Source organism: Pelodiscus sinensis, chromosome 5 (genome assembly GCF_049634645.1).
Source record: "Pelodiscus sinensis isolate JC-2024 chromosome 5, ASM4963464v1, whole genome shotgun sequence".
Taxonomy (NCBI): Eukaryota; Metazoa; Chordata; order Testudines; family Trionychidae; genus Pelodiscus; species Pelodiscus sinensis.
In genome coordinates this window covers 39,995,132-40,256,011 of record NC_134715.1, presented here as the reverse complement: position 1 = coordinate 40,256,011, position 260,880 = coordinate 39,995,132, and the positions used below count along the sequence as shown (strand labels likewise).

At 41.0% G+C, this 260,880-nt stretch overlaps 1 long non-coding RNA gene across 7 annotated transcripts; it reads left to right on the top strand.

Moving 5' to 3' along the window:
- Nucleotides 1-30,777: 30,777 nt before the first annotated feature.
- On the top strand, nt 30,778-249,519 carry LOC112547230 (uncharacterized). 7 transcript variants are annotated; one of them, XR_012904120.1, is made up of 10 exons: nt 30,778-30,973; nt 142,930-143,426; nt 145,257-145,410; nt 147,061-147,127; nt 151,265-151,365; nt 163,007-163,074; nt 206,182-206,298; nt 226,471-232,932; nt 234,903-234,989; nt 246,729-249,519. It is a non-coding gene; the product is annotated as an uncharacterized LOC112547230 (long non-coding RNA). The 7 variants fall into 7 exon arrangements; XR_012904115.1 differs by having other exon boundaries at nt 226,471-233,095; XR_012904118.1 differs by lacking the exon at nt 246,729-249,519 and adding an exon at nt 236,026-237,312.
- The last annotated feature ends 11,361 nt before the right edge of the window (nt 249,520-260,880 follow it).

Here is a 260,880-nt window from a genome sequence, read left to right as displayed (position 1 = left end):
TTTAAAAGTGTAGTAGGAAACCAGGCACAAAGAGTCTGTTTCAGTGAAACAGAGAAAATAGCTTTAGGGATAACACTCTTTTCTTTATTATAGGAGGCACAGTTATAGCTAAGGTAGCCTGACACTTCCCTTCATAAATCACAGTTTCAGTTGCTTATAATTTGGACAAACTGAAACTGATTGGGTTGACATTTTCCATGCCTGGTGTCTGCCTCAGGCTGACTCGATTTGGAAAATTTCAGCAAAAATGGTTCAGCTGTTTTTCAGAACAAGGGAATAAAAACAATGCATTGTTTTGCTCAGGTTATAACATTTCCACAACCATTATACTGGGGAGCTTTATGTGCCATCATACTTTGTAGCAGGAACTTCAAATTTGGTGAGGAGAGAGACATCCTTGTATCAAGCATATGTCCTTTGTGAAAATCTATCCAAATTTGGCCAAGTTATAAGCCTCTGAGAATCTCAGATCACACATAATCAGGTAGAGACTCTTTAGCTGCCAAACTACAATTCCATCTGTGCTGAACATGCACAATCCCCGCACAGTGATCCTAACCATTCTGTGTCCCAGGGCTGCAGGCCTTGAGCACGACTTTGGCTGTAACTGCTCCTGCTGGCAGTCATGAGCAGTGTTAGCATTGGGCACAGAAACTGAGAGCAGTTTTGTTCCCTCTGAACTCCTGCTGTTGGCACTCAGTGAAGAAGAGGAGGAAACAGCCGGAACTAAATACACAGGGTAAAGAACTGGTCTCCCCTCATGGGCTGTTCTGTGGAACTCATATAACTATAATAATGGGAAGTGTTTCACAGACATTAACAAATCCCTATGGGTATATCTATACTAGCCCCCTAGTTTGAACTAGGGAGGCTAATGTAGGCATTCGAAGTTGCAAATCAAGCCCGGGATTTAAATATCCCACGCTTGATTTGTATCTTCCCGGCCGCTCGCCATTTTTTGAAATTTACAAGTCTGGACTAACTGCCCGTGTCCAGGGCTGGATTAAGGCATGGGCTAGCTGGGCAGCTGCCCAGGGCGCCAACCTATGGGGGGTGCTTGATGGCGGCTGTAAGGAGTGTGCAGCGCCCCTTATAGCTGCCATCAGGCACCCGGATCGTGGGCTGCAGCAGCTTCCAGCAGCTGCCTGGGGCTGGGGGTGCATTAACCCCCTCAGCACTGGCCAACAGCACCCTTTCCCCCACGGCCATGGAGCCCTGCATGGTCAGGCTCGGCCCACCCCTGGCAGCCCCGGGCTGCACACCAGCGGTGGTAGCCGTACTGGGCCGGGCCAGGCACGTGCGTCCTGCTGCCACCACCTCCGCCCGCCCTCCCCCACACACAGGGCGGGGTCAGGGCCGCGCATGTGCCCTCTCCTGCACACCAGCGCGGGGTCGGGGCTGCATATGCGCCCTCCCCCAACCCGGGTCGCAATTAAACTGTTTGCCTGGGGTGCCGGAATGACTCAGTCCGGCCCTGCCCGTGTCTACACGCGGCAGGGACCCGGTAGTTCAAATTAAAGCTGTAGTTCAAACTACCTGTTAAACCTCATTCCACGAGGAATAACAGGTAGTTCGAACTAGAGCTTTAATTCGAACCTCCAGGTCCCTGCTGCGTGTAGACATGGGCAGTTAGTCTGTACTTGTAAATTTCAAAAATGGTGACCGACCGTGAAGATGCAAATCAAGCGCAGGATATATAAATCCTGTGCTTGATTTGCAACTTTGAATGCCTGCATTAGCCTCCCTAGTTCGAACTAGGGGGCTAGTGTAGACATACCCTATGAGAAGAAGAGCTGATTTACAGATGGGGAACTTAGGCACAGTAACATTTTTGTCAAAAATATGCACTAATTTTGGGTGCCTAAGCTGAGATGCCTTTGGTCAGAATTTTGAGAGCTTAGCATTTTCTACCACTTCATTTGGTCAGAGAATGGCTCTTGCTGCCTTTAGCTGCAGTTAGAGCTCTGTGCTCCAGCTAATCAGATTCCATAGGTGTCAGTCTGGGCACGCAGAAAATGAGATAGCAGTTAGTGGCCATCTGTGAAAAGTTTGGCTTCAAGTGACTTGCCTGCCAGCATCACATGTGTTCTTTTTAATCTAGTTTTTTTGTATGCAATTCAAATAAAAATCCTGCAGCATTATAGGGAAATGACTTTGTCTTTTTTTATATGATTGTCACATGACAGCAGATACTTTAGGTTACTAATGTTTTGATCCAACTTGCACTTGCAAAGAAAATAAGTACAAAGCCTTTATATCCAAGTATCAGTTCTTTGAGCTTTTCACTTAGGGTATGTCTACACTACCCTCCTAGTTCGAACTAGGAGGGTAATGTAGGCATACCGCACTTGCAAATGAAGCCCGGGATTTGAATTTCCTGGGCTTCATTTGCATAAGCGGGGAGCCGCCATTTTTAAAACCCCGCTGGTTCGAACCCCGTGCAGCGCGGCTACACAGGGCTCGAACTAGGTAGTTCGGACTAGGCTTCCTATTCCGAACTACCGGTACACCTCGTTCCACGGAATAGGAAGCCTAGTCCGAACTACCTAGTTCGAGCCCTGTGTAGCCGCGCTGCACGGGGTTCGAACCAGTGGGGTTTTAAAAATGGTGGCTCCCCGCTTATGCAAATGAAGCCCGGGAAATTCAAATCCCGGGCTTCATTTGCAAGCGCGGTTTGCCTACATTACCCCGCTAGTTCGAACTAGCGGGGTAGTGTAGACATACCCTCACATATTAAGGTTTTCTCTCAGAAATACTTCGAGCAATGTGCCTGGATGGTTTGATTATGCTTTTTTTGTTTTGCTTTGCTTTGCACAATGTGCAATAAGTTTATACTTACCCTTCAAAATTAGAACACTTAACACAATACATCTTTACTTGTTTGTAGTAACATGTCCAATTTCTATGTGCAATTGCAGTTTTGGGAAACTGAAACCTGTTTGCACTTATAAGGCATGTTGCATGACATCCAACATTAATATACATATATACAGGCTGTTTAAATTAAACTATGATAGTTGTTGATACCTCTAGGCAGGACACAATATAAACAATTGAAAATTATATGGGATGAACAGCTTTGTTTTGTTCTGGCCAAAACAAAAACAACTTGGAGATGGACTATCATTTTGCTGATTAGTAGCTGGCTATATGTTGACTTCGTTGACACATTTTATAGAATGGGTTGTTTAATGAAGGACGGAATTGGGGGATAATTTATTCCGTACCATGAGGTTAACCACAAGGCGCTCAGAAATCACAGAGCTTGCTGCTCCTGCAGATGTGCTGGAACTCTATCCTGTGACTGGATTTTTTTCAGCACTCTATTTTTTCTTTTAATGTGATGCACACACCTATCCTGATGCCAAAACTTTTAATAAAAAATAGATTCAGTTTTGCTGTTTCCAGAATCTTTATCAACCTTCCAGCAGTTTGGATCAGCCAAAGTCAGAGTAATAAACCAGAAAGCATGTAAATGTGTGCTTTGCACCAAACTGAGGGGAGGGCTGCACTTCAATATTACAGTGGTACAGCTATGCTCTCTCACTTCAGTGAAGACACTGCCATGCTGAAAGGAAAGTTTCTCCTCTTGGTTTAGTTAATCCACTTCCATGAGAGCTGGTAGCAGTACTAATGGGAGAAGCCTTCCCATCAATATAGCACTGTCTACTTTGGGAGTTAGGTCACTATGGGTACATCTAGACTACATGCCTATGGAGACAGAGGCATGTAGATTAGACTACCAGGCATAGGAAAATGAAGCAATTATTTAAAACGACGCTTCATTTTCCTATGCCTGGTAGTCTAATCTATATGCCTCCATCGCCAGAGGCATGTAGTCTAGACATACCCTATGGGTGTGTCTAGACTACAGGGTTTTGTTGACAAAAGTGGACTTTTGTTGACAAAACTATACCTGAGTCTACACTGCCGCTGATCTCAGCACTTTTGTCGATGGCTGTAAACCCCATTCTATGAGGAATAACGCCTTTTGTCGACAGAGTTCTGTCTACAGAAGGCGCTATTGCATCTACACTGTCCTTTGAGTCTACACTGCCATGTCGACAAAGCGACAGAACTGGATGTAGTCTAGGCGCTCTTTGTCGACAGAAGCTTTGTCGACAGTATCTGTTGACAAAACTTCTGTCAACAAAAGCCTGTAGTCTAGACGTACCCTATATCTGTGGTACATGGATAGTTATACCAGTGTAAGTTCATGATGACCTGGCCTGAGTTTTAATTTTAGGATGTCATCTAAGGCAATGGCTCCCAACATTTTTACAGCCCTCTGCTAAAGTGCTGCCTTCAAACATCCTAGAATTTTAGGATAATTTTCATTCCTTGAATGGAATTATTGATTACTCTCTAGGATCTTCTCTGCCATTCTTGCTGGAAGTTACATTGCTGTGTTTTGTACAAATAATGAAGAATAAATATTTTGGTCTTTAGAATGACCCAAAGTGCACTAGGCATTGACAAGGATTTGAAAAACAAAATAATACAGGAGGAGATCCCCAAGACACTATTCATTGGCCTCTGCTCCCACCTTTAAATGAGACAGAATGGATATAGTTTTGCTCTATGGATGTGTTCAGGGTTTAAGTTCATTAGAAAGTTGCACTGGTTTACTTGGTTTTAAAACTAATTTTGGTTTTAACAGGTGCAAAACCTTCTGTGAACACTCTTAATTTATCAGAGGGGTAGCCGTGTTAGTCTGAATCTGCAAAAGCGACGAAGAGTCCTGTGGCACCTTATAGACTAACTGAAGTGTAGGAGCATAAGCTTTCGTGGGCAAAGACCCACTTCGTCAGATGCATGTGGCGAACTCTTAATTTAGTTTAACTATGACTTGCTTTAGTTTAACTTAAATCTGTTCCCAATTGAAGTAAGATTGGTTTAAATTAAATATGTTCATCCTCACAGGGATTTGCATTAGTTTAACTAAAGGGATTCAGATTCATACCTTTAGTTTAAACTATTGCAACTTTTTTGTGTGGACAAGACCCAAGTCTAATTTTCAGGAATAAAGTATAAGTATTTCCAGCAAAGGCATAATGTAAACTATTATTTCCCCCTTCCATTATTAGTTATAATAAAATATTTTCCTTTTAAATAGAAAAATAAATGAACATTCTTCCCAGTTCTTCACTCTCCTTCCTGGTGACACTTTCATCACCAATTCTAGGGAAACCTTTATTGGAAACCCATATTAAAATATTGGAGGCACATCACTGCAATTTTGGGCAAAAATACATATTTGCCAGACTGAAGGCCATGGTCCAATAGATGCTGAGCCCACACAATTCACACTGAAGTCCATAGGAACTGAGGATGCTTAGCAACCCACGAGAACAAGCTTTGAATTGTTGTCCAATGCCTGCTGCATCTTATTCAATCTTGACAGGACAAGCCCACAGTTAACCTAGGCCGTTTCAGCCTTCTTTAGGTTAGCAGCCTAACCTCTGGGTTAAAGCTTACCCAGCCCAGTGGGAAGGAGGTGTGAGATCTCGACTGCTACAGTAAGAGCCTATAGAAAGATTAAGTATTTAAAATAGGGAGAGAAACATAAAGCCCCAGTCACAAAAGCTTCATGTACTAGTTCAAGTACACATATCAGTTGTTCAAATCCAATTGTTCTAAGGCTAGCTGATGTTTTGAAAAGTCAACCACCTGAGACCACAGGAGAGATGTGAGTCTATCACTTTCACGTACAGTTGTGAATGCACATGTACACCGTTCAAAGCTGGGAAAGGTATTTTTTTTCTACTTATATCTAATCTACAGGTTGAACCTCTCTATTCTGGCAACATTTGTGACCACTTATCATGGGACAAAAACAGGACTATGTGGCACCATATTGTTGTGACAATTTTCTTCCACTATTTGATCTGAGGAAGTGGGTCTGGCCCACGAAAGCTCATCACCTAATAAACCATCTTCTTAGTCTTTAAAGTGCTACATAGTCCTGTTTTTTGTTTCAGCTACACCAGAATAACACGGCTACATTTTTATCATGGGAGTGACCAAATTTCCTGCTGTTCCATAAAGTTTGTTTACAGCCATTATCCCTGGTTTTCAATGTTCTGTGCTGTTATTTAGCTTTAATTTATTCCTAAATGTCTTCTAGGAGCCCTGTAAGCAGTAGAAGAGTTGGCAATTCTTCTAGAAAATATTGATTTCCTGTGCTTCGGCAAATTCTCTGGTTCAGCCCCGCTGAGGTCTCAAAGGTGCCGGATAAGAGAGGTTTAGCCTGTACATGCATCCTTTTAAATTAATTGTTAATTATATCCATATCAAGGTCAAACACTCTCAGATGTGCAACACTGAACCCCGTTGGGGGATAAAAATATCTCTTACTTTGCAGAGGTTCTGGGAAGCTCAGGTAACTTTTCAGAAGTTCAGGCAACTTATTTAGGAGTCTACTTTTGAACATTGAGGTTTGCAAATATTGGTCTAGATCTCCCTTTGAATGTTCTCTTTGTTTTGGTATTATCTAAGATGGCAAAACTAATTCTATTGCTAGTGATGATTTTAATATGTTTTGAACATTGCCAAGTTTTCACAAAATAAATCATGAGTGGAATAGTTATGGTGGTACTATAAAAATAACAAATACCCATGTATTTCACTCTAAACTACACCCCTCTGTCAGCAGAGGGATGTAAATTAGACATATCGAAAGTACAAATGAAGCAGGGATTTAAATATCCAATGCTTCATTTGCATAATGGAGGCTGTCACTTTTTTTTTGAAAAAGGAGGAGTACAGGATCTTTCAAAACAGGGCATTTCTGTCAAAAATTCCCCGTATAAACTGCCATTTTTTTTCAAAAAGCCCCATTTTGAAAAAAAAAGCAGCAGCCGCCATTATGCAAATGAAGCACGGGATATTTAAGTCCCCGTTTCATTTGCACTTTCATTTCTTCTAATTTACATCCCTCTGCTGACAGATAGGTGTAGTTTAGATGTAGCCTCAGAGACATTGACACAATTACAGTAAGGAAAATAAGGCTCCCAGTCCCTTATAAGGTTTCTGACCTGTATCAAAATGAACAAATTTTTTAAAAACTTTTCATTTAACTTTTAAAAATATTTAATTTTAGAAACTTTTGGTGCTGATTCTGCTGTCACTTATATCAGTGTCAATCCAGAGATGTAATCCAGTAACTCCAGACACAGCAATGGAATTACAGAGGTTTAAAGCCAGTGAAAGATCATAACTGGATTCTGTTTCCACGGAAGGAAACACACAAATGGTGATTCAGGGATGTGCAGAAGGAAGCTTTGAAATTCACAAGGACAACACAGCCATAAGAAATACACTACAAAGAAGGAAGAATCCCTAAGGCTATTTCATTGAGCTACGTTGTGACATTAAAATGGTGGCCATGTAACCAAAAGGTTAAAATGGAGTTGCATGCTGCTAACTACAAAGAATATTAGCTGTCCAGCTGTTGTAAGTAATTGTGCAAGGATGCAAACAAAATAAGGATCATTGTGGTGATCAGTCAGGTTACAGGATGGTAATTGCATCATATACAGCCAGGTAACCTTCTCTATGTCTTTGAATTACTCAGCTTCACATTTCCGCTCTTGGTATGTCTACACAGCAGCGTTATTTCAGAATAATGTCTGTTATTCCAAAATAATTATGCAAGTGTCTACACAGCTTGCCCATATTGTGAAATAATTTCAAAATAATGGGCAGCTTATTTCTGCAATTGTAAACCTCATTCCATGAGGTATAGCTATTTCGGAATAACAGTCATGTGGATGCTCCACTGCTTCTATTTCAAAATAGCTCCTCCCCCAGGACATTCAAAGTAATTAAGTACATAAGAACATAAGAACAGTCATACTGGGTCAGACCAAAGGTCCATCCAGCCCAGTACCCTGTCTTCCGACAGTGGCCAATCCCCGTACCCCAGAAGGAGTGAATCAAACAGGTAATGATCAAGTGATCTCTCTCCTGCCATCCATCTCTACCCTCTGACAAACAGAGGCTGGGGACACCATTCCTTACCCATACTGGCTAATTGCCATTTATGGACTTAACCAGTGCTTTCTGGGGCTCTTAACTGAGGTAGCACGTCCACATTAGGAATTTGCAGGGTTCCCTGTAGGGTGGATGTGCTATTTTGAAATAAGCTATTTCGGAGTTTTTATTCCAGAATAGCATATTCTGAAATAATTGTGCAATGTGGACGTAGACTCTGTTTCATGCTTGTCCTGCTCATTCCCAGCCTAGCAGTTCAGGACATGCTCCCGATCATCACTTCCTATCAGCATGATTCACTAGTTCTTTAGCCCCATCATGGCCCTTCTAAAACTCTCATACTACTTCATATAGTGATCCTGCTACTGTGGCATCTTGAGGAAGTAAATTCAATTAAATAAGCTTTCATGTCAACTCTATTTGCCTTTCACCACCTTGTAACAAAATACTGCTTCTCTGACAATGATCCATATAAGATCTCTTTCAAAGAAGGGATTGTACAATCACAGCTTTCTTATATGACAGTGGTTCACTTTCAAATGTGTCTTTGATAAAATTGGAGTAAAGCCATGTTTTTTCTTGTGTTTGGATGTTTGTCTTGACCTTTAAATCTAATCAGGTGAAATGTATCCAAAAGTTTATCGTATGTTATTATCTGTTATGAAGCGAAGATCAATGGCCAATGATAGACATCCATCTTCTGAAAATCAGTCCCCCTTCAATGTGTTTTGAAAAGGGCACTGAAAATCACTACAGGTTGCACCTCCCTAGTCCAGCACCCTCAGGACCTGACTTGTCCTGAAAGAGGGAATTTGCTGGATCAGGGGAGGTCCCTGCCACCAGCTTCCCAGGATGCTCCCCCTCCATGTGTCTGGCTCTGTTCCAGCCCCACTGCCACTGGAATCCAGTCTGCAGGGCTTGGACTTGGGCTCTGACCTGTGGGGGCTCCTCAGGGACAAAACTCCCCAGCTGTATCAGTCCCGCTTCTCACCTGCTTGCCTGGGAATCCCCGAAGAGAGGCTTACCGGCTGTTCCACTTCTGCTGGGCTCTGCTGGGGATCTCTAGAGATGGGGCTCGCTCATCCTGCTGCTGCTCCACCCCTGGGGAAAGGGATTGCTAGTCCCACTGTTGCCCCCTGGCTAAGTTCCCCGGGGTCGGGGTTCCCACTTCTGGGCATGGGGGTCTCTGATCCAGCAACATCTGTGGTCCTCCCAGACCACAGATATTGCCAAATCAGGGAGACCCAGATTTTGGAGTTCTGAATAGATAAATTGAGATATTTATGGAGTGCTTAAAATACATAGTCCAGTATGAAAGGGAAGTCTTCTAAGATTCTGCCTGTCATCTTCCATAATCCAATATTAGAATACCATGAAAAAAATCAAATTGAATGGTGGGAATCTCTGACCTTGATTATTTTGTTACCCAAATCTAGGACAGACTTTTATATTTCAGATATGAAAGAGAGTTGTCAAAGCATTACTTTTACTTTAGTACAATGTGGACAGCCCTCGATCCAAAGAGGAAAGTTGCTCAAAAGTAAGATTGTCAAGTTTACAGACAAAACAAAAAAACAATTGTTGCGTTACATTCAAATCAAAATTATGTTCCCTGGCACTAATATTATTTCTCCTCTCCCCTGGTAGCCTTTTGAACCTTTGAAGAAGTTCTGATCCAAATTCAAACTTTATGTCTTAGGCCAAAGTCTAATTCTAAAATGATGTGATACTTCTGGGATTTAAAACTGTAGCTCTAAAGTTGGGCGTACCAAATATTTTGCACGATGAGATCTCTTTACAAAATTCTTGCACCTTTATTCCAGAATATTTACATAGGTCAAAGGTATTGACTGTAATTCTAGCCACAATAAAGAGCATGCAAAACTCATACAAGCAGAGGTGCTATAATGGTGAAGTACATCATTCCATGTGAAGCTGAAAACAGAGATGTATGGATGTACATATTTTTATTTTTTGCTTCTCAGTGAAGTGCTTCTCGTTTGAAGAAAAGGCAATGGAATTAGATCTCATTGAGAACTTGAATCTGTTCCCACTGAAGTGAATGGGAGTTTTGCCTTGGCTTCAGTGGGAGGAAGATCAACTTTGGACTCTCCTTAAGAAAATGAATCACATTGACATATGCATGAGACTGTAAAAAGATTATGTCCGTCTGTTCTCTCCATAGAATTTTATTTATTTGTTGATCATCTCAAAGGTTTGTTGAACCTCAGCAAAGGTTGTGTGTAAGTGTCTAAGATATAAACTTTCAATGAACATTAACACGCTTGATTCTTAATTGTTTCTGGCACAGGCCATCCACGATAATTTTAATGTTGGAATTGAATTACCTTGGTGATGTCTCAGCCTTTATCAAAAATCTTTTTTTAACCCTATTTTGAGATTTTCCAAACAAAATGTTTCTTTGTGATTGCTTTTTTGACTGATCTGTTATTTATATGTCCCCTTCAGAATTTCTGTGAAGGAGCAGAGTGTATTTTGTTTATAAAGTCAGCTGGCCATGGCTAGGAAGATAATGAGCTGGGATTGCCCCTCTGATTGTGCCATCTTTCTCCAACCCTTAACTCTTAGTTTCTTTCCATTCTTACCATTTCCCTTACCCTGCCTGTATCTCCAATTTTAAACCCACAAGACACAACTAACAAAACTATGCCAATCTTCATGTAAATTTACCTGCATGTTATATATTCCTCCCACTTTAATCTGTTCCTTGTGTCTTTTGGATTGTTAGTTTTCTGGGGCAGGCACAAACATCTCTTCTGAATTTGTAATCTTTACAGAGTGCAAAGGGGTCCCAATCCTGACTTAGGCCTTTAGACACTACTGTATTTACATTATTGATAATAATTAAAGCTCAGTACAATACTGATTATTATGTATAAAAGAGACCAAACTGCATCAAATGGTCTCCTGACTTACAATATTGTGCACTCCCAATACAATCATTGAGATTATGTGGAGATGTAAAATTTTGACTTAGGACCCTATCTTATTTTTTTCTTATCACTAGGGATGTAAATTGTTAGCCAGTAAGCATCACCCTTACTGGGTGATATTTACCGATTTACCGGTTATAGTTAATTGGTGGGGGTGGGAGCAAGGAGGAATTTGCTCCAGCCCAGTGAGACCCACCACGGGTGGGAGGGTGCTTTAGCCCAGCTGGAGAAGCCACCAGCAGGGTCACTCAATAATGTTTAACCAGTTAACTGATTAAACAGGATTTTACATCCCTACTCATCATCTTATAGTCCAAAACCCCAATTTGTAGCTCTGTTCAGAAATTAGCACCCTTTTTGCAATAGATTTGCTTCCTGTGTACACTCAGTCATCTCTGTTTGCTTTGGGTCTAAAGTAAGTTTTGTCTTCCTTTTATTCCTGTGAGAACAGCTGAGGCACAAGAGCTATGAGAGAGTGACCTGTATTCTGCCCCTCCTTGTGTATTGTTTACAAAATTGTTAAAGTTCTAACATATATGACCTGTAAGCACCATCTGTGCAAAAGCAGGGGGTAATGGAATTACACAGATGTGACCAGGGCATAATTTCTCCTGCAGAACTATTATTACCAGTGTTGAGTCATGAGAAGGAAAGAATCTGCTTAATTTTAGTCTGAAAAAGTATTACAAGACACATTTGAGATGGAAAGATGACAAATGCAGAAATTCACAATCCTCTTATTACAAATCCACTTTTCAGAGTAAAATTACATTTTAAGGCATACCTATGTACATTAATATTAGGGTTTAGCCCACAAAAGCTCATGATACTATATCAAATTAATTTCTATTATCCTCCTTTTCATTTCTGTTTGAGCTATGGCTAGAGACATCTGCTGACATGGCTATATTACTCAGGGATCAGGCACCTTTTCAGACCTCCAACTGAGATAGTTATGCTGGCAAAACCCCTAGGCTACGTCTACACTACATGCTTCTTGCGCAAGAAGCCTTTTGTGCAAGAGTTTTGTGCAAAAACATATTGTGCAAGAGCACGTCCACGCCTCAAAGCACATCGCAAAAGCGATGTGCTTTCGCGCAAGAGAGCCTACACACTGCATGGACGCTCTTGCGCAAGAAAGCTCTGATGGCCATTCTGTGAATCAGAGCACCTGTGCTTTTTCCCATAGGGGTTTCTTGCACAAAGTGTCCACTCCTCCGGAGTGTCCACACTTGCCTTTTTGTGCAATAGCTGTAGCATAAGAAGGAGTTATGCCTCATAGAAGGAGATTTACCTACTCTGGCAAAAGCCCTCTCTTCTGCCAAATAACTGTTGATATATTTGCACAAAAGCGCATTTGAGGTGTGAACGCACCACAGGTTTTTGAGCAAAAACCTTGCAGTGTAGACGTAGCTCCAGTGTAGACACAGCTTATACCAGCAAGACTGTTTTGCGCCAGGCAGCTGGCATATGATCTACTGGCAAAAACAATTTTTTTTCCAGAATTACTTTTGCTACATCAGGAGCACTTGCCCACCAGCGTAAACTGATTAAGTGATCCTAGTGTGAACATGGCTTCCATTTCCTATGTTAGGAACTTTGAAATTTCCTACTGTTGCTAACAATACTGGAAGTTCTAGTATAGCTAGGGTTCCTTTAGCTGCCTCCATTTCAAATACTATAACACTTAGCCCTACTCAGAGCTGTTCTAATTGACAAGATGCTGAACACTGTCACAGTAGCGGAAAGCTTGTTTATCCTAGGTCTCTCACCTTTGATAACACTGATGGAGCTTAACCTTTGTAAACCAAGATTGGATAATTTTTTTGGAAGAAAAAATTCCCTTGTGCAGTCTGGGCTTTTACCTTTATTAGAATTATGTAGCAAATTGTTTAGAGTTCAGTCATGATGGGTGATTATTTTTCATAGTCTTTCACTCTTCTGAAAGCAATCCAGCTATTTTTGCTCTATTTTTCTCTTATTGTACATATAACTTCTTTTTCAACCTCAACTGGAGCTATTTCTGCTGATTGTATTCTCTTTTTCCTTCCCATTCTCCTCCTTGCTTTATGCCAATATATCTTTTAGCATGTGTCTGTGTACTTTTGTTTCACTGACTACACTTCTAACTCCACTTTCTAGCTTTTGCAGTTAAGTGCTTCTTTGACTTTGTGGGTCACGTCACATTTCACAAGAATATCTATAAATTGGAGGTGATTCAAACCCTCTCTGTTTAGGTTAACTCCCTTTTAATTTCATGCTAATGTCTGGAAGATGTTATCTTGGTTAGACATGCCGAAGAGGCTGTTCCTTTTCCTAATCCTTCTTAATGTCTTTTTTTTTTTTTTTACTCTTCCACTGTTTTTTGGCATATTACGTAGGTCTCAGTTTTAGAGACTTATTAGGAGCTGAAGTATGGCTTGGATAGATAAATTATTACCCATTCAACATGGGTTCAAATGCTACCCTGGTCTATCTGAAATGTCAAGTTTCCCAAAGAGGACTTAACTGCCCATTTCATAGTATGGACACGGTAACTAAGGCTATGTAAACGTCTATGAAATTCCTTGACAAGCAAATTTTGAAATTCATGACTAATTCCACATTTTGACTAAGCTAACATTGTCACATTTAACTTTAGGCCTCCATTTCAGTTCCCTCACTGGTATCTAGTACCTGCCTAATAAACTTTTCATTGTTCATAATATTTATGTAATTTAGGGGAAAGAAGGTCAAAAGGAAATCCACAATATATTTCAGTAACCCTGTTTATGGAGTATAACAATATAGTTAAAAAAGCCATGCATAGCCAAATGCGGATGTCATGGATGTCTTCTGAAAGTGCAAAAATCTGTCCATAATAACAGGTTCTTAACATATTTTTAACAATGAATAATAGTGCCACTACTTTTTTATGGCTGCAGCTGTGCAGGGCACAGTAAACTCTCTGATCCCTGATGTATTTTTAAACACGTGTGCAAAGAAATTTAACCTCTGTATGTATCTTTCTATTTCTTTTATCTTTATACTGTGCTCCACTAGATTAACATGATATATAATAAACATATTCATTGTTGCAATTCTGTATACACCAAGTTAAAAGAACAATTAAATAATATTTAAATTATGCATGTGTGTGCATTAAAAATACAGGAATGCTTGACACCTCAAATCAAAGCAGAAACTAAAATAGGTATGCAGCATGACAACCTATTTATTAAGTGGTTCCTTCCTCCATGAAAACAATATTAATTCATTAGGATCTGCTCTCACTGCCAGCTGGAGCAAAGTGATTTTTTTTTTCAGTTTAGAGACTGAACTAAAAAAGACAAGTGCAAAATGCTGCACTTAGGAGTTAAAATGAAATGCACTACTACAATACGGGAAATAAATGCCAAAGTACTGTTGCTGAAAAGGATCTGAGTACTGTAGTGGTTCATAGACTGAGTATGAGTTGTCAATAAGACACGGCCTCAAAGAAAAGCAAATATTCAGCGATGTATTAAGAGGAATGGGGAGGTAATTGTTTCACTTTGCTTGGGGAGAGCTTAGCTAAAGCATTATGTCTCATTCTGGGCACTTCATCTTAAGAAAGATGTGGCTAAATTGGAGAGAATCCAGAGAAGCGCAACAAATTTATAGTAAGGTTTAGAAAACCTGACTGTGATGGGGCTGCACACCCCGCACTGAACAAGGGGGAGTGGAGCACGCTTATTGGGTGGAATATGCCCCTCCCCCCTGGCCCTGCTGGGCATGCTCCCAGTGCAGCCTGGGTATAAAAGCCCGCAAAGCAGCTCTGTTGGGGCTGACAGCTGGAGGGGAAGGAGCTACTGCCCAAGCACTGGAGCCACAGCCGCTGCCACCGGAGCAAGAGCTGGGCCGAGCTCGGCCGCCACACCAGCTATGATGTGCAGCCAACCTAGCCATTGTCACCACACCAGATGCTGATGCACCAATGGCCGACACCGCACCCTACGCCACTGCCACACCCGTCGCCAGACCTGCTGCCACCACCATGCCTGCCAACACCGCAATCACCGCTGGGTCTGCACAGGCAGGTGGGGCCTACATTGTCCAGAGAGACAAGGTAGGAAGCAGCGCAGGACAGGGAACCAGAGATGTCCCGGCAGACTCGGCGTGTTTCGGGGAAAATTCCCTGCTGAGCCAGTGGCGAAAACTGCCCACCACTGATAGGGCCCTGAGCTGGGGCCTGGAGGAGAAGGAGGACACAGGCCTCCCTTCCTCATAGCTCCCGGACTCGGAGCTGACCTACAGTGACTAGGCCTTTGTGCCTGCTGAACAGTGACGAGGCTATTGGGCCTGTGGAACAGGACCCAAGCTCCCAGGCCTGTCAGGTAGTAATGAGACTGGGGAAAGAGAGGACCCACGGTGGGGAAGAGATACGAAGTAAGGCCCCCCGTGACACTGACCTATTTTACTAGGAAAGTGGTAAAGAACGAGAATGGCTACCTACGATGGTAGTGGAATCTCCATCCTTTGAGGTTTTTAAAACCAAGCTTCATAAAGTCCTGGATGGAAGGATTTAGTTGGGGTGGATCCTGCTTTGAGTAGGGGGTTGGACGAGATGAGCTTCTGAGGTGATCAGTTATTCTCAAGGTCCACTGAGGATGGAACGGCAAGTAATGTCTTTAATGTGCAACAAGGAAGATTTTAGGTTTGGTATTAGGAACATTTTTCCAGCTGTAAGGATATTTACATTTTGGGATAGGCCTCCCAAACTCCTCTTTGGGGGTTGGGACGTGTCTAGGTATATATAATTCTGCCTCGGTAGAGCTTCACAGTCACTTCCAGACATTTTTTTTCAAATGTACACATCAGAAGAACTAGTTAGCAAATTGTCAACTATTTTAAATAGGTAGCAATTAAAATATTGTAGTATATCCTCAGCTATGATATTTTTGGGATGAGAAAGTAGCAAAGAATACTGAATTCAACAAGAATACAAGTTCTGCTTATGTGAGTACAAGTTTCTCATTTAAATAACAACTTCTGTGTAAAAAAGTGATCTGCTCCTTTTCTTTCAGTGGAAGCTGGATCAGGTAGAAAATTAGTATTGCATCACTGAAATTGTAAAATTCAAATTCTACTATTAAAAAATTGTGCACCATAAACAGTAAATAACTTCAAACAGGTTGTATTTTTCAGTAATAAATATGTGCTCAAATTCTGAAGATAATGTAAAAGTAATTGAAAAATGTCACGCAGATTGTAATCAATTACAAACCTACCCAACTGTGGGATACCAAAGCAACACATTTTTTATTAAATAAAATTAGCTCAGGTTATAAGTGCATTAACAAAATTTCATCTAGGCATTGAGTCTGAAGAATTTTTGAAGGCTATTTGAAAATAAATCATTTCTCCTTAGAGCTGATATGAATCTCTAACTTTATAGCCAGTGCTAAAACTTTACCGGTAAAATAAAATAAAAAACCCCACTCAGAATGTGAAATGCACTAGGTTTCACATTATAATTGTGAAATAATAAAAATGCCAGGTGATTGCTCAGTAAAATCAATCATCACTCTTCATAATTTTTTCCAAAGCTGTATGTGACACAAGGTATGTTCCTAAATATTGGCATATTTGAATAAAGGTCCCTTTATTTTAAAATGTGTGAGGAGGAGATCTGGCAAACTACAGAACAATTATATAAATGTGCCATGATACACATCCAAGTTTGGTGCTTTTGAAAGTCAGCCTGAAAGTCAATGTGAAATCAGATGTAGTTATTGAACAAGCAGGAGTAGGAAATAATAGAATATCAAAGAAGACACATGCTAGAAGGTTTGATTGAAAAGATGGGGACATTTGAATAGTTGCTATGCACTAGTTCATTAATACAGTGCTTTTAAAGCTTTCTCTCTTATATGAAGTTATATGATGATCCTTATATGTGTGCCTTATATCCTTATATCATTAATAAGATTACTTTATAATCCAAAGATCAAAAGTAAGTAGTTCAAATTGCAAATAGAACCACAGACTGAGGATCAGAAAACACCATCAGAAGGGATGATTGGTTTTTTTGCTGTCTACTTTTAAATATATATTTTTCCCAAGATGATGATGATTCTAGATTTAAATTATCACTGTGCATAATAACTAGTGACAAAGTACCACAACATAGAACAATAGAATTTGAGTAATTCCAAATGAAATATTATTTTGTTCGTATTGATGCACATGTTATCTGAATGGAGAAGCTGGGAGTGCTGTACAGATAGGTAAAGAAAAATCATTCAGCAGGAAGATCAATTCTTTGCTCTCCTGGGCTATAGCTCCATATCCACATCATTGGGAGGCAACTCATAAGTGTTATTCCATCTTTGGAAAAAAAATCTGTCTTCAGAGTGGACAGACATAAAGCGAGTAGCCAAACTGGAAAAAAAGGCAAACAGAGCTTACACTTTTACAAATGTTGACACTCAGTTGGAAAACTGCCAGTCTAGATGTTGGCAACTGTGTTCATATCACTTTGAATGGAGAATAAGGACAATTCCTGCTATCATAAAATAATTCAGTGCTTATTTCATATGTGATTGAGATTGATGTTGGGATGCTGAACAGAAATTATGGACATCTAAAGTTTCTTTCCACAGAGGAACAATCAACAGAGAAAATTCTAGAGATGATGGATACAGAACAAGAAGACAAGTACAAGGATTCCAAACTGACCACAAGAAATTGTTGCAGTTTCTGGACAGGCAGATGACCAATTTGTTACATGGTCAAGTCATGTCATTAAAAAATCAGAGACATTTAACCTATTTATCCATACTGAACTTCAAAGAGTATGTTAGTATAAAGTTTTTTTGTGGATGGTAGGAATGTAGAACTTACTGTTGAGCCATGAGATGGCGCTGCATGTAATACACCTTATTTAAGCCAACCTCTGCTATAGTTGTCAGAATAATTAAAGGATCTTATAGTGAGCATATGTAGCATTTATATCCCTGAGGAGAATGTTCTATGACTAGGCACATCAGGCATTGGAGCCTGCCAGTACATGACAATTGCAAAGGTCCAATACTGAAGCTCGGGGGAAAATCCCATTGAATTCAATATATTATTATAGAACATTAAAAATCTGACGATCTGCATAAAGTGATATCTCCAAGGAATAGACAGAGAGAAGGAACCCTATTTAACAAACTGAGTAATTGCATATTTTGGGAATAATGAAGGCCTGGTTGGTGCCCATGTGCAGCCTGTTCTTCAACATGGGTCATCATCATCTCTATGGCAATCGAGATTACTCAATGTTTTCATGTGACTTCTGTGTTTAGTTAGCATAAATTTTTGAAACAACCTAAGCAGCACAGCTTTAAGAAATGCCATTGTTCAAGAATGAACACATTTAATGTAATCCTTTACTTTCACTCTTTATAAAAACAAAGCTCAGTAGAAAACAAAATGTATCAATTTCCTACACTTCTATTAGCAGCTGACCAAAGGGAACACCCAGCCCACCCAGTCATTTCATCCTGTCACTCATTGGAATGAGAAACAGGGTCCTAGCTCCCATCCAAAACACTGCTGCAGATGTACCAGAGAGGGGATATTTTGGGGAATGCAATCCAGTACTTGGTCCAATGAAAAATGGGAAGAAAAAGTTGCTATTGTCAAAAGAAGCTGGTAGTTAGATGATGTATGAGGAGGTATCTTTAAGAAGAAAGAAATTGTGGATAGTTGTGGGAGATGGAGATCAATAGTTGCATACTGCAGCTTAAATATGAGAAAAATCTCTATGATCATGTTGGTCTTGATCTTTGCTTGAATGGGGGGGGGGGGGGGGGGAGGAAGGAATGTGCATGATGTTTCAGTAGAATTCATTACTTTTGTTGTCAACCTTATAAGGATACTGCCTATTTTCACTGAAATACCATAAACAACAACTGGTGTTTTGGCTTGACATTGAAATTCTGAAGCTCATGATCTGTGGGAGGGCAAAATTAGCAAAATTAATCTCCAGGTAGAAAAGTGCCCTGAGCCCACCGAGGGGTGAGTTTGATGGACTGGTATGGGGAGATGGCAAAAGAGACTGGATAGATGAAGTTCTGTAATATTTCCAGATGTCACAGGACTTTGAAGATAGACAGGAAGTGTTGTGTGATTTGGCATCAAATTTGGAGCTGTATTAGGAGCCCTTGGCGACTTCCTATTTACTAGTTTTCAGCTGCTGCTGTGCAGGTAGACTGGCAGCTGAGCAAGTGAGTGGAGCCATGTCTGGATATCTTTACTTTGGAGCAATTAATGTTCATAATGCCCACATGGAGCTGCACAGGGGTCATGTCCTGGGCCAAGGTAAGTGTTGCCTCCCCTTCCTTATGAACCCTAAGGCAATATCATGGGAGAACTGTGGGGAGGCAGTTTTGCACAGCTTGTAGTCTTGTTTTCTGTAAATAGATGTTGGTGGTCATTCCCCTGAATCCCATATTCGAACTGAGGCCTTAATTGAATGCATTATTGCAGGGGTACCATTTCATATTTTGGCAGGGGAGGACAGCTTTAACCATGATTCCACTCCAGAGGCTATGTAGGCACCTGAAAACTCCTGTGGTTTTTGCAGGTGATAACTTAGAAATTAATTGACAGTAAAGTACTCCTAATTCTTATAAAAAGAAAAAACACAAAAAATACCATTTAAGGCCATATTTTAGGTTTATTTGTAAATTTAGAATGATCAACAGCAAAATATTTCCAGTCTCAAATCCTGAGGTGTTGGCTTTGGATCCTTAACACAAGTCTAATACTTTGTACACTATCTTTAGTAGAGATAGATGAAATCTGCTTAGCCTTGCAATTATTGTTATTTTTAATGTCTTATGGTCTAAATTAAAAAGAGGAGAATGAAATAGTTAATTTCTTCCAGGAGTGGTTTAAAGTAAATAAATTATGGAAAAACAAACAACACTTCTGATATGAGTTAAAGCAGTGAATAAGGCTATGGTTTCATTTGGGTTGGGAAAAATCAGCAAAAATAGAATTGCCAGATTTCTTATGAATCAATAGTACACAGTCACTTAAAAAAAAACAGTAGCCCTATTTATTTAAATAATTTCTTTATTACCACATTGGTCTAAACCTTAAGAAGAACCACTATTAAGAGTATAATTACATGAAGGATGTTAGCAGCATAGATCTATTGCAAACACATTTTGTCAGCCACATCTTGGAGCCCATGAAACACCCATCTTCCTGCAAGAACTCAAGCCCAGACTTGCTGCAGTGTGAACAATGACTGGGATGAACTGAACACTCACTACTAGATTCCTGAATGGAAGAAATGGCTTAACTTTGGAATTACTTCTCTATCTCTTCTTTTGTACCCTCAAGTGGGCAGGGGAAGTGAAGATCAGGTGCTGAGATGAACAGAGCCACCCCAAGGATGGAGTCCTACTTACTTGAGATAGTCCAAGCTTTGTGTAATGTTTGTATTATGATCTGATCTAAGGCTTGTCTATCTCTTCTGTACTTCCTGACAAGAACTGGAATGCATTAACTCCACTCTTGCTGGAACCATGGAAGGGCAGGATGTCAGGACTTTTTCCGTCTCAACAATGGCCCTGTGGAAAACAAAGATATCCTTTCATGAAAAGGAGCAGAGCAGCCCTTCACAGAGAGGGAAAGGAGTTTCTCACTTGCATGGAATCCTTACTATGACTAAGATTATGTTTGTCTAGAGATATTAAACAATTAGTGCTTCCAAACAGAAATGTGTAAGCAATGTTCGTTTCACTGCCAAGCATTTGCCTGAGCTATTCGCTGGCATAGCTGAAGCTCTCTCCACTGCAGATCAGCAGATTCCAAACACTAGGACTGGAAACTTAAGCAATACCTGAGCAGATGCCAGCAGCCCAGTGAAATCTTGATTGCTAGAAGCAGCATCCATAGCCAAGGGCGAACTTTCCACACACATCATTTTAGCTTATGGAATGGCATTTGGGGAAACTGTGGAACTCCCCAGGACTGGACCTATATCAGAACCCCAAATTAGTTTCAGCTATTTGGCTAGCCAGTGGTTGGGGGACACCATAAATGCCACCATTTTTAATTCTTTGGTTTCCTTCCTCATGCCTATTATATAGACTATATTGGACCACATGAATATGTGGGCACAACTTTGTGCATTGGGCTTACAAGAGAGCATGTAATTCAATGAGGGCCTCATTATTGGGCTTAGTGCTGGATGTGATTTTTCACTTGGCACTGCAGAAAGTACATGTCTCTTTTACATGGGCTGGATACCATGGCTTGTCTACACTCACGGCTTCTTGCACGAGAAATATGCAAATGAGGCTACGTGTGGAATATCGCCGAGCCTCATTTGCATACCTAATGAGCCACCATTTTTGCAGAAGAGGCCCTTGTGCCAGAAGGAGCTGTCTACACTGCCCCTTCTTGCACAAGAAAAACCCTCTTGTGCAATGCCGTTATGCCAATTATTTTCAGGAAGAACGGTATTGCGCAAGAGGGTTTTTCTTGTAAAAGAAATTGAGAACCACTCAGAACATGTTCTAGGCTCAAATGGATTTGGAATGATAAGTAGGATGTTGGACACCTAGATTACGTCTATACTGCAGGTATTTGTCAGCAGAGAGTATGCTAATGAAGTGCTCATTAGCATTTGTTGTGCTGTCATTTGAATATCTCTGCTGATGCTTTTTTGCACAAGAGGTTTTTGCGCAAAAACAAGCAGTGTAGATGGGTCCGTTTTGCACAAAAAACCCTTTTGCGCAAGATCCCTTATGCCTCAAAAAAAGAGGTAGACAGGATCTTGCGCAAAAGGTTTTTTTTTCACAAAACAGACTAGTTTACACTGCTTGTTTTTGTGCAAAAAGCATTGGCAGAGATACATGGGATTTTGCACAAAAGGTTTTTTTTGCTCAAAAGGGACCTGTCTACATTGCTTGTTTTTGCGCAAAAACTTCTTGTGCAAAAAGTATCGGCAAAGATATTCAAATGACAGTGTGACAAATGCTAATGAGTGCTTCATTAGCATACTCTCTGCTGGCAAAAAGCTGAAGTGTAGACGTAGCCCTAGGAAACATGCCTCTGATGGTTCTCCCCATGATTTATGAAATTAACTTATGAAGACCAATATGCATAACTTGAAGATCAAAACACTTCATGTAACATCGATTTTAATGTCTCAATCTGCTAGAGCTCTATATCTTATTTTGGTGTATGTATCACTCTTCTATGTAAAGTTAGAGATATGTCATATGGAATGGTTTATGGCTTTAAATGTGCAAATGCAAGCCATCCAGGATGTTTCCCTCAATCTTTGGGTCATGACCTGTAAACAGCCTCTTTTATCCTTTGAGTCTAAGCAGTGGTTGGTCTTAAGTAAGTCACATTACCACCCCAACTGGGAGGGTCTGACTAGGTAATTTTCCATGTAAGGGTGGAAAGGAGAAACAGAATTCCCACCCAAAGTAGAATACATAAAACAATGGGAAGGTAGCAGTTTCTTATCCTCTTGGCTACGCCATGCCAGCCAAAGACAAACTAAAATGGGAAAAAAGGGGACTTCCCTGGTTTGGAGGCTTAGCTGGAATAAGAATAGTTTTAGGGTGAGTTTGTAATAAGTTTGTGATACATCTTAGAGTTAGCTATGCATTTTTTGTTATTTTAAATTTGTAATCTACCTTGCTCTTCCCGCTTTCACTTGCAACCATATAAATCCTACTCCTTGTACTTAATAAAATCACTTTTTATTTACTATCAAGCCCAATGTAAATAATTGTTACCTGGGGGAGAAATCAGCATATACATCTTCCTTTCATTGTTAAAGGGGGCTTACCTAAATAATTTAGTTGGGGTTCTGATCCCATTTGGGGAATGGTTTCCTTGGGAGCTGGGCCCAAACGGCACTTTCTTTGAACCTGAGGTGTTTCAGTGTCTGTATTGCTTCCTGGGGGGCTGTGATCTCAGCTTTGTGCCTTGGCTGGGGGAGACCAGGTGGGCTGGCCCAGCAGCACAGAGTGGTCAGAAGCTCCAGAGAGCAAAGACGCGAGTGTCAGTGACTTTGTCAGCACTCTAGGATACATCTCCAAGGGGTCTTCTGTGACCGTACCTTGTCACAGCCTCCCAGCATGGGGATAGTATCAATGAAAAGGCTGGCCAGCAGGGCTGGGCAAACTGCAGTCCACCCACAAAAAGTGGATAGGGCCTTGAGGAAGGCCAGCTGGAACGTATTGATAATGTCTGCAGTTCTGAGGTGGCTTGGCTAACTAATATGGCTGCATAGCTCAGAGAATGGACTTCTCATCTCTGACACAGGCTTCAGTTTGTTTCTGTATGATTGCAGTTGGCTAAACTCTGAGGTGGTCCTTTTTGGGTGGGTTGTAGGCAGCCAAGCAGACGCTGATGCCTCCTTGAGGCAGGTCTCAATGTAGGAACTTGTTGGGCATTCAAAGGCTATTTCCTTTTGAGATGGGAGCAAATGCAAACTAGAGACTGAGACTCGACCATGGAAGGACCATCCCATTAATGCATTTTATGGTAGAACCTTCTTGTCTCAATTCCCCAAATGGGGAGGAGTGTTAGCAGGCAGTTGGAGATGCCCAACATAGCTTCTTATGTGATAGTTGGCTTTCCCTCTAGTGCTCCAAGAATTGGCAAAGGATCAACGGGATGTGAATGGCATCACTAGGCTTTCTCCCAATGTGAACCGTGGGTGTATTTTAACTAATAATGACATGACCTATTTAAAACCCATACCATGTGTTGTCGTCTTTTTTTTCTATGCAGTGAGCATGCCAAATAACCTAAAACAACTGATACATCTCACTGGGATCATTTATTTTTGTACTTAATAAGAAAATTGACCCCGTTGCTCATAGAATCAATCTGAAAATAATATAGGCATGGGTGATATTAGATTAAAACTCTTTTTTTAAAGTCACGCTAGTTTAATTTGGTAAAAGACAAGGAGAACAGATAGACATGTTGCCACCCACTTGGTTGTGCAAATTGTAAGAAGTGAAAATAACTTGTGACAGAGTGCTTGAAGGTTTTGTTTAGCCCACCACACATGGCCTCAATAACTGTGAAACAGCTTCCCCTCTGCTCTCTCCCTTCCCCTCCCCTCCCGACTTCTCTGTGAAATCTGTGAAGGTTTTTTCAGGTTAAATGTGCACTATTTTTCTTTCAAGTTTCAGGAGCAAGTGGCTGAGGAAAAAGTCACGCTGAGTAATTTGGAAACAATTTGCATCATCAACAAAAGGAGATGCTGCTTTGCAAGCGGCGCAGAAAATATGCCAACCATGCAGAGTTCTCCGTAGCAGAAACATCCAAGGATGCTGACGTTTATTTGTGCTGTACGTTAGTCTTTTTCAGATCATTAAGGGAGGTGGTTGGGTTTAAAAGTGCAGTTGGAAAAGTATAACTGTTTAGGTCATATTTTATTAGAACATTGTCTAGGATTTGGAAATGACATTTGTCTCATGATCCTAGATACTGAGCTTTCAGGAAGCAATGGATGCTTGATCCCCTGCACCAGATATGTGTAAACAAAATAGATACATGTCCCCATCTCCTATGCAAGAGACCCAAACAACAACAACAAACAGGAAAATCCTGCCAAACAATACTTTAGGAGTACCATAACACAAGCATCAAAAATATTAAGGAAGGTTCACATCATCGGAAAAAAACAAAAATGTGGGCTGCACCTTCCTCGGATAAACATTGTATTAACATGAGACATATGATAAGTACCTACACTACCTCAAGCATGCAGGTCTCAAGCACACTGGAACTTGTGTAGTGGGATGTTAGTAGCAACCCACACATAGGTTCTGTGATCCTCTGCATGCTACCGAGTACGCCTGGCCATGTCAGGTGATTAGAGGACCAGAGTAGGTAAGGGTCAAGGAGGATCAGGGGTAATACTAGCAGACACCTTTTTCGGGTCAGGGGCCACTGGCCCACAGTAAAATCAGTTCTGAGGCCACACACAAGTGGGAAGCAAGACAAACAAACAAAAACCCCTCACTGACGTGGACCTCGCCTGAGAAGCAGAAAGACACTCCCTATATTCCCCAAGCACTCCAGAGCCCAGGGGGGGGCTTAGGCTAGTAAATTCTGTGTGCACCAGCCCTGTGGTGGGGTATTGGAGGGGCTCCAGTGCCAGCGTGGGCACCCCAGTGCTGGGGGGGAGGGAATCCCTGAGTCCCAGGGGCTGGTTCCAGGCAAAGCCAGGCCTAAAGTTCCCCACCCATGCTGTAGGGCAACCTGCTGTAGGGCTCTGTGCAATTAGCCTCACTCCGTTACTCCTGTACAGACTTCTGATTTAAAAGGCAGAAAAGTGATCAATTTGTGGGCCATTGGAGAAGGAGAGCACACAAGCTGCTTCTGCAAGGAGTGGGAAGGGAGAGAAGCCTGAGTTGGTCCAAAGATAAAGAAGGACAGTAGTCTGCTTGAGTCCTTGACAGAGAAGTAGACCTGACTCAGATGTCTGATTAGCAAAGAGCTTAGATGGAGCCTGTTGCTAAGCAGGAAGACAAACCATTTAAGCTGGAATCCCAACTGTGCTGGGATTGAATGAGGCTGAAGAATGAGCCTGTCTGGGGTAGGGTTCTTTTATTAGGCAAGTTTATTGGCTTTTGACTAAGTGCCTTTGTTACTTTTTATAATGGTTTACAGCCAAGGTAAGCTGAAGATCATTGTGGGAAATTGAGGTAGAGTCCCTGTGAATATTGCACTCACAACAAGGGAACATTCCAAGGACATGCATATGCACACACACACTTTGATGTGAAAGAAAATTGTGCCCTGGAAGCAGCCAGCAGCAGGTCCAGCTCCTAGGTGGAGGTGTGTAAGACCACTCTGCACACTACTCTCATCCACAGGTACCACACATCCAGCTCACACTGGCTGTGAACCAGTCACTGGATGTGCAGAATTTTCAATATAGCATTTGAGTAGCAACAAAACTAATTGGTGATAATGTATCCTATTGGACTAAAGTTGAATATTTCTGCTCTGGAACAGCTAAATGCTGTTTATGAATTTATTTTATGTTGTTTCATTAGTATTTGGCTTAATATGTACAATCAAAATGTTTTATTGCATGAATGATTTTTGCAATTAAAAAAACATTACAGAAGACTAAGCTTGCATAAAACATCACTCCATTTGCATCAGCAAAAATGAACATGTAGACTTGCTATATAGGTCTGTAGGTGGTAGAATAATGGTTTTCAAACTTTTTTTTCTCATGACCAAGTTGAAGAAAATTGTTGATGCCCATGACCCCACATAATTACACCTTTTGACTAAAATGCAGGTTATGAGACAGGCCTGGAGATGAGGGATTTGGGATTCAGGAGGGAATTGCAGACTAGAGGATGTGGCAGAAGATTCATGGTGTGGGAGGGAGCACTGGGGCAGGGCTAGACAGAGGTGCACAAGTGACTTTGCACACTGCTCCCACCTGCAGGCCCCAGCCACTCTCAGCTCCCATTGTCCAGTTCCCAGCCAATGGGAATGCAGAGCTGGGACAGGGCAACATGTGGATTCCTATGCTTCCCCAGCAGCCAGACCTGCTGCTGGCTGCTTTCAGCATGCAGCATGGTCTGCAGCGCCAGGACAGCAGAAAGGCTGGTTTAGTACCCTTGCTGGTCAACCTACATTCAGCAACCTTGTAGTGGGTTGTGTCCAGTAATTTGAAAACCATTTTTGTAGAAAGACAAACACTATATTTATCTGAATCCTTGAAAAAATCCTGTTCAGAATTTCTATGCTTCTCTGGAAGATTAATCAAGGTCAGGCTGAATCCCCATCACAAACATATTTTGGTAGATGGCCAAAATACCACTTCAAATAGCACATATCTAACCTCAAAAATAGATTTTTTTATAAGTGAGAATATAAAATACTGTGCTGAGTGAATGTCTTTGAAGCAATCATTGAAGGATCACAATTCTGTTTAACAGCAACTTTTGAGATTTCAAAATTATTTTCATTTGGTATTGGGACAAAAAATAAATTATTTAAACAGTTTTCACAAACATGGAATTGTGACTATTCAGCAAGAGGGCTTGTGTGAAAGAATTTCTGGATAAGTGAATTGTGGAACAAATCAAATAAGTTACACATGAACCAATCAGGCTCCATAGCTGGAATGCATTAAATTAGAAACTCCCAAACCCACTCTGTAGATTCATTGCTTGGTACTTTTTGACATATGCCAATGGATATAATGACTGATTGTAAAAGAACTGTGATACAAGCAGGAGCAACTGGTTAGAAAGGATTTGGGGGGAGAGGGAGGAACCAGCCACGTGACTACCCTCTACAACAGGATTCCTCCCTATGCCACCTGGTTAGGGGTGGGACAGTCCCCACTTTGCCCCAGGACCTATCTTGCCACACCTCTTCCCTTCAGCCCTCTGTGCAGAGTGATATGGCTGGAGGACTATTGGGGAGGTGCTGGTGCTCACACTCACTGGCAATAGCAGTGGCAGGAAGTGGAGCAACACAGCTCCTCTCCCACAGCTGCTGGCTGCATCACTCCACTTCCTGCTGGTGAGTGCAAATACAGTCCTGCCCCTACTCCCAAGCAATGCAGCTGGTAGCTGGGGTAGTGGAGCTGCTTTGCTCCGTTTCTCCCCACTATTGCCAGTGAGTGTGGGGAAGGGGAGACTGACCCCTGTCATGGATGCTAGCCTCCCCACTACTTCCCCGGGCCACCCAGAGGCTCTTGCCCTTTGCCCCTCCCATGGTGTTGGGGAGAGCACATGGCCCCATGCACACCCATCACAGAACACCAGTGAATACAAGAGAGGTGATATGTATTTTTCATTTTGTTACGACACAATATTGTCAACCCTAAACATCCTGAAATCATGAGAAGGACTTAAAATAGGATTCAAATGCTTTTTAAGAATTTTTTCTTCTGTTTTATGGTTGATCTTATAGGGTATTGTAATGGGGCAAGCCGCTTCCACCCCTCGGAAGCGGACCTGCCCCGCACTGCACATGCGGTCACGCTCACGCTCATGGGGGCAGCCCGGGAGGAACGAGCAGCGTGCGGACCTTGTACTGCTGCTGCCACCCAGCTGAGTGGCGGGGGCGGGGCTGGAGCAGGACGTCATCTGGCGCCTCAGAGTCGGGGGGGGCCGCGGGATGCATGACGTGCACGGCGGCTGACGTCACGCGTGCGGGATGCTGGCGTGGGCCATTTAATTCCAGGACTGGGGCAGTGGAGAGAGGGGAGAGAGGCAGCAAAGCCTGGGAAGGGGAGAGAGGCAGCAGAGCCTGGGAGGCGGAGAGAGGCAGCGGAGAGAGGAGATCGAGGGCGGAAGTGGGGTAGGAAGTAGCCCAGGGCAGGGCATGGAGCCGGTGAACCGGTGAGTTTCGGGCGCTTGTCCCACCGGTTGGACAGGTCCCCGCGAACCTGTCCTTAGGACCCTGGGCTGGGATCCGGGAGTGAGGGTGGGCCCGGACCCCCCAACCCCACAGGCCAGTGTATCAGGTGTCTCGTGTGTCTGGTAACGGGACTGAGATAGCGGGAATTTGTCAAAGACTTACAACGGGCTCCAAAGTACTGGGGGGGGGGGGGGGGTGGCACCCGAATCCCCACAGGTATATTCAAGTAATACTTTCAGGTTTTTCAATCAATTATCAGGATTGAAAGAAAATATTAATGAACGTTTGGTTTCTCACATAATCAGTTGACTCCCAGAGTGGACCTCTAAGGAAACACCAAATGTTGTGAGACTTGTGATAAAATTATGGGAGTTGGCAACATTATAATTTAATGAATAAATATTAGTATTTAAAAGGCATTAAGGTAGCACAACAGATGAAATCCCAGGGGTTTCTGTTTGAATACTGAAGTGTTCAAAATACATACAAGATATAGTTTTCTGCAGATCTCAAACGCAATCTCACATATGTCAAAAGTCTGGTCTGCCTACTCAAAGCACTCATTAGCAGAGAATGGCCACCCAATCTGAAAATGCAATATGCTGATAATTAGGTTGAGATGGGGGAGGGTTGGTCAGACGTACTGGCCAGAGCAGCAGTTGGGTTGAATTGGGTACCAGAAGGTCAGAGTCCAAGACAAGACAGAGTACAAATGAGGAGTCAGATGAATTAGGCACACAGTGTCAGATTGTCCTTCAGCCTACTTCAGACCTCCTCCCAAAGCAAGTGTCAGGAGGCACATGGGGCCGGAAGCTGGAGTCTGTGATCTCTCTGACACAGGGTCTGAAGCAAGAAAGGTTGGGAGTATGTACTGTTGCTCACATAGCTCTTTGGGATGTCTTCCTGCCTTAAGAACTAGTCCCAGCCAATTAGTGGGATGTGAGGAAATGCCACTCAGTTTCTGCTAGATAGTTCATCTTGCTGAATGGTACTTCCTGCTGAGCCCAGACAAACAGGGTTTGCTACAAGAGTCTAGCCTAAGGGTATGTTTACACTGCAGAGTTTTTCCAAAACAACTTCACTTAGGTCCACTCTGTAATCGCGTTCTTTAGAAAAAATCGAAAGAACAGAGGGGTTTTTCCTGACATTGGTAAACCTCTTTCTATGAGGAAGAAGCCTTTTTCCGAAAGAGCTCTTTTGGAAAAAGCCATGTGTGGACAGGGAAGAGGGAGTTCTTTCGAAAGAAGTGGAAAGAGGAAAAAGCACAGGTGCCCTGGTGGCCTCTCTGTCCATAGTAATGAAAGCTTAAATGTGAGATAGCATCCATTCAGTGTGGATGCTATCTTTCAAAAAAGAAGATCGCTTTTTCAATGCGCTTTGGCAATGTGGGTGCTGTCTTTTGGAAGAAGTATTTTCAGAAGATCTCTTCTGGAAAAACGTCTTCCAAAAGAAGCCTGCAGTCTAGACTTAGCCTAAGCCTCCTGTGGTGACGTAGTGGCATTAGTGGTCCACAATGCCTATGGCTCTGAATTCTAGCCCTGCAGGTTCTAGCCTGGGTTAAATGTTGAATGTTTTAGTGTAGCTTTTATCTGTAAATAACACTATTTCAAGTACTTCACAAAAATGAAGGTTATAGGAAAATAAATACACCAAGAAAGAAGTGATTGCTGGAAGAGCTTGCAAAAAGTTTTTTTTTCCTTTAGAGAAAGTTTGTGCAGCATTTTTGCCTAAATATGTCAGAAAACCAAATGTAGATCAAAACTGATTCAAATACCCTAGAAGATTGAATTCACATGAAGCTAAATTATCCAACATCACACTAAAAATTATATGTAACTACAGCTTAGGCCAATCACGATTGTTTGCATTAAAATAATGTCCTGCTGTTTCATGTTTTTTTCATTAAAACATGGCTGCTCATTGTGCTCTGTATCCATATGTCTCTTTGCAAAATGAATTGTTTCAAAGACAGAATCCAAGGTTCCTTCCCCTTTTTTACCACCGAAGTCCAAAGATTTGAAAGTCTAATCATAGACTTCCTAAATATTTCAAAATGACATAGACAGTGACAGAACTATGGGGGGGAAAAGACCCCTAACCGTGAATGGCTTCTGTGATTTCCATATCAAATGTCAGAAACAATCAGTGTCTTGGATATGACTTTGGAATTTGTAAAGATGTTGATATTGTTCTTACAGAAATAGTTGCTGTGCTAGTTAAATTCCACATCTGGATTGTAATGTCACACGCTGTCTTGCACTAAGCATTTCAAGTTAGAATATATTGTGACTGGGTAAATAATGTGGTTACGGTGACATTCTTCCCTAAAAGATTAATTTAAAACACTATGTACATGCTCCATAGGTCCACTTATTTCATAGATTATAGCAATGATTTATTTGTGATTCTGCTAGCAAGGGGGAAAACTATGCAAAAGTCTCAGAGCTGTAGACTGAAATAAATAATATGTCATACTTGTTAAACATCGGATAATGCAAACCACGGAGATTATATAGAGGAAAGGAACTGGAAGACTGCTGAACATTTAGAAGCAGAAACCAGATATTTTGGAGTGAGAAGGGGGTGGCAGACTTCTCTTCTCTTCTTGTACTTCCACTCAGGTAAACAATTAAATTATTGGTCTACAGTGTCGCTTATCCTATGATTTTCCTTTCTATTTTATGAATAATTCATGTACATAAAATGAAACTCACCTGTAATATCTGCAGAAGATGACCAATGATGCACCTATTGGCTGCATGTGCAGATACTGAAGTATCTGCATATTGACTTTTAGGATGCAGTTTCTATCCCTTTTATGTTGCAGGTATGTATACACAGACTGGTAGGACATAGGGGAGCTCATCAACTGATTGATGAATGATAGGAAGGGACTGAGAATCCCTGATCATGATTTCAACTACAGCTGGTCAAAAATGGTAAAGAAAAAAATCACACACACACAAAAATGAAGTTCTTCCTATTTTATAGAGCTTGAAATGCAATGATTTTCCACATTATTTCACATTTGAAATTTTAATTATGAGGATTTTTACCCATTTAACATCACATGCAGTAAAATGAATAATGTCCAGGTAGGTGGGTTCCCATTCCCCATCTTCTTTTTTTTCCATAGTCTTTTTTGTAACTTATTAAAAATAAAAAAACTAGAGAGTAAGAAGGAATAAGAAAAGTTGGACTCTCCCTTTCCTTCAAAATCTCTTCTTTGTTATTCATTTAACAGTGAAAAAGGGGAAAGCAGGAGAAATGGTGGGAAAACAAACTTATAGTTTTTCTCTTTGAATTTTTGCTTTTAGTGAACAGGCCAAATCTTTTATAAACATTGGTTTTGATTTTGAAATGAAAAGTTTTGCTCAATTCTAAATACAATAGTATCTACTCTTGCCTGTTGGAGATGACGTGCTTTTCGGAATGTAATACTCTGACAACTCTTATTTTAATCTAGCAAAGCATTTAACCATGCGATTATTCTAATAGGACTAAACACCTGATTAAAATTAAGCATGTGTTTAAGTGCTTTCCTGGAACGGGACAAATAACTTTATGTTTTGTAGCTCTTACTCTGCTTGGCCATGATTCAAGTGTCATGAAAAATTGTCCCTTTTTCACTAAGAGAAATTTTCCCTAGACTATTGTAACTTCATTTCCCTAGTTATTCTAAGTTGTTGCTTTTGGTCCCTGAATTGACACTCTTTCCAAACTCATCTCTCCTTGTACTCGCCCTCTAAACAAAACTAACTGCGAAACATACGCTTGTTTCTTTTTGACTGTGCACTGGTGACTGCATTTCTCTCTTCATCTATGTAGAAACCAAATGACTTGATTTTCTTTCAAATTGATATTCCAAAAATGCCTTTTCCATAAGATTCTTCATTTAAAAGGAATAGACTGGAATAATAAAAAAAGCACTCATGTCTTTTCTATTAAGAACATTTTTTTCACACTTGACTACAGTATGTGTGTTACTTTCCTTGAGCTTTGATAGGTTGCCTAGGTGTTTAAAACGTGATAATGCTGGTCTGCATTTACAGGCTCATAAGATGAATCCAGAAATAGATAAACATTGACTGGGGATTTCCATCCCCTTAGCCAGCCTTTCAGAAAGCAGGAGAATTAAACAATAGTTTCAGTGTGTTTTAAGAATAAAAAAATCCTGGACAACTGGACTTCAGCTCTGCTTAACCTGCAGTTAATTTTGGGTATGGAAGATCCAAGCAATTTTGGCTCTCTTGTTTGGTGGAACAGTGCAATCAATTTTTGGTGGAACACTCCAATCAAGTCTTCTGATAGGAAAGCTTGTGATGGAAAAAGTGATTATGTTGTGCTGTTTTTAAAAAGCTCGCAGATTTTGTTTGCAACATTCCATTGGGAAGTCTTTGCTCATCCTTGGCCAATTAGGTAGGGTCTATGTTTTCAGTAAAACTTGCTTGCTGTCTTTTGCCATGTCCTTGCCTCATCATCTGAGAAGGTGCAACTGCAAACCATTATTTTATACTTCCATGACTTCATGATAGATGTTTGGCATGTGATATGAAAACAATAAATTTAAAGCTTTTAAATTTAAAAGCATTTTGCTTTTCTCAGTCTTTGGTAGTTAGAACTACAGCAAAGTTTCTGAGGTTTTGGAAGCTTTCTCCTCCTATGTACTGCTAGCTGAACTTTAAATTTTAACTAAAACATTTCAAATGTGAGTGCTAGTTAGAGGGTATGAGCTGCTTTCCAGTGGGAGAGAAGGGTGCTTATCATCCATCAAAATCATTCACTGTTGGTTTCACAGGACTTTGAATCAGGCCCACACTATAGATTTAGGTGCCCAAATTTAGGCATCCCAGTCTGTGCCTTAAATAATTTGCCCAACACTACTTAGGAAGTCTCAGAATAGATCTGTGGTCTACTGAGTCCCAGTCTTGTGCCTTAGCTACATGATAATCCTTCTCTTTGTTATGTAGAGGAACAAATACAATCTTTATACCCATTGCTCATTGACTTTATGAGTGAGAAAACATAATTTGGCCAAATGATCACTTTGCAATCTGCACTTATAAACTGCCCTTGATTAAAAAGAGAAACTTCTAGGGACATCTCATCAACATGGTTAGGGACAACGCTAGGACTCCACTCACCTAATGTGAAAATGGATGGACCATTCCTGCCTGATCCAAATATCCCCTTGAATTTATTGTGAAACTTGGACAAGCAAGGAGTGGGGCAGCAGCCAGGGACCTCCACCTAACACTCTTGTGAAAGAAAAATTAACTCAAGGCAAAACCAACACTTGATATTCATTATCTGTTGACTAGAACAGTGCCCAAGCATCTCCTCATGATCCCATACACAAAAATTACACAGTCCCAGATGGTTTTTTCCCTCAGTCCTTTGATCATCAGTCCTATCTGCTCTCCTAGAACACAGGCCCAGGTGAGAGCTGAATGTTGACCAGAGAAACTCACCTCACTCTGTTTTACTATAGGAGAGAGCTGTTCTGCTCAGAGTTTGGCTCCCCACTCTGGTCATGTGTTTCAGGGAGGTCAGGGAGTGATTATAGTAAGAGGGATTGATAGAAAGAAGCAGGCCAAGTGATGTGAGGTGTTCCCATGTTGCCAGCAATCAGTGTGGTGGAAGGAGAAAAAAACCAGAGGATACGGGAAGGAAGAATCAAAATGACAGAAAAATAAAGACAGAAGAAGGAGGAAGACAAAAAGAAGGGAGAGCAATACAGCAGAAAGAATAGGCTAAACAGAGAACAAACAGGAAGGAACAGAATTGGGGATGGGTAGGAATCAATTTTGAAGGAAGAATACAAGTTGAACCTCTAGTCTGGCACTCTCTGGTCAGGCAACATCCATGGTCTGGAATGATTTTAGTTACACATGTCCACTTATCATGAGGGTGGCCAACTTTTCTGTGGTCCCTTACAGTTTGTTTACAGCCACCAGTCCTGGCTCTCAATATTCTGTGCTATTATTTAGCTCTAATTTACCCCAAATGTCTTCTAAGAGCCCAGTAAGCCATGGAAGTGATGGTTATGCTAAGAGACAATACTGACCTTCTAGGGTTCTGCAAATTCTCTGGTACTGCACCCATGATAAGTGGACATCCGTCTAACTAAAATCATGCTGGACCAGGGATGTCAGACTAGAGAGTGCTGGCTGAGTTCAACCTGTTTATCTCATCCCTATTTACCTCTGTGAATTCTGTGATTGAACAGTTAGCATTAGCCAATCAGACAATTTTTCACAAGGAGACACTGTCAGGCTTTATACTGAACAGAATGAATGACTAAGAATGATTGTTCAGTGCGTGACATTAATTTAGTCACAACTTTGATAGCAAAGCCACAATCTTTTGTGGCAACACAATTTTTACCTATAGAGCATCTCCATTAGAAAGAATATGGAAATTGTGCACTCTGAGGCTAATAGGGAATACTGTTAACAGTGGTGCACATCATGTAAGGAAATTGAAAATTAACTTTCTGTAGAATGAATGATCTAGTTATTCATAATGATGAAAAAAGATAACCTAGGTTTGATTGGCCTTGAAACAATGGAGCCATCACAACCAATTTCAGACTGGACATGGAATTTGTGCTGCAGCAGAATTTCTCAGGTGTTTTGAGACAGTCCAGTATGTCATTATGCTCAGCCACAACCCATGACATACATTGTTGAGAATTTCAGAGCAATTCATCTTCCTGACGGTCTTTGTGTCTTGAACTTTGTTGACTGGATTACATCTGCCCAATTAATGTAAAGTAGAGTGTAGGCTATCAAACACATGTTCAGATGTGCTAGCCTACATGCATCATTTCAGCCATTTTAGAATAACTGGATGAGCTAACAAGACTAAAAAGTAGACAGAGACATAGGAACAACCACTTAACTGAATACTTGAAAAATGGTAGGTTGTCAAAGATCTTTTCTGTAGTATTATTCGGACTCAGGAGTTACCAGGTGGCATACAGATGAAGTTTGCGGGTTCTGCTTAATTAACGAATAGGGAGTTAGATTTTGAGAAGTGGTCATTGTCAGTTGGTATGCAAATATTTGCAGAAGTTTAGTATTAACTTTCAAGTTTGTTTCACGGCCTGAGTATGCTTGACAAGAATAATTTCTTTTATCTAGCTCCTATGTGGCAAAATGTTTTATTAAAAATGTGGGGGGGTTTTCTGTGCTGAAGTATAGAGGTTAATGTAGCAGAATTGATCATTTTAATCCAGGATGTAAAGCTGCAGTATATACTGAATTATAGTGCATACTGTATGCTAGCACTTCATACTTTGATAGATCATATTAAAAGTTCATTGGTGCACCAGTGACGGGCACTGGTTCCTCTGGAGAATGGTCATTTTAACTACCCCTCAAGCTCTAAGGATTGTCTACACTGTAACTTGACACCTGTGGCTAGCCCTTGACAGATGACTCAGTCTTCAGGAACTGTTTAAGGGTGGTGTGATATTCTAGCTCTGGCTGCAGCCTGATCTCTACAGCCCTCCTACTTGCACAACCCTAGAGTCTGGGCTCCATCCCCAGCCCAAATGTTTACTCTGCAATTAAACAGACCCTTATTTTGAGCCCCGCAAGCCTGAGTTGGCTGACATGTGCCCAGGGCCTGTCGATAGACATCACTGGGCCTTGGGCAGTGCGGGAGGGGCATGACTTTGGGCCTCCAGAAGGGGCAGGATCTGGGGAAGAAGGTGTAGGGCTAGTGGCAGCCAGCCCTCAGCACCCCCCAGACACCATGCTGTTCCTTCTGCAGCTAGCCCTCAATGCCGCCCAGATAGTACCTATTTTTATTTATTGTGAGAGTACCGCATGTTAATAATATAGATTTTTTTAAATGAAATCACTGGTCCTGGTGCATTACTCTGTGAAAATGGGATGCACTTGTCCAAAAACTTGAATAGGTATTTAGTGCCTAGTGGATTTTGATCATTGTTTGGTTTCTGATTATTCTTTTAAAGATGGATTTCTCAGTTCTTTTTCCATAATTTTTTATAAATGCCATGGCCCAGTAGCAGGTTTATATATTTATTTTATTGTTTCTGGTTTTGAGGGAAAGGCTTCAAAATAATTTCCTAAAAATCGAAGGGAAATCAGAAAAGAGGGAAATGAAAAGTGGGCTGTCATTTCTGCCAGCTGGCCACCGGTCAGTCAGAAGTGAGGCAGCTTGTACAACCCATCAGAATGCTGGTAGTCAGCCAGCAAATTACCAAGCAGGCTATCCAGATGCCAGATGGAATAAACTAAAGGAAACAATCATGTTGCTGGTATTTAATATGGGATACATTTGACTATTTTAGATATATTACATTGATATTGCTGTCCATAAATTGAGAACGGCTGTGGCCGGAATCTAAGCTATTTTATAGTCAAATAGTTGATGTTAGCAATTTCTGTGGTAAAATATTTGTTAGGTATTATTTTTACTGATTTCCAGATTTTTCTCCTCGTGGTTGGTAAGTTATGCCACCAACGTTCACTTTGTATGACTGTCACTTGGGCAAGTCTTATACTTTTAACTTTTAAAAGGACGTTGACAAACTGGAAAGGTTCAGAGAAGAGGGGAAATAATGATTTGAAATCTGCAATACCTGATGCACAGTGAGAGATTGATATTCCAATCTATTTTAATAAAGAGAGGTCTATGCAGTAACTTTAATATACCAAATACATACCTACATGGGGAGAATATGTGAAGTACAAACTCAGGGGATCTCCTTTCAAACTTTTTAAAAACATTTTCTTCCAAAATATAGCTTATATTTACTGTTTCCATCTTAGAAATCCCAGCGTATGCCCATAACAATCAACTGCTTTTATATTTTTGCAAAATATGCCCATTTAAAAAAACAAAAAAGCCAGAACAAACAAAAACAAAGAATTCAACCATAGTGAATCACTGCAAACCACAATTATTCCCAGGGCAAGATTTCCCAGACTTTTTACTGATTGCTCATTTCTCTGCACACACGACTGTTGACCTGGTTTATGGTAAAATGTAAATGCATAGATAATAGTTTTCATGAAATCATTTCCCATCTTCTTTTCCTCCACTGTTCTGAAGCATTTCAGTGTACTTGTTAATGACTAGATGAGTATGCTATATGAGCATGAGTGAGGAGAGGTAAAGGTTTGGAGTCTCAAAAATATCTCAGGGTATGTCTACACTACAGAGTTAATTTGAAATAATAGTCGTTATTTCGAATTAACTTTAATAGCTGTTTACACATACAAATCACTATTTTGAAATAAATTCGAAATAGTGGAGCCCTTATTTCAAATTAGGTAAACCTCATTCTACGAGGAATAACACCTAATTCGAAATAGCTAATTCGAAATAAGTGCTGTGTAGACACTTATTTCAAATTAAGGGTCCTCCAGCCCTTCCCAGTTCCCCCTGGTGGCCACTCTGGGCCAAACCAGGAAAACTTTCTTCTCCTCTCCTAGCCCTGGAGCCCTTAAAGGGGCAGACTCTGGCCCCAGTGCCTGTGCCAGTTGCCAGCCTGCCAGCACACAGCCAGGAGACCGTGTACCTGGCACACCATGAGCCAGCCAGCCGCTGCCACCCAGCTCTCCACCACTCCCCAGGACTAGGCTGGTGGCTCCCAGGAGCCTGCCAGGGAACTCAAAAGGTGAGTGCCTTCCTGGTCAAGTACGGAGATTGTGAGCCTCACTGAGATTTAGAGGGAGGACTTCAATGCCCATGATCTCCACACTAGGTACAGGAATGCGGCCGTCTACAGCCGCATGGCTGCCAGCCTGGCCACCAGAGACCACATGCGCAGCCAGGAGCAGGTGCGGACAAAAATTAAAGAACTGCAGCAGGCCTATGCCAGGGCCTCCCAACCAGGGGCTGACCCGGAGGCCTGCCCCTACTATGAGGCCCTGGACAGTCTGTGCCCTCCTGGTCATCATAGACTTTATGCCCTGCTGGAACCGGTTTCAGCTGCCCTTAAATGCAATCCAGTGTCCAAATAGCAGTGTGGACGTGCTATTTCAAAATAGCAAAACACTATTTCAAATTTGTTTTTGGGTCTAGATGTGTTATTTCAAATTAGCTTATTTCGATTTAACTAATTCGAAATAAGTCAATTCGAAAGAGCACTGTAGTGTAGACATACCCTCAGAGATAGGGGGAAAAATTCCCGTCTAAAATTAAATGGAAAAACTCAAAATCTTAAAAGTTTCCATGAATGGGAAATTGAAAACAATCAGGTCAATTAAAATGTGGGTTCAATAATTTCAAATTGATTTTTGAATGTCAACCGTTTTTAATTTTTTTAGTGTAATACTTAAATATCAAAATGAAAAGTCTTGATTCAGAAAACTAGATTTTTTCATTTTGTAATTATATTTAATCATTGTTCGAAGTAGGAGTTTCATTGAAACATAACTGCAAACAGTTTCAGTTCAGAAGAATTCACATTTTTTGATAAAAAATATTTTGTTGGAAAAATTCTGGACCAGTTCTGTATCTTAGAGCCTTGGGATCCCGCACTGCTAGGTGTCAACCTATGTCTTTTATTCTATCATTTCATAAATTCTCACTTTTTATGAACTAGATATAGTCTCATTCTCTTGTGAGAACTAACAGGTGTCTGAGTTATCTGGGAAACTCATCAGTCCCTAGCCTTTACGATGAATGGAGGCACAGGTGAATCTATTTTGTGCTGAATTGTATTAGTCTCAGGTTCCAGTAGAATGTTGAGAAGAAGTTGACTTACCACTTTTTTCTCTCCCCTGAGGGCCAATAGACTTGCCAGGCACCTGGGCAAGGTGGGTAGGTGGTCGTGCAGGCCTCTCCCTTTCCCCTGCCAGCCCTGAGAGCTGCCTGGAGTTGAAGCATTAAGAAAACCATCAAATACCCAAGACATGAAATAATATTTTGGGAGTTGGCAACAGAGTGACATCATAGCATCTCCCTGGCATCACTACCCAGAGGGAAATCATACACCTCAGCTACGCTTTATGGGCACGTCTATGCTAGATTGAACTTAAAGGGTGACCCCCTTGCTGCTGGTACTCCTGCTCCTCACAAGTAGTAAGGGAAGCTGAAGGGAGCATTTGCTCCTGTTGACCTCCCACTGTGTGGAGAGTGCAGAAATTTAATGTAAGGTATGTCGACTCCCACTATGAAATTTACAGTAGCTGTAGTTGTGTATCTTACTTTGAACTCCCCATGTACCATGGACCAGGCCTGTATTCTTTAAGAGTAAAAGACTGCAGGTATGTCTATACTACCCCGCTAGTTCGAACTAGCAGGGTAATGTAGGCATACCGCACTTGCAAATGAAGCCCGGGATTTGAATTTCCCGGGCTTCATTTGCATAAGCGGGGAGCTGCCATTTTTAAATCCCCGCTCGTTCGAACCCCGTGCCGCGCGGCTACACGCGGCATGGAGTAGCTAGTTCGGATTAGGCTTCTAATCCGAACTAGCTGTACTCCTCGTGGAATGCTTGCCCTTTTTTCCTTTCTATTTGTCCCAAGTAATCAATAGGTTTCCTGGGCTCAGTGAATCCTCCCTATAGGGTGACTGCTTCTCAAAATCTATAGAACCACCCTCCTATCACTCTCTGGTCTGATGTATATTTGTGGGATTTCTTATTCCTTCATCACAATTGAGAACACAAGCTTATGTGTGGGATCTCTGTAAATAAGGGACTGAGTTTTCTCAGGATCTCTCTCCTGTACGTCCTGCTGCTTTTCTTTTTTGAAATTCTCACGTGTACTTCCATATTGTGTTACTAGTCCACCTCTTCAATGTGTGGTAAACAATCCTTTCTGGTTTCTCCTGGGCTACTTTCAAGGTCTGAAATGATAGTTAGCACTTTGTATATATAGTTCTTTTCATCTTCAAAATCCCTTCCAGACATTAATTTATCCTCATTACACTCCTGTCAAGTAGGTAAGTTAGTATAATGATGTCTTTTACAGACAGGAAATCAGAGGCAGAAAGGTTAAGTGAGTTGTTCAGGCTCAGACAGTAGGTATCAGAGTTTGGGTTAAAACTCATGGTATCTGATTCCCCCACCTGCATTCAAATCACTAGACAATCCCCCTTCCTCTTCTAATGTTCAAAAGTTATTGTGCACAAGTGCTCCCAAAATTCATTTTTCTCTCACTTAAATTCTCAGTTGGTTTTAAACAAGTATGAATAGGCTCATGAGTAATTTGGCAAAGCTTTAAAAACTTTTCATTAAAGACAACCTTATTCACTCAAAGGGTTTTCTGGAAGTTGTCCCAGCTCTATTGAGACCATTTAAAGAATCTCCTGTACTATAAAAGGATCACGTAATTCCTATGCCTTGCATCTTGCAATAGCACAGATAGTTCATTACATTAACTTTAACACTCCTTCCAGAATTCACATGGGGAATCTCACAGGACAACAGTTACAAAAGACATATACTGAGCCACACTGTGAGTAACTTACATGCATTTTAAGCAAAGCTCAGTAAATAAGGTCTAATAAATGAAAAGGGGGGCTGGATGTCTGAGTAGCTCATAGATTCACTGTAGTCTACTATTTGTACAATTTGCATCCATATGATATAGTCATATACTGTACCAACAGGAGAGACCTTCACTGAGTTTGTAGATAGAATGAAAATTCCTATCAGGGCAATGCACTAGAGGCACTGGTACCCTTGTTTCATTTTGCATTTTCAATCTCACACTTAGTATTGAATGTTTTAAGTGTTGCTCAAGGGGTGCCCAAAGATTGTGATGGGCACACTTTTATGTCCCGTAGATGAATCTAAACAAATAATTTGTGTCAAAACACTTGCAGATCTCAGTAAATCAGCACTGGCCACACACACACACACAAATGCCTACCAAATAATCACATCCTTGTTTCAAGACATCCTTTTTATTCCTTGTCAAGAAGTGCTTATATTAGTAGTACCAATGCAGAGCTTGCCTTACACAATGGAGGGAGAGACCACCATAATGCCAGTAGGATTTTAAAAGATTTATTTTCTTTCTTTGCATGTGTCAGATTTCACATATTTTAAGGTTCTACTGCTTGGAAAGAGTGCTCTGTAAAGCCTTTCCCCTTTTCTCCTCAGAAAACGTTTTTTTTCTGGATTACAAAGTCTCTCTGCAACATCAAACAGCCCTTCATCCCCAGCAGCCCAGCTCCTTACTTTAAATATAGCCTTGAATTCCTGCCAGCTGCATACCCAGACCTCATATAGCAGTCTGCAGAGGAATTATCTTTCTGCCTTCACTTGGAAGCATTGAGGAAGTAATCGTGGGGTAACTGAGGAAATTTCATATTTTGAGTTCTAATGTTTAATTCAATCTCCGTTCTGCTCATTTGGCCCGATAGCTGATCTACCAAGAACTGCTCATGTAAGATATTTTATAACTCTCTGTGGTTACAAGGAATCAAAATTGTATCTCAAGAGGCTCAAGCTGAAGGTGGTTTATTCTATAAACTTCTCTAGGTCTCCAAATCAAACAACAACAAAAAACTCTGGTCTTACATACAGTAGTTTTTCTGGATCAGTAAAAAGGGTTTGGAGTGAGGAAGCTGTTTTCCTTTCAGGATGTGGGGGAGTGGAGTCATGGGGTGTGAGGGCAAAACAATTCCATGAGAGTGGCTATTAAAGAAAAGTTCATCTTATTGGCAGGAGAGAATTATAAACAGAACAAATATGTCAGTAATAATAGTGCTCGGTGAAATAAATGTAGGTCATAATGGCCTTGAAATTGTTTTTTTCTGTTTGGAAATTATTTGTGAATCGACTTAATTTTAGCTTATTGGTTTGTTTGTTTGTTAAACCAATTTGAATAACACTTTATGTTAATTTATTTTTGCCTATGGGCTATTGGGGAATTATTGGTCATGCTCCAAATTCTCTCAAGTTAAATAAATACAAATAAGTATCTGGAGAGTTAGTCTCTGTGTCTTCAACTGTTCAGCTATAGCACATGCTATGATTCCTGTGCTGAAGACAGGACAAGGCAGAAAATCAATGAAAAGTCAAGAGAGCAATGTTAGTCCTTTTGTTTAGAATTTTCCTCTGAACATATTTCCATGAATATTCAGAAACCTTTTGCTTTTCACAAATATTGTGATGGGGGAAGAAAAAAGTTTTCAAACTAGTTTTAGCAAATAGCAAATACTCTTGACATGAATTTGCTTTTCTAAATTATTCACCCACTTCAACTTATCTAATATGTATGTGGAGGTTCAGAAAAGGGAAATCTTAGAATCACAGAAACATAGGGCTAGAAGGGACCTTGAGAGGTCACCAAGTCCAGCCTGCTACACTGAAGTAGTAAACCTAGATCAGCCCTGACATGTGTTTGTCCAACCTGATCTACCAACCCAAATTTCCTTTGCTGCAGATGAAGCCTATTATTTCTTATCTTACAGTCCTCAGGTCTTCCCTAGTCTTTTCTCAAGACTAAACATGCCCAGGTTTTTTTTTTCAACTTTACCTCATAGGTCTTTTTCAACTTTACCTCATACCTAAGTTCCTAACTTTTTTTTTTTTTTGCATTTGTCTGGACTTTCTCAAGTTTGTCCTCATCTTTCCTAAAGAGTGATGCACAGAATTAGATATAGTACTCTTTTTGAGACGTCACCCATGCAGAGGAGAGTGGAAAAATTAGTATATATATATCCCAGCAGAATATTAGCCCTTTTTTTAGAATTGCTTCACATAGTTAATTCACATTCATTTTTTGTTCCACTATGATGTCCTTTCAGTATTACTACCACCTACCCAGTTATTCCCCATTTTGTAGTTGATTTTCCTTCCTAAGTGTAGTACAGTACTTCGCACTTACCGTTACCGAATTTAATCTTGTTGGTAATACAATCTGTTTGTTCTTGTTGATTTCAGACCAGTTCTTGAATTTGTCAAGGCCATTTGAGGTTTCTTTCTATTCAGAGTAGAAATCGCACTCCCATGGAATGGGATAAAATACCACAGCTGATCTTGTGACAGGCCTTTCGTATGGCTGCTCATGTACTCCTGGACAAGAATGCTACTGTCCCTTTACCATTTGTGGATAACCAGTTCCTCCAAGCAGCTGGAAACTATGTGCTTATAGAGTGGAGGCATTGGTTGGAAAGAGTCTAACACACCCAGAAAATTCAGTGTATTAGCCTCTTTGTTGAGCTGAAAGTAGTGTCTCATCTGAGATCAATAGGCTGTCCTTTGGCTTGTCCAGAGTTCCTGCAGCTATGCACTGGCTTGGCTTGGTTTTCTCTCCATGCTATGGTTGTGGGGCAAAGTTGCAAGCAATAACTCATGTGGTGGAAGAGTATTCACTGAACATTTGGTGGGTGGTTCACAGCACCTTCTGTCCCTACAGGCTATTCTCTGTTTATGCAACCTGGAAATTAGGCTCTGCACCTGCACATGAAGGGAACAGTCCTTTGGATATCATGCTTCACTTTCTCGAATCAATAAACTCAACAAGACAGTGTGAAGCGAGAGGGGTGGCATGGCCTTATCATAGTCCTTTCCTGTCCTCTTTGGGACAAAGTGACCCCCAAGGGGGATCAGTTCCTATGCTCCCTGAATCCAAGAGGCAAATTTATCCCTGGATCTTGTGAGAAATATCGAAAGGGTAGGAGGAAGACTACAACAAGGGTCTGGGACAGACTGCCAAATACAACCCCCTCCTATTACTGTTGTGAAAATAGAAAGTAACGAAAAAGCAATTGAATGCTCTTCAGACTATCCATGCAGCTGCAAATACAGAGTTTACTAGAAAGGTCTGTTTTAATAGTCTCATAGAAATTAATGGAAAAGACTTATTAGGTCATCCAGTCCATCTTCCTGCCAGTGCAGGATTGTTCCCTGCAGTGTAATTTCTGGTGCTTTGTTCAGACTGCTTAAAGGACTCGTGAGGTTTATGGCTTTGGCCTTTTGACAGTACTCACTATATTGAGCTTTCTGATTGTTTCAGAAGTATGAGTCAGAAGTAGATGGATTCCACATTCTCTAAGTGCTTGAAATTGGAACAGAAACATTGCAAAATTATTTAGAATTAGGATTGTGTGACATTTTAATTAAAACTGCTAAAATATACAAGGCCAAGGCAGAGCTCTAGTAGATGAACTTTTGCAGCTGACATTTTTTTGAAACACAGACTAATGTTTGGCTTTTGTAGTAAATGGTGCATAATTTCTACACTAATATAATCTTTCATATCTCCCTGGGTCTCTCTCATATTTGTCTGTCTCTCCTCACTTCTCTGCCCTTCAATTATTTCCATTTAGTCTTTATATTATCTCTATTCTTCTTTTTGGTTTGTACTGTTCTTTAATTTTCTTATCAACTGCTTTCTGGCCACCATGTATACACTTTCTCTGAACTCTTGTTGTTCTCTTCCATGTCTTTCTCTGAGCATTTATGCTTTGGGCTCTTTTCCTTTCTTATTTCTCTATCTCGTCACTTCTTTTTTCCCTCAAATTCATCAAGGAATGGGCATCTTTAAACTCTACTGCTTCATGTCCCAGGAGTGATGGGACCTTCAAGACTGCCTAGCTTATCTCTCTAGCCCTTTGCTCTTTGGAACTAGTTCCTAGGGAATACTGAATCCTTCAAAGTTAGCCAACTCACTCACCTGGTCCTCCTCGCTTTCATTTCCCCTTTTCTTGTCTGATATTTTGAAACTGGCTAATTTATCCAATATTCATGTATTTGAGGAGACTCACCCATAGTGATATTAAATGCTTCATACTGCACTGAATTGGGGGATTCTTACATCATTAGGCAGGAAAATCTGTGACTTTTTCAGTTTTAAGTAAAAATTCCATTAATTAATAAGACATTAAAATGCAGTCATTAGATATTGTCCCTCCCCCCATTTAACCTGTTTAGTGTTTGCAAGTTTCTAATTGAAAATGAAATGACTTTATTCCAAATCACCATAAAAAGGTTTCTGGCAGAAAAAAATAGGTGCTAGTTGCTGCCAGGAAAGGGCTACTTCACTTGGTTATTGATACAGAACTTATTTACTTTGCTAAATTAGTCCAAAACCAATCTTTCCTGTGATAGAGAAAGAGTATAACCATATGAAAAGAGGGTTGCAAAAGAACATCAAGATGACTGAGAATTTTGTCTTTAAAAATAACAGTGTAACCAAATACAATGTCCCCTGGCTATAAAAGTCCATTGTAATTACATATATTACAACTTGACATAATTAATATATAAATTCTAAGTTTTTTGTCCTGTAATGTGCAATGTGTGGAGGTACTACTGCACTTGCAAGGCACTTCAATGAAGTAACTACATCACTCTGTCTGCAGGGTGTAAATTGTGGCTCCTAAATTGCTTCCCTAAAGAGGGCCAAATTTACTCCTGTGAAACTCTCCTGAAATTAAACAACATTGTTTATCATAAACCTCTAACACACAATAATCAAAGGCAAAATGTGGTTATTCAGCAATGGAAACCAGATATTACACTGCAGGTAAAATGTGCTCCAGTAGTTGTTTGGTTTTTTTCCCCCCCTGAACACTAATTGGAGAGTCTGAAGTCTTTTTATTTAGCTCAGTTGACATGAAGCCCTAAAACCTTTTAAGGAAGAACAAGCAATCCTAATAAAATCTCAGGCTCTAGAAGTTGGCAAGATGTTAAGGTCCCCAAATACCTATCCACAAACAGTGTATAAATATAGTACTCCCCCTTCCCCTATTCCAAATCCACAGGAAAAAATCACCACTTATGGAATGGGAATGAACAGATTGTGTTACCAACAAAATATTATGCAAACTGGGTGCAAACTGTTGCATCGGTGGAAGGAATTAAAGCAACACTCAGAGCCTGTCTTTGGTAAATGAAAAGATTATACTGGTTAATCCCACCATAAAGCATCACTGGCTAACTCTTCTATAAAGCATCCATGCCTTCAGAGAAAAATTTTGAAAACTGGTTGTAATTAGAGCCATAAGTCATTTTAGTTTTGATGCTTATAGCAAGGAGATAATCATGGTGCTGGAATACTACTTTTGAGAGAAAAAATTAAGTAGGAAAAAGCTTTATGGTTTGGCATGAATACCTCTAATTCCTGAGGAATAGGCAGCATATAGGATTTTATTACCTCACAGATTAATGAAATTTAATGTGACGAATGCCATACTGTGGTGACAGTATAGCGTCTGTGTTCATGAAATGGCAATTTTTCTCAGTAACAACCCTAGTTTGGGCCTTTTGCTTTGTGTTCACTGCAGATTTAAGCCAAAATGGCTTTTAATGGAGGGAAAATATTGTTTTGATTAAAACGAAGCCAGAGATTAAATTTAAAGGCGCGGTTCAAAGGTAGCTATTATATTTTTGGCAAAGGCATTTCCTTCAAATTTTAGCCCTTATTTAGAAACTGCTACAATTTTATTCTTATCTGTAGGGAAAGAAAGAGCCATATTGGAAATACTCCAAAGTAGTGCTTAGGGTCTACTGAAAGAAAAGATATTTCCTTTTAGGAACATGGAAACATAGACGTTACCACAGTGGATCAGACCAAGGTCATTGCAACCCTGTATCCCATTTCTGACAATGGCCAGTATCACCTACTTCAGAGGAAAGTGGAAAAACCCACAAAAGCCAAACCCTGGATGGCAGGTTGAGATAATCTGTCCCTAACTTTAGGTCTCATCCTGGTCACTCATAATTAGAGATTGGCTTAAATCCTGAAGCATGGTGGTTAATACCCCATTTATAATTAATTATAACTACAAATATACTTTAAAGCATATAAAATAAAATTTATCAGGAAGGTAGGACAGGAACTTCTATTTTCCCTGCATCAGAATAGCAGAGCGAAGGGATATTAAATTAAAACATGGGAAAATCAAAAGTGACAGAAAAAAATACCTTTAGATAAGATAGACTGAGAACTAATTGCCAAGATTAGCAAGATTCAGATTGGATATTTATAGGCTATAATCATGTCCCCTCTTATATTTTGTCATATCATCAGTAAAAAAAAAAATCAGCTTTTGATATTTCTTTTGGTTACATATAATTATTTATTGGTTTGGTAAAAAAGATGCTCAACAGGGTATAATTTGAAGGAACTAGTGAGGATATATATAAGTGAAGGGCAGTTATGGTAATAAGACAGCCTTTGCTTTGAAGAATTTGTGGTAGCTTCATGGCTTCCTTAACTTTATGTATATACATTTTATAGTCTCTCTCCATTTCAAGTGAAGCTGTTCAATTCAGGAAAACGACTGGCATTCACAAGTACTATTTATACCTATGTTTCTTCTGTCCCCACTTAGCATTAGCATAGGTCTTTAGCATCTGCTCTGGTACAGGATGACAGCAGGGAAAGTACTGTGCGTCAACAGGGGAATTCAGAGGCACCTGGAGGATTGTATCATCAAGATATTGCTTTGCAGCATAATCCCTCAGGGTATGTCTACACTACCCCCCAGTTCGAACTAGGGGGGGTAATGTAGTCATACGGAGGTGCAAATGAAGCCCGGGATTTGAATTTCCCGGGCTTCATTTGCATAAAGCTGGCCGGCGCCATTTTTAAATGCCGGCTAGTTCGGACCCCATGCCGCACGGCTACACGCGGCACGGGGTCCGAACTAGCCGGCATTTAAAAATGGCGCCGGCCGGCTTTTTGCAAATGAAGCCCGGGAAATTCAAATCCCGGGTTTCATTTGCAACTCCGTATGACTACATTACCGCCCCTAGTTCGAACTGGGGGGTAGTGTAGACATACCCTCACATTTTGCCTTCCTTTTCCAGGGGAAAATTAAGTTTATGCACCTCTTAAAAGGGTGAAGCTCACATTTGGGCCTGCTCAGCCATTCTGAGAGGGAGGCCACGAGCCATTTCAGGACCATATTCTGTTCATCCCTGACCTTCCTTTGAGGTGAATCAGGAATATTTGGTGGTTGATTGTATCAGGTATGAAGTCCAGCAAGATGAATATAGATTTGCTTCTCCTGCCTATGGTCACAAGGATATCCTTCAAAGCAACAAATGCTGTCTCAGTAGAGTGTTCCGTAAAGAAGTCTGCCTGAGAGGGTCTAACAGGGTCTACCATTTGACAGCTAACAAATGACGTCAGTGGATAAACATATCACTTTATTTTCTATTTCTGCCATTCTAGCCTTGTTCACAAACAATTTATATTGATTTTTAAAGGAAATATTTGTAATTTTATTGTTTAATTTTAATTTATAATTTTAATTGCAATTTATAAATCAGTTTTTCTTACAGAAAGCATTTGTAAAGAAGGGGAAAATTCAGACTTTAGTGCAGAATACAAAAAAAAAGTGAACCAAATTTCTCATTTATTTTGTCACTGTCACTTGTTTAGATATCTACATAATAGTTATGGGAGAAAGCATAGAGAACAGTGATCAATGGCATTTAAGGCTAATTTTCTTTATGACTGGTGCTCTCAAAAACTGGCAACAGTAAATTAGAGGGAACTTGTAAACAAAGGAAATGGAAAGTTTGGTTAAAGATATTACTGGGGAAAAAAGCTTACTACCACTCTAAGTTTGTTTTGGGTTCTCAGTCAATTTGGAATAATAACATGGTTTTTTATGCCTGGAAATAAAATAGAAAAACACTGAAAATTTCCTTTACATAGCAACATTGGAATTTGAAAGACTGCAGTATTATTCTGATAAATGTTTGAGTGAGAAATGTTATTAGGAACCACTGGTGGTAGAAAGATATATTTCAAAGACTGTGAAGGTAGGCCCTGTTGATGTATATCTTTCTCTTAGGGTTGCCAGAAAAATACCGAGCATGGCAGGAAAAAAATTGGTTGAGCAAAAAAGAAAAAAAACAAAACCAAAAAACCCCTCCAGAAACACCAGGGAAAAAATTGTCCCCATCGGCCTTCCATCCGAGAAAAACAGAAAATACCGGTATTTTCTGGGTTTTTTTTTAAACAGATAGAAGACACAATTGCCGGACTGTCCAGGCGAAAACCACACACTTGGCAACCTTAACCCAGTGCAGGGAAGGCGTGGGAGGGCTTCCTTTCCCCCCCTCTGCCCCGCAGCCTTTCCCTCAGGTTCCACATGCCTCCTTAACTGCTAAAGAGGCACTGTGGCCAGCATAGGGCTAGCTAGGGCTAGAAGACACTGCTCCTTGCTGCAGCCAGCCTATAGCAGGGAAAGCAAAATGCAGGACAATGTAGCACTTTAAAGACTAACAAGATGGTTTATTAGATGATGAGCTTTCGTGGGCCAGACCCACTTCCTTTGATCTGAGGAAGTGGGTCTGGCCCACGAAAGCTCATCATCTAATAAACCATCTTGTTAGTCTTTAAAGTGCTACATTGTCCTGCATTTTGCTTCAGCTACCCCAGACTAACACGGCTACATCTCTATCACTATAGCAGGGAAGGAGTTCTGGGGCTTGCCCAGATGTGGTCTCCCTTTCCTCCCTAAATGCACCCCATCCCGGGGAAGGGACTGGGGATGATCCTCTTCCTTCTCACACCTGCAAGGTATCTCCCCTCCCACCTTCCCTCAAGTCCTGAATGCCTCCTTAACTGTTAAGGCTCCAGTCTGCCTGAGGCTAGCTAACCTATTCAGGGAAGGTGAGGGTGGGGGGGTGAAGGAGAGAAGCTGGCCCTGCTGTGGCTTCCCCTTAGTTCCAAAAGGTGCCCCATACAGGGAAGGGGCTCAAGGGATTTCCTTCCCTCCCACTCTGGAGTGGATCCCCTCCCTCCCCTCTCCTCTCATCCTGCTCACAGCAAAAGGAGTTTTGCTGCAGCCTCCTTCACTGCCGCCTGGCTGAAATGCAGCAGGGCTTCAGCACATGGAGCTTCTCCCTCCAGCCAGATCTCCTGTGCAACCCAGGTGCAGGAGAGAAACCACAAGCATCTTGCAGTGCGGCCTGGGGGAAGCATTTAAAGTGGCCCCAGGGACACCTTGCTCCCTCTTCTGCCAGATGCGGCAGGGGAAAAATGTTCCCGCCGACCTTCCGTCTGAGTAAAACAGAAAATACTGAACATTTTGCATGTCCAGTATTTTCGGGGGTTTTTTACTGGACAGAAAACTCAATTACCAGACTGTCCGGGTGAAAACTGGTACTTTCTCTTAGCACATGAAGGTTTAAATTCTATAAGCTTCTCTGTATGGGCAGACTCTTAAAGCAAATCAGTCTTCTTGGATGTGTCTAGACTGTATCTGTGGAGTGACTGGAGTATAGACATTGTAGGCTTGAGTGCTTGCACTCCAATCCCATTTGCAGAGTTGGCTGGGCTTGAAAGACTAAGCTCCAACCTGAGCTGCAATCTCCACACGGCTGTTTTTAGCATTCAAGTTTAAACACTGCTAATGTGGATCTGTTCCCCAGGCTGTTAGAGGCTTGCTCTGAGCTGCAATGTAGATATACCTGATAATGTAATATCGAATGGAGATTATAGGATCATTGCCTAATGTTTCATCTTAAAATTATAGCTGAAAGAAACAGTGGACACCTGAAAGTACTTGAAAACTAGAAATATAGAGCACTGGGGAGAAAAATTGGCAACTATCTTTAAAATTAATTGGATTATGGGAGCATTCTGGAGAAACAAAATGGGAAAAATGCACATTTTCCTAAAAAGACTATGGCATGTTCCAATGCTGCAGAATCTAGCAACTCTTCCATTTGCTTTACACAGTCTGCAGATTTCCCATAACTTGGTTCCATAATAGAAAGCAGGACTGGAAAATTTTAGAATACTCCTTGCTTTTTTTTGATCAGGGATGCTCATGTAGGTGGAGAAGTGGGTGTAGACTAAACTGTGATATTTATATTATAACAGTCATTGACATTTCTGGCTGTCCTGTTAAATTTAATTGAGAACTAACTTAAAAGAATATAGGTGTATAATTTTAATTTTAAGTCCTAATATTATCCTATTGGATTTGATTAGGATTAGGCCCTTACCTTTTTATAGAGTCATAGATTCTAAGGCTCATTGTGATCACATGATCTGGCCTCCTGTATAATGCAGGCAGTAGAACTTCCCCAAAATAATTCCTAGTATAGCATATCTTTTAGATAAAACATCCAATTTTGGTTTAAAAATGGACAGTGATGGAGAATCTACAGCCTCTAGTAATATTTTTAATTGCCAATAACTTTCACCATTAAAAATGTATGCCTTATTTCCTGTCTGAATGTGTCCGGCTTCAGCTTCCAGCCACTGGATTCAGTTTTGCCTTTCTCTACTCAATTGAAGACCCCATTATTAAACTTTTGTTCAACATGTAGGTACTTACAGAATGGAATCAAGTCACCTCTTAACCTTCTCTTTGTTCAACTCAGTTGAGTCCTTGAGTTCATCACTATGGCTATGTCTAGACTGTAAGCCTCTTTCGAAAGAGGCTCTTTCGAAAGATACTTTCGAAAGAGCCTCTTTCGAAAGAGAGCGTCTAGACTGCACGCGGAACTTTCGAAAGAGCAAGCCGCTTTTTCGAAAGAAAGCACCCAGTGAGTCTGGATGCTCTCTTTCGAAGAAGCCCTATTTACATTCAAGAACGCCTTCTTTCGAAAGAAGCACTTTCGAAAGAAGGTGTTCTTCCTCGTGAAATGAGGTTTACCGCCGTCGAAAGAAAAGCCGCGTTCTTTCGATTTAATTTCGAAAGAACGCGGCTGCAGTCTAGACGCAGGTGAAGTTTTTTCGGAAAAAGGCTACTTTTCCCGAAAAAACCCCTGAGTCTGGACACAGCCTCTAAGTCATGTGGCTCTTCTCTAAACCCTCTTCTATTACATTCCTCTGGGATTGTAGGCATTAGAACTGGACATACTACTCCAGCAGTTGTCACAACAGTGCCAACTATAGAGATAAAACAGGTGCTCTATTCCTAATTGATATTCCCATTTATATATCCCTGTATCAAATTAGTATTTTTGAGCACATCACCACACTAGGAGTTCTTGTTCAGCTGAATATCCAGCACAACCTCATAGATATTTTTCAGAGTCACTGCTTTCCAGGATAGAGTCCCCTATCCTCTGCCTTCTTTGTTCTGAGATGTATACCTTTACAATTAGTCTATTAGAACACATAGTGTTTGCTTGTGTCAGTTTACCAAGCAATCTAGATCGCCCTGAATCAGTGTCCTGTCCTCTTTATTTATCACTTCCCCAATTTTTGTTTCATCGGCAAACTTTATCTGCGATTTATTATATGTTTTCTTCCAGGCCATTGATAAAAATAGTAAATAGTCTAGGGCCAAGAACTAATTTCCAGCCAGACCTCAGTGGTAACAGGCTAGCTCAATGACCATTTATTGTATCATTAGACATTTTGAGATCCATGAATTAGCCAGTTTTTAATGTAGTTAATATTTGTTATGATTTACTACTGTTAAGTTTTCTTAATCAAAATGTCATGCAGTACAAAATCAAATACCTTATAGAAGTCCAAGTGTATTATATCATCACTATTATCTTTATGAATCAGACTTGTAATCTTATAAAACAGATAGCAAGTTAAGTTGATAGGATATATTTTCCATAAACCCGGCTGAATTTAATTCTTTATTAACTGAGTCCTGTATGAGTCATTCCATTTATCATGCCTCAGATTGGTGTCTGGCTGACAGGCTTATAATTATCAGGGTCATATTGTTTAACTTTTTAAAAAACTGGCACATTTCCTTTTTTTCCAGTGTTTTGGAACTTTCCCTTTGTTCCAAGCCCTATTGACAATCAGAATTAATGGTTCCGTTAACTTCTTAGCCAGCTCTTTTAAAGCTCTTTAATGCAAGTTATCTTGACCTGATGTCTAACTTTACCACCTTTTGTTTAACGTCCCCAAGATATATTTTTGGAAAGGACAGCTTGTTATCACCATTTGTTGAGACTAATCTGTCTTTTCTACAATATAGAACAAAAATATTTTCAGAATTATCAGTGATAATTCTACCAGTTTTATCTAATAATAGACTAGTCCCATTATCGGGATTCTTTTTGTTCCTAATGTAATTAAAAACAAAGTTCCTTACTGATTAGCAACTTCTTCTTTTATCCATTTGTAATATATTGTTGATATTTTGACTTTTTTTGCAGCATTCACTTCCCCTCCAAACTAGGTGGGTTTTCTAACAAGCACAGCTTTCTTCCTCAACTGTGGCTCTTAGGGCATTCAGTAAAATGTTCTTAAATGATTTCCAATTATCATTCCATTTTTTTATTAAATTCTCCTCCTGGATGATTAAGCTTATAATAATTTTAACTTCCTTTTATTGGCCTTAATAAAGCTATATATAAAGCTATATATATAGATAGAAATAGATATATATCACTGGTCTGGACTTTAGTCTGCTTGCACATTAATTATCAGATCTAGTTAGGATCACTTGTAACTATGCTGCCATTAACTTTTAGTTCTGTGCTTAGTTGCTGTTTATTTATTAGGACATGGTCCAACACAGAATTCCCTTGTTGGCAGCAACACTATTTGAGTTAGAAAACTGTCATCTACACAATTTAGCAAAATGCAGGACTTTAAAGACTAACAAGATGGTTTATTAGATGATGAGCTTTCGTGGGCCAGACCCACTTCCTCAGATCAAATAGTGGAAGAAAGTAGTCACAACCATATATACCAAAGGATACAATTAAAAAAAATGAACAAATATTAAAGTGCTACATTGTCCTGCATTTTGCTTCAGCTACCCCAGACTAACACGGCTACATTTCTATCACTATTCTACACAATTTAGAAATTCTTAGTATGTTTTAGTACTGGCTGTATGAGATCTCCAGCATATGCTACTCAAACTGAAGTGCCCTATAAGGACGTAGACTTCCCCCTCTACATATTATAGGTGCTTAAAGATACAGTGATTCTGTTTCCTGGTGTCATTGGGTGCCTGTAGCAGATATTAACTAGTGCTGCATCTTGTGTTTTATCTGTTAGGACCTGGATTTGTAAGCATTCAAGATATTTTTTCTTTATCAGTGACAGGTATTGAAATTTTCAGCAGAGTGCCATTTGCTCTCCCCTTTTCCCCACTTGATCCTGACTAAACAGGTTATCACCATTGATTTCAACATTGCAGTAGTATGACTCATCCCATATTTCAGTAACACCAACATTTCCTCTTTTTCCTTTTCCTTTTTGCTATTAGTTGAATCCCCCCCTGACTACTCTAGCCAGTCTGTCTCAAAGAGATAGGTCCACCTTCGACTGAGATGAAGGCCAGCTAAAATGTTCAGCCTCCTCACTACATAGCAGGTGGACCAGTGTGCTACACAATTGAAGCCCTGCATCTTCTACTACTGACCTAGCCAGCAGTTCACTTTTGGAATCCTCTGCCTTCTATCTTCATTTGCTTGTTGGACAGAGCAATTTCTTGGACATTCTTCTTCTTCAGCACACTTGTGAGATCCTTACTACCTGCAAGATATCCTGCAAAGGAATGTCATTAGTGCCAAAAACAAGCCATGACCAGTGAATCCTTGCCCAAAGACTTCAGAAGCTTATTCCAATTTTAGATTGATTTCTCATGTATTGGTTCTGTGAAGGCAGCATATTGTCCTGTTGTACACCTGTCACTTGCAGCATGTTGTGTTGATTTCTGTGTATTGAATCTCCATCAAGGATCATCTTACTTGCATGGTTAAAGAATGCTTTATGAATAAGCTTGATTTTTCTGACAGGTTGGTCTAAGTTACCATCAAGATGTGTGTCCTCTGTTCCCTTTTACCTGCTGAATCCTGAGAGGTATATTCCATAGCTTTCACGTTAAGGATGTGGTGTCAATTTGAAACTTCTAGCTCTGTGGACCTTCTCCTGCTTCTCTTCTGTCAGATTAACTACCTGTACTTACAATCAAGGTAGCTGTTCAGGTGTTATGATCGTGATGTATCAACTAAATCCCTAAATTACAGATTCCTGGTCTTCTAAATAACAGAAGATTAGTGTTGGCTAATTTCAGCAGCAGACACTGCACTATAAATTGTTGTTCACAATATTTTTAAAATCTTTAATCACTGTGTATATATTTTGATCATTCATCTTATAATAATATTAAATTACAGTCTCAGTTCTTGATCTCAAAGTTTTCTCCTTTCCTTTAATTTCTCCATGAATACAATTAAGCTTATCCAAAGTTGGTGCACTTGGGGAGAGTGTTTAAAAATAAATGGGAGTTACTTGGCATGTTACATGTTTCTTTTTTCCAAAGTTCCTACTGTTCTTGCTGAATTGCATAATAGTTCATATTTAGCCTTTTTGTCATCACTTTTATAGGAAAATAAAAATGAATGCCAAGGAAAAGGTGATGCAGGATGGTACTTTTTCTTTCTGGTGTCGATGCCATATGGCATATTGCCACAAAATGAAAGCCTTTTTCCATACAGAGGTTTCCGCAGTTGGCACACATCATTTCAGGTATATTCTAATAAATATCTCATATTTGAATATGGAAAACATGATAAACAAAATATTCCAGGCTTAGTTATGTATTTATTGACTGATATTTATTTATTTAGGCATTTATTTACTAATAGCTACAGAACAATCAAATGTTGCTGTTTAATTGGCAATATTTGTGTCCAAAGGCAAATTCTTTTCACCCTCATTCCACAGAGTCCAAAATGTTCTTTTTTTCAATATCCTTACTTATTCTCTTATTCTGGTTCTTCTCTCACATTAATTTCACTGGATCCCAGTAAAGGAAATATGATGGTGCTAAGGAAAGATTTTAGTGGTCTCACCTCAGTGTGACTTCTACCTGCTTCTGCAGGAGCAAGTTTGGAAGCGGACTGTTATTGAGACTGAAATTTGTGCATTTCTGTCATAGGGTATGTCTACCCTTGAGCTTGAAGTTTGATTTCTAGCTTGGGTAGATGCACGTGCATTGCTTCTGATTGAGCTTGCATGTTACAAATGACAGGAGCAAGGACAAGCCTGTCTGAAATGCCAGTTGCTACTAATCCTATCTGGAAGTCCTTCCCATCACCTGCACCACTGAAGTTTCATTGCCATTTTTTTGCATGCTAGCTCAATCAAAGCTAGCCCAGGTATCTCCAACTCCAAAGGAATTTACACCTGCAGCTCCAGTGCAGAACATACCATAGGGTGTTTCATTTTATTGTATGGAAATAGTGACCTTCAAAAACAATTGCAAACTATTATTGGGTAGTGAGGCTTCATATTTGATTTGTTTATTCCAACATTAAAGCAGCTTCAGCTACTGTTCTCCAGTTTGAGCCTGATTTTGGCTTTTGATGACATGCAGGGGCTCTGATGCAATAGCAGGTACCAGAGTAGCCAGTGGCCACTGATCTCCTCTTTTAGCATGCACTCTCCCCTTCCGTTGGCTGGTGAAGAAGAGAGCAGAGTCATAGGCTGTGATATTGCTGTGTTACCTGAGTCTGCTGGAAGCACTTTAACTCTTGAACTCTGGGAACACAGAAGCTATAATGTGTTTTCTCTCTGTGCACAGCAGAATGGGCAAAGTTGACTTGTTCCATCCCATCTATCCTCCATAGGTACCAGAACTAGGGCTGTTGCCAGTAAGAGTGCTGGCTTGACGTGATTTCTATCATATACAGGGTTGACAGTTTGGTTCAGTGACTCTCAGTAACCAGACTATACAAATTGTTCCACCACCCCTTCTATCCACTTCTTGTGGGGCAACTGATATCTGTCCTTCAGTCTGATATTTTACTGACTATGTCTGTGATGCTCTCTTAGAAATTGTAAGGCAGAAATGTCAAAATGTAGATTTATTTGAATGTAAATGTTTATTACCATGTAAAATATGTGAACAGTGCAAAAGGACTGTATAATATATTTGTCAATGTGAATTTTATCATAAATGTCTGTATGTTTAGAATATGCCAAGATTTGCCATATTTCAAGATGGAGTCTGAAACTCCATCTTGGATTTAGAAGCTTCTGATACCATCCATATCAGCCATAGGTTCTGTCACGTCCACAGGTGACTGTTGAGATTTAAAACATCATTCACCTGCCAGTTGCAATTTGCATAATCCATGAATATTCAGTAGCATTCCTACCAGCCAATTACTTTGAACCTTGTGTAAAGTGCATCCTTGTAATATCCAATCAGTTTAAACATATCAAGGTGATGAATATGCATGAGATCAGGCTATAAATGTTCTGATCGAACGATGGTTTGTTCTGGTCGTCGGGCTTAACCCGGGATCAGGGCATCGCTTGTCCGTCGGGTCTTAGGAATAGGCTTAGATTGGAGCGAAAGAGAGCGGAAGAGGTCATGTATAGTTTGTAATGGTACTCTAGTTACCTTTTCCTTCAAGGAGTCTGACGGAAGGTCAGTTCTCCTACTTAGGGTTTTTAGTTAGTTAGGTAGTATTAGATAGTTAGATCTCGTCATCGTGTCTGTGCGGCAGGTCGCGTCGGTCCACGCATGTCGGCCGTCGTCGAGTATGTTCGTCGGGTGCGTCGGGATTAGTGTAGGGTTTTATTTTTAGGATAGGGTTAAGAATAGGTAGGGCACAGAGTTGTCCATCGTCTGTTCCGGTCGCTACCGAAGCGCGAGAAGGGAAGCCGGAGAGAAGAGATTCAGCGCAAGGCGAATCGTCGGTCGCCAAACCCAACTCCAGCGTCGAGGGATCGCCTGGCTGTTCCTCGCCCGAGGCTCTAAACCAGCCAGAGGCTAGCAGGTCGCCAGCACCGGACCAGCCGACGAGGGATCGCCTGGCTGTTCCTCGCCCGAGGTTCTAAACCAGCCAGAGGCTAGTAGGTCGCCAGCTCCAACCGTCCATCATCGAAAGACGATGTAGGTATAGGGACCTTAAGGGACTGCCCCTTCTGGTCTATTTGTAGTGTAAATGGGGACTGCCCCCAATGTTAAATGGAGGTATTGCTTGTAAATTTAACTTTGTATAATATAGTCTTGTGGTTATCAGTTTAAAATCCAGACTCAAGCTGTCATTTCAACACGCCACAAACACACTAACGGGTGATTAGATACGGGAAAGAGGGTCCCATCCTCAAATACCATCCCCAAGCAGATTGGTCGGGATATTAAATTATCTCTCTGGGAAATGTCCTTAAACACCCTTGACATTTCCTTATTCTGTTCGACATACAGGTAACAAAATCTAAAAAGGTCCGCTACAGAGTTTGTTCTTTGCTTTTTAGTAAATGCACATTTCTTCCATTTGTTCCGAAATAAATATCCTTTTTAAAAAGAGTGAAAATGCCTGTTTATTGTGGTACAGCTTGTTGGTTGGATTGTACTTTTGTGTTTGTCTGAAAGAAGGAATGTTCAAAGAGATGGAAATCAAAAATGAACAAACAAAAAAACAAAAACAGAAGCACGTGGAACAGAAGAATGGCAGCAAGTAGAGAATGACCACTGTCTAACAGCAAGGTAATTTAACTAGCTACAATGATTTTGAAGGGAAAAGTGCAAGAGGCAGTGGCAGATATGGCATTTGTACACCATTATCTTTCATTTGGCAGATCTTATTACTGATTGGAAAATCATAGAAGTTTAGGGTTAGAAGAGACCCTGGGAGATCATGTAGTCCAACCCCCTGTTCAAATCAGGATGAATCCCAACTAAAACATCCCAGCCAGGGCTTTGTCATGATGGGGCTTAAGTACCTCTAGGGATGGAATTTCCATCACCTCCCTATGTAACCCATTCCAGTGCTTCACCACCCTCATAGTGAAATAATCAAATACTGTTTTGGTTCTTAGCCAAGATATGGGGCTTGGAGGCTACTGAGGCTATGTCTAGACTACACTGATATATTGGAAAAAGGTACAGAAATTGCGTTTTTTTCTGAAAAGGCTTTTCCGAAATTTGCCCATCTACACTGGGCCAAATTTCGAAAAAGCCTCCTCTTTCAGAAGAGCCCTCCTTCCTCATGGAAGGAGGAAGAAAGGGCTTCCAAAAGACCATGTCTGCCATGACACACACACACACACACACACACACAAAGAAGCAGAAGAGCAGACATGTTCCCTGGATGCAGTAGAGTTTTTCCAGGATACTTCCCAGAAAAACCCCACAGTGTAGACAAAGCCTGAGGAAAGGAATGGGCTAAGCAAAATATAATTACTTTTGCTTCAGAATCCTAATTTGTTACACTTACATAAATTGACTTATTCTTGTTTTGTGATTGTTAACATATGCCCTTCCAACTACAGTTACAAAAACAACTGGCATATTGGAAATAATTTTTTGAAAATTTCATCTTCTTATTTATTTATTTGAGTTGGCCAGGAGAGGGCAATTTTGCTAAACAGCAACTTTCAAATTTTGAAATTTGTGTTTTAAATTTTGTAGCAACGAACAATAACCTTTTCAGTCTTTCCACATAAATGGAATTGTTTCAAATGGAAACCGCAGTTTTTCAGTTGGGAAGGTTGTCCCCATATGTGCATAGATGTAACCTAGTGGTTAGGGCCATCATCTGGGCATGACAAACCTAAGCTCAAGTCCCTTGTCTGTTTAATTCAGACTGTGTGTGTATATATATATATACACACACTAAAACAATCCACACTTATTTAATCAGGCAGTGAACAGACTTGATCCTGCATTTCTCATCTCCCTATCCAGGGCCCTATGCAGAGAAGAGTGAGAGTCTCTCTCTCAAAACTCTCCTCACATAAATGTAACCAAAACATCTACATCTCTGCAAAGCATCTCAATTTTGATAAAACAGCATATTTCAGCAAATTATTATTTAATATAAAATGTTCTACCCAGTTGTAGGAGGGACACCCAATACATTTGAGGCAACATGGAAGAATACTTCAGAAATATTAGGAAGAAATTGTGCTTACCATTACTTTAGTTGTGTTTTTCCAACCTCATCCCAATTTTAAAACATTTAGCATTTAGTGTATGATCAGAAGTTCCTTGTGACCTAAAACTTCTGTTGTATTCATTAGTACTTTTCGGAGTGAAATGATAGCATGTTTGGGCTGGTATTAAGCAATTAAGAGTAGGAAATCTGATGCTACAGTATGAAAAAGGGAGTGATATGGTGCATTTTGAAAGGCATTATTTTATTTGTTAATGTGACTGCCATTAACTCAAGCATCACATCAGTTTTTGATCCATATCTGCTGCAGCATGGGTACAAAGTCCTCATTCCACTTCGATTGCTTCTTGCTATTAAATTCACTCACATTGTGTTATCTGATTTGAATTGATTTGCACAAGAATTGGGTCTTAATCACATAAAAAAGTGTTTTTCGGACATTGAAATAATTTGTTAGGCTTTCTAACAAGAGCTCGTGCTGTAACCAGACATTCCCTCCTAGTTTGTTTTATTTGGACTAGAGTTCTTCAAGACTGAATGACATGCTTCATTCCAGTGCCTGAGTTGATGACTGAATTAAGATGTGTTGATGAATATTAATTTCTTCTACAAAAAGCTCTGGCACTTAGACATTTTTGTTGTCTGCTTGTTCCATCATATATGGAAGATTTTGGTGGTTTCCTTCAAAGTGTGTATATTGGCAGTTGTATCTGACAGGCATATTTCACACAGCATGTGGTAAAAACCTTGTTTTATCATTTCTGGACTGCAAAAAAAGGTGCCTTAGCTATTTAGAGTGCACATATTGATACAATAAACTCCTTTTGAGACTATCGCATGGCTTATTTGTAATAAGCTGATGTTACCTTATTGATGTAACTGCAGTTTTCTCCACCGCAACATGAAGTTTGTTGACACTTGTTTTACTGCTGACATTTCTTTCAGTGCCCAGTAAACTGCTATGGAATTTCACTAGTGAAATGTTCTGTCAGCCTGACTTAAAAGTCCTCCTGTCTTCATTTCCCTGAAGATTCTGAGGACTTACCTCAATAAGCTTTTGAAATTTGTCAGATAATGTAATTTCATAATGTTATTACATGCATGTTTCAACAGGCACTTCATGTACCAGACTGTGGGGTTGTTTTTCTTTAGGGGATCATTTTACATTGTAGGTGAAGACTATTAACATAAATACAAATTTATGGGAGGTACAATTAAGTTATTTTTGCTAATTTTGACTGCAGCTGCTTTAGCTTATGAATATTTTTCCCATTTCAGTTTGTTTACTTATGTGAAAAAAATAGTACTTTATGAAAATGCTCTGTTTCTAGGCATTCTGTAGAGAGATCCCCTTTTCACAAGATTTCTTATTAATGATTTTTAAGTAAGACTATATTTTGTGACTAGCATTCAGTTGTTTTCTTTCTTTGGGCATGGTCAGGGCTGGAGTACCCAAAAGACAGACTAAGCATGTGCTTAGGGCACCAGCAAAGCAAGGGCACAAAAAAAAAAAAAGAAAGACTTTACGGTATAGTATTGTTTTTATTTTGAATTACATCTGGGAAGGTACCATAATCTTTTCAGTGCTTAGGACCTCTAAATGTCTTAATCCGGCCCTGGGCATGGTTCTAGTAGAACTCTCTTCTAACTTGAGGGCTTTGCTGTTTTTAAATAACACATGCAAACTAATTCTTAATTGAAAAATACCCGTGAGATCCAAAGCTTAGGAATATTCTATTTCCATCCTTTAATGTTGTGTTTTTATTAATCTTCTCCCTATAAAAATACCTTCAAGACTGTTTATGCTTTACCCCTTAATTACACTGTTTGAAATCAGAGGAAAAAAATGATTCTGCATTCAGACCCTCCCTAAATGATTTTTACTTAAATGGGGACATAAGAATTGATATACTGAGATAAAAAGGAAACAAGGTGGTTTGCATACAGCATGACTGTATAAGAACTAATCTGAAAAAAGATATTGAATGAAATAACAGAAATATGGCCACAAAGTGAAAGCCACTGACTGATGGCAGTATCTCCTGAAGCCAAAAAGAGAAGAGGCCAGCTTAATTTACTAAAAGGGACTAATGCATACTAATGCTCCCTTGATAGCTGCCTCTGTTGAGATCTTTTCCCAGTTTCCCAAGTGCTTCTCTTCCAAGTGGCTGGCCTGTGAACACAGTTCTCTTTGGGTTTAACTCTCCTGGTTGTCAGCCACGTTACTTAGTAGGCTCATTGCGGGTGGCACCTGCAAGAGCTTTCCTCCTGGAACCAGTGAACAGTAAGGGTGTGTCTAGACTACATGGCTCCGTCGATGGAGCCATGTAGATGAGTTTACTGGACATAGCAAAATGAAGCGGCGATTTAAATAATCGCCGCTTCATTTACATCGAAATGGCCACCAAGCTGTGCCGATCAGCTGATTGTCGGCACAGCGCAGTAGTCTAGATGGGGATCAGCTGACCTCAGAGCCCTTTGTCATCAGATCCTTTATGCCTCGTGAAACAAGACTTACAAGATCTGACGACAAAGGGTTCTGGGGTCAGCTGATCCCTGTCTAGACTACCGTGCTGTGCCAACAATCAGCTGATTGGCACAGCGCGGCGGCCATTTGGATGTAAATGAAGTGGCGATTATTTAAATCGCCGCTTCATTTTGCTATGTCTAGTAAACTCATCTACATGGCTCTGTCGACGGAGCCATGTAGTCTAGACAAACCCTAACAGTATGCAGCTCCTTCCAGACAGAGTATGGTTTGTTTTACCCAAAGATATATAGCACTTAGAGAAGTGGATTTCAAATAGCAGCAAGCATTGCAAGTATATCTTCATTCAAGATATGCCTTCTTCAAGACTTTTGGTAGACTTGACTGAGCCCCCCAATGCCTCTCCTTTCACTCAAGGCACCAAATTATCACTTGCCTGCAGCATACCTCTCACTCCCAGTTAATCTCTGTATCAATCTGCAGCTGTTTACAGTTTCCCCTTCCCACTCTGTAGGGCAGAGCCTTTAATAGATTAGTGTCTTATCATCTCCATAGTCTCTGCCTAGTCAAACACTGCTGTCTATAAACTTGGCTGGCTAAGGAGCTGCCGCTTTTGTGGAAAAACTTGCCAGCTGTAAGATTGTCAGTGTTCTTCTGCAAATACTATGCTCCCGTTCAGGAAAAAGCCCTCTTGGGCAAATATATTTGCGCAAGAGGGCCAGTGTAGACAGCTAAAACCTGTTTTGCGCAAAAAATCCCCGATGGCGAAAATGGCGATCGGGGCTTTCTTGCGCAAAACCGCGTCTAGATTGGCACGGACGCTTTTCTGAAAAAAGTGCTTTTGCGCAAAAGTGTCCCTGCCAATCTAGATGCTCTTTTCCGCAAATGCTTTTAACGGAAAAACTTTTCCGTTAAAAGCATTTGCGGAAAATCATGCCAGCCTAGACGTAGCCCTCATGTTTTTAAAGAAACTTTTCCTGCCAGGTTTCTTTAAAAACATCCTCTCATCTACCTAGGTATTTAAGTGGTGGTAATAATACAGATATGGTACGGGGCATAGGATATTTAGAAAAATAAACAAATATTTCACAGTTCTCCACAGTTTTCTCACTACTGTGCCACGTAAAGCGATGTCTATGCTGGCAAAAATGGACCTGTAATTTGCCACTAGTGTAATGCCATTGGCGGTAGCAATGGGGAAAGCTGTTGTATAAATAAGGTTTAGGTGCCAAGTCATCTAATCCTGGGGCAGGGTTCTGTGCCAGCTGTCAATGATGTGGCTGTGCCAGCGGTGAATTACAGGTCTAAATTTCCATCAGGAAATTGAAGACTCAATCAAACACCAAAGTTTAAAAATCATTTACCCTTTCAGGGGCAAATTAAATCTGTAGAGGCAATACAACCTGCATTATCTGCTAGAGATGTGGAAGTCATAGCCCGCGTTAGTCAAAATATTTTTCTTCTCAATTATATTTCTCAGAGTTCAGTTTTTATGTTTTTTTATATTTGAAGTTATATAATCCTTGCTTTTTAACGTCTAGGCTGGTCTATTATAATTAATTTTGTTCTAGATTTACTGTTCATCTCAACAAATGCTATATATTTGGAACCTGAATTTTTCTCTCTCCCCCTTTCTGATCCTCTCCATACTTTTTTATATCCTCCCTGAATCCCTTAAGCAGATGTTCCTATGTGTGTAGGGAAGCAAAACATGCAGGAAACACCTGAAAAAAGCAGTTGGGGGAGAGCAGTGGCCATCAAGAAAGCACTGAGGCCCCCTCACTGCAATTCTCCATAGTAGGTACACTGAGACCCTGGCTGGTGTTGTGTAGAGTCAAGGAACATCTATGCTTTATGGTGTTTCTTGGGTCAAGATGGATTTCTGATTAGAACAGGTTTCCAAGTTACTGATAAAGTTTTAGCAAAGTCATTCCCCATTCCATGTAAGGAGCAAATCATGTTCTATTCCCCTGCCACCTCCCGCCATCCAACCATTATGATAATTAGGAGGCAATTCAGTAAACTAGAACTTCCAGAATTTCCTAGACCCTATAGTTTTTATTTGCACAAAAGAGAAAATTCCAGGCTGCTCACAACTACACTAGAGCTTGTTTCTCAGCTTAACTCTCTTCTTCCTAATGCAAACGCTGCAGCCATATTGACATTATGCCAGAAAGACCCCAAAATAGTAAATATTTGAATGTTCCTGTGGCTGCTACACACAATGTATTTGGGTTTAATCTACTATGACCCCCTAACTTTTTTCAAGTCACTGCTTCCCGAGATAAAGTATGGCCTTCGTTCTTTGTTCCTACAAATATAACTTTGCATTCATCTGCATTAAAATAACATATTTGTTTGGTTGTGCCCAGTTTATGAATTTGTCCAGATCACTCTAACATTCCCCCATCATTGTGTCATCTGTAATCTTTATCAGTGATGATTTTGTTAACACTGATAAAAATATTAAGTGCCATAGGATGAAGAACTGATCTCTGAATGACCTCACTAGAAACAGTAATGATTCCCCATTTATTCTGAGACCTGTCAGTAAGCCAGCTTTTAACCAATATAATGGGTGTCATGTTAATTTTATATTGTTCTACTTTCATGAAAATGTTGTGTGGCAGCAAGTCAAATGCCTTACAGAAATCTAGGTATATTAGATTAGCACTAGTACTTTCATCAGCCAAACTAGTTATCTCATAGAAAATATATGAAGTTGGTTGGACAAGATCTAATTTTTTATTAATCATGTCCCAGATGAGCTGCTCAATTATCTTGTCCCAGAATGATGTCAGGCTAACATAACTATACTAACCTAAGTCAGCCTCAGAAGATTAGCATTTTTACAGTCCTCTGAAATTTACCCAGTATTCAAAGATTTATTGAAAATCAACATCAGCAATCAAGTGAGTCGTTTGGCCCATCTCTTTTCAAACTCTTCGATGCAAATTATCTGGACCTGCTGATTTTAAAATGTCTACCATTAGTAGTTGCTATTTCACATTTTCCTAAATTAGTATAAGAAAGAATAGTGTTTCATCATCATATATGGCTTTTCCAGAACAAAAATATTTATTGAACTACTACATTTTCTACATTATTATGGACAAATCCACTCTTTTTAGTGGCCCTTGCTTTTGTTTCTAATATATGTAAAAATGTTATTTTCATTAACTGCATAGATTTCTTCAGGTGATCTGTTATTTTCATTGTAAATTTTCTATTATTCATAGCTTCTGATTACATTCATTACTATAGATGTCTCCTTTCTTCCACTTGTTCTATTATATTATAGCAGCACTTGCCTCTAAGCCTTGGTTGGTTTGTTTGTTTTTAAACCAGTACAAATTTCTTTCTTGAATATGGGGTTGTGACTATTTGGTCATCTAGTAAAATGTTCTTAAACAATTTCCAATAATATATTTCATGTTTTTCTGTTTAAATTCTTTCTGCCAACCAATTTGAGTCATAATTGTTTTCAGCTTTGTGAAATTGAGCTTTTTAAAGCACCAAGGATTACTACTTTGGACTTGATTCTATTTACATGTAACAAATGTGATAAAGTTGCAATCACTTGTGCCTAAATTCCTACTAATTTTTAGGTCTTTGATCAATTCCTCTTTAGCTGTTAAGATCTAATCTAAAATTCTCCATGTCAGATACAGTAATTTTTGAGTTGGGAAATTATCCTCTGTGGCATTTGGAAATTCTGAGGATGGTTTTAGAACAGAGACCTCCAACATATGTCATCAGATTGAAGTTTCCCATGTACACATCACTTTTTCCCTACACATTTTAGATACCTGATTCAGGAACTTGTTATCCTCATCTTCAGTGATCTGATAAGTAGCCAAATTAATGCCCCATCTTCTGATTTATCTGTTAGGACATCAATGCATATGCATTCAAGATCAGTTTCTTATGAATTATTAATTACTTGGAACAGGTAATGCCATGTTTTACACAGTGCCACTACCCTCCTCCCTCCACCCCTTTCACCCACCTCATTCCTTCCTAAGTTAGAGCCATTGATTTTAACAGTCCAGTCATAGAAGTCATCCCTCCAGGTTTCCAGAATATGAAATATATTGAATTTATGCTCATAAATGAACAGTTCAATTTCTTCGTTACTTTAGCTACTAACATTTGTGTATGGGCAAATCAATAATTTCTTCTTTTCACGTCCTTTAGTTTCATACCTTTTCTTTTTAGGTATTTCAAGTTTGTGCTAAGTGAATGCTCATTTGTTCTCTCTTTTCACCCTCCCATTCTGTTATTAATTTGGTGCCTTCCTGACTGCTCTAGCCAGCCTGTCTCTGAAAAGATTAGTTCTCCTTTTGCTGAAATGGAGGCCATCCAAACTATGCAGACCTCTTGCCCCCTAGAAAATGTCCAATGTTTCATAAAACCAAAGCTCTTTATATTATCCTAGTCAGTTGTTCACTTTAACAGTTTTCTACTTTCTATCTTCCTTTACTTTTGGGGCAGGAAGAATCTCTGAGAAGATCACTTAGACCTGTTGTGGACAATAAAAAAACATCAGCCAGCCAATGTTAGTGTCTGGCGGGCTGCCATTGCTATATTTTCCTGTGACTTCAGAGGTATCAGGCAATTGCAGCTCTCGTTGGCTGCGGATTGGCTTTCATGGCCAATTGGAGTGGCGAGAAACAGTGTGGACCAGGACGCTGCTTCCTGCTGCTCCCATTGGCCATGAATGGTGATCCATGGCCAATGAGAGCTGTGATCGCTTGATACCTGTGGAGGCACAGGTAAATAAAGAAGTGGGGACCTGCCAGTGACTAACTCTGTAGACCAGATCCAGTCTGTGGGCTGGAATTTGCCCACCCTAACTTTGACTCACTTTAGCACCCTTCTAAGTTCCCAGAAATAATATAATATATAATTTCCCCTCTCATCTTTTCCAGCTGTGTGTGGATTTTTTTCCATTTGTGTGTGGAATAATTTGTATGTGTGCCAAGGCATGTGCATGTGCACTACTAGTAGAAACAAAAACCTACCTGTGGGTGCTCTGCTTATCATGTGGGAGGCATTTGAATCTCCCCTGAGTGGCTGCACAAGTGCCCAGTTTACAGGGAAAACTGGTATATAATCTGTTAGATGTTCTCTGTACACATAGCATAAATCAGGGAGTTAATGATTATGGTTACTGAAATGGTATTCAAAAATATGACATTTTCAGATGACCAGCAGTACATAGAAATAGCATTATTTGCTATAGACCGATAATTTTTCAGATACACTCTAATACAGTTCTTGATAATGTATGTTTAAGATTTCTTTTTAGTATCACACTTAGTACCTAAGGAAAAGATGTATGGGGTCTTGCATCATACCATGAGCCCTGCTGGTTATTCAGAAGAAAAGTCAGCAGGGCCTAGGAGAATTAGGTAGGTGTCTTTCATTGTACAGTAGCTTGAGAGTGGAATATTCATTTAAAATACATCTCTTCTTCCCTTACAACTATAATTCCTGATTTGCTGCATTCCAGAAGATATGGTATGTTTTGTGAGAGCTTTGTCTTTATTATTATTAGTTCTAAAATACAGCTCAACACAGAGCTGAATTTACAGAGTCATAACCACTTTAATGTGGTTGTACAAAATTGTATCTTTAGAAGGGAATAACTTTTAATAACAAAAGTGGAAGAATAAACTTTCTGATATGACTACAAGTTGTTAAGCAATCTGCTACAATGGCATGATGCCTGCTCATAAAATAGCATGCCATTTTTAAGATGGCAGAAGCACAATTAAATAAAATCTTTTAAAGCACAGTTTTCAGAATGTCTAATGTGATGTTTTATGGAACAGGAATAAAAATCCCTCCAATTACTCTGAACCAAACTTCTTACAGATTACAAAGGCAGCAGTCATTTTAGCTGCCTCCAATCTGAGTTAACTACCAGAGGATAAGCCAGAACCAAATGTAGATTTAGTGTTTCATTTGTCCGACCAGCTTCCATCTTCCAACCTGTAAGTAGCGATTGGAAGTAAATAAAGCATGCTTAGAACATAGCCTTTTCCCACCCCATCCCTATTTTGTATGTTACCTTTCAGAAGTTAATTGTTTGGGTTGAGACAGAATGTTCAATAGGGCCTGATCCAAAGCTCACTGACTTAGAAAGACTTCTGATCCCTTTTGGGCTTTAAATCAACTCTTTTAAGTTTAACATTTAGGGTGAGTCTAGACTACAAAGTTTTTTGCAGAAAAACAGTAGTTTTTCCAAAAAAACCTTCACTTATATCTACGCTGCTATTGCATTCTTTCGAAAGAAAATCAAAAGAAAGCCGGGGTTTTTCCAACATTCTACGAGGCAGAACGCTTTCAAAAGAGCACTTTCAAAAAGAGGCATGTGTGGACGTGGAAGAAGGAATTTTTTTGAAAGAGGCCTCCAGGAAATAGCACCGGTGCCCTAGTGGCCACTTGGTCTGTAGTAATCACAGCTTAAATGTGAGATAATGTCCATTCAGAGTGGATGCTCTCTTTCAAAAAAGAAGATCACTTTTTCAATCCGCTTTTGCTGTGTGGATGCTCTCTTTTGAAAGAAGTTTTTTTTGGAAGATCTCTTCCAAAAAAGCTTCTTTCAAAAGAAGCCTGCAGTCTAGACATACCCTTAGAGAGCCAGATTTATATCAACAGATGACTGTTAACTTCTGTGGGCAGAATACCTTTGACCTCAGTGCTCTAGTGGGGCCAAAGTACTCAGGTTAAGAACAACAAAAGCATACCTCAGCCTTCCCCCCGCCCATCTTTAAAAAGAAAAAGTATGAGCAGCAAGAGCTTTATAGGACTTACAGCCATGAGATGGCTGGTAAGGACCTCTTGGTGTAAGTGGGGTAAAGAGGGAAAAACTGGTTCCTCTAATCTATTTTTGCACTTTGGTGATGTGGGAGTATAAATTATGGCAGAAATTGTCTCGGTGGCTGAATCCCCAATTATTTATATTATGGGCCATGCAGGAGGTTAATTCTTTGTATTGTGGAATAGTTTAGCTATGAGGATCGACTTCATCTCCAGAAAGGCATCTGTATGTAAAGGGAGTGGCACTCTGCTGATGCTCAATAACGCTCAATTTCAAACTTTCCTATCATTTGAGATTGCAGGATTCTGTAGATATTAGTTTAGATTCCGAGATCTTGACCTGATGCAAGTAACTAGAGAATTTTTGTCGCTAAATGAATCATGGAGAGTTTTTAGATCTACAATCATATTAATACTATTAGATCTTGTTAACCTTGGTATTTTACTTGGGTTTATCTGTATAGAATGCTTGAGACCGAAAACTCAAATCATTGCATTGGTGTACCCACGGAAGTACGTGCATGTGTGTGGAATGCTTCCATAAGCAAAGAAAAACTTATTTGTGTTCATAACTCTTAAAGGCAGAATTTCCTGGGGTGTTAAAAAATGATGACGGCCTTAGGCCTGAGCAGGATGAATATTAAGTTATTTGTTAAAAAGTTACATGAAGATATCTATGGTGGTTAATATGAATCTTATCACTTCTCTGAAGAAGAGAGAAGACATACTCATAAATCAAGAATGCACACGTCTGCTCCCTTTGTGAAACAGCTTTTGTGTGTGTGTGTGTGTGTGTGTGTGTGCGCGCGCGCGTGTGTGTGTGTGCGCGTGCGTGTGTGTTCCATACAGGCCGTGTAAACCCTTTCTTATAAAGGACTGGTCATTCCTAAGGATATGATCCAGGTCCAGATCATCCTTTCCTGTAATAAAACCCTTCTTGGGATGAAGCTCAGGGGAAGAAATCCCCATCAGGATGTCCTTGCCTTCACAGTCACCATTCTTGCATTTTGCACAGATGCTTGTACTTTGAGGAGAGGTCTCTATAGGAGACCACCCCATGTGCAGATCCTGGGGGGCAGGAGGGGAGCAAAATCTATGCACCTCCTGCAACTAGCTGAACACTCTGAAATATCATAGACACCAGGTTCAAGAGTTTTTGTAAAGCCTAGCAGAAGCCAAGAAATAAAACTCTAGGATAATGCTTCTAAGCTTTTACCTCTGTAGACACCTCAAGGTCAAAAGCTGAAAAACTACTGCTATAAGGGAGTCATTGTTTTATTATTTTGACTAGCACACTACAGACTACATACAAAAATAGAAATTGTGAAGTATCTGCCAATGTTTCTTGTTGAAATGACTCCCCTTGAAAGAAAATGTTTGGTTGGCTATAAAAACATTACCTGATTAGGTAGTAATTTGGTGAAAAACATCTGGAAAGTAAATGAGAATCTTTGAGATCGATATCAGTTTGCAAGAAGTGTGGATGCCATCAATTTTACTGAATGGTGGGAGTTGAGAACCTCAAAGAGGAAGAAAGATTAATTATGGTGGAAATAAACCAGCTCAGGAAAAATCATAAAAGTGTCACGAGTTAGGGCTGATCAAAACCATGCTGATGAGAATATTGGCAAAAGAAAAGAAAAAGCAAGATTTATAGTGTCTATCAAGCAACTGGGTTTGTACTCTTTCATTTAGCTTTCCATGGGTTGAGAATTATTGGAATAAAACATTTACTTACTATGCAGAAACAGAGGGAGCCTACAGTCACTAGGCTGATTATGTCATGTACATAGTCAAGAGAAAAGAAACATCAAATGTTTTACCGGACAGCATAGCTTATTGGAATGGATTATATGACTGAGTGCTGTTATCATTGAGCATTGACAGAGAACTACTGTTATGGAACACCAAACATGACATCAGTTGGTGATCAGATTCAAAGAGTAACTATATATCCTAAAGGTATGTCCAACATAAATCCTGGGAAACTAATCTCTCAATGTAGCGTGTAGGCACCAATCTGATTATTATCATATCACGATAGGAAAAAACATTTATAAGTAGCCAATTTCACTAAAAAAGATGAGCTCTCATGACTAAATCTCTCTGAGGCATTGTCATGATTAGTGCTTCAAAGAAGTTCAATTTTAAAAAGGTCAACATCACTGAATATTTCCATTGTAATGCAGTCTCCACCCCATGTAGGACTGGAAGGGGTAAAATGACCAAGTAGGCCTTTTATCCAGAGTCCTGCATGGAAACAAATATCTACCCATGGGAGCAGATATCCACATAGGGACATCCGTATCTACTGATCCTCAGGGCTCTACTACCAAGAGATGCTGGAGCCAATAGAGAGGAGCATAGTCCCATTGCTCCCAAGATCCAATGCCCCATGTGGACAGCTCCTTCTAGAAGTGTGGCTGTACCCACCCAGCCCCGCCGCCAGCAGTGCTGTATGATCTCAGGTAGAAATAGTGCTAAGGGGGATGGTACATTTGCACTGCTTTGAGGAGCTCTACCTGTGGAGTGCTAGCTGCCAAGAGTGATAAGACCATACTCCTTTCCATTGGCTGCAGAATTCTTGGGATTAGAGAGCCCTGTGGGTCAACAGATACCAGTGTCTATCTGTGGATACGTGCATCTGCGGGTAGACATTGGTATCTGCGCAGGGCTCTACATTTAACTACACAGGGTGCATCTGGAAGGCACTCCAAGAAGCAGAAATTGACACCAAGCAGGTTCTGCTGGGAAGGTGAGGCCTATAAAGCCAAGAAGATGAGGCCTATAAAGGTGAGGCCTATAAAGCCAAGAAGCTGGCAACAGACAACTGCCGCTGTTAGGAAACAGCAGTATTTCCTTGAGAAGAGGGATGGGAGTTGGGATCTGGTACACATAGAGAGGAGAAGAACCAGAGTAATAGGAAGCAATCCAGGGAAGGATTGGTGAGGACTGCGAGGAAAAAGCCCAGAACTGCTGAATTAAAGGATTGTGAACTGGCACTTGGAGTAGAGGTTGGGCCCAGGTTCTCCTACTAGCCACTGAAGAAGTGGCCCTAGAGGTACTGCATGGAAACACTGCCTAGGACTCTGAAAGAAAGACTTTGATATATCCCAGAAGGGGCAAACACAAATAGTGACCTAGCTGAAGGTTCCTATCATGAAAAAGACATTGCTGTTCATGGGACAAGAGGAATTGCATACATGGTGTGATGGTGTTGGGGGTATTGTATTTGAGAGCTCATCCCCAAAGGACCAGGAGGAGGCACCAGACTAGAGATAAGTAATGCAGTCTGTGACATTCACTGCTCATTATTTGTAAAGAAACACCCATGTTATGCACTTTATCCAGTAAGGTAGGGTTTATCATTCACAAGAATAAAACTGCATGTTTTAGAGATACAAATAATTTAATATGCTATTCACTATTTTCCTTTAAATATTTTACTCTCAGAGTGAAAATATATGAGAAGACTGGAGGCCTGGAAGATTTCCAAGGCTATGTCTAGACTGGAAGCCTCTTTCAAAAGAGGCTTTTTTCAAAAGAATCTTTCGAAAAAGCCTCTTTCGAAAAAGAGCGTCTAGACTGCAACTACGTCTTTCGAGAAAGTGAGCCGCTTTTTCGAAAGAGAGCACCCAGGCAGTCTGGATGCTCTCTTTCAAAGAAGCCCAGTTTGCATTCAAGAATGCCTTTTTTCGAAAGAGCACTTTCGAAAAAAGGCATTCTTTCTCATAAAATGAGGTTTACCGAGGTCGAAAAAAACTCTGCGTTCTTTCCATTTAATTTCAAAAGAATGCGGTGGCAGTGTAAATCCAGGGAAAGTTTTAAAAAAAAGGCAATTTAAAAAAAACAAACCCTGTAGTCTAGACACACCGCAAGGGAATGGTGAATAATGGAAAAATCTCTATGTAATATAAAAATTGCAATATCTTCTGTGAGGTAAATTTTTACTTAAAGCAGCACCATCAAATATTTTAGGTGTAAAATGATCTTTATAATTGTTTAACATTTTAAAAATCTTATCAATATGTTACCAAAATATTTTAAAAAATCAATGGGATTGTTAAATATGCTCAATCTTACAATATTTTTGCTAGTGTGCTCTACAGACAGTGAGTCATCAGAGGAACTTGTAAGCATAAAATAAACCTGATTTTAAGAACTGCGATACTATAACTGATGGAATCATCGAGGTTACTGCTGATAAGGAAGTAAGGTGTGTGAATTGGCTGGTGCACAAAAAACTGTGTAGAGAGAAGCCAACATCGGTCTTGCAATAACATTACACATATAAAAGAACACAAACCAAAATCCAGATGCTGTTCATGTGGCCTTATGCACAAATGGAGGTATTCAGATGGAGAAAGCTCTGAAGGTTAAAGTTCAGTTTTGATAACCATCCAATCATACCCACTTAAAAAAAAAGCTATCAGTCCTCTAGACACAAACCATCCTATCCAAGCTAGCTCCATTGCTATGTCGTATGGGCTAAAATAAGGTAGCAGCTGTGGTGAAAAGATGCTAGTGAATATAATAAAAACAATCTGTTGTAATCCAAATTTAGTATGATCAGAATCTGGGAAAAATTACGACTGAGAAGCTATTAGGGTAAGAACAAAGTCGGGTGATACAGAGAAAATAACTGATGCCAAGCTAAAAGCATATTTATCTACAGATGATTCAAATCTTAATAATGGTTCAGAAAATGGCTTTCTAAAAATGGAAACTATTACACTATTAAAATTCACATGGAAGTTAGAAAACTGTGGGGTCCCGCAGAGATCTGTTCTTGGCAATATTCTGTTTAACATTTTTATCAATGATCTGGAAGAAAACATGAAATCATCACTGACAAAGTTTGCAGATGACATACAAATTGGGGAAGGTGGTCAATAATGAGGTGGTTCCGTCACTGATGCAGAGCAATCTGGATTGCTTGGTAAGCTAAGCTAGGTGCAAGCAAACACTATGTGGTTTAATATGGCTAAAGTTAAATGTATCCCTCTAGGAACAAAGGATATAGGCCAGACTTCCAGAAGGGGGGTGGAGGGTTCCATGCTGGGAAGCAGTGATGCTGAAGAAAAGATTTGGAGGTGGATAATCAGCTGAACAAGAGCTCCCACTGTGATGCTGTGGCCAAAATAGCTATTGGTGAACCTGAGATATATAACCCAGGGAATCTCAGGTAGGAGCAGAGAGGTGAATTTATCCCTGTATTTTGCACTGGTGAGCTCACAGCTGGAATAGCATATGCAGTTCTTGTGTGTACAATTCAAGAAGGCTCTTGATAAATTGGAGGACATTCAGAGAATAATTAAATGATTAGAGAACACTCTTTAGTCTATACTGCAGTTTGAAAACCTGCAGCTGGCCTGTGTCAGCTGACTACAGGTGGCGGGGCTTGAACAAAATGGCTGTTTAACTGTGTTTAAACATTTGGGTTTGGGCTGAAGCCCAGACTCTTCAGACCCTGAGAGGTGGGAGTGTCCCAGAATTCTGGCTGCAGCCTAAACCCGAGTATCTACAGCATAATTAAACAAGCCCTTAACTTGAGTCCCATGAGCCCAAGCTCAGTGGCACAGGCCAGCCAAAGTGTCTAATTGTAGTGTAGACATACACATAAAGATACCAAGAGCTCAATTGATTTAGCTTAACAAAGAAGGGGTTAAGGTATGACTTGATTATAGTCTTTAAGTACCTACCTAGGGAATGAATATTTGGGCTATTCAGTGTGTCATAGACAGGTATAACATAACCCAATGGCTGGAAGTGGAAATCTAGATATATTCAGCCTGAAGATAAGGCATTCCTTTTTCAGTGTGATGGTAATTAACCACTGGGACAGTTTGGTGGTGGCACTGATGGCTGATTCTCTATTTCCACCTATTTTTATATAGTTTTTATTTTTGATTTTTTTCCAACAAAAAAATGCTATGGGAACAATTTTGGGGAATATTTATCAGCTGTGTAATACAGGAACTCAAACTAGATGATCACAGCGGTCCCTTCTGAACTTGAAATCTACACAAGTACAACTTTTATACTCCATTGATTGATCTGTATGGTGAAATCATTTAACAAAAATCCACCAGAAAAGTTATGCGGGGGGAGGGACCATAGAGGAAAGATAGAAAGTGAGAAAACAAACCCACAAAGAATAATAGATACATATGATTTAAACAATAAAATATAACAAAAAAATAATGGAAAACTCCCATGATCTTAGGAAAAAATATTCTTTTAACACAAAATAGCCTTTTTGTTACAGACTTATTGAAGTTAAACAATGTTTGGCTGAACTAAAGCCCTAAAAACTCATGAACTCTAAGAAGATTTGAAGTTTGAAACTGGATCTGGAGCTAAATTTTATATCTAGCTTTGTTCACTATAATGGGTCAAACCAAAATCCCAGATTCCCATACCTTTAAGATTAATATTGTTCAAAATCCCATTCTGAATTTTACTGCTCAGGCCCATTGGTGATGTACAAGAACATATCTGTCACTTTGAGCTTGCCATGTCAGGGTGAATAATTAGGCTTCAGCATATATTTAACTGAAACCTCTCTATTTTAAATGAAATGCAGCTCTTCAGTGGTTTGGAAATTTCCAGCAATAAATCATTTTAAAAAATAATGAATTATCTTGCAAATATTCAGTACACTGGGATTTTGCTGCACATCACGGTTGTGTAAAATCATTGCCATAAAATAAAACGAAAATTGATGAAAATACAAATAGCAGAAATATCCTGAATAACTGGCTTTTTAATCATCAAATTTGTTTAAAAAACTTCCTGACTTGATTGACTGTGCAGTGTTTAAGATAACAAATTCTATACATCTGAATCTTTACTCCTAACACTTCAGTAGATTTCAATAAGTGTTTTCTCACTCTGATTATAGGACTGGACTTTACAGAAATTAGAGCAAGAGCCATTATCATAATTGCACTGTATTTTGAGAATGTTTGAGTGATTGCAGTTTTCTTTGGATTTGCCCCCATTAGGAATTAGTTCTGGCCTTGATGCACCACTAGGGAACAAATTTGAATTCCTTGCATGCTCAGAATTCTCTTTAATCAGAAATCATGGGCTATATTCAGTCCTGGTGTAACCTTCCAAAGTTATTTGGTTACATTAAAGCTATGTGTGTCTCCCTAAAGCTTATTAATGTTAATGAGAATCACATGCACACAATTATAGAAAACAGAATCTCCCTCATTAAGAATAAAGCCCAGGATTATTCTTGTAAAGATGATTAGAAACCATGCATCTCTCAAACTCCAGTAAAATGAAACTTGCTTTAGAAAAAAACCTCATCTTGAATTTTCATGCCTGATCTTTTTGTGGTTTCTCCTTTATGTGCAGTTTAATAGATTTTCTAGTCAAAACAATATACATTTTCCTTGTTACCCTGCATATTTCTCTACATTTAGAAACTTTAGTTGTCTTTCTCTTTGATATTTTCCTACGGCTCACATGCAAAACAATCATTGGGGATTTGAAACGTTTTCCATTATCTGGCTGTTGTCTGTGATGATGTATGGAAATAGAAAACATATTGAATTTTATAAGCTAAGTTAATCATGATGGACTTATGATAATAAAATCTTATTTTGATTAGCAATGGTATGGCATGAAATTCATCAGAATATTATTATATAATCAGGATTATTCTTTTCTGGGAAGGGATACATTTTCATTTTAGAACTGTATTCTACGTTTTTTTTCACCACAGAATCTGATTTGTCATAAGTAAACTACTTAGAACTGGGAAAAACTATGTCTACTTCTGAATATGGGTCCCTAAACAAAATCCAAGTTTTCTAGTTTGTTTGAAAACCTTTTTATGGAGGACAGACTAATCCTTTCTATTATATTAAAGTCTATTAGTATAGTTCCTAAGGTGTCAGTTGATCCATTTTCTACATTCATTTGGTTGACTTTTAATTGCGTTTGTAACTACTAAAAATTAAGACCTCTTTAGACAGTTAGGACTAGAAGATCCAAGAAATAGGTGAAGGAAGTGGTCTTTCTGGCTCTCATTTGGAGGCTGAAATAGTTCACTTTCCTGAAAGATCTTAGGCTAAATACATAGGTACTTTAGTAACATGATATCAGCTGTCAGCACTGACACAATAATACTGTTATGACAGTAGCACTAGATGGTGCTATTACACATAATCTTGCAAGCTGTTTTCTTTAATATGAAATCAAATTTTTAGTTTATGAAGAAATACTGTATTATTAATTTGTTAGACGTCGTCTTTTGAGAGATAGAGGCTGCGTCTAGACTTCCATGATTTTGTGCAAATATTTTAACGGAAAAGTTTTTCTGTTAAAAGTATTTGCGCAAGAGAGCGTCTATACTAGCATGTGCCTTTGCGCAAAAGATTTGCTTTTGTGCAAAAGCATCCGTGCCAGTGTAGATGCTCTCTTGTGCAAGAAAACTCCGAAGGCCATTTTAGCCATCGGGCTTTCTTGCGCAAGAAATTAACATTGCTGTCTACACTGGTCCTCTTGTGCAAGAATACTTGTGCAAGAGGGATTATCCCTGAGCGGGAGCGTCGGAATATTTGCGCAAGAACCACTGTTTTTGTACATTACAAAGTCAGTGTTCTTGCACAAATACTCGTGGCCAGTGTAGACAGGCGGCAAGGTTTTGTGAAAAAGCAGCCGCTTTTGCGCAAAATCATGCCAGTCTAGATGCAGTCAGAGAGTTTGCTTGCTGCTTAGTTGCAACATTTGGAAGCATATCTCCAGCTCTATAGCATCTTAGGAACCATGACTGGTGTATGGGCTGAGATTTGTGGAATAAGGGCTTGCCTCTATGATGTTTGTCAATGCCTCTGCTCCAGGAGTGGATTATGTGTGCAAATAAAACGAATTACACCTAGATTCTTTTTCACTGATTTTTGTCCCCTGGGAAACTGACCTACTAGGCCAAAAATTTCTGCATCTGCTAAGCAGAGGGTGGCATTAGTGTCTGAAGAAGGGGATAGTTTTAAATACAGCCTTTATAAAACTTGAACAGTAAAAGTTAGCTTTTACATCTTTGCTAGTTAAAAATAGTCAAGCTGATGGCTGAAGCTATTTCTTTTTTTAGTTTTCATTTTGGAGGGCTAGGGATCTCTCTCTCTCTCTGTATTTGTGTTCAGTTTTTTATGCTAATTTTGCTTTTTTAATTTTTGAGGCCTTGTTGGCTTTTAATTTTTTTTCTATGGAGCCCAGAGTTTATACCTCAGAGCAGGGGTTTTCAAACTCTGGGTTGCAGCATGTAAGGGCAAGCTGCTAGCTGGCTGAGAGACTCTGTTTACCTGTGCCTCTTCTGGTAAAGGTCATCGCAGCTCCTGTTGACTGCGGATCACCATTCCCAGCCAGTGGGAACTGCAGGAAGTGATGTCTGGTCCACACCACTTCCTGCAGCTCCCATCGGCCAGGAATAACGATTTGCAGCCAACGGGAGTTGCAATCACCCATACCTGCAGAGGCGCAGGTAAACAAAGGGTCTCACAGCCAACTAGCAACTTGCCCTTATAAGTTGTTACCTTGAGTTTTAAAACCTCTGTATTTTTATAAATAAAAACATATTTTATTCATTTAGATGTCAAGTTTCAGATGAGAATAACTTTCTTCATATGAATGATAAGTTATTTTAAAAGTTTAGCTATTGAAATATATTGACACTAGGCACCCTGTACTAAAAATATACATGTCATTAAAGGACCAGTAGTGCATTTTTAGTTATAGTGAATAATGCCACACTCCTTTTCTACCATCAGATATGTTTTAATATACTGTTCCTACAAATTAAAAATCTTTTCAGTAAAGGACTTTGTTTTAAACCAGATACATGTACTTTAGATTTGTTTTTGCACCTGTAGAGCTAGATAAACTCTGAGTGTGTGTGTGTGTGTGTGGGGGGGGGGGGTTATTGAGAGAGGGCATAAACACAGAGTTTAGCTAGCTCTACAGGTGCAAAAACAAGTCTAAAGTATGTATGTGTGAGAGTGAGAGAAAAAATATGTATTTTTCTTCCATACATTAAATTATAGCTAAAATGTGTATTGGTTACAAACATGGGAACAGATAAAATAGTTACTGAAGACTATTAAGACTGAAATTCAAGTCTTAAATTAAGTCCATAGCAGATGATATTGGCATTCTATTAACAACTGCATGATTCAACACTTTTTTAATCACACGATTAATCACCATTATGTTTTTAATTGTTCGACAGCTCTAGTGCTATGCCAATATATGCACTAATGTCGTGGGGCCAGAATACATTCCAGCACTTATGCAGAAACGAAATGATGCACCCAGAACAGTATGACCTCGCATTATACATGTGATGTCATGCTGGTGGGAGTGGGTCACTGATACTTGTATATGTTTTGTAGGTTTTACATTCATTTTAAACAGATGAGAGAAAAAGATTTAGCTATAACTTGAGCATGCTTTTGGCAAGGTCTAATGCAGAAACGTTCAATGAGTTTTGTAAGCATCCTCTAGAACCTACCTACCTTTATTGCTACACTCTCTGTCCATTCATCCAAAACTCATCTTTAGGATAAGTCTGCCTTGTTCAGACTTCATTAACTTTTTATCAAGAACAACAGAAAGGTGCCAGGCTGACTTTTTTTCAGCAAATGCTTGAAATGGCTTCCAGATACCTTACTCTACATATACAAGGATCTTGTACTATTAGGTTTGATTTGTGCAATATCACTGAGAACAAATAAGCAAGTCCTGAAAATACTCTGATTCAGCCAGTGGCAGCACAGCAGAAGACTCGGTTACTTTGATGTCCGTGGTGGCTCTCTTTCAATACCTCATGATGTTTGCATTCCTGATAATAATCTTCAATGTCTCAATGTTTTTGGGTCTGAGTTATCTAGGAGCACCTGCCTCCCACTTGACCACCAGGATCTTCCACATCTATGTGTTTCCCAGGAGGATTGGTGCTGTCTGTGGCAAGATTCATAGAATCATAGAATACTAGGACTGGAAGGGACCTCGAGAGGTCATTGAGTCCAGTCTCCTGCCTTCAAGGCAGGACCCAGTACTGTCTAGACCATCCCTGATAGACATTTATCTAACTTACTCTTAAATATCTCCAGAGATGGAGATTCCACAACCTCCCTGGGCAATTTATTCCAGTGTTTGACTACCCTGACAGTTAGGAACTATTCAGATATTTGAAAGCTAGGGACTGATCTTTCTGGTAGATGGAACATAGCAATGGGTTCCTCAAGAGATGAGAATGACTTCAAATTGCAGTATCAGCAGGTTTAGCCATAAAGCCCATTTCTTTCTCTCAGCTTTGTAGAAGTGGGATTATAAAGTTTAATCAGTGATTCAAGCTGTCACAGCCTTTCCTCCTCATTTTCCAAATTCCATTCCAGCTGCTACAAACTGTTCATCCTGGTCTAAATTCTCCGCTCAGGAGCAGTGTAACTGAGAGGATAATTTGTCAGTTTGTGTTTGGAGTGACATAGCTGGAACCCATTTCAAGCATCCACAGAAAAACCAAGCTTGGCACCTCTCCATTGTTGTTCTTAGTACAAATGTAATGAAGTCCACACTAGACTCTCTTACCCTGATGGTGGGCTTGGGATGACTGGACAGAGAGGTACAACTAATGGCTGACAGGTTCTGGAGAGCACTTACAAAAAGCCTTGAATGTTTCTGCATTAGCCCTTGCCAAAAGCATGCTAACGGCTTTAGCTAAATTATCTTTCATCTGTTCAAAACTAATGTGAAACCTGTAAAACACATAGCATAAGTCTCTAGCAAGTTTATATCTAATAGAATATTAATTTGTGGGATCAGATGGTGTGCCATAATTTAGAGCTAGCTTGTTGGTTTACCGTCAGCCCCACATAGGGGTGGTATGTGTCTACACTGCCCTTGTAGCATGCCAGGGGACAAACTGTGACACAGAGAATCAGAATTCAGTCTTTGGTTTCCTCCTTGCTCCAGGAACAAAGTGATTTGTTTCTATCATGGACCATGTGATTGCCCTCAAACACCCCATTTATGCCTGCCCCATGCTTTGAGGGGGACATATATTCCTCTCCTCCTGTGTTCTATGACCAGTGTTTAGATGCAATTCACAGAAGATAGTAAGGGTTCATCTCCTTAATCCTTTGCCTGGGCACTGTAATAGAAGCTATGATTTTGCCCTTATTTGTATAACCATTAAGAATACTAGGACATAGTATGAACCAAATATTAAGAATCTCAGTGGAAATTATATATCATCTCTTTTGCAAGACTGACAAGGCATGAATGTAAAGGTGTGACTCACTACTGCAGCACTTCCTGCTGGTCACCCTGAGGCTATGTCTAGACTGCAAGCCTCTTTCGAAAGAGGCTCTTTCGAAAGATACTTTCGAAAGAGCCTCTTTCGAAAGAGAGCGTCTAGACTGCATGTTGAACTTTCGAAAAAGCGGCTTGCTTTTTCAAAAGAAAGCATCCAGTGAGTCTGGATGCTCTCTTTCGAAGAAGCCCTATTTACATTGAAGAACGCCTTCTTTCGAAAGAGGAACTTTCGAAAGAAGGCGTTCTTCCTCGTGAAATGAGGTTTACCGCCATCGAAAGAAAATCCGCGTTCTTTCGATTTAATTTTGAAAGAAAGCGGCTTGAGTCTGGACGCAGGTGAGGTTTTTTCGAAAAAAGGCTACTTTTTTCGAAAAAAACCCTGAGTCTGGACACAGCCTGAGAGTTATCTTTTCAAACAGTGCACCTTTCTCTTGTGTGGTCTCACAGGCCGTCACTTGCACTCCACCTCTGGAACCCACCATGCTTTCCAGTTCGCAGCATCCTCTTTAGGGCATAACCTTCTAGCTGTTCCCCGTTCAGTTCTTTGCTGCCTTCTGGGGGACCAGCAATCCTAGTTCATGCACATGTGTTGGCAGAAAACAGCAGTTTCTAGCCTAGCCACTCTCTTCAGTGGCAGGCTGCAGTTCTTATACTGGCCACTGCCCTCAGTGGCAAATGGGACAAAAAGGAGATGTGGGAGGGAGGGGGGAGAGCTACTTCAGGTCCCGACTCAGGGACCCTGTAGGTGTCAGCTACATACTACAACTCCCTGAACCTTCTGCCATCTGTTTCCCTGGGCTACTTCCTCATAGTCCCAGCATACTCTCTGCCCTAGCATCAGGACCCCAGCATGGCAATTAGGAAGCTGGAGCTCCTCTTGCTCCTCCGACTCTGCCCAGCAGTGCCCTAAGCAGCCAGCCCTCTTCCATTGCCCTCCACCAGCAAGGGCACCATTTAGTGGAACCAGGAGGGTGCAGCCCCCTCCCTCCAAATTTCATACCATAGCAGGACACTTTCTCCTGCCTCCCTTCTAGACAGGAGTGAGAGTGATGCATTTTCTTTGTTTACTCCTCTCCTTCCCTCACCAATACAGAGTGATCAAGCACAACAAAAGGCCCAGCCCATGCAAACTGCTGCATGGCTCCTGGTTGAAATCAGCTGGCTGAGAATCAGAGCTACGGGTTCCATTCTTGGCAAGAACAGAAGTGCAGCTGCTGTTCCCCCTTCCACACACCCCCTCAGCTGATTGAAAAGCTAGTTTCACGCCTCTGGCTATTCTTTGCTCTACCAACAGGACTGTAGAGGTATATGTGGCAGATCCAATAACAGGGCTGGGAGCGTCTACAGCCCTTTTTTGAAATTAATTGAAACAAGCAGGCTCAGGGAGTGGAGGTTAGGGAAGGCAGCTCAGAAGATAATTGTTGCAGATTTCATCATGATCTGCCCTCCTCCTCATAGGTTACTATGTTTCTCCCAGCCAATATAAGCCCCTCCAGGCTCCACCAGGCATGGGGATGTTCAAACAGGGGAGTGGGGTTGCTGCCTCTGCACATTCAAGTTAGCCAACCTTTGGATGTTTTTGTGCTTCACTGCAAGAGCAGCAGAGCCAAAGAATGACCACCTGGGAGCTTTCATGCCACAAACATTGCTTAAATTATACTTAAATGTTCCCATTTTTTCCAACTCTCTAATTCTGGGGTGTAACAGTGCAACTCACTGCCCCAGTGCCTCCTGCTGGTTTCTCAGGAATTAGCTCTTTAGTGCTGGACTACCCTCGTCTGCTCAGTGTCACACCTGGCATTAACTGTTATTCTTCACCACTTCGTGTTAAGAGCCACATCCCTCCCAGACCACGGTGTCCTTCCCTGAGCACTGCCTACCACAGTGCCCCACACTCCGGGGTTCTCCCCCTCAGAGAACCCCCAACTCCCTATGCCCACCTTTCCTCAGTGACCCTACTACCAGTCATCATCTAGCACCTGCTACAGGGGCAAACTGCAGTCTGAAATAGCCACTTATCATTGGCAAGGGGATATGGACCTGCTGCCTTCTGCTGTTCTGGCTACCTTCCCTGCAGCCCTAGCACTCTCAAACCTTGTATCAGGCCCTGCAGCCTGGGAACTTCCTTGCCCTGCCCTGCCCGGCCCGGCCCGGCCCGGCCTGGTCCCTAGCTTCCCTGGCAGCTAGGTCCCTCCTGCTCCACGGCTAGAGCAAGAATGATCTTGTCTCCACCGCTCCAGGAGCCTTTATTTATACAGCCCCTGATGGACCCTAATTGTCATCTCTGCCTCAGCTGCTCGCTCCACCACTGCAGCCCTCTCCCAGGGCTGGGTTTTAACCCTTAAAGGGCCAGTGTGGGGCTGATGCTGTCACTTAGAGGAATGGCAATACCCCCAGATGGCCATGTATTCTTCCAGTTAGTCTTTCTTGGCTGTGAGAGTCTTTCCTTTGATTACAATGGGCTTTGGGTTGGGTTACCTGGTTGGGTCCTTACGGACTGTTACACACAAATGTTGATTCCTCAATCAGTGTTGTAATTGCATTTTTTTAATTCTAGGACTTTTCCCCAGAACACGTTTGAAGGAGATGCTAGTTTTCTTACAGGTGCAGATACAAACAAATGTTGCCCTAAGCAGCCAGCCATTTTATAGCCATGTGTCTGCTGTTCTGAATTTCCTTCTCTTCCAACTGATAAGTCATCTTAGCTCCTTTTACTTATTCTTTAATATTTTTGAGGGTGGCAAAATCTCTCAAGCTTGAGTAATTGTAGGGAAGGTCATGGGGGTGATGTTTACACTCTCAAGTTCTTACAGGAACACACTAGGAACCTCCTTCCACTTTGGAGAGTTTGTTTTTCAGTAATTTATTTACTTTTTGTTAATTTCTTCCAAGAATGTTTCATCTCATTTTCCTCTTCACAATGTGTACCATAAGACATTTAAAAAGAGCAATTGCAAAGCTAAGCAGATTTATCTCTACTAAAGATAGTGTACAAAGTACCAAACTTGTGTTAAGGGTCCAAAACTGACATCTCAAAATTTGTGATTGGAAGTGTCTTGATGTTCATTGTTCTAAATTTACAAACACTTAAAATATGCCTTTAATTGGTACTTTTCACCTGAAAAAAATATCCAGGAGTTTTCTGGTGTCTAAGTAGCTTCTGGGATGGAATCTACAAAAATCTGCCTCCTCCAATAATCTGAAATGGCCCCTTATCCAGCATCTCTTTTTATAGGGTTGTTTCAGCAAGTCTACTTCCCATTGGCTGGCTCTAAAAGCATTCTTTGCATTGGCTAGGGTCCTGCAGAGCCTCTCAAAAAGCTGTTTTAACCCAGTGTCACCTGTGTGGGGCAGTTGCCCACCACAGTGAACCACAAAGCAACATTGAACAGAATTAGCAGAAGCACATAAACAGTATGTTTTTCATAAAAATTACATTCCGGAAATATTTGCATCCTGTTGCTCAAAATTTTCACTGTTACTAAAACATCCACTGTTTTGCTTTAACACCTGACACTGCCTTTCATGCATTGCTTATGTTCCCAGTAGGGATGAAAAACATAGCCTTTTGTCCAAGAATTTTGCTTACTCCTCATTTCCATGTTCAAATTTAATTAGGCCCAAAGAGCCTGAGACTTCAAAAAAGAAAATAGCCATTTGTTTTCAGAAAAAGTAGAATATGTGCCCCCTCCATATCCAATTCTCTTCTGCTACAACGTTTCAGCTGCTGCTGGTTCTTTTGCTCATTTATAACAGATGAACCCAAACAGCACAATCAGTGCTCAATCACTTTGAATTTGCCTGCAGCTATCACTCACATTCCTGTCCTGAAGGACTATTTTATCTAACATGTCTACATACAGACATACTGCACCCAGCTGGCTGCAGCAATTTTGGCACTGGCTTGGAAAGCAATTTCAAATCTTCCTTTTTCAACCACCCACATTTTCCTCCCACTGAGAGAGGTGGGATCCGTTTTTTTAGTTCTGTATGAACTCAATTGAGTTGGAGTGGAAAGATAGATGTATGGCACCTTTGTGTCCTCCTGTATTTTGAGGCAGGCCAGGAGCTGACAAGACTTCTCTTTTAGGTGAGGGCCTACACGAAAAGAATGTCCAGAGCTCAGTGGTGCTTAGCCATACCCCTGTACTGTTGCCATGGTACACAGGAGACAAAGGGCTGGTCTGCTTTTTGCTCCTTTAACCTCAGAAGCAAAATTAAACCTGCCTTGAACATACTCTCCATGTGGAACTATTCTAGCAGGTGCCACTGTGGTGGCCAGGAATCGGATTAAAGAGCATGAGATTGGAATATCTCTGCCCATGTGGAATATCTGCCTTGCAGACTGGTTCCTGTAGACATATGACAGAAGAAGTAATATAGAATAGCCATAGGACTGCTCTGTTTTACTGTGATCATTTCAGCCAGCACAGAATGTCCCTGAGAATGCTGAGCCACAAAGGTACCTAAAAATCACCTTCTAACCCCTGCTACTCCTCAGTTGAGTCTAGCACTGCTCTGGTATAGCACAGGATCTGGCCCAAACAATTTAAGCAGTCTAACTTCTTCACCTCTCAATTGATCAGGTTTAATTTACTTGCTACTCTGAGGCTATGTCTAGACTGCTGCTTTTTGTTGGAAAAAGGTATGCAAATTGCGCCCTGCAATTTGCGTACCTTTTTCCAATTGTTTTTTCAGAAGAGGCTTTTCCAAAATTTAGCCCATTTACACTAGGCCAAAGAGCGTGTGTGCTATTCCGCAAAAAATATTGGAAGAGTAGACATGTTTCCTGGACACAGCAGAGTTTTTAACCTGGAAAAACTCGTTAGTTTAGACATAACCTCACAGTCTCAAGGTAGCCCTTTCTAGCAGAAACCTGTCTGTCATGTGCAACCATTTCAAGTGGCAGGCCCATATTTCATTTCTTTTAGGCTAAGATATTGCAATTCAACCACTCTGTGACTGGGTTGGTGGGCTGCATCCTCCTGGTTGCGAACCATGTTATTTAGCAGACCCAAAGGATATGGCACCTTGAGGAGCCTGTACTAGCATCTATTTTCTGTGATACAGAAATAGCATCTTCAAACCAAATCAGGATGAATTTGACCCAAAATGCAAAATAACAGAGAGCTCTATACACATATGTCCTCCCCTGAACTTAACCTTTCTACCTCTGACTCAAGAACATTTGGTTTATTTCCCACTTCTGAGTTGACTCATTGCTCTCTTATCGTGTGTCGATACAGAAAAGTTATTTCAGACTAATGGCTGTTATTCTGAAACTAGCCAATTAGCCCTTCATAAGACGACATTTTCAGGTCTCTCCTCCACGTCGATCTTCTCTCCTGAGCTTCTGGGCTCTCGCTCCGTCTCTCACTCCATCTCTCGCTCTCTCTCCTCCTCCTCCTGCCTTCCCCCCCTCTCAGCTCTCCTCCTCCTCCTGCCTTTCACTTGGGGGACCGCAGAGCCCAAATGCCAAGTGCCATGGATGGAGGCGAAGGGGGGTGGGGTGGTGACGTTCACGGCCAGGGGGTGGGGCCTGGAGCTGCTGTCACACTGCACGTCACCGCCCCGCCCCCCTTCGCCTCCTGCCATGGTGCTTGGCTGACTTCTGCGCTGCTCAGCCGGGCCGCCGCAGGGGAGCAAGCAGTGCAAGCAGCCGTTTGGGCCCTGCACTCTCCATGCAGCATGGGCCGTCCAGAGGGAACAGCCAGTATTTCAGCAACAGCGCCGCCCAGAGAGAACAGCCATCATTTCAGGCAACAGCGCTGCCCGGACGGACTCAGCATTACAGACTCACAGACATTGGGCTACTATATATATGAGAACTATGAAAGCGTCTACACAGCAATTCCATTACTTCGAAATAATTTCGAAACAACGGATGGCTTATTCCAACTTCTGTAAACCCCATTCTATGAAGAATAACACCTATTATGAAATAGCTATTTCAAAATAAGGCTTGTGTAGATGCTCCACTTCTGCTACTTCGAAATAACCCATCATCATGGCCATTCTAAGTCATTCCTCCTGGGGCGCTAAATTGAGATAGGATGCTTACATTAGGGAAGCCTGCCTCTGACTAATTTTGAGGCTTCCCTGCAGTGTAGATGTGCTATTTCGAAATAAACTATTTCAGAATAACTATTCCAGAATAGCTTATTCCGAAATAACTGTGCAGTGTAGAAATACCTTTAGGGTGCATCTACACAGCACCCTTAAATTGAAATAAGCTATGCAAGTTATGCTACACAAATTGCATAGCTTATTTCAATGCTATTTTGAAATAGCTTATTTTGTCATTTGGAGCTGTCTATACAGTGCCAAATTTCAAAATAACTCGCAATTCCAAAATTCCCCTTAACCCTTGTGGAATGAGAGTTACCAGGATGTCAGAAAACGCTGCCCGTTATTTTGAAATCTTTTTACTTCCAGTATCCCGAAATAGCGCCACAGTGTAGATGTAGCCTTAGTCTCTAAGGGTATGTTCATACTGGAGTGAGGTGTGTGCCTTCCAGACTGTGTAAGCAGACGTGCACTAGATTTGCATGGAGGAGCTTCTTAAAAATAGCAATGTAGTTGTAGATGTATGGCAGGCATCACAGTCTAGCTGCTTGAGTTTATCCCTAGAAGGCCAGGAGGTCTAAGCTGCCAGCCATGCTACCCCTACCCACACTGCTATTTTTCATGTACTACAAGCAGGAAAGATGGAAAGCATGCTCCCAGCTGCAATATAGATGTACCCTGAGTGCGTTTTTTCAGTCTGTCAATTTTTTCACTTGCATGCCAGGGCTACCGAGCCTCAGTCTTTCTTCCAGAGACACTTTCCTAACTGGTTTAAGTCTTTTGGTCTTTTAGAGTTTATGAGCCTAATGTACAAAACCGATTAATTTTGTTGGAGTCTGAAAGTAGCATCTCCCATTCACACTCTCTTTCTTTTCTTAGCTGCTTTGAAGGTGTGTACCCCTCAAAATATTTGATCTCTTAGTCCTTCTTTTGTTTCCTGCTTAGGCCAGTTCTCAAGTACTGTCTGATTTAATCCCTTTGACTTCAATTAGGTAGCAATTCAAAATTGAATATGAAAACCAAGTCACACATAATATTAATAAGAAATATTATAATAATAATAGATATCTTCCAAACTCCATTACACTTAACACTCCAATCATTTCTAGTCTTCCAGAAGAAACAAGATACAAAAGCTATGAATGTCTAATATAAAACACAAGCTACTTTTGAACACAAAAGTCAATGAAGCTATTCTGGCCATTTTAATTTATGATAAGGAGCAAGATGGGCTACACACACATCACATGCACAATATGTAATCTATAAATACTTCTCTTGTAGGTTCCATAGCTGCTAACACTTCTGCTCTTTGGTAACTTAATCTCTCATTTATTTCTCAATAAATAGTTAATAATAAGTTTTAGTTGCTCATATGTGCATATGGTGATTGGCAGAGCTTGACAAATTATACAATCTACTCACCTGTGGCGAGTAGATTGTAACCTGGAAGAGCTGGGTTCGGGCGATCTGCGCATGCGCAGATCACTGGACAGCATGGCTGGCAAGCAGGGCTCGTCGCGGTTCAGCGAGCTCTGGTGATTAGTATATTTTAATTAGTAATTCTATAATGTGTAATATATAGTAAACGAGCAAGAAAATCCTGAGAGGCAAAATCAAGCTCAAGTGCGATTTCAGAAGACAGAAGGACAGGTGGATAATAAGGATTCAATATATATGACCTCAGCCACATATAAATACTAGAGGACAGCAAGGCTCTGATATCTGGATAATGATTTCTTGGGCAGCTAGGGCTTAACTTTAACTAACCAAAATATATAGCGTCTATGGTGGGAAGCTACTGATTTTTATTACCAAGGTCAGAATATATTAGCTGCTGGGAGGAACCTTTATGAATGCAGAATTTGATCCAGCAGTTGAAAAATTGCCATGTTTGTGTGAGTTCCTTTTCCATCCCAAATGTTTTACCTGTCCATAAATAGGTGCTTATTGAAAGTCAAAATAATGCCACACACATGTACAATATACAGAACAACTTATCAGAGAAAAAGTATGGACACTCTGGGTATGTTTGCATTTGGCACAGAAAGGGAAAATAATCCTGGCAAAGTTAGTTGAGCTTGCCTGGTAAAGAAACACAATGGTATCAGGACAAGGAGCTCTGGTCTTTCTCTACAAACGCAGGCTTTATTTCTTTAAAGGCCCAAGGCAGGAGACCACAGGATGCCTGGATATGGATCAAACCAGCTGCCTAATATTTTCAGTTCCATGGATGTTCAGTAACTTCACTCATCTCAACAATATAGTACCTCACACAGCTCCAACTTTGGCCTTACTTGGCTCAGTGCAATGAGAGTCGTGCTTATTTTTCACAGGGCTAAGAGCTGGGAATGAGAAAACACAGAAGGGTGAGGACAGCCACTTATTGAATAGTTTTGGTTAAAAGAAATCTTTGCTTTTTTCCACACAGTTTTTTAAAGAATAGCATGAAACACAGAGACAGTTATCAACTGAATAAACATGAGGCTGTTTGAACTTTAAGCACATAAAAAGTAACCAAAATGTCCTCTCTAATTTAAATATTTCCTTGATTTTTTTCAGGACATGTTAGCAGGTAGAATAACTGCAAAGTTGCTCTAGCAGCCACACATCCCGAGAGTATGAGAAGGAATGGCTTTTGGAACCAGGCACCCCTTGATAAATTACATGTAAACCTCATCAGTGATTTTTACTGCCAGAAGAAAGATTTTAAGTATCCACTGATTGAATCTCTACGACAATAAAGAGTGCCATATGCACCAGATTTGGGTTTCAAAAGTGCTGATATTCACATTTAACCCAAACAGGCTTAATCCAATCTTGAAAAATTAATATAGTGCAAAAATTTTTCTTGTGAGGTAATGTCTTTTCAGAGGTTATTTTTTTACATGCAGCTCATCAAATACTAATACTAATGCATCCTGCCGCAAAAGCAGAATGAATGTCTATACTCTAAAGAAATATGGTCTGTGCCAGGTACCGTAGTATCTGTCCTGTGTGTTTTACTTTTTTTTTTTTTTGCGAATTATTCCTCTCCCTTGCCAGACATGGGATATGAATGACCGGAAAAGAAGAGGCAGTGCTTAGTAAGCGTAATAGATTCTCCTCCATGGTATTTGTAGCCAAAGTAAACAAAGTAGAATAATTGCCACCACAGGAAACTTACAGTAGATCTGCCTCTTATTGATGTTATTAAACTGCTATAATGTTTTAGGCTGCTGCTTGATATGAACCTCCTTACCCTAAACTCCTCAGCTGCTGTCACTAAACGCTGTCACTAAACGCTGTTAAGTTTATCATTTAGGAAAATCAGTAAGTGCAGGAAATAGGCTGATCACTAATGTTAAGCTCTAATATAGGTATTACATAGCTATTACAATTTAGACTAAACTGGAACAGGAAAGTTAGTTTATCTTAAATAAAATAAGAGAGGACATGTTGACCAGATTTACTGAACTGTAGCTATTATGTGCTCTTCAAAGATGAAGTCAGTGCACTAAAATTTATGCAGGCAGGAAAAATGTAATTTATTCTTCTAGGTACAAATGGGCTGTGTCTACACTGCACCCCTTTCCGGAAAAGGGATGCAGATTAGACACTTCGGAATTGCAAATCCGTGGGGGATTTAAATATCCCCCGCGGCATTTGCATTTACATGGTTGCCGTTTTTTTCCGGCTTGGGGATAAGCCGGAGAAAAGCACCAGTCTAGACGCGATTCTCCTGAAAATAAGCCCTTTCCTGGAGGATTTCAAGTAGGAATAAGAAATCCTCTGGAAAAGAGCTTATTTTCCGGAGAATCGCGTCTAGATGTAGCAGCCATGTAAATGCAAATGCCACGGAGGATATTTAAATCCCCTGCGGATTTGCAATTCCGAAGTGTCTCATTAGCATCCCTTTTCCGGAATGTAGACACAGCCATGGATTGACTGGCAATGCTCCTCTTAATGCAATCTAATATACCATTAGCCTTTTTGGCTACAAGGGCACACTGTTGACTCATATCTAGCTTCTCATCCATTGTAATCCCCGGTCCTTTTCTACAGAACTGCTACTTAGCCAGTTGGTCCCCAGCCTGTAACAATGCTTGGGATTCTTCTGTCCCAAGTGCAGGACTCTACAATTGTCCTTGTTGAACCTCATCAGATTTCTTGTGGCCCAATCCTCCAATTTGTCTAAGTTACTCTGGATTCACGCTTCCCTCCAGCATATCTACCTCTCCCCCTAGCTTAGTGTCATCCACAAACTTGCTGAGGGTACAATCCATCCCTTCATTCAGGTCATTAATAAAGATGCTGAACAAAACAGGTCCTAGAACTGAACCTTGGGGCGCTCCGCTAGAAACTGACCGCCATCCTGACATCGAGCCATTGATCACTACCCGCTAGGCCCAACCTTTCAGCCAGCTTTCTATCCATCTTACCGTCCATTTATCCAATCCACATTCCCTTAACTTGCTGGTGAGAATATTGTGGGAGACCATATCAAAAGCCTTGATAAAGTCAAGGTATATCACATCCACTGACTTCCCCATATTCACAGAGCCAGTTACCTCATCATAGAAGCTAATCAGATTGACCAGGCACGACTTGCCCTTCATGAATCCATGCTGACTATTCTTGATCACCTTCCCCTCTTCCAAGAGCTTTAAAATGGATTTCTTGAGGATCCCCTCCATGATTTTTCCAGGGACTGAGGTAAGACTGATCGACCTGTAGTTCCCAGGATCGTCCTTCTTCAATTTCTTAAAGATGGGCACTACATTTGCCTTTTTCCAATCACCCGGGATCTCTCCTGATCTCCACAACTTTTTAAAGATAATGGCCAAAGGCTCCTCAATGACATTTGCCAACTCCCTCAGTACTGTCAGCTGCATTAAGTCCGGACCCATGGATTTATGTACTTTTAGGTTTTCTAAATAGTTCTTAATCTGTTCTTTCCCCCAAGGGCTTTCTACCTTCATCCCAAATTGCGTCACTTAGCGCATTAGTCTGGGAGCTGACCTTGTCTGTGAAGACAGAGTCAAAGAAAGCATTGAGTACTTCAGCTTTCCCCACATCATCTGTCACTAGGTTACCGCTCTCATCCAGTAGGGGCCCTACACCCCCTCTGATCACCTTCTTCTTGCTAACATGCCTGTAGAAAGCTTTCTTGTTATTCTTCACATCCCTTGCAAGTCGCAATTCCAATTGCGCTTTCACCTTCCTGGTAACTCCCCTGCATTCTCGAGCTATACATTTATACCCCTCCCTAGTCATCTGTCCAAGTTTCCACTTTTTGTAAGCTCCCTTTTTGTGTTTAAGTTCACCAAGGATTTCCCTGGTAAGCCAATCTGGTCTCCTATCGTATTTGCTTCTCTTGCTACGCATTGGAATGGTTTCTTTCTGTGCCTTCAATAAGGCTTCTTTAAAATACTGCCAGCTCTCCTGGGCTCCTTTCCTCTTCATGTTAGCATACCAAGGGATTCTGCCCATCAGGTCTCTGAGGCTATGTCTAGACTGCAAGCCTCTTTCGAAAAAGAGCGTCTAGACCGCAAGCAGTACTTTCGAAAAAGCAAGCCGTTTTTTCGAAAGAAAGCAGCGAGTGAGTCTGGATGCTCTCTTTCTAAAAAGCCCTGTTGGCATTCAAGAACGCCTTTTTTCGAAAGAGCACTTTCGAAAAAAGGCATTCTTCCTCGTGAAATGAGGTTTACCGCCGTCGAAAGAAAAGCCGCGTTCTTTCGATTTAATTTCGAAAGAATGCGGCTGCAGTCTAGACGCAGGTGAAGTTTTTTCGAAAAAAGTAGCCTTTTTTCGAAAAAAACCCTGAGTCTGGACACAGCCTGAGGGAGTCAAAGTCTGCTTTGCTGAAGTCCAAAGTATGTATTTTACTACTCGCTTTTCTTCCTTTGGTCAGGATCCTGAAATGTACCATCTCATGATCATTGCTTCTCAGGTTGTCACCCACCTCCACTACCTCTATTAGCTCCTCCCTGTTTGTGAGCAGCAGGTCAAGCTGCGCACAGCCTCTGGTCGGATCCTGCAGCACTTGTACCAAGAAGTTATCCCCAACATTCTCCAAAAATGTCCTGGATTGTCTGTGTGCTGCCGTATTGGTCTCCTAACAGATGTCAGGGTGATTAAAGTCCCCCATGGGAACCAGGGCCTGTGATCTGGAAACTTCTCTCAGTTGTCTGAAGTAAGCCTCGTCTACCTCATCCACCTGATTCGGCGGCCTGTAACAGACACCAACCACAACATCACTTCTGTTGCTTACACCTCTAAGCTTGACCCATAGACTTTTCTCCCTCTATATACCTGCGTTCTGAGCAATCATAGAGCTCTCTTACATACAGTGCAACTCCTCCTCCTTTTCTCCCCGACCTGTTCTTCCCGAACAGTTTATACCCTTCCATGACAGTGCTTCAGTCATGCGAGTCATCCCACCAAGTCTCCGTTATGCCAATCAGATTGTAGTTCTTGGACTGGGCCAGAGCCTCCATTTCTTCCTGTTTGTTACCCAGGCTTCTCGCATTGGTGTACAAACACCTTAGATAATCAGTTGATCACCCTACCTTCTGCATTTGAATCAGGTGTCCACCTTTGTTGCTGGTTCCTCTTTGCATTTCTTCCTGGTATCCTACCTCCCCCCTTCTCTGGGTTTTGGTCACCGTCCCCTAACGAACCTAGTTTAAAGCCCTCCTCACTAGGTTTGAAAGCCTGCCCACGAAGATGCTCCTTCCTCTCTTTGTTAGGTGGATCCCATCTCTTCCTAACAATCCTTGTGCCTGGAACAGAGTCCCATGGTGAAGAAACCAAAGCCCTCTCTGCAATACCACCTGCACAAGCACGCATTTACTTCCTCAATTTGACGATCCCTACCCAGTCCATTCCCTTCAACAGGCAGGATGGACAAGAATACCACTTGCGTGCCGAATACTTTGATCCTTCTTTCCAACTCTACGTAATCTGCAGTAACCTGCTCAAGGTCATTCTGGGCCGAATCATTAGTTACCACACTATCATAAGTGTTAATGCAAAAAGGATTTATTGAGCTTGCTGTTCTTAGGACTGAGTGATGTTTGGTCACCAAGTTAATGGCATTTGTTGTGAATTAATTGTCACTTAACAGAGTTGGCCCCATACAGGCTGCCATCTTTGCCATTCCACAGCATGGATATGCAGATTATCTTGCCATGATAATTCAAGTATCAACCCCTCCATGACAGTGAGAAAGCATTAATTGAGGTGAGGACCAACAAAATATGAAACCCTGGAAAAACAATATTTAAAGCATTTTGGCTTGGTAATAGGAATACCAAAATGCAGATGCAGGCAAACACAACTTGTGGATACCCAGCTGAATCTAGTGATAAGCTGTGCACACAGAAATTCTCAAGTTGACTTCAACATCATGTCTACTTGTCCTGTTTAACATCGCTCCCTCCCTGAGACACCAAATTGCTGCAACATTCTGCAAAGCTCAATGAATCCAGGAAAACAGATGTCTTCCTGTTCACCAAAATCTTGACAGGTCCCTCTCCTTCCACAATGTCTTTTGTCCTGCAGGCCTTTTTGAGAATGTTTGTTCATCCTCATGGGATCAGGTTATGAACAGAAGAAGGCTTGGAAAGCAAATTCTCCTAAACTAAACAAGACTTAAAAAAAAAAAAAGAACCTTGATCCAGATTACATGTAGAACAGTCCTGGGTTTGACCTTCCACAGACATTATTGTCAACTCTGAACTGAATACTAACCAACTAGGGTAGTTGTGGATATCTAATTCATACATGGAAAATCAGGACTTCTTGGTTTGCCAGTGTGGTTCCCAATAACATACTATTGAACATATCACTACCTAGTGCCCAATTTATAAAAATGAAGGAGGCATTATTGCAATAAAATCTGTACCTATTGATGTAACCATTTGGCTTGATCAACTGCAGGTGAAATTATAGCTGCTACTATGGCCTGGAGCTGTCCCCAGAGGCACCACTACTGTGGCCAGGTGGCCTGGGGCCAGCCCCGAAGGTGCCACTTCTGTGCCCACGTGGCCTGGGACCGGTCGCAGAGGTGCTGTGGTAGCAGTGCATCCAGCCTCCTGGGCTGGCCCCAGACCACATGGCTGTCATAGCAGGCCTCTGGGGCCAGCCCTGGGCTGCCTGGGCATGGTAGCAGCCCCTCCAGGGCTGACCCTGTTGAGGAGCCTCAGACCCAGTGCTGCCTTCTCTCCAGAGGCTGCAAGGGGGTGGAAGGGGAGGGCTGAGCTCCTTCCCCAGTGGCACATGCCAGTTATGGGGCAGAGCCAAGACTTGCCTCGTGAGCTGGATTAAAGCCCAAAGAGAGTCAGATTTGGCCCGCTAAGAGGCTTTTGCCCAACCCCATTTTAGATATAGCTACTGAGGCTTTTAAAAATGGTACAGCTCTCATCCAATGTGGAGAGGTCTCATAGACAGTGGGGTTCATAAAGGGTTGCAGGAGAGTCAGGAAAAGGTCAGGAGAGTGTACTGAAAGTACAGTGTCATTAAAGTGCTGAAGGAGGGCCTGTTTCAATTTCTTATAGCTGGCAATGTAGCAAAGTATGTTGTTTTAAAGACACAGGTACATAAAACACTTATGTTATTTGAATATTTATGAAAATTGCTGGATTGATGACTGTGGAGACTTGAATCCTCTGCTTAACCACTAAAAAGGTCCATTGAGCAAAAAGAGTGCAAACTAGTTGTGGTAGTTCATTGTCATGTCTGAATTCTGAAGGACCCCTATGGAATTTGTGAGAATAGATCACTCTTTTGGCTTTTCTGATGAGATTGCCAGAAAGGGAGCTAATGGGGGGAAGAGGGCAATTTTTGATGGACATTTTTCCAGTAGGAACTGGACTGAAGCCACATAATTAATTAAATAGACATTAGATGGTAACTATTTGCATCATGAACTAAATGCAAATAGATTTGACTAGATTTGACTTTGTGGGCTAGAGATAAAAGGTTTTACACAATGTATCTGATTACCAACTCCTTTGAGCCTTGCCCTATTTATGTAGCTTTAAAAGTTTCCAAGAATTCTAAGGGCTTAATTTTCCGTCTTATACCTGAAAAGTTTGTCTGCATTTTATGAGCACATTTTTCCTCTGCATGTTTTGCACCTTCTGAGAACCAAAGGCTACTTTGATGCAGCTGGTCAGACTTTTATATCCACCCAAATCCTTAAAGTTCCTGACCTCACATTGTGTGTTGAAAGAAATAGAACCCAATATCCCTTTTATAAATTGTATTAACTAATTAAAATACAAATAAAACTAAGAAAAGAGCACCAAACTAAGCTGTTAATAATAAGACGAAACCATTACAGCTATCAAATTGATATCACATAAAGGTCAAATCGTTATGTTAGTTTCAACATTAGATTAGAATGAAATAATCAAATGAATTAAATCATCAAATAAATACTAAAAATAATCAATTATTGTATCATATTTGTGGAGGGATTGAGATGCTATAACTAACGTGTTCCCAAGCAAGAAAGTGTTAGAGTGGTCATGTTTGTGGAAGAGGTAGGGATCTGGTAGCTCTGCCCTCTTCTCAGTTAGCTTAAACTAAGGATAAATGTGGCTCAATACCCTCAAGTAAAAGTTGTCTGTATTAAAAATCATCATCATCATCATCAACAATAACAACAAAACTCTCAACCATTCAACCAACAACAAAAAACTATTTCATTTCACAAAAACAAAAATGTGGCTAATTGATACAAATTATTGCCAAAACTTGGAACATTTTTGGAGTTATGATATTTTTAAAAAAGGTTTTCATTTTTGCCTGAAAACATTGTGAAATAAACTCCAAGCATTTTGAATTATTCAGCTTCTGATGATCTTTCGATACTCATTTGTTAGTTACTTACAGCACTGTTTAGACATAGATTTAGCATGACCTACTGTAAAAGTATTATAATCATTAGACATTTTTATTAAATGTACCATGCAGCTTGAGCAAATATTTCATAAAATATCTGATGTCTAGTACAGTCCTACTTAACACAGGTTTATTTACGAAATCAAATGACTATTAAAAAGTAGCCTTTATCTTTTTGGTGACTTTCAAAAACATTTTCAGTCAGTGCTAATTGTTATATAGTTCCTATGAGGATTGAGATTTTCCCTCTGTTTTCTTTGGCAGCTGTTCAAGCATCCTGAAAATTTTATGTTTTGGAAAGGCCAAGAAAGAAAGAGATATTTTAGGGGAGGATGATTGAATACATTAGAACTACATCTTTTGTGTTTGTAAAGTCTGTAGTCCCAAGGGAACTTGGGGGCATTCAGCATTTAGGCACCCCGGGCATTAACAAAGCCACCACTCAGCTGCTACCTAGATTGCCATCAGTAAAGTCGTGAGGTCCTGTGACCTGGTCTTCACTACAAAATGAGATTGACATAAGAACCTTGCGTCAACCTAGTTAAAAATGCTTAAAGGCATGTAAGCAGTTCGTTTCAATGTAACTAATTATTCCTATGCTTTAAGTTATATGTACACTTAAGAATGTTGTTGGATTGGGGACTGAAAGGATTTTTTTTCTTTTTAAGGAATTAATGGAAAGCAAAACTTTACTAGTTTCATAGCAACATTGAATGTGAAAGTTCTTACTGCTGTACAATTTACCCCAAAATCAACAAATAGTTGCAGCACTTTAGAGACTAACAAAAAATGTAGATGGTATCATGAGCTTTTGTGCTTATAAAAGCTCATGATACCATCTACATTTTTGTTAGTCTGTAACTGAAAAAAACTTTAAAAACAATGAATAGTTCTGCATCACCTTAGACACTAACATGGCTAATAATTATCTCCCTCTGAGACTTATAATTTACCCAGTACAACCCTCCACACACATAAATACTATTAAGCTGATGTTAGGGCTGGTGACAGCTATAGGACATGCTATCTTACAAGAACTTTAAAGTTTAAAATAAAATAATCCAAACAAATATTAAAAACCCAGGTAAAGCAGACTTCACTGTGACTTCTTCAGCAAGGTACCTAAACTAACTTCACTTTGCCCTAGAACAATGTCCTGAGAAAATTAAAAACTGAGACTAACTTATTTATCCATTATCATTTTATTTGATCAGTGACCACAAAAACTGGAATCCCTACCTTTATCTTTCAGGATCTAGTCTATTTTCAACATAGAGAGGCTGGCTCACTTCCAATAATCTCACTGCTTTTTTATCTGTAGATATGGAAAAGATTGATTTTGGGTCAGCATATCCCATTCCTTTTCTATTGCTAGTTCTATACTACATAAGAAAGTCAAAGTAAGATACGCAAATCCAGCTACAGGTATGTAAATTATGTAGCTGGAGTTGATGTATCTTAAATCCCTTTCCACACAGCAGGAGATCAATGGGTTCAAACCATCTTGTTGGCTTCCCTTACACCTCATGAGGAGTAGGAGAATTGGTGCTGATGGGGGTGCCCTTTGAGTTCAATCTAGCAGGTCTATACTACACCCGCTAAATCGAACCCTGGAAGCTTTACTGCAGCAACTTTGATCTTCAATGTAGTGTAGGCATGCCCTCTGTGTGTTAATATTCCCAACTTCCTTCTGAGAAATAGTTAATAATGGACTAACATCTTTTGTTGCTAACCTGGAACTGTACAATACAGTTTTATGTGTTATGCCCGAAAAGGTGACATTTCTGGATTTTCTGCAGTGTAATAAAAAGGGTATAAAGGATCATTTCTTATCAGTGCAGTTTGGGGAATAATCTGTGATGAAATGTAATGAGGGGAGAAGGATTATACAGAATTTAAGCCCTTCACTATTCCCACTTTTATCTTCACTTTCATTGCTGAAGTGTCACAATGATTTTTTCTCCAACAGGATTTGATGGGTACCCTTTCATGAAAGATACACATAAACAAAAGTGAACAATTTCTATCACTCAAAATTCTGCTAAACACTGAGGGTAACACGTGTCTTTCACTATCAAAACAGTTTTAATCAATACAATCTATAGTTCTTTTATGAAAGGGAACTATAAATAATACTCATTCCATTTCATTAAATAACATAACTCCACAAATAGCTGTTGATAGCATGTGTCCATCATTAGTGAAACAATAATATCTTTTTCATATCCTTGAATTAAGGACTGGTGAATACAACAAGTTTCCTTGTGCAATGCAAGCTAGGCATATAAACAAACTAAAAGCATGATTTCCCACGTTTGTATTTACACTTCAGATAAGCTTCATTGCTTATCTATATTTTATCTTTTGATTAATTGCTATATCTAATATATCATTTTTATTGTAAGTTCTATGAACATGCACTTTTAAGACATGCATGCATGACTTATGGGAAAAAATGTGTTTATCATTTTGGATCCATGAAAGGTGAATTGCAAACAGAAAAAAACTGTTCAGCGTTAATCCCAGAAATATGTACTTATTGTTCCTATTAATCAGGTTGGAAAAGATATTCATGTTAAACTTACATTAGATTTTCAAAATTATTTTGCCCCCTCTAAAATCTTCTGGTGTTTGATACAATAAAGGCACCCTAGATATTAATAATACCAGTTTTATAGAGAAGTGTGTGGGTTATGAGTCAACAAGGCAAACTTCTGTTGGCATGTGTGCTGCCAACACAAAGTTGCCAGTCTAAGAGTAGAGCTTGAAACTTTCCTCCAGCTACCCTCATTTTTGTAGACTTAGTTGCCAATTCAAACTTCTCCAGTTTGACACATAATGGAAAAGCTATCCATGGACTCCTAGACTCTAGTGCAGGGCTACTCAACTTTGGAAATCCCAGGGTCTACAATGATACTCACAACATATGCTGAGGGCTGCAACTTAAGTGTGGTTTCAAATACATGTAAATATACACACAAATATGTGCAAATAATATCTTTCAAACTTATCTCCATTTCCATTTATCTCTGCAAAAATGAATTCCATCTCCCAAACAGGGTTGAAAACTCTGTGTTCATCTAACAAGTGTCTCTTCTTTGTTGCCATTTTTAATGCTTCTTATTAAAACTAAAATTGTATATCAGTGTTTTGGGTGGTTAGCTTGAAGCTTCGGGTTGTTCATTTCGTGGAGTGATTTTAATGTAAAAAGAAAAGTTTCCAAGTCAGAATGCTCCAACCTGCGGTGAGTGGGGAGCTGGGCAAGTCAGGCCAGACACGAGAGGCAAAAAAGGACAGGTGCCTAGGAGCCCCATCCTGGCTTTCCACAGGGCTGATGTCCCCATGCAGGAGTCCGTTGCTCCATGCAGGATGGAAGCAGGGCTGCCTGGCCATGGTGCTGGACCCAAACATGGCGGGTGCATCTAGATTGGCAAGATTTTGCACAAAAGCAGCCACTTTTGCACAAAAACTTGCCAGCTGTCTACACTGGCCGCTTGAATTTGTGCAAGAGCACTGACTTTGTAATGTACAAAATCAGTGCTTCTTGCACAAATACTTTCAAGCTCCCGCTCAGGAAAAAGCCCTTTTGCGCAAGAATACTTGTATAGTGTAGACAGGGAAGAACTGTTTTGTGCAAAAAAGCCCCGATGGCTAAAATGGCGATTGGTGCTTTCTTGCACAAAATCGCATCTAGACTTGTCACGGATGCTTTTGTGCAAAAGCACTTTTTGCGCAAAAGCATCCGTGCCAATCTAGATGTGCTTTTGCAGAAATACTTTTACCGGAAAAACTTTTCCGGTAAAAGTATTTCCGCAAAATCATCCCAGTCTAGACGCAGCCAGCCACTGTGAGTGAGTCAGTCAGCACCTCTGAGGCACAGCCCACAAGGCTAAGCAGCCTGCACTTCCCACAATGCCCTGGTGCTCCTGGCACCTCCTCCCTAGGGGTTAGAAATGCCGACACCCCGTACCTGTCTATTTCAGACAGCCCATCCGCTTGCAACTTTCAATGCTCATCCTGTCTGGGAGATGCTTTGCAGTTGTGGAGCGTATTCCCAATGTAGGCCATGTTCAAAAGATCCCATCTGCTGGCCACATGTTGAGCCCCACGTAAACCCATATGGCACCATGGGCTGCAAAGAAATGGGCTGTGGGGTGCATGTGTTTCACGGACTGAGTGTTGTGTTAGCCTGCTCTAGTGTCAGAAGGGATCATCATGATCACATTGCAAGTCTGCACATTGCAAGCTGCAGAATCTCACTCACCAACTCCTGCAATAGACCCATAACCTCTGGCTGAGTTACTGAAGTCTTCAAACTTTGATTTAAAGTCTTCACGTTACAGAGAAGGGTTTAGAGTTAAAACCATTCCTATGAAGCCTTCCACAGGTGATTTTTCCTTTTTCTCTTTGAATATTAAGGAGAAACCATCAGAGTCATTTTTACAGTTTCCCCAAAAGTAAACAACCCTTACTCATCTACCTGACAGGAGTGTTGTGAGGATAAATGGGTAATAGCTTTGCAGTGTTTTCAACATCTAAAGCACTATATAAATAGGTATTCTTATTAAGCTGTTGTGCAGGTCACTGTAAACTGATCGTACTCTTTATCTGGCTATTCTTTAACTTGAGGCAGAGAAAATGTACCTTTCTTTCACATATAATCTGTAAAGCAAACAGCAGAGGCCATTAGATTTGCACCAGTATCAGCTCATCTCATTGGTCAGATTATGTGTATCAGTGGCCTGTAAATGTAGTTTTACAGTTTAACTCCAAAATTATGATGCCTCAGAATGGCTGTTTAATCCATTCCAACTACCCATAACTTTGTAATTTAACATCTCTTCTCTCCACTCCCACTTTCCCCAAAAAAAGATTTTATAAGGCAGATTTACTGAACAATAGTATAAATAAGTAGTAATGAAAGGTGCTTGGAACTTGAGATTCTGGCTAGACACTAGAAAAGATTCTGGACTTTGTTTGGTAATGAGCTCATGGACTGAGATTAGCAGACCATTTACCAGTCACTATGAGAAAGAAAGTTCTAGTAACATTAAGATTGTTATGGTTGTACAAATAAAAACATGGAGGTTAGCAATGGGAAAAAACAGGCTTGTATGACTAATGAGCTAAATACTGAGGGGCTGTGTCTACACTGGCATCCCTTCCGGAAAAGGGATGCTAATGTAGCACTTTGGAATAGGCAAATCCACGGGGGATTTAAATTTCCCCCGCGGTATTTGCATTAACATGGCTGCCGCTTTTTTCCGGCTTGGAGATAAGCCGGAGAAAAGCGCCAGTCTAGACGTGATTCTCCGGAAAATAAAGCCCTTTCCGGAGGATCTCTTATTCCTACTTGAAAGTAGGAATAAGAGATCCTCCGGAAAAGGCTTTATTTTCAAGTAGGAATAAGAGATCCTCCGGAAAAGGCTTTATTTTCTGGAGAATCACGTCTAGACTGGCGCTTTTCTCCGGCTTATCTGCAAGCCGGAAAAAAGCGGTAGCCATGTTAATGCAAATACCGCGGGGGATATTTAAATCCCCCGTGGATTTGCCTATTCCAAAGTGCTACATTAGCATCCCTTTTCCGGAAGCGATGCCAGTGTAGACACAGCCAGGCTGTTGAACCCAAGAAATATTTATGAAAAGAGGGGCAATTACTCTTGGTTACCTCATTTGCTCTGCATGTATTTGTTAGAATGGTAATTAAAGCTGGATATGTTGCTCCAATAGTCTCGCCAGATATAAGAGCACTTTCCCCAGACCAGAACAACTGAAGCCAAAAATTCTATTTAATGTAAAAAGGCTTCTTCCTTTGGGCAACATGATGTCGGAACGCTATTCAGAGCATATCCACAAAAATGTAATACTGCAGTGTGATCTCTTTTCAGTGTGTGTCGATATGCTAATGAATGACAGAAAACCTCTTTCAATTTAATAGAGATCTGGCATTTGCCAAAAAAGCAGTTTACTAAGTTGTGGCTAGACACGGTTGAAAATGAGAATTTTCATCCCGTGGGATATTCTGCTATTTCAACATTTTTTTTTGTCCTGAACTGTAATCAGAAGTCAAAATATTGACATTTTTCTTGGAACAAAATTTTTTGACAGTTCAATTGTTCTCAAATCAAAGCAGTTACTTGTGGCGCAGTTTGACATTGAACTATTGGTCAGAGTGTCTCATAGGAGTTGTAGTTTTGTTAACTTATGCTTCCACTCCCCTATTCAGGCTGGGATCCCCAGCTGGACTACCTCTTTTATGATGCACCCAAAGACATGGGACTACCATGGTATATCATGGAGTTTCATCTAAAGGGCAGATAACTATGCATCATGGGTTGATAGAGTCTTGTTAGGGAACATGCATGTATGAGAGGAGGGGACATAATATGTCTGAACTACAGTTTGGAAGTCAAAGAGGCAAAGATTAATGTTAAACTGACTCAAAATTTTGATTAAGCACTACCTGATCTGACATAAAATATTTCAATTATCCATCAGGAAAAATAAAATATTTTGGCAAAAATCTAAATTTTCCCAGGCAATATTTTGATTTTACAGATCCACATGTTCCAACAAAGCCCAATTAGACCAGTGTTTCTCAAAGTGGACCGCAGACCTGCTTTGGGAAAGCCACAAGTAGGCCTGTGCTGCTTTGTTTACCTAAGGGTTCCATGGCCACGGAGCCTCCTAGTCCCCATTGACTCCAGTTTGCCGTTACCAGCCAAGGGGAGCTGCGGGAGAGAGCAAACTGGAGCCAATGGGAGCCTTTAGGTAAACAAAGTGGCATATGCCTGCTAGAAGCTTTCCCAAAGCTAGTCTGTGGCTCATTTTGAGAAACACTGAATTAGATAGAAAATTCCCAAAAGCTCTACTTCTGGCATGTTGTTTGCTTAAGTCTGTGGGCAAATGAGTGGCAGAGATAGTGTCGTCAACCAGAAATGATCTGAGAGTGAGACACATTGGTGGAAAGCTGAGAAAGCATGCAGAGTTGCTCCATTTCCGGGGGAGGAAAGCTGTGTGCAGCCGTATATAGAGTTCACCTTTTCCTGTCCCTTGATGTAGCAGGTGAACAATAGATAATTATCCTTGGTCTTTTCATTCTCTTTTCATACTAAGTTGCTATACAGTTCTTTCATCTTGCAATGAGAAATTGTTAAAAATCAGTGGCCCCAAGTTTTTACAAGTACAGACATTATAGTATTCTAGGTGCAAGCATATATTTGTGGTAGAATAATATGCTGTACTAACTTCTTTCTTTTCTGTCTACTGTGTTCTAAAATTAACCTCTGGATCTGGAGTTGTGTGATATCTAGCCAAAAATATGTTTTGCAGTCTGGATAAGATAATTCAAACCTGAAACGTGATAGTAGAAATACTGTACTTGCTGTTCCTATGCTATCTGTTGGATCAAATTTTGGCTTATGTATCACTTTCAAAAGGAAATTGGTTTTATTACACACTTTTGTCACATTGTGTGACATGATTATTGATTACTGCTCAAAGAAAATCTTGCACTGGAATAATTAGAAGTTTGTGGCTCAACTCAGGACTGAATAACATCCACTACTCCAGAACTATTAGTTTTTAATGAGTTTTGAAGTCAATGGATATGTGCCAGTTTACACCAGCTGAAGATCTAGATTTTTTTCTTTAACTCAAAAGGAAACTGATGTACAGGCAGTCCCCGGGTTACGTACAAGATAGGGACTATAGGTTTGTTCTTAAGTTGAATTTGTATGTAAGTCGGAACTGGCTCCAGATTCAGCCGCTGCTGCTGAAACTGACCAGGGGCTGACTACAGGAAGATGGAGGCAGAATTGCTCTGCCCCCAGCTTCCTGGAATCAGCCACTGATCAGTTTCAACAGCGGCTGAATCTAGAGCCTGGGACAGAACAGCTGGGCTACCAGGTAGGTCCCTGCAGGACCAACCCGGCAGCACCCCAGTTGCTCTACCCCAGGGTCCACAACAAAAGCCTGGTCTGCTGGGGATGGGGGGATGCACTAGCTGCGCGCCCCCTCCCCCAGCAGACCAGGGACACGGGGAGCAAAGCCACAGAGGCGGCGGGGTCCCGCGCCTTCCCGGCTTTGCTCTGGGTGTCCCTGGTCTGCTGGAGACGGTCCCCAGCAGACCAGGGACATGGGGAGCAAAGCCGGGGAGGTGGAGGGGTCCCGCGCCTCTGAGGCTTTGCTGTGGCAAAGCCAGGGAGGCGCAGGACCCCGCCGCCGCTGCGGCTTTGCTCCCGGTGCCTCTGGTCTGCTGGGGACCGTCTCCAGCAGATCAGGGACAACGGGAGCAAAGCCGCAGCAGCGGCGGAGTCCCGCGCCTCTGAGGCTTTGCCAGAGCAAAGCCTCAGAGGCATGGGACCCCTCCGTCTCCCTGGCTTTGCTCCAGGTGTCCCTGGTCTGCTGGAGACGGTTCCCAGCAGACCAGGGGCACCCGGAGCAGCTTTTCTCACCCCGGAGGTCGAGGTGGCGGGACCGCTGCGCTCTGGGCAGTCCCGCCGCCTGCGAGCTCCGGGGCGAGAAAGCCCCGTTCGTAAGTGCGGATCCGACGTAAGTCTGATCTGCGTAACTCGGGGACTGCCTGTACTGAAGTTTATAGGTACTGGAAATAAGAATGCTAGTTTGTCGTAATTTCTATCATGCACAAGGTTTACAGTTTGTCTCAAAGACTCTCAGAACCACTGCTCAGGATGAGAGAACTTGTTCGGTTGTATTTAGAACTTACTAAAAAATGTGAGTTCTGGGTTTGAAATAATTGGTTTATATGAGACACACAGTAATAATAGCTCAGCCTGACCCTGCATTGCTCCTGCATTAAAAATATTTACTGAAAATATTTAAAGGTGTACAAGAATTCAGGTTCAGGCCTCATATATTCAGCAGCTGTAAGATCAGTGTTTTGCAATACAAGAAACTATATGTAGGCTATCTATTGAGAGACAAATTTTATGTATACACATACATATATACAGATATATTTAAATTTGTGTTACAAAATATATGAAACTTACATACAGACATAAAACATTGTTTGTAAATGCTGAGATGTAAAAGTGTAAACTATTTTCAATAGAGGCAGTTCTAGCATATAATTGTACATCAAATTTAAAAAAAAACCAGTTACTAATATTGGAACTGGCTGTTAACCAAAGCTGTCAAATTAAGCGTTCCATCTGAGGTGATAAAAGGAGAGTACATAACTGTAAATCAAGGCTTATGAAAAATAATCCATTGACATCTGGCAATAACATCTGGCTTTGTATTTGATGCTCCAAAGCAAATGTAGTTTGTACTTCAAGTTTTCAAATTAGTTTTCAAGATCATTTTTTTCTGAATCATGTAACTAATTAATATAATACAGGTATATCAACTTGGACCAAAATGTTTCATTTCACAGTGCATTAATATCAGTGGATTACACCTGCATATTTGACAGTGAGAAATGAGTTCCAGATAAAATTACTTGGATGGTTTACATTATCGCCTGTCCCATTCTCACTATAATTCTATGGTATTCCCACGTAGTGCTGAGTTCTGTATGAGAAAGAGCATGGTAAGCCTCATATTTTTATCACCCCCATTGCTACTTGAGTTCTGTGTAGTAACTTAAATGTGGTAATCAGGCTTGTGTCAAAAATTCCCTCAGTTTACTTTGGGAGAGTCCTCAGATCAGCACACTGGATCGATTTTTTTAGTGGGGGTGTTGATGATACCAACTACATGGTTTCCGTGGTTACTGTTTGTTATTGCTACTTCAAGTCAGGGGGTATGGGAACACCTCCAACATTCCTACTTCCAGCTTGAACATCTGAGATAACAGTGTTCTCTGAGACTCTTTATTATTCTGCTTTCTACTGTCAAGCAACTTTGAATTATAAGTAGGAAAAAAGCAGTTTCACATCTAAAGAATATTAGCAACATTTCATAGGTGAAAATTTTTCTTGTTCCATTCATGGAAATGCATTGACTGTCACATTGAGTGGGGAAGTGGTATGAATTGAGGATTAATCATTTAGGATATTTTCCCATATAATTTCCTTGATGTTTGAGTATATATTTGGGTATGTCTACACTACCCCGCTAGTTCGAACTAGTGGGGTAATATAGGCATACCGCACTTGCAAATGAAGCCCGGGATTTGAATTTCCGGGCACCGCCATTTTTAAATCCCGGCTAGTTCGAACCCCGTGCCGCGCGGCTACACGCGGCACGGAGTAGCTAGTTCGGATTAGGCTTCCTCATGATCATGGAATGAGGAGTACAGCTAGTTCGGATTAGGAAGCCTAATCCGAACTAGCTACTCCATGCCGCGTGTAGCCGCACGGCACGGGGTTCGAACTAGCCGGGATTTAAAAATGGCGGCGCCCGGTTTATGCAAATGAAGCCCGGGAAATTCAAATCCCGGGCTTCATTTGCAAGTGCGGTATGCCTACATTACCCCACTAGTTCGAACTAGCGGGGTAGTGTAGACATACCCTTTGATAATATAACTATATTAGCATATGAATAGGGCTTTGTAATGGTAGTAAAGTTGTAATTACAAATCAATTGAGAAAGTCCATTTAATCTGCAAGCCAAGGGAGGAAAAGGGGGGATTTATTTCTAAATCTTAGTTCAGTCAGATTGGTCAGTTTTTGGTTAAAAAAAAAAATCCAAACCTGACAGTTTAGCATTATTTCACATTACACTTCTGTTGAGAATGATTTATGTCTATCTAGTTTTCCAGTGATTACGTTCCCCTCTTGTTTACTTTGATATATTTGGCTTCTTTAGTGCACCTAAATACAGCACTGGAAAAGAAAAGGAAAAAAAAGGATGGCTTCATGGGGTTTAACAAGACAAATGCTCTGTTGTGCTGCCAGCGGACCTGAATAGCAGATATTCTGTTTCCCAGCTGTATGAAATATATACATTTGATTTTACAGTACACAATAAGAGATTTTTCATAGCTCTGTAGACAGACCAATTAAAGCACAGTTTAGACGTATTGAGTCAAGGACAGGGGTTACATATTACTGTCAAAGACTTACTTGGACTGGCAAAGGCACTTCCCGAAGTTTCATTTCTATTTAGAAAATAAACCTTTTCCCTCCACAATTTTATATTGTTATTTTATTTACCACGGTAATTATTTAAGATTATTTTTTTCAGACATCTCAGAACATAGGAATTGGCATGAGGACGGTCTAATCCAATGTCCTTTCTCCACCTGGAGAGATGCTTCAAGGGAAAAAAAGTACAGAAAAACCCCATAATGGAATAACGTGCCATAGAGAGTTATTTCTTTATCTCCTTTAGTCAGAGTTTAGTTTATGCCTTGTGGCAGGCGGGTTTATTGCCCTTCCCATTTCTAAAAATCTATCAAATGTAACTGGATGTTCTCATTTTCCATTTGAATTTCCAGTCCTTTTTGGTACATCAGCTCTGTCACAGTAAACACATTGTTAAACTGTTTTGTTTCTCTGAAACGTATCTTTGTTTCCTCTAGAAATCAACACCTTTCAGAGAAATTTTTGAAGGGGTACAAGTATATCTGTGGTTCTTTTCTTTTCTTTTCTTTTCTTTTCTTTTCTTTTCTTTTCTTTTCTTTTCTTTTCTTTTCTTTTCTTTTCTTTTCTTTTCTTTTCACACCTAGAAATAAAATATAGCAAATGATCATTAGCTAAATTCTATTCTTCTTATCTTGACTAAAAAAAATCTATTCTACCTAACCAAAGACCAAATTGATCTTGATTTGTATCAACCATTTCGAAAATGCCACACCTATACTTTGTATTAATGCTGGTTATAAGAATAGTCAGAATCTGAAATCCTAATTTGTCTTTGAAATATAATTCCTCTGGTAACAAACAATTTAGCTAATAGCATCAGTTCTATATTTCAAATACATTTCAAGAACTTCCTAGCACTCTCTCCCCCTCAATTTTTGCTCACATTTTCATTCCCTGTTTATCCTAACAATCCCTTCTTCACACTTCGTTCCACTTTGTCCTTTAATATTAAAGTATAATTAGCAATTAAACCCTGCAATGCTGTTTATTTATTACTCAACTAATGTACAGTACAGCCAATACAAAGGGAAATACATTATTTTCAGTAGTAATTTATTCTTCACTTTCTCCCCATTTAATCCAATAGACCATATGTTGTAGTTCTCTTTTAAGTCAATCCAAGTGCATTTCAGAATAAAAGTAAAGGAGATTGTATGATACAGGCTCATGATTTAATTTTCAATTTGAAATAGTAGAAAAATAATGATAATCATGAGATTTAATCTGAATTCAGAGGAATTTATTCTGGAGGAATACATGGTTGGAATGTGTTTTGGTGGGCTTTTTAGATTTTATTTCAAACCTCTTGTGGAGAAGTAATTGTTTGGCTAATATGCATAGTTGGATATATTTCAAGAAGTACTATTCAGTTTTTCAGTTAATTTATGTATTGCTTTCATTAAAGATTGAATTTTGCTTGACTTTCATGAAAGTCTGTGATAATCTTAAATATTTCTAGACTTGAGAATGGGAGGGGAATCACTGAAGTTGTTTACAGCCAGGGTTTAACCTGAAATCAGTTGTGTCCCAGTGCAGTGACTTAAATGTAACATCCATCCTTCATAGAATAGGGGAGGCTTTAGTCAACCATTTCAATAATTCAGATGCTCATGTTGTCAAAGAGGTTGGCAGGGGGAAAGCATAATAGAATATGTATGTCTCTGGAGTGTGATATCTTCCACAGTCAGACACACATATGCTTTTACATACATATTACACTAGTAGCTAGTTGGAATAACCAACATAAGCTATTTTAGCTGCCTAATTACATTCTGACCAAGTGTGATATTCATACATCAGATTAATAAATTCAGAAAGTCAAATGAAAAACCAGATCCTATTGACTTAGAAAAGTTAAAGTAGTTAATAACGGGGATAAAAGGTTAGGTATCAAAGTATGATTGACTGAGTATGCTAGTTCCAGGACCTAGTGCTTGCTATAGAAATGCCATTGTAGTACTGTTCTTGTGGTAAGCCTCTGAGGATGGCCTGACAAGAATCTGATTAAGTGGAATGATTGTACTATTAATAAAACACCATACTTTCTCTCCAACCAGCCTGGCACCTTAATACGTGTTAAATATTACAGAAACTTACCCATAATTAGGGCATGTGGCACTTCCACATTTTTAACCATACTACCAATACTGTGCTAAATGTAAAAAAATTGGGAATCTAGATATCAATGGGACAGTGCATACCCCTGAAAATGAAGTAACTTTCATTGAGGTGCCACGTTGGAAAATGTTTGCCTTGTTATCTTTTTCAGGGTTAAGCGATATACAGTACATCAATGTTAAGTAATACACTTCTAAATACTTTCAATATAGTTTTAAGTGTCTAAAGAAATTGCAGTTAAAATTTTAACATTTATTATTAGTTCTGCTGTCCTTTGAGTGCACATCAAACACATTGGTCCTGAAGGGAAATAATAACAGTGCTTGTCTCCACTACACACTTTTATTTTGAAATAATGTCGAGCTGGAGGACTTCTTACTCCAACTCATGGTAACCCTCATTTCACAAGGAGTAAGGGAAGTCAAAGGAAGAATGTTCTTCCTTTGACGTCCTGCTGTGTAGACAGTGCCAAAAGCTGAATTAAACTATTTTGACTTAAGCTAGCTTAATTCGACTTTAGCTCCGCCATGTAGATGTTCCCATGTAGTGTAATTTACATTGCTGGAGATATGTATCTTACTTTGACCTTCCCAAGTAGTATAGACTAGGCTTATCAGAAAGGAAAAGGGTGCAATTAATCTTAAACTTCTTTGTAGTGAGAAACTGGCAGATAGATGACAGTGGTTCTTGGAGCTATTATGCCTTTGCAGGCTTAATTATCTTCAGAAGCAAGACCCAGCACTCATCCCAGTGCAAAAGGGGGTGGCACTTTGGCCTTTCTTCATTCAACCCAGAAACATATTACTAGCAGCTTACCTGGCACTGGCCACTACTTATATCCATGTTATAAAGGAGACTTTTAAGGCACAGGTAGGAGGTAGGCACCTAACATTGACTTTTAATGGGAGTGGAACACCCAATTCCCATATGTGCGTTCAAAAATCTCTCCCAAATTCAAGGCTCTTGAATGTGTGTATCTGTGGAGAAAGGTTCCCTATGCTTTTGCTACAGTATAGCTACAAAGGAGGAAACATAATATAGTCTTAGCTAGTGATAGAGATGCAGCCGTGTTAGTCTGGTCTAGCTGAAACAAAAGACAGAACTATGTAGCACTTTAAAGACTAACAAGATGGTTTATTAGGTGATGAGCTTTCGTGGGCCAGACCCACTTCCTCAGATCAATATGTGGAAGAAAATTGGCACAACCATGTATACCAAAGTGATACAATCAAAAAAATGAACACATATGAAATTGACAAATCACATTTTAGAACAGAGTGGGGGTGAGGAGGGAAGGTTAGTGTCTGTGAGGTAATGACATTGGGGTGATAATAGGGGAAGTTTCTGTGAGGTAATGACATTAGAGGTGATAATTGGGGAAGCTATCTTTGTAATGGGTGAGATAATTAGAGTCTTTGTTGAGACCCATACATAAAGTGTCAAATTTAAGCATGAATGACAATTCTGAAGCTTCTCTTTGAAGTCTGGAGATAAAATCTCTGTGAAGTAATATGCATGTTTTAAGGTCATGAGGGAATGGTCAGTCTGGCTGAAATGGCTAGCAACAGCTTTCTCTCTGTGAGAGAGTCTTATGTCTGTTTTGTGTGCATTGATTCTTTGGTGAAGTGTCTGAGAAGTTTGTCCAATGTACATAGCAGACAGACACTTTAGGCACATGATGGCATAAATTATATTTCTTGATGAACAGGAATATGTGTTCTTGATCTTGTAACTGGCATAGTTAGGTCCAATAATGGTGTCAGCAGAGTAAATATGTGGACAAAGCTGGAACCAGGGTTTATTGCAAGGGAAAGTTCCAGGGTTGGTATTAGTGTGGTATGTCCTGTAGTTGTTGGCAAGAATCATCCTGAGGTTAGATGGTTGTCTATAGGAGACTTTGGGTATGTCTACACTACCCTCCTAGTTCGAACTAGGAGGGTAATGTATGCATACCGCACTTGCTAATGAAGCCCGGGATTTGAATTTCCCGGGCTTCATTAGCATAAGCGGGGAGCCGCCATTTTTAAATCCCCGCTGCTTCGAACCCCGTGTAGCGCGGCTACACGGGGCTCGAACTAAGTAGTTCGGACTAGAGTGCCTATTCCGAACTACCGGTACACCTCGTTTCACGAGGAGTAACGGTAGTTCGGAATAGGACCCTAGTCCGAACTACCTAGTTCGAGCCCCGTGTAGCCGCGCTACACGGGGTTCGAAGCAGCGGGGATTTAAAAATGGCGGCTCCCCGCTTATGCTAATGAAGCCCGGGAAATTCAAATCCCGGGCTTCATTAGCAAGTGCTGTATGCATACATTACCCCGCTAGTTCGAACTAGCGGGGTAGTGTAGACATACCCTATGGGTCTGTCTCCCAGAGCTTCTCGGAGGGTAATATCCTGTTACTGTATAGGTTGTAGTTTATTGATAATGCGTTGGACGGGTTTAAGTTGGGGGCTATCGGTGATGACAAGTGGTGTTCTATTGTTGGTTTTCTTGGGTCTGTCTTGAAGTAGATGGTTTCTGGGTATTCGTATGGCTCTTTCAATTTTTTTTTATTTCTCCGGGTAGGTAATTGAGGTTTATAAATGCTTGGTAGAGATCCTGAAGTTTCTGGTCTCTGACAGTGGGATTAGAGCAGATGCGATTGTATCTAAGGGCTTGGCTATAGACGATGGATCGTATGGTGTGTCCTGGATGGAAGCTGGAGGCTTGTACATAACAAGACCATCTTGTTAGTCTTTAAAGCACTACATAGTTCTGTCTTTTGTTTCAGAAAGTCTTAGCTAGTTCGGTTAAAGAAATAACTCAGTAGCCCTTCTGTGTAAATAAATCCATTGTTTTTAAAATTCTACTACCTACAACACTGCTTTTAGAATTCTCCAATTACAAAAATGAAAATAATTGGGGGAGGAGGGAGCAGAATGGTCATAGCAATGTTGGAGATATAGCTAACTACACTCTGGCATGCACTTTTCAAAATGGAGACAGAAGAATCTAGTAACCCTTCTGTCGAGAACGTACAAAAATGGCTGCTGGAAAACAAACCAGCCTCCTTAGTGTGCACTGTTCCTTTCTAGACTCCCTTGGAATTGTAATTTTCCTTTATTGGTTTTGCCATGAGGGCAGGGGACTGGACTCGATGACCTCTCAAGGTCCCTTAGAATTCTATGAGATATCTCCATATATTATTATCATTATAATATATCTCCATATATTATTATTATTTCATTCAATCTTTGGCACTTTGCTACTCATAGGAAATGGTAGAAGCTATGCTCATATGGTATTTCAAAGCCCGACAATCACCAGGCAACTTCTTTATCAGTCATGCTACTTAAAATAATATAGCAAACACCAAATGTAGCCCTCAGGCTATCTCCATATTAATGCACTCCCACTCTAACATTCCAATTTATCAGCCTAGTATCAGTTTCATAAACACAATTTGAAATGAAAGCTTAAATTTAAATGTTGACTTTCTATGCAGCATACTTTCTTTTTAATCTTTCTCACATCAGTAATCTGATCAATTTTTTAAAATTAATCCCAAACAGAAGAATTTGTGCAAGCTTGAGGAATAATCATCCATCTGGAAGATTTTTTAAGATGAATTCAATTTAATGAATCTTTATCTTTTCCTGAATCCCATTTGAGTAGTGAAACATTCATGTGCAAATTAAAAAATCTAAAATAAAAATAGCAATGCACACACAACCCTGCCTCCCCCACCCCAAAGTCATTCTTTGAGCTATACTTTGTTCTGGTTTTGGGTTAAGTACAGAGAGTTTATATTTAGGTGTTTCCTCAGTAAAATTCAACCAAGTATTTTGTGCGTATGTGCCAAAATTTCTAAGTTACATAAAATAAAGAACATGGACATTACACATGGTTTAGGTTGCATTTCAGTGTGACTTATGTGGTAGTGGAAGTGATATCTAGGAGTGAGGCTACATCTACACTGCAGGGCCGAGTCTAGACTGGCCACTTTTTCGGAAAAACTTGCCAGCTGTCTACATTGGCCGCTTGAATTTCCGCAAAAGCACTGACGATCTCATGTAAGATTGTCAGTATTCTTGCAGAAATACTATGCTGTTCCCATTGGGGCAAAAGTCCTTTTGCGCAAAAGTTTTGCACAAAAGGGCCAGTGTAGACAGCAGAGATTTGTTTTCCTCAAAAAAGCCCCGATCGCGAAAATGGCGATCGAGGCTTTTTTGTGGAAAAGTACATCTAGATTGGCATGGACGCTTTTCCACAAAAAGTGCTTTTGTGGAAAAGCGTCCGTGCCAATCTAGATGCTCTGTTCTGAAAATGCTTTTAATGGAAAACTTTTCCGTTAAAAGCATTTCCGGAAAATCATGCCAGTCTAGACGTAGCCCAGGGTTTTTGCTCAAGAAGTCTTTTGCAGAAGAGTTCTTGCGCAAAAACGTCTTGCGCAAAAGCACATCCACACCTCAAAGCACATCGCCTTTGTGATGTGCTTTTGTGCAAGAGAGCATCCACACTGCATGGATGCTCTTGCACAAGAAAGCAATCACAATGGCCATCAGAGCACCTGTGCTTTTTCGGATAGGCTCTTTTTGTGCAAGAAACCCCTGTGGAGCATCCACACATGCTTTTTTGCTCAAGAGATGTAGCACAAAAAGGAGTTAACCCTCATAGAAGGAGGTACACCTACACCGCAAAAAGCCCTCTGTTCTGTCAGTTGACTGTAGATTTTCTTATGCAAAAACGCGCTAGAGATATGGATGCTCTGCAGGTTTTTTAGCAAAAACAGCCATTTATGCCAAAAACCTTATAGTGTGTAGGCATAGCCGTAGAGTAAAGGACTTTTGGTTTCCATTCCTAGGTAAGCACATTTGTACAGAGGGAAGGCCTTTTAATTTATCTGATAATCCAGATGTGCATCTGTAAACGAATACAACAGTTATTTAATGCACTGGGAAGTTTGGATTCAAAGACAAATTAATGGTTGTTAAATATGTTGAGAGTCTCAGACTTAAGATGGTAAATTACTGTTGAAATTAATTAGTAACATTTGACTGTTCTCATTTTAGACTCTTTTTTTCTCTTCTCTATGGAAAAATATATAATGTTGATAGCACATTCTGACCTGCACAAGAGATTGGAACAATGAGCCACAATGTAAATTCTTGAGTCCTTTATTACAGACCTGTAGCTAAAAATGACATTTCAAACATGTATTAGATTTTTCTTTGAAGATCCATTTATATTGGCATGGAACTGACAAATTAGTTACTATAAAAGTAAGGTGTGAGAGAGAATGGTTTTGAAGCATCCGTTTCAGTTCTAAGAATAGTTAAAGGGTAAGCTGAAGGGACAGCTACAGGCTATATGAATAATGAAAAGTCCATGTTTTGTTCCATAGTTATTGTGATACAGTGCAAAGACCAACCGAAGAAAATACTAATACCATGAGTGAAAAAAACAAAGTATTTAGAAAATAAACTCTAAAATAACAAGAAATTGAAGCTGATGTTCTTGCTCTTTAAAGTGAACACTTGATTGTCCACTAGATTTTTGTGAGATATTTTAATTTTAAAAATAGATGGTTTAAAAAAATGAAATATTTAGTGTTTTTTATATAAAAGCATTCATGGTCAAAGATAGCCTAAAGAACACAGTGGAAAACTCCTTTCTTCACCATTTTTTCCTCAAGAATAAAGTACATTTCCACTAACAAAGTACATTTCCACTAACTAAACTGGATTACTTTAATCTCACAGTTCACAGTCCTAATCATAATTATGTATTTTACTGTATTATTCATAAGGAGTATAGAGCATCCATATAATAATAATAATAATAATAATAATTAATAATAATTTTCTCTTTATGATGTCATTGAATGTTTTAGATTCCTTTAAAACACCAATATGATATGGTCTACACCACCATGGTGAGGTTGTCCATACCAGGTCAGACCATCCCTGCCCATCCTGGCTAACTGCCCTTGATGGACCTATCCTATCTTAACTTATCTAGTGCTTTGTCTACAATTGTAAAATTAAAGTACAGCCTCAGCAGCGCTAAAGTTAAAGTGTGGCCTTGGCAGAAGCATTGGGAGTTTACATGGAGCCAGATGACTCTATATAAACCACCTCCACAAGCAGAGTTGCTAACAGCTTTCAGCATTTGGAGCCTGGTTTTACACTCGTGCTTTACATCACTGTATCTTGCTGCACTTGGAGGAGGGGAGGGGTGTTTTCACACCCTTGAGCCATAGTGAAGCAAAGCACCAGTGTAGACTTAGCCTACTTCTTTTTTTCCAACCCTGTTACAGTCTTGGCCTTCACAACATTCTCTGGCAGAGTTCCACAGGTTGACTATGCATTGTGTGAAGAAATACTTTCTTTTGTTTGTTTTAAACATGCTGCCAATTAATTTCATTTGGTTACCGCTAGTCCTTTTGCTAGGGGATGGAATAATAACAGTTTTTTATTTACTTACTCCACACCAGTCATGATTTTATACATGTCCCCCAACCCTTAGTCATCTCTTTTCCAAAATGAAAAGTCCCAATCCATCTTCATATGGAAGATGTTTCGTACTCCCTAACCATTTTTGTTGTTCTTTTTTGTACCTTTTTCAGTACTATACTTTTCTACATGGGGTGACCACATATGCATGCAAGATGAGATTTACCGTGAATTTTTGTGGAAGAAATAAATTTTCTGTCTCATTCTCTCTTTCCTAATGATTCCCAACATTCTGCTAGCTTTTTTGACAGTTGCTGTACATTAAGGGGATGTTTTCAGAGACATATCTACAATGACCAATCTCATTAGAGTGTTAATTTTTAATTTAAACCCCCTCCTTTTGTATGTATAATTCATATTATGTTTTCTAATGTGCATTATTTTGTGTTTATCAACACTGAATTTTATCTGCCATTTTGTTGCCTGGTCACCCAGGTTAGGTCTACACTATGGGTGTTTTCCAGAATACTTTATCAACTGCACCACTGAAGGAGCCCTCTACATTCTGGGCACCTTTCGTGTCCTTTGTTCCTAGGGTGCCAGGTCCATCCATCACAAAGCTGGTGGTGGCTGTCTCTGGGGGCCGAGGCTGGAACCCTGCACCTCTTGCTCCAGAGGTAGGTCTCCCGGAAAAACTCTGCCACGTCCAGAGAACATGTCTGCTCTTCCAACATTTTTTGCGGAAGAACAGATGTGCTCTTTTGGAAGCCCTGTCTTCCTCATTTCATGAGGAAGAAGGGCTCTTCCAAAAGAGGAGGCTTTTCTGAAATTTGGCTCAGTGTAGATGGGCCAAATTTCAGAAAAGCCTCTTCCAAAAAAAGAGTACAGGCAGTCCCCGGGTTACGTACAAGATAGGAACTATAGGTTTGTTCTTAATTTGAATTTGTACGTAACTCGGAACTGGCTCCAGATTCAGCCGCTGCTGCTGAAACTGAACAGGGGCTGACTACAGGAAGTCCGAGGCAGAGTTGCTCTGCCCCCAGCTTCCTGGAATCAGCCACTGATCAGTTTCAACAGCGGCTGAATCTGGAGCCTGGGACAGAACAGCTGGGGCGCTGCCGGGTAGGTCCCCCCAGGACCAACCTGGCAGCACCCCAGCTGCTCTACCCCAGGTGTCCACAACAAAAGCCTGCTCTGCTGGGGGGGGGCGCACTAGCTGCGCCCCCCCCCCCCCCCAGCAGACCAGGGACACCCGGAGCAGCTTTTCTCGCCCTGGAGGACACGGTGGCGGGACCACTGCGCGCCTGGGTGGTCCCACCACCCGCGAGTTCCGGGGCGAGAAAAGCCCCGTTCGTAAGTGCGGATCCAACATAAGTCGGATCCGCCTAACTCGGGGACTGCCTGTATGCAATTGTGGAGCGCAATTTGCATATCTTTTTCTGATAGATTCCTGTAGTGTAGACATAACCCCAGCTCTGTGTGATCCCTTTGTAATCCTTCTCAGTGTGCTTTGAATTTAACTATCTTGAGTAATTTTATATCAATTTTACCACTTTACTGTATATCTCTTTTCCCAGATAATTTATGAATATGTGGAACAATACTGGTCCCCTTATAAATCCTAGAGGGACACCTCTGTTTATCTTTCTCCATTCTGAAAACGGATCATTTATTTGTACCCTTTGTTTCCTGTCTTTTAATCACCTATTGGTCTATTTAAGGAGCTTCACTCTTTTCCTATGACAGTTGCAGAGCCCTTGGTAAGGAAACTTGGCAAACACTTTCTGAAAATCTAAGTATACTATATCCACTAGACTTGTTGACCCCTCATGGAATTCTAGTAGTTGGTGGCGCATGATTTCCCTTTACAAAAGCCACTTTGCCTCTTCCCCAACATATCATGTTAGTATATTTGTCTGATAATTCTTTACTATTGTTTAAACCATTTATGTAGAACTGTATTATATCAAGCCCGGTTGTTACATTAGGCTTACTAGCCTATAATTGCCAGGATCACTTCTGGAGCCTTTTTAAAAATGGGCATCACATTAGCTATCCACCAATCAACTGTAGTGAAGCTGATGTAAATGATAGGTTTCATCAGTTACATATCACAGTCAGTAGTTCTGCAATTTCAAATCTGAGGGTATGTCAACACTATAGTGTTATTTTGAAATAATTCATTCAAAATGGCTTATTTCGAAATAACACATCTACACACAAAATGCATTTTGCTATTTTGAAATAGAGCATCCACACTCAGGGTATGTCTACACTACAAAGTTAATTCAAACTAACGGATGTTAGTTCGAATTAACTTTGATAGGCGCTACCCTAGCACTCCACTAGTTCGAACTTAATTCGAACTAGCGGAGCGCTTAGTTCGAACTAGGCAAACCTCATTTCACGAGGACTAACGCCTAGTTCGAACTTACTAGTTCGAACTAAGGGCTGTATAGCCCTTTAGTTCGAACTAGTGGGAGGCTAGCCCTTCCCAGCTTGCCCTGCTGGCCACTCTGGCCAACATCAGGCAAATTCTACTGCCCCCCTCCCGGCCCCGGAGTCCTTAAAGGGCCACGGGCTGGCTACAGTGTTTGTGCCAGTTGCAAGGCTGCCAGCACCCTGCCAGCAGACCCTACACCTGACACCCCATGAGCCAGCCACCCGATGCCCCCCAGCCCTCCCCCTCTTCCCGGGACCAGCCTGGCAGCTCCCAGGAGCCTGCCCAGGGACGCAAGAGGAGGGCGCCCACGTGGTCTAGTGCGGAGATCGTGGACCTCATCCAGGTTTGGGGGGAAGCCTCCAATGTCCATGATCTCCGCACTAGCCACAGGAACGTGGCCGTCTACGGCCGCATAGCTGCCAGCCTGGCCGCCAGAGGCCACCACCGCAGCAGGGAGCAGGTCCGCTGCAAGATAAAGGACCTGCGGCAGTCCTACTCCTGGGCCTGCCTGCCAGGGGCCGACCCGGAGGCCTGCCCCCACTTTCTGGCTCTGGACCGCATCCTGGGGGCTCATGCCATCCCTGCCCCCGGATGGTGATTGACCTCGGGGCAGAGGGACTACTCCCTGACACCGAGGAGGAGGAGGAGGACACCGAGAGCCAGGAGCCTGGCGGTAGCCTGCCCAGGACCCAGGACTCCCGAGGCACCCCACAGAGCCACTCGCCTGTGTCATCCGAGGCCGGGGAGGCGTCCACATGTGAGTACCATCATGCTCCCCTTATGTGTACGGAGGGCTGGGGGGAGAGGGAGCCCAGGGACCGTGCGCCTGGGCCTTGCCCACCACGGAGCAGCAGCTGGGTGTCATGCAGGGGCCCTGGCCTTGCAGAGGGGGGCTGGGTTTCACCCACCTGGGCCCCAGGGACAATTGACCGCTGCTCTTGTTTCACCACAGCCGCAGCACCTGGGCCTGCAGGGCACACCATCCCGCCTGCAGCAGCCACCCGCACCCGGGCCAGCAGGAGAGCCAGGAACCAGGAGGAGTACCAGCGGCGGCACCTCCGCTTCCTGGACCACCAGCTTCACACACAGGACCACTGGGTCCAGGAGGACCTTCGGCTGCGCCAGCGGAGCTTGGAGGCGCTGGAGGAGCAGGGCCGTGCCCTCAGAGGCCACCTCCAGAGCCTCCTCGACCGGTTCCTGCTTCCTCCTGCTCCTGCTCCCCCTGCTCCCCCTGCTCCTGCTTCCTCCGCAGCCCCCATCCCTTCTGCCCCAACCTCCACACCCATTCCCCCCCCGAGGACCCCGCACCCGCAGTGCTGCAAGACGGGAGAGGCAGCCGGACTTCTACCCCTGAGCTTTCCATTCCCTTCCTCCCTTCCTCCCCCTTCCAGCTCCCTCCTCCCAGGTTTCCCCCTCCCCTCTCCCACCCTCACTCCTCTGTCCCCCCACCCCACTTATGTTAAATAAAAAGAGATTTTTGTTGGCAAAACAGGTGTCTTTATTTGACATTCGGAAGGGGGGTTAGGGAGGGGAAAGGGGAAGGTGGGGAGGGTGGAAGAAGGCCCCAGTGGGGCATGCAGGGAGAGTTCAGTCCTCATCCTCCTCCACCAGGAAGCTCTCCCGCAGGGCTTCCCAGATCCGGACAGCCCCCCGGTGGGCTTCCTGGACAGCGGCGGTGCGGGACTGAGCGTAGTGGCCAGCCATGTGGTCAGCCTCAGCCATCTAGGCTGGCAGGAAAGCCTTCCCCTTTCTCTCACACAAATTGTGCAGCACAGAACATGCTGCTACTACAGGAGGTATATTGTGCTCGGCGAGGTCCAGATGGGTGAGGAGGTATTGAACGCGGGCTTTCGGCCCCCTCCACCACGATGCAGGCCCTGGTGAGCCTGGCATTGAAGGCCTGGTGGGAGGGATTGAGGTGCCCCGTGTAGGGCTTCATCAGCCACGGCTGTAGGGAGTAGGCAGCATCCCCCACCAGGCAGACGGGCATGTCCACGTCCCCGACCCTGATGTGGCGGTTGGGGAAGAAGGTCCCGGCCTGCAGACTCTGGCACACGGAGGAGTTGCGGTACACCCGTGCGTCGTGTGCCTTGCCAGACCAGCCCACATTAATGTCCATGAACTGTCCCCGGTGGTCACACACGGCCTGCAGTATCACGGAGAAGTACCCCTTGCGGTTGACGTACCGGGAGGCCTGGTGTTCCGGGGCACGGATGGGGATGAGTCCCGTCGATGGCCCCCCCGCAGTTGGGGAAGCCCAGGGCACCGAAGCCCCGGATGACGGCGTCCGGGTTGGCGAGGCGGACCACCCTGCGGAGCAGCACCCAGTTGATGGCCTTGACCACCTGTGGAGAGACACAGCTAAGCGCGAATCAGTGGGGCGCCCGGGTGGCTGGCAGTGTTCGTGCCCTGGCAGTGCCCCGTGCCCCACTCCCGGAAGCAACCCCTCGCGGGTGGCGTGTAGTATAGCTGGGAGAGACCGGTGCGGGGCACTTTCGCCTCCTCCCACCCCCCCTTTTCCCCTGGGGCAGCCCATCCCCTCCTTGCAGCCCCCCTCCCTCCCCGGTCCAGTGGCCGATGAGTGCCGTACCTGCATGAGCACTGCTCCGACGGTGGATCTCCCCATGCCGAACTGGTTTCTGACGGATCGGTAGCTGTCCGGTGTGGAAAGCTTCCAGAGGGCGATGGCCACCCGCTTCTGTAGGGGGATGGCGGGCCTCATGCGAGTGACCCTTCTGCGCAGGGCAGGGGCGAGCCACTCGCAGAGCTCCAGGAAGGTGTCCCTCCTCATCCTGAAATTCTGGGTCCACTGTCGGTCTTCCCAGCGCTCCAGGACGATGCGGTGACATCAGTCACTGCTGGTGTCCAGACGCCAGATGCGGCGGGGCACGCCGGCGTCAGGGCGCCTCCACAGCTCCTCCACAGCCCCCAGGGTGGCCAGGTGGAGAGGCAGGGAGCTGACGTGCACCAGGTGGTGCCAGGCAGCCTCCAGCCATTCCTGGCAGGCTTGCAGCAGCAAGTCCAGAAAGTGCACCAGAAGGTGCAGGGCGAGCTCTGGCTCCCTGTTGCCACCTGCGGCGGCATCCCCGAAGGGAAGCACTGACACAGACGGGCACAGAGACCAACACTTTGCTGTCCCTCAGCGAGGTTGGCAAGCAAGCAGGAAAAGCTGAGGACCGGCTGTCCAGAGGGGTCCCTTTAAGCACGAGCCTCAGATAGCCTCAGACAGCAGCCACAGAAATCAACTACTGACCTGATGCCCTGCCAGAACCGGTTTCAGCTGCCCTTAAATGTGCCCCTGCGTCCAACAATGTGGACGCGCTAGTTCGAATTAGCAAAATGCTAATTCGAACTAGTTTTTAGGTCTAGCTGCGTTAGTTCGAATTAGCTTAGTTCGAATTAACTAATTCGAACTAAGTTAGTTCGAATTAGCGCTGTAGTGTAGACATACCCTGAGTGAACACTGAATTGCATTAAAGGCTGGCCGTAACCAGAACCAGCAGGGCATCAGGTCAGGAGTTTATTTGTGTGGCTGCTGCCTGAGGCTATCTGAGGCTTGTGCTTAAAGGGACCCCCAACCCTGGCAGCCGGTTCTCAGCTTCCCCTGCTTGCTTGCCTACTTAGCTGAGGGACAGCAAAGCATTTGTGTCTCTGTATACACTGGTTGCCCTCACTCGGAACACCACAGCACTCTGCAACATGGAGCCAGAGCGGCTCCTGGGCACTCTGGTGCTTCTCGTGAATGCATTGCTGTGAGCCTGGCTGCACTTTCTTCAGGCTGCCATCCAGGAGGTCCATCAGGGGGCTGTCAGTATTCAGGAGGCCCTGCGGGAGAGCTTCCACCCGGAAGAGCACTTAGAGCCTCCCTGGTCTGCCCCACTGGGGGCTTGGGCCTCATTCCTCCCCCACATCATTCCACTTACCATACCAGCCCCCTTCCTGATGTCAAATAAAATACACGTATTTTCATGAACACAAACTCTCTTAATTTAACAAAACTGGGGGGGGGGGGGGGGATGAAACAGGTGAGACTGGAGAAAGGAGGTGGGAGAGGGGTGGAAAGAGGGTGGGAGAGGGGAGGGGGAAACCTGGGAGGAGACAGGTGGAAGGGAGAAGCAAGGGGAAGAAGGGGGAGGGAAAGCTCAGGGCTCAGGGTTGGAGGTCTTTCCGGACCAACTTGATTTTCATGTGAACCTGCTCCTGGGTTCGCATGTGGCCTTTGGTGGCCAGGCTGGCAGCTATCCTGCCATAGATGGCCGTGTTCCTCCATCTAGTGCAGAGATCATGGATGTTGGGGACATCCCCCCCAAATCTGAGTAAGGTCCACCCTGATCTCTGCCCTGGACCAGGAAGGTGCCTGCCTTCTCCAGGCTCTGGCAGGCTCCTGGGAGCTGGCAGACTGCTCCTGGGGAGCTATGGATGGCTGGCTGGCTGCCAGTTGCTTGCTGGCTCATGTTTTGAGGCCACTGGGTCAGCGGCAGTGACTTCCGGCTCTGGAACAGCAGACTTGGACCTGGCACAGGCACTGTGGACAGAGTCAACCCCTTTAAGGGCTCCAGAGAGGAAGGGGAGGGAGAGGAATGTTGTTGTTTGAGGCTGGAGTGGCCACCAGGGCACCTTGGGAAGGCTGGAGGCCCCCTATTTTGAAATAAGTGTCTACACAGCACTTATTTCGAATTAGCTATTTCGAATTTGGCGTTATTACTTATAGAATGAAGTTTACCAAATCGAAATAAGTGCTCCACTATATCGAATTTATTTTGAAATAGCGGTTTGGCTGTGTAGACACTAGTAAAGTTAATTCGAAATAACAGCTGTGTCTATTATACATTGACTGCTTAAAAGTAGAGCCTTTTTTGTAATATGGATGTTTTTATTCATATTACTTCTTTCAAATACTTGGCTTTCTGTACAGTGGGCACAAAAATTCATTTTCTCTAGATAGTAACCACATCCCCGGTTTTAAATATAGGAAATGTCACAGGAGATGGAATGGACTTCTAAAGTGAGTTCACTGTAAATATTTAAATTAATTAGATAGCCTTCTTCAAAGGATGAACTATTCATTTCTTAACTTGTTTACAGTGTTGTTATAGTCATGTTGGCCCTTCTATATCAGAGCAACAAGGTGGAAGAGAGAGAAGAGGGTGAAAGAAACAAGCCTTTGAGCTACATAGGGCTCTTGAAAGCTCAAGAGTTTGTCTCAGTGCTGCAGGGACTTGTGTGGAAAAGGGGGTGAGATGGGAGCTAGTCAAGGCACTACACTCCCACAGTAAATTACAGGAGAAAACACGGGAGGATTACCTACACTGTACATGCTATCTGTTGGGTAGTCCCAGATATTACTAATTAAATTGTGGCCTGATTACACATATCAAATACCTCTCCTTCATTCAGAATAGTCAGACAAACAAGCCTTTGAGTTACACAGAGCAAGTTCTCAAGAACTTATCTCTTCCACCAGCAGAAGATGGTCTAATAAAAGATACTATGGCTCATCCCAGGAGGCATACCTAGGTGGTCGACAAATGCCTTTGATGTCGACACCCGCGCGTCCAGACTACAGCGCTGAGCCAACAAACAACTGATCAGCTGTTTGTCAGCTCAGCGCGGCAGCCATGAAAATGTAAATGAAGCGGCGATTATTTAAATCGCCGCTTCATTTTCCTATGCCTGGTAGCCTCGTCTACATGCCTCTGTTGTCAGAGGCATGTAGTCTAGACGTAGCCTATGTCTCAGCTTGGTGTTTTATCTGTGAAATGTGATGGCTCATGTACAGATCACACCATACATGCACAAGTAAAACTATTGTATTTACAAATTAAATACTGCAGTGGTAATCTACAAGTTAATATAGGTGAGGTGCTCAGGTACTGCGGTTTCGGACACTAGCTAAATAATAGACTGATATGACACCTCTGAATTACGAATTATTTGCAAAAGAGTGCTCCATTATATGGCTTAAGAACATTTACTATAATCAAAGATTGAGGAAGCAACTTTTATATCTCTCCAATGTGATGATTTTTGCTAAAAATTGACATTATTTTGGTGTTTTATCCATGTGTTCACAATATCTGAAAAGCAAAACTACTTTTTCATGATTGTTCATATATTGTAACATTGTGCCCAGGAAAGATCATAAATCCCAATTCATAGTGAGGGACGCACCTAAATGTAATTTCCTAGATGTAATTTTTTTCCACAAACACTGATTTTTTAAAAACTTTTTAATATTGTAAATCAAACAATCACAAATATGGTGTCCAGAAAGTTGAGGTTATAAACTGTCATGTGTACTAAAACTATTAACTCATTGACTTTTATACATGTCTCAGCAACTATTTGTCTGTATCGTTTATATAGTGGTCCTTATCCAGCATATGTCATTTGTCAGGTTTAGAGATATGGGAAAGGTGGCATGGAAAATTGCTTCATCTCCTTGCCATACAAGATAGTCTTGATGAGATCATTTGTGGAGTGCTGTGAAGGAATTCCTATTGTGGCGGTAATGGATGCACTTTGTGTTATCTGGCATTAGTTTTGTGAGTATAAATATTCCCCCTAGGGACATTAATATCTTTGTGCGGACATGGTAAATGAGCCATAGCGAATGGGGAAGGAATCAAATCAAGTGAAATAGTCTCAGTGGCTGCTGTGATCTCCCAATATGGGGTGTATAGAAGAAATAGTTTGAATGAGCTCTCATGTGGAGGTGTAAATGTCTTATCTCCATATACTGGATATGAATGTGGCTCTAAATGTTTAAGATGAAACAGTTCCCTGTTGGTTTGCTTTGGCATGGAACCCAGATCGTTTTATTATTTCATCTTTTTTCTGATCTTTTTTTTCAGGAAATGTTTAGAAATACTCATTTTACTTCATGTAAGGAATTTTTTTACCACTCTTCACAGTTTACAATGTTCTGAGACACAAGATTAGTTCCTGGTTGAGAAGTCTGAGGTATTTTATTTGTCAGGGAGATGGGAATAGTACAAGGAGATTATACTAAAAGCTATCAAGTAATCTGTGATTTTTTTAAAGCCCTCTGACTGTCCCTGTCCCTTCTCTTAGCCTCTAGGCTGTGTCCAGACTCAGGGGTTTTTTCGAAAAAAGTAGCCTTTTTTCGAAAAAACTTCATCTGCGTCTAGACTACAGCTGCATTCTTTCGAAATTAAATCGAAAGAACGCGGCTTTTCGATGGAGGTAAACCTCATTTCATGAGGAAGAATGCCTTTTTTCGAAAGTGCTCTTTCGAAAAAAGGCGTTCTTGAATGCCAACAGGGCTTTTTAGAAAGAGAGCATCCAGACTCACTCGCTTTCTTTCGAAAAAGCGGATTGCTTTTTGAAAGTTCCGCTTGCAGTCTAGACGCTCTTTTTCGAAAGAGGCTTGCAGTCTAGACATGGCCCTGCAATTGTATTGGTCTCTTTAATTTATAACAAAAATAGTGAAAATAGACCCTTGATCTCTGCATTCCATGGGTGTCAGTCTCACTTCCTGAGGTTATATCTCATTCCTCACAAATATTTTTCTAGGAGATTTTTGAGTCTTCTGTTTACAGTATTACTCTATAATATGAGGAGAGCATCACTGTAATATGCATGGAAATACTGAAAACCTTCATTTTGCTAAACTAGAAAATATAAAGCAAACATAAGCAAGCATATTTGCTAATCATTGTCATTATTTTGGTGTGTCATGCCTATGTGTGTGTGTGAATATATATATATATATATATATATACCCATGTAATGCATAGAATAGCATTAAGGTCTCAAAACCAGCATTTATTTTCCATAAGCTACAGAATGTTAAATAAAATGAGATAGTATTTGGCAAGCAGAAATGATTTTTTTCATGCCCTAGTTATTTAAAAATTTGTATTATCCCCTTGGCACATGGTAATATCCTGTGGTTAGTGGTTTTAAACATGTAATTTTTTCACAATTTTTCCAGTGTCCTAAACATAGATTTGCCTTCTGCAGTCACCTGCCAAGAGGCAGTTTACCCGCCTGCACCCCTTCGATTTCAAAAGTTGGATTAGAGAGCAGTAGTGAAAAATGAGACTGAATTTTAATTGATCCAGGCAGCCATCCATAATGGATTACTAATATATTTGTGAACGGCGCACAGTATTATGCCTCTGTTGCAGGAGTTTTGAAAAGAAGGGTTTATTCATATAGCTATACATATAGCTATGGGATAAAAGTATTCTTAGGTCTGGACGGTCTTCAGTAAGAGTTTCACTTGACAGCTAAGACAGACAAGGTGGGTGAAATAACATCTTTTTACTGGACCAATTTCTGTTGTTCTCTAATATTCTAGGATTATCTCATCCACAACACTGCACACAATGGCTACATTTAAGATCTTTTAAGAGTTATGTTTGAACCATTCACTAAATATTTTACCAGTCCTTAATGTACAATTCTGTGAAGAAAAGAAGTGACGGTCTGTATATTGTAAGCTTTTTGGGTCAGGGCCATCATGTTATTCTCTGTAAACAGCTTATTTAAGTGCTCAAAGTTGAAATGAAATGTTTCATTTTTGGATTGAACAAAATGTTTAGTTTGACCAAAACCAATTGTTTTAACTTTTCAATTAATCAATAATTTTGAAGTGCTTTTGGTTCAACCTGAAGCTTTTTTTTTTTTTTTCAATTTTCCAGGACAGTCAGCAAACCAAAACATTTGTTATTTTCACAGCTCTGTTACTGAGTATCCTCAGTCAGTTCCAACATCATAAAAGATATTCAGAGCTCTCAACATCATAAAAGATAGTCAGTGCCTCATACGATCAGGTCCTAAGACCAGAAGGTTCTAAGGGTGGTGCTGTTCATCTGCAAAGGACCACATACCCATTCAGTACTACATAAATAACAAATAAACAATAACCATGAAAATAAATTTGGACTAACTCTTTTTATTAGAAACATTTCTTTTTCTCTTTTTACTGTTTGCAAATGCACTAGTATGTAAGATGAATCCCCACAGCACTGGTTTTCAGTCCATTTCAAAGCTTTATCACACAGCATTATTAATCATTCACCAATAACCGTCACCAAAATGTTACTGTAATAGTATATATTCATTATTCATTTAGGGATAGTATAATGGAAAATGTTGTTTAATAGTCATTATGGAGTATGCTTTTTGGCTCAAGGAAGATTTAAGACACTCTGCAAAGAAACTGATAATGCTCTTGTTTTATCCTCTAGCTTCTTTTTCATCATATTCTGGCGTTTAACATTTGTATAGCTTTTAATTGAAGCCACAGATTGAGAAAACAGATATGAATTGCCAGACAGAACCAGCTGCAATCTCACCTCCTGCTTTAGTGGCAGTTAGTGTTTACTGCACTGCTCACTATATCAAATAGTAGATATTTTAGATGAAAGACAACTTTGAAAAGTTGAATAAAAATAGTTCCTGGTTGACTGAAGAGTTTTGTTTTGATTTTGATTTGTTTTACATTTTTTAATTTTTAAAATAAAGACAAACGCATTTTGTAACAAAATGATGTTTCAGACAGAAAAAACCTTCCACTTGGAAAATTGCAAAATTAAATGTTTTTCAGATTTGGGGATTTTTTCCATTCTAAAGCAATTTGACAAAACCAATTTGAATTCTCCAGTTGTTGACAGTGTTACCAGTCTGCATTCTGCAACAAAAAAAGTTTTGTCTAGAAAATTCTTCACAGTTCTGCTGAGCTTGTCTGTCTGTCCAAGTCACCTTGGGAGACTGCAAAGAAATGAGGCAGAAGTTTTCCAATATCCTTTCACTTGACATAGAAATCATTACTGGTCCTCATGGGAGAGATGAGACAAAATACATTTGCAATGACTACAAAGGGATTTTTTTTTATTGAAGCCCTGTCAGCGTTCTGAAAGTTGAGAAAGGGCCAGCTAATGAAAGAGACAAAATACAGGACTATGTAGCACTTTAAAGACTAACAAGATGGTTTATTAGATGATGAGCTTAATAAACCATCTTGTTAGTCTTTAAAGTGCTACATAGTCCTGTATTTTGTTTCAGCTACACCAGACTAACACGGCTACATCTCTATCACTATCCTAATGAAAGAGGTCACTTATGAGCAATTTAGGCTGGAGAAGCCTGATTGTAGGTTGAAGCTGGGTGTGTGCTGGGCTAAAATAAAGACAGGAAGCTTGCAACAGAAATCGCTGCAATGAGGAAGTCTGTAGTCCCTCCTCTGTGCATTAGACAGGGAAGTGGCAGAACCCAGGGAGCCTGGCCCTGAGAGAAGAGCTGTATCCTAACACAGGGCTGTAGGTTACAGAGTCTCTAACATTCTCCTTAGCTCTCTGCATTTTGGGTTAATTAATCCAATGAACCAGTTCCTCAGATGGTGTATATTGCTGTAGGTAGTTCCACTGAAAGTGATAGAGCTTTGCAGGTTTACATGAGCTGAGGACCTGGTCCAACATGTTGTGCTGACTGATTACATTACACTTCAGTCAGTTTAATAAAGATGGTTAAGCCTCTGAATGGGGGCCTTTAGTGTGAATAGTATAGAAAACTGGAATCTAGTAGGTGCAGAAAAGAGAATACTGAATTTCATGTGACATAAAATGAATGATTTGTTATGGGTCATGTGAGTGGTTCATTTATTTTGAGTCTCTGGAGAATGACTTGCTATAGTTCTCATTTTTGTTTCTATTTCAATCCATTTCCACTCTTTCCCAGCCCAGGGATGAATTTCTACCTCCTTGTCTAGGTGCATCACTTACTCTTTCTATTGTTTGTTTTTTCTGGATCCAAATCCTGCTTCACACTGGGACTTCTATGAGATCCTTAGCTGAAGACATTCACGAAGAGCCACTCTAATTCATGAAGGGTTTTTCCATTTTTAGAACAGTGGCCTTGCCCATTCATGCTACACTACTTTAAAAACAAACCCTCTCTTTTCCCACATAAGATTTATTTCTTTTCACTTCCACTGAACTAAAATTTTCCCTTCTCTATATTTCAGTTTGCTTTTCCATGGAGGAAGCTAGTTACTATTTCACTTTATCAAAAAAAGATAGGTTGTAGACTTCTGTTATAATATGGACATGTTCATTCAAGTGAAGCCATTTTTAATTTGTCATGTAAGACAGGTCAAATGGGAGAGGTAAAATGTTAATTATAAGAAAGACTTAAAACTTGGAATAAGTTTTAACTTCTGTCAGCTACATGATGGAGGATTATTCCATATTAAAGGGAGGGCGAGCAGTGTTATTTTAAAAATCTGAACCTACCTCTGAAGTGGATCATTTTCTACTGAAAATAGCAGCAGCAGCTTTGTAAGAAGAAAGTTGTCACTAAAGCCAATTACTCTCGGTATAGATTCTGGGTGAAGAAAAATAAGTTTTTTAAAAAACAGTGGGTTCTAATAAAGATCACTGTTAAAAAAAAAGGAAAGCTAGCTGTTCTAGAGCTCAGTAGCAGGGGAACCCAGCACTTTAGTATGTTTACATATAATTATTGTTATTTTTACAACATGAAAAATGTGTTATGTATTTAGCACAACAAATAGACATAGGGAAAACTTGGTCTCATTGAAATTAATGGGCATTTTGTTAATATTTTAATGGCACTATTAAACCTATGGCTTTTTCCCCCAAAGATTTTCAAATTCCATTTTAGATACAACTTCATAACTGAAGGAATGAAAAAAAGAAATTGAAGAGTAGGGAAAGAAGAGCTCTCTGCTATTCAGTGTAGAGGTATGAACATTTTGATTACTCAATTAAAATTACATGACCACTGTGAGAATATTCCTTAGTTATGCTGAGGGTTGGGTGGTAGTTACATGCAGGAGTAGGAAGCATAATCCTCTTGGATTCATAGCTGAGAGTATCCAGAAAGTAGAGAAAATTCCCGCGCAGGGCTTGTGGAAAACTCACAATTAGTCCCCTAATTAATAGATGGTGTTATATATAGAACAAAGTATTTATAAATGGGTTTGTAATGAGAAATGGATAGAACAGAAAAGATTGCAGCTATCTGAAGACTCTAAACACCAAGGGGTGAGATGACATTATTAAAGGTGCTACTAGGGATTAAAGGCGAGTTGAAGAATAGAAAAATGTGAGTGGCATACAATGAAGACAACTTTCTTCTACAAATTTCACTGAAATAGGCCTTTGCATTCCTTAAAAAGCACAGATTTTTTAGTCTATCCAGTTTTCTCTGAGTGTTCCTTCACAGAGATGTTGCAAACCATAAGTACATTATGAGGGCAGAATTTCACCTTGTACAAACATCCTGGATCTGCTTAGTCAAGGCTATTGAACAATGACTAGAATGACCAACATTTATTTTGGCAGCTGAAATGGCTTGCTACATATGTCATTCATCTCCCAGAAAGCCGCACACTACAAAATTGAGACAATGTATAAAAGAAGTGATATGGGCAAGCCTACTCTCCTTGCAGAATTTTATTAGCAAAACAACACTATTAATGATTTTCCACCTGGTTCTAACTCTGTGTGGGTAAAGAAAGTCACTTCACCTGCCTCTGGTTGGGATCACTTTCCCTCCCAAAAGCCCATAGTTGAGAAGCACAGAAATCTACCTGGGAAGTAGCCCTGAAGGCAGAGACTAAAACAGATGTCTTGCCTTGGAAACTCATTGGTGAAGCAGAGAATATTAGGTTAGGCAGCTGCTTGTTTCTTGGGATGTTTACACTGCAATTAGATACCTGTAGCTGGCCTGTACCAGCTGATGTAGTCTTGGGCTCACAGGTTGCTTAATGCCAATTCTTTTTCAGAATATGATCTGAAGAAATGGGTCTGGCCCACAAAAGCTCATCACCTAATAAACTATCTTGTTAGTTTTTAAAGTGCTACATATTTTTTCTTTTGTTTTTCCAAGATCAAACTAACATGGCTATCTCTCTATTATTATTCTGGTTGCTTAATTGTGATGTATGTGTGCAGGATGGAGCCCAACCTCTGGTACCTTCCCTCCTCTCATGGCCCTAGGACCCACGTTCCAGCCCAAGCAAGAATGTCTACACTGCAATTAAAGGGCCCTGTGAGCCTGAGTCAGCTGGCACTGGCCTGTCTAGGGTTTTTAATTGCATTGTAGAAATGACATGGTCTCCTCTTTGGAAGATGTATTTCCAGAGCAGTGATTTGTATGGTGGCTGGCAAACTAAATGCATATTGATGCACATAATGGCCAGTCTGATTGTCACATGTGGCTTGTTAAATATTATATGGCTGATATTTGGGCTATTTTGCCCAATTTGATATTCTGCTAATCCATCCCTAGCGTATGTTTTTAGAGTGGATGAGAGTACTAACAAGGCCAGGGATGAGTGTTAGTTCAATATCTTATTGCAGGGCTGACCCTTATTAAGAGTTAGGAGCAAGAAAGTTAAAGGTGACCAGCCTTTCAGAAACAGTAAGTACGAGGGAAGTTGTTAAGACTTTGTTTGTGTAGGGCTAATTCTTGATCCCACTGAAGCTGATACTCCTGATCTTGAAAGTGATCAGATTTACCTCTATGTAGTGACGTTGAGGCTGATTGCCTTAATTAAATTAGTGATTGTCACTGCATGTGACTTTTCTTTAGAAGTAAGATTTTCTCAATTATAGGAATTTTACTTTTTTCCCCCACAAATTTCACAATTGTTGAACACTGAATCTCAAACCCCAGAATGACTTAGGAAGTTCAAATTGATATAGGCATATTGGGCATCTTGTGGCTCTAAAAAGGCCTTTTGCTTTGCTCAATCCCCAATGCTGCATCCATCATTAGAGCACTTTCAGTAAATCACAAGTACTTTTTTTAAAAAAAGGTTAACTCTGAAGGCACATTAAACACCTTTATAAAGGTACAATTAGATCCCTTTCATGTCCAACTGGAATGCTCTGTGATTTGTTTAATCATGAATTCTTTGAGAATTGATGGAGTAGTTAAAAATTTAAATAATTAATCATTATAATTAATAATTATTGGTAGTACCCTCTGCATTCTGCAGGGCAGTCACAGCACAGTTTGTGGGAGCTTATGAGGGAGATTTTGGGATCCTCAATGTAGGTGCCAAACTTTTTTAACAGGTAACATAAGAATTAATCAGTAATTACAGTCCTCAGCGCTTTGTTTACAAAGGACTGCACAAATATTAAGTAACTGAACTTTCTGAATTGTGGGGCAGGGATTTTAACTTTGCTTCACAATTAGAAAACTGAAGCAGTGAAAAATTATGTGACTTAGTAAAGGTACACAGGGAATCAACTCCAGAATTGGCACAAATTCAGAAGTTTCCCATTCCGAGTGTCCTGCCAATCCAGAGAATGTGTGGAGATTACAGTTTCAGAGCTGATGTTTAAAGCCAATATTTCTTCTAATTCTATCTCTCAACTTCGAGAAATGCATTGAATGGTAGGCTGTATAATACTAGTTTTAGTCTAAATTTGGTGCAGAGTTCCCTCAGATAACTCTTAATGCACCTCAACCATGTCCTGAAGCCGTGTAACATTCTTCTCTAAGGAATGTGTATACTCTAGAGTATATTTTCATTTCCCCTTACCACAAACAAACAAATGTCGGTTTCCCCCAACCTTTATTTTCTCCCATTGTGACGGGGAATCCGACCCTGCACTCGACCCCGGCACAGGGAAGGGCAGCCAGCCCCCCGGGAGGGGGAGACAAGAGCCGGGAAACCTCTTTCCCACAGCCGGGGTTGGGAAACGCCGTCTGCCGCTGCGCGGAAGTGGCGGAGGGCAGCAGGCAACCCGGCGGGCAGGAGGACCCCGGAGCCGGGGGAGTGAGGCAGGCCTGGCGGAAGCCGGCAATCCCCGCTGGGCGGGGAGTTTAAAAGGCGGCCTATGGAGGCCAGAAGGGGGGGGACAGGAGACCGGGAGCACGGGCCGGGGCGGTCGGCCGGCGGGCAGTTCCCCTTCCCCCTGCAGGAGTTGGCGGCACTGAGGCCATGAGACGACCCGAGCGGGGCCGGAGGCCAGGAACGGGGCGAGAGGCCGACAGGGACGGACGAGCCGTGACCGGGATGTAGGCCAGAGCCAGCGGCCGCTGAGATTGGGGTGGACGGCAAGCCAGAGGCAAGGCACGGCCGCCTGGAGGACTTACCCCGTGGGACATGGGAGGACAAGAGCCGGTGGGCTCGGACTTGGGGTAGGAAGGGACTTCTGGGGGGGGGTACGATCCCGGCCCCAGGAGCCCGACACCAGCCCCCCGAGCTGGAACAGGTGACACCCATGAATAGTCAGTTGAAAACAATGCTACCAGCTAAATTAGTCAGAACTTTACATCTGTCTTGCTTGTCTACGCTAAACTCCTCCTCATTTTTTTCTCAACTTAATCCAGCCACTGGGCTGCCATATCCTGATTTAATATCTGAAATAGGAAAGATAGTAGTTTCCCACTGGTACATGACCTGTGATCAGAACTACAAATAAAGCTTTTGAAAACTTAGGTGGGAAGGAAATATAGACTGACACAAAGCAAATCATTGCATGTGGGTCATATGATGGTGACCTTCCATACCAGCTTCAAACTTGATTGAGGAGGTGTTTGAGTAAGGGAGGACAGTATTGCCTAATGAAAACTGCTAATTTTCTTTCTGTTGGTGCCACCCACTGTCAGGGAGCTGTGCTCATGAAACACAGAACCTTTCAAAGGTTTGGTTCAATGATTCTTGAGGCCTGCGCTCCATTGAGCTGGATGCCCAGCTGAATCAAACAGTCTGCACAGCTCCTGGCTCTAGTTTTGAAAGAGTTGGCCACCACTAATGAAATGACATAAAAGACAGCATAGCTAACCTTTTATTTTTCTACCTTGGATTGAGTTCTATTTAGCAACGGCAAGAAATTTCTATCAGGTTCCCTCCATACGGTCCTTTCAGGACTCCCATAAAGGAATGAATACAAGAGCAGAGCCTTTACCCATTCAGTTTTCAGCTCTGTTAGCTTTCAATACCAGAAATGTATTTAAAACTGGATAAGGTTTGTTAACTCTAATATAGCACTGTCACTCATCCTGATCCAAAAGACTAGAACTATATATGTGACAGGATTTGCAATTCAAATTAAACCATTTTGTTTGTTGAAAACAGTATGCTGTGGAGAAAAAAAGATTGTATAAAGGATCATATAAACCCACAGCAATAATATTATAGCATCTCTGATCATGACACTATAGTTTAGATTGTGCAAGCCATTTAATTTATAATCCTTTTCTCTCCTCCCCTCCCTTAACCTGAAAGGTTTCCAGCTTTCTGGTTCTTCAGCCTAAAAATTTCACTCAAGTTAAAACTTGGAGGACTGTATAAGATCTTAGACAAAAAGCATATTTGTTGTAGGGTGAAATTCTGCAGACTACTCCATAGTCTGTATCAAATAGTTGTTTTTGGAAAACATGAACAGAACTATGGTAATTTTCTTCAGGAAAGAGGTGGTTGCATATGCATGATCACAGTCCTGGAGTTCTGAACGATTTAGCTTTATAAGGAATTTGCCAACTTAGCATGCATGCATAATGTAAGGGATTGGAAGGTGGGAGTTCAAAGTATTCGAAAAATCTGTCAGCACATATTTACATATTGTGATAATTACATTGGCCCCATGTCTATGATATCAAGTTAATGATCGAGGGCCTGGTCCCCACTTTGTGGAGGTAATTAATGGAACAGTTCTGATGTTATCTCTGAGTGCAATTAATGATTACTAAAGGGGAGCTTTTCAAAGAGACACCTTAGACGTTAGTCCATTCCATGCTTTTCCGCCCACTGGGCTACCCACAACTAGGAGTTAATTACCCTCTAAGCTTTTGAAGAATCTCCCCTTATTGAAGTAGTACCCCAAAGGTCTAACTAGCCACTTGGTAATCAATGTTCCTTGCCTGTAAGCAGGTAGTGAATACACATTTCAATCGATTTCCCCTAGATAAAACTGTGGGTTCACAATAATTCTGATAATTCCATCTGCAAAATATGGGGTGCTAACAAAGCCCAAATGCCAATTCTAGCAGTAAGGCTAAGTTACAAATAGTTCTTAACTGGCATTTATCATTGTACGTATAATAACTGATTTGCATGGAACAAAACTGTTCCCTGAACCAGCCCTTCTCAACTTTCCACAAAGAGATGTTTCATTTGAAATCAGAGTTATAAAAAGAGAAAGTCAGAGCTTCTTCTATGGGAAGTATATTTGCAGTCTTCCCAAAATATTGTTTCCTTGTGGTGAAAGACTTAGCAAAACCTAGAGGCTATGTCTACATTGTGCAAGAAGATATGTAAATGAGGTGTGGCGAGGAATATCACCACGCCTCATTTGCATACTTAATGAGCCACCATTTTTGCGCAAGAAAGAGCAGTGTAGACTGAAATAAGCGGCAGAACGGCTCTTGCGCAAGAGGGGGCTATTGCACAAAATGGCATCTCATTAAGTACGCAAATGAGGCACTGCGATATTCATCACCATGCCTCATTTTCAAAAAAGCAAACAGAATTTTAGGAATCATTAAGAACGGGATAGAGAATAAGACAGAGGATATTTTATTGCCTCAGTATAAATCCATGGTACGCCCACATCTTGAAAAATGCATACAAATGTAGTCAACTCATCTCAAAAAAGATATTTTGACATTGGAAACAGTTCAGAAAAGGTCAACAAAATGTATAGGGGTTTGGAACAGGTGCCATATGAAGAGAAATTAAAAAGACAGGGATTTTCCATCTTAGAAAAAAGGACACTAAGGGGGGATATTATAGAGGTCTATAATTTCATGACAGGTATGGAGAAAGTGAATTAAAAAAGTTATTTACTTGTTCCCATAATATAAGAACTAGGGATTACCAAAGGGGGTGGGCGCGCAATGCATTCTGAGCAGTGCTGAGGGATGACTTCCTCGGCCCTGCCCTTTCCACCCAAGGCCTAACCCCTTCTGTGACTATGGAGCTGAGCCCCACCCCTTTGCTCAGGAGCCCAGCAAGTCCATTGCCCCCCCACCCCGCTGCCAAGTGTGCAAGGTATACAGCTTAAAATGGTGATGGGCAACCTTGTCCGCCAATATGTATGTGTTTTAAAAGATAATAATTGGCTTCCTCTACCAGCTGGTCTTGGACTATGGCTAGGCTTTCTTTCAGCTGGCTTTTGTGCTATGTTTTAAAATAGTGAATTCCTGCCTGTCCCCACATCTTAACTAGAAGTGCTTAAGGGTGTGAGATATGTTATCTTATAGAGCAATGCTAAACACCTAATTTAAATGGATGGGATCACACACAAGTATAGATCTACTAGCCTTTCCTGAACTGTATCCAGGCAAATGCTTATTTCTGAGCAGAAGTGAGGTAGAGTAGACCTGTCACAAATATAGCCCTCCCCTCCCCATTACACCGTGGGCAGCTTCTGAGCCTCCACTGTGTGTTGCTGAGCAATGGTGCTCAGCAATTCTAAACCTCTCCTCCCATTGTTCACCACCTTGCAAGGTCAAGTTCATGACGAATAAGATCTACAGGACGTCTGGATTCCATCTAAAAATGCAAAACTTGCACATACCCTTAAATAGATGAGCGATCCCACATGGCTCAGAGGATGTTGCTTCAAGCACTTATTCCTACAGGGCCAGACATCTTTTATCTATAAATACCTATTCAGCATAGTAAATCAGTTGTAAATATAAACATGATTTACCATTTTGAATAAATCTTGGCTTTTGTGAGACGCACTACTGAAACAGTGTGTACGAGAATTCCACTCTAACTATAGGAAAATACCTCTATCTAGCATATGACCCAGCAGCTGTTTTTAGGAGTTCCCTTGACACTGGGCTGCTTTCATCCTTCAAAATTTATTTTAAATGGTAAATCAAATATGCAGTCATATTGCAAATGTCAATGTAATCTTTCAAATTTTTGCTTTTGGCATATACTTGCAGAATTACCAATTCTTAAAACTGGCAAAATGCCAACCTTTGCTTATTTCTTTATAAAAGGTGGATTTCTTTGGTGTAATTTTAATGTAAATTAATAGAGTACTTCTATGACTATATTGTCTGAGAGACTGACTATTTCAGAAGAGTTGGGCATGGGCCATTTATCTCTGGGCAACTGCTTTAAATCCAGCTGTGGTTAGTAATGGCCAAAAGTATTTGACCATTTGTCAACTTTTTGATGACCTTTACAATACTGTTGCTGACCTACTAGCAATCCTGATCTCACATACATGAGTATAAATCAGAAGAAACCACAGAAAACAATGGAGCTACACCGATTTCAGGCCACTGCATCACAAGTGTGGATGATTTCAACAAAAAGGCCAAGAAATAAGAGTGTGGAGACTGAATTCCCAACTTACCCTTAGGAATGGTTCTTTCAAATCATAGTTGAGGAGCATTGGGTGGGAGACATAAGGAAGATTTCAATTGCACTTTAGGACCATAGCTGTTCAGTGGATAGTTATATAACTTCAATTTCCATTCATGTGACTCTGTCACCTTTTTCTAAAAATAATAGAATATGTTTGCTTAGCATAGGTTTAGAGTTAGAATATCTGGTTACTTTAAAAATATAGAATGAAAGCATAATTAAGGAACCTTTTTCTACTAATCACACAAGAAAATAAAATTGAGAAAAATATCTCTTCTTCTCTCTTAAATTTCCTGATAGTTTAAACCTATGAAAATAAGGTAAACTAATTTAACTGCACAATTCAATTTAATCTGCTGATTAAAATCATGTAGAGACAAATGGATATAAATGAAGCCTGGCAGCTGCTGAAAGAACATGACAGACAAAGGACACAACCCTGTTAACATATGAGTAACTTTATGCATGTGAGTATTTCAACTGACCTGTAGGAGACTATTCGTGCATAAAAAGTTGCTCATATTTGCATCTCATTTAACACACATTTTCTGATACTCCTCCCATAATCGTCCCTGTTCATTGCAAGGAGACTTATGATGGGGTCAGACTGGCCACCTGATATGACTAATTCATTGACTTCGGAATACTCTCCTGCTTCTCCTTAGAAAAGACTGTGGTGATTGGTGGTGTTGAGGTATGACTGTGCGTTCAGAAAGAAACAAAAGGCTTAAGTTAAGGAAAACCATTGTCAGTTCCTTCTTCCACAGCTCAGTGTAGAGAAGATGCACACAAGCAGACATAAACTATGTTTTTGTTCCCAGAACTAAAGTAACTTTAATAAACAGTTATATTTTGGAACAGCCTTGAGAAAATAGACATGAAATAGGGAACACAAGCATCCTATTTGTCTTCACAGCTCTATTCTTTTGATAATTATTATATGCAGCACAAAGAAACAGGCTTTGCCAATGCAAGAAAGAGTGCTAATATGGAGACAAAATTTCTTTGGTTAGAGTTCATCAGAGTGTTTATTTTGTCCGTGCTGTAACATTATTGTTCTCTGTCTATATGAAATACATTTTTCTCTGGTATCCGTGGTACATGGAATAGAAGAGAAAGTTGTAGAAAATGTCAGGACAAAAACACAAAGTAGAACACTGAAGGTTAAAAGTTAATGAAAATGTAAAATATGGTCAAAATCAGAATGATATTATCTGAGCTTCTATGAAATTTTCTGACAGCAATGAGACAGTTACTTCATGCTGTTAACCATGTAAACTGAATTTAATTTAAAAAATCATCACACACAAAAGTTAAATGAGAAAAAAAGATAATAGAGGAAGTTTTCAATGTCTGTTTATTTTTAAAAAGCAGAGTTTTTTCTGCTGATAATTATTTTCTTTTCTGAGCCTATAACATGCACCAATGCAAATTTTCTATGCTGGATAGTCTTGATAGTTATATGTTTTCTCTCTCTCTCTCTCTCTCTCTCTCTCTATCTCTATCTCTCTTCTCCCCCTCCCCCCCACAGGGTCTTTGCATATGCACTGCCCAGCAGGTTATTTCAGCTAAAGAACTGATATGATATAGGGCTATTTAATTTGAAGGGTCATATAACAAGTTTGCCATCCATGCAGTTTTGTTATTATGTGTAAGGAAAGTTTTGACAAATGAAATTGTCCATCCACCACTGAAAATTCAAATGTCTAAAAACTATAAGGAGAAATCGTATGGGCTCAGCTGCAAAACTGGCCATCCAAAGCAAATAACAGAGACTTGGCTGCATACCATGTTCTTCAACCTCAACCAAGACATTAACAGAAAGAAAGGTTTATTATTCCTTTACATTCCTTTATGGAAAGGTGCTGTATTATTTAATAGAAGATTGTAACCTTTCTGCATGATTTTTGAACATCCTATAACATTGAATAAAGGTTTGTCTGCCTGTCCTAGAATTCTAGAAGATGATTTTAAAAACAGAGACAAGTGTTTGGTTGTGATAATTCTGTAGATTTTCACAGGAATTACTTTATATCCCTAATAAGTGTCTTAATAATATCAGATTCTAATGATCTTTACATACGCGTTTAGCGAAATCTTGACTCTATTGATGTCAATGGCAAAACTTCACTGACTTCAACCATTACCTTATTTGTTGTTATTTATCTGTGTATGATTTTTATATTTCCTGTAGCGAAGACTACATAACCTATTCATTGTGTGAGATCTGTGTCAGGAGGACAAAATGCTGATCTCAGCTACATCAGTGCAACTGCAACATGGAGTGACTCCAGTATAATGGGAGCAGATTTTGGCCCATATCATTAGATTATGGCTGGTTGGGTATTCGTTTTTTGTAGCATAGAATGGGGGATAAACAATGCATTGTGTGTCCACATGAAGGCAGATCTATCTAGGTATTTCTATAATGTATAGCTCCATTGTATTTGAACACCTGATACTTTTTTTGCTATGTGACACAACAAAGGAGTGGGGGATGAACATTTTTTTTCTGATTTTTGTCCAAATTTGATTTGACACATATTTGATCAGCTCTACTGATGACCAGGACGTATCATTCCTATTTATTGCACTCAACACTGCTTGATCATTCATACAACTGATTAAAACATTACAAACTATATCCTGTTCTGGCTTTTAGAGCAAGAGCTTACAGTAGAGGTGTGTGTGTGTGTGTGTGTGTGTGTGTGTGTGTGTGTGTGTGTGTGTACTGTGATGGGTTATATAAATGCCACACTGAAGAATAAGGGGATAAAGAACTACTCTGGGGTCAGTCAGTCTCATCCTACCACACTTGCCAGGTATGTATAGGCTGGAAGATGAGTTTAAAAGGAGAGCAGACCAGCTCACTTGCAGACCAAAGAAAAGAACAGACCTTCATCTTCTGAGGAAGGTATTGACTGAAGGAAAGATCTTCCCAGATGACTGCTGTCCGAAAGCCACTCTGTAAAGGAAGGAACGTCCAGATTCTGACACACCCTGATAGGAAGTCATTCCCTATTTCCTATAAATTCAGTTTATTTGCAGGAATGCCTGTTGGTCCTGGAGTTCTCCAGAGAGCAATTTAAACTGACCTGGCCAGAGAGACAAGTCTCAGGATGAGGCAGGCTGCTGGAGAGAGGGAGTAGTCTTTAGCAGGGGATGTTTAATGAGGAAAAAGCTGTCTGCCATAGCCAGCAACAAGGCGGTACCAATGGTGCATACAGTGATGCTCTGAGACAACAGTGTCATTCTGGATGATGTACACATTTTCAGGAGTATGATCATTTTCATGAAAAAAAGGCATTTTTTTACTTTTCACTGTTTGTGTACATACTGCTTAGAAACACAATTTTGTTTGATTACATTAAGAATCTGGCAGGTTTTGTTTGTTTGTTTGTTTGTTTATCTGCAGCTAGTAGATATAGTCTGAAAAATGTTTATCCTTAATTCAGAACTTTCAATTGACATTTAATTTTGTAACTAAGGAGACTACTGTAGGTAAGACGTACAAATTTGAGGGATGAATTTGGTTACATTTTTTACATTTAACATTAAAATACATTAAAATACTGATGAATAAGGGCAACATGGCCAAATTTGTAAACTAAAACAGCACTTCATTGGTTCCCAGTCCCTTATTGTTTCTAATGGTATGTCTTAAATAGCCTACCAAGTGGCAAGAGACAGAGATTTCATTAGGTGGGCTAGCACAACACGTTGTGTGAGTTTATATCCTCTTGGGTTGTTTTAACTGAAGTCTGAAATGCTGTTGGAAACTGATTTTGGGAAAATAGTGCACAATAAAAATCAAACCCTTGCTGTGGTTTACAGATCACTGCCCAAGGACAAACAGCTGGCTCTCTGCATATCCCTGGAAGAGCTTTGCACCACTCAGGAATCATCCGGACAGACAGGCCACTAAGCTCCAGTCTCCTTGGACTGTTATGGGATTGGTCAAAGACAATTTTCCCATCAGACTCCCCAAAGCAGCAGAGCTTCCAAAAAGGAAGTTCTCCCTGTTCTAATCTCCAACAAGAGGCAAACCATTCTTTTGCAGTTCTATTCAGGAGAGAGGAATGCTAATGCATGATTAATTCACTGAACAGCTTTCAATGAAAAATGCCCAAACTCATCACGTCACTACTCTTCACAGGCAGCAACTCCTGTATCTTTGCAAGGCTGCTCTATACAGCAGTGAATTTGGAGCTTCACCGCTGGAACAGGAAACCTTTCAGTTCTGGCCTCTACTGCTTACTCTGTCAGTTTGTTCCAAGCTACACTTGAGCTGGGTCAAGCTGTTGTGCAGACAGTCTTCTTTTGCAAGCCAGGTAATACTCCATGCCTGGAAACAGCTTTAAAACTTTTTATTGTTTTCTACACTTGCAATGCAGCACAAGGGGAAAATGTGTGCAAAACAGGATGCCACATACTCTAAACATGATTCTGTGCCTCCATGGTCCCCCTCTTTTTTTAAAGTCAAGCATGATAGGTGCAGCTTGTGGGTCTGAAAGAAGTTAACATGGTGAGTGAGCCTCAGAAGAGCTTTTATAAAAGTTCAAGAGACGAAAGACCAGTCAGTAGAGTTACTGTAGATTTATACCTGTGTAACTGAGAGTGAAATCTGTCTTGTAAGCTACCTCAAACAAGTCCTTGGAAATTGGATGCTAGTCTTCACACTGATGGCTAGATGTTCTGGTGAAGAGCCAGTGGCAGGGAAGGAAAAATCATCTTTGGAGGTGTTGGGTTAAGTTCTCTGCTCAATTGCCTGCTGCCCCTTTATATTTGAAGCATTTTTCTGTCTTGCTGTACCCTTCACTAAGTAATATAAAAGAAAGTAGGCAATGTATCAGTTTAGAATCTGCTTGAATTGCCAAGTAAGGCACCTTTTCACTGTATATTTTATTTTTAAAATAAATTATTTAACTTCTGTGCACTTGTCGTCAATATGTAGGACTGATCAGTTCCATCTTTCAAAGGTTAGATACCAAGTGGCCTCCTCTGTCAAAAGAACAGGGTTGGAGATTGACCTTAACATTTTGGGGAAATAATTAGGGCAACAAAAACATGAGAGAAGATGAAAGCAGTATTTAGCTACCACCTAGCTATAATAGCTGTCTGGCACCAGTCAGGGAGTATGAAGCACTTGTACGTGCTAAAACTAAAAAATAAAGCAGTAAATCAACTTATCACTTACATCCTTTAATTCCTTTTTGACTTAGGCTTACCATTTGACAAATACATACTATGTCCTAGCCCAACAAATTATTCCGCGCAGCAGGGCCCCACTGAAGTGAATGGAGCTCTGTGTAGGCCTGCTCACGGGGAGTAACTTGCAAGATCAAGGCCCCATATAAAGTTTTTTAGCTTCTGAAAATGAATAATCCTTCTCATACAAGCTACTGACTTAATTTCTCTATTTCACTTTAGCAGCCCTTTATCCTGGCTCTGTGAGATACCCGTGCAGTATTGTGTTCATAGCGCCAAATGAAATCCCTTCTACTCCATTTTTTTACATCTTGCAGACTGCAGTCAGGGAGGGAAGGGGGAAAACTGAAGTAAAATGTGTAACAGTGGTTTTTATTTAAAAAATGTCAGAGTCTTCTGAGCTGGTCATGTTGTGTTGGTATTTTTGGCTGTATACTGAGTATTGTGTGTCTACATATACTACACTGCAAAACACAATGCAGTCATAAGCAAATAGCTCTATCAGTGCTTTCTGCATGTTGGTCAATGAATTATTTCAATACTTATATTCGTTATTTTATTTTCTCTTGTTGTTTTGGGGAAGTGGGATTAACTAAAATAGACCTGTGTTTTGGATGTTGTATTCTGACTGATTCTTCACACAGCATTAGTGATGTAACAATGACACCGAAAGCCCCGTGATCTATTCTGGATGCCTGATTCTAGCATTGACATGTTGTCTGACTTTGGGGAAGTTACTTTACATATCTGCATAACTCAGTTTTCCCCACAGTAAAATCCTTGAAGTCTAATGTTTGAAAATTTTAAAGATTCTACAGAAATGCTAAGTATTATGCTAGCCTTTTAGTTCTTATTTTCTAAACACATTGTACTAAGATTTAATTTCAGTTCACAAGCTACAAAAAGCAACTTTGTCATTGTAATTTTTGATCTTTTCTCCCATGGTGGCACAGTCTCCTCCTTCCTGCTTGCTCTCATGGCTTCCTAGTAATGACAATGCAGTGAGGGAACTCAACACCATGAAAACTTGCCAGAACACCAGAGAGATAGGCATAAGCTCTACACCGAAACAAGATCATCAGCATGGCTGTGGGTGTCCTAGATCAGGTAACTCAGTCTTGTGGCTCCTGGCATGTGGAATTATACATTTAGGGTATGTCTAGACTACATAGCTCCGTCGACGGAGCCATGTAAACTAGTTTACCCGGCATAGACAAAGAAGTGGGAATTTAAATAATCCCCCCTTCATTAAAATAAACAGTCACTGCACTGTATGGACGATCAGCTGATCCGGCACAGTGCGGCAGTGTAGACGCGGATCTGTCGGCTGGGGAAGCCTTTGCTGACCGATCCTGTAAGCCTCGTTTCACAAGGAGCCATGTAGTCTAGACATACCCCTAGAGTATAAACATTTAGGCTCAGGCTGGGGCCTAGTCTCTCTGACCCCACAAAAGAGGATGGCCCCAGAGCCTGAGCTCCAGCCAAGGCTCAAATGTCTACACTGCATTTTTCTTTGTCCTACAAGCCCAAGTTTGGGCTCTGAGACTTAGTGCCATGGGTTTCATTACCACAGTACAGACATATCCCATGAGTTTTGAAGTAGCAAAACAACCAATCAGGAACTCATTTGGCTCCTGGTGCAGTCAGATGGAAATTCAGTGAGGTTTGCTGTGTCCAATAAACTCTCATTCATTACCATGCTTCCTGATTGGACAGAAGAACCAGAAGGTAATCTATTAAGCCTAGTAGCAACAGCAGCACAGTACCTGCTCAATGTCTGCTACCATAGCACCAGAGTTGCTTCTTGTACCATTTCTCAGTCCAGCCCACTCCTTTTCCAGATTCAGCCCAGGTATCTACCTCCCTCTGAACCTTCTGGCTCTGACTGCTGGCTTGCATCCCACTTACCACTCTGGTTCTATTCTATTCTCATTTGTGGCTGGGACCACTGATTTTTGTTTCCTGACCACAGCACTGGTTCTGCTGCATGGCACTTCTCTAGCCATTAGGTATAACTCTTATTCCAACCATTGTCATACCCCCTGCATCCTGGTAAAGTGATAATGAGTGGCATAATGTTTCAAATAAGCTATCTGACAACTCCTTTTTTTTTTGCGAACAGCCACTCTCCTAATTCCTTTTAGCTGCAAGCTGAAACACAAGTGTCAGATTTGTGCAGCTGTTAGACGTGTATATGTTTCGGCCATCACCTCTGAAACATGCCACGTGACTTTAACAGGACTAGGATGGTAAGAATGTGGTGTACATAAAATGCAGGACTTCTTTTATTTTTTCATTTCTTTCCTTTTATGTGCCCTGCTTATGGTTCCATTTCTTTATTCCTCTTCTTGCTATGGCATTATTGCCAAAGACTAATGGAATAATACTTTGCCCAACCCATAGAGATTCATTTTTAGGGTAAGTTCCTCAAGTTTAGTTGCCATTGAACCATCCATTTTACTGGAAGTGATGGGTCACGTTACTCATTTTCCAGAGGAGGAGCGGAGGTATTAGTGGTACACTTGTGTAGTTAAACAGGTTGGCAATTTCTGTCCTGGTCCACTTCTTATTAAAACTTAGAGCTGTAGCCCCTGCTTTCTGGTTTTATTCTGCCTTCCAATCTTTTACTGCCTGAATCTGGAGAGCAGGCTGTAAAACATTAAATATGGGAAAGCTGGGAAATGTAACACATTATAAATGTATGAAGGTAGGAGATCAAAAATGTGTGGACATAAAGGTTTTATTTCTTTACATAAGGTTTAAATGAAGACTCTGCAGTATAAATCTCTACTTTCAAAGTGATCACTATTCAGAGGGAAGAAAGGTAAGACTGATTATTATGAGGTATAACATTGCACTTTAAGGGAACATCATAGAAACACAAAAGTCATGCGTGCAAATAAGTACACAAAACAAAGCAAAAAAGAATGATTGGGAAAAAATTAAAACCAAAATACACTCTAAGGGTATGTCTACACTACCCCGCTAGTTCGAACTAGCGGGGTAATGTAGGCATACCACAATTGCAAATGAAGCCCAGGATTTGAATTTCCCGGGCTTCATTTGCATAAGCGGGGCTCCGCCATTTTTAAATCCCCGCTCGTTCGAACCCCGTGCCACGCGGCTACACGCAGCATGAACTAGGTAGTTCGAACAAGGCTTCCTAGTTCGAACTACCGTTACTCCTCGAGGAAGCCTAGTTTGAACTACCTAGTTCGTGCCGCGTGTAGCCGCGCGGCATGGGGTTCGAACAAGCGGGGATTTAAAAATGGCAGCGCCCCGCTTATGCAAATGAAGCCCGGGAAATTGAAATCCCGGGCTTCATTTACAATTGCGGTATGCCTACATTACCCCGCTAGTTCGAACTAGTGGGGTAGTATAGACATACTCTCTGACTCTTTCTCTACATTATGAATCTAAAATTAGCTTAAAGGAATTATATAGTTGAATGATTTTTTTTCTGTGAACGAGTAGTCTTGTGGCACCTTAGCCCTGGTCTACACTAGGATCCTATTTTGAAATACGGTAATTCCCCTTATTTTGAAATAACAAGTGGAGTGTCCACTCTACCAAGCCCATTATTTTGAAATAATGGGCTGGTTATTTTGAAGTAATAACTCCTGCTTTCTGTGAGGAACAACACTTATTTATAAACTGTTATTTCAAAATAGCATGAGTGTGGATGCTAAGCTGCTGCTAATTCAGAATAATTGGCCTTCAGAAGCCTCTCATAGCTGTACTTGTAGACACCCTGGCCAACCTGCCATCTTCACTGCTCACCTTAAAGCAACAGTCTGCAGGAAGAGAGTTTGTGACACATGCAGACCTCTGCCGGCCCTGTGCCACACTGTATCAGTACAAGAGCCATGGCCGACCTCAGTGCTCCCTCTGAAACCCACATGGCTGCCAGCACTCCCGCAGCACCCTTGGCATGCCCCGGCCAAGGACACAGAGGAGCACTGGCCAAGGGCAGAGTTTTCAGGGGGGTAGGTGTGAGCAGCAGCCATGCGCTCTGGGATGTGGCTTGCTTTTCATCCCGTTCCCTGGATTATCACGGACTGAGGGAAAAGTACTTGCATGCCGTGAATGCCTCTCACACATGGCTTGTGAGCTCCCTCTGGGGAACACGATAAAATCAAACTGCATCCAAGATGACGTGGCTTCTGCCCCCTCTCCCCCACCCTCTTGAAACTTTGCTCTTGGTTCCATCCTGGACTGGTGTGAAGACCCTGAATTTCATCAAGATTTGCAGCAAGGAGACCTCCTGGATCTCTGCACCAGAAGGCACAATGACGATGTCTGTGGTTGGATGGTTACCAACGTGACTGAGAAGGTACACACATGGACACTTGACTAGGTCTGCATGAAAATTAAAGCATTCAGGCAGGCTTACAATAAGGCCAGGGAGTAGAGAGAATGCTCTAGGGTGGCACTGCACATGTGCTGCTACTATGACCAGCTGGAAAGTGCCCACTGTCTAGGCAACAGACGGCCTTGCTCAAAGCAAATTGCCATTGTCTGAACTGAGACCTTTTGTGTCAGCTCAGAGATTAGGGCTAGGCTTCATGCACAGAGTCTCCTGAGATGACTGCCCACGTAACTTTTTCATCACAGCCGGGCCAACTGTGAGTGTTGTTTTTCCACCACTTCCCACACCATCCTCCCAACTCTGTGGGATCTGCCAGGGAATGAGAACACGCGAGGACCTGCTGTGGAAGCAGATGGCCCGCCTCCAGTTCCTTGTCCAGAGGCTTGACAATGAGCCCCAGGAGTAGGCCACTGACGGCGCAGTGGAAGGCAACCTATGACCAGCTGTTGAGACAGCATGAGGCCATGTGCTCCTCCCTCAGCTCAGTAATGGAGCACATGACCTTGTGCATGTTCTGCCCCTCTGGGGCATCTGGCACTGGCCACTTTTGGAAAACAGGCTACTGGGTTAGATGGACCTTTGTTCTGACCCAGCATGGCCGTTCTTATGTTCTTAGTATGATACCAATTTTTAAATAAAAATCTCTCCTTATACTTCTGGAACTACAGTCAAGATGTATTTCTCAATGATATTTTACTAACCCAGATTTGAACAGTGTGTTATCTGAAATGGATAACTACAAAGGTAGGTGTTTCTTCCCAGGATTAATTCTCTGAATTCCTGCTACTAAGATGAATCTTGAAGAAAAGTCCTGTGGATAAACAAAGATTTTAATGGTATCAATAGAAACTTCTGCTTCTGATCAATGGTATGTAACAGCCTTTTGATTTTCAGAAGCCTACTCCAAAGAGTTAAGGTGAACAATATTTGAATTTGTGTATATTACAGTATATAAGGCCACCTATTTTCTAATATTTATATGCAAAATAACATTACCAGGAGTTAAGTGGACTTGCATTGAAAGTGCATGATCTGAAGAAAGTAGGGATGCTATGATTACTGTGAATATTCTAATTGCCAGTCTCTTGATTTTGTGGGGAAGGTTTTTGTGTTTGAGTAGAAAACATCTATTTGAAGGAGGGGAATCAAATTAATATTAGGTAGAAGACATATTGTTTTTCAATATGAACTAATTTATGTAAAGTCCACTTGCTTTTTCCTGAACAAGATTATCAGAACAATCTCTGAGTGTGCAGTGCGTACATCCCCTTGTTTCACTGCCATACTGAAGACAGCAACAACAGGCAAAAGGAAGGAAGCAACGAATATTAAAATGAACCAAGTTAACATTCAGAGGAAATGTGAATGACTTCACGTGAAATGCTCTTACAGGGGAAGGCAGGACTTCCCTACGAGCCATAGAGTTAGATTTGAGCTGAGGAGGAGATAGCAGTATTTCCCAAGGACATTTGCTAACTCAGTATTGTTTAACCAGCTGAATGGATGACTGCGGTGAGGCAGGTTACTCCCCAGTATCCATGCACTATTTAATTCCTATGACTGCCTCAAAGAAGGGGCCCTGCAGTGTTCTGAGTGACGTTTTTCAATATACCTTTATGAAGTTCCGTGGTAGGAACACTGTCTTATATAGATTTACTTGATTTTTGGCCATCAACACAGGCTTTTAAATTACCTTCAGCTATACATTAGACTATGAAATACCAGAAACCCAAAGCATAAAAGAAACGAAGTTGGAGACACGTGCTTTTGTATTAGGCTGTAGTTATTCCTTTTACTTTGCTCCTTTATGTTATCAGGCACCTTCACCTGTTTGTCTCTGTCTTTCATGCATATTGCTCCTGTAAATATAATTGCTGCTTCACAAATCCTGGCTCGTTCAGTTGCTTTGCTGACACGCCTTGTTTTCTAAGGGTATGTCTACACTGCACAGCTATTTGGGATACCAGAAGTATCCCAAAATAGTTAACTCGTGTCTTAACAAGCCGCCCGTTAATGTAAAATATTTTTTGAAATAACGGGTACGCTACGTTGGCATCCCTGTAACCCTTGTTCCATGAGGGTTAAGGGATGTCTCAAAAGAGTGTGATATTTTGAAATTTGGTGCTATGTAAATGCACCAAATTTCAAAATAAGGCATTTCAAAATAGAATAGGAATAAGATACACATTTGCATAGTACAAATTGCGTATCTTATTTTGAGTTTAGGGTGCTGTGTGGATGCACCCTAAATTTCCTAAATTAGGATACATCTACATAGCAACATTAGTTTGAAATAACTAGTGTTATTTTGAAATAACGTAGTCCATGTCTACACAGCAAGCAGTTATTTTGAGAAAATGTTGAAATACTGTCAAGCTGGAGGACTTCTTATTCTGATTCCTGTGACCCTCATTGCACAAGGAGTAAGGGAAGTCGGAGGAAGAGTGCTCAGTTTCGAATTAAATGCTATGTGGACACTCCCAATTTTGAAATAAGCTATGCAATTGATGTAGCTCAATTTCTGTCGCTTATTTAGAGTTAAGCCCTGCTGTGTAGACATACCCTTAGTGTTCTTATGTTCACATTTTCTAGCCTCTGCTCCAGAAAGCTTACCATTGTTAGTGGAACTGGAAGAAATAGCAACAAAAGTGTCTGGATAACCCATTGAAACTTATTTGATGAAACAGTGTCAGGTAAATAATGATTATTTGACTATTACTAATGTTTGACTATTACAACAGACACAACTTTGAACTTTCTACAGAAAAAGGTCTCACAGAAAACTTTCCCTTGTGCTCCGGATGATTGCAGAATTAGGTATTACAATTATTCAAAATAAATATATGATCACTGGGGGAAAATCTGTGCAATGACTAATCATGCCTTTTCTCCCAAATTACAAGGTTAGAAAAATCTCTGTACATTAATATGTCTTTATCAGCTTGATAAAATAAAACAAAAGTACTCTCATTGTGTGGTGTTACAGCCAAGCTCTGAAGAATGCATCCACTAGATGGCAATAACATAACATACAGGGAAACTCCTCCTGGTGCTTAGCTCCTTGGTGTGGATTGCAAAAGTCAACAGTTCTCAATTGTAAACACGGACCAGTGCTTGTCTTTCAAGACTTTAAATCGAAACCACTGTAGGGTTTTCTTTAATAGATTTGACTAGAGTAAGGGCACACTTTTACTGGAAATTGCATCATCTAGCAGTGACTGGTTACTAGCTTAAAATGGTTTTATTTGAAAATATTTAGACAGAATATATCACAGAACACTTCATTGCTGTCTATGTGTTCTCTGATTAACTAACATATTTGCTGCTGCCTCTTCCATGAGTCTTGTGATCCCAAGGCTGCAATTACAGGGCACAGAAAGAATCATGAAAGCTGTGGATGGATTTTTATTTGTATCATAGCTCTGTGGGAGAACTGATGTGGTGAAACCCCATCAAAGTGCTCTAGGCCTCCCCCCATGAATACTGTGGTTTGAATAGTTACATTTTTGTCTGTGTCTCCATTTGTTTATGAAGAACGTATGCATAATTATTTGTTTTCTTGGCCATGTATATTTACCTGAATTTAGATTTGTTATAATAGACAAAGCACAGAGATTTCCTTACCAATTAATTACTTTGCAATCAGTTGGTTGCTGTTATGTTTTCCATACAGAAAGAGCACCCATATACTTCCTTAATGGGAAGTCTCTTTAGACTGGAAGACAGCATGAAGAAACAATCAAAGTATCGTCTCCATTTGAGACAACAGCATGAATGTCTCTGATGAGTAGGTTGCAATAATTTAGTTTGTCAAAATAGATGTTTGCATACGGCGGGATTCTTAAAAGATTGCTGCAGATTTCTCTGATGTGTAAAGATACGGTGCAAATAGGGCATAAGTTCATAGCTAAATACACTTCAGTTGCTTACAAAAATAATCATTTATTTATAGATCTCTTTTATTAAATGTATGTCACACCTATCAACCTACTGCAGGTTGTCAGTCAGCATTTTTCTGAAAAAAATAGAGGAAGGTGTTGTATTTTGTACAGTTCACAGTTCTTCCACAGACAAGACAGAATAAACAGCATAATTCTCAATGTATTTAGATTAATAGTATGAAGGACTATGGTGGTCCTGCTGGGAATCTGTGATTAATGGAAGTGTAAATATTCTGAACTAGATACCCAGGTGACTATGAGTCTGAAAACTTTCATATGAACATAGTCCTCTTCAAACAGCCTCACATTAAGGGAACATAGGAACTTTTTCATTCAGACCGGCAGTATCCACATGGGGGAGTTGCAATGCAGCACTTGGGTGCACAATATTGGTCATACTCTGTAGTCTGATCTGAATGGAAGGTGGAAGAGCAGACATGCCTTTACACTGTGGGGCTGCATCTAGACTGGCATGATTTTGCGGAAATACTTTTAATGGAAAAAATATTTTCCGTTAAAAGTATTTCCGCAAAAGCGCGTCTAGATTGGCACTGATGCTTTTGCACAAAAAGTGCTTTTGTGCAAAAGCATCCGTGGCCAGCCTGGATGCGATTTTGCACAAGAAAGCCCTGATCGCCATTTTAGCCATCGGGGCTTTTTTGCCCAAAACAGTTCTTCCCTGTCTACACTGGCCCTCTTGAGCAAGTATTCTTGTGCAAGAGGGCTTTTTCCCGAGCGGGAGTGTGAAAGTATTTGCGCAAGAAGCACTGATTTTGTACATTACAAAGTCAGTGCTCTTGAGCAGATTCAGGCAGACAGTGTAGACAGCTGGAAAGTTTTTGCGCAAAAGTGGTTGCTTTTTTGCAAAATCTTGCCAGTCTAGATGCACCCTAATAGTAATTTCATGATGACAGTCAGGTCTACATCTTCATCAGTGCCAGATTCTGCAGTCTTATTCTCCTACATAAAGGTCAAATTCTGATTGGGTACTCCAGGGTAGAGTGCAGAATTTTCACATTTGAAGGTCTCCCATATCTCAGGAATTTGCTGACCTTGAGAGTCCACCAGGACTCAGGTCTAATGAGCTTCAGATATTTTCTGCGGGGATTAGCTTTTTGTCTTTATACTATGCTAAGACAGAATTTAGTCTCTGGTGTCTAACAAAGATAATGGTCTTCTAGGTGAGTGTGAGCAGCTTGATTCAACCTGGATAAGAAAGCAGTGATGCTTGTTGGCAAAGGGAAAGCAATTGGAAGAATGGGTAGAGTTGGGAGTTCATACCTGTGCAACTAGAACCTGCCTTAGTAACCTGAAGGACACGTGCACAAATTGTACCTAGATTAGATTGTATTGAGTTTAAGACTGGATTTTTTTCAATTCTGTTTCTTTCAGTTAACATGATTTTTTTTTCTGTATAGACGTAGCCATTTTAAAAATTACTTCTGAAGTACATCTGGACTGTGGTTTGGGAATGTCACACAGTCAGCCTAACCCACAGAAATGAAACAGCCTATGAACTCTAAGAAGTAATAGAGAAGAAGGAAGTGTGGCTGAAACCCATTCCATTCAGGATCTTTGGCCAAAAGAGACACAGCCTTTCTGATATCATCCTTACAGGAGCATAGTTTTCAGGAGTCACAGGAAACTCCCGGTGACTACAGAGAAGAACTTAATCTACATTACAAGGTTTTGGGGCAAAAACTGGTGGAGTGTCCACACTTCAGGCACATTTTTGTGCAATAAAATCGACAGAACAGAGGGCTTTTACTGGCAGAGTTATTCTTCTCCTCACAAGCTGTGCTATGGCTTTGGCACAAAAAAACAGGTGTGGATGCTCTGGAGGGGTTTTTGCGCAAGAAACACTTATCGGAAAAGCACAGGTGCTCTGTGAATGGCCATCAGAGCTTTCTTACGTAAGAGTGTCCATGCAGTGTGGATGCTCTCTTGCGCAAAAGTGAAACGGGATTCCGATTTAAAGCCCCTAATTCGAAATAGCTGGTAAACCTCATTGCAGGAGGAATACCAGCTAATTCGAGTTAGGGCTTTACATCGGAATCCCGTTTCACTGCTGCGTGTAGACGCAGACAGTTACTTCGGGCTAGTCAATTTCTAAAATGGCGACCAGCCGGGAACATGCAAATCAAGCGCGGGATATTTAAATCCCAGGCTTGATTTGCAATTCCGGTCACCCTCATTAGCCTCTCTAGATTGATCTAGGGGGCTAGTGTAGACATACCCTTATAGAAGTTGTAAATAGCTTTCAGGATTTGCAGAGATTTTACCAGTGGGGCAAATAGTGCCCATCCCCTGCACTCATGTAAGGTGCTGTACCACATTAAAGAATGATGACTTTGACTCTATAGCTAGTTTACCTCTGCCTGTAATGTGGGGGAATGGTGAGGTTTGTGGTAAGGCAAAGATGGGTTGGAGAGGGAAGAGAGGCATGCCGGATGGATACATGATTAGCCAAACTCAGCATGGGGTGCAGGAGTAGCGTGGACACAGAAGAATTGAAGAGTCTAATGCCACCTGTAGGGCATTCTGAGACTGCTCCTACTAACCATTGCAGAAGTCTATATTGACCTCGGTGCCCATTTACTCGACATGGTGGTGCACTAAGAATAAGTAGTAGTGTTCTCATGAGGCATTTCACCATGCAATTTGAATTTAAAAAATGCTGCTGATGTATGGAGTAAAGTGAGAGGATGATGGAGGCATCTCTGTCATCTGCTGTGTTCTTCTGAGAATGACCTGTGTTTAAATAGGGGACTTGCTGCCATTTTACCTTGAAATATCTCCCTTTCCCCTTCCTCAGGTGAGCAGAACTTATAGAAAAAGTAATTCAGCACAACTTGTGAGCCACACCACTCTCTCTGGCTGTCATCCTCATGCATTTAAAGACGAACAGTAGAACAAGTCATAGATCTTTAGGAGATTGCAGATCTCAAAGCCTCTTCCTCCTTAGGAAGGGAAGCAACAACTTCTAGGAAAGCTCCACTGCCTCTCCTGCTGCAGTTTTATAACTCAGGCTACACTAACACTTTGAGCTGGGGATGTGATTTCCGGCTTAAATAAATTTACCCATGATAGCACCTATTGTGCCAGCCCTTTAAAAAACACTCTCTCCTAGGCTGGCACAGGCCAGCTGCCCTGAGCAATTGCACCCATGAGGCCTAATTTCAACAGAACCCATGAGGCCTAATCATTTTCATATTTGGGGAGTCTAACCTGTGCCACTGCTCGCAGCTAACAGTACTATCAGGGCAACTATTTTTAGAACACTACCATGATCGGAATCAGCACAACTCTGTCTGGGAATCTCATCCCCAGCTCCAAATGCAAATGATAACAAACCATGTTTAAAATTAGAAATTGCAGCCTCTTTAATACACCTAAAGATACAATCTGCATCCTAAAGGGCATTTTGTTATAGTAAAAATACTTTTTTCACCCTCTAAAATGCAGACAAATTATTGCATAATCCTTCAAGTATTTTTCTTAGATTACAAATGCTTTGGGATATGGATTGTTTCTGCATCTGTGTTTGAACAGTACCTACCACAATGGGGTCTTATTTATGATTAAGGCCTGAAGGTACTATTCCAACAGACATATTAAATAATGTTTTGTAGCCCTTCAAGTGTTTGAAGCCACATAGCCTCTGACCTCATTCCTTTGGCCACAATGAAGATTCTATACAGCTTGTGTGGGTTTTTTTTAAGTTAACATATATAATGGGGAGGAGAGATTGAATCTCCATTACAGACAAGGGAATAAGAGAAGCCTTGTGCAATCAAGCACCTGAAGTGAGATGAAGTGAGAGCCTACTAATATAGCCACTGCCCTCTAGATAAAAAATTCCTATTTCACAAAAGCACCTTAATCAGAAAGTTATATATTATTACTTGATGACTGTGACGGACCATGCTGGGTCTGGGTACCACTGAGGGCATCCGCTCAGGGCAAATTGCTCAAACTCAGGGCTCCTTACAGCCCCTGACTGGAGACCGATCTCAAATAGGCCACAAACCAGTCACACTGAGTGCTTTGGCTGCCAATCTGTCCAGCAGGAAGCCTCACGAGCAAAACCCCTCTGACACCCCAGCTCTCCCTGTGCCACAATCAGCCCGGGTCTTCACACAGGTGAGGGGTTATAGAACCCAATTTCACCTATCTCAAATGGGTCTTTCAGGTCCTAAAGAACCAGCCACAAATACCCAGTAAATTTACACTTTGGATCTTACCCACAAGATCACGCTGGGCCAGTCCTTTAGCATCTAAAATCTAAAGGTTCATTAATAAAAGAAAGAAAAGCATGGGAGTAAGGTTGTAGAGGAGAATACATTACATGCATCAAATCACCAAGTTCTAGATGCAGGCTCTCAGCAGAGATGTTATAAACTGCTATCTTAAAAGTCTCTGGTGTACATCCTATGTCAGGACGGGCCAACGATTCTTCCCGGCTCTCTGTCCCTTGCTAGGCTACAGCTGGGATCAGTAGCAGAATTTAAGGCAAGATGGAGTCTGCCTCATGGCCTTATATAACTCTCCTGAAGTCCTCCTGGCCACAGCAGGTCACATGGTTGAGTGACCTATCTCTGTTTCACATGCTGGCAGCCATTATGCCCTGTCTAATTTGCAGTTTCCCAGACACATTCCTCAGGTGTGTATTGGGCACCCTCAGAGCCATTGTCCCTGGAGCCTCACTAATTAGCATAGTCAAACTGAACAATTATTCTTCACAACAGGCAGTCCAAGCCAGTTTCAGACCAGAGTCCATATTCATACTCCACATACAGAAATCATCAAGTACATGAATAGCATATACAGAATCAGTACAACATAAGCTTTCATTTGACACCTCACATGGTCCCCTTTGTACAGTCTTTGGGGGCAAACACCCCAGCATGGGTGCAGCAATGATTTGGCTGCTCCCTTTAAAATCCAGTAATGTGACAAGGACTCTATAGGAACCAGCCCTTTTAACCAATTGGATTGAGTTAAGTGCACAAATAAACTCAAGCCAAGGATATGTTCTCTGAGTTGCATTGACGCAATCAGAGAACCTAAGCTATTGCTGCTACCTTGCCAAGTTGACATAGAACTATGGACATTTTATTGACATTCCTATGTGAATATCTCCAATCTAACCTCTATTTTCATGCTGTTTAAAAGAAATTTGATGGAGTAAGTAGATCTGCTCTTAGTAATATCATTAAATCCAGAATAACGCTACTGAGCTCAGTGAACTTAACATCTAGTTACATGGGTGTAAAGGGAGCAGAATTTGACCCTATATTTGAGCAATGTCTTAAGTGCCATTCAAAATTAAGGAAAATATTCAGTAGAACCCCAATTATTGAAAAATCATGAGAAACCCTAGGATAATCAGATGTTTGGATAATCAGGGAAGCTGGCCAATAGTCTTTAGAGTCTGGGCTCAAGGCCTAAGGATCTTGAGTCCAGACTTCAAAGGCTACTAACTGACTCCCGAGTTTATTGTCAGTCAACTGGGATCCCCAAAGACAGCTGGGTCAACAGGAGGTGGCAGCAGCTGCACTCCAGGCCTTTAGTGCTCAAGCACATAAGTCTTTAGGCACTGGTCAGACTTCAGCACATAAAACCTTCAAACTGACTTTCAGAATTCACACAGCTGACTTTGACCATCAGCAGCTGTGAGAAAATCTAGACCATGACAAGTGATTTTTTTTTCTAACCTGACATATTATTAACAGAGAATGTGCCTCAGTTTAGACTCTTCTCAGAATGCAGCTGCAACAAATGTTCCTGTAACCAGGAAACTACAAATATGTCAAAATGAAAGATACATATTCATGAGTTTCTTTAGCAGCAGCAGCAACAGCATGGCAAAAAAAAAAAAAAAAAAAAAAAAGACCTACTATATTCAGAACCACTTTAAGTAGAAACTTAAAGGAAGGAGTCAATAGCATTATATTTTTTTCTAAGGCCTGTACTTGACAGAATTTGAATTCTACTGTAGCCTTGAAGTTACTGATCCAGAAAGTACTTCTATACTTACTGTGATGGATTTTGTCACAGAGATCCCCTTGAGACTGTCACGATGTATTGAATGACCCCTGAGCTTCATTACCTGTCTTCTGGGTATCCCACCATCCTGTCCTGCAGGGCCTGAACCTCTGGTCTCCCCCAGCAATTGCCAGTCTAGATGCAGCCAAGATGAGGATTACATTAGAGTCATGTTGCATCCTGAAAGCAGACACCAGCTTGTACAAGCCATGTGTATCTGTAGAGAGTGAAGGCAGTTGACAGTTGTGGGGAAGATGTGATGTGAGTTTGTGTGTATTTAAAAGTCTGATAAGAAAGCACCTTGTTCAGCTTCAATCTCATAATAAGTGATATAATTTTAACCTCCTGTATTGTACAAGAGAGGCTGCAATAGACAACATTCTGGAGAAAACAGAAATAATATATTATTCAAAGGCTAAAGTAACAGAAAATATTCCAGCTTAAAAAAGCAGTACTGGTTTTGAAGGAATTTAAGCAGACTTACCTCCCCCCCTCCCCCCCAGTGAATAAGAAAGATATGTATTAATTTGCGAAATACATTCAGATTCCTACTTTTCACTTGTGGAACACCTTCTAATTGAACTTGTCAAGCACTTTTACATTCATTAATGAATGACATGTCACAACAGTTCTATACCAGTATTGCAGTGATTTTATCATCTTTGGAGATTGTTAATGATCACCAGTATTTGGTATTGTTTCCCATTAAGAGAAAGGAGACTCTCTTCCTTTCCTTCTTCTAGATATAATATACTTCATTCCACATGCTGTGATTAAAACTAAATATGGAAGTTGCAGTTGATAGGTCTGCTCTGGATAGGTGAGTTGGAGACCTGGATGCAGAGGTACCAGAATCAGATAATAATTAAAGCCTACTCTGTGAGGCTTTAATTTTAGTGCACATCAGAATGGATTTTAATAACTTTTGTTATTAGGGAGAAACCACAAATTATACTTATCCCCATTTTACAGCTGGTGAACTTAAGAAGATGGCTTTATAACTTGCAAAAGTTATACAGTAGAATAGAGACATCTCTGAATAGAAGCTACACAGAGTTGTGGTGAATTCTCCTTCACTTGAAGTCTTTAAATGAAGATTAAAAGTCTTTCCAAAAGATATGCAGTAGCCAAAACAGAAGTTAAGGGGTTGATGCAGAAATTTCAGGGTGAATTTCTATGGTCTGTATAGTAGTGAAAGTAGATGATCATGACGGTCCCTTCTAGCCATAAAGTCTATGAATCTTCTGACTCGCACATATATGATGTAACCACAAGGCTGTTTTTCTCCTCTAAAATGTATGTTCAAGGAGTTTTATGAAGCAACAAAAAAGTAAAAATTTTGGCTAAAATAAACTAGGCTAGACAAAAAGGGACAGATAGAGAAGGATTTTTCAGTCTGTTCTTTCAGTTCTGAATACCCCATAGTGCCCAGTGGAAATTAGCAGAGGCAGGAAATAGTGGAAGTATTTGCAGAAACTTATGAAGACTGGTGAAAATATTTCTGAGATTCCAAGCTACTTTTTCAGCAAACAAAACCACAAGTTGATAGCCTATAGAGACTAGTGTAAATGTACTCCTAAAAAGGAAGATTCTTGGACCACACAAACCATGGTCTCTGCTGAATACAGTCTGGCTAAATAATAATCTTTGCTGTAGTTCTGAATGTGAAGAAGACAATGAAAGGGATACATTGGAATGTAGGAATAGGTAACTGAAAGAGAAGACTAAAGGAAAGAAATGCTTAATGTACTCTCAAGAGTCCAGATTTTCAGCTGGTGTAAATTAGCACAGGTCCTTTATAAAAGTCACTGTTTTTTTGCCATGTGGCTATGTAGATTTACTCCAGTCAGCATCTGGACCAAAAGTGATACACAAAACCCAAAGTGAAAGTTATGACCTTGATATCTGAGATATATTTCCATAATAACCCAACAGGAGTCCATTCAACATCTGTGTGACTCAGACATTAAGAAAAACAAGACTGAGCTAGATAAACAAACCTATCACTCTCATTTAACTTGGCATTTCATGATGGTTCTCTCCTGTGCTCACAAAAGCCATTGTGCAAGAACAAGAAATGGGAAACACTGAGGAAAATGTACAATGGAAGACACTGAAAGGACAATGGGAAAATACCTCACCAATTACAGCACAAAAAGAAACCATTTAATTAAAAATGAATTGCCCACAACATTCCACTGACAATACATCATGCAAATGAGTGGCCACAAGAGTATGCAGAGCTTAAGGGCTTACTTTAATAAAATGCTAAAATAATTAAATAAAACAGCAGAAATAAATCTTACATACTAAGTTCTGCAACAAGCTAGCAATGATTTTTAAACTAGGAATACTATAGAAAGAAATACCCCTGTTAAATAAACACATCCAACTGACTAAAACAGAGTGAACAGTCCCATGAACTGTCTCTCACATTACAAGTTGTATGGGGTAGTTTCTTCCTTGCTTTCAAGGGAGGGTCACCAAGGATACATTTGACTCAGCAAGGATTTATCATATCCATTCTGTGACGAAATTGAACAAATAAAGCTTGCAGTTCATAGGACAACATTTTCAAATCTGGTCTCCCAAATTATGTCTGCGATATCAATAGTTGTGTATTTGCTTGCATAAATCAGATGCATATGTATATGTAGGTTTGCACATGCTCAACTATGGATGCAAATTCAGAGTCTACCTGAAAATTAGCCCATAGAAATTGGGAATGGGAGTTGGTTACCCCACACTCATTGCACTTTGGAAGATGAAAGCAAAATTTTGCCTTGAAGAGAGAAACTTATGCTTCAGGAAAGAGAAAATTACCACATCGTCTTGTAGTGACAATCTTACTATCATCCCACCTGATGTTATTCTTCACAGACATTTTTGCCCATCAAAAAATCCTCTCTGCATCATGACAGTCAGAATGGAAGCTGCAGAAAGAGAGAAAAGTTCCAGGGAAATGAAATGAAGGTGTTCAGAATAATTGGTTGTCCTTTGGCTTTTCAAGTGGAATTTAAAGACAGATTCCTATTGGTGGACTCAATGAATGAAAAACTAATGGAGCCATTTTACACTATTCAGGAACTACTTTATACTATTTGGAATGAAAAATCATAGGAATTTTCAGCTGGTACATCAGTCAAAAGACAAATTAAAAGATAACTACCAGCCACTAGATCTGAAGGTAAAACAGGGAAAATAAGCTGTTAAATGTGACAATTTAAACAAAATGAAACAAAAAAAATCTGTTTTGAGCTAAACACTTCATGGCTATGTCTACATTGGCCCCTTTTCCGGAAGGGGCATGTTAATTTCAGAGATCGTAATAGGGAAATCCGCGGGGGATTTAAATATCCCTCGCGGCATTTAAATAAAAATGTCCGCCGCTTTTTTCCGGCTTTTAGAAAAGCCGGAAAAGAGCGTCTACACTGGCCCCGATCCTCCGGAAAAAGCGCCCTTTTCTGGAGGATCTTATTCCTACTTTGAATAAGATCCTCCGGAAAAGGGCGCTTTTTCTGGAGGATCGAGGCCAGTGTAGACGCTCTTTTCCGGCTTTTCTAAAAGCCGGAAAAAAGCGGCGGACATTTTTATTTAAATGCCGCGGGGGATATTTAAATCCCCCGCGGATTTCCCTATTACGATCTCTGAAATTAACATGCCCCTTCCGGAAAAGGGGCCAGTGTAGACGTAGCCCATCTGTGTGAAACTGAGAAAAGTTAGTATTTGTCAGCAAACAATGAGACACTGGAAAGAGATCAGTTAATAACTGCATTGTAGAATTTAGCAACAATCTGCATAAAACAGAGAAAAATATTATCTTTTCATTGAAGCTGGGAGTGAAATAAAGCCAAAAAGTTTGAATGAAAAAAGGACAATTACATTACATTAAGTAATGAGACCAAGAAGATAGAGTAAATTAGCCCACATAGGTTTATTGTATCTTGTTTAATTTGGAGTTTTTAAATGGTTACCTTTTTTTCTAAGTTGTCCTTTTACACGGTTCACATCTTTACACAACTGCCTCCTTTCTTTTCACGAACTGGCATATTTTGCACATTTTAAATATGTACAAGAGGATAGTTAACACAGGTCATTCCATTTGCCCTGAAAACCCTGTTTCCTAGGGAAAACATAGAGTAGTATTCATTGAGGATAATATGGGTAGGGAAAGAAATAATCATGTACCAGAAAGCTGCATCTTAATGAGAAAGAGACCTCCCATCTGCCCTTGGAAATGACATGAGGGAAGGGGTTCTTGGAATTTGTTAAAAAAGAAGAGATTGGACTCCTACACCCACTTCAATTGTCTCACATTGTAGCCTCTGATTTGTCTGTGTTCCAGAACTGTGTTGGAATTCAATCAGGGGATCCATTTGCCTTCTTGGGTAGCCTGAGACAGCCTAACTCTAGGTAAGTGCATCTCCTCTGGTTATGTTGCCTGATCCTTAAACCAGAGAGCAGAAATCAGGAGTCAGGCCAAGTGAGGATGATGAATGGTTACGTGTTGATTTCAGTTTCCTGGTGTTTAAACCATGTTTGATTCTTAGTAACTGGCTCCTGTCCCTCAGACACCTGGTCTGTGTCTGATGCTAAACATGCCAGGCTGCCCATGTGCTATCTCTGACAGCCACAATTTGCTTGTTAAGATTGAATCCCAAAAGTTTGCCTCCCCAATCCACTAGGACAGTAATCATGTCAACTATGGAAATTAAGTTGTTTTAGAATTATTTATTTGGCACATCCATGATAGCTATTATTGCCCCATAGGTGCTGATAAATTGCATAATACATCTAAGGGTATGTCTAAACTACATTTAAAAAAAAAACCCTGCTCTTTCTTCGAAAGAACTTCACCTGCGTCCACACTGCAATTGTGTTATTTCTAAATTAAATCGAAAGAACGGAGGGAGAGGGGGTTTTTGACATTGGTAAACCTCAAATTACAAGGAAGAATGCATTTTTCGAAAGAGCTCTTTCAAAAAAAAGCATGTGTAGATGCAGAACAGGGACATTTTTTTGAAAGGAGAGGCAATAGAAAAAAGCACAGGTGCCCTGCTGGCCTTTCTGTGAATAGCAATCAGAGCTTTCTTTCGAGAGCGCATTCTTGCAGTCTGGATGCTCTCTTTCGAAAAAGCAGATTGCTTTTTCGATCCGGTTTTGAGGTGTGGATGCTCTCTTTCGAAAGAAGCTTTTTTGAAAGAGCTCTTTCGAAAACGCTTCTTTCAAAAGAAGCTTGCAGTCTAGACGTACCCTAAAGGTACTGGAACCAAGTAATGAAACAACATGTTTGGCTGACTGGTGAACAATTCCCTGGATTCTTTTTGTTCACCCTTTTAAGGCTAGGTATTATGTTCACTATTTTTTAGTTCTCTGAGCTTTTACCTATCCTCCATGAGCTGCTAAAGTTAATCACCATGATTATTCTGTCTTATCTTTTCTAGATTTTGTCCTCATATGCATGGCTTTCTTTTGTATTATTCCTTAGCTATTAGTCCATATTTCCATTCTTTACAGGATTCCTTTTTAATTTTTTCCCAACTAATGTAAATGCTTCTGGTAGATCTATGTTGGCTTGTTACTTTTCTTCCTATCTTTCCTGCACATTAGAGTTGTCTGCAATTGTGCATTGCATATTGTCTCTTTAAGAAACCTTTAGATTTTCTTCCCATGTGATCTTATCTACCAGTTCTCTCAGTTTCTTAATGTCTGCTCTTTTGAATTTCATTGTCCTTATTTTTCTGCTCTCCCTCCGTCCTTTCCTTAGAATCATGAACTCATTCTTTTATGATTATTTTCACCCTACTTACCTTCCTCCTTCAGATTCACTGCTAATTCTTCTCAGTCAGAATCAAATCTAAAATTGTTGCCCCCTCCCAGCAATTTTCTCTGCTTCTGATACAAGAAGTTATGGGACAGATTGTGTTTGCCATATTATTTCTCAATCAAGGTCTGGGTAGCTAAAGTCTCCCTCCCCCTCTTACTACCACGCTTTATGTTTTAGATATGCATTGGTTCAAGAAATGTTGTTGTTCTCCTCCTGCTCCACCTCCTCCTGACTTGGTGGTCTATTGAAAACCTCTGCCAGGATGATTTCTGGAAAATGAAAATTTTAAACATTTCACATGGTAAAACTGAGAAAGTAGACCCATTCCCAGAATAACCAGTAATTTAGTGATTAGGACACTCACTTAGGAAAGACTTGAGCCTGGGTCTCTCACAGCCTATAACTGATTCAGGGTAGGAAGTTGAACCAGTGTCTCCCTCAGCCCAGATGAGCATCCTCATTATCAAGCCTAGGGAGGGGTCACTCTGTGACCAGAAATTCCATCCTTAATTCAAGAAACCTTCCTGTTTTGCTTTAAAGAACAAAAGAACAGCCATACTGGGCTAGACCAAAGATCCATTTATCAGATTACCTTGTGTTTCATCAGTGGCCATTGCCAGGTGCCTCAGGGGGAATGAACAGAACTGATAATCCTCAAGTGACCCATTCCCTACTTCCTAGCTCATTCCCAGTTTTCAGCAAACAGAAGCTAGGGACACCATCCTGTCTAATAGCCACTGATGGACTATCCTCCATGAATATATCTTTTTTTTTTAACCCTGTTATAGTCTTGACCGTCACAGCATCCTCTGGCTAATGTTCCACAGGTTGGAAAATTAGCATTTTCCTAGGAAAAATAATGTGCTGAAAACATTCCTGGACTCTGTGCTGAATAACATATTCCAAGTAGTGCCTCTGACACCAACTGAGCTACTTGTGGAGAAAGGTATTCTTTAACACCCATCAGGTATCTGAGTATGTTTCTGAATTTTTTTAGTTTACATATGTGCTGATTATGACTCAAGGGTTAAGCAGACTGACTGCAAATCTCATTTAGCCAAACACAAGTATACTCAAATGAGATCCCACTGTATCCCTCACAAGGAAATGAAATAAATATCCTCAATAACTGTGCATGAATCAGTTTTGAATAATATATTTTATTATTTCAAGTCCATGAACAGATTTAAAAAAATATGCAAAAAGAATCTATCAGAAAGTGACATTAGTCTTAATAGTACTGAGGAACTGTGGTATGCCAAGAACACTTTCCTCATGATCCCATAAGCTGTGTTTGTAAAACGGATAGTGGATATATCTGTGTAGATTTTCAATTTATAGTGACTAAATAGCACTTTGTCTGTATATCATGCACAATTTTAAGAGGTTCTAGTGCTAAATACCTAGTTTTATATATGTACAGCAATTCATGCAGCACTTTTGTCACAATAAAACAAGCATTTAGGAAGTGCTAATTTTCTATATTACAAATAATGAAATAACAATCATTAACACTAAGTAACGATGGCCATTATGGATAAAATTATTTCATAAAATTCCCTTAAATGTGCCTTCAGTTTTGCTCACAGTGGAGTAAATATGAGGTTTTACCACTAACTTAATCAGGACAAAACTGGACCCAAGAACTCAGATTTTTTTTGTGGCTTGATTCAAACCCCAACGAATTCACAGGTCAGCAAATTCAGTGGGAGTTCACCAGTGAAAAGGGGCTTTGGATGAGGCACTATATGAGTTTAGCCCCATACTGTATCCATAATATAAACATGCAAGGGTACTGACAGCTTCTGTGGGCCCTCGGACAAAGTGTTGGCTCCATGCCCACCCAAAGGGAAGGGCCTTAGGTGGAAAGGGCAGGGGTGGGAGCAGACAATCCTCAGTACTGCTGGGACTGCAGCACTGGACCCCCTAGTCCTCAGAGCAATGCAAGCATGTGGTGCGATGCTCCAGCATTTATTTAATAGCGGAGGCAGCTGAGAGCCCTGGGCCCCTTTGAATGATTGGGCCCAGGGAGCCCCTTTGGTCCTCCTTATTGAGGGCCTGTAAATATGACTTTTTCATTTAGATGCAATTTTTATCTGCTGTCTGCATGGTGTTTTGCTCTTCTGCTTCTTCTGTCATGGCCCAGGGCAACTGCTCCTAATATTTCCCATCAGTGTTCCAGCAAGGACAGCAAAATCTGGCTTCCATTCTAGCGCTCCAGCTTTTGAGTCTCCAGAATAGAGACATGCACCCCTTTCTCTTCTGATGGGGTATTAATCAGGCTGCACAATTCCCTGCCCATACTGTGCTAAACCCAGCAGAAACAGGCTGCCCAAGCAGGTTCTGCTTGCTTTCTCTTCAGAGATGGATAACACATGTCATTGGTAGAGTTATGAGGCAACGCGGCATAGTACCTTAAGCAAACCTACTTTATTCTTAAGCTTTCCAGGGAAAGCTTATTGAAAACAATAAAATAAGCTACACAATTCTAATAGGCTTACCAGAAATAACCTACTGTGGATTCTGGAAGGTACAGCCCTTCAAATCATCACTCCGGGGTGTAAGATAGCAGCTGCCATTTTAGCCATAGACGCCATTTAGGGCTACAAAACAACAACTGGAATCCATATTGGTGCTCCTTCTTCCTCCTCCTTTGCTGCCCTTCCACATGGTGACGGGAAACCTTGGCAATCACGTGGGCATAATCTGCTCAGCGACTGAAATCATGGATACATCAAAGTCTGCCCAACAACTGCAGGCTATATAGGGCTGCCTCTGGTGTAGCCTGGGGCTGCCTGCCTGAGTGGCAAAGTATTGTTGCTGTCTCTCAGGGTATGTCTACACTGCCACCCTAGTTCGAACTAGGGTGGCTAATGTAGGCATTCGAACTTGCAAATGAAGCCCGGGATTTAAATATCCCGAGCTTCATTTGCATGTTCCCGGGTGGGCACCATTTTAAATGCCCATACTTCTAACTACCTGCCTGTGGCTACACGCGTCATGGACTAGGTAGTTCGAATTAAAGCTCCTAATTCGAACTACCATTAAACCTCCTTGCAGGAGGAATAATGGTAGTTCGAATTAGGAGCTTTAATTCAAACTACCTAGTCCATGCCCATGTAGCCACAGGCAGGTAGTTCGAACTACAGGCATTTAAAAATGGCGCCCACCTGGGAACATGCAAATGAAGCCCGGGATATTTAAATCCCGGGCTTCATTTGCAAATTTGAATGTCTACATTAGCCACCCTAGTTCGAACTAGGGCAGCAGTGTAGACATACCGTCAGAGTGGGTAAGCCAGTCTCATGCTTGGGGTAGCTGGGTGGGAAAGGCTCACTTTCAGGCAAGCAGTGTGTGGCTATCCACTGTTCCTTATTGTTATCCACCTACTTACCACCACAACAATGCAGGGGAGGGCAAATAACAGAGGCCTGTCACCACCTGCAGTGGTCAGACACGGCCACCGTTCCAGCTTCTGCTGTTCCTGCTTGCTGGTCTGACCCCTCCTGATCATCCAGAGCTGTGTCGCAAGAGCAAGGGAGAACGCTGCTGGATATGGTACAGTTCTGGTGGATCTCCATCTAGCCACCTTTCTGTCCTTGGGTCTATATTGTGTCATAGTTCAGTGTATTTTGTTCCCTTTATTATTCCTGTAGTAGTGGATCCTTATAACTCCTTATATAGTTTGTACTTACCTATATACCTACATAGTTTGTACTTACCTATATACCTACATAGTTTGTACTTACCGGCTGTGTCTAGACTGCATCCCTTTTCTGTAAAAGGGATGCAAATTAGACACATCGCAATTGCAAATGAAGCGTGGATATAAATCCCCCCCGCTTCATTTGCATAAACATGGCTGATGCTTATTTCCGGCTCGGAGCTTTGCCGGAAAAAAGCGCCAGTCTAGACGAGGATCTTTTGGAAAATAAAGCCTTTTCTGAAAGATCCCTTATTACTTTTTTTAAGAGGAATAAGGGATCTTTCAGAAAAGGCTTTATTTTCTGAAAGATCCCCGTCTCGACTGGTGCTTTTGTCCAGCAAAGCTCCGAGCTGGAAAAAAGCGGCAGCCATGTTTATGCAAATGAAGCGGGGGGGATTTAAATCCCCGCTTCATTTGCAATTGCGATGTGTCTAATTTGCATCCCTTTTATGGAAAAGGGATGCAGTCTAGATACAACCACCTTGTTTATCCCATTCTCATTGTTAATAAAATCCCTTTAGTTTACTATTCTAGTCTGTCTTCATATATTTAGAGTAAGCTATCAACAACCCCATGATAGATGCGGGTGTGGGGACGGACCTGACCGTTGAGATTCCTTGCGGCCAAGGTTTCTCAGCAAACAAGGGAATTACTTGTGGTTACTGGTTCATCATCACAGCTTCAGCTCAGAACAAGCACATCCGTTATATATTTAGCCCACTGTTCATACTGTTCAGGGGTCTTTGATCTGGAGTTTCCAGGAGCAGGTAATTAGTGGAAAATGGGCTTTACTTTTGAGGGTGTGGTTTAAAGGGAGGTCTGAAATGGGATTCTTGCATTCCCCAGGTACTTCTTAGGATCCACCCCGAGGTATTGTTCCAAAAGCCCTCTCAAGTTCCTAAGAGTTTCTAGTTATTGCATTAGACAAGCTAGCTGGGTGAGGTAATATTTATTATTGAGCAACCTTCTGCTGCTGAAAGAGAGAGAGAAGCTTTTGAGCTTACACAGAGCTCTTCAGAGACTGCTTTAGTAAGACTTCTAGAGGAGGTACATATGTGCAATAGCATACACAATATTGCATTTTAATGCAATGTATTCCAAAGGCATTAACCTGAATTCAATAAGACTAAACTTTGCTGAGTTAAGTAAATTAAAAACTATAACTAACTCCTCAAACTCAAGACAAACCTAGTTTTTGTTTTGTTAGGACCATGGACTCTGGTTTTATAATTACCTTACTTTTTTATAGGTTTTATAATTTTTAGAGGACACCTAACTGACACTTTTATATGACACTTAGGCTATGACTAAACTACAGAGTTTTGTTGGAAAAACGGTTGTTTTTCTGACAACTTGAATTATGTCCACACTGAAAACATTTTCTTCCGACAGTAAATTGAAAGAACAGAGGACTTTTTTGCAGTATTGGTAATCCTCATTCTATTCTAAGAGCTCTTTTGCAAAAGGATGTGTGTGGACGGGGATAGTTTGGATGCTATCTTTCGAAAAAGTGCATCAACTTTTTTGATGCGCTTTTGCAGTATGGACGCTCTTGCAAGAATTTTTTCAGAAGAGCTCAGACACTTGACTGATCTCTGATTCATGCTCCTCCCCTCAGAGTGACTCCAACCCCCAATTGTGCAAATCATGTATCCCAAAGTGAGCTGACATCAGAGATCTGTTTGGGGTAAAAATAAACAGAAAAACACAGTCTCAACAGAAAAACACAGACTCAAAGATGAAATAGTAAGAAACAGCAAATATATACAAGTTATACAGAAGACAAAGATCCATATTTATGATTCCTGACTAGGTAAAATTCCTTTTTCAATAAAAGTTACCTTTTGACTTTAAACAGGACCTAAGCATAACTCCTACTTTTGGGGGGGGGACATCCAATTTTCATAAACATACCTAGAGGTTTCTGGGTGACAATACCATCTCAGTTTCTAGATGACAATCTCTTTTAAGCCTCCTTTTTAGAAGTCTCTTTCCCCTCCTGGGATGGTGACTCATTGGGTATGTCTACACTATAGATAATGATGGAAGCTGCCGCTGTTGATCTTCCAGGGTTTGAATTAGTGGGTCTAGAAAGCTAATGTGAACTAAGAGGGGAATTCCAGCAGTCCTGCTTCCATGAGGAGTAAGGGAAGTCAAAGGGAGAGTGTTATCCCTTCTACTTCCTGCAGTGTGGACAGTGCCAAAAGTTGAATTAAGCTACTTAGACTTCAGCTACGCAATTAATGTAGCTGAAGTTACATATCTTTATTTGACCTTATCCCATAGTGTAGACATAGCCATAGTTATAGAGTGGAACTAGATGTCTGTGGTCCATCATTGGCCTTTACTGGACTGGGTGAGCTCTGCCTGCTCACTATAGTGCCTAAATCCCTCTCAAGTTTTTAGGATATGCTTCTTTGTTCAATCTGCCTTGTTACTGAGTGTTTTCTTTTGCTGGAGGATGGGAAAGGCAACAATAATACAGACTGCCATGTATGAACATGTTGGAACAAACAAGCTCCTTTTAGCACTCAGTATGGGGATGTCTGCACTTGCACCCTCTTTCGAGAGAGGGATGCAAATGCAGCTGAGAGAAATTGCAAATGAAGTGCGGATTTGAATTTGCTGCGCTTCATTTGCATATTTGCGTTATGGTGCTATTTTGAAATAGCTCTATTTTGAAAAAAGAAACACTGTCTATATGCGGCTATTTCGAAAGAAAAGCCTTCTTTCGAAATAACTGCATCTAGAAAAGTAATAGAAATATAGCCTTGTTAGTCTGGTGTAGCTGAAGCAAAATACAGGACTATGTAGCACTCTAAAGACTAACAAGATGGTTTATTAGATGATGAGCTTTCGTGGGCCAGACCCACTTCCTCAGATCAAGTAGTGGAAGAAAATAGTAGTGGAAGAAAACATTTACTCCCCCCCCCATCCCCCTTCTGTTCTGAAATTTGATTTTTCCTTTTCATATGTGTTCATTTTTTAAAATTGTATCCTTTGGTATACAGGCAGTCCCCGAGTTACGCGGATCCGACTTATGTCGGATCCGCAGTTACGAACGGGGTTCCTCTCCCTGGTCTCCAGCAGACCAGGGAGAGGAAGCAAAGCGGCGGAACACGTGGGCAGCGGACAGGGCTGTCCGCTGCCCACGCGCTCCGAGGCTTGGCTCTGCTTTGCCCCCCCCCCCGTCCCCCTGGTCTGCAGACCAGGGGGACGGGGGGGGGGGCAAAGCAGAGCCAAGCCGCGGAGCACCCGGCCAGCTGACAGCCCAGAGCGTCTGGGCTGTCAGCTGATCGCGCGCTCCGCGGCTTGGCTCTGCTTGGCTCTGCTTTGCCCCCCCCATCCCTCTGGTCTGCAGACCAGGAGGGGGGGGGGGGCAAAGCAGAGCAAAGCCGCGGAGCACGCGGGCAGCGGACAGCCACGGTGCGTCTGGGCTGTCCCGCTGCCCCCGTGCTCCGTGGCTTTGCTCCAGCCACCTGTGGTACAGCAGCTGGGGCGCTGCCAGTTGGTCCCGTAGCGCCGCTCTGGGCGCTACGGGACCAACTGGGCAGGACCCCAGCTGTTCTGCCCCAGGCGTCCTGATTCAGCCACTGCTGGTCAGATTCAGCAGCGGCTGAATCAGGATGCCTGGGGCAGAGCAGCTTGGGTGCTGCTGGGTTGGTCCAGTAGCGCCGAGGAGCGGCGGCGCTACTGGACCAACCCAGCAGCACCCCAGCTGCTCTGCCCCAGGCGTCCTCAAGTCAGCCGCTGCTGAAACTGACCAGTGGCTGACTACAGGAAGCCCCTGCCCCGGGCTTCCTGGAATCAGCCGCTGATCAGTTTCAGCAGCAGCTGACTTGGGGATGCCTGGGGTTCTTAAGTTGAATCTGTATGTAAGTCAGAACTGGCGTCCAGATTCAGCCGCTGTTGAAACTGATCAGTTTCAGCAGTGGCTGAATCTGGACGCCAGTTCCGACTTACATACAGATTCAACTTAAGAACAAACCTACAGTCCCTATCTTGTACGTAACCCGGGGACTGCCTGTATATGGTTGTGACTATTTTCTTCCACTACTTGATCTGAGGAAGTGGATCTGGCCCACGAAAGCTCATCATCTAATAAACCATCTTGTTAGTCTTTAAAGTGCTACATAGTCCTGTATTTTGCATCTAGAAAGTGTTTCTTTTTTTGAAATAGCACTATTTCAAAATAGCACCATAACGCAAATACACAAATGAAGCACGGGACATTCAAATCCGCGCTTCATTTGCAATTTTGCTCAGCTGCATTTGCATCCCTCTCTCGAAAGAGAGTGCAAGTGTAGACCTGCCCAAGGTCTATAGTTTCCTGGAGTATGTCTATTTTTATGGCTGTACCCTAAAGCATCCCTGTGAATCAACTATATTGTGTTTGTGTGAATAGAAAATGTATTTGTATTGAATAGAAAATGTATTTTTCCACCTTCATTCATTTTTCATTCTGACTTCTAAAGCTTTATACATTCTGGCCAAATATGATTGCCCTGGCTGCATATCAGTGTAGAATTTGTCCTTCCATTTCTAGCCTTCTTATTTATAGAATTCTATTACTGATAAATGTTCTAATTCATGTGACAGTGCCATTTGTCCAAATGAGAGTCTTTAATGGTAGAATATTATGTGGTTGTCTCCCCTCAAACTTACCCTTAACTCTACAAATAGGTAGTGGCAACATACTGAATGCTAGTGAAAAGTGTGGCTTGTCCAAACTGCAGGCCAGGTGAAACTGTGATAAAAAATGCATTTTCCCATACTGCTAGAACAGTTCATTCTTTTTCCATGTGTGTTTTCCTGGATGGGGTTTATGAATTCTGTTCATTGTAGCACAGTAGAAAATGTGTTAGTCTAGACAGATTCAATTTTTCATAAGAGATTTTTTAAAAAATGTTCTTCAGCCAGTATTTGGAAGTATCCATTTAGAAGACACCAAAAGAATGATTTGTTATTAATTTATTTTTTACACAATACAGCAGAGTTGTCTGCAAATTGTGACTATGTACTACAATTAACTTCTCATAAAAATGTAATGACAGGAATCAAAGAACTTGCTTAGAAATGGTTTAAATGGTCTAGTTAGTTTTCACTGCTGCTCCTTCAGCCTCCTCCAATGATATCACCTCAGACATTGCTAACCTGCCTAAAAACAATCAGACCACTGAGGGGCGTCTGTTGCTGTCATGGACCTTTCTATGCATTAATCTTTGGCTGTTGCAGCTCTCTCTTCTGGGACCTTCTCATGTTTCATAGTTTATACAGTTGTGATGATCTAGTCTGACCTTCCGCATAACACAGGCCGTAGAACTGAAAAATGTAACAGTGACAATTTTCACCTGGATATGTTTCACATGCAAAGCAGAGACCCAGGTACTATTCCACTCAGCTGCAGCACTGCCCCTACTTGACCAAATGTCTTCTAGGAAGAGGACAGAGTTAAATTATGGTGTCTTACATGGGGCTACAAAATTACCATGATCCATAGTGGCTAATCCTCTGATTATGAAGGGATATTGGCTCACAGAATGTGATCAGAAGATGATCCTTATCCAATTTCATTGTGTAGAAATATATCAGGTGACTTAAATCAATGGATTTATTCTAATTTACAGCTGCTGAGAATTTGCCTTAGTTAATAAAATGGCTACTGCTCTCAGAATCACTCAGGCTACATCTATACTTCAGTGCTTTATTGGGAAAAGGGACACAAATTGCTCTCAGCAGTTTTTTCGGAAGAGGCTTTTCCAAAATTTGGCCCATCTAAATTGGGCCAAATTTTGAAAAAAAAACACCCTCTTTTGGAAGAGTGGGAGGAGGAAGACAGAGCTTCTGAAAGAGCACATCTGCTCTTCTGCCAAAAAAAAAAAAAAAAAAAAAAGGCGGAAGAGCAAACGCTTTCCCTGGATGTGGTGGAGTTTTTCTGGTATCCCAGAAAAACCCAGTAGTCTAGACATAGCCCCACTGTGGTGGGAGAAGAGCCCCACTGTGGTGGAAAAATGCTGCAGAGCACATTTAGGATCACTACTATTTCTGTCCTTATTCATTTGTGCATTTGCATGTGGAATTACCTAATTTATGTGCACAAGAGTGATTGTAAACTGTGAACATCTGGCCTCTAAAGTGTTGTCATTAGATTTCCTCTCAATGGAACATTCATGTTTAATAGGGCAGTTTGCAGCTTTCATAGGCTGTGTCTGTGGCAGAGTTTTTCAGACCTGGAGTCCTCAATGAGTGCTGCAAGCTGTCATTTAGACAGACCTCAGGGATTTTATCACTGTCACCTAATCCTGCTCAGAGCACAGTTTGCTTGGTTTAAACTACAGTTTTCGCTGCTACTACCACTGCTCTAGCTCTATACATGGTGTTTGAAAGAGTCATTCCACAGAAAGCATTGTAGCTGACATTTCTGGATGTCCTAAAAGAGCTACATTTTAAGTTTTGGAGGGTTTTCATCACAACCATAGAAATATAATACTTGTGATGAAGCTGTCAACATCTGACTACTCCCACCCCCCACAAAATGATAATTCATTGGGACAGAACTAGCTCAGGGTCTGTGTATTGGACTTCTCTGCTATCTGAATACCTAGCAAAGTACTGTTCAGTCTTCCTAGCTTAGGGCTAAACATCTTTGAAAGTTCTCAGAAGGTTTTTCCATCTAGATGTTAACTATGGACGATCACTGAACTTGCTTCTTACATGTCTTTCAGAAGAGAAAGCTATGGAGAGACTCACTGCTGACAGACTAGTGGCAGACATGAAGACCACCAACAATAGCTATTTAAAAAATTGATTTTTAAAGCTATTAAAAGGAAAAGATGTGAATATCATTGTGAAGGTGTAGCTAATTCCTCTTGTTCGTGTGGATTAAATTAATCATACCAGCATGGATTGGATAGAAAACTTGCTAATGGCATCATAATAGAGATCAGTTTCAAGGGAGTGGCTTGGACAAAGGAAAAAAACCAAATCAAAATCCTGGTTCTGAATAATTCAGAAATGTAGGGGAAACTGTGAAATCCAGATCTGAATACTGGAATAATGCATTCGTGTTTGGTCCTTTGATTTTTCCATGACATGATTACAATCAGTATGAAGATGTTCATTATTTGTTTGATGCAGTGTTTTGCTCTTCTCATATTTGTATGAAAAATAAATTAGCAATCAGTGCTATTGATTAAGTCACACACTATGGTTTTTATTTAATAATTAGACACCTTTTAAAAAAAGCAATGCCTGAAGAAGAAACTGATGTAAAAATTCTTTTAAACCGTAAGTAGAGATACATAAGGAAAACTGGCCTAGGATATTTTAGGACATAAAATCTTTTCCTATCTTTTGTGAAAAAAATAGCTTTTATCCTTGACTACATATTTATATGCCAGATTTTAAAAATAGCTGGGTTTCTTTCTGACTCAAGAAGAGAAGAAGATACAAGGCAGACATCTTACCTTGTCAAATATGCACCAGACATGACTGTACATATAGGATGGTCAAGCAAGAACTTCCAATGTGAATATATAAATTCTCGATTTTTACACAAATGTTCATGAACAACACTGTATTCATACCATAAAAGCTTATTCCCAGTGCATCAACAGAGATTGCTTTTCCATTAACATTTGCGCAAACAAAAATAGATTTTTGATAAACTTTAGAGGTGGGGTTTTCAGAAGTGCTTAGTATTGACCTGACTCTGCTTCATTTGAAATCAATGGAAGTTTATTCCTAAGCTTCAGTGAGATCAGATTTATGCCAGGACTGAACACTCTATAAAATTAGCATTACCATAGAGCATATAAAATCTGATTTGCCCTTATCTGAGCTAGAACGACTGTAAAAGTTGTTGTCAGATGGGACAACGTCCATTTACTTTTTTCAAGTTGTCTGCCCTTTTTAGTGGCTATTTTTCAGGGGAATGGATAATCTTATTTGCTGCTTCTGAATAGTCCGGTTTTAATTTGATTACTGTTGCTTTTGTTTTTCTTAAACTGTTCCAAAAACTCTGTAAATGAACTAACACATCTGATATGGAGGAAAATCTTCCATCAGAAGGGGTTAAATAAGGTATTAGAGAACCCCACCCCCTCCTAATTCAGGGGTGATTCATGGCACTTGCTCCTTTACAGCTCCTCAGGAGCAGAGCAACTTTTGCAATAATAGGTTTTGTGTCTTATCTCACGTTTAACACAGTATTATGTAACTTCTCTTTGTATTTCACTATGATTTCAGACAGGCTCCGAGATAGTCACTCATTATGATAGAAAAATATATTTGTTTGAATGGAAGTATGAAGTTACAAAGTGGAGCTGATTTATTCTTTTTTTTTTTTTTGACATTACTTTACAGTGAGATGAGATAATAGTTCATCCCAAGAAAGGCCTGAAGCTTTGTGGGTAATAAGCCTGAAGTGGGCTGTTGGCTATTTAAAATCCTTATATTCATCAAGGCTGTGTCTACATTGGCACCCCTTTCCAGAAAAGGGATGCTAATGTAGACTTTGGAATAGGCAAATCCGCAGGGGATTTAAATATCCCCCGCGGCATTTGCATTAACATGGCTGCCGCTTTTTTCCGGCTTGGGGATAAGCCGGAGAAAAGCGCCAGTCTAGACGTGATTCTCCGGAAAATAAAGCCTTTTCCGGAGGATCTCTTATTCCTACTTTCAAGGGGATAAGCCGGAGAATCATGTCTAGACTGGCGCTTTTCTCCGGCTTATCCCCAAGCCGGAAAAAAGTGGCAGCCATGTTAATGCAAATGCCGCGGGGGATATTTAAATCCACCGCGGATTTGCCTATTCCAAAGTGCAGTGTAGACACAGCCCAAGTGTTTTATATTGTAAATAAAGAGGAAAAGAATAATTTTCTGTTATTATAATTTCTCCTGAAACTAAAAATAATTTTTCAAAAACTTGATTATCTTATCCAGCTGCAGTCTTTGACTCCAGGCTCTGTAGCTATCTAAATAGTGATGATGGGCATTAAAGGAAGTTTGTGTAAATTATTTCAAAATGTTTGCACACTAATGATTGACACTAACATAATGATGATTAACATTTGTATAATGGCTGACAAATATAGCACATAGTAAACTTTATGCACTTTCTGAGGGGGATATTTCAAAGCACATACATGATTAAGGGCCATTGGCTTCTTTGATGAAAGTCAAATGAATCATGCTTTAAGTGTCTTTAAAATGTTTTCCTTTTGTATATGTTTGTCACTCAAATAACAACCGCTCCTGGCGTGAAGGGCAGCAGTATAGCACAAACCTACTCCATACAGTATTGATGGAGAGAGAGTGAAAAATAGACAATACAACGCTAGGGACTATCTGTTGCATAATATTGTAATATGACTTGTGACAGGAGTTAACTGTCTAATTATCATTAGATAACATATCTATACCTTAAGACTCTTGCTGCTGCACTGGTTCCTAACTTTCCATACATGGAGCAGTATGAAATTCTGTGGCAGCTCAGCAGTTTTTTTTATGATTTTCAATTGGCTAGTCTTCATGAACAGAACAGATGAATTTCTGGGAGAGTGTGAACTTGCAGAGGTGTTTTCCACAGAGTATGAAGTGCATTTCTGCAGCTCTGGTAGAGATGGATTTTGATGTGGTAAGCAGAACACTGTTTGTTTGTATGTGTCTTTAAGCCATTGTAAGATACTTTACAGCACTGGGAGCAGTTAACTTTCAGTGAGCTAAAAATGAGTGTATCTGGAAGGCTCTGATTGGTTCTCAAGCAGTTTGTTCCATGGAGGATAAGATTTATAATCTGAGAAAAGTGGTAAGGTGAGGCCATTGACTAAATTTCCCAGTATTTAATGGACTGTCAAAGGAGGAAGTATCTACAATAGGAATAGCTGGGGGAAAAGAGGTGTTAAAAATTGGTGGTGTTTGCAAAGAGTGGTAGCACTCTGGTAAGGACAGCACTGACAGAGAAATCTTAACAGAGCCATCTCCTACATTTGAAGATGAATTTTCCCCAAGGACATTTGTTACACTTTTGGGGGTTGCAGGTAGGACCAAAGTTTGTGAGCAGGTGCCTTTTTTACGTGACTACTCTGTGCTCTGGACATCTCTGAGGTACGTAGTCAGACTGAGGAATTTGCACTCAGTGTTGAATGTTTGCTTGGTTTTGCTGCAGGATTCAATCTTTTGCTAGTCTGAGAGCTTTCTTTTACAGATAAGTGATTAAGAGAATGTTGCTATTGCATGTTTATTCAAGTACTTAGATCATTCCAAATTTTACTTAGTTAATGACATCTCTCTGTTGGACATTTTAAAAACTGCATAAATTAAAACTGGCGATGAGATGAGGCTTACAGTGGAAGGGAAGTTTCAGATATAAGCCAGGTTAGCAACTACATTGTCAGAAGTATAGCTTTCTGCTTCTGATTTTGATGTTTCCAAGAATGAAACCAGATTATGACTGGAAGCCTTAAGACACAGCATGATTAAGTCAAGGGTATAAAGGATCTATGAAGATCGAGGATATGGGCAAATTAGAGATTATTTGCTCTGCACCTTACTTAGAGCTCATGCTAACATATAATCCAGTCAACAAAGTTCTAGAGAGAGGTTTTTATGCTGCAGTTACCGTGTGTCTGTAATAGGATTCAGTTATTGTGCTAAATGTGTAATAAGGATCTACAAAAATACCTCTAGATTTGTAGAAGGGCAATAAAATTAATGAAATCTGCTTCACATGACTGTCTGCAGTCAACAATAAAACCTCTGTAAGGGGGATAACTTCTTCCCATATGGAAAAATGCAAGTTTTCTATATATTTGTTATGCTTGTTTAAAATTTATTGCACATACATTTAAAATATAGAATTCCCTGGATAAGATACTATATAATAAAATATACAAAAGTGGCCAGTTTTTCATAATATTTCAAATATGTGGAACAACAAAAAGTTTTCTAAGTGTCATTAAAAATTGACCAGTTATGGAACATTTATAAAGTATTTATATATAGTCTAAAGTACGTTAAAGACATATATGATCAATATGTTTTACAGACACATGTACAAAACCATATGTTTTTTTTTCTATATAGCTGTGGACGCGCTGATTCATTTTGGTCCATGCTTAGCCATATATTTTGTCACTATGCTTTCCATAAAACATTGTCTGGGGGTCAGCTTTTGCTGACTTGTCTGTGGTGAGGCAAAGTAGCTGTATAAGTAGTTTAACCAAAAAGCTAAATTCATGGCTACTGTGTAAAGCAATCAGAACTTACTGCTGAATATGGCTTTATATCTTTGTGCATTCCAACAGATTACTTTTTTTTTTACATACAGCGAGTTGCTCTGAGTAATGCTAAACTAGAATTCTCCACAAATCAATCTTCTTTCCTGAGATATGAAGCCAACAATGGTCAGAACTGACAACTGTTTTATGTCTGGTATTAGGGCCAAATTCTAACTGTGTAGGTAGGCAGTCCAGCTCCATAGAAGTGAAAGGGAGCAATCCACATGCTTTGATGGAGGAATCTGATCCTTGGATTTTGCTCATAAATAACTGCTGAGCACCAACTCTGGCTTTCTAAAAAGTTGATTATTCCCAAAACTCACCTTAAAGAAAAAAGTAAAATTAAAGAGGGCACAGAAAACTGCAGAGTTAGAGCAGGGAGTTGGGAAAAGAACCCACATTTCCCAGTTCTGTTTCTGAACTGCTGTGTGACATTGAGTCATGGAGTCACTCTGTGCCTCAGTGTCCCTTGTCTGCCATGAGGTATTAATATAACTTGACTCATGAGAATATTGCAAAGCTGAATTATTTAATATAAGGAAAATCTTTGTCTTTTTCAGATGAAATGTGCTATGATTATAGAACATAGAATCAAAACATTTGACACAATTTTCCTTTTGAAAGAAGCCGTATTTATTTTATTGCAGTGTGTGTCTTCAGATAATCATAGAAAGGCAGGACTAGAAAGAATCTCAAGAGGTCATCTAATCCATCCCCCACCTTCTGCACTGAGTCCGGATTAATGAATAATTATTTGACCTTCTATGGTATTTATGCTCTGAGAATCTCCAAACTAATGAAGTCTCACAATATCTCTGTGTGCAAGTGCCATTCTACAGATTCATAGGCACAGAGAGATGAAGTGATCTGTGTGAAGTTTGTAGAAAACTTCTGAAAGAGCTGGGAGCAAAACCGAGGCATTCTGGTGCAGTCCTGTAGCCTAACCACAAGGGCTAACCTTTCTGGATTAACAAGTGAATATGGTGGATATTTGTGGTTTTGTTATTGCAAATGTTTGTGATTGAAGCATTTGGAAAGATTATATTGCTTTTTCACTTTTGATTTCCTTCCCTTCGAGGTATTGCCCTTAAATGGCTTTAGAGGTGGAATAGTAGTATGGCTTTTCAATTAGTTCAAAATAAGCAAATAAATTCGGAGGTAGCTGGGGGTGTTTCTCATCACAGTTTTGAAAGAGGCTCTTGTCACTTACATGAGGTCGGAGTTTCACTTTTCCACCTTGGGCTCTGTAGTCGAAGGAGCTCATACATCAACTCCCCTCTTCCTGATTATCATGAAGTTTTTTTCAGCCCCAAAAGCTACATTTGTGTGATACCATCCAGAAATTATTATTTTTCAAGATCTAAGGCATTTAAAGGATTTTTTGTTGTTGTTGTTGATGCAGAGCTAGTTCTCTACCGAGGTGCTCTTCCTGACATTGTTCCTCAGAGTCTAACTGTGATTTTGTGGCACAGAGTTCTTGAGAACTCCTGGGGAAGGAGAAAGACCTGTGTGGTCATGTACTGGATGATGTTTGGAGCAGATTCAGAAAGGTGCTTTCCCCTCAAGACACAGTTTCTATGGAGCTTCTGTGGGCTCTAGTGGCCAAGGACAGGGCCTAGCTTTAGTCCCTTCCTACAAATCTAATTACTGAGTGAGGGGGAAAAAATGGGTCATAAAAAAATTTGAAATATTTTCTTTAAATTTTAAATGTCCTTTCCTTTAAACATTAAAGGTTTAAACATTAAAAAGTCAGCCACAGAAACCCATCATCTAATTTTATTACTGGATTTTATGTATTAGTCATTGTAGATTTAAAGAAACTGAAGAACTCTATTAAATAACATAGACAAATGTATATCATGTAAAAGAAACACCTTTGCATTGTATAAACCACATTAGTGCTAGTTAGAGATCAAGGAATTGACTTTTTATAGGAGTTCTAAATAGCTCACAGAAAATAAATACAAAAAAAAATCTGACAAATCTGTCCATATAAACCAACATCATATTGATATATTTTCATCATACGTTTTGAAAATAATAAGAAAGACTGTTGTTTTCATCTTGTCAAAAACAATAAGCAAGGTTAGATGAAGTATAAAACCAGCATCATACTTCTGGGGAAAGAGGTGTGTGGATGTATTTAATTGCATAATCATGTGGAGTACCCATCAAATTGTCTAACAAATGATGTCATATACTTGTTCATAAGCAAAGGGGTATTGATAGGTTAGGAGATGCAATAATTGTTTCGAAAAATCTGTCTATTCCTTGAGTAATGAAAGATCAATAATTTAAATAAGCAAAACTCCAAGACTTAAAAATCATTTTCCTTGGCACCAGACACTCAATTACACTGCTGAAAATTATGGTTTTTTTCAAACACAGTTTTAGATATCATTGGTCACACTTTTACAGGTTGGACCTAGCTGGTCCAGCACCTTTGGGATCTGATTGGGCTCGCCTATCTTGACCTGGGCTGCCACTGGGTTAGGGTGCCAGTGTGCCCCTGATGCTGTGCCAGCTCCCTGGGGTTCTCTAGATGCTGCTGGCCCCGCTGCTGCCAAAGCTAGAGCACCATGGCCGGAGCTCCACAGCTGGGGCAGAGCTCCATAACTGCCTGACTCTATGGGTGGAGCCGGACCTGCACAGCCAGGGCCAGAACTCCATGGGTGTTCCAGAAGTCCCTGGCCCTGCTGGAGCCAGAACTTCATACTGTTCTGACTGTTTCCCACTCACCTCCACACACACTGGGGCTCCCAGCTGAGTTGCCGGTGCCTCCTTTGACACTCCTGCCCTGCCACCAGATGTCCTTTTCCTGGGCTCTGTGGTCCAGAAAATCTGTGGTCAGTGCTGGACCATGGATATTGCCAAACCAGGGAGTCACAGTTAAGGGCGGTACAACCTGTATAAAGAAGCTTCAGATAGGCCTGTAAAGGCTGAAACCTGCAAATATAAGATTAATTACTGATGAGCGTAATTATGGACACATATGGTAGAATTTAGAAAATAACTACTTAACTTATGATTCACTGTTACAAGTATAATGTTATTCTCTATTATTTACACCTACAATTAATTGAAGCGAAAACCTATTTTCAGAAGTATGGCTAATAAAGTGCATAATTTTAAATTATGTCCCAAACAAATTTGGACATGATAATAATCCAAAATGTAAACCTGACTGCAAATGTGAAACACTGTTAATTTTCAATCAAGTTCCATTAGAGTGGTTAACTTTTAAGAGAAAATATGCACCTTCTCTCTCCTTGGTTTTGGTGAGTACTAGACACTGAGGCTGTGTCTACACTGGCATGAATTTCCGGAACTGCTTAAAACAGAATACTATTCCGTTTTCAGTTTTTCCGGAAAAGGAGCGTCTACATTGGCAGGCTGCTTTTCCGGAAAAGCCCTTTTTCTTGAAAAGCGTCTGTGTCCAATGTAGACGCGCTTTTCTGGAAAAGAGCCCTGATCGCCATTTTCGCGATCGGGGCTTTTTTCCGGAAAAGACTACTGGGTTGTCTACACTGGCCCTTTTCCGGAACAGTGTTCCAGAATAAGGACTTATGCCCGAGCGGGAGCAGAATAGTTTTTCCGAAATAGCGGCTGATTTTGTACAGTAGAGCATCGTTGCTTTTCCGGAAATTCAAGGGCCAGTGTAGACAGCTCGCAGCTTATTCCGGAAAAGCGGCTGATTTTCTGGAATAAGTGGCCCAGTGTAGATACAGCCTCTGAGGCTACATCTATACTGCACAGTAGTTCAAAATAAGATATGCAATTTGAGCTATGTAAATTGTATATCTTATTTCAATCTTACTTCAAAATACACAGTGCCAAATTTCGAAATAACCCACTATTCCAAAATGTCCCTTACTCTTTGTGGAATGAGGTTTACAGGGACATTGAAATAGTGAGCCCAGAATAACGGGCTTGCTGTGAAGACACAGGATAGCTATTTCGGAATTCTTCGGTATCCCAAAATAGCATTGCGGTGTAGACGTAGCCTGAGATCCAGAAACACCAAAATCTTTTCTATCCATTATAATCCAGGAACATCTGAAATAGCAGACTGGAACATTTCTCAAAAGAATATCAATCCAATTATTAGTGCAAAATGCTTCAAGTTCATAAAAAGTTATAAGTATTGCTCAGCAACTTCTAATTGTTTTGGGTGACAGTTGAATTTGCCCTCTGCTTGATATTTTTTTATGAATGCCTGAGGTATTAAGCTACAATATGTTTCTGCTGACATATACTACAACTACTTAATATTGTAGTCTCCTGAAGGATTACAGTGTTATACAGAAACCTTAAAAAGAATATTTTAAAATCAGACTCTGTCTATTCCAAGAGATATTACAAGTTTGGTCTATTGTTAACCGAACTTTTACTGCATAATACATTGTATCTAGCTTGTTGGGGTAATGGGAGAGGTGCTAGTTAATACAATATTTTGGTTAACCCAGAGTTATAATTTAGCAAACCACTTTCAAAGAATTAGAATACGATAAAATGAAGAAAGTATAAAATCATATACAGGTACTCACTGACACAGTAGCAATACTGCACTGCAGAATAGTTGGTTTCTTGAAGCACTGAGATGAATACAGATAAAGATTTCTATGTATTAGGTTATTTTATGACACTATTTATCTCTATGGGCATTCCATTCTACGTTATCTGATAATTAAAATGACACTTAACACTAAAACAATACTGTGTATAGTTTAGTCTCCCTTTAATTCAGAAGGCACTTCAGGATCCTGCAGTCTGCTTAGAGTCATAATTATTAACATCAATTAGCACTGTAGAAGAATCTGTAATGACCCAATGGCATAGCCTGGATGCTGCTTTTTTTAATAAATCCCTGATATCAGCTTGCTTACTTGTCTTCTGCCTCTTTTGCATAACAATAGAGTGCAGAATGTGCAATTGCGTAAAATGCTTGGCACTATCCTAATCTTGGTTACTAGACTGAAGATTTGTATTGGGAGGTTTCAGAAATGCCAGTTAATCAAGCTTTCTAATTAAATAAGTGCTGGATAACAGAGCTTTGACTATAGTTGGCTGAACTGGGGCATGAGGTTTTGTTTTCAGATAGGTTGAGTTTTAAGACTGACAAGACAAAACTTGAATGAAATGCTTGAGAAATTATTAGCTCTCAAATGGGCAGGGAGTTGCTATAAAACCTGTCCCAAATTTACCTTTTATTTTTCTAAACTAAATATAGATTAGGCACAGTCATGTCCATTAGTAACTACTGTCTTCCCCTCATGTAAGCATACAACTAGTTTAACAGAGCTTCCTGAGAAGAACATGATGTATCCAAAACACACAAGTCCCCCTCCAGCTTCCTGTCTGTAGGTAATGCTGCAGTCATTTTGGATTAGCGATAAACGGTCATGAAATTGGAAACAGGTTCTCCCAGCTTTACACAAGAATCTGCAAAAACATGAATACTTGTACCCAGAAAGTGTGATTCCAACTCAAACATCATAAAATAATATACAGTGCATGCTTAACTGCATGCGGGGCCTTAAGAACATATTAAATGACATTGCCAGATGCCAAAGACAAATATGCTTTCAGCATTCAAATATATAGAAATTTGGAGGCTGCCTTAACTTAAATGTCTGACAGTGCTTTATTTTTGTAAAATTACTTTTTACTCTTGCAATTTTTTGCTCTCCACTTCTGTTAACATTTGGCAGGTATGAGTGGAATGGTATGCCACATTATCATCTTGTGGCTGGAAAAGCCCTGATAAGCATAGGACATGGGACTATTCTGTTTGAGAGCCTTTCACCATTTCCCTGGAGCTTGTAAATCTGCCTTTCCCCTCCTGGAAGCAGAGAACTATAGGGATGATGGGGAAACTGCCATCAGATTAAATGCAGCATGTATTTTTGAATAGGCTATGCAAGGGCATTACCACCCAGAAGCACTAAGATTACACGATGATATCAAAGAAAAAAAATATTTAATTGTGGCAGTTGTTCCAAGAGGCCAGAAGTAATCTAGGGAGATCACTTTTGCTGCTAAGATGTCGCATAATATTTTTACCTCAAATGGGTTAACTGAAGACATTGTTTCTTATAGTGACCCTGTTCTTCTGACAAGGGACTTGGAAGAGTAGTCTGGCTATGCTGATTTTATTTCAGGGAACTCTGAAGCTTTTCTTTAGGAATTTTTAAGAGCATTGTGTCAATCTGGATGCACACAGTAATCTTTCTGTGCAGAAGGATTCAGCCCAAAGTGAAATGGGAAAGTCCATTTGCACATCCAGAATTCCAAACTAGAGCAAATTAGGTTATTTGGCTATTTACCCCTATTCCATCTAACTTATTCCCAATACACTACTTATACCACCATAAACATTACTGATAAATTTCATCCCCTGCATTTCAATATGAGAAATTGATTGCTTTCATATTTGTCCAATATCAAAAAAATTCTTTTGCGATATGGAAAAACATTATCCCCTTCCCCCAGAATATTCTTAAGATCATGCTGAATAACATCTATTTAGTTCATTCCATATGTCATTGTTTGTTTAAGCTGGTTTCTCCTCTTGTTCATACTTTCTTAGTTTGTACATGTATGGCAATCTTTATTTAAAAAAAATCTTTGGCTTTACTTTGCATTAAAACACAGAATCACCCATCCTCCTATTTTGTTGGTAATCTCAGAACTCAGAAACCAAGAAAAATGTTTTTCCCATCTAACCTTCTGGACAACTTGCAGGTGGTTGTGTTGACAGCTTTGAAGTTGCAATCTTAGTTTGTCATATGCTGACAGAGTCCAGACCATTTCCTTCAGCTTCGTCTTTGATAGGGAGGAATATATAAATGCAAAACAATTCAAATATCATATCAGAAATTTATTATTAGATTGCAGGGTGTTATTGTCAAAATAACAGTGTTTCAACTGCATATATAAATGGCATATTTGTCAAAAACATTGGCCCTTAGGCCATCCACACGTGATATACCAGTTACTTGTCTACTAAAGGAATTAATTTTAATTTTGGTTACCATAAAGGATTATATCTAAGATCCGAATCAAATCATAAAAGCCAAAATTCTATTGGCCTTAACTAAGCCTCTGTTTTTACATCCACAAGGAATATACATTACAAGGAATTATGGATATTAAATTGTACCCACAAAATTTTGCACTCTCAGATAGGACCCTAGGTACTTAGAAGTTGAAGAGAGCCACCTTTTGTGGGTCGGAAATTGTGCCCACAAGACAGTTATTAAAATAGATGATAGCTTGAGAAAATCTGGGCCTAGTGGAGTACTGAAGTAACATAACATAGGGGTCATAGTGGACCACAAGTTGAATATGAGTCAACAGTGTGATGCTGTTGCAAAAAAAGCAAATATGATTCTAGGTTGTATCAACAGGTGTGTTGTAAGCAAAACTCGTGAAGTCATTCTGCCACTCTACTCTGCACTAGTTAGGCCTCAGCTGGAGTACTGTGTCCAGTTCTGGGCGCCACATTTCAAGAAAGATGTGGAGAAATTGGAAAGGGTACAGAGAAGAGCGACAAGAATGATTAAAGGTTTAGAGAACATGACCTATGAAGCCAGGCTTCATGAACTGGGCTTGTTTAGTTTGGAAAAAAGAAGATTAAGGGGGGACATGATAGCGGTTTTCAAATATCTAAAAGGGTGTCACAAGGAGGAAGGAGAAAATTTGTTCCTCTTGGTTTCTGAGGACAGGACAAGGAGTAATGGGCTTAAAGTGCAGCAGGGGAGGTTTAGATTGGACATTAGGAAAAAATTCCTAACTGTCAGGGTGGTCAAATATTGGAATAAATTGCCAAGGGAGGTGGTGGAATCCCCTTCTCTGGAGATATTTAAGAACAGGTTAGATAGACATCTGTCAGGGATGGTGTAGACGGAGCTTGGTCCTGCCTTGAGGGCGGGGGGGCTGGACTCGATGACCTCTTGAGGTCCCTTCCAGTCCTATTATTCTATGATTCTATAACATTTTTAGAATCATAGATTCTATGATTCTATAACATTTTTTTCTTCTAATTCATAAATGTATGCCCACAAGAGATTTTTTTCTGTGCATATAAATAGACCAATTTCTTTTCAAGTTTCATGAGTGTTTCTAGATGGTTCAGCACAACACATTTGTTAAATAAGAAAGTTTTATTGTGCTTATTTTGCAGGTAGAAAATTGAGGCAAAGAGAAACTAACAGACATGCCAAAAGACCGTGTTCCTGTCTAATCACTATATAATCTTCGTCCTGGTACAGCAGCAGTGGCAGATGTCCACAATGCTATTTTTAGTCATAGTTCAAAGTAGAAACACGTTAATTATATATTAATTAATACCTAAATTACTTTCTGATTCTCTTTTTGGAGAAGCAGGATATCCTGGGTTATTTCCAATGTGACTTCCTCCCAGCATCCCCCTGACTCCAGGTCTTGTCTTCTAAAATAAGGGATTAAAAAAGGATACATATGTCCTTATAGGACATACAAAACCTTTTATGCAACCCTTTTCATTTTATATAGTCCTTTTGTTCTACTACTTATGTTATTTACCTGTTCAGACACAATCCTTTTATTCACCTTTCATTCTGTCTGCTAGTAAAGCCATTTGTCTTTGCAATGATAATAAGAAATTTCCTTAACAATTACATCTCTGGGTTTCACTGCCATTTAAACTCTATCCCAGAACATCAGTTCAAATGGGTAGTGACTTGTTTTAATGACATTTATATGTTCATTCCTCATTGAGATGTATGACTGTTAGTGATGGAATAATTTAATCTGCATCTTTATTACCAATGAAACAGCATTGGAAGAAAAAACTAAAAGAAACAGAATGTCTCAGGGAGCCTACGTCGAGTTTACAGTAGTAGAACTAAAAAATAAATGCAAATCAAGAAAATTTGATGTGGATTCAATAAAATTAAGAAATTATGAAACCCCACAAAGTCTCTAATAAAGACTGGAGTAAAACAGTGTGCATTTGACTGAACACAGCTTGGGAAGTTACTTTAGCTAAAATTCTGTGCTGACTTTATCTTACATTGCGTACTGGTAGCTTAACATCACAGGGACTGCAGGAAATCAGAGTAGAATTAAGCCCTTTGGGACAGTCTAGTTTCCTTTATACTGGTAAAAATAAGCACTTCATTGGACTTAGGACCAGATTCATACATGATGTATAAGGTGAGAGAAATCAAATTCCTTGCACTCCCATCCCTTTTACACTTAATCTCCTTATACTTGCTCAGATACAGGAAGATATATTTTCTCACTCTATTGAGGTGTAATAGAGTCTCAATTAATGTAATTAACATATAGTGGGGCAAGAGCTATGATAGCTTGCACCTGGCTCTTCAATGAGTTGCTCTAATACAGGGGTGTCCAAACTTTTTTCAAAGAGGGCCAGATTTGAAGAAGTGAACATGCGTGAGGGCCATCCCCGCACTCTCAGCCCCAAGGCGGAGGGCCCGCAGGATCGGAGGCGGGCGGAGAGTGCAGGGCACGCCGGCCTCACAGCGGCCCGGGGGCAGGGCAAACCCGCAGCCGAGCGGGGGAGTGGGGCTGCGGACGTGCCCTACAGGGCAGGCTCTAGGACCGCGGAGGCCATGGGCGGCGGTGGCGCGGCCGGAAGCGGCGCACTCGGCGCGCCAGTTCAGAAGAGCGCCGGGGAGCCAGGAGAGGGGGAGGAAACGGGGGCCATATTAAATCGGAACACGGGCCGCAATTGGCCCATGGGCTGGACTTTGGACATGCCTGCTCTAATAGAAGCTCCACTGCATGAATGTAAAATGGAGACATAAATAAAACTAAATTACTGGTCTATACTTCGAATTAACATGAGTGTATTTGAGAGCAATATTTGGCTCTCTGTCTTTAATGTGGAATCATTAGAGATAGTAATACCAGAGAGAGAGACAGTGAGAGCTCTCAAATGAATCTTTCTGCTTTGTTTGCCTAGTAGCTATGTCTACACTGTGGAGGGGGGGGGTTGGGATACCCCGTCACATCCAGGGAACACGTTTGCACGTCTGCTTTTTTTATGGAAGTGCAAATGTGCTCTTTTGGAAGCCGCTATATTCCTTCTTCCACAAGGAAGAAGGGGGCTTCCAAAAGGGGATTTTTCTGACATTTGGCCCAGTCTAGACGGGCCAAATGTCAGAAAAGCCTTTTCCGACAAAACAATCAGAAAAATGTGGTGTGCATTTTGAGTAGCTTTCCCCAACAAAACCTTGTAGTCTAGAACTAGCTGAAAGAGCAGGAACTCCTTTGCAGAATAGAAAAATGTCAGGATCACTGTATGTACAGCAGTGACATGTTTAAATGCATAGGGAATCCCAGAACAAGAAGGGGTGAAGGATTTAATATTTGTTAGCATCTCGCTGGAGAAGAATGTTATTCATGAATAGAACAAATGTAAACAGACTGCAGGATTAAGAATTATTTTTGAGATATGATCTGAGAAGAGTTCACCGGTACAATGATTATTTTCTCAGCTCTCCCTGTTAGCTTGAGACTTGGCAGGAGGTCAAGGTACATCTTATAGAACTTAAGAATCAGTTTTATTCTTCTAGGCTTAACTGGATTTAATTATTATGTTTGTGTGCTCCAGCTACTCAGTGCTGCCTCCCAGCAGAAGCCGGTGAATTAAAAAAAAGACAATAAAACATTTAACTGAGTGATCAGACTTTAAAAAAAAAAAATTTTGTTCATGCAACTTGCTCTAATAGTGTGATTCCTGTAAACCAAACTTGATTTCCTTTGTTCTGGATTATGTAATTTTTCAAGAGATTTACTCTATGGAATTTTAACCCTCCCTTTTCTGGGCAACCTTTAAAATGACCTCACACTTTCCCATAGGAAAAAAAAAAGTATTTCCTAAACCTCTTTGGAAGAGGTTAGCTATGGGTTACTGGAAATGACCTGTTGTCACTGTGCCAGTGAATAAAATGTCACAAGTAATTCTGGCAGAGCTAAAGAGAAAATTAATTGAAGGGCCAATCAGTGGAAGTCAGAAAAGCTTCATCTGTTTTTCATATGGTATATATTTTCCAATTCAGATTGTATTTCACATTTGAAGATATATACTCTGAATCATATACATCTCTGTCTAGTGTTACATACAGCACTACCCTTTTATGGGCCTGCATTATACATTTTGATCAATGATGAAAGCTATCAAGATTTACCCTTAAGTGGAAATTGCACTGGCAATTCGCGTTTGGAATGAGCTGGGTCATTCTTAAAAAGGATTATATGAAGAGCTAGTAAAGGAAAATATTCCCAATGCAGCCTTGCAACTGGCAACGTTTGAAGGTATATTTATGAATCCCAAAGCAGCATGTTGCATGGAGCTTCAGCAGCAACAGCATTCCTTATCCTTAAAGGGCCATTCAGAACTTAAGAAGGTGTAAATATGGAACACTCCATGCATGAAGGCTGCATTGGGGGCCAAAGAATTTACACATTAACAATGAATTCTTGTTAGTGTTGTTGTTTATGGTTGGGTATAATTGAATCAAAGAGCCAAAACACAACTGCCTTAAGCCAGAAATACCCTTATTACAACAGAAAAAAGTTGCACAGGCTGCCCTATGCCCGTAAATTGTTTACTGGAAAATGACATCATCAGCTATTTATACTTCTCCTTATCCTATTTTTTCTTTCTTTGTAAAAACCCAGTGGTCTCTGACCTTTTTATTTATTTTTTATGACCCTCTGAAGTGACATTTCTGGCTAAGGTAGAAAGACAGACTTTCCTATGAAGGAAAGTTCTCACCAGTTTATACCTTTTTTTTATTTGCTCTCTACATATCATGAAAATAAAACTGCTACTTCTAAGAGGAAATGGTGTAATTTTTTAAAAAAAGAATAAAGTATGAAGACAGAGTTTTTTCATGGTTACATCCACCAGCAACCCCATGAGCTTTAGGATGGCTGCATGATGTAACTGTAGAGAATTTGACCCATGCCATGTATGAGTATAATAACGGAAGAATGAACACAGAGAAATTTTAGTCTGAATGTCAGGCATTTCTTAACAGTGTGAGCTCTTTAACCATAAAAGAATCTCCAGAGGAAAGTAATCGACGCTCTGGTGCTTGAGTCATTAAACAGCACTGGACACACCTCTAGAAACTCAACAGGGAACAATTTGGGACTAGCTAAGCCAGGGGTAGGGAACCTTTTATTGGGTCAGGGGCTGCTCACCCCCAGGCTAGATTTTGTGGACTCCAGCCCCATGGTGGGCTAGTGGTCTGGAGTGCTAGGGCAGGCTCACCTAATGCTGGGGTGGAGGAGCTCCAAGCCTCAGAGGCTGGGCCAAGGCAAGCCAGGGGCCACAGGTTTTCCACCCCTGAGCTAAGATATGAAATGGAAAATAGAGATGAAAGAGCCGCATTAGATCATCTATGTAAGAAAGATGGTTTGGTTGATAAGTTTATGAGACATCATTAGTTGTGTATTGCTGATATATCTCTTACAATTGCCAGGACAGATTTTCAAAAAGAGGGCAATTCTCATTTAATCCTAATCATGAAGTGGCCAGTAACTTATGCCTGACTGCTGACAAAACTTCCTGAACGCCAGGGCAGAATCCTGCCCGAAAAGAAGGCAGTGTTTTCACTACTGCCCCCTCTGTTTCTCACACTGGGGAATGTCTTTAACTCCTATCACTGATTGGAGATTCTCCGGTTAGTATTAGTAGACTCCCCAGACACACTTCTTGTCCAGAAAGCACTATCTGCTCACACCCCTCAGAGTTGCTCTGAGCTATAACAGCTTGTGATATCACTACTTAGGTCACACACCAGTTGCTGATGCCCTGGTCATACCCTCTTCTGTTCCTAGCACCCCAGAATGCTTCCTCCACAAGATTATATGATGAGAAGCATAGAATGAAGCTAAGAATGAATTGAACTGGAGTTTTTGCCTTGCCAAACAAAACTTAAGCAAAGACAGAAATGAAATAAGAGTAAACACCAAAGAACATTAATTGGGGGAATTGCAAGTGGATGGAAGGGAGAGAAGAGGGTTTTTTGTCACTGTAAAGCCTCTTTAGATTCCAGACTCCTGCTACATATAAACCTAAATATAAAGTAAGAGTCCTCAGTCTATTCCAGGTTATAATGGGATGGAGGAGCCCATTATAATATAAAGTATAAAGTAAGAGCTTCCTGAAATTATCTGCTGACCTAGTGAGGCTATTGTTTCCCCAAATGGGAGTCTGAGTTTGTAGTCTGTCCTAGGTGCTGTTTGAAAGATGTGCTTTACCACTATTCTATTGTCACCAGAGACCTTGTACTCCGGGCTAAGTTTCACCATTTGGGGGTTCTAGTTGCTGCCCTATGTCTTTCTTAACTGGCCAAGCACAACCTTCCAGTAATGCCAACCTGTACACACCTAAGGCCTTTACATGCTGGATACTATGAGTTTTGATTGTTCTAACATAAATGTTTTGATGATTTGTTTGGAGTGAGTGGGGGTAGTGGGGGTAGAAGAAAAGACACAATGATCCTTTGTGCTTACATTTAGAACTTGTAAGGCACTCATACCATGGTAATACGCCCAGCTATTAATATGGTTGAAGGAAAAGTGTGGGGGAGACGAAGGCCATTGTATGTATAAAACTGTGATTTGTTTGTTTTAAGATGGGCTTTGTAATGATTACTGAGCTTCTCCTCCTCTTGTTTCATTTAAAGGAGCCAGACTGAGTTTCCATCCTCTCACTTTCACTTTGTAGGTTAAAGGTTTCTAAGTTGATAATTTTAAGATTTATATTAGCAGTATGCGCCAGCACAAAAATTCTAAGTGTGTCAGATCTTCCTATTTATTTGTTCCTTCCTGATTTTGATACGGAAAGCACCATTGCTCTTGTCTTACCTAATGAACCCCGCCAAATGAAATGTACCCAATGGAAGTGGGGTAGAATGTTTGCCTCCTTTGGAATACAGATCGCTCATTTTTTACATGTAAGACACAAATATTCTTGCTCTGTCATGATGTCTCTGCTTTTTTGCTTAAAATAACCAGCTGAAATCCAATCTCCTCGCAAAGATTTGTGTTACACCCTTCACTTGAAGGGTCTTTTTAGGTCCTCAGTATATACTGTAACAAGTAATGTGTCCATAATGTAACCACTGCTATACCCATTTCCTTATGGTCATTAATGCTGATGAAAGACATATTTGAGTTGCGTTAAATGTTCTAAATTTATAATAGTATTACCGTATATACTCGAGTATAAGCCGAGTTTTTCAGCACAGTTTTTGTGCTGAAAAATGCCCCCCTCGGCTTATACTCGAGTCAGCATCTCGAGAACTGAGGCGGGCAAAGCCTCAGAGGCGCGGGACCCCCCCCCCCCCCGCGGCTGCGGCTTCAATCTGGGAGCCTGTGGTCTGCTGGGGACAGTCCCCAGCAGACCACAGGCTCCCGGACTGAAGCCGCAGCCGCGGGGGGGTCCCGCGCCTCTGAGGCTTTGCCAGAGCAAAGCCTCAGAGGCGCGGGGAACCGCCGCTGCTGCCGCTTCAATCTGGGAGCCTGTGGTCTGCTGGGGACGGTCCCCAGCAGACCACAGGCTCCCGGACTGAAGCCGCAGCCGCGGGGGGGTCCCGCGCCTCTGAGGCTTTGCTCTGGCAAAGCCTCAGAAGCGCGGGAACCCGCCCGGTGCCCCTGGTTTGCTGGAGACGGTCTCCAGCAGACCAGGGGCACCGGAGCAGCTTTTGCCCCGACTTCCGGGGCTAGACCCGGTATCTATCTTCATTTTTCACATTTACCAGTAGCTGCCTCATTTCCTACCCTAGGCTTATACTCGAGTCAATACTTTTTCCCAGTTTTTTGGGGTAAAATTAGGTGCCTCGGCTTATATTCGGGTCGACTTATACTCGAGTATATACGGTATATTTATAAGGATGAATTGAAAAAAAATCTAGTAATCACCATATGTTTTGCTCAAGGTGACTATTTTAAAATTAAGTAATTAGTCATCTTTGTAGGTAACATAATATAACTTAAGTGTATTTATTAGAGGACTGAAAACCACCAGGCCCAGCATGGCAGAAATGATTATTTCATTGTTCTTCATACATTGTATGTGGAGCTTTGATTAGTAGCTGATGTCATTCTCATCAGAGATTTTTGAACTATAGTTAATCTGGAATCAAAGATACTACTTGAAAGTGGAGGTAATTCCTCATAAAACCCTGAATTTATTTTTATAATCTAAACTGTCTTTGGCACATTGTTTCACTAAACAGTTTATAGTTTCTTCATAGCTAATGCCAGATTATTTTTTATGGGGAAATAAACTGAAGTGAAAAGTGTGGGGGCAGTGAAGAGATGAGGAGCATTTTAGTAAAATATGTAAGATCAGATATAAAAGGATATGGACTTTTAATTCATATTTAGTTCTTTATAGTGTAACTGGTACTCACAGTTTTTTAAATGAAAAGAAAGGGGAAAAAAGAAATTTGGAAACAGCATGAAAGAAGAGAGACATTATTTTCCACCTTTGTTTGAGAGAAGCATGAAGCTTCTACAGTTACTCAGAAGAACAATGGAAAGTTATTATCATCATTATAGACACAGTGTGTTACAGATAATAATCATGAATAAATCTAAGATGTTATAAATTGTGCTCGAAAATCACCATGCCTAGTCTGCCTTATTTGGTAATCTGCCAAAATCTTAAAATATTCCAATAGATCATGGGTACGTCTAGACTACATGCCTCTGTCGCTAGAGGCATGTAGATTAGGCTACCAGACATAGGAAAATGAAGCGGTGATTTAAATAATCGCCGCTTCATTTAAATTTACATGGCTGCCGCACTGAGCCGACAAACAGCTGATCAGCTGTTTGTCGGCTCAGCGCGATAGTCTGGATGCGCGGGTGGCGACATCAAAGGTATTTGTTGACCACCCAGGTAAACCTCATCCCAGGAGGCATACCTGGGTGGTCAACTAATACCTTTGATGTCGCCACCCGCGCGTCCAGACTATCGCGCTGAGCCAACAAACGGTTTACCTGGGTGGTCGACAAATACCTTTGATGTCGCCACCCGCGCATCCAGACTATCGCGCTGAGCCGACAAACAGCTGATCAGCTGTTTGTCGGCTCAGTGCGGCAGTCATGTAAATTTAAATGAAGCGGCGATTATTTAAATCGCCGCTTCATTTTCCTATGTCTGGTAGCCTAATCTACATGCCTCTGGCGACAGAGGCATGTAGTCTAGACATACCCGACTGCACTTATTTAAAGTGCAAGTGTGACTAGAGCAAGCTACTTCCAATGTACTTGGATTTTAGAAAGAAAGGTTTGGGCAGCTCCAGGAGTCCATTACATTCATGGCCATAGTGCTTGCTGGGGACAAGGCTGCCCTTGTCAATACTCTCAAGACACAGGAGTAGGAAACTTCTATTAGAGCAGGATGTCTCCACAACTGGGTACTCGCAGACAGCCCAAATGCCCTGAAAGGGGGAATGGAAAAGTCTGCAATATTTAAATAGGGCTGCCTCACTCTAGTCTCTGTCAACATTTATTTTTCCTGCATCAATTGCCACTGCCAATCTGTAGTCCCAAAGCAATGTTTGTTTGGCTGCACCAGTAGCTACCACTGTAGTTGCTAGGAAGCTTAAAAATCTTCAGTATATCTATAAGATGAATGGGGCTACGTCTAGACTGCAAGTTTCTTTCAGAAGATGTTTTTCTAGAAAGGATCTTCCAGAAAAGCTTGTTTCTAAAGAGAGTGTCCACACAGCAGAAGCTCAATAAAAAAGCAATGTGCTTTTTTGAAAGATAGCTTCCACATTGATTGGATGCTATCTCACATTTAAGTTGTGATTAGTATGGATGGAGTGGCCACTGGAGCACCTGTGTTATTTCCTAGAGGCCTCTTCTTTCAAAAGAACTCCCTTTTGCACATCCACACATGCCTTTTTCTGAAAAAGCTTTTTTGGAAAAAGGCTTCTTCCTTATAGAAAGAGGTTAACCATTGTCGGAAATACCCCTCTGTTCTTTCAACTTTCTGTTGAAAGAACTCAATGGCAATGTGGCCTCAAGTATTGTTTTTCCGGAAAAATGCTGTAGTGCAGACATACCCTGGGTAGGACCGATCACAAAATTCCTTGTCTTGATCCCAAGTTTTTACTTTCTCTAGGAACTGAAGAAGCAGAGGACACTTGTGTTAGGAAACCTGTGGTAGCCAAGCAAATTATTCTTAGCCTATTTTATGGCCCAGCTCTAAAACATATTACCACTCTGCTTTAAGAAAATAACATATGGATAGGAGTACTAACAACTATGGACTATCTTTACAATTGAATCTGGAAATTGTAAAACCTCTTTCTTGGCTGTTTGGCCTGCCATTTTCCTTAGCCACCAACATGGTCTCAATTTGAGGATTAGCGTGAGAAGAAATTTTGGAACTGTCATTTACTCCGTTTAACAGGCTGTGTTTAGGATCTGTGAGGAGAATGATAGAGAAGCAGCAGCACAAGTCAAAATTCTGCTCTTTGACTCAGTGGACCATTGACTGTGGAAAGATACCTCACTGAACATGCTATATAAAAATAGAATAGGAAAAACCGATAAGTATAATACAAATTGGATTGCTAAAGGAAATAAGGGGCCAGAACATGATCTTAGTTATGCAAATGAAAATCCAGAGTAATTTCACAGAAGTCAGGTGAGCTATTCTGAATTTACTGTAGTTTAAGGTGCCCAGGCGATGAAAATTGTTAGGTTAAGGCTAGTTTGGCCGGGGCTTCCCGGGTGAAATATATATGCTGCATTCTCTGAAAGAGCACAGTGGCAGACTTTTTTTGGACCTCCAAGTGAGGTAATGTGGCTCAATACCAATGTCTTTACTGCAGAATGGCAGAGGATACCTGACTAGCATGAGGAAGAAAAGCTTGTGGGGAAGAGGTTAAATAGTTAGGGGAGCAGCCAGGGGCAGTGGGGGGACCTGCCCTCAAGTCCTTATTCTGGCAAATATTTTCTTTATAATGACATCAATTCACTTACTTTCTGCTCTCCCTCTGTAAACCGGGGACAATATAAATTCACTGCCTCTCAACATGTTATAAGAATAAGTACATTAAAGATTCTGAAGCACATAGATGGTAGAGTAATAGATGCCATTTAACTGCTTAAGACTTTTAACTTTGATTTAGGTTTTAGTGTTTAAACACACTGCCAGTTAGGGCCGGAATAGTTTTTATTACAAACACAAGGGTAAACAAATACCATGTAAAGCAACATTTCTCCTTGAGTGGTCCAAGGATCTGCACTGATCTCTAAGATCTCTCTGACGTAGTTTAGGAATGCATCAAGCTGGTATAAAAAAGGTTGAGAAATAATGATATAGAAAATGTAACTATCTCAACCAATGATATGGGTATAGAATTTGGTGTCTTTTAGCTGGCCAAAGTGGCCTTTTTTTAAAATTATATATTTCTATCTGGGGAGAAACAGTTTATTACATTTTTCTTATCTGGTATTTTATCTTCAGCTGTCTAATCAACTGAGAACTGTTATGTCCCGAACAGAGGGGAGAAGGGGAGAGAGAAATGCCATCAGCTAGAGAGGCACATCAAGAGTGACAGACCACAGAATCCTCCAGAGTCTTCAGCCAATTATATCATTACATTCCAGTGCAGTGAAGACTACTGTATATTGCTGAAAGAACTAATGAAGTTAATGCAGTTTTTTAAGAGAATGACTGTATAGTCAAACTGCACATTTAGAAATATAGTAGTAGCACAAACATTTTCATTAGCATTTTCCGGTAGAATCTCCCTTTGTTCATGAGCATTATCTTAGGGTTCTGCCTCTTGTTGCAATAGGGATTGCTCTTGAGAATAAAAGATTCAGGATAGTTTTTGGAAATAAAATTAATGTACAATATCATGCAATGATCAATTATTAAGATCCCATTCTAAATGTTTTCAGGTGGAAAACTGAAGCACAGAGCTGAAGATGACAACACTATGAACTATGAGTATCAGAGGGGTAGCCGTGTTAGTCTGAATCTGCAAAAGTGCAAGGAGTCCTATGGCACCGAAGGGTATGTCTACACTACCCTCCTAGTTCGAACTAGGAGGGTAATGTAGGCATACCGCACTTGCAAATGAAGCCCGGGATTTGAATTTCCCGGGCTTCATTTGCATAAGCGGGGCGCCGCCATTTTTAAAACCCCGCTCGTTCGAACCCCGTACAGCGCGGCTACACGGGGCATGAACTAGGTAGTTTGAACTAGGCTTCCTAGTTCGAACTACCATTACTCCTCATTCCACAAGTAGCCGTGCGGCACGGAGGAACGCTGGTGAGACTGGGGAAAGGAGGCGGAAGAGGGTGGGAGAGTGGAGGGGAAAACCTGGGAGGAGGAAGCTGAAAAGGGGAAGCAACGGGAAGAAGCGGGAGAGGAAGCTCAGGGCTCAGGGTTAGGGGTCTTGCCGGTCCACCTTGATTTTCACGCAAACCTGCTCCTGGGATTGCATGTGGCCTTTGGTGGCCAGGATGGCCGCTCTCCTCGTGGAATGAGGAGTAACGGTAGTTCGAACTAGGAAGCCTAGTTCGAACTACTTAGTTCGTGCCGCGTGTAGCCGGGCGGCACAGGGTTCGAACGAGCAGGAATTTAAAAATGGTGGAGCCCCGCTTATGCAAATGAAGCCCGGGAAATTCAAATTCCGGGCTTCATTTGCAAGTGTGGTATGCCTACATTACCCTCCTAGCTCGAACTAGGAGGGTAGTGTAGACATACCCTGACTTCCTACTGAAAGAAATCAGTGCTTCTTGAGGAAATACTATTCTGCCCCCGTTCAGGCAAAAGTCCCTTTTGCGCAAAGCTATTGCGCAAAAGGGCCAGTGTAGACAGCTCAGATTTGTTTTCCGCAAAAAAGCCCTGATCACGAAAATGGCAAAAAGTGGTTTTGGGGAAAAGCGTCCGTGCCAATCTAGACGCTCTGTTCTGAAAAGCATTTCTGGAAAATCATGCCAATCTAGACGCAGCCGAAAGGTTTAAAAAATCTGTCCTTTGAGTAAAGGTAAAAAATATTGAGCATGTTTAGTTTTGAGAAAAGAAAACGGAGGGGACCTGACAAATCTTCATATATGAAAAGGACTGTTATAAAGACAGAACCTGATGATCAATTGTTCTCCATATCCACTGAAGGTGGAACAAGTAGTAATTGGCATGTGTAGTGGCAAGGGAAATTTAGGGTTAATATTAGAAAAAAATAACTATAAAGCTATTTAAGCACTAGAAGTTAAGAACTTCCAAGGAAGACTAAAAAAATGTCCAGTGATGGGGATTCTATAAGATGAGGTTAGACAAATACCTGTCAAGAATGGTCTAGCTGTACATGGTCTTCCCTATGTGCAGAAGGGAAAGTTGAGCTCTCAAGGACCCCTTCAGCCTGTGTTTCTTTGATTTTTATGACAGGCAGTTGAGCTAAAGATTAATATAAATGTAAGTCACTGCTGAGGAGATAGAGAAGGGATCAGTGATGGAAGAATGGCAAAGTTAAGACTGAATATGTGGTTAGGTGGTACATAGGAAAGCCAAGACAGAAAGGGGTGATTTTTCATAAACAATGATCAAGTGACAAATTTGTTAGAGGTCAGTACATGTACTATCAGTATTTGTTTTTACTGAGATAGCACATCTGGGCCCCATTTGATAAATCGTTTATTTTGATTAAAATGATAGTACATGGAATAAAATTAAAACAGAAGTTTTGTACATTTTTATGTCAACAAGACAACCATTAGGTTGTCTTAACAAAATCCCGTGCTATGATTGAGTGGGAAGACACTTTTTTTTTTCTGAAGTAGTTCAGAGAATAGACATAGAATAGTTTGTGATAAGGATATGGCAATATTTAAGATCTGCCTAATAAATAATAATACATATTATTAATAATAATACACTATAAAGCAATAATAAATAATCCCCATGAAAAAGGCTTAACATTTCTCCAAGTTTCATAGTGGTACCTGATGCACAGCAACTCTCCATAACGTGAGGCGTAAGTGGAGACTGTGGCAATTCTGGTATGAGTTTGTGGGAACTGTTGACAAATAATAACTTCTTAATAATAATGGCAAGCCCTCAAACACCACAATTAATGAGCAGGTCTCTTTACAAAATATTGTAGTATCTTTAACACCTTACTAGGGATAGGGAAATTGAAGCACAGAGAGGTGAAGTGACTTGCCCAAGTTTTAGACTTCAGACCAGTAGAACAACCAGGAATACAATCCAGGTCTTCTGAATCCCAGTCTAGTGCCCTAACCTTTAGGAAATACTTCCTTTCATTGAAAACAATTAACTAATGGGAACTCATGCATAGTTGCTTTTCAAAATCCTACTGTTTGCAATGTTTCTTAATTATGCACCTAACTGTCTAAGGCCCTTTGAAAATGGGACTTAGTATCTCAAGTCACTCAGAACCTTTTGAAAAATTTACCCACGCTTTAGTTTAAGTGAACGTTATTGTAATTGATGCAGATGAAATTCTTTCAGAAGTCCTAATAATTATAATAAAATTATAAAACCTAGGTAACTAGCAATAGCTGATATTTCTTAGAAAACTTTTCCAACCTTATCTTCAAAGCGTCCTCTTTGCTTTGGGCTACCATAGATTTCTTTTGTTTTTACTCTTCTGTAGCTGTGAGGCACTACTGAAATACTTTTCAGAAAGCAAATCTGAATCCACTTTGGGACTCTGAAAAAGAATGGAAGGAGGAGTGTTGATAATGACTTCTGCAGAGAGTAAAGGGAGAAGAATGACTTCCATTAAGTATCTTTGCTACATTGTTTCATGTTAACCAGTTTGGAAATGGGGCTATTGGAAACCCTCACTGGGCTTTTAACTCATATTTAGACAGTGAATCAATGTCAGCATTTGACATTTGAGTGTGTAGGTTTCATTTTAACTCCTGGTTTAGTGACAATAACTACTTAATTATTTTAAAATAGGGTAATTAATTTCACTGGCTAAATGAAATGAAACTATGTAATAATTAGATAGATAAATAATTTCATATATCCACCCACATTTTTCTCATTCCTCCAACATATCTCTTTTCCTTCTGTCTCCACCACAGAGACAGTTTTTTACATACTATTCTTGCACACAACCCCTGCTAGTATAATATATCTTGGTAATAGAATTTTCTCCCAGTAGCTCTAATTGAAACTACATTCAAACTACTAGCTTATTTTATGTTTTGGTAATAAATGCTCACATTTCCTAAAAGTTTCACTTAGAAAATGAAGAACACCTAAGGTGCTCACACACTATGGTGAGGAGCATGGACTAAATAATGATCCTGCTTATTACTTTTCTGGAAATATAAATAGGCTTCAGGATATGATTTTGCTCTCACTTAAACTGGTGTAAAGCAGAAGTCACCCATAAAGTCAAAGGAGTTAAAGTAATGCAAAAGTAGTACAAGTTAAATCAAACTGAGGCCAATTTTATCACTTGTCAGAAATCTCAGCTACAGGGAATAATGGATCAAAAGTAGGTCACTAGTAGTTGTGATTAATTATATTCACATTTTCACTTTCATTGTGCAAATCACTGCAGAAAAATCCAGATGTTTCCTCTCCAAATCTTTCTAAAATGAGACACACTTGGTATTTGTTTTGCTCCCCTGTAAGATGCAGTGAATTTAAAGAAGGAAATGCAGATGTAATGGTATAAACTCCCTTTTCAATAGAAGTCAGTGGGTATCTTTCTACTGGACATAAAAGACCATTAATGATCTGACTAATGCTGTATACAAAGGTAGTGCCATCTCCCTGTTCTTTCTGGCAATACACCTGTTTTTATGTCCAACAATTGCATTGACCTTCTTTGCCAGATCATTGCCCTGGATGCTCATGTTTAAGCCACACTGACCAAGGTTCTTACCAGAGTTTCTGCTTTCCAAAATACAGGCCTAGCATTTATTTTATACTCTCCTAGGCCGTGTCCAGACTCAGGGGTTTTTTCGGGAAAAGTAGCCTTTTCCCGAAAAAACTTCCCCTGCGTCCAGACTCAAGCCGCGTTCTTTCGAAATTATTTCGAAAGAACGCGGCTTTTCTTTCGATGGCGGTAAACCTCGTTTCACGAGGAAGAACGCCTTCCTTCGAAAGTTCTTCTTTCGAAGGAAGGCGTTCTTCAATGTAAAGAGGCCGTCTTCGAAAGAGAGCATCCAGACTCGCTGGGTGCTCTCTTTCGAAAAAGCGGATTTTTCTTTCGAAAGATCCGCCTGCAGTCTAGACATAGCCCTAGTGACACAATCCTGGCCTCATTGAAGTTAATGGGAATGTTCCCTTTGACATCAGTGGAACCAAGATTTCTAAATTTGGAAGTAAATGCAATTACATTGGTATGACTGAGGGCAAAATTTAGCTCAGAGAGACTTGTAGTGTGTCTAGATTATATCTCTCTGTTGGAAGAAGGATGTAAATGAAGCACTTCAAAAGTGCAAATGAAGCGGGGATTTAACTATCCCATGCTTCATTTGCATAATCACGTAATGGCGCTCTTTCAAAAAAGCACTATTTCAAAATTGAAACCACAGTCTAGACGCTGTACTTTTGAAAAAGGGGCTCTTTTTCGAAAGATCCTATAAACCTCAAAAACCTCAAAAAATGAGGTTTACAGGACCTTTCAAAAAAGCACCCTGTTTTCGAAAGAACCGCGTCTAGACTGTGGTTGCACTTTCAAAGTGCTTCATTTACATCCCTCTGCCGACAGAGGGATGTAGTCTAGACTCACCCTGAGTGTAAGGAATATTAAAGGACTTTATATTGGTTTCACGCTCAGATCAAGGGACCAGAAGAAAAAGGTGTAGCAAGAAAAATTAATAAGAATTAATCCTTAGAATTAATCAAATGACCACTGAACAGGCATTGCAGAAGGCAGAAAAAATTGTATTTAGTAACTTATTGTGGTGTTATCTTCATTTCAAGTCATCCACAGAAGCACTGTTGAAACCCATTGCAAGTCATGCCTCCTTAGTTGGCATCTGGCAGCTCTTATTGAGCTGATTAAAGATTTACCTACATTTTAATAGTAATGCTGAAGTCCCTTTGCCTGCCTCTGCCCCACCCAACCCAATTATTGTTGTCAGGAGAGACTACTTTTGGATTAAAGAAGAAAAAAGATTCATTTCCATCAGTGAATTACCTGGACTTGAGTCAGATTTTCAGCTGAAGTTGATCAGTGTAATACCCATTGAAGGCAACTGCACCCATTTCCCCTTGCCATTTTCACAGGCTTCCTATACAGGGCTTGCTGCTATTTACCACTGGAGTGCAGTCAGAAGTTCCAAAGTGTTCTGTCTTCCATAATGGTTCAGAAGCCCTAACATGATTTATAATGCCAGCTTCCTATCTGTAGAATGGGACAATACTATTCACTTGTTTTAGTCAGAACTTGCCAGCAGAACAAATACACAGGATACTACAGGATGAACCTCTCTGAATGTTGCTGGACCAGAGAGCCCTAGGCCAGAAAGCCTCAGTAGCTGTTGGCTGGGAGTGTGGCAGCCCCTGAGGCCAGCAGCGGAGTCCAGTAAGCAATCACTGGGGGATTGGCAGCAGAGCCAGCTTGGCAGCCATCGGGGGCCAGAAGTTGGGAACACAGCCTGGCCAGCCCAAATGCTTGGAAATGGGAGCACAGTCCTGCTGGCAGCCGCTGGGGTCACCAGAAGGGTACCCTGACCTCCCCTGGTCTGGCAAGCTCCCTTGTTTGGGGCCTGTCAGGACCCAAAGATGCCAGACTAGGGAGGTCCAACCTGTAGACACTGTGTCCCACAGAGGCCTTCAGAGCCAGCTGGCAAAGGACACATTATACTATTACTCTCATCAACCCTGACACACTAATTGTCATTAAAAGGTAAGGTACTACATGCAAACATGCCGGTTATTGATACTGCACTATATACACATGGACAGCATACAAAAGAGTATAGATGTGTGCTGGAAACACATTTTAAAAGTTGGGCATATGTCTCCAACATAAACTGAGAAAGACAAGACCAGGAACAATGGAAGTACATTTACATAGAAGGTAGACAAAGCCCTCAAGCTAGTAAGTAGAAGAAATGAAAAGTTAATGATCATGATGGTGGTGGAGGCTGTTCCCGCACAAAGCTTTCCCGGTTCTTGAAGCAGATAGACCTTGAGAAATATAAGCAGAAACATAAAGCTCTTTTGGCATCCATCAACTGAGGGACTTAGGAGGGCAGAGCTCTTGAAATCTGAGAAAGCTAGAGCCTTCAACCGAGAGAGCTATAGCTATTGGGAACTGACTATAGGTGAAATCTCTGCTTAGACAAAGATTGTAGCTTGCTGATGTTAAGTTTTAGGCACTAGAAAGTGTGTTTGTAACCTTTCAATGCCTCTTTTACTTGAAATCACCCAAACGTATGTTCCTTGTTAACAAACGTATTAGTTTTATAATAAAAACACCTCAGTGCTGTTATATTGAAGTGAAGCTGAAATCTTCAGCTAATCTAATAGACCCATGGTCCCCAACCTGGTGCCCGCGGGCGCCATGGCGCCCGCCGGGCTCTTTACATGCGCCCACGGAGCAATCTGGGCTGGCAGGTGCCAGCCCCGGGCGCATGGCCGGTCCCAGCCCCGGGGGCGCCGCGCATACCCTTGCCAGCTCCGGTGCCGGCCTTGGCCCCGCCCCCGGGAGCACCGCGCGTGCCCTTGCCGGCTCTGGTGCCGGCCTTGGCCCTGCCCCCAGGAACACCGCGCGTGCCCTTGCCGGCTCTGGCGCCGGCCTTGGCCCCACCCCCGGGGGCGCCGCGCGTGCCCCGGCCCCGGCCCCGGCCCCGGCCCCAGCCCCGGTCTTGGCCCCGCGGTGCTTACGGGGGGAGCGCCGGCCCCGGGTGCGCGGCGCTTACGGGGGGCGCCTTCCCCGGGCGCGCGGCTATGGGGGGGGGCCCAGCCCCAGCCCCGTAGCTATGGGGGGGCCGCCCCCGGGTGGGCAAGTGTCCCCGCCCCCTGGCGCCCGGCGGGCAAACGGCCACGCCCCCTGGCGCCCGCCAACCTGAAAAGGTTGGGGACCACTGTAATAGACTTTTGTCATCTTTGGATGCAGTGAACTTAATAACTTCTGTGAGTGTCCAATGAAGATTTTTTTCCCCTCTCCTCTTCCCCTCCCTTCCCTCAAGGAGTATGTTCTGTGGCTGGCAGATGGAAACTGTGAGCTTCTAATTAGGGTTTGAAATCTTGAAGCCTCTGCTCATTGGTTGAGCCTTAATCGGGGGACGGGCTATCAGGCAGTCCAGGACTTTATAAAGGAGCGAGTCAACGACTAGGGAGCTTGTGAGCAGGGACTGCTAACAGGAAGTTTGGAGAGGGCGTGGGAAGGGAGCAAGATACACTAGCCATTTTTAAAAATCTTTTCACTACACTCCTCCCCTTCAAGGAGGCATTTAATAACATCTGAGGAATCTCTCAGAAGGAAGGCAGGTGTGGATGGTGATAGGTCTGCTGTTGTTACTTGCACAGCATGTGCCATGTTTGTCTTCCTCCTGGAAGAAAGAAGGGATTTCATCTGCACTAAGTGCAAGCTGGTTGCCATTTTGGAAGAAAAAATTAGAGGACTTGAGGCCCAAGTATCGACCCTATGTTCCATCAGAGAGGATGAAGACTTCCTCGATAGAAAGTATCATTTAATCCTGCAGGCACAGCAGACTGAAGAGCCAGTGAGGGCAGTACAGGACAAGGAAGAAAATTGGCAGCATGTAACCTCTAGAAGAAGAAGAATAAGGCCAACCCAGATATCCCCCATTCCTGTAGAGGTAAGTAACTGCTTTCAGGCTTTCTCCACAGGCACTGCAGTGGAGAATACTTTGGCAGGTACCTCTCAGGGAAGAAATCAGAAGGGAACACCATCTACCAGAAAGCATGGGATGCATAGTCCTAGGGTTGGGGGTTTTGACCACCACCCCTAAAAGAAGAAGATGGGTGGTGGTGGTTGGGGACTTCCTCCTAAGAGGGACTGAGTCATCCATCTGCCATCCAGACCTGCAATCTTGAAAAGTGTACTGCCTACCGGTAGCTCACATTCAGAATGTGACCAAGAGTCTTCCAAAAGTGATTAAACCTTTGGATCACTACCCTTTCCTGCTTCTCCATGTAGGAACTAATGATACAGTCAAGAATTACTTTGAGCGGGCCACAGCAGATTATGTAGTGCTGGGAAGAAGGATCAAGGAATTTGAAGTGCAAGTGGTGGTCTCATCCATCCTCCATGTTGAAGGAAAAGGTCCAGATAGGGATAGTTGAATTGAGGAAGTAAAAGCGTGGTTATGCAGGTGGTGTCGGAGAGAGGGCTTTGGTTTCTTTGACCATAGGACTTTCTTCTGGGCACAGGGAATGTTAGGAAGAGATGGGATCCACCTAACCAAGAGAGAAAAGATCATTGTTGCGGGCAGGCTTGCAAACCTAGTGAGGAGGGCTTTAAATTAGGTTTGTTGGGGGACAGAGACCAAAGCCCTGAAGTAAGTGAAGAAGTCGAATATCAGAAAGAAACACAAGGAAGAACAAGCAACAAGGGAGGAACCCTGATTTGGATAGAGAAGGTAGAACGATCAACTGGTTATCTAAGGTGTTTGTACACCAATGCAAGAAGCCTTGGAAACAAACAAGAAGAATTAGAAGCCCTGGCCCAGCCAAAGAACTATGATTTGTTTGGAATAACGGAGACTTGGTGGGATGACTCACATGACTGGAGGACTGTCATGAAAGGGTATAAACTGTTCAGGAAGAACAGGCAGGGGAGAAAAGGAGGATGAGTTGCATTGTATGTAAGAGAGCATTATGATTGCTCGGAGCTCCGGGGCTGCAATTGATGACCTCCTGAGGTCTCTTCCAGCTCTATGACTTCCTTGGGAAACTTGGAAAAGAGGATTCTCTGTTTGGACTAAGTTTGGACTAAGATAGTCCTGACGAGTTAGATGGCAAGACAGACAAGCAGGCATGCCAGGGCACTGACAAATAGGTTAGCAGCAGCACAGTTTACTCCTGGGCTGTGTCCAGACTCAGGGGTTTTTCAAAAAAAGTAGCCTTTTTTCGAAAAAACGTCACCTGCGTCTAGACTGCAGCCGCGTTCTTTCGAAATTAAATCGAAAGAACGCGGCTTTTCTTTCGACGGCGGTAAACCTCATTGCATGAAGAAGAATGCCTTTTTCCGAAAGTGCTCTTTCGAAAAAAGGCGTTTTTGAAAGCAAACAGGGCTTTTTAGAAAGAGAGCATCCAGACTCACTTGCTGCTTTCTTTCTAAAAAGCGGCTTGCTTTTTCGAAAGTTCCGCGTGCAGTCTAGACGCTCTCTTTTGAAAGGGGCTTTTTCGAAAGTACATTTCAAAAAAGCCTCTTTTGAAAGAGGCTTGCAGTCTAGACATAGCCCTGCTGAGACATAGTGGTAACACACTAACTCACAGTTTTAGGTGTCCAGAGCAAGAAGTCAGACTTACAGACAATGATATCAAAATATCACAAGAACTCATAGAATCATAGAATCATAGGACTGGAAGGGACCGCGAGAGGTCATCGAGTCCAGCCCCCCCACCCTCAAGGCAGGACCAAGCTCCGTCTACACCATCCCTGACTGATGTCTATCTAACCTGTTCTTAAATATCTCCAGAGAGGAAGATTCCACCACCTCCCTTGGCAATTTATTCCACTATTTGACCACCCTGACAGTTAGGAATTTATTCCTAATGTCCAATCTAAACCTCCCTTGCTGCACTTTAAGCCCATTACTCCTTGTCCTTCCTCCTTGTGACACCCTTTTAGATATTTGAAAACCGCTATCATGTCCCCCCTTAATCTTCTTTTTTCCAAACTAAACAAGCCCAGTTCATGAAGCCTGGCTTCATAGGTCATGTTCTCTAGACCTTTAATCATTCTCGTCGCTCTGCTCTGTACACTTTCCAATTTCTCCACATCTTTCTTGAAATGTGGTGCCCAGAACTGGACACAGTACTCCAGCTGAGGCCTAACTAGTGCAGAGTAGAGCGGCAGAATGACTTCACGAGTTTTGCTTACAACACACCTGTTGATACAACCTAGAATCATATTTGCTTTTTTTGCAACAGCATCACACTGTTGACTCATATTCAACTTGTGGTCCACTATGACCCCTAGATCCCTTTCCGCCATGCTCCTTCCTAGACAGTCGCTTCCCATCTTGTATGTATGGAACTGATTGTTCCTTCCTAAGTGGAGCACTTTGCATTTCTCTTTATTAAACTTCATCCTGTTTACCTCTGACCATTTCTCTAACTTGCTAAGGTCATTTTGAATTATGTCTCTATCCTCCAAATAAGTTGCAACCACTCCCAGTTTGGTATCATCTGCAAACTTAATAAGCGTACTCTCTATCCCAATATCTACATCATTGATGAAGATATTGAACAGTACGGGTCCCAAAACAGACCCTTGCGGAACTCCACTTGTTATCCCTTTCCAGCAGGATTTAGCACCGTTAACAACAACTCTCTGACTATGGTTATCCAGCCAATTATGCACCCACCTTATCGTGGCCCTATCTAAGTTATATTTGCCTAGTTTATCAATAAGAATCTCATGCGAGACCGTATCAAATGCCTTACTAAAGTCTAGGTATATGACATCCACCGCTTCTCCCTTATCCACAAGGCTCGTTATCCTATCAAAGAAAGCTATCAGATTAGTTTGGCATGATTTGTTCTTCTCAAACCCATGCTGGCTATTCCCTATCACTTTATTACCTTCCAAGTGTTTGCATATGATTTCCTTAATTACCTGCTCCATTATCTTCCCTGAGACAGACGTTAAACTGACCGGTCTGTAGTTTCCTGGGTTGTTCTTATTCCCCTTTTTATAGATGGGCACAATATTTGCCCTTTTCCAGTCTTCTGGAATCTCCCCTGTTGTCCATGATTTTTCAAAGATCATAGCTAAAGGCTCAGCTACCTCCTCTATCAGCTCCTTGAGTATCCTGGGATGCATTTCATCAGGACCTGGTGACTTGCTGACATCTAACTTTCCTAAGTGATTTTTAACTTGTTCTTTGTGTATCCTATCTTCTAAACTTACCCTCTCTCTGCTTGTATTCACTATGTTAGGCATACCTCCAGACTTCTCGGTGAAGACCGAAACAAAGAAGTCATTGAGCATCTCCGCCATTTCCAAGTTTCCTGTTACTGCTTCTCCCTCCTCACTGAGCAGTGGGCCTACCCTGTCCTTGGTCTTCCTCTTGCTTTTAATGTATTTATAAAAGGTCTTCTTGTTTCCCTTTATGCCTGTAGCTAGTTTGATCTCATTTTGTGCCTTTGCCTTTCTAATCTTGCCCCTGCATTCCCGTGAATTCCCACTCACTCAACTGCTGTAACTGTGGGCTCTTATTATTATAGTGGTGAAAAATGTGACCTTACTGCATCTTGTAATCAAATACCAAACCTTTGGTTCCCTAAGTCACAGGGCAGTTAAATGCTTCTCAGGATACTGTTCTCTTCTTGGAGGTAAAAGTAAGTCCAGGCAGTAATTTTAGTAATTCTTCCATATGTTCGATTACTGGACATTCCCATTTCCATTTGGCTCATGAATATTCTTTATTCTTTTCTTGTTTTACAGGTACCTGATAAATGATCAATGCTTCAGAGGCTCTTTGCTCCCTTAGGCAATTACCCTAACCTTGAGCCTACAGGTTTCATATATATTCAGTGCCTTTGGCATTTTTTTTCCAGCATTTTCATCTTATATCCTCAATCTGGAAACAATTACTGTGTTTTGTTTCATCTTAGGGAACATCTGGAATAGTTGTACACAGTTAGTCTTCTTTGTTGAAAGGATCTTTTTTATTTGGTCTCATGCCATTTTTCTTACTTCACATACCTTACTTAGCTACCTATTTTCACTTAAACATATCAACTTGGGGTATTTGTAGAGTGGATCTTTGGCTTGCTATCAAATAATGTTTCCTTGAACAATTGCTATTTAAATAGCCTTTCTGTAAGTCTTCCTTAATATCCGAGAGATGTTTGACACCCCAATTCTAAATGAGTAAATAAGCCAAACATCCCTAATCTTTGCTGAGTATGTTAAATGCATAATCAGAACATTGGGCCATATCTGAACATTCCAACAAGCTGTATGCACCAAAACCTGCAAAGCAAACTGCTGTGAAATTGATTGGATACTATGCACTCTCTTGTTGAGATAAGGAACTTATTCTCACTGTTATGTGACTAGACTCTGGTCAAGGTATTCAGGGAGAAAAAGTAGGCATTTTCCTTCCCTTTTATGATTCTGTCAGTTCACTTGGTTTTATGCTATTATGGATGGAGACCTTGAAGGCTGTTTGGGCTTTTGTAATTTGACTGAAATGATATTACATTAGTCCTTGAACAAGATACAGATTCCTTGCTCACTAATACTTCATACATATCCTCTCTGGTGCATGTATAATATACAATTTTATAATTTTGGACACTGTAGGAAGCAGAAAACTCAAATGTTATGTATTCTGAAATGTTGGTTAATTATTTAAAGACTTTTTCTTTCAACCCTAATATTAAAACACATTCATCTGTACCAATGGCTTTGTGTACTTCTGGATGGGACTTCTATCTCTTCCATTGCCTTTGGAGACAGGATCTATTGCAATATGACAATTCCTGTATACAATAGGGCTGCGTCTAGACTGGCAAGTTTTTCCTTTTGTGGAAAAACTTGCCAGCTGTCTACACTGGCCACTCGAATTTCCGCAAGAACACTGACGATCTCATGTAAGATTGTCAGTGTTCTTGTGGAAATGCTACGCTGCTCCTGTTCAGGCAAAAGCCCTCTTGCGCAAATGCTTTTGTGCAAGAGGGCCAGTGGAGACAACGCGGTATTGTTTTGCGCAAAAAAGCCCCAATGGCAAAAATGGTGATCGGGGCTTTCTTGCGCAAAACCACGTCTAGATTAGCACTAATGCTTTTCTGCAAAAAGTGCTTTTGCGGAAAAGCATCCGTGCCAATCTAGATGCTCTTTTCCGCAAATGCGTTTAACAAAAAAACTTTTCTGTTAAAAGCGTTTGCGGAAAATCATGCCAGTCTAGACGTAGCCTAGGAATCTTCAATTGAACTGAACACCTGCAATAAAATGAGGAGTTGGAAATCTGAGCAACACTACCTTCCGAGGCCCAACCCCATGAAGGGCTGATCATCTCCTGTAACAGGCTGTCTGCTCTCAACTCCCATTGCAGTTAACAGGAGATAAGGTCTCTTAGTGCCTGGCAGGATGAACTGTGCTTTTTGGACGCATTTGCCTGTCTGTGTATTCAGCTGGCTAGATGACGTGTGCAGTCAGAAAACTTCATATATTATACTATTGTACATCCAGATATCTCTGCTGAAAGTAAAACAATGTCTGCATTGTCTGGACTGAAAGTAGCCTACCCAAAGAAGGACTAATGAACTTTAAAATGGATTTCCCTTCTTTCTTTATAAATGAACATTTATTTTCAAAATCCCATCCTTTTACACATAAACTGTCTTTCAAAATATTGGCCTATTTTTCCTTTTTTTTGTACTTTACAGTCATTGTATTACTGTAGCGATGTAATAAATAAAAGAAAAAAGATGAGTTATAAAGTAGGTTTTAGTTAGCCTTTGAGTAGTATCCAAGTGGCAGTGCAGCCTGTAGGAGAGCTTAGATCTCTAGCTGCTTAATATGATAGAGACAGTGGATATATCCTGAGAGTCCAAAAATTTCTTCAAAAGAGGAACAGTGAAACCATAGGACTAGCAGTGAAAACTACAGCTGAATCACTTAGGGGGAGGAGAGAAAAAAATCTACCTGGAACTACAGGCAGTCCCCGGGTTACATACAAGATAGGGACTGTAGGTTTGTTCTTAAGTTGAATCTGTATATAAGTCGGAACTGGCATCCAGATTCAGCCGCTGAATCTGGACACCAGTTCTGACTTACATACAGATTCAACTTAAGAACCCCAGGCGTCCCCAAGTCAGCTGCTGCTGAAACTGATCAGCAGCTGATTCCAGGAAGCCCGGGGCAGAGCAACTCTGCCTCGGGCTTCCTGTAGTCAGCCGCTGGTCAGTTTCAGCAGCGGCTAACTTGGGGACGCCTGGGGCAGAGCAGCTCGGGTGCTGCTGGGTTGGTCCAGTAGCGCGGCCGCTCCTCGGCGCTACTGGATCAACCCAGCAGCACCCCAGCTGCTCTGCCCCAGGCGTCCTGATTCAGCCACTGCTGAAACTGATCAGCAGCGGCTGAATCAGGACTCCTGGGGCAGAGTAGCTGGGGTGCTGCCGGGTTGGTCCAGTTGCGCCAAGGAGCGGTGCTGTGGGACCAACCGGCAGCGCCCCACCTGCTCTACCACAGACCCCGGGCTTTGCTCCACATCTCCCTGGTCTGCTGAGGGGGGCACTAGCTGCGTCCCCCCCAGCAGACCAGAGAGACGCAGAGCAAAGCGGCGGAGGACCCGGGCCGGACCCGCTGCGCTTCCAGATCAGCTGGAAGCGCCGCGGTCCGGCCCGGGTCCTGCGCCGCTTTGCTCAGCGTCTCCCTGGTCTGCAGACCAGGGAGACGCTGAGCAAAGTGGTGGAGGACCCGGGGCCGGACCCGCGGCCACTTCCAGATCAGCTGGAAGCACCGGGGGTCCGGCCCCGGGTCCTGCGCGGCTTTGTTCAGCGTCTCCCTGGTCTGCAGACCAGAGAGACGCTGAGCAAAGCGGCGCAGGACCCGGGGCCGGACCCGCGGCGCTTCCAGATGATCTGGAAGCTGCCGTGGGTCCGGCCCCGGGTCCTGGGCCACTTTGGTCCCCATCTCCCTGGTCTGCTGGCTCCCGCAGCAGACCAGGGAGACGGGGAGCAGCTTTTCTCACCCCGGAGGAGGCGGGCGGCGGGACCAGGTGTCCCGCCGCTCCAGTCCTCCGGGGCAAGAAAATCCCCGTTCGTATCTGCGGATCCGACATAAGTCGGATCCGCATAACTCGGGGACTGCCTGTACTGCTTTTTGTGGATTTTTAGGTTCTTTAACAAATGTTGGATATAGTGTTGAATTTGAATTTAGCGTTGAAAAACCTCCCAGCTTTCAATACCTTCAAGTTTGTGGAAGGTAGAGAGGAATCAACCAATGTCATAGTTGTCTGTAAGATGGGTCAAAAACCCCTGGTTAGTACAGCATATGGTCTTTAACTATGGTTTTCAATGAATCTTCATGTTCTATTCTATAAAATAATTTGCAAAACTTCCTCTAAATTCATATAATCTTTAATAGATTTGATTACTTATGCCTAACTGCAATAACCAAAACCTTTCCAGTATTAAATTTTATTAAACTAATAGCTTCAGTTCTAGCAGCGTCCGTATGTGAGAGAACGTTCTTATATGGAAATAAGTATGCTTCATTTCAACAGTACAGGATAAATTTTCAGAAAAATGGCCACCATATAGAAGTGTTACTTGGCATTTTTGCACCACACTTTATTTACAAGAAGAAATGAAATGGTTAATGATACAGCTACCCAAATTTGCAAACAAACAAAAAACGCAACAAACATGTGGATGTCAGGTGTACACATAAAAAGAGCAGGCATCAGAATGGTTAAAAATACACATCTGTTTATTTTTATCTGTCATTCTTTTCTATGTTTATTATTGTTCCAATATTCTTATTAGAAAAGAGAGCTGACTAAACTCATGGGCTGTGTCTACACTGGCATGAATTTCCAGAAATGCTTAAAACGGAATTCTACATTGGCAGGCTGCTTTTCTGGAAAAGCCCTTTTTCCGGAAAAGTGTCCGTGGCCAATGTAGACGCGCTTTTCTGGTAAAGAGCCCCGATCGCCATTTTCGCAATCGGGGCTTTTTTCCGGAAAAGACTACTGGGCTGTCTACACTGGCCCTTTTCCGGAACAGTGTTCCAGAATAAGGACTTATGCCCGAGCGGGAGCAGAATAGTTTTTCTGGAATAGCGGCTGATTTTGTACAGTAGAGCATCGTTGCTTTTCCGGAAATTCAAGGGCCAGTGTAGACAGCTCGCAGCTTATTCCGGAAAAGCGGCTGATTTTCCAGAATAAGTGGCCCAGTGTAGACACAGCCAGGGATTTGAACTCACTTGAGCTATGGATACAAATGTTGTGGTTTGAGACTACTTCTAGTTCTTATCTTTACAGTGTTTACCCAGCAGTAACTTCCATTAAGTAACTGGCTCTTGGTTTTGCACCATCCCCAACCTCTTCTTACAAGAGTATTTCCCCAGAATCAGGTTGATGGGACTGACACTAAAGCTTTTATTACCAAGTTTAATGAAGTCTATTTAAACATAGGCATATTATACACTTCAAGCATTTTGTCATTTAATGTATGCTAAGAAAACAAAGCCCAACAAGCTGATATTGAGACTGGGTGCCTGTCATTCTAACATGTTTAGCTTCCTGTATAGCCATAATAAAATAAATACACATTCAAGATTGCAAGAAAAGTATGGGTAGACAAGACAGCAACTGGGAGGAGGATAGTAGCTTCTTGAAATAACAATGTATTCTTCCAGAATAAGAAACCTTATTAGCTAAGAGTTAAGGTTACTGAAGTACATTCTCCACAACAAAAACACATATAAAACAAAGAAATAATGAATTATGGTGACATTCACAGCACAATGCCATTTTTCAGCCATCTGTTCACTACTCCCACAATAACCAGTCATTAATAATGTTTGTAACAGCCATTTTCAACTCAGCAGGACAATTGTTCAATGCCTTTTTGAAGGTACCATCAGTTATTTGAAAGACAAAACCACATCCCCTAAAAATGTATATTCAGAATAGCCATAAATATACTCCTATTTTTTTCTCTCTCAGTCATTATAGTTACAAAGGTGGTGGAAGAGGAGAGGAAAGGTGAAGAGGGGAAGGGACAGGGGAATTTAAAATTCACAAAATACAGGATGAGGCCAACCCAAAATCCTGGTCCTAAACATTTTTTTACGTTGAGAATGGGTTTTGAAATCCAAATTTGGATCCATATTTTGCTTGTCAGGCCTAATCAACCATGCAGAGGCTTATCTCATGTGGCTTATCTCACTTGTCATTTTGTTTGAAAACTCCCTACTTAAGTCAAAAGGTGTTTTAAGTGTGCCTGATAGTCATGTTGGGCTATTACAATTGTAGATCAAAAAGTGAAAAGATGGCTATAGAGTTACCAGCTCTTTTGAGAATCACATTATTCATAGTCAGTGTTCCCTCTAACATTTTCCATCCATGAGCGGAGTGCGTTTTGTCTTGTGCACCAATATTGAGGTGATGTCATGTGCACTTGTTCGGATACATGTTATGGAAAAAGATTAGTAAAACTGGGGATAATTAACAAGAGTGTGTAACTTTAAGTGTTTATTTAATATGAAGTCAAATAAAAATAAAATTAATATTACAAAATTTTAAGTAGCCAACTTCCTCTGTTTATAACAATCTCCCAGACATCCCCGACATCCCCCCCCAAAAGGACTAAATGATCTCTCAGGCTCCCTTCAAGTCCTTTAATAACTGTCATAATTCCAAACACCAAAAGGGCATTGGAGGGTTTGCTAGCAACATCAGGAGTATGAGATCCAGCAGAATAGTTTGAACTCCAGCATCTCAACTTTAATTAGGACTATGTAGCACTTTAAAGACTAACAAGATGGTTTATTTGTTAGTCTTTAAAGTGCTACATAGTCCTGTATTTTGTCTCACCAGACTAACACGGCTACATTTCTATCACAACTTTAATTAGGATATCAAGGCATGGCCACAGTGCAGCAATGCAGGAATGCTGAAAGAGTGAAAGATGCATCTAAGCCCACTTTGTGCCTTCTGTATTTTCTATCTTGCCAGAAGCAAGTTCAGCAGCTGTTGTATGTTAGATTAGTCTCAAGGCTGCTCTAAATCTGCTCTGCCCAGAGTTCCATAGAAGTCATAGGAGGCCAAAATAACCACAATGCAGCACTGCTCTAGTTTTCTCCAGAGTGCCTCTATACCGTAAGCTGGAGTGGAGGGCACCGGAGTCATTTCATTGACTCTAAGCAAGTTAGAGCATCTCCTATTTACACTGGGGTAAGACCCAAGTAGGGAAGTGAGATCACTGTCTTTAGGGTATCTTTGTGCAACTGGAGTGCAAAATGGTTCCAGGGTGTCCAATGGTGCGATGTGTGACATTCAGGTGAGAGAATGCCCTGTGTCTCTAGAGTCACCTCCATGCAATTGTATCTGGAGCTGCTGGGTGTCTCCTTGTGCAGGGAGTGACTTGCCCAGCCTTCTCTTTCGCATGGCCACTTAGCCACACTATATAATCCTGCACAAATAGCATGGACACCCACTGGCACAGCCAGGTGGCATCCGGGGCAGGGCGCGCCTTTTCTCCTTCTGCATGGGGCTGGGAGTCAGTGGCATGCCGCTGCGGGAATCAACATCTAAAAAGAGATGCAGCACCATAGAAATGTAAAATCCTGACATTAGCACCAGCTATATAGGAATAATAATAATAATGAAGAATGTAGAAATAGCCATTTTCAATAAACACTTACACTATCCCAAAATCTACATCCATCTGTAGGCCATTTCATCTCAGATATGAAACCTAGACCATATTAAGTTAATGGAAGTTTTGTTATTGACTTCATCAGTGGGATCAGTAATTTTTTTCAGACACAGATGCTACATTATTGAACATAATATAAGACAGTAGATGGCTAAAGAGGTGGCTATTCAGAATTGACATGTGCTGGCAGTTTGCTTTACTACACAAGCACACTTTTTTCTAAATTATGCTAGTGCTTTAAAATTGTTTACAAGACACTGAACTACGCACGGACATAGCAGGAAAGAAATTTCAGGGGGAGGAAGCAGGGAACACCTACCCTCTGCATCAGCTGCAAGGATGGCTCAGCACAGAATGTTAACCCTCTCCCTCCCCTCCCCCCCCCCCCCCCTGCATTTTTTAAGAAAAGGTTTCAGGATTTAGATTACTGAGGGTAGTTTGTTCAGGATAGCAAAGCCAGTTCTCAGAGCAACATTGAAAAATGTATCCTACTGCCTGGGAAGCAGATATTTAAATACTTTCCTCAATTTACATATAATTAAATGTTCTTTAATAGGTATAAATACAAAATATTCCCACTTTTAAAAATAAGTATTTGTTAAGCTACAAACAATGAAATAATGTGGGGTGAAAGAAGGGATTTATTCCAAGTTACTTCTTTCCCTTAGTACGTACAATGAAGACTGCAGAGATTTAAATGGAAAGATTCCTTCCACTGGAACAGCTGCTCCCCACGTGGCTCCAGCCCGCTGAAGTGAAGCAGCCACCTACAACATGTGACCTTGACCCCAGCCCCCCAGAGAAGAGCAGCTACTCCCCATGCAGCCCCACTCCTGGCCTCAGCCACCTGAGCAGACAGAGCAGCCACTCCCCAGATGGCCCTGGCCTCTGCTCCGGCTGCTGGAGCAGCCAGAGCAGCCGCCCACTAGGCGGCCTTGCCCCTAACCCACCGGAGCAGAGCAGCCACTCCCCACATCTCCCTGGACACCCAAGCAGCTGCCTACCACACGGCTGCCACTGCCGCGTCCTCGTCTCCATCCCATCCACCAGAGAAGCCATGCCACTCACCTTCCGGGTCTAGCAGGAAGGTGAGTGCTGCTGCGCGGCTCTGGGAAGGAGGTTGTCAGGTTTCGAATTTCTTGTGTGTAGCCGTGTAGGTGTGTATCTTAGAGGGAGCCCTGTTTGCAGTGTGTTCAGAAAGTGGGAAGTTTCAGACCTTATGAACAGCAGCTCTGCCAAACTGGTTGCTTTCCTCCTGAGGTACAACAGTCAATCAGAGGTGAAACAGGAGGCAGGCAGAGCTCTCCTGTCTCCCATGAGTGAGTGGAAGGAGCCCAGCAGGTCTGCTCCTCCTTGTAAAAATAGGTCAGTCTACTTTCTGCTTCTCCACCATCCCTGCAACTCCAGGCATGGGAAATGGGAGAGGGGGCAGAGAATCCCCAAAGCTGCAGGTGGAGTAGAGGTGAGGTCACAGAAACAGGACTGATGTGATTGCTGGGGGACAGAATGGATGTGGAGCACAATTAATTCATTAGAACTTTTGGGGCTTGGGAGAAAACTGGAACTGCTGCATCATCAGGGAGCCTGACAGAGCTCTGAGCAGAGGCCAAAAGCACATTATTCAATAAATTTGGGAGCATTGGCAACACTAATTGCCATGCACACATGTACTTGGGGTGGTTAGAGTGGGGAGAGGGAGGTTAAATCCAAAGTCAAATAAGAAAATACAATAGAATCACTTTTAAAGAACCTCATGATTTTGGGGGAATGAGGTAGACTGACATGATTTTTTGAACTTTTTAAGGCTGTCAATGTTTTGTTCTGCCAGAACCAGTGTACACCTTCCTTTAGTCCTTTCCCTACCTAGTATTGGGCAGGCCCCTCTGTAGCAAATCTTTGTTATTGCAAATGGAAAATTGTAAGACAAACAGGCTTCCGTTTTAAATCACTAATTCTATTTCCACAGCTAGTGGCTGCTCACTAATATTTCCTATTAGACCTAGTAAATACTAGTATCCTGAAGTCCTAGCATGTCTGTTTCTTATATATCAGAATCGTATTCCCTGACTCTTGAGAGAAAGAAGAGGTATGGGTCAGTTAGCACAAAACAAGGACTTGGAGAATCATGTAATGCTTTGCATTAATGAAGCCTGGCAATGGTAGTAGGTGTAAAGGGAAAGAGAGAGCTTAAAGAACCCGGACAGAGGATCAGTGAATACAGCTAGTACATAAATTCAAGAATTCCTGGCTTCCAGAATTCAGATCAATTCACTGAAACCTGGTAGCTTTTCATCTAAAACCAGCTCTCAAAGAATGGTCCAGGTAGAATATCCCAGGGGCAACTTTTAAAATGCTTCACTAGTGCAATTAGTTATTTCCATGCAAATAAAATCTTTTGTGTCTCCCTTCAAATCAACTTTGCTGTTTTACAAACACTACTCTCCCCTAGATAAGCTGGATGCAGATTAGCTGAGATGTATAAAACAACTGCCAATGCAAAAAGAACTAAAGAAACCTCAGGAAAGCAATAGAAGCCCAAAGCAATCTAAGCCCAAAGCAATGAGTCCCAACTAAACAGATAGTTTTGGTCTGAGAAAGAAAAACCATAAACAGCTGACAAGGAGAAGAAAACAGTTTGGCTGCTGAATATGCTACATGTGCCAAACCCTAACACATTAGGCACTGGGTGTATTGTACAATACTGGAAGTGGGCGCACAGTCTTATATATGCTGATTGCTAAATTTGCCTCAGATCCTTTTTTCAGGGAGCCTCTATTTGTTGAGAACCACAGACTGGCCTACAAAAGGCTTTGAATTGCCAAACTTCCACAAGAAAGCCAGAACCTGGCTTGGCTTCATACCCCTGGAAGGATGGAGATGTTCCTGATGTTCTGCCAATAGAAATGGGATGAAGCAGAAGCAATAACAAGGTCATTATATTCTCCAGGAAAACATTGATAAAATTAATGTTATTTGTTAAACTTTTAAAACCACGGCAACACCTTGAAGACCAATAGCATCTATTCTAAGTGTATAGTCATGTGCACTAATAACCTGGGCTGCTGGACTGAAAATTAGCATCAGCATTCTTAGAACCCTGTGTTTTTATTCTCTCCAACAGAAACTGTACAACCAAGGGAAAAATATCCTAACATCATACCTATGATCAGCCATCCATCCATCTATACTCTTGTAGCACCGACCTGTATGATTTTTAAGTTTTTAGAATAACAAAGAGAATTGTTTGCTGATGATAACAAAGGTTTTGTCAAATGTACTATGTGGAGTCATAGAAGCTGTAGAAACTTTCAGAATCCTAACCGCTTTTATCAAAATAATATTAGTGAGCTTTGTATGGCCATCAGGGACCTGGCATGCTCTGATTGTACATGTTATTTCCCCTCCCCCTAGCTTCATTAGGGAATGGGATAAGTTTGAAAGAGAACTCAAGCAAGATGACATGATCCAGAATAGGGAGTTCACTGCTGAATAATGGAAAATTCAAATGTAATCAAATATGTTGTAAATTACTATTCCTTATAGGTAGAGTAGGGTGATTTTTTTCCGGTCAAATAGCAAATTCATTGAAAAGGGGAATTTTGGGGCCAACTGAAAATAGAAGTTAGGTCAAATTCAGCCAAATAAAAAATGAGAGAAAAAAATAGAAATGAGCCAAGAAATGCTACACAATACAGCTTCACTGAATAAATTATACAGTTATAACCTATAGTGTAGACAAACTCTATTTTTTTTCATTTCAGTCTCTTGTTTCTAATCAATGTTTGATACATTTTATTTGACCCAGACAACATTTTTCATTTTCATGAGAAAAGCTGAAACCTCCCACCCTCTTTTCCAAAACAAGCCAGTGGTATTTTTGTATGTTTTTGAGGTTTTTATTTTTCATTTTAGCCTTGAAATAAAAATATCAATTATTTTCTCAGCACTAATTACAGAAATATTTTTTGCTATTAACTTTGTGATATTATTTATAGCTGAGGTCTCATTTAAAAAACAAATTTTATTTATAAAAAAAAGTCATGTCTCCTGATTTCACTGCTGTGCATTGGTCGGGGGCCTGGGAAGTTCTGTACTTTTCTGTCCACTTGTCTGTCTTGAGGTGTTATAGGGTTAATGAGCTAATATTGGCTCTGGTAGTTGTGAGAAATGTCAGGGGTTGGAAGTAGGAGGTTCAGAGGGAGAGCACTCACTCAAATGAGGGCAACCCAGATGGCAGAAATTCAGCACTCAGCCCCTAGGGAAAGGGAGACTAGATACTAATGCACCCTGAGAAGGAACCGTTTCCCTCTATTACCTGTGACCTCAATTTACTTGTATTAATTCTCCTTGCTTTTGTTTGTTGACTATCCTGATTCGGGAGAGATTTTAAAGTGACTAGGCTGTTCGGAAAACAAAGAGGCAGATCATGCAGGTGTGGAGGAGCCATCAGCAGGAGGTTGGGAAGCGTGCTGCTGTGTTATACCTGATGAGGTGATGCTGGGCAAGAGCCAAGACTTAGGGCTTCTCCTTCCACCCTCTTGTTCAGCTAATTTTGGTATGAATAGTCCTCACTGGAGAAGGGGCTCATTCCACTATCCTGTTCCCACACAGGATGATCCACAATCCAACCTAAAGTGCTGGCTGCCTCAGCAAGATTAACATAATAACACAGTTCAAAGTGTAACTACTAAGACTCACACTAAGACCTACTAAAACATGTTTTAAACTATTTATTGACTAAATTCAAATAGCAAATACACTGGAGGAAACTGTGATCTGTTCAAGGATGTTGTCATGAACAGAAATGAGAGGTTCAATAGAAACCATAATGAATTAATTAATCAACTGTATCCTGCATATCAGAGAGGAAGCTTATGAAAGCTTCCTTCTGCTGCTTTCGAAGGAGGCATAACTAAGGGCAGTTATAAAGGAACTCTCTTTCAGAAAGATTCTGTGCTTTATTTATTTAAATTGCTCTAGCAATTTGATGAAAAATACATCTTGTAAAAAATAGCCTTGTCCCCCCCTTTTAAAGGGCATATTTGAAAACCTACATGAAAACAGATTCCAGCAATGCATTCTTTTTTTTCCCAAGCATGAGAAATGTTTCAGCTTTAAAATAATTTTAACAGCTGTGTGGAAAGCCACACAGTGACTATGTCATTTTTGATCAATCAGCGAAATCACTTTTCATTGTTAATAAAACTTGATATCTTGGATGGAATGTTTTGGAGGTGGTTATGGGGAAACTCTAATATTAGCTGTATAATCAGGAGTCAATAACATTTTGTGTGTAATAGAATCAGCTAGCACACATAATTTACTCCAATAAAGAAAACTGAATACTATGCTGCTGATTTTCATAATGTCTATAGGAAAATGCCCATTTACTTAACTATTCAGAATTAGTTCTATTAAATGTTTGCCAAGTCCTGGAGTACCAGATGTGTAGATATGACAAGCCTGTATTGGCTACATAAGTAATCAGAAGAAGTAGCTCCCATATTTTGGGACAGTGTGAATGCCCTGCATGTTGTACAGATATCTGTAGGAGGTGTCTATAGGAGGAGTGTGGATGGTCTAAAGGTTATAATCAGTCAATCTGTGCACACTATCCATTCCCAGCCCTGATATTTACTGAATAAAATCACCTTTCCCCTTAGCCTTCAGGTTGATCCTATTGGGGTCTGGGAGATGGGAGGGCATAAAGCCTCCTTCCTCACTCTCTGGGTCTATGGGGAGGATCTACAGAGCCCTGAACACCAACTAATTCCAGGGGACAAATAAAGAAAAAAAAACCAGGGGTGGGTGTGAAAGTCAAAGAGCTAAAACAAGGGAACCAGAGGAGAAGTCATTGAGTGAACCAGTGTACATTGCCCAGTGGAATTCTGCCCTCCTCCGTAAACGGGTGCAGAAACGGAAGTAGGCCACACTGTCACAGGCCCCTCCCTCAGCCAACCTCTGCCTCCTGGTCTTATAAATGGCTGCATTAGTCATTGCCAGGAGGAGGTTGACAAGGAGGTCCCACAACTTTGTGTGGCCATGGATGGAGCATATCAGAATTAATAGGTGAGAGGAGAAGTGGTTCTGGCGGAATTGAAAGAAGGGCAGTAACCTGACACACTTGAGATAGATGTATACCAAGGTCTCCCTCACAACACAGAAGGGGGGAAGTTTTGGGAACAGGGTATATGCCTATGCTCACAGCACCATGGAAAATTTGCCAGCTAATGTCCCCGGCTGGCCACAGAACCAAGGCGGAGTAGAGACTGGCCCACTGGGGCTCCCCGCCCATTGTTGGTGGCAAGAGATCCTGCCATTTGTTATCTGGGCAGGACACAAGAGTGCAGAAGTGAAGAGTGTGGAATATGTACAGAACTTTTTGTCACAGTTTGAAAGGAGGCTGGCTGCAACATGTACAGCCAGCACAGGTGTGCTAGCAGGCTGATGCCAAGGTGTCTAACAAAAAAAGGGAGCTAGGGGAACTTAATGCATTAAAGAATGATTCCTGCTCTTGATACAACTTGTGATCCTATATGTTAATTATTGTCTAACTCTCCTTCTAAAGCGCCTTAAGTGCTAACAGGTAGATAGTGACAAATTCATATTTCACTTCAGTACATATTGGCAATACAGAGCACAGTCTTTAATCACACAGTCCCTCTATGAGTGAAAGGATATGCTCTAAATTGTAACTCACTCTCTAGTTTGTCCAGCACAAGGTGCTGTACATATGAATGGAGATTGCCTACCTCCTAGAGCTGGAAGGGACCTTGAAAGGCCATCACATCCAGTCCCCTGCCTTCACAGCAGGACCAAGTACCATCCCTGACAGATTTTTGCCCCAAATGGCCTCCTCAAGGATTGCACTCATAGCCCTAGGTTTAGCAGGCCAATGCTAAAAACCACTGAGCTATCCCTCCCTCCCACTGTTGCACTGCCCCAGAAACAAAGAGTAAAATTACAATCTAGCCTTGACTAATTCAGCCTAATATGCCCAACGCTTGCCTTTAAGGGGTAAATAAAGATTAAGAAGAAGGTCAATTAACTACTTGGGCTGTAGCTGAGATGAATCAGGTGGCTTAGGTGATCCCCGGAATAGTGAAAAAGCCCAGCTGGGGAGCAATTGGCTAGGCTGGGATCACAAAGGTAGGAGGCTGATAGCAGAGAGGGCTATCTGGAAGCATTCCACAGTCACTCTCTGGAAAATGGAGGTCTATAGAAGTAAGTTGCCCACAGTTGCCCCCTGGGAGGAGGTAGTTGTAAGTCTGCCAATGGGGCTGGAATGGGGAGGGGGGTACTGTGTGGCTATGCCCTCCTTTAAAAGTGGCAGGGCTATGCTGTCTCACTTCTTACTGGCTATAAGGATAATCAAAGGGAGAGGAAAGTGAGTGTGTGGGGGGGGGGAGAGCATAAATCGGGCACTCCTCTGGACCCCTCTTTCAGGATACTATTGCTGTTCCTGGCCAAAAGTCCTGTGGGTAAATGCCACAAGTGAGGCAAGGGCTCTGAGAAAGGCAGTAAAGTCTAGGAGGGATCCAACCTTGACTGCTGATTGGAGGATTCCTGAACCATAACCTGAATTAGAAGGCAGGCCTGAGTGCCCCTGTCAGTCACTTACCCCACTGAGAACAGTACAATGGGGTAAGTGACTGGGAAGACTGACTGACACTGCAAGTGAGAAAACACTTTCAATATTTCCCTACTCTAAGGCATCACTAGGATTGCCAGGCATCTGACTTACAACTTCAGTGCCCGGTTTAAAAGGGACCCTGGCAGCTCCAGTTGGCACTACTGACCAGCCTATTAAAAGTCTAATTGGCAGTACAATGGTGGCCTAGAGCTAAGGCAAGCTCTCTACCTGCCCTGGATTTGTGTGACTCCTGGAAGTCTCCACCAAGTTCCTAGGCGTAAGAAGGTTCCATGTGCTGCCTCCTGTGCTGATTCTGCAGCTCCCATTGGCCAGGAACTTCCATGACCAATAGAAGCTGCAGAAGGGCAGTGTCTGCAGGTGAGAGGGCAGTGCATGGAGCCTCCCTAACCACCCATGGGCTGTAGGAACCTGGCAGCCACTTCCTGGGAGTTGTGATAAGAGCTACTGAGATCCTGCACCACAACCCAGAATATGTTCCTACACCCAAACCCTAGTCCCAGACTAGAGCCCTCACCCCTTTCCCATCCTGCCCCAGCCTGGTGAGAGTGAATGAGGATAGGAGAGAGTGAGCAATGCAGGGAGGGAAGGGTGATGGAGCAAGCAGGGGGTAGAGCCTTGAAGAAGGGGGCATGGGTGTTTGGTTTTGCACAATTTGAAAGTTGGCAACTCTAGGTCTCTCTGTGACTTGGCCTGAGGCTTATGTCAGGAACAAGGAACATTTTGGGGGGAAGAGAGAGAGCATGAGAGCAAGAGAGTCACAGTAGAGCGTTCAGCAAGCAGCAAAAGGGGACCCAGACATGGAAAGAGCTAATCCCTGTAATGGGGAGGAACAGGTGCCCCTAGTTGTCAGATCCCATGAATGGAGTATGTTAAATATGTCATAGCATAAAGTTGCTAATATTTGGCATTATTTTATAGTATTGCATTAGTCTTAAAACTCCAACCCTTGAATCAAGAGAATCTCAGGTTTCATTTAAATTGGGAAATTTAGGTTTCAGAAGAGAATTGAAAAATAGGATCCAAGTGTAACACAGAGGCTCAGAAAACAGGAGGCAAATGAAAAGACTCCGAAGTTTTATTTTTAAAATCTCATAAAATGTTGCAGTCTTATGCATGATCGTTAAATGTGTGGGTCTGGTAATGATTCTGTTGCAATGCATTACATTTATACTGGAAAATACTTCTTGCTATAGATTGGATAGCAACATGTAAGAAACTGAAGTAAGATTCTATTGTCTATGCCATGGAGTAGCAGATTTCAGGGCCTTATGTCAGTTTCCTATTGGAGGAGTAATAGATGAAGCAAAGTCCAGGTATACTGTAATCTTATTTCATGACTAACTAAATGAAAATAAGTCATTTGAAAAGAGGTAGCAATTGTCTGGATGCAGTGGTGCATTTTTTTTTCTATGGAGAGTTTCATCATGAGTTCTTATACCTTTATTGCTCATAATATGCATGACAACATTTGTTTCCACAATAATAATTGTGTTAATAAAATACTGTGTATCAGGTGGCTCAACAAGGCAGATACCTAGTAGAAAGGGTGAATGAGGATTGGTGTTCAGTTGTACTGAGCGTTGTGTAAACTTAACGGTGCATGTGGTTCTTACCCTATATAGCTTATGATATAAATGCCTAATCATGTAAAGGCTTAAGCACCTGAGAAACTTGATTTACTAGGATAGTCTCATTCATGGAAACGGGACTATGCAAATAAGTAAAATTATTCATGTTTTTAAATATTTTTCAGGGCTGGCCTTAAGGAACTGTAAGAATGCAGAAGGACAAAAAAGGAGTTGAAGCACAGAGAGCTGGCTTAAGCATGAGTATAATTGGTGGGCTGGAAGGTGGTGGCTGTAGCTTTAAAACTTCTCACACAGTGTTTGGTTGCAGGAAGAAAGCAAACACATTTGGAATGTATAAATGTGTCAAAGGAAATTATAACAACGCTTTAGGAGAAAGTGAAGCCATATTTGGATTACCGTATGTACAGTTTTATTCACCTTATTAAAAAGGAAAGATCCAAGAAATGGGGCTAGTACAAAAGATGCTAGTGCCTCGGAGATGCAAGGACAGTTATTATGGATGTTGCAAATCCAGTTTATTCAATTTTCTAGAGGAGGAGAAAGGAGTTGGTGGTGTTTCCAGCTACAGTAAAACTAATGCTCTAACCAAAGTATGGAGAAGGCTGCAGAGGGGCAGCACAGAGTGTGTCTGTGCTTTTGGGGAAACTAATTTTGACTAAGAAGAAAATTTCAGAATAAGTCCATGATTTCCTACTTATAATCTTAAATATTTTCCGTTATGTATCCAAAAGGTTAAGATTAGTCTAACCATAATAGGACTTCTGCTCTGTCAATATACATTGATTATATAATGCTGGCTTAAATAGCAAGCTGAAATTTCTCTTAGTTGTGCTGAATCGATGACACAGCCTTTATAATCCAGATGGGAAAGGGGAAAGGGCAAAGTCATTTCTAGAAGTGTGCTGGTGAACTCCAGCAATGTTTGATTGTCACTAAGATCCCATGGTTATATCAGACAGGCCTTGCTTTTTGGATTTTCATTTTTTTTTTGACAAAACGATTACAGTATTTCACTACAAGCCAGTAGTAGTAGCAACACATAGTATTTTATATTTAAAATTAGAGGCAGCTGCTTCTTGACAAAGATTAAAACATTTATCATAATTTTAAAGTAATATACAAGATAAACAAGATAAACTTTTTCAATCAGTGCTAAGTAGCAGTTGCTGTTAATTTCTGAAATAAAAAGTCAGCTGTGGTATGACTATTGAATATAAAAATAAACTCAATTCTGACATTGAATTTTTCTGTGAAATGGAATTTCAGAAACTTCTAAATCTTTTGAATTAAAATTTGAAAGGAAAACAAATATGAAATATTTAAATTTGTCACAAAACAAATTCTGATTTTTTTTAACCCACTATAGTGCTAGCAGTTTGACAGGAGAAGTTCAATGGTCATAGGCACCCATGGAAAAAATTGGAGGTGCTTAGCACGAGTGAGTTACTAGTAGGTGACAGGAGTACATATATGGCACACAGTAAAACCTAAAAGCACCCACAAGCCAAAACAAAAGTCTGTACCTGTGGCTATGGGTACAAAGGTGACTATTTGCCACCTTTGTACCTTCATACCCACTTTGGTAGTATGCTGGGCTTGGCCATACCTAAAGATTAGGGCCCATGTGTTACTGAGGATCAGGGCCTAAACACTGAGCTCTAATGATAGGTAAAGCCTTAAATCAGCCCAACACATCTTCTTTCTCCTCATGTACAGTGTATGGTCTAGCCCTGCTTTCTGTCCCTCAGTTCCCTTTAGAACTTTTGTGTCAGTTGCTCTCTGGGTTTTTTCATCCTTTCTACATTTATCTTAAACATTTTTATCACAAATTGAAGATAAATATTTTGCTCTTGTTCCTCAGCCACAATTAAACTCTTGTTAACAACAAACATTCCCCTAATATCTCCAACATTTGAAAAAGTTGAAAGGTCGATTAAAAACTGATTTGTCCTAGATGTGTGTGTGATCTTATCAGATTGGGTCTTTCATTTCCAGATGTTGTTGTTTTATGTGGTGTAAATGATACACTCGTTACCAGATGGTATAAGAAAGAAACAGCTTCAGGAGATATATGCTATTGAATTCTGCACTTCTAGTGTCTACTGAAAAAGAATGGCTTTTAAAACTGGTCAGTAAAGTGTCTGAAATTTGCAATGTACGCTTGGGAATGGAAGCCCTGAATCGACTGAATACACTAACCAGATGTAGCCCTCTTGTGATAGACAGCAAACCAGACAACCAATAAAGTGAATCAAAATAATGCTCAGAGTGGTCATCACAATATTGCTATTCTCATCACAACAAGGATAACTGTTCATAAATGCAATGGATCAAATTTAATTCTTATGTACAATGGATTGTACTCTCAATAACTGTTGAAAGCTGGAGATTCATTCTGGAGTTTCAGAGGTTCTACTGACTGCAGAATTTGATTTCAACCTTTTCTCCACAGACACAGCACTTACTGGGAAGAACAAAGGAAATTCTGTATTCTGTGCATGTTAAAAGAACATTTAATTAGACACTAAAGACTTAATTTTGCTTTCAGATAATGACTTGAAAGTTTCACTTGAAAGTTTCACTGAAGTCAGAGGGAGTTACATGCACATATCTGAAGGCAGAATTGAACACTATTAAGTATTACCTGCTTCTTATCAAAATCCCTTGCAAATGGTCCCTGAGTCAGAAAATAGGGGGTAATTAAGCAGAGAATTATTTCAAATTACCTACTTTTTGAAAATTCTATGGTTTCCATGGGAACAGAAACATCAAGGTGCAATACTTATCCTGGTTAAAGAGACAACCTACTGTAATTTTCATACAGTACTCAGTGGGCCAAGTACAAAACTAATGTAAGTAAGTACAGCTCCACTGAAATCATGAAGTTGCATCCATTTAAAGAAAGCTTGAAGAGGATCCTCCAAGTTTAGTAGTCTCCTAAGGTCCTTTTTTCTGGCTATGCTGAGCAGCTCTGTCGGTCTAAAACTTCTTTAAAGCAGTCAAATCATATGGGGGGGGGGGGAGAATCCTCAAGTGCCATCAAACCCCTCATATGGTAATATGGCTCCCCAAACTAGGGGTGTTTTGAGCAGGCCTGGCACAAGCAAAGCAGTTTCTTATACTTCACCTCCCACAGCTTTAAGTGCTGTGGAAATGGGGCTGAGCATGAAGTAAGGAAGTATGGGGAGCTCTAACCTCAGGGTGTGGCTACAGAGTAAGGCTTAACTCAAAATAAACTATGCAAATTGAGTCAATTGCGTAGCTTAAGTTGAAATAGCTTATTTCGATATTGGGAGCGCCTAAACAGCTCTTATTTTGAAATAGAACACTCTTTCTCCGATTTCCCTTATTCCTCGTTCAATGAGGGTTACAGGAGTCGGAGTAAGAAGTCCGCCAGCTTGACAGTATTTTGACATTATTTCGAAATAACTGCTGTATAGACGCAGACTAAGTTATTTCGAAATAATATTGCTGTGTAGACATAACCTCAGTTAACATTTTTGATCCTTTAGGAATCATAACACTTGGTCAGAAATGGCAGAAGCCCTCTAAAAGTAGGGGACATACTATCCCTTCCCCTGCTTCCTCTGCCCCCTTCCTCTGTCACTCACTTTTTTGGCTGGTTAAAAAGTAGGGTCCCTATTCTGGTATCCCTGCACTTGGTACAAATCAAAATATCCTGTAGGTAGTCCTATGCTGGGAATGGGGGAATATATCAAGGAATGGTAACAGGCTCACTGAAAGAGCCTCTCATCTCCCTTCTACTTCTGCATATCCATTATAAGTACTTCATATACTCATCACCCTCTGGTAAGAGTAGGAACCAGGTTGTCAGTATTTAAAGGCTACATTTATGATGTGGAAAAATGCATTGGTACAAAATCTATAGTGGAATCCACATGTTAAAATACAGGCACTCGTTACTTTTCTAAGACGACCCATGTAGTGTAATTATAGAGTATTTGCACCTTTATCTTTTGGAATTTGTATTTCTGATCCTTCCCCACTCTCTCTCTCTCCATCTACTTACTTCAAGATACACAATGGAAGAATTTTATAGTGTGAGTCACAGTCCTCAGGGTTAATGGCAAACAATTCTCAAATGCTTCCATGCTTGTGTTTTTCTGCTAATCTTTTGTCTCCTCACCAGCTGACCTCCCTAATGTTTAGTGATGTTTCTTCTCTGGTATTTTTTCTGTTCACCATCTGAGCTTTTATTGTGGAAATGTGAAAGATGTTGGTAAGAAAGGAAAGTAGTATATGGCCAAAGACACAAAGTTAAACTTCATTTAAGATGCTAACAAGAGACATTTTTCACACTGATTTGTACAGCGAAGGAGACTGATCTACACTTGCTGCACTACAGCAGCACAGCTATAGCATTTAGTGAAGACTGCTGGCAGGATTGTTGCTTTGCTAATCAGTGTGGGTATCAACCCAAGTGGCAGTAGCTACATTGGCAGGAAAAGGCCTCCCATTGACATAGTGCTGTCTACAGCAGGGCTAGTTCTGTGTAACTACATTGCTCTGGACTATGAATTTTCCACACTCCTGGGAGAGGTAGTTATATCAACTTAGGCTTGTTCTACACTTTGAACTTAAGCCTAACAAGTGACAGATACATTTTGCAACTCTAGAAGGAATAGCTGATATGACAACCTAGCTGACTGAGGCCCTGAGATTACACTGATTTTAATAGGTATTAAGACTTTCACTGACTCTAGTGGGAGTTGGATCAAACCCTGAACTAGCAAGAGATTGAAGGCAGCAATTTTGAAATATGAATTGAGAGAAGACAGTCCTTTTAATCAGCTGATTTGCTGCAAAGGTGGATACAAGAGAGAGAGAGTGGAGCTGTGTGTGTTTTTGCTAGATAAATCTTTCCACCTTTAGAGGGAAATCTGATTTCTACACTGTGACAGATGGTCAAAACTGTTATGATAGTGAAAAATTACAGATATGGGTTTAGGCAACTATAATTTGCATGCTTTTGAGCTACCTTCATGCTACCTTTTCATGCTTTGGAACTATTTTTTCATGCTACCTTCTGTCTGCTGTCTGGTTCCTGAGCTAAACACAGTTTCGCTGTCTCCAAGGATTGTGACCATGATGTGTTTATGTAGATACTTGATCTACCTTTAGGCTGCTTGTCAAGGACAATCAAATTCCAGCTTGGCCCAAATGCAACATATTGTCTCATTTAAGGGGTGGGGCCTGACAGTGAGAAAAGAGTCCTCTATTTTTTATCAACTTCTGGTTCACTTCTGGGTCCAACAAAATGAACTCTTGAAATCAAGACCTTCTGCAACCTGCAGTAATGCTACCTTAGAGACTGTCTTCCAAATGTGACCTGCTAGTGAAGTTGACATTTTTCCAATACAAACCAAAACATAGGTATTGGCTTCTCAAATACAAGCCCATCTCAGGAGCATGTATTCAACTTTCTATGATACATGGATCAGATGGTGGTGATTTATTGGCTTTGCTGTGGTGTGCATCACTACAGTATCAGCATTCCTCAGATTTATCCTTTCAAGTGAAATTGGACCATCTTGTTAACCCATTTTACAGATGGTATACATGGGGAAGAAGTGTGGGAAATATCATAGATTTCAAGGTTAGAAGGGACCACTGATCTTTTAGTTTGACCCACTGTATAATTCATATATAAAGTATATTTCAGAAGACCATCCAATCTTGATTTTAAAATAATCAGTGGCAAATCTACAGTGAGCTATAGTAAATGGTTTAATGGTTTACAATTACATATTATTTACAATCTGATTATGTATAGCTTGGATTGAGCTACACCTTTCTCTGATAGTTTGAAGAGCCTAGTTTTGTATCCCCTGCAGTCACTTTTAGAGTATAATCAAGTCACTCATTAGCTGTCTCTGTTAAAATAAGTAGATTAAGCTCTTTGAGCCTATTACTATGCGGTATGTTTTCCAGTCTTTTAATCATTATCATGGCTCTCCTCTGAACCCTCTCCAATTTTATCAGTATCCTTCTTGAATTGTGGACAAAAGAATTGGGCACAGTATTCAAGTAGCACCTGTTCAAAATAAAGATGTAAAATATCATCTCTACTCCTAGCTGAGATGCCAATGTCTATGTATCTCAGAGTTGCATTAGTTCCTTGGGCCGCAGAATCTTCTAGCATTGAGCTGCCATCAGTAGCGAAAGAACAGGTTAAGGAATATTTAGAAAAGCTGACTCTGCATAATCCATGGAATCAGACTGAATGCATCCGCGGGTGCTGTGGGAATTGGCTGATGTGACTGCAGAGTCATTGGCCATTGTATTTGAAAACTCATGGTAATTGTTGCAAGTCCCAGGAAAATGCAGAGTCTATCTTTTTTAAAAAAAGGAAAGAAGGAAAATCTAGAGAACTACAGACAGGTCAGCCTCACCTCTGTGCCTGGATAAATCATGGAACAAGTCCTCAAGGAATCCATTTTGAGACACTTGGAGGAGAAGAAGGTGATCAGGCACAGTCATCATGGATTCACCAAGAGCAAGTCATTGCCTGACCAATCTAACTGCTTTCTGTGTTTTAGATAACTGGCTCTGTGGATATGGACAAGCAGTGGACATGATATTCCTTGACATTAGCAAAGCTTTTGGTACGATCTCCCACAGTATTCTTGTCAGCAAGTTAAAAAAGTATGGATGAGATGAATGGACTGCAAAGTGGATAGGAAGCTGGCCAGATCATCAGGCTCAATGGGTAGTGATCAACAGTTCAATGTCTAGTAGGCAGCCAGTATCAAGCAGAGAGCCCCACAGGTCAGTCCTAGGGCCAGTTTTGTTTAACATCTTCATTAATGATTTGGGTGATGGTCTGGACTGTATCCTCAGAAAATTTGCAGATGTCACTAAACTTGGAGGCTGCGTCTAGATTGGCATGATTTTCCGCAAATGCTTTTAACGGAAAAGTTTTCCATTAAAAGCATTTTCAGAACAGCGTGTCTAAATTGGCACGGACGCTTTTCCACAAAAGCACTTTTTGCGGAAAAGCGTCTGTGCCAATCTAAACGCGCTTTTCCGCAAAAAAGCCCCGATCGCCATTTTCGTGATCGGGGTTTCTTTGCGGAAAACAAATCTGAGCTGTCTACACTGGCCCTTTTGTGCAAAAGCTTTGCGCAAAAGGGACTTTTGCCTGAACGGGAGCAGCATAGTATTTCCGCAAGAAGCACTGATTTCTTACAGTAGGAAGTCAGTGCTTTTGCGGAAATTCAAGTGGCCAGTGTAGACAGCTGGCAAGTTTTTCTGGAAAAGCGGCTGATTTTCCAGAAAAACTGGCCAGTCTAGACTCAGCCAGTGTGTAAGTGTGTGGAGGGGAGGTAGATATTATGGAGGGTAGGAATAAGATCCAGAGTGACCTAGACAAATTGGAGGATTGGGCTAAAATACATCTGATGAGGCTCAACAAGGACAAGGTAGAGTCCTCAATTCAGGACGAAATAATTCTATGCACTACTACAGGCTGGGGACCTACTGGCTAAGCAGCAGGTCTGCAGAAAAAGGACTTGGAAATTATAGTGAACAAGAAGCTAGGTATTAGTCAACAACGTTCTCTTGTTGACAAGAAGGCTAATGGCATATTAGGCTGCATTATTAGAAACATTGCGGCTGTGTCTACACTGGGCCACTTATTCCGGAAAATCAGCCGCTTTTCCAGAATAAGCTGCGAGCTGTCTACACTGGCCCTTGAATTTCCGGAAAAGCAACGACGCTCTACTGTACAAAATCAGCCGCTATTCCGGAAAAACTATTCTGCTCCCGCTCGGGCATAAAGTCCTTATTCCGGAACACTGTTCCGGAAAAGGGCCAGTGTAGACAGCCCAGTAGTCTTTTCCGGAAAAGCGCATCTACATTGGCCACAGACGCTTTTCTGGAAAAAGGGGTTTTCCGGAAAAGCAGCCTGCCAATGTAGATGCTCCTTTTCCGGAAAAACTGAAAACGCAATAGTATTCCGTTTTAAGCAGTTCCGGAAATTCATGCCAGTGTAGACACAGCCTGCCAGCAGATTGATGGGAATGAGTTTTTTCTCATCTATTCAACAGTGGTGAAGCCACATCTGAAGTACTGCATCCTGGTTTGGGTAGGAAAGGATGTGAGAAAATTAGAGAGTCCAGTGGAAGGCAACAAAAATGATTGAGGACTGTGGCACATAATTTATGAGGAGAGGCTGAGGGGACTGGGCTTATTTAGTCTTCTGAAGAGATAAATGAGAGAGGATTTGATAGCAGTTTTCAACCACCTGACAAGGGTTCCAAAGAGGATGGAGCTAGGCTGTTCTAAGTGGAGGCAGATGACAGAACAAGGAGTAAAGTTTCAAAATGCAGTGTGGGTGGTCTAAGATGGATATTAGGAAAAACTATTTCACTAGGAGGGTGGTAATGCACTGGAATGGGTTAGCTAGGGAAATGGTTGAATCTCCATCCTTAGAGGTATCTAAGGCTAAGTTTGACAAAGGCCTGGCTGGGGTGATTTAGTTGGGGTTGATCGTGCTTTGAGCAAGGGATTGGACTAGATGACCTCCTGAGGTCTCTTCCAAACCTGCTCTTCTATAATTCTATCCTCACATTAGGAGCTCAAATTCAGCTGACTATCCACAATGACCTCCCTCCCCACTGTCTTCATTGTCACTGCTTCCCAGAACAGAATCCACCATCCTGTAAGTATGGCCAACTTTCTTTCCTACTGATTATATACCCTTACATTTAGCCATAATAAAATGCATATTGTTTGCTTTTGCCCAGTTTACCAACTGATCCAAACTCCTGAATTTGGTGTGTTTTTGTTTCCCATTACCCTCGTTTTGTGTTATCTGCAAACTTTACCAGTGATTAAAAAAATAAACAAGGAATCAATGACATAGAAGGGAAAACAAAGCTGCATAGGACAAAGAACTGAGCACTTGCTTGAGTAAGATTTTGTTTACAGCTATGTTCTGATATTTACAAATGTGCTAGCTTTTAATCATTTTAATATATATCATGTTTTCCTGGTTTTTAATCAAAATATCAAATACCTTAGATTTCTGAACATATATTATATCAATATCACTTATCTACCAAACTCGCAATCTCATCTAAGAAAGATATCCTGTCAAAATAACTCGATCTATTTTCCATAGACCCATGTAATTTGCATTTATTACATTACCCGCCTTTAATTCTTTAATCTAATCCATATCAGCCACTATCTTTCCCAGGATTAACATCAGACTGACAGGACTACAATTACCCAGGTCTTCTCATTTTCCTCTTTTAGAAATTGGCAATTGATACCTTTCTTTCAGTTTTCTGGAACTTCCCTAGTGTTCCAATAATTATTAAAAATCACCATTAATGGTTCAGAGTATTCCTTAGCCATCTGTTTCTAAAAGTCTTGGATGCATGTTATCTGGTCCTGCTGACTGAAAAATGTCCATCTTTGGGATGTGAAACAGAAGCTGATACAGAGATACAAATGGACTGGAAAGTGTAATTATACTTTGAAACTATATAATCTGTTTTTTCCTAAATACACTTCTTCCTCTTCTGAATTATTTTTGATTATTGGTCCATCTTTACTTTATATGTTTGGCATAATAAGTTGCTCACACTGAACACATAGGTGTCAGTTTATTAGGCTTGTGTGTTAGTACCCTCCTTTACAATTGTGAAAGCTGGAGAAGAGACTGAACAGTTTCCACTTTTCTGTCTTAGAAAAATCCTTGGAGTTACTTGAGACCAATGGATCACCAATAATGAGAATCAGACTATAGTCTAAGCAGGCTATACTGCTGGATGTTGCTGGCTGGGACCTGTGGAGCATATGTGTCAAGATCATCTGCTAAAGGCATTTCTCTATGACCAACTTTAAACCACCTGTGACATAGAGGAAGGCCAAAGTTCTGATAAAGTAGCACGATCTCAAGAATTTCAGCATTCCCACTGAAAAATGGGAGCATTTTGCCCATATTTACTCCATTTGGAGAAACCAGGTTAAGACTGGTGCAGGCATTGTGAACAGCTATCAATCACCAGCCCCGGTTGAGGCTCATAGGAGGACCAGAATGCATTATGGCAATTTGATTTATTACATAGAGATGTAGTGCACATATGCATCTTTCTTTTGTACCAGTTCTATCTCAGCCCCAGAAGTTGGGGGGTATTGATCCACGTCTGTATATTTAATTCATCAGCAGGCGCTCCTAGGTCAACAGATTGAATAAACAGTTTTAATATGTATGAAAAAAATCTCTGACAGTCCCACTATCTGCTGCACCTTTTAAAATCCACAATGCCATTTCAGTGGATGGAGAGGACACTACCTGCACCACAGTGGATTTTCATAAGAGATTGGGATGCTTTAGAGTGAGACCAGGAGTTTTGCACTAGCTTCACATAGGATATATCTGGTCTCTGTGCAGCATGTTTTGTGGCAGGGAAAAAGGTAAGCAGGATGGGCCAGGGAAAAAAGAGCAGGTGAGAGGCTATGGATCTTCCACTATGCTTATCCACTAACTAATGGCTTTTGTAGATTGGGTCCACAGAAGCCACTGGAGCTGTAGGGATGCACCAGCATTGACAACATGAAGTGGAACTCACCTTTTGCAGATCCCCTATGTGGCAAGTCTGTTTACTTGGTCCTCGCAATAGGGGAAAAGAGTAAAACTTGTTGCCCGGAACGCTAATTCTGAACATCCAAGTAAGGACAGCGCAGTGGCACAGTCTGTAGTGATACTATGTTCATTAATATCAATGAGAGTTACTTGGTTTATCCCCCTCACCTTTGAAAAGGTTGGGATAGGCACCAGTGTGAAAATTGGAAGACTGAAATGAGATTTGTAGACACTTCCAAGAGAGAAAGTCCTTATTATGGCTTTATTGAGATAAGGAACAGCATGAATCTAAGTCTGATCAAGCAATTGGACAAGGAGAGAATGCAAAGCACTGTGGCAGTTTTAGAAGCTTCAGGGGGTAGCCGAGTTAGTCTGTTACAGGAAAAAAGCCAACAAATGTTCTGGTAGCACTTTATAGACTAACATAACATGTAGATGGTTCATGAGCTTTCGTGGGCACAGCCCACTTCTTCAGATGACCAGAGTTATCCTAAACACATAACTCTGGTCATCTGAAGAAGTGGGCTGTGCCCACGAAAGCTCATGATACCATCTACATGTTTTGTTAGTCTATAAAGTGCTACCAGAACATTTGTTGTTTTTTTTTCCTGTGGCATTTTTGTTAGTGTGATGACATAGAATCATAGAACACTAGAACTGGAAGGGACCTTGAGAGGTCATCAAGTCCAGTCCGCTGCCATCATGGCAGGATCCAGTACCATCTAGAACATTACTGATCGATGTCTATATAACCTGCTCTTAAATATCTCCAGAGATGGAGATTCCATAACATCCATAGGCAACTTATTTCATTTTATTGCCTTTCTAGTATTTGACAAATCTTTTTTTTTTCCTTTATGGGAAAAAATGAAAACATTTTAGCATCTATTGAGACAAGATTGGATGACTGACTAAAATCACTTGGGGTACGTCTACACTACAGCGCTAGTTCAAACTAACTTAGTTCGAATTAGTTAATTCGAACTAAGCTAGTTCGAACTAACGCATCTAGAACTAAAAACTAGTTCGAACTAGCGTTTTGCTAGTTCAAACTAGCAAGTCTACATTGAGTGGACTCTGAACAGGGCTTAAGGATGGCCGGAAGCAGTGCCGGCAGGGCATAAAAGGAGGACTTAGAGCATGGAGATGCTGTCTCAGGCTAGCCGAGGGCTGTGCTTAAAGGGTCCCAACCCCCACCCCGGACACACAGTTCTAAGGGGTGCCCCGCTTGCAAAGAAGTTCTGGCTTGGAGTGCCCTGAGTGCCCACACTGGGCACATTACAGCACTCGGCCATCAGCCCGGCTGCACTTGCCGCAGGCTGCCATCTGGGGAGAGGGAGTAATTGGGGGGCTGCAGGAGAGCTTCCACCCCCAGAAGCCCGCAGAGCCAGCCCAGTCCTCCCCATCGGGGGCTCGTACCTCATTCCTCCCTCACCTAATTCCACTTACCCTTCCCTAGCCCCCCTTCTTATTGATGTACAAAATAAAGATAACGTTTCTTCCAACATTGACTCTGTCTTTATTGAAAAAAACTGGGGGAGACTGGGAAAAGGAGGTGGGAGAGGGGAAGAGAAAGGCTGGGAGAGGGGAGGGCAACTAACATGATCAGGGGTTGGGAACAGGTCCCCGATGAAGAAAGGCTACAGAGACTGGGACTGTTCAGCTTAGAAAAGAGGAGACGGAGGGGGGACAGGATAGAGGTCTCTAAAAGCAGGGGTTGGGTGGAGAGGGTGCATTCAGAAAAGTTCTTCCTGAGTTCCCATAAAGAAGGACTAGAGGACACCAAAGGAAAGGAATGGGTAGCAGACTTCAAACTAGTAAGAGAAAGTTGTTGTTCACAAAGCAAATAGTTAACCTGTGGAACTCCTTGCTGCAGGAGGCTGTGAAGGCTAGAACTAGAACAGAGTTTAAAGGGAAGTGAGATAAAGCAATGGAGGTTGGGTCCATGGAGTCCTATTAGCCAGAGGATAGGAGTGGTGTCCCTGCCCAAAGTTTGTGGAAGGCTGGAGAGAGATGGCACGAGACAAATGGCTTGGTCACTGTCTTCGGTCCATCCCCTCCAGGGTCCCTAGGGTTGGCCGCTGTCGGCAGACAGGCTACTGGGCTAGATGGACCTTTGGTCTGACCCAGGACGGCCATTATAAGCTCAGGGCTCAGGGTCGGGGGTCTCAGTGGACCCCCTTGATTTTCATGCACACCTGGTCCTGGGTGGCCAGGCTGACAGCTCTCCTGCCCTAGACGGCCACTTTCCTGTGCCTAGTGCGGAGATCGTGGACGAGGTCCACGATGTCCGCACTAGCCCAGGAAGGTGCCCGCCTCTTGCGGTCCAGGGCAAGCTCCCGGGAGCCGCCAGCCTGGTCCCGGCAAGAGGGGGTGGGCTGGGGGGCATCGGGTGGGTGGCTCTGTGCCGTGCCAGGTGCAGGGTCTGCTAGCTGGGTGCTGGCAGGCTTGCACCTGGCACGGGCACCGTAGCCAGCCCGTGCCCCTTTAAGGGGTCCGGGGCCGGGAGGGGGGCATAGAGTTTCCCTGGTGTTGGCCAGAGTGGCCACCAGGGAAACCTGGGGAGGGCTAGCCTCCCACTAGTTCGAACTAAAGGGCTACACAGCCCTTAGTTCGAACTAGCTAGTTCGAACTAGGCGTTAGTCCTCGTAAAATGAGGTTTACCTAGTTCGAACTAAGCGCTCCGCTAGTTCGATTCAAATTCGAACTAGCGGAGCGCTAGTTTAGCACCTATTAAAGTTAGTTCGAACGAACGTCCGTTAGTTCGAACTAACTTTGTAGTGTAGACATACCCTTGGTGAGGTTCTATAGCCTCTGTTATTCAAGAAATAAATTATATAATCAAAATGGTTCCTTCTGGCCTTAATAAAATGTATTAATTTGTCCAATTAACCTTTTTTTACATTCATGTTTACATTCATGTTTGATGAGGCTGCTCGGATTCCCTTGATTCTAGGAAGCAATCCTAGTTGTTTTATATCAAAGCCAGAAGACAAGAAATAAAATTCTTCACTTGAATTCAAAGGGAATTGTTTCGGGTGTGTGTGTGATTTTTACTTCAGGCCAATGCCTATTGAAAATATGCTAATAAATACTGATAGTCATGTTCTCCACATCCCCAGTGGACTACTCAATATTAGTGAAAATAAAGGACAAAACTTAAAATTGTGGGTATATTGAGAGCCCTATGAAGGGCTAAGTGGACAAACTCCCACAAAGAAATGGATGAGTCAAATGAAATTAAGTCTTTGATCTTGTTTATGATATCTACGACCTTGAACCAGAAGTTTAATGCGAGTGGACAAATATATTAAAAATGGATAAATGTACCAGGCTTCTTTCCAGCATTTATCATAAATGCAATAATATATATAATGGAGTCATGTGCATCCTCATAATCCATTTCACCAGAGTTACTGTATTGTTCCTAAACTAGACTTTGCAAGATACTATGTAGACAAAATATCACACAAAAATATATCTAAGTATATAAGACTTACTGCCTCAGCTCTGATTAAGATGCTTTGACCTAAGGCCCTGAATATCATACATATTCTATACTTTATGCGTGTGAGTGGACACAGAAACCTACATACCTTAGTTATTCTTAGCCAGGAATGAATGGCTATGTTGTCTGGGGAAAGTGCTGCTAGTTTAGCACTATAAAGTGATATTGTTCACTGTGGTTTTTATGTGTTTTGGGGGTAGATTTATCATCAACATGTATATTGTGTGCACATGACACACACAGCTGGGTAAATGCCCAAACTCTGTATTTCCAAATTTCTTTGTCTTTAAATCTGTAATTCAGACATTGAGTGTAAAATGGAGAATTTTATTTTGTTGCTGTTGTAAGATTAGCGGTCTAAGTTTAAACTCCTCTGTGTAGCATCATGGAGCAATGTTTCCAGTCAGCTGGTTTATTGTTTTTAGTGTTTTGCCGAGTTGGGGTTTTTTTTTTTTTGAGCTTCCAGAAATTCTTACAGCGCTCAAGCTGTTTGTAGTAGTTAATAGTGAAGTTTATTTAGATAAAAGCTCACTTTCATTAGGCAAACTATGGTAAATAAGAAGGCGCAAGTAATGTCCACATGGCACCCTAAGCTCGAAATAAGCTATGCAATTTGATAATGTTTCAGAGATGCTGAAATAGCATGCCCCTTATTTCAAAAATATTTCGAAGTAACAGGCAGGTTGTTATTCCAGTATTCCAAAATAAGGTGCACAGTGTAGATGTACCCCAAGAAAATACCCTTCTTTGTGGCTCTAGATTTTTCAACATTGCCAGACTTTACTAATTCAGTCAGCTTTGTCAGTCAACTAACAATAGCACTTTATGGATATGGATTGGATTTGTGTCCATTTTTATGCTTCTAAAGCTTCAATAAGTGAGAACTAATTCAAGTTATCTCAAACTAGCTGCTTCTCTGTCCTAAAAGTGATTGTTACACATCTCATACGTGAGAAAACCATCTCTGTGTTTAATAAAAAAGGAATCAAATGCATAAGGATTCCAAGCATGCATTACCTACTGTATGACATAGTCATATGGCTAGGTACCATCAACTCCTTTTTGGCTTGTTTCTGTGAAAATCCTGTAACTAGTGCAATCAAGGATAATTGTTGCACCATTTGCTTATGTTTAAGCCATATGCAAGAGTTTGGAGCTTATTAAGCATTGCAATTTATCCTGATTGCTACCAAGTAATCCTTTGCAGACTTTTAAATCAAAACTGTGGCTGAATTTCCACAGCATGATTGTCATGTTTTTCAAAGTTTTCTAACTAAAACTTTATGAGTATGCAATTAAACAGAAAGCAGTTTTCCTGCACTGGATAGTAAGTAAACTGTGGAGGCTCAGCAAAAACTAGACTCTTTTCTGTTTGCTTTTGCTTTAAAAAAAAAGGTAGGTTGTTTTGGGCTTTTCAAACTGTTTACAGTAAATCCTTGCTTACTGTTGTAGTTCTGTTCCTGGAAAAAATGCTACCTTGGATTAGTTTAACAACATTTCACTTAATTTCCCTGTAGGAATTAATGTAAATGGGGGGAGGGGGAGATTAGGTTCTATGTAATTTTTCACCCAAAAAAGACATTATATACAAATACATCATGAGTTTTAAATGGTAAAGGTTGGCTGAGGCAGAGGAATAGCAGTCAGGAGGCAAGGGCATGCCCTACTGTGCTTGCCCAGCACTCCTGGAATGCCGAGCAGGCAGAGTGGGGTAAACTCCTGACACTGCTCCCTGGCCAGAACACTGGACACGTGGTGCAGGCAATCCAAATGACTTTATAACAGCAACCTAATAATGAAACAATATTAACAGGGATGACTTTAAATGAGGATATTTAAACAATTTTAACAGGGGGACTTTAAAAAACCCCAAATTGTCTGGTAGCACTTTATAGACTAACAAAATGTGTAGATGGTATCATGAGCTTTCGTGGGCATAGCCCACTTCTTTAGATGACCAGAGTTTTTTAAAAAAAGCGGCGAGGAGTCCTGTGGCACCTTATAGACTAACTGAAGTGTAGGAGCATAAGCTTTCGTGGGCAAAGACCCACTTCATCAGATGCATGTAGTGGAAATTTCCAGAGGCAGGTATAAATATGCAGGCCAGGATCAGGCTGGAGATGACGAGGTGGATCCAATGAAGGAGGATGAGGCCCACTTCTAGCAGCTGATCTGGAGGTATGAATTCCAAGAGAGCAGAAGCTGCTTTTGTAGTTAGCAAGCCATTCACAGTCTTTGTTTAATCTAGAGTTGATTGTGTCAAACTTGAAGATGAACTGTAGCTCAGCAGTTTCTCTTTGAAGTCTGGTCCTGACGTTTTTTTGCTGCAGGATGGCTACCTTTAGATCTGCAATTGTGTGTCCAGGAAGATTGAAGTGTTCCCCTACAGGTTTTTGTATGTTGCCATTCCTAATATCAGATTTGTGTCCGTTGATTCTTTTATGTAGGGACTGTCCAGTTTGGCCGATGTATATAGCAGTGGGGCATTGTTGGCACATGATGGCATATATTACGTTGGTAGATGTGCAGGAGAACGTACCAGTGACAGTATGGCTGATCTGGTTAGGTTCTGTGATGGTGTTGCTGGTGTATATATGTGGGCAGAGTTGGCACCGAGGTTTGTTGCAAGGATTGGTTCCTGAGTTCGAGTTATTATGGTGTGGTGTGTAGTTGCTGGTGAGAATATGCTTCAGGTTGGCGGGTTGTCTGTGGCCAAGGACCGGCCTACCTCCCAAGGCCTGTGAAAGCGAGGGATCATTGTCCAGGATGGGTTGTAGATCACTAATGATGCGTTGGAGAGGTTTTAGCTGGGGACTGTAGGTGATGGCCAGTGGTGTTCTGTTGGTTTCTTTCTTGGGCTTGTCCCGTAGCAGGCGGCTTCTGGGTATACGTCTGGCTCTGTCGATCTGTCTCCTCACTTCCTCGTGTTCGTATCACATCTTACAGAATGCTTGTTGAAGATCTTGTAGGTGTAGGTCTCTGTCTGGGGTTTTGGAGCATATGCGGTTGTACCTCAGTGCTTGGCTGTAAACAATGGATCGTCTGGTGTGTCCAGGATGGAAGCTGGAGGCATGCAGGTAAGTGTGTCTGAATCTGCAAAAGCGGCGAGGAGTCCTGTGGCACCTTATAGACTAACTGAAGTGTAGGAGCATAAGCATTCGTGGGCAAAGACCCACTTCGTCAGATGCATGTAGTGGAAATTTCCAGAGGCAGGTATAACACGGCTACCCCTCTGATACCAGAGTTTTTTAAGTTAATCCTGTACAGACTAACTCAGTTACCTCTAGAAGCTTTTAAATGAGAAGTTACTGTACACTACATTTGTCTGTGACCACCCCCGCATCATGGTTGACTCAACAGGATCAGCTAGACCTATTTGGCTAGATCTTCTAAACTATGCTGCAATTGTAGGCATGCTGGTGGATATTGCTAAAATGTTTATTTTAAAATAAAATTATATTTAGCCATCTGTGCTACAATTGATTTTTAAAAAAAAAGCCCCAAACCCATCAACCAAAAATATGCTTTCTGAAATAAGCCTCCCCACACTGAATAAAAAAATTATTCTAAGTTTATGGAGAATTTAAAGTTACATACAACTAAAGGAGCAGGAAAAGAAAACTACTTTAGATAACTTAGGGTATGTCTACACTTGCAGCCTAATTTGAAATAGGGCTGCAAATGTAGGCATCCGAAATTGCAAATCAAGCCCGGGATTTAAATATCCCACGCTTGATTTGCATCTTCCTGGCCGGGCGCCATTTTTGAAATTGACAAGACTGGAATAACTGCCCACATCTACACACGGCAGTGAAACGGCCGTTTGAAATAAAGCCCTATTTCGAACTACCCGTTAAACCTCACTGCAGGAGGAATAACAGGTAGTTCGAAATAGGGCTTTATTGCAAACGGCCGTTTCACTGCCACGTGTAGACTACATTTGTAGTCCTATTTCGAATTAGGCTGCAAGTGTAGACATACCCTTAGATTAGATCCTCTGATGTGTTTTCTGTAGAAGAGTTGAGACAAATTTATATAGTTCTTACTGGAGCTGCCACATTCAGGATTCTTTTTGGGCCATTTAGTAAACCTTATAGACCATGAAGGACCTGGTTTGAATTTTGACTCTGGTCACATGGAAAAAAACCAACACATTAGCCCATTCACTAGTTGAATAAATTGCTGCCAATTAGTAAAGTTAATTTTCATGTTGGGCTGCTATTTGGCAGACACACAAATTTCAAAACAAACAATAAATCATTTCAAAGTGCTCCATCAGATCTCAAATAGCCTTCCAAGCAATAAGGAAAGGAATACATGCATGATATATGGCCGGAGAGGCCAAACTTACTAACTCACCCCAACCCACATACAACAATCATCAGAATTTCAAGAGCCGACATGTACCTGCTAGGATGTGAGATTTTAGACCTGTGTGGAAGGGGGTTTGGAGGCTTCAACCCACACAGAAGGAGCCTCCCCAGGCTCAGGTCTTCAGCCCTATTTGGGCTGACTGTCCGAGTCCTAGCAGGCAAGCCCCATGGGGTTAAAGCCACTGGACTCCCCTCCCTGGTAGGCAGAACCCAGAGGTTGCCATAGGGAGGTCCCCATGGGGTCAGGTGCCCCCCATTTTTGCAAGGGTTTTCTGAACTCATTCCCATAGTGCTACCAGGCCCCCTCCCTACATGGCAGCTTCTGGAGATGGCAAACGGAGCTGCAGCATGGGGAAAGGCAGCAACAAACAAATAGGAGAGGCAGGGAGAACCTCTGCTTATTATGCTGCCTCTCTATGTGGAGCTAACACCTGGGAGCTGCAGGGAGAGGCTGCTGAGGGCAATGGGGATAGGTCATGCCTGGAAGTTGTTCATACCTCAACTATTGGGGACAAAATTTAAAGGTTGCACCCCAATTTGAGCAGGCACCAATTGTTTCAGGAGAAGGCCCTAGCTACAGCCCTCCACTGCAGGAGAGAAACTCCAAGTTTCCTTCCCTCTGCATCTGGTTAATAGAGGGGGCTCTCTCAGCCTTACTTTCTAGTAAAAGAGCCACATGCAGTTCACAAGCCGCAGTTTAGCCATTCCCCTTACCAGGAATGTCTCTTCTTTCTCTCTCCTCCTGAAATAAGAATGTGAACTATTAGACCGCTAAAGATAAAACCCAGAACTGTAGAAATTAGAGATGGTGAAGGCTGTTGTGTCTATCTCCATGACAATGTGGGATTTCACAAGAGCATTGCCTTTGTATGCAGCAGTAGCCACTCAGACAAGAGAAACTGATTTCTTAATTGTGAGCTTGATGGAGATATGAAGGAATCTGTGGATGTATGTGGGGAGGGGGTTGCAGTGAGTATTCAAGAGTTTGGTCATGAGGGTCCATATCATGGATGAATTAACTTCAGGCAACTCTAAATATAGCATGTGTTCACACACCAGAATAAAACGTATTCTTAAAATAAACAAGTCAGACCACCCGTGCCTCTCTCCCTCTTCTTTGCCTTAAGTTTCCCTACTTACTACAAGTCACATTGACAGCAATGTTGTTGCCTTTGAGTAAAATCCTGCTGTTCTCATTCATTATTCAAGGCTTCACTGGCAGCATTGGCAGAATAAACACTGAGCAAAGACAACAGGATACGGCTCAGAGAAAATGTATGGTCCAATGACTGGACACAAATGATCTGCAATCTTCCCAGGTCTGCTACTGACTACACAAGCTAGGGCCAATCACTTCCCCTTCTGTCTCACCTTTTTTTCTATTTAGATTGTAAGCTCTTTGGGGACTTCTTATTCATGATTTTTCACTGTGGTAGTGTCTAGAAGTCCAAGTCATGGTCTATGGCCCCATTGTGATAAGCTCTTTGTATATATAAGAGAAAGATATCCTTTCCACAGAGTCTCTTATTATGTTTTTGCACAATGTCTATCACAAGGGGATCCTGATCTCAGTTGAAGCCTCTCTGTGCAACTGTATTACAACAACTAATAATTACTGGCATGGAGAATTTCAACCCACATGGCTTAATTTTGGCAGAGTGGAAGACAACTGAAAACAGGTCCTAGGAGTCACTGCTGGCACTGCATATATATGCTATTTGCAATATGTGTGTGTGTGTGTGTGTGTGTGTGTGTGTGTGTGTGTGTGCGGGGGAGGGGGTGAATGTTGATTAATGAGTGCAGGCAAATGGCACTGAGTTACACTGAAATTAAAAAAGCATTTGCACAGTTAAGTATACTTGCTTTCATAAGGGAAATGCAAAAGGGAAAGTGATCATTTTCCTTCATTTCTTAATCACCTAGATCAGATTTCAAGCCATCATCTGCAAACAGTGAATGGAGAAATGAGGAAACAATCAGATGAAGACTATCATGAATATCTTGCAATGTCAAATTGTAATTCTTTTTGCATTTTTTTTCAAAGTTTTCATTGTATATATGTACCTAGTGATCAATAACTCCAAATTTCTTAGTGTGAATGAATTGTTAGTTACACTAAATCTACACCAACGTATCCCAAGGAAATCAATACAGTGGTCTGGTCCTCTCATTCCTTCGGTAGATGTTTGCTCATTTCTGTATCCAAGGATAATTAAACTGAATGAAGGTCTTTTCTGGTGAGAGTCAGTGTAAAGCATCGAAGTTTCCCATCATGTGTAAACAGTGCTATATTATTTATAAACTGATCTGACAAATTTAATTGACTGGAAAGCACTTGATCTGATTTAAGGGCCTCTATGAGGAAGAGGATAATGCTTTTCATGATTTCTTGATCCTTTTTTTCTTCTGAAAAAAGTCAGTGAAGAAAAAGTTATAATTCTAATTGCACTGAAAGAAACTTTAAAGATGTCTCTGTCATAACTATGAAATAGCTGGTTAACTAGTAAATCCTGATTTGAACCTGAATTAGAGAACTTATTTGAGAAAAGTGTCTGCTCTGTAGTTTTCAAATCACTTTCTGAAGTCATAATCTAAGGAATATTAAGATGGGTTATACAAATATGTGAGACTTGAAAACAATTGAGTTTTACTAAGATCCTATGAGCCCACTAGAAAGAGGACCTAATGCAACAGGATGGTTAGTGCTGCTAAATGTCACTTCAGAGATGAGTGAAAATATCTTAGTCCCCATAATTGTTGAAAGGTGTTGGAAAAATAAAAACAGTAGTAATGAAAACATCTAAAGTTGATGCAAAATCACAGGTAGATGTTTCTAGAGTGAAGATGGTCATATAATATAGAAAACTACAAAACATCGATAACCTCCCTGATAACGCCATCCTTGCTACCATGGATGTAGAATCTCTATACACCAACATCCCACATGAAGACGGATTACAAGCAATTAGAAACACTATCCCAGAGAATACCACTGCCAATCTGGTAGCAGACCTATGTAACTTTGTTCTCACCCACAGTTATTTCTGATTTGGGGACAACTTATACCTCCAGATCAGCAGCACAGCCATGGGTACCCGCATGGCCCCACAGTATGCTAACATCTTTATGGCTGACTTAGGACAACGATTCCTCAGATCCTGTCCCCTTTTACCCCTTCTCTACTTATGCTACATCGATGACATCTTTATGATCTTGACCCATGGCCAAGAAACACTGGATGCATTCCACAGAGACTTTAACAACCTACACCCCACCACCATTCTACATGAGAGATCCATTTCCTGGTCACCACAGTACAAATCACCAATGGAAAATTAGACACCACTCTCTACAGAAAACCCACTGACTCCTACAGTTACCTACATGCCTCCAGCTCCCATCCAGGATATACCATACGATCCATCGTCTATAGCCAAGCCCTTAGATACAATCGCATCTTCTCTAATCCCACTAACAGAGACCAGAAACTTCAGGATCTCTACCAAGCATTTATAAACCTCAATTACCCACCCAGAGAAATTAAAAAAACAAATTGAAAGAGCCAGACGAATACCCAGAAACCATCTACTTCAAGACAGACCCAAGAAAACCAACAATAGAACACCACTTGTCATCACCCATAGCCCCCAACTTAAACTCGTCCAATGCATTATCAATAAACTACAACCTATACTGGAACAGGATACTACCCTCCGAGAGGCTCTGGGAGACAGACCCATAGTCTCCTATAGACAACCACCTAACCTCAGGATGATTCTTACCAACAACCACAGGACATACCACACTAATACCAACCCTGGAACTTTCCCTTGCAACAAACCCCATTGCCAGCTTTGTCCACATGTTTACTCTGCTGACACTATGATTGGACCTAACCATGCCAGTTACAAGATCAAGAACACATATTCCTGTTCATCCAGAAATATAATTTATGCCATCATGTGACTGAAGTGTCCGTCTGCTATGTATATTGGACAAACTTCTCAGACACTTTGCCAAAGAATCAATGCACATAAAACAGAAATCAGACTCTTTTACAGAGAGAAAACTGTTGCTTGCCATTTTAACCAGACTGACCATTCTCTCAATGACCTTAAAACATGCATATTGCTTCAAAGAGATTTTAACTTCAGACTTCAAAGAGAAGGCTCAGAACTGTCATTCATGCTTAAATTTGACACTTTATGTATGGGTCTGAACAAAGATGCTAATTATCTCACCCATTACAAAGATAGCTTCCTCAATTATCACCCCTAATATCATTACCTCACAGACACTAACCTTCCTCTCTTCCCTTCCCCTCCCCTCTGTTCTAAAATCTGATTTGTCAATTTTATATATGTTCGGGTTTTTTTGATTGTATCACTTTGGTATATATGGTTGTGCCAATTTTCTTCCACAAATTGATCTGAGGAAGTAGGTCTGGCCCACAAAAACTCATCACCTGATAAATCATCTTGTTAGTCTTTAAAGTGCTGCATAGTCCTGTCTTTTGTTTCAGCTAGACCAGACTAACATGGCTGCATCTCTATCACTATCTTTTAGGAGGATACCTACCTTAAATCAAATTTATCCATGGGCTGATGTTCAATAAACAAGCATATCATCCATGGGAAAATTATCCTCCTGCAGACATTCATGAAAGGGTGTATAGGGGCATGGTGATGGACTTGCTTAACACATAGTGTATGTCTATACTACCCTCCTAGTTCGAACTAGGAGGGTAATGTATGCATACCACACTTGCTAATGAAGCCCGGGATTTGAATTTCCTGGGCTTCATTAGCATAAGCGGGGAGCCGCCATTTTTAAATCCCCGCTGCTTCGAACCCCGTGCAGCGCGGCTACATGGGGCTCGAACTAGGTAGTTCGGACTAGGGTGCCTATTCCGAACTACCGGTACTCCTCGTTTCACGAGGAGTAACGGTAGTTCGGAATAGGCACCTACTTCCTCAGATTTAAAAATGGCGGCTCCCCGCTGATGCTAATGAAGCCCGGGAAATTCAAATCCCGGGCTTCATTAGCAAGTGCGGTATGCATACATTACCCCGCTAGTTCGAACTAGCGGGGTAGTGTAGACATACCCATACTCTGGTCTTTTTCTTTTTTTATTAAAAGACAAGGTCTTGTCAAATGTAATATATGTGCACCTGAATAAAAAAGTACACTGGATCTTTAACACCAAGAACATAAGAGAACAGATGTTTATAGAAATTTTGAATAAAAATTGTAAAATTTCTACATTTGTCCAACTGATCTACACATTCTGCACCTGTTTCTCATATGGAGCTTCCAATGACATTGATGGAAATTCTGTATATAGTAAGAGTGTATATCCAATAAAGATGAATTGGAGCATGCGTTAGAATGTAGGACGATTTTTCCCCACAGTTGTGGAAGACGAGAGATCGCTCTTGCTGTTTCAAGCTCTGTGGGACACAGCAGTCAGTTCCATACAGTATATTAGTGTAAACATATTTTATTGTGTTGTTCTCAAACTGTGTGTTTATGTGCAAAGAACATGATTTACAGAATATTTATTTGTTGGCCACTTTATTACTTTAATAATGCAAATTTGAATTGTAATTAAGGTTTTGTAAATTTAATTGTAATAGCTTGCAGATTGGGTCAGAGCATACTTTGATACTGTAAAACTGTTTCAATAGACAATGAATCCATTTGTGCCTTTTCCTTATTAAAAAGCAGATGTGGTTCAGTCTTTATGAAATTTTCTTTACGTGTAAATTATGGGTGTGGGATTTAAAAAATTGCTGCTGGTGCATGCCAAATTTGGGCCTTGATTTATTATTTTATTATTGTGAAACAATAAACTGAAAACCAACAAAAATTAGAGATGTATGTCATCAAAAACTAAAGCATTCAAACATATTGCCAACATATATGTTTCATATTTAACCACAGCTGGGACTCACAGTTCGACTGTATTTCCAACACTGTTGCTGGGAGACCCTGGACAAGTTAGACTGCCTCCATTTCTCCGTCTGTAAAATGGGAATAATGATTCTGACCTCCTTTTGTAAAGCACTCTGAAATGAAAAACACTAATAAGAGCTAAATTTTTTACTCTTATTTTTATAATATACTGCCACCCATGAAGTGTTTGTATGGCATTATGGATTCCATATGTATGGTACTTCTGCAGCAATTTCATAGAAAATAAATCAGTATCCTTCCCACTAAAAATATACTCTTTCCACTTTCAATGGTTTTTTTCCCTTTTCTCCACTGTCCTTGAGCTGGTATTCTCTGTCCTTGGCAAAGTCAATTACTCTCCTTTGGAGCAGCTGGGATAAAGGAATGCTTTTGCTTCCTTTCCATTAATTTATTGCATACGGTGCATATTTTCTGACGTGCTTATTTTGGCTAGATCATCCACTTCAGAGAGAAAGAAAGAGAGAGTATTTTCACTTACTGTTCCTTCACTTTACTTCTTTTATAACACAGGATATTTCACAGGGTCCAACACTGCATGGTGCTGAGCACTCCCTGCTAAGTGTTGAGTGTTTGCAATTCCCATTGACATCAAATAAAATTGAGCAGTGGAAATACAGTTTGGGGGAATTTCATTGCTGGGACTGTACAACTTAAATCACATTTAAATACTAGAAAATGATTACAGTATCCTTATGAAAGAAGGGTATCAAAGAATCTTGTGACAGGTGGTCTTGCTTATTTTTTTCATCAGTAGCAGTCACATGCTCACTAGCTCTCAATGCTTAGACAAAGATTTCATCTTTTTTGCTCTGACCTAGCTTATTAAATATTATTGGAAGGGAACCAAAATCATGTTAGTTCCCATCATCTCAAATACATTAGTGATTCGGATACTGTGAATCCAGTTATACCTCTATTTTAGGGATGGGTCCTAACTATGTTAGTCATCCTTCAGGATGTTATGACTTCAGAATCTAAAATCTGAAACTCTAAGTCCTTGTTGCTTTTAGCTGTGTGAGACGCTGTTCTTTACATGTCTTTTCAGTAATGTAGAAAAGAACCCTTTTGTACTAATACTTAATTTTCATAGCAGTATAAAACACAAAGCAAAGAAGGTTGTTAAACCAATCAACCTGATAAGCTGCACCTGGGAAAGAGTCACAGAATGCAGGAGGAGTAACGGTAGTTTGAATTAGGAGCTTCAATTTGAACTACCTAGTCCGTGCCGCATGTAGCCACGGGCAGGTATTTAAATCCCGGGCTTCATTTGCAAGTTTGAATGCCTACATTAGCCACCCTAGTTCGAACTACGGTGGCAGTGTAGACATACCCTCAAGCTCCTATATCCTGAAGTCACTTTTGAAAATGGAATGTAGGTTCCTAAATGACTTAGGTGATTGTGAAACTTTACTCAAAAGCTTTGAAGGCTAGAGTCTGATACTGTTACATTGAGTAGCCACTTACTCAAGGGTAGCTCAAAGGATGAGATGAGTTGTTGAACAAATTAATATTCAATATGTCTGTAGATATCAGAAGCCAAGTTGGAAGTTTCAAAAGTGTTTGTGTTGAAGCTCAACGAGAAACTCAAGTTGACTGCTCTGAAAGCCCTATACTGTGTTTAACTACCTTCCTTCTGGAAATCCCATAGATTCCTTCCTTATTTAAAATACTTTTAAAATTAACTTTCATTCATAAGAACAGTCATACTGGGTCAGACCAAAGGTCCATCTAGCACAGTATCCTGTCTGCTGACAGTGTCCAATGCCAGATGCCCCCAAAGGGACTGAACACAACAGGTAATCATCATGTGATCCCTCTCCTGTCACCCATTCAAAATCTGAAACAAATTTCTTAACTCCATACACACCTTCCACTAAGGAGAATCATACATCCATATTGGTACATCTTTGTCCTTTATACAATCAAGAAAATCTAACAACACTTAAAAAAGTTCAGGCTTGGTTTGGTTTTAGTACACAGGTTCAGTATAGTTTTTATTTTACTCTAATGTTTTCATATCTCAAATCATAATTAGAGCCATGTGTGTGGGTTACACTGGACCAAAGTGATACATGTAATATCTCAACAGAGAACCAGAAACAAATTTCCTTGATTTGGGAGAGGGGTGGCTTGGACGCAGGGTTTGGATGTTAATTCTCATCTTATTCAATTTATAAGTCAAAATTCCCATGGATGTAAATGACTGTCTTAGTTCTGATATAATGTGCAGATTTTATGTTACCTTATCTTGAGGGAGAGGGATGTGAAGGGAAACAGTCATTCATTCAGGCAAAGAGCAGAGTGACAAAGCAGCTGGAGCATTTGTGTGTACAAGACTGTGTTGTCACTTTGCAGAAGACACTGTATTAACACACAGTAAAGACCCAGTTGAGGAAAGCACTTCAGCACATACTTATTAAAATGGTCCAGTGCTTTCCTGAACTGGGGTCTAAATCCTTCAGGCTTATATTTACCAAATTCCATGAAAGCTCAATTTAGACACCTCTCCAGATTCAAAGGGGATAAGGGAAGGAGGGAGAAAGAGGAGAGGAGTACAGGATGTATCCAATCAGCAGACGGTGGGGACTTATTGATTCTGGGTTAGTTAGTGTTTTGGAGTGATAGCACACCAGAGAAGTTTGGTAGAACCCAAACCCTGACTCTGGAGAGCCTGAAGAAGTAACTTCCACAAATTTCTTGGGAAAAAGGAAAGGAAAAAAGCTATGGAGCCAGTAGTCCTCAATACTCATACCTTCTCCCACTTTAATCTCCCCAACACTCCACCACTCTGCCAGGTTTGACTCCAATGAGGTAATGTTACCTTTATTTTGCTTCTAGATGAACATTTAGATAGTCTTTGAAGTCTGGAAGGGAATAGGAATACATCCGAGAGAATCACAGTTGGGGGCTGCTGGATGGGTTGAAAACTAAATGGTTTAATGTTCGGCCCTCAATTTTAAAGGAAGGAAGTTATGATGGAGAAATCTTTCCCAAAGTCTTGGGGCATTGACTTCTGGATTCTTGGATTGAGCCCAGGTCTATTCAAATGTCATCATTGATGTTTCCCCATCTACAGATGTGTTATAATATAATTTATACCTTTCCATATTTGCAAGGGAGAGGACAAAGAATATGACTGAGCCACTGGCTATCAAGTACAATGGATATGGCACTAGGGGAAATTCTTCTGTACTGTATACAAGGGCTGTGTCTAGACTGGCATGATTTTCTGGAAATGCTTTTAATGGAAAAGTTTTCCGTTAAAAGCATTTTCCACAAAAGCACTTTTTGCGGAAAAGCGTCCGTGCTGATCTAGATGCGCTTTTCCGCAAAAAAGCCCTGATCGCCATTTTTGCGATCAGGGCTTTTTTGCGGAAAACAAATCTGAACTGTCTACACTGGCCCTTTTGCGCAAAAGGACTTTTGCCTGAATGGGAGCAGCATAGTATTTCTGCAAGAAGCACTGATTTCTTACTGTAGGAAGTCAGTGCTTTTGCAGAAATTCAAGCGGCCAGTGTAGACAGCTGGCAAGTTTTTCCGGAAAAGCGTCTGATTTTCCGGAAAAACTGGCCAGTCTAGACACAGCCAAGATGTATAAAAAGTCAGCATAGACTTTTAGCTACAACTATATTTATTTTTCCTTTTCATGATTGTTTTCTAACCATAGTGAGGTTTTAAAGTTCTAAATATGAAATGTATTCCCTTTTTTGGTTGGTTGTTGGAAAGATATATTGTCTCTAAATTCAAGACATGGTTTTGCCTGGTTTTCTAATAAACCATCACTTTTGGATTAAATGGCAGGGTTATTTTAAGGTATTGCTTTGCATTTTTTTAGGTCTGCCAAGTGAAAAAAAAAAGAATATAAGTACTAAAAGTACAAAAAAAGTGACCCATTATGGGATTTAAAAAAAAAAAAACAGAACTGGCAAAACTCCATTCACTTTAATAAAATTATACCAGTTTATCCAAACTGAATATTTGGCCCAATAAATTTAAAAATATCTCATTTGAACATTCTTGAATTCTCCATTGATATTATCAACATGGGTCCCAATTAGCCCTAAGTAGGGTATCGGGTTTTATGGTGCAAATATCACCCACTTAATAAAATACATGGAAATTAATACCAATCCTGCTTAAATAAAATTTACTAAAGTGATAACATAACTACAGAAGACTTTGGATCTCACTGAAAATCCTCTAAGCCATCTATGCCACCCGAGTGGCACATTCCTAAAACAAAACACTAATCTTTAACGTTCAATACTTATTTCATGAATGCGTATTACTAGAAATCTTAGAAATCCATGTTAAAACCGAGGTTCATGTTTTCTCTTTACCTCCTTCATAGCGGGCTTAAATTTGGTAAATATGATAGTTTGAATTGTTCCTTAGTTTATAAGGTTTCATTATGAATTGCAGGAATTTAGATTTATGGGAGCATTAATGTCTTCTGACTTGCAGAACAGACTATTCACCACACATCCAATGTTATTTGATCACAAATAGCTGTACAGGGTTGGTGGTTTCATAAGAGTGAATTATTTCTCTTCCAGAAATCCACCGCATTCTTTTAACAGAAACTTTGTTCTAGGGGTAAAACTGAATATTAAAGAGAATAATTAAAGACCATTGATTAAAACTATATCTTATTATTGTTTTAATAGTTGAGTGACTGCTCCCCTTGTGTGGCCTACAGTACATAGGTATAATACTGTAATAGAAGCTGTGAAAACAGTCTGCCTTCCCAAAGTGTTCAGATACCTATCAGTGACTAGGGAGCAAAGGGGGAAGTCAAAGCACCAAGAATGAAAGGAGGGTAGAGAATGTACACTAGGTGCATTTCTTCTAGCTTGTAAGGGTATGTCTACACTGCATGATCACGCCATGTCTACACAAGACATCTGTTATTTTGAAATATTTTTCAAAATAACAGGTGACTTATTTGCCATCCTCGTAAACCTCATTGCCCAAGGGATAAGGGATAGCTCGAAATAGCACTTTATTTTGAAATTTGGTGCTGTGTAGATAGGTTCAAAATTGCAAATCTTATTTTGAGTTTAGGGTGCTATGTAGATGCATCCTAAGAAAGGTTAGCTGAAGACTTGTTCTTTAGCTCTGCAAAGTTTAGCAATCCAAACTTTTTCAGACAAATCATGGGTACTTAATTTTTTTCTTCTGGGACAGCCCTTTCCAGTGCTATGAATGCGTGTCTAAAGGCCCTGATTTTGCTTCCCAAGAAATATTTGTATAGCAACATCAGTAATGACAAACAATCCCCATGCTCAGCACCCCAATAAACATATTATGTTCTAAAGTCTGTTTGTGAAATGACCCTTGAATAACAACCAGCAAGAAGAAATACAATTGTCTGTTTAAAACAAGAAAAAAGGCTGGTGTCTCAAACTAACTGGAACCTTTGTATGGATTTAGTAGAAGACTGTCCAGACTTGAACAGATAAGGATAACCATGGCTAGGCTTTTGTCAGAGAAGAGGGGATATATTTTCCTGAATAACCGATTATGGGAGAAGGCTACATATTACTTTTATTGGCAGTGATGTTGGTTAGCTTTCTAGGTTAGGTGTTGACTCCAAGGCTGTCAGAACAAGAGAACAAATGCTTTTAAAGATCGGTCGTGACTTCTGCCAATTGCTGGGTGGTGTAATTATACACTCTTCAGAAAATCAAGACATAAGACTGGCCATCATTGTGAAATCACATGGCCTGAAATGCCATCCCTATGCCAATTTTCCAAGCAGTGAAATAGGAGATATTTGTGGAGCCTTTTGGCTGCCTCTGGGATTATCTGAGAAGAAAGAACAGATAAGTTTGCTGGGGATTCAACCCCTGTAGTCTTTTGGGACTTTCACAACACATCTGCTTTCCGGCTTGTAGCCAGATGAAGGGAAATGCTGTTATTCCCTAATTCTCCATCATGCTTTATAATGTATTCATCACCAGAAGGATTTATGCATTCTCTTTGACTGCTCTTAGTCTGTTAGCTTTACAGTTTTAGAAACAGCAGTAGTGCAGATAAAAATAATTAGCTGTTAGAAAAGGGTGTTGACTATGCCTAGGCTGAGGACCTAACGCATGAAAAGTCCCAAGCACAAACTAAAAACAGGTGCCTCAAAAACAAACAAAACCCCAAAGTGTTCTGTTCTTATTCTCTCCGCTAATCCAAAATGTCCACAGAACCACTGCCACTTCCCCTCCTGGGTAACTGTTTTTGCTTCCCTTCTAGCAGGCTTGACCCCAGTCATTTTCTTCTCTTCTGCATTGTTTTATTGCTTATGTTACAGTAGCATGTAGAGGTCCAAGCTCACTGCAGGGCCACATTGTGCTAGACACTATACAAATAGGCTGTGTCTACACTGGCATGAATTTCCGGAACTGCTTAAAACGGAATACTATTCTGTTTTCAGTTTTTCCGGAAAAGGAGCGTCTACATTGGCAGGCTGCTTTTCCGGAAAAGTCCTTTTTCCGGAAAAGCATCTGTGGCCAATGTAGACGTGCTTTTCCAGAAAAGAGCCCCACTCGCCATTTTCGCGATCGGGGCTTTTTTCCGGAAAAGTCTACTGGGCTGTCTACACTGGCCCTTTTCCGGAACAGTGTTCTGGAATAAGGACTTATGCCCAAGCGGGAGCAGAATAGTTTTTCCAGAATAGCGGCTGATTTTGTACAGTAGAGCGTCATTGCTTTTCCGGAAATTCAAGGGCCAGTGTAGACAGCTCGCAGCTTATTCCGGAAAAGCGGCTGATTTTCCCGAATAAGTGGCCCAGTGTAGACACAGCCATACACTGTAAGAGAAAGTTCTGATCCAAAGAGACTATAACCTATGTAGAGAAGACAGACAAAAGGTGGGAGCAAATCTCAGAAAACAAGAGGTGAAATAACTTTCCCAAAATCACATGGCAGGTCAGTGGCTCAGCCTGAATGGAAAACTAGTTCTCCTGACTGTCCTATCCATTAAACCGCATTGTCTCCTGGTTCCTATTTTTTATACCTTTTCTCCTTGCTATTATTTAATTGTGTCAATATTTAGAGCAGTTTTACTATCATATGTCTTGTAGGTATTAACTCACTGAATACTTTTTAGCATTTGCAATGACTGTAAGCTGTATTTCTCTCTATATTTTTTTAAAAGTGTCCTACTCTTGCTCTATTTGGCTCCGTTGTAAAATCCCCAGCTTGGTCTATAGCATTCCTCAAGAACTAGACCAGAAGAAGAAAATCCAAAATTGCTTTCAACACTTTGTTAGTTAATCCATTCTCTGAGTCTGGATACTATGTGAAAGTGGTTTACCAATGCTAATAGTTTAGGTGCAATTGATTTGTTCTATGGGTTGTTGGATACTTAGAATGTAAACAGGCTGATGTCTGTTTTATGTGGAGACATGTCTATATCACCAAGAACACTCAATGAGCCGATCAAAGTACTAAAGAAAATACAAGCAGGTGGGTTTGGCTGATGTTCCCTTATACTCCAGGGTGCAAACGGTAAAACTAGTGCTGTATCTAATCATCAGCTGATGAGTACACGGGTTAGTTAGGAACACTGTGTCATGTCTGATAAGAAGAACAGAAAAGCAAGCTCAACAGGATATCTCTCCAGTCTGCAACTAAGATTCCTATAGCAGAATAATATTTTAGCAGTACCTCTGCTCCTATGCTAGCCAAGGCACAATTTGATCTATTGCGTTCAAATCCATGTTATTAAACAGCAATCATTAAACTGAAGCATTCAGATGTGTAAAGTAGAGACATGATTTTAGAGATGATGTGGTCTCACAACTCGAGTCAAAGCCAATGGGAACCGCAAGTACTCAGCTCTTTGGAGAATATGGCCTGCAGCTCTTGTGTTTTGAGTGTCAAGGAATATCTAAATTGTGGACTCTTTTGTGTATTGAATATGAAAAAGTGGCAGAACCAAATTTCTTCATACTTGGCAAGAACAAAACTGCTCTTGATAGAGACCAAGCATGGAAACTTCTAGTCTGAGAGGATTATTTTTGTCAAAGTTATGACAAGTTGAATATAGTCTTATATAGAATTCCCTTCTCAGATTTCTGTCTATAGTAACATTATAAGACAAATAGATATAGAAATAGAATGGGAGAAGTGAGATTTATATTCACTTAACAATTACTAGTAAGTGAAAAAACAACAGCCTCAAAAAACAATTTAAAAAACCCAATAACCTTAGGACAATATAGTGACATTTTGTCACACAACTATTTTTATTTGGCCCACATACACACATTACAGATTGGACTTTCTGTAACAAGCTGCCAAACATTTGTTTTCATTTAGATCTGGGTTTGAGTATGTGCACATTCACAGAGGGAATTTTGAGCCCATAAGAACTGAAGACACATTTCAATTCCCAATGAAACACTTTCCATTCACTTCAGCGGGAGCTGGATCAGTTCCTCAATAAGGACTTTAGAATGGTAATCCAGCTCTCACTGAAGTAGCTACATTTTTCCATTTATTTAAATCAATGTTGGATCAGACTCTGGACACTACTTTATGAACCTTGAACATACAAAAGCTTGATGAAGTTTAGGGTAAAGGCCACAATCAAAGCCAATTTTTGACTGAACTGAGGTCGGAAAAACAGAAAAAAAATACTTAGAGTTGAAAGAACATTGTCAATCACAAGTTTATCAGTTTAATTACTGATTCCTTTAAAGCACTTCTAGGATTCTAAACAGATTTTGACTATGGCTCTATCCTTATTGGACTGTGATTCAGGAAAGTAGTCCAAGTCAGGACTGCACTGAGGCACATGTTCACTTTTATGTGAAATAGCAGTGGGATTAAGACCATGATGGACAACTCTTCTCTTCTGGCACAATGCTGGAATGCTCTAAAGTAGGAGGAAAGTTCTGTTTGGAAGACAAATTTCTCAAGGACTACTCTTAGGCTATGTCTACACAATGACTGACATTATTCTGAAATAACAAAGAGAGCATCTACACAGCAAGCCATTATTTCAAAAACATGGTGAGCTGAAGGATTTCTTACTCTGACTCATGATAACCCTCATTTTATGAGGAGTAAGAGAAGTGAAAGGAAGAGTGTTCTTCCTTCAACTTCCTGCTGTGTAGACAGCTCCAAAAGATGAATTAAGCTATTTTGACTTAAGCTACGCAATTGATGTAGCTCAAGTCACATCACTTATTCCGATTTTAGCCCTGATGTGTAGACATGCCCTTAGAGACTGGAATTTATTCCCACATGATCTAAGGACCATTGCAAACTTCACCAGCTTCCATTCCAACTCTAAATCCTGGTTTTTTAACCTTCCCTTCTCTAATATAAATACATAAACATGCATATTTAAAACAATAAAAGTCAAAAGACATGCCACTGCAAATGTCTCACTTGGTGCAGGGCGAGGATGAAAGACAACAAGAGACGTACATTAGTCCTGTTGTATGATGCAATACGGGAAGGCAACCAGATACTACATTGATGAATATTGGTATTAGAACTTATTTAGGATACAAGACTACAGAAGACCTAGTGCAACCACATAAGTAGATAAATTTCATATTCTTTCACTTCTGCAGGCAATAAATTTTCAAACCTGTTAAGGAGGGACAGGGCCACAGCTCAGGTCTAGAGACACCAGAGAATGAAAGGTGTTTCTTTCTCTCTGTGTTTAAATATTCAAATCCATGCCATCCTTCAAACTGAACTACTATAACTGGATCAAATAGAATTAAATCACTGTTATCCAGATGGGGTGTAAATCAAAATTTGTTCCACACAAGCATTCTCATCAAAGGCAGAAATGAAAGCTCCTCTCAGAATACTGATTTATAGAGAAAGATGACATGTATGCTTTTAAGTTAGCTATGGATACGATTCTGAAATATATGAAGACACAATGACATCACCTTCAGTATGCATTTTCTGCATTCCTTAAAAGGGTGTAATCCCAGGTTCTGCTGTTGCCTCGCACGTGAATGAACTCAAACTTTTGACTGCTAAATATGATGACACAGCTTCAGGATGTTGTAATGACAAAGTCACGACACAGTTACCTAAAGTACTAGCATAACAGATATCTTATGGGTTCAGATTGT